General features: G+C 44.3%; 2 protein-coding genes and 1 long non-coding RNA gene across 20 annotated transcripts; 1 reads left to right on the top strand and 2 right to left on the bottom strand.

Annotated features, from left to right (window-relative positions):
• Positions 1-13,621: 13,621 nt before the first annotated feature.
• Positions 13,622-28,268, bottom strand: MRPS10 (mitochondrial ribosomal protein S10). Of its 2 annotated transcripts, none has more exons than XM_006202005.4 (7): positions 28,193-28,268; positions 19,089-19,153; positions 18,930-19,002; positions 16,759-16,895; positions 15,699-15,807; positions 14,638-14,727; positions 13,622-13,927 (listed from the first exon to the last, which is right to left on the bottom strand). In XM_006202005.4, exons 1-7 carry the CDS (start codon positions 28,238-28,240, stop codon positions 13,844-13,846), a joined length of 606 nt encoding a protein of 201 aa, XP_006202067.1. In that variant the 5' UTR covers positions 28,241-28,268; the 3' UTR covers positions 13,622-13,843. The 2 variants fall into 2 exon arrangements, with proteins under 2 accessions (XP_006202067.1, XP_015092929.1); XM_015237443.3 differs by having other exon boundaries at positions 18,930-18,999.
• Positions 28,269-35,848: 7,580 nt separating this feature from the next.
• On the bottom strand, positions 35,849-227,784 carry TRERF1 (transcriptional regulating factor 1). 17 transcript variants are annotated; one of them, XM_072944993.1, is made up of 19 exons: positions 227,468-227,605; positions 226,764-226,848; positions 175,967-176,077; positions 149,983-150,065; positions 94,259-94,373; positions 69,072-70,753; positions 67,568-67,614; positions 66,354-66,504; positions 65,002-65,304; positions 61,232-61,616; positions 60,553-60,619; positions 59,383-59,522; positions 59,151-59,254; positions 57,564-57,639; positions 49,891-49,979; positions 47,864-47,977; positions 41,219-41,422; positions 38,580-38,827; positions 35,849-36,390 (listed from the first exon to the last, which is right to left on the bottom strand). In XM_072944993.1, exons 6-19 carry the CDS (start codon positions 70,491-70,493, stop codon positions 36,066-36,068), a joined length of 3,675 nt encoding a protein of 1,224 aa, XP_072801094.1. In that variant the 5' UTR covers positions 70,494-70,753; positions 94,259-94,373; positions 149,983-150,065; positions 175,967-176,077; positions 226,764-226,848; positions 227,468-227,605; the 3' UTR covers positions 35,849-36,065. The 17 variants fall into 17 exon arrangements, with proteins under 17 accessions (XP_072801094.1, XP_072801093.1, XP_031544409.1 ...); XM_072944992.1 differs by lacking the exon at positions 227,468-227,605 and adding an exon at positions 227,260-227,455; XM_031688549.2 differs by lacking the exons at positions 175,967-176,077; positions 227,468-227,605 and adding an exon at positions 227,692-227,784.
• On the top strand, positions 68,543-72,725 carry LOC140687693 (uncharacterized). The gene is made up of 2 exons (XR_012062142.1): positions 68,543-68,827; positions 72,534-72,725. It is a non-coding gene; the product is annotated as an uncharacterized lncRNA (long non-coding RNA).
• Positions 227,785-258,828: the final 31,044 nt, after the last annotated feature.

Here is a 258,828-nt window from a genome sequence, read left to right as displayed (position 1 = left end):
ATATTGTCTGTTAAATATAGATCCACATCTTTTTTTTTTTAATTTATGTACAACATTTTTTGAAGTTTTAATGGAGGTCCTGGGATTGAACCCAGGACTTTATGCGTGCTAAGCAAACGCTTTACCACTGAGCTATAACCCACCCCCCCATATTTATTTTTAAAGAATAATTTCTTTCAAAGTGAAAATGAGTCACAGTTGCTCCTCTGCTAGGTATAGTTACCATCATATTGCTCGTTTTATTGCTGGCTCTTACTCCTGAGGCTTATACCTGGGATAAGCATGCTTTAGGCACTTGTGAATGACACAGTCAACAACTGAATTGCAAACAGAACGAGGTCACAGGGCAGAAGGCTGTAATTCTTTTCATATTAATGATGGTAATACAAGTCTGATACACAAGCGGTGTGCATTCACAGCACTGCTACCTGACAGCAGGTCGGGAAAAGAGAACAGGGACTCCACTTTAAGAGGGGGAAACTGTGAAGTCATAACTACCCCATAGATGTGTAGGAAACCACAAAAGACATGGACCCAATTCTGCTGTAGAAAGAAAAGGCATCACTCCCTTGGGGTTGATACACCAACAGTTTCAGCCCATTGTAATCTTGCCTCTTTCAGAGCTTTAACTGCTATTTAATTTTATGGAAAAGTAGACATCTCCAAACAAAAAGAGTGCTATTCACCAAAAGAAAGAGGATTTATCAATAGGGAACTTAATTAGGAGAAATATTTGTGCCTTGCACAATTTTCAAAAGCCATTATTCTGTTCAGTTTTGGGTATTTACTACAGTGCTGGGTGAAAAGTTAACAAAAGAAATGCTTGTTGAATAAGTGTATTACAGGATGAATGAAACGATACAGTAATTTCCTGAGTTCAAATTCCATTCTAGTGAGGCTTTGAGGCAGCACTGTAAGGGTTCGGGCTACAGACGTCACAGAGGTGTTGGATCTGCTGCAAAGTATATCCATTTTCAAGAATACAATGTTTATGTAAGGTGAAGTTGGGATGCGTATGCCAGCCAGCACAAAGGCAACAGTCAAAAACTAACTGCTCAGTGTTAAATTTACCAAATTAACCAAAGGTTCTTTCTAGGTACCTCAAAAGAAAAGAATGTGTGAGGAAAATTTCACTCACTTTCAGATGAATGAAATGATACAAAATACAATTGGTAAAAGCTAATAATTGAACAATAGCAGAATAACAAAATCGGAATTTGATTCTTCTGGTGCAGAGTGGTCAAAATAGTTGGCTCACATCTGCTTGAGTCACAACTGAAACAATGACATGTATAAAAGAACTGATAAAGTGGTTCCTGCATGATTGTTCAGTTGTATCGTAAAAGTTCCATTCCCTGCTTTCAACTGCTCAGGGCCTGATCTCAAGAGAGCAGTTAGGTGGACATGAGCGAAACCGTTGATAAAACTGGAGTTGGATTGGGTCTGTGGATTGCTTTGGGTAGTATGGCCACTTTGACACTATTGATTCTTTTGATCCAAGAGCACAAGGTATCTTTCTAATTCTTTGTGTCATATTCAATTTCCTTCATCAATGTTTTACAGTTTTCAGAGTATAGGTAACCTTCTTGGTTAGGTTTATTTCTAGGTATTTTGTTGTTTATGATGCAATGGAATTGTTTATGCCAGTTATAAAATTATAGTTTTTGAAGTGCAAAAATGAATGAAGGGCTGCAAATGGCAAAATATCCTTCTATTTTGTGGGTGAGTTGTATTCTGTTGCATATGTGCTACATCTTCTTTATCCATTCATCTATTGATGTGCATTTGGCATGCTTCCATGTCTTGGTGATTGTAAATAGTGCTGCTGTTAATAGCAGGGTGTATGTATCTTTTTGAATTAATGTTTTTGTTTTTCTCCGGTATATGCCCAGGAGTGGAGCTGCTGGGCCACGTGATGTTTCTGTTTTTGGATTTTTGAGAAACCTCCATATTGTTTTCCATGGTGGCTGCAGCAATTTATATTCCCACCAACAGGCTACAAGGGTTCCCTTTTCTCCACATCTTTGCCAACATTTGTTATTTGTGTTCTTTTTGATGATGGCCATTCTGACAGGTATGAGATGGTGTCTCATCGTGGTTTTGATTTGCATTTCCCTCATAAGGGGGATGCTGAGCAGCTTTTCGTGTTCCTGTGGGCCATCTGCATTTCCTCTTTGGGAAAAATGTGTTCTGTTCTTCTGTCCATACTTTAAATGGGTTATTGGTTTGCCTTTTAATTGAAGTACAGTTGACTTAAAATTGAGAAACCACCACACACCTGTTAGAATGGTGGCAACACTAAATGCTGATGAGGATGTGGAGCATCAGGAACTCTCATTCATTGATGGTGGGAATGCAAAGTGTAGCTACTTCAGAAAACAGTTCTTAGTTTCTTCTTGACTTAAACATATCCTTACCATATAATACAGTAATCCCATTCCTAGGTACTTAACCAATAGAAATAAAAATATATGTGCACACATATGTATGTGAATGTTCACAGCAGTTTTGTTCAAGACAGCCCCAAACTGGAAACAACCCACTCCATCAAAACGAGTGAATATATAAACAAATTGTGATATATGAATGCAAGGGAAAACTGCTTAGCAATTAAAAGGAATGAAGTACTCACAAATGTACCATTATGGATGAATCCGAGAGCACCAGACTAACTGAAAAGAAACTGACCCAAAAAGCTATAGGTGATTTCAAAATGCAAATTACAGGAACAGGAAACAGATTAGTGGTTACCAGTGGCTGAGGATGGGAAGGGTGAGAACTGACTGCAGAGTATGAATAAACTTTTTGGGGTGATATCAATGTTCTAGATCTTGATTATTGTGGTGAGTATGCAATGTATGCATTGCCAAAACTCATCAAACTATATGCTTAGAAGGAGTAGATTTTATTGCATAAAAATACCTCAATAAACTTGCCTTTTACAAAAGAAACTAGAGATACATGAACTAATCGTAATGTATTAAAAAAAACCTGGATAATCTGGATCCTGATTTACATAAACAAACTGAATCTTACCTGGATTGCAATTTTTTTAACATTTTTTTGAGTTATAGTCATTTTGCAATGTTGTGTCAAATTCCAGTGTAGAGCACAATTTTTCAATTATACATGAACATACATATATTCATTGTCACATTTTTTTCGCTGTGAGTTACCACAAGAGCTTGTATGTATTTCCCTGTGCTATACAGTACAATCTTGTTTATCTATTCTGCATATGCCTGTCAGCATCTACAAATTTTGAAATCCCAGTCTGTCCCTTGCCACTCCCCGCCCCCTTGGCAACCACAAGTTTGTATTCTGTGTCTGAGTCAGTTTCTGTTCTGCATTTATGTTCATTTAAAAATTTTTTTTAGATTCTACATATGGATTGCAATTTTTATAAACAAAAAATGACATTTGTAAGACAACTGGAGATTTGAACATTGACTAGTTATTTGATATTAAGAAAATGATTAATTTTTTGGTGTGCTAATTGTATTATGGTTATAGTTTGTTAAAATAACTTTACTGAGATATAATTCACATACCATACAATTCATTCACTTAAAGTGTAGAGTTCTGTGGTTTTTAGTATATTCACTGAGTTGTGCAACCACCACAATCAACTTCAGAACATTTTTAACATTTCACAAAAAAACGCCTGCATTCCTTAAGGGTAACTATCCAAAAACCCTTACCTCCCAGCCCCAGGTAACCACAAATTGACTTTCTGTCTGTATAGATTTGCCTATTCTGGACATTTCATCTGAACAGAATCACACATATGTGGTCCTTTGTGACTGGTTCCTCTCAGCATGTTTTCAAGTTTTACCCACGTTGTAGTATGTATTGGTTCTTAGTTCATCTTTATTGCAGATAATTATATAATTATCCATTATCTGGATATACTACATTTAAAGTATCCTTCAATTGGTGGAAATTCCAGTTTCCAGTTTTGGGCTATTATGAATAATACTTCTATGAAGGTTCATGTATGAGTTTTTCTGAGGACGTAATGTTTTCATTTTCCTTGGATATGCACCTAGAAGTGGAATTGGTAGATCACATGGTAACCATGTTTAATCATTTGAAGAGCTATCAGACTGTTTCCGAAGTGGTCGTACCATTTGACATCTGACAGCAATGTATGAGGGTTCCAATGTGTTTCTACATCCTTAATATTACTTATTATTATCTTTTTGATTATAATTGTCTAATTGTGTGTGGTATCTCATTTTCATTTTGAATTGCATTTTCTGATGGAGAATATGCTTATTGGCCTTGTGGATACCTTTGAAGGAATGTCTATTCACACCCTCTGCCCATTTTAAAAAATGGTTTGGCTTTTTATTATTGAATTATAATAGTTCTTCATATATTCTAAATACAACTCCCTTATCAGATACATAATCTGCAAAAATTTTCTCCCATTCTGTGAATTGTCTTATCATTTTCTTGTGTCCTTAGAAGCACCGAAGTTTTAAATTTTGATGTCAAATTTTTTTTCTTTTGTTCCTTGTGCTTTTGGTATCATATCTAAACTATTGCCCAATCCAGTGATTTTTCCATATCATTCTATAAATTTTATAGTTTTAGCTCTTGTATCCACTTTGAGCTAATTTTTGAATATGGTCTGAGGTAGGGGTCCACCTTCATTCTTTTTCATGTGGATACTTAATTGTCTAAGCATCATTTGTCGAAAAAAATTATTCTTTTCCCATAGAATTTCCTTGAAGTTATTGTCAGACATCATTGACCATAAATGTGCAGTTTCATTTTTGGACTCTTCTATTCCACTGATCTATTTTCCTGTCCTTATGCCTACCCCACATGGTCTCAATTATTGCAGCTTTGTAGTAATTTTTGAGGTCAGGAACTGTGAGTCTTCCAAGTCATCTTTTTCAAGGCTGTTTTGCCTATTCTGGTTCTCTTGAATTTCTTTTTTTTTATTATTATTTGGGGGGGTGGAGCCGGAGGTAATTAGGTTTATTTATTTATTTAATGGTGGTACCGGGGATTGAACCCAGGACCTCATGCATGCCAAGCATGCGCTCCACCACTTGAGCTATACCCTCCCCGCTCTTGAATTTCTATGTGAAATTCCGCATGAAATTACTGCACTTACGTAGATTTTTTTTTATGGATTCCTTAGAGCTTTCTATATAGAATGTCATCTACAAGTAGAGGTAGTTTGTTTCTCCCTTTCCAACATGTATGTCCTTTATTCCATTTTCTTGCCTAAATGCCTTAGATATGGACATGGTGTTTCTATTTTTAAAATTTGAGTCATCATTTTTTACATATACATTGAAATGTTTATAATGAAATGATATGTCTGGGATAGTTTCAGCATAATAAACAGAGAGAGGAGGTAGTAGAGTCAATGAAACAAGATTGGCCATGATTTGGTACTACTGAAGCTGGGTGATGGGTATATAGGGACTTAATAAGCATATAATAATCTCTATACTTTTATATATGTTTAAATTATACCAACCTCTATACCTTTATACTTCTATGTATGTTTAAATTTTTCCATAGTAAGTGTTTGAAATGTGAAAAAAGATTTTTTCACATAATTGAGATACAGGGAAGTCATTCTGGCTTATACTTGAGTTAACTTAGATTTTATGCTAAGATATACCTTTTTGTGGCCTCACAAATATGCATTGTACATCTGCTTTGATTATTAAAGGGCACAATGACCAGAAGTAAAGACCGTCCATATTAAAAATAAAGATTAAATGCCCCTCTTCCTGAGACACTAATACTGGTCCTCCTTTGATAAGACTCCCTTCCCAGTTGCCAAGACCATAGTGACTCACTGTGTACATGCCACTGTTTGTTTTTTTTTTTTTGAGATCTTGAAGAAATGTAACCCTGACTTATTTAATGTTTTTTTCCTGACAAGATACAAAACTGTGCTGAAAACCCTGCTTCTCCAGAGCAGCTTCTCAGAGAAACCTGGAAAGCAGGCTTCCAGGTTAGTCCTCAGTCTGGCTCAAATAAAACTCTTTTCTATTCTTATTATTGTTTATAGATTATTTTTGTCAACATTACTTGGCATAGTTGGCAGAATATTAGAAAAACCCATCTGAGGTCTCCTGGAGTCTACTTCAGACTGGTGCTCGGTACCAAGCACGGGCCCCTTGGGCCCCTCCGGCTTCATAGCACCTTTCAGGTGATTCGGTGAGTCTTCCCTAATATCCAGATCTCCTTGCATTAAGTGATAGTCCACAACTTTTATATGAAATGTTATCTTAAGACATATTATGGAGTCTTAGGAGGGTACTGGTATACTTCCTAGGCAGAGGACCTAGGGAGAACTTCTAGGCAAGGGACTTAAAGGGAATTAGCAGGCAGGACGGCCCGGAAGGAATTTTGGAGTGAACTGGGTTGACTTTTTTTTTTTTTTTTTAATGTGGCTTAAAATTGGAAATCCAAATACCTAAATTTAATTTTAGATTTGCATTTTATAATAACGTGAAACTAAAAGTGGGAGACTGTGTTTCTAAAGGCTCCCAGCCCCCAGACAGGCAGCCGCCCACTGGAACTCCGGCTTCAACTGGGATGGAGCCAATACCTGCAAGTACTTATCTAACCCTAAAATGGCCAGGATGAAGCTTTTTTTGACATTCCAAAACAGATTTTTGCATGCACAACCAAATACAGCTGACTTGATAAAACATCTTTTCAAAATTCTGATCCTGAGAGAGACAAGTATTCCTAGGAGACAAAGAAAAGCTGTAACTCTTATTGCGTCTTTGAAATGCAAACGCAGCCCATCCATATTGCCTGAGACTATATATAGCCTTGGCTCAATTAACAGAATCTAAAACCTAAAAAAAAAAAAATCCTTTTAATCTCAAGCAGGAAAACTAGATCTCTGTGCCTATCTGGATGTCTGTTACATGTTATAAATGTGGTATGTTTCTACCTCTGGATGACATTATCAGTATGAATTAGTTAAAAGAGCTCTATTCAACTGACTTTAAAGTAAGTACTTTTACAAATTCTAAATGTAACAAAAAATCCAAATTTTAACGGATCGCATGATCTAGGTTTAATCTTTAATAAATGAAAACAAACCTAAGTTGTTGGTTTGATTAATGCAGACATGTCTTTACGGTCATCAACATTAAGTATAATACTTTTATTTTTCCTAGGTTTACTAAAAGTCATTAAGTTCATGTTATCTCCGTTACAAAATCTGTCAGCAAGAAAATTAACTTGGTATGATATTTTCGTAAGTCATGAAATAGAGACCTAAAAGTTCTTAGGTAAACTCTTTAAAATTGATTGTTTTTTGATATATCTGCCTAAAAATGGTTTCTCCAGATGTTTCGTAATTTGAAACTTGAGTTTTGCTAAATTAAGTGATGGGAATTCACTGAATATCCAGATATTTCCAATTAAGATAAAAATACTGTAACATTCATTGCTAAGCAGTCTAAATTTATGTCTTTAGACAAAAACTAAAGATGTTTGGGTTTAAGGGGCACACATCTTGTACCACATTAAAAAAGAAATTATGCTATGAGAAAAATGTTTTTAGAGGTTATGGAAATATTTGTGAGTTTGCTAATGAGAAAATGCTGGTATAACAAACAACTCAAAATTGCTTGCTTCTTGATTTTTATTAGAGATTAAGGTTTTTTAAGGGTTAAAAATTGTTAATACATATTTAAAGCTACTAGAAATAATAAAGCATTTCAGTGTGTAAACCAAGAAGGATATATGTTGGCAAAAGGTATAAAGAATGGAGGTTTTTTTGTATATATAAACATTTTTATTGAAATATAGTCAGTTCATAATGTGTCAATTTCTGGTGTATAGCACAATATTTCTATCATACATGAACATACATATATTCATTTTAATATTCTTTTTCACTATAAGTTAATACAAGATATTGAATATAGTTCCATGAGTAATACAGTACAAACTTGTTGTTTATTATATACATATATTAGTATCTGCAAATCTCTAACTTCCAATTTATAAGAATGCAGATATTTTTATTGAGGGGGAAAAATAATTTTGTACTAGAGCTGGTTGTTTATGGATGGGAAAAAATTAGGGCTAAATTAATATGGATACAGAAAGTCACAGAAATTTTATGAAAATGGAACCTTAAAACAATTTTGTACATGGTCAGGGTTGATTAAGATTAGATTGAATTTAGTTAGATATTAGTAGTAAGCTAACACAAGGCTGGAATTTGGCTCTCTCTGCTGAGAACAAAGTTTTCTTAGAATGCTGCTTTTGATAACAGATTAAGTTTCTTTCTCTAGCTAACTTTAGGATGCTTCAGAGGGCCCCTGAGGCATCTAAAATTCTTCAGCTAGGACTGTTTGGTATATTATATTACATGGGAAGCACTGTCAAACAAAAGGTAACATTAAGTCTCCTTTACGTCTGTGTAAGTATATGTATTACAAATGTCCCAAAAATGATATGAAATTCCTAGAAATCTTGTATGTCCTGACATAAAATGTTATGTCATCGAAATTGAGGCTCAAACTAAAGGGACTGAACCCAACCAAGTATTAGGGAAATGCCCTGACTTTCATGCAAAGGCAACAACAACAGAATTTATAAGATTATGGCACATGTGGGTTAAGTCGATTCTGCTTCTATAAAATTAACCCCTCACTGTTAGACTTTTGCCATCTGATGTCCTAGGCAACAGTCTGGTCTTGAGACAGAAATTAAGATAGTAAACAACAGCTGTGAAGTAAACAGGGCTATGGGAAACCCACGCTGGCCACTTGGCTCTTCTCGACTCCCTGGCAAACCCCAATTTTTATTTGGTGAGTTAACGCCTTCCTGTGCTGCAAGGCTGATGTCCTCACAATGACAAACTGTTGAAAAATGTGTTTTCTGTTTGGAGTATACCTTCTACGATCTCCAGTGTTGAAGACACCCACTTCACTGGGCAAATTATACAAGCCTTAATAAAAAAAAAAACCTCACAAATTTCTTAACATTATCACTGTCATCCTCAATCATCAGGCAAGGTCAACAAAACTAATGGAAGAACTGGACTCAAACAGAACAAGAATCAATTACATGGGATTAAATGAACTGGTAAATATGATGGTTTTTCTGATTTTTTTTTGTCTAAAACATTATTGGTTTTTAATCTGTTTTCCAGATATAAGGAAACCTTTCCCCTTAAGCTAATTAGGACTTCCAGCACTTTGGTACATTATACCTTTGAAAGCAGAATTGAAGCATTTGTTTTTTTCTCTCAACCTGATCCCTCCAGAATTGGGAGACTCTCAGGTTCCTAGCAGCCTTTCCAAGTGAATAATGAAGGCCACTTCCTGGCAGATACATTCCTAGGAATCTCAAGATATTTTGGAGGAGAAGAGAGGAATTCACCTAAATCTGTAGGTACTGCAGGTAGAATCTAATGGCATGGCTTTCCTGGCCTTGAGAGGCCTTTAGGAAAAGGCATTTGAGATGCCTTACGAAAAGTTCCAGCAAAGTCAAATTTAAAAGAGCCCATATGACCAATTAGACTTATGTAAATAATCAGGCCGAATGTATTAAAACCAGGCTTATTTTGTAAACAAATCAGTCTTAATTTTTTTCTCTAAATTATTTTCATTTTTATCAAATAGTCAAATTATGTTTCAATGATACACCTTTATGGATATTGATGTTTGATATTTATCTACATCCAAGATGCCTCTTTGTTGTATGTCACATTATTGTAAAGTTTAACTTAATTATTAAAAGGATGTTCTAAGCTTGTTTCTGAAGCTGATCACAGTAATCTACCTTTAGATAAGGATCAGATGCCCCATGACCTGCACCCAGGAGATTATAAATACCAGAAAAGACACCATTTAAAGGACTCTCTCGAACTTAGATGGAAGGACCTCCATCAGGTACTCTTAACTTATGCACAGTAAAACTGAAGGGAACTGACTCTTGAATTTGTATTTTCCACTTAAAAAGGGCCTCTGTGCTAGACTGGTCTATAGAAAGGACTGTTGCCCTCAAATGACCATGACTGCATTTTATTAATGGCTTATCTTCTAGCTCCTGGAAATGACTTACAAGAAATTCCCACTGACCATACAGATATAACTTGGTTTATAGATGGGTCCTACTTAAAAGATGAGCAAGGACATTACCAAGCTGGATATGCAGTCATGTCCACAACGGACATAATTGAAAGCTCTTATTTACCGGAAATTAAGTCAACACAACAAGCAAAATTAATTGCTTTAACTTGAACTTGTCAATTAGCTAAACAGCAGATAGCAAATATTTATACTGACCGTCATCATGCCTTTGGAATGTTATGGCAATGAGGTGCCCCCCCCCCCCTTTTAACCTCTCAGGGACAGGCTAGGGGAAAAAATGGAAAACAGGCTGCAGTCATTAAACGCTGTACAACTGCCAAAACAGTTAGCAACTAAAACACCAGGGCATTCCAAATCTAAGACTATAGAAGCTAAAGGAAATTAGCTTGCTGATGCTGCCGCCAAGCAAGCTGCTTTAAATAATCATTCTGTCCAGCCTTGAGAATGTCCACTGCTCTCTGTTAACCCTGCTAACTCAAAAAGGGAGTTTATTCTACAGGCTCAAAAAATTGCCACCGAAGAAAAACACACAGCAATCAAAAGGGGGAGATTTTTAACCCTGTAACACAAATATGGTTTGGACCTGATGAGAAACCTGTAGTACCTGCTGGAGCCCAACTGCCGTTGCTCCAGCATTATATATACACAAATATTTCTTAAGTCACTAGACACCTGAAAAAAAATGATTCTATAGGAAAAACAGCGTATGTTTGGAAAGTTTCCCATGGTGGCTCATATAAGGTGTATGCTCACTGTAATGTATGTCCTGAATATAATTCTGGAAAGTCACTTCATGTGTCACAAGGCTAACTTTCCTCTTCCTAAGGGACCTTTTGATGTATGGCAACTGGACTCTGTCCAAATGCCACCATCTCAAGGAAACAAACATATCTTGGTAATGACCTGCACGTTTTCACACTGGATTGAAGCTTTTTCACGCAGAAGAGCAATGGCTTTAACAGTAGGTAAATTGTTATTAAAAAAGATAATTCCTATTTGGGGAATTCCTTCTGAATTACACAGTGACGGGGTAAGTCACTGACTGGACAAATCTATCCAGAACATCTGGCCAACAATGCAGCATTTTCACTGCATTTATCCTCCCCAATCTTCAGGTCTGGTAAAAAGGACATGACATTATCAAGCGCAATTGGCAAACTGTCACAAGCATTTAATCTCCCATGGCCAAAAGCTCTTCTGCTAGTGCTTCTGAACCTTAGATCTATGCCTTTTTGGTAAACATTGGTGTCTCCTTTTGAAATAACAGGATGGCCTATATGAGTAGACGAGGAAATATATGGACTAACTTTACTCCAAGGAGATCTACTACATTATTGTCAGGGTCTTATTAAAACAAGGAAAGTGAAAAATTAGTAGCTAACTCCCTTCACAGTGAGCTCCTGGGAGATGAAGACTTTAAGGACCATGGGAGATTTGTTTATTGGAAAAAACATGAAAGATTCTTTGCAGCCACCCTGTAAAGACCTTATCAGGTATGACTAAGTCATGTGCTGCCAAATTAGAAAGTATAGACTGATGGATTGACATCTTTTATCTTAGGCCCCTCCACCTGAATGGGCTTTGTTCCCTATTCCTGACAGCCAGCTTTGACTAAGATCAACACTACCAAGCCAGGACGAGAAGACGATTACGGCAGACGGCTAATCCAAGAGCCCAGACAAGGCCTGTAAGACTCAAGCTATTAGTGCAACTGAACTGTTCACCAAACGTTCATCTCGCTATCAATCAAAAGGTACTGTTTTACTTCTAGCTACACTTTTGCCTCAATATTCAAGATGAAAAAGTTCTTTAGTAAAGCTGTCACAAAGTATAGCCACTGGGATAGGACGGGCCCCTCATATTTATCACTGACTTTTCAGATGTCCCTAATGTTACCACTCACCCAGACCAACCTCCCTCTGATATAATATATTGAAGACGCTGAACCTGAAAGATTATGTCCATCCCTTGTCTGATATACATCCTCAGTCCTTAAAGACTGAAGACAATGTAACCTAGGACCCCCCTCGCTCTATCCCTTACTTAATTTGAAAATGTCTTTAAAAACACAAGTAAATTATCCTAGCAATTCCCTTATATCAAATACCATGTAGAAGGCTTCTAGAAAGCCTGCAAGAGAAATGACCCATAGTTTAGTACCAGGTTACCAAAGCTCCCCATGAATGAGGCTAGCAATGACGCACTGTAGGAAGGATCCCTTGTGCTCCCCCAGGTTTGGTCTTCATACGTGGTACTGGAATTGATCCACCTTCCCAGGGATGGGCATGTAAGTGCTAACAGCTGGCAAATAGAAGCTTTATGCTTACTGGGACACTATGTAACCGCGTTATCTATACACAGGGAAACGGATGAACCTCCTTTCTCTCCCCTTAAGACCTATGCTAGCAGGGGACCAAGGAACCTGGTGGCAGTCTTTTGGGAATCAAAATTCCCAGTGCAGGAGTATATCTAGCCAGGAATATGCTCAGAAATCTATCAGCCACCACTGGTCAAACAGCCAGAGACCACAAAAAGCACTGCAGCACCATAGACACCCCTAAATCCCTCCACCCAAACAGTATTAGACAACGGGGTTGCCTGAGATTTTCTGGCTCAACAAGGAAGCATTTGTGATAGTGCTCATACTACTTGTTGCACTTATATGTCTCGGTAGACACTGAGATGTGCCTAGAAAGAACTTCCCAGAAAGCAAAACGGTTATAAGATGAAAAAAAAAAAAAAAAAAACAACTGACCCTTTAAATGACCTGTTTAGTTGGCTCTCTTCAGGAACAGGCAATTTTTTTGCTCTGCTTTACAAGTAATTAGTTTCACAATATGCATAATTTTCCCAGCTATCAAGCCACTCCTGCCATGTTATCACTGTTTGCTTTAAGTCTACCGCTGCTAAAAGCAGTGTACAACGTTCACATGACAATATGGTTAATAAGTATAGCCTACAAAACGCTTCCCTGTCCACATATATCTTTTTATTCATTACATTTGATTAATTACTCCTCCCAAAAAGATAACTAGATAACTCTACTCCTTAAAAAAAACAAAAAACAAAAACAAACAAACAAAAAACCTAGCACCGAGGGACAGGATGGACCCAGGGCAGCCACAATGACCATCCCCATCTCGAGGGACATTTTGATCAATGTTTTTCTATCAAAAGATTTACGATCAGAAGGGAAGAAATGATAAAAGAAATTTTCACATATTGAGATACAGGTAAGTCATTCTGGTTTACACGTGTTAAGCTGAATTTCATGCTAACTAAAATATAAAATAGCCTGTTAGCAAACACATATTGTACATCTGCTTTAGTAAAGGGCGCACTGACCAGAAGAGAAGACTGTCCATGTTAAAAATAAAAGTTAAATGCCCCTCTTTTTGGGACTCTAATGCCAGTCCTCCTTCAATGGTAAAACGCCCTTCCCAGGTGCCAAGGCCACACTGACTTGCTGTGTACGTGCTGGTCTTTTTTTTTTTTTTGAAACCTTGAAGAAATGTAACTCTGACTTGTTTAATCTTTATTCTGACAAGATATAAAACTGTGCTGAAAACCCTGCTTCTCCAGAGCAGCTTCTCAAGAAATCTGGGAAGTGGGCTAGTCCTCAGTTTGCCTCAAAACTCTCTTCTAGTCTTACTGTTTGTTGATCATTTTTGTCAACACCACCTTCATGTGCCTGTCTGGTCCACCCTCATTTCACATCCCGGCACAAGTGGTCTGAGACTTTATGACTTGCTTTCTTCTTTTTCCTCTGGTACTGTTTCCCAGATTGGCTTCTTGATGTGTTCTGGTAACTGTTCTAATTTTGTCTAAAGAGATAAAAAACATAACATGACCAATCAGGAAAAAGTGCGCACACAGTAGAGGATAAAGATGACTCTGACCCCCTGCCCAAATGATTAACTGATTAACTTCCTAAATTTTTATGGTCAAGCAGAATCGTGGCGGTTTTTTGGACACAAGGCCAGGTTCCCAGCCTTCTGAATAAAGCAACCTTTCCTTTCCAACCAAAAAAAAAAGTTCCCAGCCTTCTGAATAAAGAAACCTTTCCTTTCCAACCAAAAAAAAAAAAAAAATATATATATAAAAATATAAATAAAATGTGGACTTAACTGCTCTTCAGCCACAAATTGGATTTATTAATTCTGTTCTCTCAAGTCCTTCTGATTTTTTTCTTTTACCCTCTCATCTTATTACAGGGCTTTGAAGCAGAGAAGGAAACTTGATGGTATATAAAACACTCTCACATGTATAATCTATTTGATCCTCTGATTTCCAGGGACCACCAATTTACGAGGAACCCGTGGCTAGACAACTGCTAAGAGGGAGGGAGACGTCAGAGGTGGCTCTGGGAGGATGCGGGCTGCAGTGGCAGCTTTCTGTTAAGCGGCCAGCACTGTGGCAACTCTGTCTCCAGGCCCATCACAGGTCCTCCCCTCCACCTGGTGGGCCAGGACTAGGTGGCATTTTATCAAAACAAGACAGCTCTCTCTCCAACAGGTAGAAATTCAAGTCATACCTTTGTAACCTCCATGGCAACTCCCTCAGGTAAGTTTCGCTGAATATATTCCAAGTAGACATCTGCCGTACTTCCAGTGAGATGTTCTAACTAAAATTTCAAACATGAAATTGGTGCATACTATGCTGTTAAAGCAGAAATTTTTTCTTGGTAAAATCAGCGGAGTCTTTTCTATGAAAACTTAACAGAATTCCAGTTTAAAAAAAAGTGTAGTTCCTCTGGTTGAATCAGATGAGGGGAGCATGCCCTGAAGCCTCCTTCCTTCCAAATCCCTGAAAGCCAGGGCTCTGTGGAACCCAGCTGGCAAGCAAGGTATCAAAACAGTACACTTATTCAACCACCCAAAGCAGAAGGTAACAAAAGACTAAATTATAAGATAGAATATAAGATTTTGTCTGTTCCATGGTGAGATAAATATTATTTTGGATTTTTCTTTTCATTTAAGAATAGGGCTGTATCTTAAATCATTTGTACCCTCAATGCCTAGTACATTGCTTCTTATATAAATCCTCACACTAACCTTATGAGACAGGTGCCATTATTTCCATTCTATGATGAAAGAACTGAGGCACAGAACCCAGAGATAGTAATGCCAGTGCTTGGACCTGGCTGGCTGACCCCAGAGCCCATGCCTTCCTTAACCATAAGACTGTGCTGACCTGAGTGGCTGCACAAATGAATCATAACTGAAGGAAAAAACCTTAATGCTGCTCATCATAGACATGGGGCTCCAGTTAGCATGTAAAAATTATTAGAGCTATGTGAAAACTTAGCTAGAATTTTTGAAATATAAGCAGAATTATTCCAATGCCAGCTTACGGTATAAAAATTAGCATAATCCGCATTACTGAGTTAAAGTATGAACTACTCTGAAGGATGGCTTTGTTTGAGTTTCATTTTCCTATCATGCCACTTCCACAAACAGAAAAAGACATTTACCTTCTCTATCAGGCATTGACTGAAAGGAAGGCCACTGAGTCAGTGTTAAAGGAAAGTTATGTGCTAGTGTGACATTTGGGGCATTTAAAAAAAAAAAGCCAGAATGTCTGAAATAAACTCACCTCTAAACATCTGTAAAGTGTTCTCATTTCATACTGAACTCTGTGCTTCTTGAAAATATGCACTGATTTGAGAAGAGTAAATCGCTCTATTTTCCTTGGAGGTTCATGTCTGGAAAATTAATGGGCAAAGCAACATACTTAAGCTAAGCGATGTTAAAACCTGAGTCACTGATATCAAAGCATGATTCCACAATTTTGTAGGTCAGGCTCACACTCAATTATAGGCATTAACTACTGTTTACAGACTTCTATTTGTCAAGGCTGTCATCTCTAACAACTGCTGTCATGAAGTTCAGGCCAAAATAAACCTGCAGACAGTAACAGGAGCAGACTCCAAAACGAACCTTGGCATGCAAGTGCGCAAACCACGCCTCCGCTTTCAGACCCATGAGGTTCCCGCACTGACCAAATACGTAAACTGTGAGGAGCTGCATCGAGTGTTGGACGGTTATAATGTCTGCTCTGTATTACAGGTACATTGATAATCACAACTGTGATCTCTTATGGGAAATGTGTGAGTCCCTTCAGTTTTTTTAGAAAGCAAGACTGGCAAAGCCCCAAATGGGCCTTGTTCAACATCAGAACAAGCAGTTGACAGGACGAAGGAGGTAGTTACAGTGACTTCAAGGTCACATGAAGCTCACCTTGCTCACGCATCAAAGTACTGGGTGAATGGTGTTTAAGGCAGTTTTGAAAAAACAGATACAACAGCAAAGATCAACTCCATACAGGCCTACACGGAAGGCTCGTTTACCTAACCCGCCTCCCCACCCCAGGGAGATCTGAGACACGAGGGCTTCTTGGGTCTCCTTGTGTCTATGCAATTTCTAGAGAGGATTCCTTCATTTTCCCTTATCCACCCATTCTAAGCTAGTATATTTAGAAATCCTGGTAGAAAGGAAGGGATGTCCTGCTTAGGAGAATAAAACAAATCTAAACTCTCCCCATCAGGAGTTTCTATCCCATTTTAAGAGCTCAGACCTAACTGGGACTGGCATCAGTTTCCCGACCGACTGTGTTATAGCAGCAAACAGGTCAGATTAAGAAAGATCATACTTACACTTTAATAGAGATACCAAGTTCTTTAGCAGCAAGCACGGCAAAATATTCATAACTGTCCAACACAGCCTTATCATGGCCTTTTACTAAAACTGACAGGCGCTTATATAATGTGTCTGGTTCATCAGAAATTGTTATCTGCAATTTTAAAATCAAGAAGTTTCAGTCATGATAATCTAATTTATAACTGGAAAACTGAACATATTACCCTCAATTGAACCACTTGAGTTTACTAGTAAGTGAGAAAAATGCTGAGTTAACACCTTAATTATATAATAACTTTATTATATTATATATCTAGATAGTACCACATTCAGACTCCACAATGACTTTTAAGAACTGGCTAAAATTTTCAAGCAATCTACAAAATCAATGGAACCCTCTAGCTTAAGTTACTGAACTCCAAATACACAATAGGAAAGGATTTTGGGGTCTGCTAATAAAGTAGCCTGGTCAGAAGACCTGGATTGAGAATTAAACTCTGCTACTTCAAGATGAATGACAATGGGCAGTCATACAGTCTCACTGCACTTTAGTTTTCTCATATATAAAACGACACCTACGGTACAGCTCACAGCATTTCCACAGGGAACAAATAAAGCACAGATTTAAGTACTTGTAAGTTATAAACTGTTAAAGGAGAGCTGTTGCTATTCATGTACTTTTATTAAGTTTTGTTCATGTTTATTTTGCTTGCCCTAATAGAAAAATTACTCATTTCTAATTAAAATGTTATGACACTGACTGTACATATAACTTCTACCTCGTCCACTCTAATACTTAAAGATCTTCCACTCTAATACTTAAAAATAAGGGGTTTGACACTTGACTTTCCTCCAAGAGGTGAATTACCTTCGCTTCATTCATCCATCAAACTAGTAATTTATATTACTAATTCAATGATTCAGGGTTAAATTACTTTGCCCCTGAAAGGAGATGTACTTACTAACCAGGAAGCTAGACAGTCACTCTCAATTATCCTAAATGGGGCTGTTGGAAGAACAGAATATACTGATGTCCTGTTTCTTAAGTTGGGAAACAAGGGAAGGGAATATGGCCCTAAGATGTGTTCTGACTGGTCCCTATAGGGTTTTATTTAATTTTTTAGTTTCCTTTTTTTTTGGGGGGGGTGTTAGGTTTATTTATTCTTAGAGGATGTACTGGACATTGAACCCAGAACCTTGTGCATGCTAAGCATGTGCTCTACCACTGATCTATATCCTCCCCCACTACAGGGTATTAAAGATACTCTGAATCTGTTACAAATATTAAAAATCAAGATTTTGCATAAAAAATTGAATTTCATTTAGTTTGGAAATTTAGGGTCTGACATCACTAGGTCTGATTTTCCACACAGCAACAGTAGCTACAGCTGTTTTCCTTACAAAGGACACAGCCTGCCCCTGTGCCCACCCTCTCTTTCCTTACACGCCTGGCCCATGCATGCATCTGAGCTGGAGAATGCAGTTTATATGTACCATCATGGGAATATGTCCAGTATCAAGTGAAAACACTGAACCAGTAGTCCATTAGGTATAACACAAATCTATTTTGGTGTGTGTGTGTGTATAGATGATTATATACAGACAAATGTCTTGAAGAATTTGTACCAAACTGTTACAGGAGATAACTTTTGAGGGTGGAACTGGAAACATTTGAACTTGCAGGGATTTTTAAAAACTACAAACAACACAAAAACTGGGTGGATGGAATCACAGCTTTCACTTAAAGGAAACTTCTCTACTTGCGGTAATGCTCTTTCTCACTGTGAACAATAAAGCACTGTCTAGGCCCAGACTCAGTATCTTCAAATAAAAATAAAGACTGGAAAACGACAAGAAAAATAAGTTTTTATAACATAACACCAAGTATTCGGCATCACTATGACAACTCTTCACACTGTACTGAGCCAGAAGCATAAAACTGCTCATTCCCAGTTACTTGGTGGTAAATAACTTATGTGATTAGCACTCACCCTGATAGCCTGAAAGAGACTGCGAGCTCTCAGGGACATTAGAGGATATTTTCATCAGGCACATTGTGCATTTGCCAGTATTCCAGGACAAATTTTTTAAATTCATAAAGTGTTTGGGAAATAGCCCCAAATGAAATAATAAGGAAAATATATTGCTACTGTAGCTTCGTATGCCAAGAAATAAAAAGAGTACATACCGTAGGTTTGGTCAAATCCTTGGGAACATCAACGTGTAAGTTTGAAAACTGTACCCACTTCATATTGGTGCTGCTATGTGTGGAAACAAAGAGAAACCTAAGTAAACAGCACAAGAGCCCATTTTCTTATTCAATGAGCATATCCAATTATATACTTACAGGAGAAAGCCACCATTTTGGGCTGTACTGTTCCTAGAACTGCTTACAGAAAAATTCCTCGAACCCTTAAAAAAGGGGGGGGATAGATATTAGAACTAATGTCAATACCAAAATCAGTCATAGTTTCCATTAAAAACCAAAAGATGCAGGAAACTTCAAATAACAGGCTATTTCACTATTTCAGATGAAGATATTGGGGTAACTAAAATGCCAAATTAGATTTCATTTAAAAAAAGAGGACAATGGTAGAGTTGATAAACAAAAAGGACTCTAAAATACTAGAAACTATATCTTTTAACGCTTAGGAGTAAGAACTTTTTTTTAAAAAAGCAATTCTCACATTAAAATAGCTATGAATTAATTATGTGGACATCAAGGGAAAAAATGTGATTTCATTTTCTGATTTTTTTATTGATAAATGTACTTCAATATAATACTTAGTTCACCTAAGTATTTTTGAGCATTAAAAAGGTATCTTTATAATTTATTGAATTGGAATAAGCACTCTAAAGTACTCGCCTTTTGACGTACATCTTTTCAAGCATGTATATTTCTTGGCTGGGATGACTAGCTTATAAAGAAACTGAAATACACATTGGAATTTACACCCATCTTACACTACTTCTGTGCCCCATACTGCAACAATCCAGTGTTTCCAAATACTTTATCGTCAGCTCCCCCTTGGTGGAACAAAACTTCAAGTTGCAGGAAACCTATGGTACTGTAACACGTAATTTATCACCTGTTTTTCTCTTAAGCTTTCCCAATATTTAAAAGTGTAACCTGAGAAAGTGGAAGCACAACAGGATCCTAAAAGATGCTATGAAGATAAGAGTAACAGTTTAGTACAAATGAAACTAAATCAAAACAACTGAGGGTCATCTAAGTATGTTAAAAGTTAAACAGCCTATTCTTAGCTTATTGTCTTCCCAGCTTTACCCAAGATGAAGGCAAATGAAAACTTTCATAGTCTCCTTTGGATCAAGGTGGAAAAACAAAAAAAGGAAATCAAGAATATAGGGTAGTAAAAGGTATGTGTCATTCTCCACACATAATCACAGAGAAAACTCCCTTTCCACATTTATACCAGTGACCCCTCAATCCAGTTGTGCAGAAGGACCACAGGTCTAAGGAATATGACACCTCCCACTCATCTTCTCCCAGTATAACCCCTGCTTTTAAAAGTTGGAGCCTGAAGTGCTGTTACATCCACAAATGAATCTTAATAAGTACTTAAGTTTTGTTCTATCCCTCTCTCTCTCAGAAGTAAAGCTGAGGTCTGGGTAAGTGCATCTTAAAATAGTTCAAAATTTCAACCTCCAACACCACTTGACTTTTCTTAAGAACAGTGGTTCTCAGTGGTGACCAAGACGGTGGAGTAGAAGGAGATGGAGCTCACCTCCTCTCGTGAATACACCAAAATCACAAACTGCAAAACCACCATTATTAAAAAAGACTGGAGCTTAGCAGAGAAGATCTTTCATAACTAAAGACAAAGAAGTCACAAGACAGGTAGGAGGGACAGACTCAATATAATCAAATTCCATGTTCCCCAGGGGGTGACCCAAAAACTGGAGAATGATTATATTGCAGAGGCCCTCCCACAGGAGTGAGAGTTCTGAGCCCCACATCAGGCTCCCCAGCCCAGGGGTCCGGCACTGGGAAAAGGAGCCCCCGGAGTATTTGGCTTTGAAGGCCAGTGGGGCTTAACTGAAGGAGCTCCATGGGACTGGGGGAAACAGAGACTTCACTCTAAAAGGGCACACACAAAAATCTCACGCTCACCAGGACCAAGGGCAAAAGCAGTACTTTCATAGACGCCTGGGCCAGAAAAGTTGGTGAAGTACTCATCTGCATAAACTCTCCTTCCAGGAGGCTGATATCTTGCTTGGGTCATTAGCACCAAGACCTGGCCTCACCCAAAAGCCTGTAGGATCTGGTGCTGGGATGCCTCAGGCCAAACAACCAAGTGGGTAGGGACACACCCTCACCCACCAGCAGACAGGCTTCCTAAAGACTTCCTGAGCCCACAGTGGCCTCTAGGCATGTGCCTAGACACAGGCCTGCCCACCAGAAGGCCAAGATCCAGCTCCACCCACCAGTGGGCAGACACAGGCTCCTCTCATCAGGAAACCTGCACAAGCGTCTAGGCCAGCCTTACCCACCAGGGGGCAGACACCAGAAGCAAGAAAATGGCAATCACGCAGCCTGTAGACAAGTCCGCAAACAGGCCAGATTCTATCCTGGGACCAGCTGGCCCCTGGCCCTTGTGTGAGAGAGGAGTGCACTGATGGGATACACAGGATGTCTCCTACAGAGGGCCACTTCTCCAAGGTCAAGAAATGTTAACTAGCCTATTATATACATAAAAATACAAATAGAAATTTAGACAAAATGAGGCAGCAGAGGAATATGTACTAGACAAAGGAACAAGATAAAATCCCAGGAAAGAACTAAGTAATGTGGAGATTGGCAATCTACCCAAGAAAGAGTTCAGAATAAAAATCATAAAGATGATCAAAGAACTTGAGAAGAGAATGGATGCACAGAGTGAGAAGCTACAATTTTTTAACAAAGAGTTAGGAAATACAAAGAACCAAACAGAGTTGAAGAATACAAACATTGAAATGAAAAATACACTAGAAGGAACCAACAGTAGACTAAGTGAGGCAGGAGAATGTATCACTGAACCGGAAGACAGAGTAGTGGAATCACTACCACAGAACAGGAAAAAGAAAAAAGAAAAAAAAAGAGAGAGCGAGAGAGAAGAAATGAGGACAGTGAGACCGCTGGGACAACATCAAACATACTAATATTTGCATTATAGGGGTCCCAGAAGAGGAGAAAGAGAAAGGGCCTGAGAAAACATTTAAAGAGACAGTCACCCAAGTCCAGGAAACAGATTAACCCTAAGACGAAAACACCTAGACATATTGTAATTAAAATGACAAAAGTTAAAGAGAGAATATTAAAAGCAACAAGGGAAAAGCGACTGGTAACATACAAGGGAACTTCCATAAGACTATTAGCTGATTTTTCAGCAGAAACTCTACAGGCCAGGAGTGGCACAATATATTTAAAGCAATGAAAGAGGAAAACCTACAACCAAGAATACTCTACCCAGCAAGGCTCTAGTTCAGATTTGATGGAGAAATTAAAAGCTTTACAGATAAGCAAAAGGTAAAAGAATTCAGCACCACCTAGCCAGCTTTACAACAAATGCTAAAGGAACTTCTCTAGGCAGAAAAGTAGAGACCACAACCAGAAACAATAAAGTTACAATATGGAAAAGCTCACCGGTAAAGGCAAACATACAGTAAAGGCAAGAAATCATCCACACCCAAACTAGGAGGAAGGTTAAAAGCCAAAAGTAGTAAAAACATCTGTATCCACAATAAGCAGTTGAACACAAAACAATTAAATGTAAAATATGCTATCAAAACAGTAATTGTGTGGAGAGGAGAGAACATATGCAGGGTATTTAAAATACATTTGAAGGTAAGAAATCAGCAACTCAAAGCAATCATATATATAAAGACTGCTATACCAAAACTGCATAGTAATCACAAGCCAAAAATCTAAAAGAGATACACGCACAAAAAAGAAAAAGGAATCCAAACATAACACTAAAGATAGTCACCAAATCCCAAGGAAACAAAAGAAAAGGAAAAATAAGACCTACAAAAATAAGTTCAAAACAATTAACAAAATGGCAATAAGAACATACGTATCAGTAATTACCTTAAATGTAAATGGACTAAATGCTCCAACCAACAGACAGACTGGCTGAAGAGACACAAAAACAAGATCCTTATATTTGCTACCTACAAGAGACTCACTTCAGATCTAGAGACACATACAAACTGAAAGTGAGCAGACGGAAAAAGATATTTTCATGCAAAGGAAATCAAAAGAAAGCCGGAGTAGCAAAACTTACATCAGACAAAACAGACTTTAAAATAAAGACTGTTACAGGAGACAAAGACAGACACTACATAATGATTAAGGGATCAATCCAAGAAGAACATGTAGCAATTGTAAATATACATGCACCCAACATAGGAACACCTCAGTATACAAGGCAACCGTTAACAGACATAGAGGGAGAATTGACAGTAATACAATCATAGTGGGAGGCTGTAACACCCCATTTACATCAATGGATAGATCATCAAGACAGAAAATCAATAAGGAAACACAGGCCTTAAATGACACATTAGACCAGGGGAACTTAATTGATACTTATAGAGCATTCCATCCCAAAGCAGTGAATATATTCTTTTCAAGTGCACATGGAACATTCTGCAGGACACATCACATGCTCAGCCACAAAGCAAGTCTTGGTAAATTTAAGAAAAGTGAAATCATATCAAGTTATCTTTTCCAACCACAACACTATAAATCAGAAATCAATTAAAAGAAAAAATAAACTGCAAAAGACACAAACACATGGAAGCTAAACAATGTGCTACTAAACAACCAATAGGTCACTGAAGAAATCAAACAATACCTAGAGACAAGTGGAAACAAAAACACGATGATCCAAAACCTCTGGGACGCAACAAAAGCAGTCCTAAGAGGGAAGTTTATAGTGATACAAGCCTATCTCAGGAAAGAATAAAAATCTCAAATAAACAACCTAACCTTACACCTAAAGCAACAGAGAAAGAAGAACAAACAAAACTCAGTCAGTAGAAGAAAAGAAATCAAAGATCAGAGCAGAAATAGAGATAAAAAGACAAGAGAAAAGATCAATGAAACTAAAAGCTAGTTCTTAGAAAAGATTAACAAAATTGATAAACCTTTAGCCAGACTCATCAAGAAAAAAGGGGACAGGGCCCAAGTCAATAAAATCAGAAATGAGAAACAGACTCATAGACATAGAACACGAACTTGTGGTTGCCAAGGAGGTGGCGGGTGGGAAGGGATAGACTGGGATTTCAAAATTTGTAGATACTGAAAGGCATATGTAGAAAAGATAAACAAGATTATACTGTATAGCACAGGGATATATATACAAGAACTTGTGGCAGCTCACAGAGAAAAAAATGTGACAATGAATATATGTATGTTCATGTATAACTGAAAAATTGTGCTCTACACTGGAATTTGACACAACATTGTAAAATGACTAGAACTCAATAAAAAAAAGTTAAAAAAAAACAAAATCAGAAATGAAAAAGGAGAAGTTACAACTAATACCACAGAAATACAAAGGATCATAAGAGGGTACTACGAGCAACTATAAAATGGACAACCCAGAAGAGATGGACAAATTCTTCGGAAGATACAATCTCAAGATACAAGACTGAACCAGGAAGAAATAGAACATATGGACAGACCAAATACTAGTACTGAAATTGAATCAGTAATATAAAAATTCCCCCAAACCAAAAGTCTAAGACCAGATGGCCTCAGCTGAATTCTACTAAATATTTAGAGAAGAGTTAATGCCTATCCTTCTGAAATTATTCCAAAAAACTGCACAGGAACGAACCTTTCCAAACTCATTCTATGAGACCACCATCGCCTTGATATCAAAATCAGACAAAGATACTACAAAATAAGGAAATTACAGGCCAATATCACTGATGAACACAGATGCAAAAATCCTCCACAAAATACTGGCAAACCAACTCCTATAATACATTAAAAGGATCAATCACACACCATGATCAAGTGAAATTTAGCCCAGGGATGCAAGGATTTTTCAATATCCACAAATCAATCAATGGGATACACCACATTAACAAACTGAAGAATAAAAACCATATCATCATCTGAATAGATGCAGAAAAAGCTTCTGATAAAATTCAAGATCCATTTATAATAAAAACTTCCAAAAGGAGGCACAGAGGGAATATACCTCAAAATAGTAAAGGCTATACATGACAAACCCACAGCTAACATCATAATGGTGAAAAGCTGAAAGCATTTCCTCTAAGATCAGAAACAAGCCAAAGATGCCCACTCTCGCCACTTTTAGAAGTCCTAGCCACAGCAATCAGAGAAGAAATAAAAGAAATCCAAATTGGAAAGGAAGAAGTAAAACTGTCACTGTGCAGATAACATGATCCTATACATAGAAAATCCTAAATATGCCACCAGAAAACTACTAGAGCTCATCAATGGATTTGGTAAAGTTGTAGGATACAAAAGTAATATACAGAAATCTGTTGCATTTCTATACACTAACAATGAAATATTAGGGAAAAAAATCAAGGAAACAATCCCACTTACCACCACATTAAAAAAGAATAAAATACCTAGGAATAAACCTACCTAAGGAGGCAAAAGGTCTGTACTCCAAAAACTATTAAGACACTGATGGAAAAAACAGAAGATGACACAAGCAGATGGATTGGAAGAACTAATATTGTTAAAATGGCCACAATAACCAAGGCAATCTACAGATTCAATGCAATCCCTATCAAGTTACCAATGGCATTTTTCACAGAACTGGAACAAAAAATTTCACAGTTTGTGTGGAAACACAGAAGATGCCTAATAACCAAAACAATCTCAAGAAAGAACAGAGCTGGTGGAACCAGGCTCCCTGATTTCAGACTCTGATTTCAAACTACAAATTTGATCAAAACAGTATGTTACGGGCACAAAAACAGACAAACAGATCAGTGGAACAGGATAGAAAGCCCAGAAATAAACCCACACACTTATGGTCAATTAATCTTCAACAAAGGAGGCCAGAATATACAATGGAGAAAAGATAGTCTCTTCAGTAAGTCATTCTGGGAAAACCGGACAGCTACACATAGAAGAATGAAATGATAACATTCTCTAACACCATATACAAAAGTAAACTCAGAATGGATGAAAGATCTAAATATAAGATCAGATACTTGAAAACTCCTAGAGGAAAACAGAGAAGACTCTGACATAAATTGCAGCAGTTTTTTTTTTTTGATCCATCTCCTAGAGTATTGGAAATAAAAGCAAAAATAAACAAACGGGATCTAACTAATCTTAACAGCTTTTGCACAGCATAGGAAACCATAAACAAAATGAAAAGACATCTTACAGAAAGTGGGAAAATATTTGCAAATTATGTGACCAACAAGGGATTAATTTCCAAAATACACAAACAGCTCATAGAGCTTAATACCACCACCACCACCACCACAACACAACCCAATAAAAACATGGGCAGAGGAGGTCATTTCGCCAAAGACATACAGATGACCAACAGGCACATGAAAAGATGTTCAACATTGCTAGTTATTAGAGATATGCAAATCAAAATTGCAATGAAGTTATCTGACACTAGTCAGAACAGCCATTGTTAAAAAGTCTACAAATAATAAATACTGAAGAGGGTGTGAGAAAAGGGAACCATCCCACACTGTTGGTGGGAATAGAAATTGGCACAGCCCCTTTGGAGAACAGTATGGAGGTTTCTTAAAAAACTAAAAACAGAACTACCATAAGATCCAGCAATCCCACTCCTAGGCCTATATCCAGAGGAAACTCTAATTCGAAAAGATACATGCATCCCAGTGTGCACAGCAGCACTATTTACAATAGGCAAGACATGGAAGCAACCTAAATGTCCACCAACAGATGAATGGACAAAGATATATACAATAAAATGTTACTCAGCCATGAAAAAGAATGAAATAATGCCATTTGCAGCAACATGGATAGACCTAGAGATTATCATACTAAATTAAGCAATTCAGACAAAGAAAAGACAAATATGATATCACTTACATGCTGAATTTAAAAATACGTATACAAATGAACTTATTTACAAACCAAAATAGACTCACAGACATATAAAACAAACTATGGTTACCAAAGGGGAAAAGAGGGGGGAGGGATAAATCGAGTTTCAGATTAACATATACACACTACTATACATAAAACAGATAAACAAAAACGACCTATTGTATAGCACAGGGAAGTACATTCAATATCTTGCAATAACCTATAGTGAAAAAGAATCTGAAAAAATATAGATATGTATATATATAACTGAATCACTTGCTGTACACCTGAAACTAGCACAACATTGTAAATCAACTGTACTTCAATAAAGTTTAACAATTAAAAAACCAATTATTATTTTCATAAATCAATTTAAAAAAAAAAAACACCAGTGGTTCTCAAAGTGTAGTCTAAAGACCTCTGAGGGGCTCCTGAGACTCTTTCTCAGAAGGGCCCCGGGGGAGAAACTTACTTTCATAGTAATAAGATGTTATTTGCAATTTTCCGACTCTATTCTCTCACCAATGTACAGTGAAGTCTTCCAGAGGCTGTGCTATAGCGACAGATTGTAGAAGCAGCTATAGGACCAAGCTGTCTTCTATTACGCCAAAGATCAAAGAAATATGCAAAAAAGCATAAAACATTCCACTCTTCTCACTAAATTGGTTTTGGATAATCTAGTTGTTTACCATGAAAATGTTAATTATGTTAACATGTAATTAATTGATTAGTGTTATTTTTAAACGAATAAACATTTTTAAGATTCTCAGTTGTATTTTCTAATAAAGTAATTACCGATAGATAAACCCCACAAAAACAAAGCTCTTTGGAGTCCTCAACCATTTTTAGAGCGTAAAAGGGTGCTGAGGCTAAATAACTTGAGAACCGTTGCTTAAGTTTTTGCTTTCCCTACCAAAGAACCCCGCAAAGGATATCTAACCCACTTCGACTTCAGAGACCCAAAATCTCAAAACACCTAGATATCAGGAAGGCATCTCAATCTGGTTCTGTGGGAAGTGTTTAAGATCCCGTGCTACCTAATTTTCGCCAGGTGAAGCTTCCTGACTTCTCTGCGCCTCAGTTTATTTCGCAAACGTGAAAGGCGGGGTTTGGAACATTTGTTGCTCAATATCCTTTCCACCTCTGACATTCTACGACTCTTGTTCCTGTCTTTGCCCTGACTCACTAACTTATGTTTTATCTCATGAGAGAATCCGAGGTTAAACCGGTCCTTTTCTCGCTACCTTCCTGCTAACAACGGGCCCAGGTGCGAAATAAATATCAGGAAAGGCTCCAGATACGCAGGACGACAGGTGGCTGCCAGACGTAGTGGCAACTGTCTCTGCCAGCCCGCCTGGTTCCCCCAGAGCGCACGATACCTTCCAGAGACGCCAGCCCAGGGCACCCATCGATGCTCGCGCCGCCATCTTGCCGGTCTGGCTTCCCAGGATCGCTTCCGGGGTCACGGAGGCGCCCTCTGACCATAGAGTTCCTCAGAGGGAGAGAGTGTATCCTTATGTTGGGCGGAGGAACAACCATAGAGACGTGATTCCACGCTTTCTGAGGGTGGGACTGTGAACACAGGCCGCTTCCTTCCTGTCGTAACCTCGCCCACACTAGGTGTCCTTATAGCTTCACCCTGCACCTAGATAGTTACCGAGTTCCATCAGCGTTTTCTTCTCTACATTATGTTTGTCTTACGCGGTTCCTGTTTTGTTGGAGGCATACATAACAAACACATGCTTGGAAAAAAATATATTGACAACGCTTATCTGAGTAGTGGATAAATAGTTAATTTTCCTATTTTAACGGTGCAAACGGCTTGTGTGCCCAAGGTTCGCAGAAAGACAGACAGCAGGAGTCTGCAACAAAGTGAGGGTTTATTGCAAAGCACCAAGCAACAGAGTGGGAGATATGCCTCAGATCCAGTCCAACTTGGTTTTTGAGTTAGGGTTTTTTGTTGTTTTGTTTTTAAGGGGTAGAATAAGAGGCTATTATTAATCATTGTCTCGTGACATTTCTTTCTCTCTCTTTTTTATGACGGGGAGGTAATTAGGTTTATTTATTTACATTTGGAGGAGGTACTGGGGATTGAACCCAGGACTTCATGCATGCTAAGCATGTACCCTACCACTTGAGCTATACCCTCCCCGCTATCCCGTGACATTTCTTACAGTTTCAGGAGTCAAGATTCCCTGGCCGGGTGGTCCATAGCTTGGGGGTCTGTTAGCTCGTGTTTTCCTAGAGGAAAAACCTGAGTTTGTACATGAATGATGGTATCAGTAATAGCAATAGCCTTGGCAGGCTGCCCAGTGTTGTTTTCAGAACCAAGCTCCAGCTTCCAACTGTACTTTCAAAGATGGCTTGTCTTTCTTAGTGGAGTTTTCCAATAGTCTTCCAACTCAGTTGCCGCTTCTGAAGCATCAGCTTCTCTTCCACAACGCTTTTGCCTCCTTAAGTAGCCTCAGCTGGATGAGGGTTCTGCAGCCACCAATGATGGTGACATTATAGTTTGCAAACAACTTTTACCTATATTACCTAATTTGATCCTCACAAGAAGACGTACATTTTATCCTAATTTAGTAAGTGAGGAAACTGAGGCTTAGAGATAAAATGACTTATTCAAAGTCAAAAGGTGAGTTAGATAGTGTTGCAGAAAAATGTGTTTCAGCACTGGGAGAGTCGGAGAACTCAAGTTTACTATGCCACCTGGCCCAGAGGAGACAACACTTCAAACTCTGGACCCCATCTGTAGGTTTACACAGGCCTTTTATAGGCTGCCAGTTTTACACTTTGCAACATCATATGCAAATAAAGTACAACATAAGTTGACCAACCAGGAACAAGCTTTGTAGAAACAGACAAATCTGGAGTGAGCTCCATGCAAATAAAGTACTACAAATGGACCAATCGGAAGTTAGGGAAGTGGACCAATCAGAAGTGAGAGTAATAACCAATCAGGAGTGAAGGAAAGTGAGCTCAGGGAACCAATAGAATTCTAGGTGTAAGTTAGCCGCTTTAGAGGCAAAAAGTGAGATAGAGCCTCTCGACCAGGGAACCGGAAGGTGCTGAGGAGAGCAGCGGACCTGCCTAGGGGTCCTGCCACTCTTTTTATGGGGCTTCCCGCCTCAATAGCTGAACCAATAACCATCTCCAATATCCTAGTTCAGTGCCTCTTCCACCCCTGCAGGGGGCTGTTGCGGACTCTGGAATATCTAGTTCTACTTAAGTCTTTTTGGATGCGAAGAATCGAGATTCCCCACCTCCGCACTCTCCTGCAAGAAAAGGAGTTTGTTTTTAAAGACACGTGTGGCCTGAACGGCTCTTGCAAATGGGAAAGTGGGCTCAAAGCAGTGTTAGGGACTGGATGCCCTTTCCATTCCTAAGGCCAAACGTGATCTCTTTATTGATGGGCTTTCTCTGCTTGCAGATATTTTCTGCTCCTTCAGAATTCTGCCTTGCACGTGGCCACTGCTCAGTCTTTGGCTCACCAGGTTTCTCCATTCATACTCTCAAATGTGGAAATTGGATTTGGTCCCCTTGTTTTTCAGGGCTAAATCATGTCACATGTCACCAAATGGACTATGGGCTCAATAGCTTGGGCTCAGGTGTCAGCCCTGGTCTAATTAGCTGGGGGCAAGGTGAGTGTCATTGTGGGGGGGAGCAAGCATGGGTTTTGCCAACATTGGGGCTATGGACAGGGCCCTTTGCTATGCTGTGTGGGCAAGGGCGGTTCTGAACCTTGGCCCGTCCATTAGGGGTCTCCTCCCAATGACCTTAACTTTCAAACCTCTGACCTAGTGTAAATGAGCAGGAGATCGACAGATTCTAGACAGCTGATGCAAGTCCACCTTGCTTTATACCCAGAAAAAAATGCAAGTGTGTGCATCAGATATTTCTAAGCTAAATCATATTTTGATTGCACCACTGTTCAGGGAAAAGGCCCTTATCTCTTGATTGTGATGTTTTCTTGGTTATACACTTATCTCCAAACTCATCAAGTTGTATACAATAAATATGTATAGCTTTTTATGTGTCAATTATATCTTAATCAAATGTTTGGAAAAAGGAAAGAAATGGGAAGGCTGCCAAAATAAAATTATATAAGCAGAGGAAGTAAAGACCTCAGATGGCCCCAAGCGAGATCTGTGTTATATACAAGGATACATGTGTTGGAAAGCAAAGCACGCATGTGTGGCTGCTTGGCTTTTAAGACTCATGCAGGAACATCTAACACTTCCCTTGGAGGGGCTGGCAGGGAGAGCCCTTTTCAAAAGATTATCCCTCATATAAAGAAATAATTATCCCTTTGGCTCTTTGATACAGGGTTATCTGAGATCCAAAGATCACTGTGGTTCACTTAGGAATGTATTATTCAATTTCTTGACATGCCTTCCTATGTTTTGCTTATGTCAACATTGAAAGTCAGCCTCATCCCACAGCTGAGAAAGGTAGACTTGGGAGTCCATGGAATTCATAATTGACTTTAGCTAAACTCAAAAGAGGTTTTATTTACACACACACAGAAAAGCATACCTGGAAGATTAGAGAGATAATTAATTTAACAAAAAGTTGCTGAGCACCTATTATAAATTGCTGTGAATATGTGGGTGATGGTGAGGTGGTTCAGAATATTAATAAAGCATGACTTCTGCTCCTCCCAGTGGTGGAACCAGATCAGTTCCCAGGGCCCTGTATGTTTTCTCTAAGTATTAATTCCTTGGCAGGAAGGAATGATGTCATAGCCATCTTTATACACGGAACTCCCCCATGTATAATACAGTGTGGAGAAGTGCCCGTGCTGGGCTGCACCCAAGAAAGAAAGAGCCCAGAGTCAGTGACAGAGACATCAATAGCTTAAAGGCTGGGGGAAGCTTACTGTCTGAAGCAAGGTCCTGGAGCGGCTCCTGATGGTGAGCAATGGGTATGACCTGGCGGCTGTCTTTGCTCCTGTGGGTGGGGGTTGGGGTGGAGACTGCTACTTATAGGGAGAATTGACGTCAGGTCGGCTCATTTGTTACCAAGGAAACCAGCAGAGGGGCACACCCCTCACCCCTTTGATAAAAATGATCACCAGCTGGGGCCTGGGGCAAGCAGGTAGGAAGGTCAGTCATGTGAATAGGTTTAGGTGAAGCAGGCACTGGTGGGAAAAGGATGTAGAGTACAAGAGAAGGGACATCTTGAGTGGCCTGACCATACAGCCTGTTACCTGAGTACTGACTGAAAGAATCTAACAGTTAAGAAAAAGTCTTCAGATTGGACACCTGAGTCCCAGAGGCAGAATTTACATTTACAGCATTGGCTAAATGCACACTGATTGTAGAAGGAATAGCTATTTTATTTGGTATAGGACTAACATTGACTGCAAAAATTAAGAGTAAAAAAAACCCCAAAGAAGTTAGATCAAGGTCCTGAATGGGTTTGCCCACTTGGCCAAATTCTATCTGAAATCCAGAATCTCAGATTTCTCCTAAAGTCTGTGGTTGACCATTTAAACAGTAAACACACTTTTTGGACTTCGGAAATCCAGATTAGCGATGTAAAGCCGGATGGACTGGATTTTGTTGGGGAGTTCACTGTCAAATGCCTGTGTGTAATACTGAGCTCCCCTAAATTGCAATGTGAGTCCCACAGTTTAGAAACCATCAACCCTTCAAGTGGCTCCGCTGCTTGAGAAGCAGGAATGTTCATCCAGGCCTCCGGGGTGGGGTTGGGTGGGGACCCTTTGATGAGCATTAAATCTGATCAGCACATGTCTAAACCCGGTTTACAGAAACCAACTAATGGCAAATGAGCAATGAGACATCATTTCAGTGGCTAGAAAGAAGGAATGTTTAAGTCAAATTAAACTCAGAAAGATAACATTTTATTTTCAGAGCAGCTGATGCAATACTGAGTCAGGTTTTCACAAATAAATATGACAGTGTCTATTTGGTTACATCTCTGATGAATATCTATAAGAAGTGTAATAACTTTCTGAGAAGGCTAATGGCTGACTGGAACCTTTTTAAGTAAAATTCTTTCTTTCTTGAAAAAAAAAGTACTGTCATTAAAAAAAAATGCTTATCACTCAGGGGGAAAACCAACCTAGAATGCCCCAGTTGTTTTTGTTTTTAAGGAATGCACCTTTTTAGGACAAGTCTATAAAACATCTTTATTTATTTGTTACATATGATGTTTAAATATAACTTTGCTTTCAAGCTTCAAACTTTTTTTAAACCCCTGGTAAAATAAGACTTTTGGTTTCCCTTAACAAAAACTGACCTAGGAAGAAACATTTTTAGCAAAATGTGTTATAAAATTCACTAGAAAATACTGTCCTCTTTTTGCCAAAATGTTACATAAAATCCTTATTAAAAATACACACGTTACAAAATAAAAAATTATGAATATGCTATACATAGTGCTTTTGATATGGACCAATGGACCTGCATTCCGGGGAAAACACAGTGAAACACAGTAGATATTATGACGTCAACTTAAAATAGTGCAAACTGGAATAAATTACATCCTAAAACGGGAAGGCATGCAAGTTATTTCCTGCGAATAGAACACAACGAAGCCAGGACAGGAAGCAATCACAACCACTATTTAAAAATGTTTTCGTTTTTATTACATTAATTTTTTTCAAAAATACTTTTCTTTACAATAGAACTCCTAGAAAATATTTACAACCTTCCTCTAATAAAATAGAACAGCAGTTAAATATATTTGAAAATAAGATGGGTTTTTCCATAAAATATATGTTAACTTTTTATATACAACTTTCTCAAAGAGGTCTAAACTCACTAACGAAAAACTATCTGATAGTAAACAATAACCGTGTTGAAGACATAAACCATTGGGCAGGAAAGTTCTTCGGGGTGGGAGGAACAGAGGGGGGTTACAACACAACACATACATGCAGGCAGACTCATTTCAGAAAAAAAATAAGTGCAATATTTTACTATGAAGTCAATTCTTTTAAGTTGAATATTGTGAAGAAATACTAATTCAGAAAAGTGAACTGTCTCGTCGAGGAGGAGTTCTTTGGTTATCTCAAGTCAAAAATGCTTACGTGATACTGCATGGAGAATCAAAATTAAATTGTGCATTTATATTTTTGCCTTGGCAACTCAGTTTATTTTTAATGTTTTAAACTGGAACAGCTGGACAAGTCTTCAGATGGAACGAATATGTTTGCTTTATAAACATTTTTCTGGGTGTTTGCTCCTTTGATGGATAAGCTTTCATAGACCCAATAGCAGAACCATTCCAGAATCACTCAGACACCCACCAGCGGAGGGAAATAGTCACTGGGACAGATGGGATCAGCCGATATTACAGTTGGAATGGTTCTGGAATAGTTCTGCCATAAAGCAGATGCCCTGCCAAGGCAGTTCAGAACTCAAAACACAGGCTAGAATAACTTGTCTGAAATGGCAGCAAATGAAACACTCTTTTTTTTTCCTTAAAAAAAAAAACCAAGATAAAGGAAATCTTCAAGACTTCTTTTCTGAAAACAGAATGATGGAAATGAAAACAACCTTTGTATTTATCTTCTTGTCCATGGCTTTCCTGAGATTCAGAGGACGCTGCCTGTGTAGGGCCACCGTGGGGCGTGAGTGTGCACTAAACGTTTTGCAGAGACACCTGAAAGGATGCTTGGGTCCTATCCTCCTGCTTCTGCTAACATCCTCTCTAACATCAAGCTATTCATGTGCCAGCGAAGTGCAGGCAGGATTGCCACGCCTACACGAGCTGGGGCATCAGCCTCCCGGGGGTGGGGGAAAGCCCGAAAGCCCCCAGCTCTGGAAGTCATCAGCCAGAAGCGGCAGCTCTGTGTTGGGGCTGCGTCCTGGCCTGCAGGTGCACACCCTTTGCCCTAACAGTGGCTATGGAGCAGTCTGATTCAGCTCAAAAGCCTGAGCTAAATGCCATTTTGGAAGGATTATAGATTTATTACCTTCAAGTACAAACAGCAACCCTGCTGGCAGGGACAGGAGGAGGCAGAGTTCTACAGCTTGGAGAATTCTAGAAGTGCTTTGGTAAATGACTGTAATGAATACATTCATTGTTGAATGCAAACATGGTAGCTACAGTGGTATCTGAAACCATTTCTGTTGGCCTTTAATGCTGATTTCCCTTGTACTTGCCATCAGATTTGTTAGAAAACTCTTTTCCTCAAGAGTTAGTATCAAGGTAAACTTCGGTCTGGCTTAAGTGAATGATGGCAAAATCCCAGTGAATGAGGTTTCACAGTACGTCCAAGTGGCACAAAGTAATTTCGGAACTCCACTGACTATTAACAGTGTGGTAAAAAAGAATCGGAACTTCTGATCTAGTTTTCGGGCTAAAGAGGACATCTTGGCATTCCAGGTACTTCCAATTGGTGCCCCTCGACCATCCTCCCTGAAAAGAGCCCTGGCAACTTAATAGTTGGGGTTATTTTCCTCCAGACGGATTTCCAGCTAGCTCAGGTCGAAACACGCCTCTGTCAACCCACGAATTAAGAGTCAACCAGTCCCCAGGGCAGGTGGAGGAGGACGAATCTGGTCTATGAACCAGGTTCTTAGTAAATCACTGCCAGGGAGTCAAAGCATGAAATGCTACAGTACTCAGTTTTTAGAAACAGGCCAAGTGACAGGCAATGCAGGAAGGAAAATTATTTTCACATTGGGTCAACTCTTCAAATGGCATGTGTGCTAGAAGAAAGCCATGGAATACGAGGGCTGGCTTTGCTCACTGGGAAGCTGCTTCCTAGTGTGGTCTCCTGGCAAAGACATCAAGTTCACTGCAAACTGCGGAATGAGGTCAGAACGAAAATGACTCTTGTCGGGGAAGGATGGCTCAAGACACCAGCAAGAAGAAGGTAGCCTGCTTTTTACACACACACGCGCACACACACACACACACTCTCTCTCTCACTGCAAGCTTTGGGATAAAAGGCAACCAGGATGGTTCACATGTGAAAGCAAAAAAACATGAATGTCAGGTTCCTTCCTGGACAGGAACGAGTTCATGGGAACGTAGCCTGGATGAAACACCTCTTAAAATAGAATTGTGTCAATTATTTATTCCCCCCAACCACCCACAAAAACAATTTTTTTTAAATAAAAGGAAAAGAAATGAATTTTTTTTCTAAACCTGAAAAAAACGACTGTTTAAAACAGGTAGTTTAAAATGGTTACAAAACGAGCAGGCAGTCCAGGTTTCCTGATGAATGAAGACGGAGGCGTGGGTTCTCACTGCTTCCCAGCGACACACAGGGCTTTAGAGTTCCGTGTCACCCTGAAGCAAAACTGAATCTTGATCATCCAAGAGGAGACCGGTGTCCACCACCTCGGCCTCTTCCATGACGCCTCCTAGCTGCTGCACGACCTCATCATCGAGGATGTCCACGTCCTTGATGGGTTTGATCAGACTCAGCTGGTCCAGGGGCAGCAGCCCCGGCGGCCCCACCGGCCCCGTAGTTCTCTCGATCGTGGCTGCCATTTCAGCCGCAAAAGCCGCCTTCTGAGCCTTCTGTCTCTGCTGTTCCTCCTGCTGCCTGTGCGTTTTCATGTGCGCATTTCGGCTTTTGATCTTGAAGAAGACTCTAAAAATAAAGAGAAAGAAGCATGTATACTTATAAGATGTGAGTTCTTGGATATGCGGGCGTCCTATCGGGAATAGTGGGTGTGTAGTCTGTTGTCCAGTTTTGGGTGGCTCTGCCCCCAGCTCCTTAGCCCCTAGGACCACCTCCCCACTGACCTGCGCCCCTCTTCTCTCCCTTCTCCAAGCATTACAAGGAAAGGAGGTGGCAACAGGGACACATTTATGATGTATCGGGCTTTTCTCAAAGCACTCCTGTCCATCTGTGGTCCGGGCACATGCCTTTTCTCCTCCGTATCTTCCCCCTTTCTCTCTCCATCACTAACCAAGCTCTGTCGACCAAACTGAGAATCCCTGAAATGTGCTACCAAGCTCTGTTGGTTCCCATCATAAAACAACCCATCATCTGCTTCTGGCCGCCTGTCCCTGTTCTTTCAGTCCAAATTCTAGATCTGCCTGCACACACTCGGTAAAGCTCCTCTTTCCTCCACCCTGTCCGATTGGACTGTCAATCCCTCCACTTCAGCACAAGTGCTCAAGATCACTAGTAATGAGGTGGCCAAATCCACCCTCCTGTTTTGTCTTTATGTACCTGACTTCTGAGCTGCACTCTTCACTCTTCACCCCAGATCCCTTCCTGTTGGCCATGATATATAATTTCCTGCTGTTTGCTTTTGAATGAAATAGTGGTTCTCAGCCAGGGTGATCCTGCCTCCCAGGGAATATCTGGCAACGACGGGAGACATTTTTGACAGCCACACCAGGGTGGTGGTGGTGGCACTTCTGGCATCAGGTGGGTAGATGCCAGGGACGTTGCTAAGCCTCCTGCAGTACAGAGGGCAGGCCCTCTTCCCCAGACAAGGAATCATCAGACCTAGAATGTAAGTGCTGAGGATGAGAAGCCCTGGGACAAGGGGTCTGCCAACTACAGTCAGTGGGCCAAATCCAGCCTGTTGTTGTAACTAAAGTGTTCCTGGAACACAGTCATGTCTGTGTGTTCCCGTATCGTCTATGGCTGCTACAGAGCTGAGTAGTTGTGACAGAGACAGAATGACCTGCAAAGCCTAAAATATTTCAATCTGGACCTTCTTCAGAGAAAGTCTGTCCAGATGTGAGGCTGCCTGATTTTGGAGAGGGAGGGTGGCATAAATATTCATTCTTGAGCTCATAAAGGGAAAAAAAACTGACTTCTAAGACCCACATCTTAGAACAGAGTTGATGAGTTGCCATTGGACATATTTAAAGCTGTTTATTGTAATGAATATAATTCCAGCAGCTAAAAGAAGCATTCTGTAAACACTTGCCTAATGTTATTCCTAATCTGGAAAACCATAGAAAATACTTCTATTTTCCATAAAATCTTAACTGGTGTTATGGTAGAAAAAGGTCCCAGACAACATAAAAATAAGACAAGAAAAACATTTAATGGATGTCACTGAAAGACAACCAGAGAGCTTGAAATACTTATTTTTGGTTGTTAAAATGTCCTTTGTCTCCACCTGGTGGAATAAGGAGTTGTAGCCTATGTGAGGGGACTGAGTAGAAGGTGCCATTTCCTCTCAGAAGGAGCTGGTAAGACCCTGTGCCCTCAATCGTCCCTCCTAGAGCAAGTCGGTGGGAGTCAGCCTGAGGAGGTTTCATTATTTCAAGTAAATAAGCCTGATGATCAGTCTGGGGACTCGCTTATTCCTTGGTGACATGAAGATGGTATCAAGTCCTGGCAATTGATTAGTGATGTCTGCCCTTGGTGTAGGAATGAGCAGTACTGGTACGAAAGCCATCTCTGCTTCAGAAGTTCCTGATTAAGTGTTTTAGAGTCATTCTCAAGTCACTCAGCAGGGATGCACAGAGAGCAACATGAATGCATATGGTCTGGGTGTGAAGGGAAGAAGTGGGAATCAGAGTCCCATCCACCATTTCTAGAAAAGAGTAAAGTTTTGTTACTAGAGATTTGCTCTCTGATGATGTTCATCCTTATTAAACTTTAAGACATCAGAATGACCACATTCTTAGTCAGAGACAAGGTCTACCCACCATGAGGCACCACGTAGACCCCAAGAATGGTATGAGGAAAAATCTGGAGAGTCTAGGTTCTTTTTCTATCTGGAGAACCTTAGACCTTCTTGGCTCAGCCCCTACAGAGCCATCATTCATCACACACTTCGATTCAGCCCCTGGTCCAGTTCTACCTACTTGCCGCACTCCTTGCAGGGGAAGATGGTGGTGGGGTCTGTCTCGCCGCTGGTGGTGCTGTGAGAGGGTGAGCTTTTCACCGAGCAGTACCCGCTCTGGGCACTGCCAGGCTTCTGCTTCCCAGAAGGGACAGCACCCCGAGCTTTGGTCACCTGGTTGGTGCCACCGTGGATGCGGGCATGGCCGTTCAGTGCCTGTCGGGAGCTGAACACCTGGGGAAGAAAGGGAGTGACATGACATCTACAGTCCTGAAAAGGAAATTAGGGTTATTAGTTACTCATTGGTAGAACACGTGATACTTCCAACATTGTCTAATGACAAGGTACAGTGGTTTCACATAAGCAAACTCTGGCAAATGGCACAGAAAGCAGACACCCGCTACCACAACCATAGATGCTGTGCCAATTAAAAAAAACCCTTTGTTTTTATAACCTGAGGCTGGGGGCTCCACCCAGCACCTCCATCTCACCATTGGGCCATTTCCCCTCTATACACCCCTTTTTTTTTTCATCTGTAAAATGAGGGGGTTTGGACTAGCTTTAAAACTCTTTTTCAGCCAGAAACTACCTCCCACCTCTTTTTTCTTTTCCTTTCCTTTCTTTCTTCACTTTAAAAAAAAAAAATCAAGTCTTACTCAAAAGCTCCAAGCTAAAAGCAGAGGAGCTCTGGCTGAAAGATCCAGCACCCAGAACTGAACTCAGCTCTTTCTCCCCCACAGGAAGCCCTAGACCCCAAGAGACACAGCTTGAAAGACACTCACTGGCTGCTCTGATACAGTCTATATCTTATGCCTAAGCCCCCGTCAGTACCACAGTGTTGAAGCAACATTCCTACCCCCATATTTTACTGCAGTTTGATAAAAAGGGGAATGACCCAGTCTTTTGAAGCTTGCCATCAAGCCCATTTTCCCAGCCTCAGGATTCTGACATTTTGGGATGGATGCCGCTTTGTTGTGGGGCTGTCCTGGGCATCACAGGATGCTTAGCGGCATCTCTGGCCTCTATGTACCGGATGCCAGCAGCACCTCCCAGATGTGACAAACACGTTTCTTGTCGTTGCCAACTGTTCGTGGGGAAAAAAATCATTCCCAGTTGAGACCCACTGTTGTAAAGGGATGTAATCCACACCCCTGAATTCCAAGAGCCCTGACTTCCAGATTGTTAAATGCATCAGCTCAGGGCAGTACCCACAGGGCTGTCCAGCCATAGATGGTTGCTCTGTGTTAAGTTCATGAGTTCTGTTTAGAGTTTTGCAGGACAAAAAAAATTTTTTTTTCTCTGATTTAGCAGGCAAAACCTCTATGGTTAGGCAAGGAATAAAATCAATATGCTTTTCCCCTTGTTTTTTAAAGTCATGAAAAAATACCCGTCTTGCTGAGTATTTCTGATTGGGTAAAGTAAAAGATGCTTTCCCACTCTGTAAAGAATTTACTAGAACACCCAAACTATGAAATGAAGAAGTATCCAATTTCTAAACAAATTTGCCAAGAATACTGTCATTTAAAGTCACATCTTAATCATCCCTGAACTTCTGTATGGCAATGAGGGAATGAAGCGTCCAGGTCATTAAACATCAAAGACAGAAACAAGCTAGCAATTTCTTATGTTCTCCTCAAAGCTAATGCAAAATGCATGTATCATTTACATTTTTTCCATTTTTTTCTTAAATGTAAATCAAGTGAATTTCTGCTTTAGGATCTAAATATTTTAAAGGCGGTTGCTTTCTTAATCTAAATAACAAGACACCACAAGCAGCATTCAACACACAGTACTATCCTATATGACATGACGTACAAGCAAAGATAAGCACTAACTCCCGGAATACAGGGCTTCTTGTGAAAGGAGTAACATTCTAATTTTTCGTGTAACACTTCTAGAACTTGCTTGCACAGGTGTGCCCAGCTTTAAGAAAACTGCTTTGGGAAAAGCCTCATAATTCAGATGAGTGGGGGACCAGTGGGGGACCAAAACTAACAATTAAAAAATGTATATCCTTTAAAATACACAAGGAGCCCTAGATTAGGCCAATATGTCCTTTGGTGCTAAGAACGATCAAATGGTGACTTGGTTTTATTTTAGCTAAATAATGCTTCTACCGTACTTGAAAATACTACGTTAAGTAATTACAGACACCCTTTTAGCCTGTTTACATGATTAATTTGCTTAGTAAATCTTTTTGTTTCCCCCAAAGAGCACAAAGATAAAACTTTAGCTAAATCTTTGTAATTATGCCATAAAACGAGATTGTTTCTCAGTGGGCTCTCTCACTGAATTTAATGCGTTTCCAGGGCAGGACTGGGATGACACACAGCCCAGAGGAGTGGGGGGCACCAAGAAACATAAAGTTAAGTTCTGGAGGCTGAGGCTCACTGCAGAGCCTCAATCACATGCTTCCTGAGGGCGGGATGGACTTGTGTCCTCCGAGCACATGACACAGATCACACACTCCAGAAATACCTACAGGCCAAATGAATAAGTGAATGGATGGAAGAAAGAAAACCATGGCAATGTGGACTTCCTCTGCCAAACCTTCATGGCCAGAAGTGCACCCTCTGTAAATGCATCATCTCTTAAAGCCAGGCACAGCTGGACCTGCGGTTCTCACTAGCCCCAGACCCCGGAGGATGCAGAGACACTTACAGCCCCGCAGTTAGGCATCTCACAGATGAAGGAGCCTGAGGGCTGGCCCAGGACCTGCAGGGGTGGCCCCTCTGCAGCAGCCAGGACCGGGCCTGGTGGAGGCTCCGGGGACTTCAGCAATTCAGTCTCCTCTTCTCTCGTGGACTTCCTGTCTTCTTCCGGGTCCTCCTCCTCCTCCTCTACCTCTTCTTCTTCTTCACTCGTCTGGGGTTAAGGCAATAAAAGCAAAAGAGGGAAAGTCCCCAAATGGCATTTGTAGTGATGAATAGAACCCACAAGCCAGGAGAGGAGAGAGGGGCTGGACTCTGGATCAACTTTTCTGCATCACTCGTGGCTGACTGAGGCCTCTGGGGAGGGATACAGACACTTGGAATTCTGAGGTCCAGGGAGTTCCCTTGGCCCACCCTGGGTCCTCTCATCACTTACATAAAAATATGCTAAGACAGGGAGGAGAGATTTCTGTCTGGAGAGTTTCTCCCTCTCGTTCGAGACCAGCAGACCTTGACACTGACTCAAACCCAGGCAGGCTGCCCCACCCTGTAGCGGCTCTGTCTGCCCAGAGCAGGGAGGAGGCTTCTCAAGCGGTCATGATACTGTGGAACCCCTTCTGGACAGAGAATGAAGATCTGTCGTGGTCTGTTTTCATAGGGCCTTATGACACTTCCATGCTAGATGGCCAAGCCATCGATTTGACCTGTGGAAGGCACGTGACACACAGCGTTCTGATGTGTCCCTGGTCTGTTATTGTCAGGAAACAGTGAACCACACTGACTCGGAAAGGGAGAGTAAAATCCTGTTTTATTTTCCACATGCCTTTTTTTTCCCTTTTGGTCTCTGACCATGGGTTGTTGTAGAAATGCCCTCCAGAGGCATTCTATGAAAAAGAACAAGAAAAATATTTTCTGTGAATAATTATCCTCTCTGCTACTGTGTCCCTTCCCTCTATTTCAGAATAACAACGAGGAAGGTGGAGAATTAAGCAGAAAGTCCTGACCTTCCTCAAGGTTAACAAGACAGTTAATGGAGAAGCCTGGAGGAGGTACCCCAGGAGGGTCCGGATGGAGGGCAGGGACCTAGGAGACTCTTTCATTTTATTTATTTACTCATCGATTTTTAGGGGGGAGGGAAATTGGTTTATTTATTTATTAATGGAGGCACTGGGGATTCAACCCAGGACCTCGTGCATGCTAAGCACACATTCTACCACTGAGTTATACCCTCCCCCTTTTTATTGAACTACCTTACTCTGTAATCTCTCCTCTCCACAGTGCAGTGAAGGATGCTTGCTCCTCTGGGCCTACAAAGGACTGAGGACCAGGGAAAGGGAATTCTATGTTACATCAATCTCATTTCAGCTTCTGTTTTACAGCCCTTTATGGTGTACAAAGTGCTTTCGCGTTTGCTGTGTCACTGAATAGGCTGTAAACAGCCGTCCTATTCTACAAACTAGGAAACAAAAGGGATTCCGGCTGTCTCCATGCCTGATGGGTCATTTGTCTCTGCCAGACTCTCCACATACCCACTGCTTAAAGCACGTGGGCTCCAGTTTGGTTTACTCCAGACAGTGATATAACTCTAAGTGAGCCTATGATTCTTAGAACCTAGAAGCGAGGATTTCCAAGAACAAAGATTTCAGAGAGCAGCACTATCCTGGGATCCAGAAAGCACAAGTTTCCCCTTTTCAGTTTGGATTGGGAGTGAAAGAGAAAGATAATTCCAGGACACATGGATACTTAGCGTTGCCCCCACTGTTTGAGTATTGTCCCTATCCAATGTGGTATAGATGCATATGTGGGATGATGTATTAATAGGGTCTACTTAAGAAGTAGTCCCAGTTTCTAGTGGGTCAATTAGGATTAACCAGTAATAATTACATTTGCTGAAAAGTGTCAATGACTACAGATCTAGGCTTAATACATTTTACAGAGTGATTTATGGTATAAGCTTATAGGTCTCTTACTAGTATAGAACATACAGGTTGATTTCACTTAACTGGCCTTTTCCCCATATGAATCCATCATCTTCCAGTCTCAAAGAACTTCAGGGGAAACCATGTTACGTCACACTCCAAGGGTTCACTCCATTCCTTTACAGAGCTGGAACTTCGTGGTCTCAAGTATCAGGTTATTAAGCAGACCATGGCCTACAGCTTGCCATTTAAAGTAAATTACATGGGAACTTTAAATGACCACCACACTTGTTTCACTGTGGTGGTTATCATTATAATTTTCTCACCATGCCATTATCTGGCTTAAAAGCTCTTAGAAGAAAAGTTCCATATAGCCATTAAATTGCACATTAAATTATACTGTTCTGTGCTTATATATGCCTCAGGAATTTAGACAGGTTTTACCGCAAACGGCAATCTCCACATGTTCACCAAATGATTTATCCTCAAGCCAACTGGCTCACCAGTGTGACTAAGAGAGGCAAAGGCAGGAGAACAAAAACCCTAGCGTGTAGGACTCTGTGTCAACAAGCTGGCCATTTTATGACGTCTTGGGAAATGAAACATTTGGTAATATTCCAAAATTGGTAGAAGGTGGGCAAATACAGGGCAGGAAGGTGGTTCTTTATCTCACAAGGCGCTCAAAACCTGGAGAGTCCATACAGGAGTTTCTTGAGGAGAAGATGATTTTTATTTCTCAGGCCTGCAAATGGCATTTGTATTATGAGAAGTTTACAAGTTAAAATACAAATGCTCAACACCTCAAATTTATTCAAGGACACAAACATGAGTGTTACAGTCATGAATGAACGACAATGCAATGATAACATACTGAGGGCCTGCTATGAATCAGTCCCCTTTTCCAATTCTCAAAAAGCCCTGCACAAATTCCTATTTTTTAAAACAAATGAGAAATTGGCCAGAGAACTAATTTTTCCCAAGATCACCGAGCTGGTAAAGAAGTTGAACTGAGATTTAAAACCTGTACTGTCTGATTCTAAAACCTCAGCCTTCACTCCCTGGCCACACATGCACAGCTGTCAATCTGGACATGGCTTAGGCTTTCCGCTCAAACACAGAGCTCTGAAACCTCTCAGAACCGAAGGAACCAGCTGCCGGTACAGGTCAAAGAGAAGGAGGATGTTTCCCACGCCTCTCGTCAATGGATCATGCTGTAGGTAACTTAGGTGCTGGGACCACAGGGCAGCTGGTGGTTTGGAGCCCTGACTGCTGTCTTCCAAAGTCAGTTAACTGCCTCAGTTGGTTTCTTGAATTGTGCTGAATTTTGGTCACAGCCAGACCCACAGATTGGCTCTGACTGGGAGCACGAGGCTGGGCAGGGGACAGGAAGGTGCGGTCGGTGCATTTTCCTCCTGCCTCCTTGGCCCCTTCTGCCTGCAGGGGCGGAAGGGCCTGTGATGGTCTCAGACCAGAAGTCAAATCACCTACTGGCTGAGCAACTGTGCTCTGCTGAGCTTCTAGCTCCTAAAGGGCCGTCATTCCTCACCGTCCTCCTTTTCCCCTCTTCCCCGAAAAGTCCCTGAGCTACTTAACCATGTTGGGGGAATACAATCACCTGTCCCTTTAATAAAATACTGAGAGAAGTAGAAAACAAGCTTATGGTTACCAAAGAGGGAAGGGGAGGGAGGGATAAATTAGGAGTTTGGGATTAACAGGTACACACTACTATATATGAAACAGATAAACAATAAGGACCTACTGTATAGCACAGGGAACTACATTTAATATCTTGTAGTAACCTATAATGAAAAAGAATATGAAAAAGAATCTATCTATCTATCTATCTATCTATCTATCTATCTATCTATCTATCTATCTATCTGAATCACTTTGCTCTACACCTGAAACTGATAGTGTAAATCAATTATGCTTTGATTAAAAAAAATTAAAATACTGAGCACACATGGTCAGGAGAGCTACCTAGGTGTCCAAAGCAGGCCCGGAGGACAAAGAGCGGGACTCCCTCCTAGGACTGTGCCTTCTGCACCCTCCCCAGTCCTTGCACCATCCCAATTTCTCATCTTCACTTGGCAAACTATCACCAGAAGGTTGATCATGCCTTCACAGTGTCCTAAAGGGAGCTGTGAGCTACCACGCTGGCCTTAGATCAAGATTTTCTTGTTTTCCAGGGGGCCTGAGTCATTTCTGTGCATAGCTTTTTGTTCTCCCTAAGTTCACAGGTCACAAGGTGTGGATGCACCTGACCCAGCCTAACACTGGCTCTTGGCAAATAAGCCCAAGAAGGTGTGGTGCCTGGGGCGCCGTCTTAACCTTTCCTCCTCAGTCTGAGGCTACACGCTGGCTTGGGCCTTTCCACCCACTTGCAGAGGACTGCCAGCCCAAGATGGCGCCTCTGCCTCCTAAAGTCCCACCTTCCTTAGCAGCCCTCCTCTGCTCAGAATGCCCTGCTTCACCCAGTCTCCTCCAGTGAGTTCACAGAGGGACTGATTGGTGCCACGACCCAGGGTGACTCCCACTTGGGAAAAATGTTCTCTCATTGATTCAACACACATTTACTGAGTGCTGATATTAGGCCAGGCACTGTCCTGGGCACTTGGTAACACGGAAACTGAAGAGCTGTCAATTTGCCTTAGGACACCATAGTCTCTGATTCTGCTCTCTTCCAAAATGTGCCTCTGACAGAACCCAGAATTGTCAAGAATTGAAAGGGACTTTTCAAATCATCTAAACTATTGGCCCCATTTTATAGGTCAGGAAGCTTAGAGGCCAGGTACTAGGTCTCCCAGGCCAAGATTCTTTCTTCTTTCTTTGGGGTGGGGGGGGGTGCGGCAGGTAACTAGGATTATCTATTTTTATTTATTTTTTAACACAGGTACTGGGGATTGAACCCAGGACCTCATGCATGCTAAGCATGCACTTGGCCACTGAGCTACACCACCCCCTTCCCAGGCCAGGATTCTTTGTGCTTCCTTGTTTACTGTCTGTGTCAACCCTACTCATTCAGAAAGCAATGCTCTGAGTGACCCTGGGCAAGCCCCTTCCCCTCTCTGCCTGTGGAATGGTGGAGCTGGTTGAGAGAGAGTCCCTAAGGCCATATCTAAGCCTTTCTGTTCCTCACCTTGTACTGCTTTTAAACACTCCTGTGGGTCGTGGTAAACTTTGTGTGTGTCGTATCTTCCCAAATATAATATATGCTCCTGGGGCAGGGGAAGGTTGGGCAGGGGCCAGTTAGTGTCCCTCATTACCCAGAGCGCTACAGACACAGGGGGAACTGAATTGCTTTCAGTTGATTGAACCAGAAGAGGCCACACTGCTTTTTTAAACATTAGACCACAGATGATAAAAAGGCTATTTAGATATGACATCACTAATTAAGCCAGTCAAATAAAAGTCCTGGTCACAGGAAATCCTGAATATAGGATACTGTCATCTCTGTTGAGAAAAATGACACCACCATTCTATTCCACAGATGTGTATTTTTTTGATATCTGGGTCCAAAAATAAATTTATATATGTGTGTATGGCTAGGATCAACTGAGTTAGGAACCTGAGCTTTGAAGCATTAACGCGTCCAAGTGTTCTGACACTTCTCTGAAAGAATTTGCATTTGATTGCTCTTAAGTATTACACAAAGGAATCAGGCTCAGACAACACACTCACCAGCCCTTTGACCATGGCTAAGTTACCTAGGCTCTGTGTTTCCATTTTCTAAAATGAGTCCATATGTGTAAAGTGCCTCTTATAATGCCTGGAACACATGATGTGCTATGTAGTGGCTGTGAAAGAAATTAACCCACTTACATGCTAAAAACACAGTTGAGGCAAAACTGGGAATGAAAGTATAATTATAAATATTCACGATATTCATGAATTCCAAACACTTTCCCTGATGGTTGCAGACTGGAGTTTAGTAACCTGTTGTAAGTCTTGCAATTTTTACACACACACACATGCACGTGTGCGCCCGCACACACACACACACAGGGTAGATGTTTTCTACAACATGTGAGAAGGCGATTTCCCTTGGCTTTGGCTGCAGAGAAGAGGGTTAACCACAAGGACAAAAGAGGTAGCAATTTCCAAAGCCACACATAAGGGGTTTAGAGAGGATTCGGCCTCCTGATGTCTTTAGTAGGCTCTTCACCTTAATATGCAGACAACTTTAGACTGTCTGCTAAGTAAGGAAATCAGCATCAGGGAGAAATGGTGATGTGAGGACCAGAATAATCTACACGCTGCGAGCCAGTTCCTCAGTTAATGGGGAGCTCCTGGCTCCCTCTAGAGGTCAAAGCTGCACCTTGCACATGCCTTGTGGAAGCTGTGCAAAACCCGAGGGCCCCATGGTCTCTCTACGGCATGTTACGTTCTCTGGTCAGAAGCATCTGTAATATGGAAGGATCAGGAAGGGATATCCCAGGGTGTCAGGGTGCCTGCATATAAACCAGCCGCGTCAAGGCTGGGACCGCCATGGTTTAACACCCCTGGCTCCTACCCTCCTTGGAATGCAAACCAGTCCTCACCTCCTTAACTGATCACTGGGCTATGGGTCAAACATGAAGCTGCCTCCCCTCTGCCTGGTTATCCCAGGAAGTCAAGGCCGGAATCCACTCACCGTGGCCGCCTGGTAGCAAAGCCCAGCCAAACATAAGCCACTTGTAACTGGGGCGTGGGGTGAGGGTGGGGCCCGCATGAGCAGCACCTGCGTTTTCACTCACCACGCAATCGTCGATGATTTCTGCCAGGCGTGTCCGGTGTTTCCGCCCCAACCGCATGATTTTTTTCCATGTGTAGTAGTATTCCACGCACTGAGCCACCGTCTTGGACTTCACCTGCCGGGAAAGTCATCTCAAGATCAGCTCTAGCACTGGGCAGCGTGCAGAGCAGCAAGCTTTCATGAAATGTTAATTTTGTAATAGGTAGTAGGTTTACACAGTTTAAGAAAAACATATACATCCTGAAAAAATCTCCTTCCCACACCTGTTCTCCATTCATTCATCCATCCATCCATCCATCCATGCATTCACTCTCCACCCTCGCAACAGAACTGGCCCCTTTTGTTCATTCACATCTTGGGTAGCATTCCAGAATTCCTTTACACATATACCAACAACCATGAAAATATATTCCTCGCCCCAGTCTGCCTCACAAAAGGTAGCACTCCATGTACTGTTTTGCACCTTGATTTTTTCGCAAGATAGCTTGGAGATTTTTTTCCACAGCCACCCACAGAGAGGTCATTCCCTTTTTCGACCCATAAAGCAGCTTGCTTTTTCAAGTGCTTGAATGCATTTGTCTCTCTGACCTGTTTACCTTCAAAATCTATTTATGAAAAATGTTCCTCAGTCATCAAACAGGAGTATAAGGCAAACATTATGAAGACAAGAGCTTGGTTTTTGCAGAAAATAAGCCTTGGCCTGTTCTCACCTCAAAGGGGCAAAGGTAAATGTGTTTTAAAGAGGAAAAAAATTCCCTTGTTTAGTTCATAGTTCTCTAAGCTCAGAGTGGGGATCAATAATGTGGGTTTTCTGGAAGCAGATAAAAAGGCTATCTGTCCTCATGGGAGTGGGAACACAGCCACCTGCATGGTGACCGGAGAAGATGGGCACCTCCAGAAGTCTGGTCTCCGCAAAGCTGCCCCTTCACAGCCACTTGAAAGTTTGAGTTTCTGCACCAGAATCACCTGGGGAGTGAGGATAGTGTCCCAGAGAACTTTTGTTTAAAATTCTGCGTCGCCTGGTGAGCGTAACACCTGAATCTATCATCAGTCAACAAGGTGCAGGGCCTTTAAGGAATGAGGCCTTGGACAGGCCAGTCCCGGGGGAGGTGACTCAAGACAGATGGGAACATGGGGAGCATGGGAGCGGCTGGGACACGGAGCAGCAAAGAGCACGGTGGCCTCCAAGGCCAGGAAGGGCAGGCAGATCTGGGGATGGAGGCAAGCTGGAGAAAAGTGAACCTATTCCGATTCTCCTCCTCCTGGATTAAGGACAGGAGACATGAACCTGGGACAATACTGACGACCGGCTCAGAGCCAGGGGCAGCTGTCCCCTGCGACCCTGTTCTCTGTGCACCTGAACATCTTAACGACCTTGATATCTCAGTGTGGCTCCCTCGCTCATGGGTTTGCTCAAACACTCTGACTCACTGTAACTTTTAGCCTAAACCACCTCTCAGGCAATTAAGGCCTATGAATTTTATCACGTGCTGGATAAAGTGCTGTTTCATCTTTGTAAAACAGTTCTATTCTGCTGTGAAATGCTGCACACAGAACATATTATTTTTACTATTACTGTCCTGAGCAGAGGCCAGCACCAGACATCCTGCCGCCAGCGTGGGGAGGGCACATACCCTCCCTTCTCCAATCTACCCCCGCGCGCCAAATTCTGTCAGAAACATGATAGATCTGTCAAATACACATGAAATAAAATACATTTTATAAATTGCAAACCAGAGGTCCCAGGTCTATTTATCCTGATAGAATGCATAAGTTACGCATTTTTATTAGGGTAAAAACACCACACCCTTGCCACTGCCACATCTAAATAACCTCTGTCCCTCTCCCCCGACACCCCGGACACTGGGGCTGTGCCACCCACAACAAATACCATCCTTTACCAGCAAGGGATGGAAGACATTCTTTTTGTGAGAGTGTTAAACCAGTAACCAAATATTTCCCTATATCTTTAAGTGTACAACTTCCCAAATTCAGTTTCAAGTAAGTAATGGGAAAGAGCATGCTTACCATCTTCTGTACAAAAATAAAGTCTTTGCTGTAAGTGGCTAGTGCTTTGTTAAACAGTTTTCTTTCTAGGGAGGTCCACTTGTCTGAACCTACAACAAAACACAAACTTCATCAAAAATAGCTCTGTTCTCCCCACTTCTAATTGTTGGTTCACTTAAGCTACAAAATACAACTGTTCAGCAGCAAGTGATATAATCCAGATCACACTCCTGTTTGAACAAAAAGTCAGTGTCATGTCATGGTTCGCAGCCCTGACACGTGGGTTCAAATCTCAGCTGCAGCCTTGACTTTGGCAAGTTGCTGAACCTAAGACTCAGTTTTGTTACTTCCATATGGGAATAATCCTAACTGTCTCCAACTCTTAGGAATTTTGTCAGGGTTAAAGAGGAGGACGCATAAAAAGTGTCTAGCTTAGTAACTGGCAAATCGTGAGTGCTCAACAGACTTAAGCTGCAGTTTTTATATAATTACAACAAGGGCAAGAACTCTCGTGGCAGGTGCTCCACACAATGTGGTGGATTCAACAGCCTCCACCTGCAAGATGCTCACAACCTGATGGGGAGGAAAACCACTCCATTCAAGGTAATGACTGCAGGGGTGAAGGGAGGGGTCGGGTGCCAGTGGGGCAGAAAGGAGGAAAATCACACTCAGGTTAAGGCTTACAGGTAGAGAAAACACCTGAGCATAGTTTAAAAAGACACCAAAGCAAATCAGGCAAGAAGGAGATGGAAGAGAATCCTGGGGCGAGAAAGCAGTGTGTGCAAAGTCGGAGGCAAGCAGTGAGAGGACACATTTCATTCATTGATTCATTCATTCATCTGTTCAGCAGATATTCAGTAGGTGTTTACGACATGCAAAACACTAGGAAAGGAAAAGCTAATACTTATAGGTGCTTACTGTGTGGTATGGCAAGTTCTAAGCACTTGAAAGCTATTAGTCATTTGGTTCTACCAACAACCCTGTAAGATGGGTATTACTGCTACCCATTTTACAGATGAGGGAATGAAGGTGCTCAAGGGAGAAGAAATAATCCAGCATGGCTCAGCTGTAGCGTTCCAGTGGAGGAAAAGCAAATGAGGCTGGGAGGTGAGTGGGACCAGTTCCTGACAGATCCGCAGACCAGTGAGGAAGAGGCTGGGGGGGTGCATTTGCCTCGCTGGCTAAACTCGATATTCATGTCAAAGCAGGATATGCAGACAACCATAGAGGATGGAGCTGGCCTGTCTCCAAGGGGAGTCCTATTTCTGGAGGCTGCAGGGAAGGCTCACTCACCCTGGCTGCTTTGGAGAAAACTCTGCCTCGTTCTGATTTTTTGAATTCTCCGTATCTCCGATTCTTTGGATGGTACATGGCTGGGGCTTTCACAAGCCTCCACCTTTCAGAGCTCTAATCCTCTGAACTATAGTATTTTTCCTCCCAACCAGAACAAGCCCAAGATTTCCATTTTGCTACGGTTGACTGACGGAGCTGAAGTACAGGAAATCTGAATTGCTTTTTCCCTCAGAAGTTCAGCCCCAATCAATCAGGTGGAAACCACCCCCGGCAGGGAGGCAGGAACCCCAGGATCCCTGAGAAAATACGTGACTCAGTAATGTCAACTCAGATTTCTGAAATAAACACCTTGTCAGTGTGACTCCCTGATGGGTCCTTAAGCCAAGAGCTCTGGCTCCAGATGCGGATATACTCTCCACAGCTGGGCTGGTTCAAGTCCCTAAAAAACCAGGGCCACCACCAGATTTCCTTGGTTTGCAAGTTTCTTGCGTTACTTCTAGAAGGAAGCAGCTTTCTGATTAATCTTTGGCACAAGGAAGCATCTTCCACAGGTTCTGGAGACCAGGATATCTCTGGCTGTGCGAACCGTTGCAATGGGGTGGGGGTGTCTGGAGCAGCTTTGCTAGAGTGGATGTGAGCAGAGGCGGTCGGTGGGATGTGGGGCTCTGGAGCTGTTCCATCACCATTCCTCAAATTCTGTCCAACATTCAAGGGCTTGGGGTCCCAGTTCCCATATGCTCCCCTTGCCCAGGGGCAGAGACAGAAAGAGAAAGACGTAAAGGATTAACCAACAATTTAACTGAAGGACCAAAGAGGAGCCATGGTTCCTTTTAGGTATCTATCAAAACAGCAAAGAGAGTTCAGGGAGGTAATGGTGTAAGAAGAGGACCGGGATGGGGACATGTCACACGAGCTGAGCTCCTGGACAGGCTTGTCAAGAGGCTGATGTGCTGCTCTGTTGTGGGTCCAGTCTGTGCATCTCAGACAGGCAATCAGGGGACACATGGCTGATGAATATCCCCAACTAGATTAATGAGAAGCCTTTCCGCCCTCAGCCAGACGGTATGTTTCCCGAGTTAGAGTGCAGCTCAAAGACCCTGTGAGACACTCACGGGGCCAGGCAGCCCTTGCACGCTAGCACCCAGCCCTACGCTGAGTAGTTTCTTCCACCCAACACCAGGCTCGTCACGTGCCTACTGCCCAAATGAAAGAGTTAGTTTCCAGGTCCGTCTACTTATGAGAAGTCTGTCCCTTCACGTCCTCAGATGGCTTGCCTGCTAGAATCTCACAGAAGGTGCAGCAACTTCCTGGACCACCTATTATGGGAACCCTCAAGCCTCATGGGGGAAGGAGGCCTTCTCCTTGCTGGTTTCTGGGGCTGCAGCTGTGTGACAGGGTCTTCAGTCTTCCCCATCCCAGAGTGCTCGTTCCACCCTGCCAGTCCTGGGTTGGAAGTGGGCGGCGCCCTCTGACCTTCCTGTCTGTGCTGCCCCCCCGGCGAGGGCTGGGGCAGGGAGTGTGAACTCAAGAGTCAGAGATGGCTCTTGGACATAGTCTTTGGTCGGCGCATTAGTGCGAAGGACCGTGCTGTGTGCGTGTGTCCATCAAACAAGGGTGTCCAAGATGTGAGAGGCAGAGGCAGGGCCAGACCGGCAAATCTGCTCTCATGCTTCTCTGGAGCGGGCTCTCTCTTCACTGCATCCTGATCATGGCATCGCCCACGGGGCTGAGAATCCACTCCTGGGCTCCTGCGTTGGATTCCTAGGCCCAAGCCTGGTACATAGAAATCACACCCGAATGTGCTCACCTCAAATAATAATGTTACTATGCTGTGATAAACAGGGGCAACTTTGATCAGAGGCCATAGGTTACAACCTGGTTCTGCCACATCCTCCTTCTGTGGCCCCTGCAAGTTTACTCCTCTGAGTCTCAGTCTCCTCTTTCATGACGTGGGGATTGTGAGAGTCACCCTGTGACAGACAGCGTCCGGTCCTAAGCAGGTGCATAGTGAACACTTTTGATATGGCCCCTTGGAGAGCAGATCCCAAATCAGCCTGTGGCCATGGGAGGCACGCTGTTAGATGATGTATGTGATGTGTGTGTCAGCCGCACTGGTGAAGACCACCGGTCCCTGCCAGTGTTCCCTGTTGCGTGTTGTACACACCCACAGCCTTACTCCGGGCCACTTGTAACTTACACGGTCTTCTACACCCTGACCCAAAATCCTTCTGCAGTCCGGTCAAGGGAAGACTCAGGTCTCTCCTCCTGGAGTCTGTCTGGCAGGAGCGCTTTCCTCATTCTTGAACGAGTTTTCTAAGCCAGCCCTTCTTGGATTCTACGGCTTGGACATAGCCCAGGATAAAATGCAAAACCGAGGCAGGGGGCTGCCTCTAATCCTCGCCTGGCCTCCCTCTCTGAGATCCCTGCTATCCACTCAGCACGTTCCCAGGGGCAGTGGCTGACGTCCCCAGGTGCTCATTCGTTCTCCCTGGGGATCCCTGGCTAGTAGGCTATTATCAGCAGGGGTCCCTAACAAGACGATTACGGCTAATTACAAAGAGCCTAATTAACTGGAGGAAACTGGTGCTGAACAGTATCCAGAGGAAAAATGTTCTGAGCTTTGGTTGCTGGGAAACAGGCTCTGGATGGTGGTGAAATCTGGGGCCATCTACAGTGAGTGCAGGCAATTAACAAGAGACATGGAGGGGTGAGAGAAAGTTTGGGCACTGTATCTTTTAGAGGTGGCCTTTCTATCTTCCTTTCAAGCTTTTAAAAACTGTTACTCATGCTGCTGTTACAGCAGTTTCAAAGAAAGACATGTTCATAGTAGAAAAGGGAGGACTTGTTTTTATACCAGATCTTCATTTCTGTGAAAGGTTTTCCGTGGTGGGTGAAGATTGAGCAAGTTTTTCAGGGGTGCAGGTGAACCAGGTGACACCAGAGTTCCTCCTGGAGGCAAAAGGAAGGGAGGTCTCGCTCGGAATCCAGAACCTGAGCTTGTCCACTAACCCTCTTCTCTACAAGTGCGGTGTCGGGCAAGCAGCAGAGTAAGGAGTAACTTACTTCCCGCCCTTCAGGGGATCACTATCCAGCTAGAGACAAAGGCTAAGAATGTCTGCAAGATGACATCACAGCTGTGTTTCTTGGAAAGTACTCTCTTGAGAGTGTCATTCTGTCTCCTCACCAAACCGGGGCAGATTCCAAGACAGAGTCCAGGCCTCTCCCAGCCGAATGGGTATTTCCTCCAGGTCTCACCCGTCTCCGGAGTCAGGTCAGGGTTCGGGACCCAGTGAGTGCTTGGCTGTGGTAGGGACCCAGAGTAACCCCTGCTGAACCCTTGCCAAGACTCCCCGGGCCAGTGCTGACACCCCTCCTCTCCTCCACACCCATCTGCAGGAATGACCAGTCCAACAGAAAAACCAAGGATGCTGGGAGCCCTCTAACCACACTGGCATCCTCCTCACCCTGACTCCCTAGCTCAAGCCTTCCCCACCCAGTACAAACAACAGCTGCCCTCACCCGAGTGGAGAGTGCAGAGAGAGGGCTGGGCAGGGCACCCTGTTGTGGATTAGAGAGCGCCAGCCACGGCAATGACACCTTCCTCGGGATCTTAACAGGGATCGGATCCTCTGGGCTTGCCAAGCAGCCCCCAGATCTGGGCAAGCTGCCCACCCACACTGGTGTCTCTCCTGGGCCCCAGTTCTGGGCACTTTCAACTCTTCTTACTGAGTTGCTTGGGATGGGGGGGGCAGGGCAGGTGGGGAGTAAAGTTAGGGAAGTGGTTTCACAGGCCTCCCACCTGAACCCATCTTTCTGCCTTCCCTCAGACAGGCCGGGGAGGGCTGTTCTCTCTCTCTCGACATCTGGGAGCCTGGAGTGCAGTTCCAGAGCCAGAGTCGGGCTGGAGTGACACTGGTCACAGCCACAGAGCTGGAAGCAAAGGAGATCCAGAAGATAGTATCCTGGTGAGGCTGGACTTGAGCTGACAGGCAGTCCTACTGGGGAGCACCCAACAGGGCCTGGCACAAAGGCCAAGGCAAGATGGGGCCGTGAGGATGGAATTCACTGACACCCGGAACCAAATCAGGGGGTGGGGTGGTGAGAAGGGCCGGTAGCTGGGGCATGTGATGGGAGTAGACTCTGGCCTCCCCTGCGGCCTGGAAGGGAACTTCCATGGGGATGGAGTCAGGTCAGACTTCAAAGACTTGTGACCTTTTTGCTCATACTTCTAGAAGATTCTCTGTGGCTCAGTCTATGATTGCTTTCTGGAGAAGACAAACCACTGGCAGATCTAGGTGAACACCTTTGCTTGGCCAGCAGGATGCCTTCACACCTCACAGCTCCACCTCCCCAGGGTCACAATGATTCAGGAAGCAACAAGAGTGCCTCCCATCCTGCCTGTGGGGGAAGGGGACAGGGATGGGCAAAGAATTCGCTAGGAACCCCCAACTCCAAAAGATGGATTAATTTTAGAAAAGTTTAGAGCCTTCTAGTTTCAAAGTTTTTCATAGGATTTTAGTGTTTCTGTTTTGTTTTGTTTTGTTTTGTTTGTTCGGGGCCGGGCTGGTTTCCAGTCCGTAGCTTTCTAACTCGTTTTGTCATGACACACACACAAAACAGCAGTACTTGCTTGGCACGCTGGGAAGAACTGTAGGGGATCTGGGTCCCGGACGAGGTAGCTCACAGCTGGCGCTGACCAGCCCAGAGGCGCCGGCCACCCCAGTTGCCCCGGGGGCCTAGGGCAGCCACGGCAGATGGTTGGGAAGTCTCACCCACTAAGCAAAGAAGCTTGACACAGGCTCCAGGAGGCTGGACAGCCTGTCAGGGTTTAATGGGCAGCAGATGACACTGGGAATTAAGAGAGGATTGAACTATTTCCATGGCAGATTAGAGAGGACTCCCACATCTTCCACCCACAGTCGGGGCAGACACCAACTAGGAAATGATGCAGACAATATTAAGAAACTGGCTCCTTGAGGCCACGGGTGAAGTGATGTATTTCCTATCCCGTGTGTCCATTTCATGCCTGCCTAGTTCCAGCAGCGGCCCGTTTCCTGAGAGCGATCCCCAGGCAGGCCTCCAGGCACGCTGTGCTCAGATGAGAGGTTTCTGAGGTCTATCCACCCTGGGACGACAGGCAGGAGGGCCGATTCACAAGGGCAGCACATTCCTTGAGGCAGACGGTGGTGGGGACAGGGAGCCCCCGGAGGACGCTGATATCTGCAGAACAGCCACATCTGGCTGCCTGGACCAAGGACTGGAAAAGGTCTAACTAGATCCCCAAGTCCACTAAAGTACTTAGCACCAACTTCTGCAAGGTCTGCCCCCAGCACCAGAGATACCTTCAAATGAAGAACAACCGAGGGGCATTGGAGGATCCAGCCCTCCCTGAAATAGAGAACACAGGCAGTCCATGGAGACCCTCAAAATGGACAGGTCTAACGGTTAATGGGAAAAAAGTGTTGACTTCCACTCCACTGGTGACCTCAGGCTCCCCAGCCTGTTTCCTTCTCTCTTCATGACTCTCCACACTCAGCTCTCCAAGGTGTTTCCTCCTTCCCTCTTACTGATGCCATCGTCAGCCTACCCACTCCTAAGACACACTCATACGTATGTGTACATGTGTACATATATCCATGTGTATGTGACACATATGTGCACGTGCATGTATATGTGCATGTACACATGTATTTGTACACGTACGTGCATGTACACATCTTTCTCCCACCATTAGTGTGATCTGTTGTTTAATAATTGCCTCCTCCTCCTCCTTAGATTCCAAACTGCATGAGGCAGGACTTGTCTGTATCTGCCACACTCACTGCCTCCTCGTAGTGCTTAGCACAGCTTCCTGTATGCAGTTAAGTGCTCACTAAGTAACTCTTCAATAAATGAACAATAAGAGCTACTAGAATGTACCCGGCATTGGGCTCCATATAGTCTCTCTAATCTTCACAAAATGCGGCAAAGGATGGAGAACGAGCACCATCTGACAGGTGAGGAAACCACGGCTGCAGAAGGCCAAGTTCAAATCAGGCAGGTAAGATCTGAACCCATGTCTCCTGATCCCCAAGCTGAGGGGCCACTCAGTGTGGCCACCCCCATGCTCCACCCTCTGGGGCTCACTCCCTCCACACACCAATCTTGCTGCTGTACATGCAGGCAGTGTCCACTGCCGCCCAGCTCTGGGCACACCCACGAGGGCGGGAGCCCACACAAACGCCCGACGGCGACCAGCCAGCAGACACAGCTGCCCCACCAGCTACGCCCCAGATGCCTTGAGAGCGCCAGGGGAGATGAGGTCAGAACTGGAGCTATCTATTATTACAAAGCGACACGGCCAAACACACAAAAAGCCCGCTCTCAGGAAGTGACGGTACGCAGGGCTCTGGGCAACCTACCGGCATAGTGGTAATTTGCTAAAGGATGACATTTTAACCTGACTGGCTTCCGCAGCAGCAGCATTTCCAGAGCAGCCTGTAGACCCATGGGAGAGAAAAAGTGAGAATCAGTAATGGCACTGGGTATCCTTGGAAGACTATCTATCTGATAGGGCCTGGGGTTGGGGGGCTGGAAGGAAAACCAGAGACTTTCCTAATTGGGATCTCCATTGTGGTTGGCACCCAAAAGGACCTATCATTCTAATACCTCCCCTGCCCATGTCTGCAGCCAGCTGGTCATGTCACAGAAACACAAGTGGCAGCCAAAACCCAACTCCTTCCTTGATGAGGGCCCCAGCTTCAGAGATATGGTGGGGCCTCCTCTGCATGGAGGCTGAGTCTCTGAGGAAGGGTTCCAAGGAAGTGAGTGGGTGATTTGGAACTGTTTTGCAGAAAAATTGCATGTTTCATCACAACTGAACATAAACAGCTGTGTGAGTAATAACTGTACTACACACTGTCCTTCCAGAGAGCCTTGCTAGACAACCCTTTCAAATCTGTCATCAGCCTCGCTGACCTTTTTTTTTTAAATGGTATGTGTGGAGTTGAGCAGTGGATGGTTGAGGGGCAGAACAAGGTCTAGAATCTTGCTACTCCAAGTGCAGTCCATGGACCGGCAGCACAGGCGTCCCCTGGGAGCAGGTTAGAAATGCAGCACGTTGGGCCCCACCTCCAGAATTGCTGAATAAGAACATGCACTTAAACAAGATTCCCCAGGTAATCTGCGTGCATGCTCAAAGTTTGAGGAGCACTGCTCTGTAGCACTGATCTTAAAGGGTCAAGGAGAGTTTTCCTACATTCTGTAGAATCCTTGAGGGTTATCAGTAATCTCATGAGAAAGGAGTACTGGTGCATTTGTTTACTTTCACATTTTCATAAAAAAATCAAAAAGTAGAAGCCAGCTCTGGTAGAAGAATCATGTGTTTACTAAAGGGGAAACTGAGGTTAGTGATGAAGCGCTCTGACCAGGAGTCCAGGCTGAGCAGGCAAAAGGTCAGCTCTGATTCTGAGGAAAGGGCACCAAAGTCCTGGTTTGGGGATGCCAAAGAACTGCGTCAGAAGCAGAAGAGTGATACCAGATGGTGCACAGCAAACATTTCACTTTGGTAAGGGGAGGAAACAGTTCTGTGAACATCAAACTCCAGCTGATTTCTGTAGTAGGGAAGACCGATCAGCAGAGCATGACGGGCTATTTTAGGCCCAGTCTTGCTTCAGGAAGGCCTTCTACCTCCATCACTGGAGACCCTTGTTCTGATGTGAACTACAAGACTGCTGAAAGGAAATTCTAGTTTCCTAAGATAGACGTTCCTATCATCATTTCTTAGGAACAGATGTTTAAGCAGAAGTCCAACTGGAGGTTCTACCCTGCAGCGTTTTCGATCTTGACCTACCCATTGAGATAATGAAGTCGGGAGGCATACTGACTGGTTATCATCTTATGACGTGGTTGTAGGGTACCTGAGACAACACAGAAACTTGGGAAAATACTTTTCAGAATTCCGACATGAGGAATAGGAACTGGGAAGCCTAGTTCTCATGGTTTCTTACCATCACATCACCTTTGGCCTCGAAGAGAGAGTGCAAAGCAAATTCAGAATTGGTCCCTCCACCTGGCAACGCACTTGAACAGCACAAATTCAGGAGATTCTCCACTGTTGGGAACAATGAGAAATGCATGAGAGAGAGCTCAGTATCATAGGAAAACACAGCAATCCTGGAGCCAGAGAGCTCATGAGAAAATCCGGCCGTTCCCACCCAGTTCTTCCCACATTGTCAGTACCTCTTTGCTGGAGGTCGTGGTTTTCCAGCTCTGGCCAGGGCTTCCACACCAGGGTGGCCTTGTGTGTGTCCTGGGCCAGGGCAGAGACATCCTGGAGTTCTGGGATCTCTGCTTGGAATCTCAAGCCAATATTGATGCGTCTTTAAAGACAAGAAGAAAAACTACAGTGTGGTCTTCAATTTGAGGCCTAGGGCAACTGTCAGGAACTTGAAAAAGAAGGAAACCAATTCCTTCTGCAAGAAGAATGCAGGGGCGTTTCCTCACAGTGTGATCCTAAGATTCCGAGCATAGCCTTTTCACTGGGATAAGAAACGGCCTGAAGACTGGGGAGAGATGTTGCAGAGAGTGGGGAGAAGCCTGCCTGGGGCTTCAGAGGTTCCTATAACTAGGAGAGGGAGGGTGCTAATTCCAAGGGAACAGCTGCCCAGAGTATGGCCGATGGTACCACTTAACCCAATGGGACAAATACAGAGTGCTTATTTCTCTTTTTATCCCTTTCAGATCACTTTCACTTAAATGATCCCATGTGAACCTCACAAAGACCTCTGATGTAAGCAAGGCAGTGATAATTATTCCTACTTAATAGATGAGTTAACTAAAGCCTAGAAAGGTTAACTTGATCAAGATCAAATGACAAAATGGTGCCAGAACCAGGTTTTCTGATTCCTGACTCAATCTACTCACCACTCTGCCATCTGGCTTCTTCTGTGCTTTTCCATGAAAATAACCACCTTTCTCTTCCATTACACCCTCCAACTCAAGTACCCAACAAGCCCACCTGGAGGACCGAGCAAGAGTCTTAAGGAGGGGGTGGGGGAGCTAGGGCGCTTGGACAGAGCCTCGTAGAGAACTGGGCACCCTGGGAAAGATGTCTTAGTGTCACTGGGGAAGTGAAGGCATGTGGCCCCCACCAAACTGGCCCATGGAGCCAAAAAGATGGGAATGTAGGCTCCGTGCTTTCAATGCATTGAGTCTTCAGAAAACGCCTTGAAATACCAGCAATTATAGGGAAATAACAGTACTTGAGAAATACCATGATCCTATAATTTCTACAGCTTCTCCCCAAAGTGGCCACTGTGACCCCAGAAGTACTAACTACACTTCTCAAAGCTCCTCATCCCTTTTCTAGGCTGAAGCTTCCATTCTAAAGAATAATTGGCTTTTCCTTACGGTTCAACGTCAATGGTCTGCTCTCCAGGCCCCGGGGTGACTGTCACGTTGCTGCCATCGATGCTGTCTGAAACACAAAAACCAGAGGTCACTGGTCAACAGGGAAGGGGTACTGAAGAAGCTAATGCAAATGAGCAGTTACCTGAACAGTCATGACAGGGCCCCTCTCCTACCCAGCCCAGCTGGAGTTACCTCAGCTGCCCCCAAGGGGCTGGATCGAGTGTGGTGCTATGGAGCTTAGGGTCCCTCACTTCTCACACAGGGTGAGACACAGCTGCCCACTCTAGTCTGCTAAGCTGTCTTGTTTCTATGAAACGGTTCTTGCTCGGGGAAGAGATCCTGGCTCCGCGCCTCTGCTGCCTGATCGTCACACAGCGCGCTAAAATGCCCAGCTGCCGTCTTGCCTATAATCCTCTTTGCACACCTCCTTAGTATATTTATTTTGGGTGCCGTACATGTTTCTCCAAGGCACACTTCAAGTGTTTTTCCTTCTCCCCAAGAAACTGTAACGATCGCTTCAGGCGTTTGTCCCCGCGGCTAGGCTGTGATCCCCCTGAGGAGAAGTATTCTGAGGATTTCTAGCACCTAGCACAGGGCCTGGCGCACACAGCCGATCCGCCACACAGGTCTGTGAGGGAAATGAGGCCGCTAAAGGCGGGACGCCTCCCGGGCGACTCACTGGAGCGGCAGAGCAGCACGCGCGGCGTGGGCGTCAGCGGCGTGAGGGGCAGCTGCGGGTGCGCGCCGGGGCCGTGGCCGGAGATGAGCACGGTGCTGAAGAGCCCCGAGCCCTGGCGCACCGGGCTCAGCATGGGCGGGGGCGTGTAGGGGGGCAGCTCGTGGGCGGCGTCCAGGAGCAGGTGGTCGCCCAGGACGCGCGGGGAGCGCAGCTGGCTCTGGTACAGGGTGGCGCCCGAGTACGAGGCGGCGGGGTTGGGGTGGTAGGAGGGCGGAGGCGGGATGAAGAGCGGCTCGGGCCGGTGCCGGAACTTTTTCTTGTCCGGCGCGGTCTTGAGGGGTTCCTCGGCTTTGGCCACGCCGGGCTGATGCTTCTTGGGAATTTCCTGCAACGGGAGGAATGATCCGGTTCAAATACTTGGACTCTTCCCACAGGCTGTTTCCACAGGTTGAGGGAAAGGAGACCGCGCGGGTCTAACGGGGACTGCCCTTTCCACTTGTCTGACCCCAGCATCCTCTGTCTACCTAAGAGACAGTCAGTCACTCCATTTCAGCCCAGGCCAGACCTGGTGGGTTGACTGGGGAGAAAACTTTGGTTTTGGAGGACATCCCTAATGTCTGGAGAGAGATGGGGGTGGGAGGAACAGTGAGTGGGCAAGAAAGAAGAAATACACATTCTTCACTGCTTATCACTGCATTCCCATCTGGTGAGAGGAGTCCAGCTGAGTAGGCCCTTTAATTCCCCTCTGCTCCCTGGGGACAGATAACACATGTTCTGAGAAGGGGACAAAATAATCTATTCAGGGAAGCTGGGCAGAGGCCATGGCGAGGCCCAGCCAAGGCTCCTAGGAATGGGGACCCACACTGGGCTCTCCTTCAAGGTGACATGAGGGCTGAAGAGAATCATGTGGGATCTTTAAGGCCCACCTGGTGTGCTCTTCTAGAAAGGGATCTGGTATACCTCCCCCCTCACCATCCCTCACTGCTGCTCCCAGCACTGGTGGCTCATCTGTGGTAAGCCCTTCTGCTAGACTGGCTTTCAGTCAGCAGGGGAACCAAGCATAGTCTGGAAGGAAGATGTGCCACATGGATACATAATACTAGTAAGTAAACATATGCATGTCAAGAGATAAGCAGTGCATGCCAAAGCCAGACAAACAGACTTGGCTGTGTGCCAGCATCAGCCCAGAAAACCCAGCACTGGGTGTGGCTGCAGAGGCAGCCGAGCGGTTGGGGGGAGGGGGGGTACCTGCAGAAAAGTTCTGGGCAGTCTGTGGTACCCTCCCAGGCCCTGCAGGCCAGTGCCCGTCACGGCTGTGGTTCCTCACAGCTCCTCGGCCCAGGGTGGACCCCGAGTAGGAGGCAGCAGGGGTTGATGGGGAGGGCTGGGTATGGTCAGGTGACCAGCCTCCTCCAGGCCATGCGACCTGCCCCAGTCACCCCTCAGCTCTGGGCTCCTCTCCCTCTGGGCCCCTTCTGCTGCCCTCTGCACTTAAAGCTGCCCCTCCTGTCTTTCCCTCAGCTTAACTGTCTTCTGGGATGCTGTCACAGCCCTTAGGAGGGGAGTCTAGGGTAGCAGAGGGGTGGGGAAAGGAGAAGGGGCAGAGGGCCCCTCAGGCTCCCAGCTCACCCCCAGGGGGCTCTCTTTGGGCCAGAGCACCCCAACCTGCTTCCTTTCCCCACCAGAGGGCTCCTCATCGCCTGAGGCTGAGGCGGAGAGGAGGCTGAGGAATGGGGAGAGGACGTCTGTGCCCTCCAACTTGGGGGGCCACCCTGAGACTTTACTCCCTAGTCCTGGGTAACTGATGAGGTCATCTGAGCACATGCAGACCCTGTGTGACTTCAACGCTGCACTGAAGTCCAGGCCTCTGACCACGGGGCCAAAGGTCCCTTTTGGGTTCTCTTTACTTGAGCCTCTGGTTCTGTTACTCCAGCTCTAAACTGGGACTTTCTGATCCTCCAGGCAAGGCTCTGAGACCTCGGACCCAGGGAAAGCACCCAGAATGGCAGACATCAGACCTGGGTGTCACTTGAGAGGAAATACTTACATATTTACAGAGGTCCACCAAGGTATTCAGACTCTGGAGGCAGGGCCAAGCGCTGAGACACATTTTAAAAGCTCCCCAGAGTGGGGACAGCCACTGATGAATCCATCCCCAGCGCTGGCCAAAGTCAGGGGAGAAACAGTGGTTCTGACAGGAGGAGAGACTCAGCTGTCTGCATCCCAGCTGTCTGGGAGCAGGGTGGGGATCATAACACAGGGCTCCTCCCTGGGTATTTTAATTTCTTTATATTAAGTGTCAGGACCTTGCTCACATTCACTGGGTCCTAACTCCGTGCTTCCACTTCGGCTTATCTTATCACAGTCTCTCTCACCTTTCACACAAAGCCAAGTTCACCTCTGACTTCAAAACCCTGCTCAAAATTCCCCTCATGATGACCTTCTAAGCAAACTCACCCCAAATTCCCTTGCCTCACCTCGGTCCCTAATTACCTCAGCTGCCCAGGTGTCTTCTTCTCCAGCCACATGCAGGGCATCACCATTTCTCATCTGCCTTGGCCTTTCCCTCACTGTCTTGAATTGGGGTGGGGGGTGCCTGGGGCTCTGACCCCTGTGTGACTAGAAACCTTACTGTCTCCAACATAAGGCTGACAGCTCCCCAAGGGTAGAAACAGCATCTCCCACCAAATCAAGAACTTCCCTGGGCAAAGAGGATGCTTGGCTGTGTCATTTCATCACTCTGCCTGTTGCTGGCCCCCAAGACCTGCCAGCTGTGAGAATCCTCACCTCCAGGGGTTCTCCATCCTCTCCTCTTCTGAGCCTTGCTATTAGATACAGAACCAAAAACACTCTGGACTTTTCTAGTTCTCTTTATTATCCTCTCTGTCCCTATTCTGGCCCAACCCCACCCTCAGGCCTCCTGGAATCCTGGCAGCCACCTATTCTCTAAGGACAAATATGACCCAACACACCACTGTGGGGGGAGGGGTTGAATCTGATGTAGCCAGTCACATGGGTTATAGACTCCCCAGGGGAGGGAAGTGGGGTAGGAGAGATGGGGTTGGAGGGTGGAGAGCGAGAGAGAGAATGAGAGAGACAGACAGATCTCTGTCCCAGGGCCAAGCTTAGCTGCTCGGGTGAAGCACTTGGAACTTGAGAAAAAGAAGAACCTAACAGTGAGAAACACGTATCTCTTTGCTTTCTTGAGACTGGGGCTGGTGTCTCAGTGGAATTACTTTGGGAACCTTAATGAATCAGGTCCTCTGAGGTTATTTATGCAGGGGTGATAATGAAAATATTAAGCATCTGGTAAGGCTGACCGACCATCAGAAAGGATGCCAGGGCTACTGCGTGGAGGACCTGCTGTGCTGGGGGTTTACATCTTTGGCTGCTGGATTTGGGGAGGTCTGGAGATCGTAGTGGGGAGGGCCAGGGTCCTGGGGGTAGCTATTTACTATCCAGGACAGTACTTCCATATTGTAATAACTGTGATTACCAGCTGAGTTATCATCTCTGTTTCAGCTGGGAACATCTTCGGGTCTCTCGGAATCTAACCCAGACCACCATTAGCCTGGTAGAGTATTAGGTGTCTACTGGGTAGCAGGCAGTGTGGGCAAGGAGGCGATTCCCAAGGTGGTCACGAGAGCTCAGCCCTGAGAGGCCAAACCACGTCGGAGATTAGGCCAGTGACCCGGGCAGAGTTGCCTCCATCTCTAAGAAAGCAAAGGGATGTCCCCACCCCAGACAGGCGGGACAAAGCAGCAACTCACAGCAGGCGGGTGGGGGGCAGCCCCTTGGGGTGAGTGTGGGGGAGAGAGGGTCATCCTCACGAGCACAGGCATCTCGTCGTCCGACATCAAGCTGGCGGGCTTGTCTCTGGCCGAGGGGGCTGCAGCGACGCTGTTGGCGAAGCCCTGAGAGCTGGGCTTGGGCGGGAGAAGCTTGACAGGGACAGACACGGGCATGACCATGGGCGTGAGGCTTTCTGCCTCGGGAGGGAGCTGCGGTGGCGGCGGAGGCGGAGGCGGCAGTGGTGGCTGGGGCTGAGGCGGCGGGGCCTTCTCTCCTTCCTCCTACACAGACAATAAAGGCTTTGATCCTGGGCTGAGAGCAGCTCTCACAAGGGGGGACGCGCTTTGCTCTTACTGAAAGGTTCCTGGACATCACGCGTGGGTGACAGAGAACCACTACAGAGTGGTTTCCTTCCTGCCCTGCCCAGAGTCCCTCAGCTTCGGGGATGCCCGCAGGCAATGGGCGAGGCACTCTGTTTTCTCCATCTAAAAAATCTTGACTATGTATCACTTGTATATTAAAATAAATAGTAAAGAAATATTTTTGTGTGATTGTCATTGCTTTTAAAGACAAGGATATGGACTTATAATCAGGCAAAAAATAGGACAACCCACATAAGCTCTTGTGTAGAACCTCTTGATTCTATGGGCCTCAGTTTCCTCATCTGTCAAATGGAAAACAAAGCTCTTTTAACTGGCATGGTCAGGAGATGGAGTGAGCTGGGTCACACCACAGTGTTTTGGTGAACAGAGTGAATCCTATAGATTTAAATTAAGATCAGCAATATTCAAATTGAGCAACTGATCTGAATTTTAATCTAACTCTAAAACTGCACGAAGAGTTCACTATATGGATATTCTGCCTGGATAATCCCGAGAGCATTTAAAGGTCTTTGGATGCTAGAGTCTAAAGCGAGTGCCCTGGGGAACAGAAAATGCCAGCTGGGGGCCTGATGGCCACATTAGCTTTCCTTGGCCACCTACCGCTGATCTGGAAAGTCCAAGGGACAATGGTCTTGAGTGCTTCAAGCAGCAGAAGTTAAAAATAATATGCACCTACATGTTTTCTTTGCTGTCTTCTCTAGGAGGTGGAGAGGCTGGGATAAAAGGATTTCTATCACCTCCGTCCTGGGTTCTTGTTCATGAAGCCAGTTGAAGTGGGGACTGTGTGACCTGGGGGGGATCCCAGCGTCAAAGCTTAAGCACTTCTGTTAGGGAAGGACTTGCGTCCAGGTTCCCCGAGTGGGGCTCACGTCACTCTGTCTGACGGCAGCGAAGCAAAGCAAGCAGCACATGGCCTGGGAGGGCCCGGGGGGCTGACTTCTGCTCACCTGTTTGAGGCTGGGGGAGGCCCTCATTCCCCCGTGGGACCGCATGTGGCCGTTCAGGGCAGGCAGGCTCTTGAACTCCTTCAGGCAGATGGAGCATGTCAGCTTGTTCTTGGCATCCAACTGCTCCCCAAACACTCCTTTTGGTTGGCCACTGCTCAAGGGTGGGGCCAAGTGGAGAGGACATGCATGTTGAGGACGCGGAGTGGTGACTTATCACACCCACAAGGAACCCCTTGCATTCATGAGGGGCTTCCATGTCCGTGGCCCCACTTGTATCACCCTAATCCCCTTGAGAGAACTAAACCCAATTTACACATGGAAAACCGAGCTTCAAGAGGAGAGGGAGGGGAGAGGGTATAGCTCAGTGGTGGAGTGCATGCTTAGCACACACAAGGTCCTGGGTTCAATTCCCAGTACCTCTGTTTAAAAAAATAAACAAATAAATAAACCCAAAATTACCTCTCCCTGTTCAGAAAAAAAAGAAAAAAAGAAAAAAAAAAGAAAAAAGAAAGAATAAAAAGAGAGGGCATGCTCAGGATCATTTAAGAGTTGAATACAATGTCCTTCTTCATTCTGGGCCTTCGGGTGCTGGGTTTTCCCCCTGCCTCTGGCTTATTACCCTTCTACCGTCAGCAAGGGCCTGCCTCTTCCAGAAGCCTTCCTTCAGAGACATATGTCTAAGTCCTCTGGTGCAGCCTCCAGACCACACATCTTAGCAGTTTATCAGGTTCTGGCTGAGTCTTTAATTTCTTACCACGCCCATAAGGGGAGGAAACAAGACTGTACCATTGACGGCGGCAGTCTCTAAGCTTAGCTCTATGCCTGGCACACAGTAGGTACTCAAGAAATACTCAGTGAAAGGACAGGGCACAGAACATGGGCTTTGGAGTCTATCCCAGCGTCCCTACTTACTTGATGTGCAATCTTAAGCTCTCTGAGCCTCAGTTTTCTCATTTGTAAAATAATAATAGTAATAGCTAACAACGGTTGAGTGCTAACTGTGTGCTAGGCGTGTGCCACCCACCCTCACTGGGCTACTTTATTACACATCAACTAGAGAAAGAGTAAGCGCTCAAACATAATAGCTGCCATTACTGTTCTTATAAACGTCTTTGAAGAATTGATTTTGAATTTGGAAATGAATCATGAGCGGTAACTCAGGAAAATCTCCCAGTCACCCAAAATGCCAACAAGCCTCCATGCATCCATCTTACCTTGACTCCGGGGACCCTGGCTGTGCTCTGCCATCAGGTAGATGCATCTAATTTTGAGCCATGCAGGACACCAGAAGAAGGAAAGAGAACAAACGTGTTTCTGATGGGAGGAGTCCTTGAGTGGTGGGAACCCCAGGGCTTACACTTCTAGGATCCTTCCCACTCTCCATCTCAGGCTGACCGGGCTCATGGCCACTCACACCCTTGCTCTTCCACATGAGGCTTCCAGAATTTTTTCTTGATGCTTTCCAACTTGGCACCCCACCCACCTTAGGGAGCCCCACCAGCCAAAAGCCCCACTAACACTCGATCCCCCACCTCCCTCCTTCCTGTTTTCCCCGTCCACCCACTCTGTGCCCAGACAGGCTCCATTTCCGCGAGAGACACAGAATGGAGATCTGGACAACAGAGCATCACGCTGGAGACCTCCTGCTGGAATTCCTTTTCAGCCTTGGCCATGACTTCTTACTCTTATATTCACAAAGGCTCTCAGTGACTACTGGCCTGAGTCCTAAGCAAAATAGGGTCAAGGGGAGTTCATCTCTGGCCTTCAGTCTTCATCAGAGCCCTCTCTCCATCCATCCTGATCCTTCAAGATACTCTCCTCCCCAACCCTGCTGCTACATGACTGTCCCCTTGGAACATGCTAGCACACAGTAGGTGGTTTGGTGGTCAAATACATTTGGGAAGCAATCAAGAGTTAATAACCATTGCCCACAGGCTGAATTTGGCCTGTGGACATGGTGTGCTTGGCTAGACTATAAAAATCCTTAAGAAGAATATCATTAGATGGGGCATCTGCTCTCTGTCCACCACGGTCCTTTTTATCTCACTCTAGGCCATTTTGCTTATTGACTTTACCTGCCCAGATCATGTGGGCAGCTAAGGTTTTCACCTCTGCAACTCCACGAGGCATCCCCTTTGGGAGATCCATAGTGTACATTAGCATATTAAAGGCTCGGAGAAGCCTAGCAGAACTGCAACCTGTTTCACTTTAAGAAACCCCAAATTTCTTCATCCAGAAAGCCCATTCCCCTCCCCCCAGCACTATCCATTAAACATTCTATGGAACTCCTGTTCTGAGCAATATTCTCTGTGACATACTATCATAATGTGGTCTCCCTCCCAAAATGGGAACAGTTTCACAGGAAACTCTCTGAGGATACAGATCTAAGGGGGACCAGACACCCCCACTGTGTAATCCCTGGGCACCTGAGCAGGCATTGACCACTACGTACATCATTTCAAGACCTGATAAAGGTATTCTAGCTGCCTCCTTAGGGAGATTATAAGCTCTATGGGCAAAGGACTGAGTCAAAACCGATTTTGTATTCTGATGGCCTAGAATAGACAGTGTCTGGTTAATGTCTGCGGAATAAAGAAAGAAAATAAGGAAATAAAGAGTTTGAGGGGTCAGAGAGAGGACTGGGCCCAGCAGAGACGCTGCGCCGGCTGGTTCATTAGCACACTGAGATACCAAGAGCAACTTCCACTGTGAGAATACCTGGGGCCACATGGCACTGGGAGACAGCTGCTGGTGCTGAGGTCCCATGTTGTTGAGGTGGATGCCACTTGGGGACAGAAGAGGCCGGTGGGGGAGAGCACTGCCGACCCGGTTCAGGTCCGAGCTTGCAGGGTCTCCCATTCCTGTGTCTGGAGGCCCCAGGTCCCCGTGGGAGCTCAGCATGGCCTGGGCCTGCCTGTCGCTTGGATATGTCTTGGGCTGACTGTCCTCATGCTGCTGGTGCTGGGGCAGGTGGCTCTGCTGGTACAGGGGGTGGCCGTAGGGCTGCTGGGGCTCCTGGTAGTAGTACTGGGGCATGGATCCCAGCTGGATCAGCTGGACAGCGTGTGCCTGCTCCGGGGTGTACTGGTGGGGGTCCCTGTGATACGAAGGGGGCTGCAGGTGCATCTGTGGCTGCTGTGGCTCTTGCAAATGCTGCATTATGGGTTGGGACTGGTAATACTGAGGTATCTGCATTGAACCCTGCCGCTGCTGCAGCTGCTGTTGCGGTTGCTGCTGGGGCTGTGGAGGGCGGATCTGCTGCTGCGGCTGCGGCTGCATTTCTTGCATCGACAGACGCTGCTGCCCCACCGGCTGCTGTTGCTGCTGCGGGTAATACTGGTGCTGCTGTATCTGCTGCATGTGCTGGGACAGCATCTGGGGTGCCTGCAGTGACTGTCCTCCCTGCACAGGCATCTGAGTCAGTGGCTGCTGGTAGTCATAATACAGGTGCCCCTGGCTTGGGTGCTGCCCCACCTGAAGAGCTGGTTTGGACAGCCCGCCAGTGAAACCAGGGTGGGGCTGCTGGGGGACCTGTTGGTAGCGGGAAGGGAGAGCCGGTGCTGCGGGCTCCACGGGCTTCTGGGACAGCAGCTGGCGGAGGGCACTGTCTGGGGCTCCGTCCATCACTGCTGACTGGGTATGCAGCACCTGGGCCATATTGTTGACCTGGATTCGCAGGTTTTGGTTGGCAAACACCTGGGTAAAAGAGTCTAGCTTGTGCAGGACACCACTGGTGAGCTTCTGGGTCCGGATCTCACTGGCCTGGGAGTAGGTGTACTGGTAGCCATCGGTGGGCTCCGCCTGGGCTGGTGCCCCCCACATCATGTTCGAATTGGTCAGGTTGCCACGTAGCTGGACATGGTTTCCAGGCCCTGCATGGCCTCCCCACCCTCCCTGCCTCGAGGTGTCCACTTGGCCCAGGTTTTTGGAGCCAACAGGCAAGCCCAGACCATCCCGAGTGTCTTGAGGGAAGTGAGGGGAAATGGGTGATGCCTGAGGGGCATCCATTCCAGCCCCGGGGACTGTATTCCCATAGTTGTGGTTCAGCCCGCTGTGGACGCCAAGTGGTGGCTGCTGGTAGAAAAGGTTCTCACCACTGTGGGCCACGTGGTTGGTCTTGTACAGTTGCTGATCCCCCATGGTGCCCGCCTTGTTCGTGAACGTGCAGCCACAAAACCATAAAAAAAAATGTCAATGACACAAACCCGAAAGGACTGAAACCCTGAGAAGCTGAGAGAAGATGTCCACACTACTCCACGGCTGACATGTCCATGACTGTGGCTGGAGCCAGGTGTTCCTGTCGGTCTGTACCACTCATGTGCAGAGCTGGGAGTTTTACATCCTCACCCGGCCTGAGGTACGGACCAAACACCACCGTGGTGAAGAGATGCTGCTCACACCTGCAAGACAGGATGTAAAGGGCAGGAAAGGATTTACCTCATGTTTTGCAGTGAGCAATCATATCCACCACGACCCATTACAGCGATAAATACAAAACTGGAGCCTGGATTAGAAATTGGCAGTTTCCAGACCTGCCCCACCTTCACACTGAGTTTACAGATCTTGACCCCCATGTGAGATGTGAACGTTCTAACTTTCAAGCCATTGCTCAATGGCTCATTAGTTTATTGAGTTGCATTGTTTTGCTCACTGATTAATTCATCCATTCTTCTGTCACCCTGCTATTGAAAGCCTAGCCTATTTGAGGACCTGTAGGGAATATGAAGAAGTTTAAGACATTCATTCATCAATTCATCTGGTCAACACATACTTATAGACACAGACATCTACTAAGTGTAAGACACGATACTAGGGAATGATTATGACACGGGCCAGGTCTCAAGGAGCTTACAGTTAGAAGAAGCGATTGGTCACGTCAATAACTACAATACAAGGAGGAAAGAGATGCATGTACTAAAAAGGGAAAAATAACAGGCAAGAAACTCACAGACTGGAGAGCGTATTTCCAGAAGAGCAGAATTGGAGAAAGTTTCAAGGAAGAGTACTGCGCACGTCAGTCAGTACATAGCTACCGGCTTCCTTGTGGTCCCTGCTTGGGGAAACATCTGTACATGGTGCTGACCACCTGGCCGGAAGCCTGCGATGTGGCCTGACAAAAAAATAGGCTGGGCCTGTCAGATTCCTTCCCTTAGAAACATGAACCAGGAAAATTTGAGAGACTGCTCTAGTCTGATTTGAATCCATACAGGTTCTTTCGTGAACTTCAAAGTGGGATGTGTAAACCCCCAGGGAGTACATGAAGATTTTCCAAGCACTCCAACTCACCCAAAGTTTTAATTTCCAGATCCAGATTTTTTTTTAGGCTCATACTTTTTTATTATATATCATTTGACTACTAAAAAAACCCAAACAAAACTGGATTATAACAACTCATCTCAGAATGTTTTCCAACAAAAATTAGGATTTTAATATCCAAGTCTTTTTTTTTCAGAAAGCAAAATTAACATAATGCAAATAAGAACATCTAATTAATAGAACATTTAGTCCTAGCCAAAATGTCCATCAGACATTGGGTCCACAAGACATTTGGTTCATGCCAAAACATCCCTGAAATTTGGTCTTATCCAAAACATCCAAAAGACATTTGGTGCATGTCAAAAGATTCTTGACATCTGGTCTTACCCCAAACGTCCATAAAGCATATTTGGTCCATGCCAAGTGGTTATGGACAGGACCTGCGTCTGCTAACCAGTGGTAGAGGTGCAAGTTGTCCTTTTATACCTGCTCGTTCACAACAGCCCTGCTTCTTTATAAAAGAAGGACAAACCTCTTACTCATTTCCTCCCAAATCTTAACTGGGCTTATGCCCCAGGGATAACTCCCCTGGTTGCCACACAAGAGGATGCAGAACACTGAGAAAGTGAGCAACTCTAATAAATAAGCAATAAATCTTCTTTGCAGGTTGGGTGGTTTCCAAAAAAATTTTTTTAATTAGGAAGGCCTAGTAGAGGTAATTAAAATGTAATTGTTAGTGATAGATCACTATGTGACTTGGCATTTGACTCAGAAGTAGATCAAGAACTGAGTTGAGCCTGTTTTAACAAAACTTGTATTTTTATCTATTAGTTAATGCAAATGAAGGTTTTCAGCATTTATATCTATATAAATGAAAAAATGGAAATACAATCGATGCTGATCCTTGTCTCATATCTCATGCAGCAAACAGTATTCTTTCGTGGATAAACGAAGAAACAGAAGAGATAACCCAGCACCAGCAGTATTCTATCTCTGGACCTGGGTGATAACTGCGTGGCTGTGCTCACGCTGGGATAACCTGAGCTGTACACTCTGACCTCATCACATATATGTGAGCATGTTATACATCAATAAAAAAATTATTTTAAAAAGTCATCCAGCGTCATCAATTCACTGGGATACATTTTAATGTAAGTTTAGTTTTTATGTTTATTATTTATCCAAATTAGTAATACATTTTATGTTGTTTTGATCAGTTGCATACTATTACTTAATATGTCTTGAGTTATCATTACAGTCATAATCATAACGATAACTCAAACAGGAAGAAAATTTTAATACTTAGAGCTTTATGATTTCAGGAAATTGAAAAAGTTTTAACTTCACATAAAATTGTTACAGGGAAATATAAGGAAACAAACCAAGGAGTTTTAAGCATAAAAACATATCACATTAGGATAAAGTTCCACAGGGGAAGTGAAACAGAAATAAAATTTCAAGGAGAAAAAGGAACACTGACTATTAGCAAAGAGCATGTTCATGCATTTTTTAAATGGATGATGGCGGGTATCAAATTCCTATAGTGTTTAGATTCCACCAGATAAATTTAAAAGTGATGTAATAGTTTTACTTAAAAATATCAACGTTTACAATGTACTGGGAATTGCATCTTCTGCAGACGTATGATAAAAAATGGCAATGTAAACTTAAAAATGTGCGAGGGGGTAAATGGTTTTACAGAATCCTTTTGTGGGGGATTTTAAGCAGGAGGTGTGAAGACGACTGCAGTAGGTCCCCTCCAACTGGGAACTAGCCTGAGTTGGTCTTTGACCCTTTCTGAATGAAGGAGATGGACAAGTTCAGGGAGAGGGGTTCGGTATGGTGGAATGAACAGTGGAACAAGGGAAGCAGTGGGGGAAACACAGGCTGGCCAAAGACGGCCGGAGCAGATGCTGGAGGTGCAGTTATGCAGTGAGTCATGCATGGCCACTGGAGGCTCCAGGGCAGGGGCGTAAGGATGCTGTGTGTTGAGGCGCTGAGCTTCAGAAGCAGGGAGACCAGTTCCCTTTACTGCTCACCATGTAGTCTCTATCACCTGAGAGCTCCTGAGAAATTCGGACCTGAGGTCTGTTAATCAGAATCAGCATTCTACCAAGATCTCCAAGTGATTCTTGTGCACATTAAAATTTGAGAAGCAATGTACTAGGAGGCTCCTGCCACATCCAGGTGAGATGTAATTAAGACCTGAACTTGGACAATGGTGAGCAGGCAGCAAGAGAGAAATGAGAGAAATGTCCACTCTGCTGCCGGGGAAAGTGACTCTGCTTTCTCCAAGTGTCCTTCGGGGGCTTATGACCCCGAGTCTAAGGAGACACCCTTCCTTTTCTCACATGTTCACCCTCCCAACATTCCCGCTCACCAGACACACCCAACTGACCCCCAGTGACCACTCTCCACATGGATGATCTGAGCTCTTAATCAGCTGCCTCCTGCAAATCCCCACTTCCATGTTCACAGGCAAACTCTACATCCTCTCCCCTCAAATGGAAGCTCCTCCGAAGACTCCCCCTTGACTTAGGGCTCCACACAGTCTGTCCCTCACAATGTAACCCTCTTCTCTTTGTTCTCCACTCCCTCCCCGTCCCCACTCCCAGCCACTCTGGTCTCCACTCAGTTCCTTGAACTTGCCAAGTTGCCTCCCACAACAGGACCTTTGCACATGCTGGTCCCCCCGATTTGGAGTTTTTCCCTTCCCCACTCCACCTCTTCATCCAGCCAAGTTCTGGGCATCCTTCAGCTCTCAGTCCAAACTATACTTTCTCAGAAAGTCTACCCTGACCCCAACCCCCAAGGCCACATCAGGGTTATTTCTTTTATGTTCTCATAAAGCCATATTACTTTTCTTCAGACCATTCTTTTCAGCCTGTAATTGTATTTCCATCAGGACAATTATTTGATTAATGGATCTTTCTCTAATAGAGCAGGGACCATGTCTTTTTTTGCCTATGGTTCTATTCCTCAAACCTACCACAATTCCCAATATAGTGTAGGCCCTCTGATAAGAATTTCTTGAAGGATGGGTAATATTGTTGAATGAATCAATAATAAATGAAAAAAAGGACAATAATGATCAAATGTCCTAATGAACTGATACAGAGAAAAAGATACCCAGTGTAGGCTGAACAGATGAGAAATTCTCATGAAGAATAGTTATTAGGCTTTTTACCTAGGTCCTGATGGACAAATAGGGTTTACAGAGATGAGAGGGAGGACTAAGAAGGGTATCCAGCTGGGGGAACAGCATGCATACAGGCATGAAGTCAGGTGCAGGGGTCTATGCTGGGGCACCATGTCCTTGTCAGGCATTCACCAATGATCAGGCTGAATATGCATGGTCAGTGATAAATTGTGGGGGCCCTAAAATAATGTTCAGCAGCATTATCCTGTGGGCATTAGGCTTAGAGATATCAGAAGGCTCTACCTGGCTTAAATTTCACCACTTAACCTTCCTCGAAAGCCTGGTGCCAAGTCACCTCCCCCAGGAAGAGCTACCTGTTGAAACTCACCAGACTCTGACCACGATCTGATCTTGTGTCCCTCCACCAAGCCCCCATGGGTGGAATGGAAGCTATGTAACTTTACTTCTGTTGACCTGTCTGCTTTATTGTGTTCCCAAACTGCTGGGCAAGTACTACTTCGTGTTCTGAGCTACAGGAATCTACTCTCTATTTGTTGCCATTTTCAGACCTGGGAACGTAGCTTATTTACAAGCACAGAACCCTAGAAAGTCAGAGGGGAGGCTCTCAAAATGTGGTTCCCGGGCCAGCAGCATCCACGTGACCTGGGAACTTGTTGGAAATGCTGACTCTTGAGCTCCACCCAGACGCCCTGAATCTTGGGGAGTCTGTGCTTCAATGAGCCCTCCTGCTGAGTCTGACATCCTCTCAAGTTGAAGACCGCCTTAGAGGTCAACGAGTCTCCCCACATTCAGATGGAGTAGAGTTATAACTGCTGGGCCTAGACCAGACTCACAGCAGTCAGCCATCAAGAATCATATAATGAAAGAGGGAAAATGACTTCCCTAGGAAGACGGAAGGAGGTAACAGCAAAATCACACACTACTTATTTTACATTAAATTTATATACTTCTTGAATAGGTACTATATTCACTTGGCTCAAAATTCGAAAGGTACAAAACAGTATACAGAAGAGTGAAACTTACCCCAAATAAATGCTTGAAAATAAAGTGAAAAGTTAGAGCACAATTTTTTAAAAGAGTATACGCCAAAACTCTTCCTCCCACCCCTGTCCCCAGACACCCAGCACCCCTCCTGGGACAACCTGTCAGATTCCTGTATATTCTAGAGATATTTTATGCTCACACAAGAATGCCTGTACACACCCACACTCCTACCCCCACCACACAGGCGGCAGCATGCCAGGCCCACAGTTCAGCATCTCATCCAGAGGCTATTTTAAACCTACCATTTAAAATCTGGAAACTGTTCTTGGTGGATTAGTCAATCCCATAGAACTGTCATAATACCAACTCAAGGTTCAAGTCTTTATTATGTTTCTAATAAGGTAACTTGCTCTGCTCATTATGGACAACACTTCCTATTGGGTAACTGGTGCCAAGAGCTTTTTCATTCATGAATGAATTCCCAGAACTACTGCTTTCACATTTCTTTGGTCAATTCCTTCCTTAGAGCAAGACTCCAGGATTCCAGATTCGGCCCCACAAAAAAAAATGTCTGCTCGGAACCCGAGATGCTCTCCCTTTCCCCTGAAGCATTATAGTCAAGTGACCTGCTTCCGAACCCAAGTCCCCACTGGCTGTCCAGTCAATCAGAGGAGGGACAGCATCCTACCCTGTCTTGTGACCCCAGTGACTGGGACACAGCACTTGCTCCAGAAACACTCATTGAGCTGAAATGCTGCGCCAGGCAAATGAGACCCAGAGCACTTCACCCTGGGTCTCCATGCTTCTGACATGGACCAAGGGCCAGATTTCACTATTTTCCATTGATGGTCCAGCCCCCTAAAGTGCCAGATTTATGGAATGCTGTACATAATAATAAGGCTCTACAGAGATGTTTTAGCACACAGTTTTTCTTTCTGTACAGGGCTGGCTAGTCAATATTTTCAGTTTTACGGGCCATATGATGTCTGTCATAACTCTGCAGTTGGAAGCAACTATAAACGATATATAAGTGAGTGAGTGTGGTTGTGTTCTAATACAACTTAATTTATGAACACTGAAACTGAATTTTATATAGTTTTCACATGTCAAGAAATTATGTTCTTTGATTTTTCTTCAACTATTTAAAATTAAAAAAACAAAACAAAACAGAAAAAACCCTTCTTGGCTCACAAGCCGTGTAAGACCAGGCAGACGCTGGCTTTGGCCTGAGCCACAGACCCCTGTTCTAATGCATCAAAGTCCGTCTTCTCTCCCTCCATACCCCCGGGGGCACCAGGAGATGGAGCACACTCTGCAAGGAAGCTATCTGTCCAAAAGGACCATCCTTTGAACCAGAGAAAGAGAGAGGGAGAAGAGGAAGTTGACTTTGGCCAAGGGCTCAGCAAGACTTGTTTGTTTACAATTCGGAAGGGGTAACACCCTGCTCCTGCCAGACCACCATCGCTTGTTTGAGGAAGAAAAACCATAAAGATTTTCCTTTCTCCAACACTGGGCCATCATTCAGAGACTGTATACACAATTCCCCAAGCGACTTGGCTTAACTTTTAGGCAAGACTTCCTCTCAGGTCTGTCAAAGGAGCTTAACTTGGATTCTCCTGGGATTCTGCTCCCAAAAGCCAAGGGCAGTTCTCCAAGACATGGGCTCATGGTTCATGGTGTCCTTTATAGCAATGTTGCTGTTCTAAATGCTTTCTGATTAGTCTTCTAAATAAAGCCAGCAGAAGTTTTATAATCCAGTAACCCAATTACACTGGATAAGTTCTGCCAATGCAGGCGATGAGCACCGAAATCTTCCTCCGCACGGAGTGACTGGTCCACTCCTGTTCCTTCACGGCCCCACTGCTCCCTGCTCCAGGTCTCAGGCTAACTCTCAGCTCTGGGAGGCTTCCCAAGGCTTCCTTTGGGCACCAACAGACATTATTTCTCTATTTTTCAGTCTGCAGCATCAACTGCTTCCTCCAAACCCCAGGAATGGAGAAGCCTGACTCACAGCCCAGGAACCTGCAAATGGAGAGTTTGGACTTTGCTTCCAGGAAGTGGGGGTTGGAGCTACTTCCCCTTCTGGTGTGCAGGTCCTGACTGTCCTCTCTCTCTGGGACAGCAGTAGCTCTCCGCCAGGGGGTGGTCACTCCAGCCAGGGCCTAGGAGGAGCTGTGGGTGGACCCTCGCTGTTGGGGACTCAGGGAGGGTCTCTGCAGGATGCCCAGCTGGAGAGGTCTGGGCCTGGGCTGCAGGAAGGATCCTCCAGTCCTGCTCCCTGAGGACCTGGGGCTCAGGCCTTGTGAATCAGCCCTTGGGACTGCAGCCAAGAAAAGGATCCCCATCCCCTGAGCTGTCCTGGGCAGGGTAGGGCTGGGCTCGGCTGGGCTGGGCTGGGAGATCACAGGAGACTTCTTTCTGATGCAGCCCCAGGGAGCATGGTGGGGAAGATGGAGGGGAAGGGAGGTGGCTGGCGGGTATATCTGGTCCCCTTAACCACCCCCTCGACCCCCACCCTCAACATCAGAGCAAAATATAAACCTAAGAAAACACAGTTCAAGTGCCCGAGGGCTTCATTCCCATCACTCAAGTGTCACACCCAGCACCCTAGGCCAAGCTGCCAAGAGGGCCTCCAGCAGGTCAGCAGTACAGACGCACTTCCTCTGCAGGGGACGGGAGGGGAGTGGCCAGCTCCCCTGGACCTGGGCCACACCAGCCCTGCAGACAGTCGCACACCATGACTCCAGGCAGACTGCATGGTTAGGGGTTCAGTTCCCAAACTGAGCAGCTGGCTTGGCTTTGGTCTGTGGCCTTGAAGACACTGGATTGTGTGAAAAACAAATGCCCCTAGACACCCATGGCCCAGAGAGGAGTAGGTGCCTCGGGGGTGGGGGAGGATCCACCCCTCTTCTTTCTGAAAAACAGCTCACAGTTCACTGGGTAGCAAAGTCTGCAATGCTCCTTTGTGTGTAAAATAACTGCATGGGGTTCTCGAGCTCGGGAGTCTGGGGTCTCCCTTGACCCTCTTGCCTGTGTTTTATATGGGGGGTTGGGGGGTGACCGCATGTTACGATGTCAGAGCCATGCTTGGGCCTCCTGTCCACACAGGCCCCACCATATGGCAATGCCACGGCCCCCAGGCTCTTCACTTGTAAGATAAGGGGACATGGACAAGCAATCCCCATGGCCCTTCTGGCTCAGACTTCTAAGACTATACGGGGAATTCTGGGAGGACAGAAACAAGCCAGAGGGTCCTCAGGTGTCCAGGGCTGGAGGCCTTCCCAGCAGCACTTCCTGAGTCGCTCCCTTCTCCAGGCTCCTGTGGAAGGGGTTCTGGCTGATCGTCTTCACTCCGCCCAACCTTCCCAGCTGGTGTGGACTCACCGAGGGCAGCTGGGGCCCCTCTTGCTCATCCCTGGGACCCAGACTGTGCCTCACACCTGGCACAGGTGCTTGCTCAGTGAAGCCAGACAGAGGGACCCACAGCCCCCCTCACATTTCCTGTCGCCTTGTAGCCCACAGACCGAGGTTTGATTCAGTGGCATGGCTGCCCCACGGCGTTGTCTCCTTTGTCCTTCACTGTGCCAAGGGAGGCCAGCGTTCTCAGTCAGATGAGAGGGGCTTCTCGGAGCACCCCAAGTGGCCTCCCAGGGCCCGTGGGAAGCTGCTCAGGGAGGGGAAGCAAAGGATGAACAGACAGAGGGATGGAATCGGGAAGACATCCTGCAGGAGGCAAGCCAACGGAGCTGCCGGGACCAGTTTTATCAGGAGGGTCTTGCTCCAAATCACAGCACGCCAAGATGGAGAAAAACTGGGTGCTTTACTTTCAGATGCTTCTAAGAATTCAGGTATTACAGAATGAAGTTGGAAGTGAACGTTCACCTGAGATTCCCGCTGTTCAAGTTCCGTGTGTGGGGCTGAGAGGACCACAGAGGTTAGCTTCCATCTACCAGACAGCTACTGAGGGGCCTTAGGTAATCAGTAGGGTATCCTGCCCTTTCCTGGATTTGCTCCCATCTTCCCCATACCGGTAATCCCTTACATCCCTCCTGGGAAGCCCCCAAACCTGTCTGGATTTGCTCAAGACAGATATCCTGTTGCTCATTGGCCCCCATTAACTCACTGTCTCGACTTTTTTCCAAAAACTTCCCTTGGCTGCTATAACACCAGAGGGCCGAAGTGATGCATCCCCTGCAGCTGAAACAAGAGGGCAGAAATGGAGCCCCTGGAGCCTGGGGACCTCGGGGAAGAGTGCGGACCAAACCTCGGACAAAGCATCTATAGACACAGACGTGCGTCCTTCTGTTTGTGAGAAACGTCACTTCTCCAGGCCAGTCCTCAGACCACAACCAGACCAGAAATCTACTTTTCAACCAACACGAGACTTTAGGTTTTATAGGAGCAGAACTGTGTCTCAATATTTCTCTTTTTACATCTCTCCCTGCCTTCTCCTCTGTGCCACGAGCAGTGTTTGGCCCAAAGCAGATCCACTCGAGGTTTCCAGATTGCAACAAACACATCTGTCAAACATCAACCCTGTGTGGTCAGCTAAAGATCAGGGCGTGAAGGAGACAATCCCTTTCTCGGGAAGCCAATGTGGTCCAGTATCAGGCCTAGGACGCTAGCCTTAGAATGTCCCCAACACTGCCCAGGCATCCTCAGGCCCCACGTGGAGACTGACTGCAGCCAGTGGCTGCAGTCGGGAGAACAGCAGGAAAGACACCCAGTGCTGTGCTGATGAGCTGGACTAAGAGGGAGCCAAGCAAACAGAGAGGGAAAACGAAACTGATGGGAAGTACTGGGTGCTAACCCCCAGCCAAGTCCTTCACATGCCCCTCATGGCAACCACTCCGGATGGGAACCTGCATCCAACACACTTTACTACCTTGCCAACCTCCCATGACACTCTGTGATGAGACCTTCCCAGATGTACCCCCCCCATGAACCTCTGAGAATTTCTTTCGGCTATCCACCCAGGGGTTCTGAATTCCCTTCCTAGTAAGCTGGTGACAGCAGAGCCTCATAAAAAAAAATGACACATACAAATGACATACAGACACTGCAGTATTGCTGGAATAGCCAGAGCAACAATATCCCAAATGTCTATCAATAAGGGATTGCTTAAAAAGAATTCTGGAATAACTATACAGTGGAGTATTACGCAGATGTTAAAAAGAAAGAGAAAACTCTCTGTGACCCCAGGTAATGACATCAGGGCCATACTCAGGCTCCTGAATTCTGGGAGGCAAGAAACAAGCCAAAGGGACTTCTGGTGTCCAGAGCTTGGTTCACACATCTGCTGAATAGGGCTGTGCATTGGTCTTTATGCACAAACCACCTCATGATGCATAATCTCTCATTTTTCAGCTCCCTTTCTGCAAAAAGGAGCCAGAAGTTAAGGACACTAGTAGAGGAATTATGGTGCAGAATCCTCTGACACCCTCATAATCTCACCACCTCTAGTGTCAGTCTACAACAATTGTCTTGCTCACACCTAACTTGGCAGCAAATTTGCTTTTAAATTTTCTCCAAAGCATTCAGCTTACTTTTCATAGATACTTCCCTTCTCTTTCTTTTTTGCATTCATAGGTCATCAGCTTACATCACACCTAATTAAATTATGCACCTACAGTAACAAGTTTCCCTCCGCATAAGTGGCCCCGCCTTCATTTGTGGGAGTGGGTGTGATGTGTGTGGGTGTCTGGGGAGCTGTGGGAGAAGGTCGTTAGGCAGGAGCTGGTTGAAGACCCCTGCACCTGTGTGTGAATGTACCTTGTGAGCTTTAATACACTACAAAAACGCATCCTGTCATGGAATCACACCTTCCTGCACTATTCTTCATACATTTTACGTGTTATTTATATGCTCTGGGTCAGACCCTCTGGGGGCCGAGAGCTGGGTTCCCTGCGGTGCTCACAGCAGAGCTGGGTTGGGTAGGTCCTTGGTGAACAATTTTGGAAGTGAGCAGAGCTTTTTTCCCCAAAGGCTTTCAGGGTAGGATTTCCAACAAAGCTGATATCTAGACATCACGTTTCAGAAAAAGGATGAAGAAATACATGTCTCTAAGATCTCCTCAAGTGCCCATTTAACGCCCAGAGGAGCCGTTTGGCATATAAATCCCCAGCCTGAGCCCCCAGCTGCTCCTGACTGAGCTGAGCCCTCCCAACAGTTTAGGGGGGACGTGGCACCCTCTGCTTGCAAAAGGGGGAAGAGGCCAAAGCCTAAGACCTGAACCCCCAAAACCTTGGTCTCAGCAGATGGCCTTCACCTGCCACACGGAGAACAGAGAGGGCGCTGTAGGTGTTTACCACCTCCACTTCCTGACCATTGAACAAATGCTCACCCCCTCCACCTCTGCCTTAATGACTCTTTTCTCTTCACTCAGATGCTGAAGGAGCCTGGACCCCAGGAGCTCACCTCCCCCTTTTCTTATAGGCTATCAAATAGGTTTCAGTTGACCGCTCCTCTGTAGCATCCCCTGACCACCCCTCTCCTCTCACCCCAGTGCCCAGTCCACGGAACAGCCTCTGAACAGCTGGGCCTGCCTCTTACAGCCCCGTGCCTTCCAGCCTACTTTCCACCCAGCAGCTGGGTCCACATCACCCCTCTGCTTCAAACTGCCAATGCTCCCTCTGCCCAGAGGAGAAGCATCCAGAGAGTTCAGCCTGGCACAGGGGACACTGAATGATTTGGCCTCACTTCTCTTTCCAGTGATTTACCCATCCATTTACCCATACTTGCCCTGAGCCCCCCACTCATGGAGCTACACCTCCAGAATACTGGTCCCTCTGCCTGAAGTCCTTCTCTCCCCATTCTCCATCTTCCCAACCTCTAAGTTCCTATCCAGACATATCTTTTATGACACCTTCCCTGATTCTCAGCCATTCATTGTAACAAAATACTTACTCAGTGTTAACTATGTGCCAGGCACAGTGGGAACATGACATGGTGTCAGCTCTCGTGGAGTCAGGGGCTTGCAGTCTAGGGAGAGGGGAGTGTCAGACAATGACAAATCTAAGTCTATGACTGATGAGTGGTTATAAAAGAGGGCTGAGACCTCAGCAGAAAGATCAGGGAAGGATCCTCTGTGGAAATCACGATCCTGAAACCTGTAGGATGAGAAGGACTTAAAGAGGGAAAATAGAGTATGGAAATCTGCCTATCAGACAAAGTTAAAGACAGCACGGGCAAAGGCCCTGGGGCAGGTGGGAACATGGTGGACAGAGGAACTAAAACAGAGGATCAAGGAGTTTGGTGATGAAACTGGAGAAGGTGCAGGGGCCAGACCATGTCAGGTTCTTGAAAGGAAGGAGTTTTATCTTTATATTAAGAACACTGAGGAACAATTAAAGTGTTTTGAGCAGTGTGTGTGTGTGTATGTGTGTGTGTGTGTACATAAGCATGTGTGACTGATCAGATTTCCATTTTGAAAAGGCTGCAGGATAAACCAGGAGTCAGCAAACTTTCTCTGTAAAGGGCCAGATAGTATACATTTTAGGTGTCACAGTCGGGAGGCAAAATTGAAGCTATGATGTAGACACTTACATAATAAGAGAAAAAACACATTTATATAAATTTTTTGAGGAAACAAAACATAATAGTATTTGAGTACAGTTTTCTGCAATAGAGATCTAGGGATAAGAATGGAATTATTTTTTTGGAGGGATAACGTTTTGCCTAATTGGGTTCAAAGTCAGTGTTCCATATCATCCAATGTCCATAAGCAGAAACCATTTTTAGCTCACAGGCTGTACAAAATCAGGCAGCGGCTGGATTTGGCCCACGGATTGCAGTTTGTGGACCTCTGTCGAACAACGGGCTAGAGGAGGGGGTGCTAGGATACGGGGGGCACTCAGCTTTGCGACAGTCCAGGCAAGGCAGTTTGGGTGTGGGTAGTGATGGAGGGGCATTTGGGGGTGACCCTAACAGGACTTAGTGCTGAGATGGGCATGGGGGTGTGAGGGGTGAAGAGTCAAGGTGACGCCTAGATTTGCATCTGTGGAGACATGGACCTCCGCGAAAGCTCAGTTTCACTCTGAGAGCTACAACAGGAGCTGTCATAGAGGCAGCTGGGCCGAGTGCTCCAAGGACCACAGGCGGTAAGTGACGGCAGGGGCAAGAGGAAGAATGCTTGGAGGGCAGGCGGGAACAGCCCTGGGCTCAGGCTGCTTGTCTTTGTTACACCACTTCGCACACCAGTCCCAGCACTTTAACTGCCTCCACCATCAGACTGGGACCTCTTCTAAGGGGTGCCTCCCCTACTGTGTCTACGGGGGTCAGCAGAGTACCGGGCATCCACTGGGTGCAAAGGACACAGACAGGGAGGGAAAGAGAAAGGGGAGGCCTTTGCTTCCTCCGGCTCACATGCAAAAGACCTCTCAATTCACAATAGAAGCCAACCTCCCACTCTCAGAGGGCTGACCATCTTCCGTGGCTGACCTTCCACGGGACCTGCTTTCCATAAGGGTCATGGGACCCTCCCCAGTCACTTAAAATAATTCCCATGTGCTTGTGCACATACACAGACACACAAACCTCCTCCCCACCAACCCCTGCCACATGATTTGTGGTGATGATGTATTGACAACACACCCATCAGTTGTCATTTCAGTATGTCTAAATATTATGTTCCATCACCTAGAATGTCCTTTTTTTTTTAATTAAAAGAAAAAGTTAAGTGGCAATCCCACTCACAGTAAGGAGGACAGAAAGGAAAAAAAGCCACAGGTTAAAGAAAATCAAGTTTTCTTTTTTTCTCCTTTCTTGTCTTTTGTTGAACAGAAGAGTGGGAAGCTCATGGCTCCATATCTCCAACAGCCCGGGGACTAGGAGATCAGGGCTGACATGGGGAGTCACCGGCCCTGGTGGCCATGGGGTATGTCTGCCTGAGTCAGTGGAGCCCAGGAGCAGACCTGGCCCCGGGGGCTACAGCCACAAATCCTCTGGCCCAGTGTGGAGTCTCTGGTGGGGACACTGAGGAGTTCGTGGGAGGGTGTGCTTGTCCTCAAGGCCAACAATAACATTCTGGAAAGCACTGGACAAAAGCAGTGACATCCACTATTTTATTTTGTCCCCACAACAAGCCAGTGAGGTCAGAATTGTTTTCTCTGTTTCAAAGATGAAGAACTTCCCATGCAGGGGATGATGTGTCCAAGGCCACACAACTGTGACAAAGGGTTAGGCCTCCAGCCTTTGGATGCCTCAGATCCTCTGTTATGGCGCCGCGTCCCTGGTTCACTCGTCTCAGACCTGAGTAGCACGAAGCTACTTCCCCTCGTCAGATGCCCGCAGCTCTCCCCAGGTTCTGAAGGGTCCGGGAGAGCTGGCTGACAGCCTGGCACAGAACCTGGCCATCACCTCCTAGCAGTCTTCAACCCTCTAGCCTGTAACCCTGAACTTGGAAGTATGACAAAGAAGCTGACGCACTTTACATCGAAAAACTTCCCCTTTCTTGGTTTAAAGAGCTAAGCTCCAGCTATGTGGGAACCTTTTTTTTTTTTTTTAACTCCTCAGGAACTTCTCACTGGAGAGAAACAAATGGATTCTGTGGCCGGTGTTCTCCTGACGGGAAATACCCAAAGCACTGGGTTCTGGAGACTGAAGACCAGGGTTCAAGTCGCAATGTTCCACCAGCAAAGTGAGAACCAGGCAGGCCGATCTCATCTTTTCTGGGTTTGGGGGAGCCTCAGTTTTGACATCTGTCAACAAGGAAGAATGACACCTAATTGCTCTAGGTTTCTGGTGAAGATCGAACAGGACAATGTTCAGGACATGCGTGGGGCCCAGGGAGGACTCACAAAGTCTCACCGCCTGGGGGGGGTTTCTGTTGTTTTGTTTTGACTTGGGTACAGTTTAGATCAGGCTCAATGACTCAGGCATGATTGAATAGGTTTGGTTATTTGTTTCCTGGGCAACTCCAGCTCTCCCTTTGTTTCAGTGCACAGCACGGTGCTCAGGGGCAGGACCGGCTAGCAGTGGACGTGGTAAGGAAGAGAGAAAAACCACAGCCGCGTGGGCCATCGGGTGTAGGAATGGTCAACCTCACTCTGATACCCGCTCCGAAAACACCGCTGCATCAGAGCACATTCACCCTTCTCCGTAACGAAGACCCAGGGTCACCGTGGAAAGGCTAACATACACCTAGTACACTGTTCACCAGGCAGAGAAAGAAGCCGGAGAATGCAGATGCTTACGTGATCTGCTCATTGCTGAAGGATGCTTTCTGGGGCAGCTCAGCTGCTGTGAGGGAGGCCGATGGTTCTCTACGGGTCAGTGCAACTCAGAGGTGCCTTAGAGGGACTCGGTGTCCGCAGGTCAGGCCGAGTTCTCCAGTGTGGTTATTGGTAATGAAGGGGGCGTTCTGCTCTCTGGGGTCTGACTCTCAAGCTGTTCAAGACCCCAGGAGAGGGAAAGAGAAGTCATCATTTAGTGGCCACCTAAAGCTTAGGAATACTTGTGGTTACTGTTAAAGCAAAGAGTTGAAAGGGGTGCGCCCCAGTTACCCAGAAAGAGACATTTCATTCCCTCCACGAACTCAGATAAGGAGATAGTCTACTTCCTTTCCTGTTTCAAGGCGGCCCCCAGCTCTCAGATTCCAGGAAATTGGCAGTAACTCTGTCCAGAGCTGCCGTTTCCTTACTTTCAGTTCGTCTGCTTATACCACGGCCCCCTGGAAGGGACTTCAGACACACTGTCTGGCAGGGCTGGCCCAGGGAAGCAGGCCTGGGGTGACCTTGGTGGCTAACATCTGCCGCTCGATGATGGGCAAACGAGACTCTTACTGGCCCCCCAGCAGTTGGGGGGAATGTGAGGCCAACCCTTCACACTTTGGGGGATCCATCACTACCGATGCTCTTCTGTGAGGCGGATCCAGCCAGAAGTGATATTCCCATTTTGAGCTAATAAGTTCTGGAAGCTCTAAGGGAGGTAGAGATTTCCAAAGGCTCACACGTGCTGGGAGGAAGCCAACCAGAGGGAGGTAAGACCTGAGGTCACCGATCCTGGACCAAAGAGGTCCCCCCGCCCCCCACAACCACAAACGATCACCATGAAAACAAGATGAGAACCACCACGTGACTCGAGTGTTCTCCAAAAACACAAACAAGAAGGCATCACGGAAACACAAAGAAACAAACTCCTGTTTATTTCTCTTCCACTGAAAAAAAAGTCACAGCCTCCTTAATAGTTCCCCTTTGTTCTCCTTTCCCCTTCCTCCTCAGTCCTCTGGACCGAAACCAAGGCTCCCCCTCTCCTCTCCATCACGTGCACACAGATTATCTCCCTCTTCACGGGACACTCAGGAAATTTAAACATTCTCAGACCGGGTTCTTCTGAGCCCACTTCCCCTGCCCTCCACCCCCACCCCCTACCCAGTTGCTGCGTATTCAGGAAATGCAAACCCAATAGAAAGATAACCTGGGCCCAGCAGAAAAAGGAGACTGGCCCTGTAACCTTGTTGGGTAAATGACTTCCCCTTCTCACACCTCAGACTCAGCTTCTGCAGAAGGAGGAGGAGGCTGGGCCTGAGGGGGCTACAAGGAGGTCCCGCTGGCTCTGACCTGCCAAGGCTCAGCTAGATGAACCTCCCAGGCCCTGCCCATCTCAGGGACACAAACCAATTCTGAGGCAGGATATTGGGGCAGTAAGGTTTTCCACCACTGACACCCACTCCCTAAAGATCCTAGCCCCTTGGTGGAGAAAGAACACTGGGAGTCAGGGCACCTGGATGCCACTGTTAATTCTGCCGTATTTTGGAAAAGGAAAGTGAGTGAGTGGGAGGTTATCAGAGCAGACTTCAGCTCCAGCTATGGTGTTTTAATTTTTTAAAAATAGAATAATCTATATGACTAGTAATAATAAAGATTATTAAAATTTTTTTGGGGGGGGTAGGTATAGCTCAGTGGCAGAGTGCATGCTTAGAATGTAAGAGGTCCTAGGTTCAATCCCCAATACTGCTACTAAACAAACAAACAAATAAATAAAATCAAGGACCCCCAAAATAAATTAATGAAAAAAATTTTTAGAACCAAGATCGCTCAAAAGCAAGAAGGAGCTGATGGTCAGGCTACAAAGAAGCACTTAAAGATTCAGTTAAGAATCCATTTCCATTGCCTTTTATGTGGTCGTGGAAACATGAGTCCTTTACCTGGAGCACCTCCTTGTCTCTACAATTACAGTAACTTAGGCTCCCTGAACACCTCACATAGTCTGGACATGATGTGTCCTGACTTCCCAGTTCTAGAAATGGTTTCCACATCTGCCTCTGGGACAACCCCTTGTTTCACTGTGTAGGACTTGGCCGACAATGAGAACTCAATGTGGGGTGTTGCCCAATAAAGAATATTTAATCTACCAGTGGAGTGCCCCATGGGCAAGGCCAGTTGGATGGTGTAAGTAATCAATCTTGGCTCACAGCTCTGAGTAACTAGAATGGAGGAGGGACAGGAAGCATGAATCATTATCTGGAGCGAGGCTGTTAATAGACTTTGAGGTTTGCAGGCAGGGGTGGGACGGGGTGGGGTTGGGCCTGGCCCCTCAGCTAGGTGGAGAAGTCGACATTCTCTGGGGGGTCAGCCCCACCCTGGTGCAACAACATCAATGCTCAGGGTCCTAGAAATCCCCACCTTTCTAGATATTTGAGCCACACTTGGAAAAAGACACATGATTGACTCCAAATAATTTTTTGATCCTCACAGACTGAATTTTTAGAGAAAGTTGCCAATCCCTGTTTTGCACAAGTGAGTTGGTAGCATTTGTTAGAGAGACAAAAAGGCAAATGCAAATCCATTCAAGACCAACACGTTCAATGGCCATGAGTGATCAAACACAGTTGGGAAACCTGGTGAAACACAGTCAAATTTTAACTGCAGGACTTCTCAGGGCATTTGATATGCTAATGAAGGTGGCTGTCCAAGAGGGGCCACAGAGGCCATCTGTGGGGCTAGAAGTACTGCACTGGGTCTCACTGGCTCTAGAGAATGCCCATCTCTAAACCTCAGTTCAGATCACTTCTACACTCACAATGTTCAAATTTCCTTTTCCAGCCCCTCACCCTACCTGCACCATGGGGTCAGCTCCAATCTCCTTCTTCCAGCCTCCTCCAGTCTCCCCCAGGAAGCCTTCCCTGACCACTCAAGGGCACAAGGCTGTTGCCCTTGGAAACCTACTCTGAATACCTGGCACTTAATCTTATGAAGGTGTTTGATTCTTTATGCATTTTTTTGGTTATCAAATCTTTTTTAAATGAATAGACTATTTTTCTGAATAGTTTTAGGATCACGGCAACTCTACCCATTTTTTAATAACACTTGCCCAATGTACAAAGCCTAGTCACTACAAATAGCAGGTGTTGAAAAAGTTGTTGCCTGATAGATATCAAATCAGGAAGTGACACCAATTTGAGTGTAATATTAAGCCACTTACGAGAAGGGAGTGTGTGAAATAAAAAGGAGTCATGTCAGCTATAAAAATGGAAGTAAAATGGACAGTGAAGACCACCATCCTGCCCCTCCTAGCCACGTGTCCAGCAGAACGGATGCACCATCCATCGACCTGGGGACTCCACCAGGGAAAACTCCCCAGCAAGTGGTGTCTTGAGGCTCCAGCCCCCTCATGGCTCCATGATAAGGGAACATCTTGGAGGGAGGGAGGGCAGAGATGCTGAGGCGCCCCATTTCTAGAACCCATGGTTTGTAGTCTGTGCAAACAGGCCAGACCAGTATGTTCTGTCTCCCCTCAGATTATTTAAAAAAAAAACAAGCAAAAATAAAACACCTCAGTGAGGCTGGGAATCCCACACTGACCCTAGATTTCTGCCTTCATTTCCATCACATTTCATAAACCAGCTCTGTCAACATGAGCGCATCACTGAACAAGGGCATGAGCCTTGAAGGGGTCTGTTCTCAGTCATAATAGTACTGACTACCCTGAACCAAGTGCTGTGACACTCCAAGCTCCTGTTACAAGCTCTGCATACACACATCATGTCTCATTTAGTCCTTGGAACAGCTCTGTCTATGGTCCCCATGTTGCAGATGAAGAAACTGAAGCTCAGAGATGAAGCTACTGAGCAGCAGAGCTAGGTTCAAACTCAGCTCTTTCTCCTGCCCTCAAAGCCCGAAAACTCTATGTGCTCTGTGGCCTCCCCTCTGATGAAAGGCACACCAGCTGGAGACAGGAAAACCATCAGCAGGAAGGACGGGGTTGGGGGTGCAGAAAGGAGGCACAGGGAAGGGAAGACAGTGAGGAGAGAACACGAGGACAAGAGGAAGCTGGGGTCTGGAGGAGGTGCACTTGAGATCTGGCTGAGGGTCCGGGAGGTCTTTGCCAAGTGGGAATGAAGCAGGAAAGTTGCTGGTGACCACAGGAGAAATAAGCCACAAAATATGCAGAAGCCATTTCCTCTCTCGAGGAAGATAAACAATAGATTTGTAAACAAATTTTGTAAAGCTGTCCAGCTATTTAAAGCATTCTGGAGGAACTTATATCCTTTTTGAGCTAAAGTGAATCCCCCAAAAATGGTCAACAGTTATTTTTGGGAGAGCAACAGTGGTAAAGGGGGATAGGATAGGGGCATACTCCCTTCCCGGTCTGTCACCTGCTAGCCCTGTGACTACAGCCAGTTACATGTCCTTTCTGAGTCTTGGTTCACTCTTCCGTCAACAAGGAATAGTAATTCCTACCCACAGGGCTACTGTGGCGGAGAAGAAAGGAGACAGACTTTCTGGCAACACGGCAGACCAGATACCCCTACCTGACCTTCCCAACTGAAACAACTAACATGCTAGATAAAATTTAAAATATAAAAACTGTATGCACACTGGTGGACTGGTATAAATGGAAGGATTCTTCGAAGACCAAAAATAAAACCAAAAGCAGGAACCTTGGATGTAAGCTAGCAGCAAAGCTGTCTTTAGCCTTGAGGGCTCTTCCTGAACTCTACAGGTTCTAAGTTTCCCACAAGAGCCACAGAGCATTCAGGAAACACAAGAAAAAGCTGAGGTCCTTTATAAAACTGGGCCTCCAAAAGGCTCCACCCTCAGTGCATGAGAAAAAGACCCTTAACACAGAAGGGTCTACAAGGAAACCTGACTTTGGGCTGGGTAGAAATCTGAACCCGTAAGTTGGACCTCACACAGGTTTGCAGTTTGATTTCATGCTATTTATGTCACCAGAAAAGCTTTAGGTAGGAAATTCATTCAAAGTGGTTTTTGGTTAGGAATGCCTCCAGGCAACTAGCAGAAGTTAATGCAAAACCTCTCTAGAAAAATCAACTTCAATCCATACCTCAAAAAATTACCAACGGTAAAGTTCCAAAGAAAATAAGCAGCTCACAGAAAGTAACACCAACAAGGAAACAAGGCACTGTGAGTACTAGCCAGCAGAAACAACAGAGAGCAGAATCAGATTTCAGATTCTGCCATTACCAGACATGAAATTCTGCAATTTCTAAATAGCTACTTCAATATATTAAATAAATGCAGAAAGGAAGAAAGGAAGGAAGGAAGGAAGGAAGGAAGGAAGGAAGGAAGGAAGGAAGGAAGGAAGGAAGAAAAAGAAAGAAAGAAAGAAAGAAAGAGAAAGAAAGAGAAAGAAAGAAAGAAAGAAAGAAAGAAAGAAAGAAAGAAAGAAAGAAAGAAAGAAAGAAAGAAAGAAAGAAAGAAAGAAAGGAAGATTCCAAATATGAACAAGAAATAAGACAAAAAAATCAAGCAGATTTTTAAAATAATGGACCATAACTTCTAGAAATGATAAATAAAGAAACTGAAAGGGGAAAAAAAGTCAATGGATGGATTAAATAGCATTTGAGATACAGAATAAATTAAATGGAAGGCAGATTGGAAGAAATTATTCACAGTTCAGCACAGAGGTTCAAAGAGGTGAAAAATATGGAACAGAGGTTAAAAGATACAGAGAACAGAATAAGAAGGTCCATCCTAAGTCTAACTGGAGTACCAAAAGGAGATATAAGAGAGAATGGGAAAGAGACAACACTCAAAGAATGAAGGGTGAGAATTTTCCAGAACTGTTGAAACACATCCTTCTTTATCTCTAGGAATCCCAACAAAACCCAAGCTGAATAAAGACAGCGAAATTTACACCTACTTACATGACAATGAAGCAGCAGAACACCAAAGAAAACAACAATATCTTTAACATACCCAGAGAGAAATGCCAGGTCACTAACAAAGGAACAGCAATTAGACCGACAGCCAACTTCTCAACAGCAACATTCAGAGCCAGAGGCAGTGGAACAAAGACTTCAATGCTCGAAGAGAATACACCCAGGAAAGATAGCTCTCAAAACTGAGAGCAAAATAAAGACAGTTTCAAACCAAACCAAAACAAAAACAACTTGAAAGCTTTCCACCAACAGGTTCTCACTAAAGGATAATGCTAAGAGTTTATTTCATGCAGAAGGAAAATGATCTCAGATCCATGAAATAATGGTGAGAAAAGATACTGATAAGAATGTGGATAAAATATCATATGATATCACTGATATGTGGAATCTAAAACAACAAAAAAAGACAAACGAACTTCTTTACAAAACAGAAACAGACTCATAGACATAGAAAACTAATTTATGGTTACCAGGGGGGAAAGAGGTGGGAAGGGATAAAATTGGGAGTTCGAGATTTGCAGATACTAACTAATATATATAAAATAGATAAACAACAAGTTCATACTGTATAGCACAGGGAACTATATTCAATATCTTGTAGTAGCTTATGGTGAAAAAGAATATGAAAACGAATATATGCATGTTCATATATGACTGAAGTATTGTGCTATACACCAGAAATTGACACAACACTATAAATTGACTATACTTCAATTATATATATATTTAAATGTGTATATATATATATATATATATATATATATATACATTTAAAAAAAGATTATGGATAAACCTATACAAACACATACTGTATAAAACAATGATGTCTAACTTGTAGGGAAAAATACAGGATAGAATGAAAACACAGGATAACAGTTGTATATAAATCGGGAGAGGCAGTGGTTAGAATTAAGCCAGTTTATGATTCTTGTATTGTCTGGGAGGAAGGTAAAGACACTGATTAATTTCAGACTTTGTTAAGTATGCCTGTTAAAAGAGATGGGATAAACACTGAAAGAACAGATACAGGGCACAAAACTTCCAGATAGGAAGATGGAAGATGGAATGAGTGGGGAAAAACATCTCAACTGAAAAGAAGGAGCAAAACATCTCAAGTATATAAAGATGGTAGAAATGAATCCCAATTGATTAGCAGGCTATAGTTCAAAATACCTATGTACCAAATAGTATTGCCTTAAAATATATAAAGTAAAATTTTGGGCACTACAAGGAAAAATGGACAAATCCAGTGGGAGATTTTTAACACATTTCTCTCGATAATTGAAAGATTAATCAGACAAAAACAGAAAAGGACACATTAGAGATGATTTGAACAGCACAATGAATTAACATATTTTGATGATCATATATAGGAAACTACCATATATCTAATAATTAGAGATATACATTTTTTCAAGTACTCACAAAACAACAGAAAAAAGTTGAAGAGAGAAAATATTTAAAAGGAGCCCACAGAAATGGTTCCATGGTTCTTTCAAACTCTAAGAATCCCAGCCTATTTTGTCTTAAAAAAGATAAAGACCCTGTCTTTCTTGTTCACTGATGTATCTTCAGAGTACAGTGACTGTCACAGAGGAGGCTCTTAATATGTCCTGAAGGAAGAATGGTGAATGAAGGATTCTCTGTTGAGAATAGCACAGGTCGAGTGAGCACCTGGCGGACCATCACTGGAGGTGATGAAGCCCTTCCCAAAACAGAGGGGAACAAGAGGACAAAGGGAGTGGTGCCAGTCTCCAGGGAGAATTTACACAAATAAGAAAAGCAGAGTCATGACAGCCATCTTCAAATCAAGAGAGAGTCACATGGAAGAGTCTTTGAAAGCCCAGTCTTTGTGGCTCCATGTGGCAGAGCAGAGGACAATAGATAGAAACTGCAGAGAGGAAGAATTTGTTCCAATAGCAGGAAGAATTTTCTGACAATTCACTGTACAACATTGGCTGGGAATTGGCCTGGCTGATCCTCTAAGGTCCCTTATGACCCTGCGTGGGACAGGAGTCCTGGGAGTTCCAGACCACGAACGGGCCATCCTTCCAACTCTATCTTATTCCAGAGGTTCCTTCAACCCCAATTCCCTGGATACCCAATCTGTCCCAGGTCACAGATTAAGGAGGAAGTAGAGGAATAATGAGAGCTTCAAGCCCCAGAAACTCAATTCAGGGTCTTTTCTGCTCCACCACTGGCCTCTCCATTAATGGAAATGAACACATTTTGCCCCAGCCTCAAGGCTGATATGCACTTTTCAAGTCTACCCATGTCCTAGTAAAGTCCATTTTTCCAGCACATGATGAAGGATTACAAAAGCACAGAGAATTAGTTAAAATGAAAATGCCTGAACTTGCAGGAGAAGGACAGCAAGCTCACCGTGACCTCCGCAGCAGATGGCTGAGTTGGGGGCCTGGCTCTGGGGGCTTCTCCTGTGGCCGGCCAGTCATGCTGCTCTCATGCTGCTGGGCAGGTGGGAAGAGGAGGCCTGTTTCTGTGGGGAAAAGGGAAGGAAGAGTCACTTCTTCATTGTCTGCTCCTAGCCGTCCATCACCAGCCTGCCAAGGACACTGTCCAGAACGTGCAGGAGCTTGAGAGGCTGGCCTCACCCACTCCATGTCATTGGGGAGCAGACATGCACTGGACGATGTTCCCCATGTCCTTCCCATGTGCCAGGAAGGGCTCTAAGGAACGAGCCTACCAAGATGAATTAGACGCAGTCCCTGCTCTCCAGCAACAGCCTAGCAAGAGAAAGAGACACGTACACGTGTTTCATTACAAGATAATTTGGTAAGTGCTGTGATTTCCCCAAATTCATTCAGCAGCCTACCTGTCCCACTGGGAGCAGAGGCAGCTTACAAGCGCCACAGCACAGGGCTTCTCAAGCTATTTGTGCGGAAGGACTAGTTCTTGGTTTTTGTTTTAATTTCCGACCCAACACAGATGAGTATTTTTTATAAAATATCAGAAAAAGAAAAAAATGAAATGAAAAGAAATATTCATACAAAGTACAAGCCTACTTTTTAATGATGCAACAGATCACTGTCAAATGTGCATAAGAGCTTCTAAGCAATTACTCTCAATTTCTGTACTCATTTCTGGACCGGTCAACAGTCTGCAGACCTGCACCATTCCACGAAACAGTGCTACAGTAAATGTTTATATAGAGGGCAACCTTCCTGAGATGTCTGGCTGGGTTCTTGGTTCAGAGAGGGCGGCTAGAAATAAAAACGATGTCAAATTCACCCTCTGGACTGCAGTTCAGATCGTTCAGTTTCTCTCCAGGAAGGAGAGTCATGGCAGGGCCCTTGGGAAAGAAGTGTGGCTTTGGGGTGCCTGGACAGCGGTGGTGACACCAACTCACTGGCCTCACGGGAACCTGGACGAAGTTATGCCTGGAGTCCTGTCCTTCTCCACCCTGAAAGTCCGACCCTAACCACGGCCATCTCGGCCGAAGCTACCACCCTGACTGGGAAGAACACAGTGTTTCAGAAAGTAAATTGTCTCCAAAATGTCAAGAGGGCTGCTGGTGTTCATTCCTCCTATTTAATGCTATAAAAATGATTTTTTTTTAAATTGAGAAATCTTTTGTCTGTGACAGCCAGCTCCCCCCAAAAAAAGCCTTTAAATGCCTATTGCCTTAATACTTAAGGGAGAGATTACAAGTCATTTTCCCCCATTTGAATGTTTAAGAGAAAGTGCTCATGCCTCTAGACTCTCAGCTTTTAAGCAGTTCTTATTTTAAACTTTAGAAGATATCTCTGCAGAAGAAAAACTTCCCTTTTCAAAGTCCCTTTTTAAAAAAAAAATGCATCCACAAATACAGTCTCACTCCCTGCTTCAAATGCTAAATCATCTGCAATTTGGGAGTTTGTTGCTCATGAAATTCTAGCGATAAGCACATCATAAACATTCCTACTGCAAAAGAATGCTTTTGAAGCGATGTCTGTGATGTTATAAAGATTGTATATCGTTATCTCTGAATGTTGGCGAAGAGAAGGTTATGGGAATAACTATTTATGTATAAATAAGTCAACAGAGTAACTGGCAACTGCAACAGCAGACCTTACTAAGAAGCTGAACCATGGCATGAGGTGGGAAGCGAGAAACTACTCTCCTCAGCCTGCACGAGTAAGTGTGCCATCCTTACTCTCCACACGGGCAAAGAACGCTCCCAGCTCCCCAACAGGAGCACGAGTCCTTGGAACTAGTCTCGTGGGCAAGATAAAAGCTTAGACAATGACACAGTCAACTTTTATTGGTCATCTGCTCTATGCCAGGTGCTGGCTAGATTCTAGGGTTCTTAAGAGGCCTTCTTCTTCAAAGAGACCCAAGGGAGACGTATAAACAGGTAATTACAATTCCCCTTCCCTGCAAGAAGACTATACTGGCTGGAGTTAAGGGAAAGGGAATGCACTTAACTGGCTCAAGCCATCTATCCAACCATCCATTGGTTAATTAATGTTGACTGAGTGCCTATGAGGTACCAGGCAAGTGCAAAGCACTAGGCAAACAACAGTCAGGACCCATATGGTCCCTGCCTTCAAGGAGCTTACTGTCTCGTGGGGGAAACCAGCATTAACAAATCAGAAATAATTATAACAGCAAAGTGCTCTGAAGAAGTGTGGCTGCTGCTGTAACAGTGTACGACGGGGTAGATTTAGCACAGAAAAGGGTCAGTGGTGTTTCCCAAAGAGTCAGTCTTTCATCTGAGCCCTAAGAATAAATTAGTGAAGCAAAACAGGGAGGACAGGAGGGAAAAAATAGAAAGAAAAGGTGTTGCCAGCACAATGAATAGACTGTGCAAAGGTCCTGTGACAGAAGGAACATGGCACGTTCTAGCTATGAAAGGAGGCTCGTAATAAGGATCAAATCAGTTCTCGGCCTCACATCACGCTTCAATCACTGTGGTTTTCAGGGTGTGCATTACAGATGTGCAGATTTTTCCAAAAGTGACCAAGTAGTTACTGAGGGCAAGCCAGGAAAATAAGGTACAGGTCTGCTAAATTCTCCCTGTTCCTAAGCTGGTACAAGGCATCTAACAGGGGCCACCTTGCCTTCTCTCCCTTTTTGTAGTACGTTTTAGGACTCTTATCTATTTTTCTCTTCAACAGTGGTAACTTGACCAAATCCAGTTTGGCCAGTGGTTAAGAATTAGCTGGTTAGTGTTGACATAGACTGACAGTGGGTGTGGGTTTTGGGAGGCAAACGTGTGTTCTAGTATTAAAATGATTGCTGGAGAAGCCTCGTAGTGGATGTTACTCTACGGAAGGTCACACAATTTCATGCACAGAACATGAGCTTTGGGGCCAAGCAGACCTGGGTTCAAATCTGGCCCTGCCTCTCACTGGCCATTTGGCCTGGTTTTTCCGTAGAACGGGGTTAGCAGTGCCTCCCTTGCTGGGAGATCAGCAAGAGCACAGGTCCCACATTGAGCACATTTCCTGGTTCCCAGCAGGCCCTGGATAAGTGACAGCACTACTCTCATGCACCAGGGATGGGGGACAGCTATGCCCTGCCCTCAAGGTGTAAATCAACGGGAATCCATGAAACAATTTCCCAGCTGGTACTGGGGCTGCAGGGCAGCTTTGCAAGGGCACAGGTGTTCCGATGACTCAGTTTCTTGGTATGTACCCTCCAGGTCTCTGCCACTGTGTTGAGAGTTCCCAGCTTGGAAGTCCCACTCTGCACCAGGGCTAACAGTCCCTCAGTCTCACCTCATCGGCCCCAGGCTCACCCTCTCCGGATTCCATCCAGAGACTTATGGAGAGCTCTACCCAGGAGCTCTGGGCTGGCAGCCAGTGGACCTGGGTTCCAGTTTCAGCTCCACCCCCAATGACCTGGGTGCTCTTGGACAATTAGCTGAGTTTCAGACAGTAGAGGAGATGGAACAGCAACCACATCCTGAAGGCCTAAACACTGGCCAGGCCTGCTGCTGCGACTCTCCAGACGGTGCCCCTAATGTTGACAACACTCCCACAGAGTCACTGCTGGAATCCCCATGTCACAAGCGAGGCAATAGAGGCCTGCTGACTGTCCAGGACCACAAAACAGAGTGGTGGAGCCAGAATAGAAAGCCGGAAGCCTTTCCTATTTCTCACCACAGTGCCTTCCAGGACGGGTGACCAATGAGGACACAGCCCCAGGGACCCCCAGGCAGCAAGCCACTAGGCGAGGCCAGGATCTTCCCCGCCGTACACTGCTAGCTGGGCCTCAGTGTCCCTTCTGCCCCTGGAAGTGACTAACGCCGCCTTTCATCCCACGCTGTTGTTAGAGATTAAGAGGGGAATGAAGATTTGAGCCATGGGAGGGAAGACATTAACATGGACATGAACATTTTAAATGGGTACTGAGAGACTCAAACCAAAGAGGAAGGGTTCTCGTCAGCCACAAAGCAGTTAACATGAAAAGAACAGCTCACGTCCCACCAGGCCAGGAGCAGGGTGCAGCCCGGGAGGGGAGGTGGGACAGGCGATAAACTACAGGCTTCTGAAACAGTAAGCCAGGCTGAAAGAAGCAGGAAGAACTCCCTCCATGCCACCCACGATCAATTGGAAATCGGCACAGATTTTAAAAAGAAGTAAAAGCAGGAGAGGGAGGAAAGAGAAATTGAGGAGGAGGAGGAGAAATTAAATTTGGAGATTTAATCTAAGCACATCTAAGAAACAGGGCAGAGTAATCAATGCAATGAGAAATCTTAGACTCCAGTCACTTGGGGGCCACCCATTCTGTCAAACGAATTCTCCTACGTAGAGCTGACAGTGACACGGAAGAAGATCTAATTTTCAAGTGACACACATTCCATCAACAGCCAGAAGAGGCCTGGAAGCTTTTTCGATGCGGTGAAAACTCCCATTCTCTCTCCAAACATCTCTCCTCTTCTGGTGATGCCCTACTCTTCCCTCCATGGGGGTTGAGAAAAAAGAATAATTTACAAGCACTGGGGGGGGGTCCTGCTCAGACTATTATGAGATACAGGTGGGCCACTTGATCAGGCCTTCATGCACCTGTTATCCCAGAACACAGAAGCTGGACCATTCGCATCAATATCACGGCAGCTCTAACATTGAGAGCACATCAGATGGACTCATCATAGGCTGACAACGGATGGTGGGCCACCAACCACTCTCCAACCTCCTTAGGCCTTCCAACTTCTTGCTCACAGCTCCAGCCAGCTTGTCTTTCAGGTCTTCACACACTCCAAGGTCTTTCCTATCCAAGGGCCTTTGCACATGCTGGTCCTGAGAAGGATGCTCTTCTCCTGGCTCCCGCTCATTCATATCTAGTTTGCTTTCAGATTATAGCTGCAGTGAGACTTGGTCGACCCTCTGGAAAAGCAAGTGTGCAATAGCACTTACCACAGTTGCAATTAATTAATTATGTGATTCAAAAGTGGGTCTCCCCGGTCAGATGGTAAGCTCCCCTAGGGCATGGACAAGTGTCTGCTTTTTGCACCAGTGTGTCCCTTGGGCTAACACAGCAGTTCTCAGTCCTGTTTGCACATCAAAATCACCTGGGGAGCTTTTAAAAAAACGGATGCCTGGGTTTTACCAAAACCCATTAAATCAAAATGCTTCAAGCTTGTCAGGTAGTTGTAATTCGTGACCAAGGCTGAGAACTGCTGACTTAAGGGGGCTGTGGGTGCTGGGCTTATGTCCTCAAGCAATCTTGAAGTGGCCCAGGGAGTTACCGTAGGACCTTGCTCCCTTTGCTTGTGGATATAATGTATCGTTGAAATGTTGTTTTCCATCCCAGAGATTAAATTTGAGGAAATTCCGGAAGAGGGAACAAAATCCTCATTGTCAGAGAGGAATACTGTTTCCTTCATTAAAGCACTCCCACTACAGCACCCCCTGCCACTCCTCTGTCCACCAGCCCTGGTTTATCACCTTTATCTTCAGAGCCACAGGATTAGCCTGATACAGCCCTGAAATACACTTAAATATTTGAGGTGAAGTCTTCTAATTTTAAAAATTAAATCAGGCTCAGCTCTCCTACACAGTAGAATGCAAAAGTTCACATTAAATTTCATTAAAACAGGAGAATTCAAAGCCAGTTCATGCTGGGACAGGCCCTCCAGAGCCCCAAGCCACAGGCAGAGGTGCCTTGCAGAAACACCCACGGGGCACTGGGGTGGGGGACCTCACTCACGGGGGCAGTCATCTCTGCTGATCGGGCCTCCCTACCTGGTGAGTTCCCTTTACTAAAGAAGAGGAAGTAAGTGCTATTTGCTAAATGTCATGTCCCCACCCCGACTCATTCATATGTTAAAATCCAACCCCCAAAGGTGATGCTATTAGTAGGTGGGGGCTCTGGGAGGGGCTTAGGTCATGAGGGTGAAGGTCTCATCAGAGGGATTAGTGCCCTTATCAAAGAGATCCCATTAGGCTCCTCACCCCTTCTGCCATGTAAGGACACAGCAAGAAGTCACACGCAATGCAGCAGGGAGAAGGCCACCCTCCCGGAATACCATCACACTGACACCTTGGTCTTGGACCTCCAGCCTCCAGAACTATGTGAAATAAATTTCTGTTGTTTGTAAACCACCTTCCTCTGTAGTGTTTCGTGACAGCAGCTGGAGTGGAACAAGGCAGTAAGACGTGTGAAAAAAATATCCCACCTCTTAAACACACACAAAGTAACAACTTCAATTCTCTGACAGGTTTTACCAGCCCAACAAAAGCAGGGTTCAGCGGAGTCCCACAAGTCCCTCAGCTCCATAAGAAGTGGATGGCCACTTAACCCACTGCAGGGAGAGCTCTCCTGAATACAGCTCTAGGGCCACAGGGACTGCCTGGGGAAGGTAAGAATGAAGCTTCACTTTGCACCCATTACGTTGGCAGTAACAACAACAACAACAAGAACAAGATCAAGTGTTGCTGGGGATGTGGAGAAACTGGAACCCTGATGCACTGATGGCAGGAATGGAAAATGGTGCGGCTGCTTGAGAAAATAGCGTGACAGCTCCTCAAAACCTTCAACACAGAGTTACCAATGACCCAGTAATTCTACCCATGGGTATATAGCGAAAAGAACTGAAAACAGGTACTCAAACAAAAACTTGCTCACGAATGTTCAAAGCAGCTCTATTCACAACAGAGTGGAAATGGCCAAAAGGTCCATCAACTGACTAAGAGATAAACAAATCTTACATACAACAGAATACTATTTAGCCACAAAAAAGAGTGAAGTTCTGATACATGCTACAACATGGAAGACCTTCGAAAACATTAAGTGAAAAGAGTCAGACACAAAAGGTCACATACTGAATGACTGATTCCTTTTATCTGAAAAAGCCAGAACAGGTTAAGTCCATGGAGACAGAAAGCAGACCGGTAGTTGCCAGGGTCTGGGGTCGGGGTGAGGGGGAGGATGGGCAGTGGCTGCTTAATGGGTGTGGGGTTTCTTTTTGGGGTGATGAGAATGCCTTGGAACTAGACAGAAGTGATGGCTGCATAACACTGAGAGCGCACTAAGTGCCACTGACTGCTATACTTTCAAATGGCCAATGGTTCATTTTATGCTATGTGAATTTTACCTCAATTAAAAATAGATAAACAACAAGGTCCTATTGTATAGCACAGGGAACTATATTCAGTACTTTGTAATAGCCTATAAAGAAAAAGGATATGGGAAGGAATACACATATATGTTATGTATGACTGAATCACCATGCTGTACACCAGAAATTAACACAAAAGATACTGGCAAGGGCACACAATAATCAAGGGCTAAACATCCAATCTCCCATCCTCAAAACAAAACCAAAAATAACAACAACAACAAAAAAAACAAAGCGTCCAGGGCCCCACCGTGAGAGGCTTGGACTCAGTAGGTCTGGACTGAGCCCTGGGACCTGCTTTTCCAAAGAACATCCGGGTGACTCTGACATGGGGTGGGGGGTGGGGGGGTCTCAGGCTTGGCCTAAACGCCAGGGCTCATTTGTGTCAATGATGCCTTTGCTTCAGAAGAATCAGTTAACACCTGCTGTTATTTCCTGAGTGCCAAGTATGGGCCAGGCAAGCACTGGTGCTTTCAAATGTAGGATCTCAGAATCACACTGCAAGGTGAGAATGATTGTTGTTTTGTTTCACAGATGAGACGACAGAGGCTCAGAGAGATTAAGTGAGCTGCCCAGGCACACAGCTGAGTAACAGTGGATTTAGACCAGTATCTGTCTGACTTCACAGACCGTACTTTCCCCATCATCCTACCCTACACCACTGTGTCCTTGAACAAGCTCTCCCAGGCAGCAGAAATGTCATTTTTGTTTTTATATTAGAGACTTAGATCATCTTACTAAAACTGTGGTCCTAGGTATTCCCTGGCAATTTACTAGAATTGCAGGCTCTCAGTCCTCATCCCAGGTTTGCTGAATCAGGCTCACCTCTCCCCAGATGATTCATGCGACGCTGAAGTGTGAGCAGCACTGCCAATATGGCGGCCACCAGCCTATTTAAGTGGCTATTTAAATTAAAATTAATTAAAATGAAATAAATGGAAAAGCTCAGTTCTTCAGTTGTACAAGCCACATTTTAAGTGCTCCATGGCCACATGTGGCAAGTGGCCACCCCTGGGCAGCATAAAATAGAACATTTCCACTGGTGCTATGCTAGAGCAGGGTACCTTGAACTTGGCACTACTGACATTTGGGGCAAGATAGATTTTTTTATTGTGGATGGGCTTCCAGCACATGGTAGAGCACTAGTTTGCAACATAGGGTGATTTGGGCTCAAGGGAAACTTGGCAACATTTTTTTGGTTGTCACAGCTTGAGGTGGGGGTTCTACTGGCATCAAATGGGTAGAGGCCAGGGAAGCTGCTGAACATCCTACAGTGTCCAGGACAGTACAGCCAAGAATTATCCAGTCCAAAATGTCAGTAGTGCCGAGGTGAGACACCCGGCTCTAGAGTGATCAAAAATACATGGCCGTTCTCAGTAAAACTGGAGGCAGGAGACTTACGACACCAAAATGCTCGCCCTCCTCCTTTACCAAATTCAGAACCCGAGAAGAGTTATCTATTTTCACCAAGAATGCAGAGTAAGAAGTCCTGGTTTCCACAATAATCGATGGACTGATGACTAAAATGAAGTCCCTACACTTCAAATCCCAAGGGCTGGGAAAGGAAGAAGTTCATTTTTGATGTTTGGAATGTGTGATAAATTCCACAAGAAGCCACAACCTGCCTGTGGGTCAGGTGTAGACATATCATCCGTTCATTTGTTCATGCATCTATTTACTTAGAGGTATTGACTGAGCGCCTACTGTGTGTTAGGTACTCTTCCTACTGTCGGACACAGAGCAGTAAGGAAATGAGCCAGGTCTGTGCCCTTTTGGAGCTGGAGTTCTAGGGGAGGAGACCAAGAGGACCCAAGCAAGCAAACACACCAGCAATGAAATGATGGGTAGGATCAGTGCAACGAGGGGGAGAAGGGAAGAAGAGCCACTGGAGGATGGGCATCTGAGGTCACCTGTCTGAAGTGTCCTGGGACACCTGAAAAGGTGACATCTGGCAGAGGTCTGGATGACTGAGATTGTACCAGGTGATCTGAGGAGGGATGAGAGTTCCAGGCAGAGGGAATAGTGGCTGCGTCCTCTGGCGGGTGAGGTCAGTGGGGCAAGCAGGCGCCAGGTCCTGGGAAGAGGAACCCACTGGAGGGCTCTGAGCAGAGAAGAGATGCAGCTTGATCAACCTTCCAAACAGAGAACAAACTATAAGAAGGTAAGAGTGGAAAAGGCCAGACCCATTACAAGGCTGCTATAGTTGTCCAGGCAAGAGATGGTGACGGCTTATTATTTATTAATTAATTAACGAAACCATTAATATTAATATTGGCTCTCTACTTGGCTAATGCTATTAATAATCTGTCTCAGATAGATCATGGGTAGACCCAGCATCATGTTCAAGCTATTTCCATGCAGAAATGTATCCTGAGTTTCAAATGATCAACTTGAAACTTTTCCCTCCACCTGGGTGTTAAGGTGGGGACTGTGTGTCCTAGCAGAGGACAGCAAGAAAGGCGGATGGGGGCTAAGGCACATAAGCAGGAGGAAAAAGGGTATATTCCCCAAGCATCTCCCTTTCTCCAAAGCCATCAGAGAAGAGGCATTTGAGAGGGGCCTTCCCATCATAATTCTTCCAAGGGTTGTTGGGCAGTGGATGGGTGAGAACCAGCTACTCCGCTACAGGCAGAGCAGAAGGGAAAGGAACTGGTTCTCCCGGAAGGCTAGAACCGCAGCTATGAACGAAGGAGGGTGGGGAGTCTTCCAAAAGCAGGGAAGCCTCTCCTTCTGGGTTCCTGAGGTTCTAGGGCACCAAAGAGTTGGCAGATGTAGGGCAGAATAACTCAGCTATGCCTCTTACTAACTGCACAACGCTGTGCCACCAATCTCCCTAGTCCTCTGTGAAAGGACACAACACTCCTGCCTCTCAGCTTGGTTATGAGGGTCCAAGCCAGCTGATGTCTGTGTTGAAAGTGATGACAACTTCCAGTCCATGTGCCAGGTCTGGGCACAAGCATCTTCTAAAGCAGGTGCAGAATCCACCATCCTCCCCAGGGACATGGGTCCGCGCCACATGCATGCCCATACGGAGTTCAGCTTTACACATGAAAAGGTGCTTCCCTTTCATTAATTCCTTTATTCAACACACATTCCCTGTGTCTTATAGCTGGGTGTGGCATTTGGAAGTAACAGAGAGTAAGATGCAGCCTCTCCTCCCCAAGAACAGGGGCCGTGGGGGCAGCTGGAGAGATGGAAACAGGTTTCTCTAATCCTCCTTTTCCCTTAGGGGCCTGGTGACCACTGTCCAGATAGTTTTCATGCCTTTCGACTAGAGCCACCAGCCTTCTGGGGCCTGCAAATCCCCCTTGTCTACCAGCAGCCTGAACTTTCAATCTTGGGGGCAGTGCCCTCTGCTCCTCACCAGACTGGCAGGCAGCAATGGTTGATTCTGCTGGAGCAGAAAAGGATGGTGAGAAAAAGGCAGGGCTGGTGGGGCTGAGGGAACCTGGGAGCAGCGTCTGCCTTCAGCCAGGCCTTCCTTCCAGGCCCCACTCCCTCCCTTCAGGGGACATGGCTCCCGATGGTCAGGGGCCAGGACACCCACTTGGACCCCCAGTTCACCTCGGCCGCGGCCTCTCTCTGGCGTTTCCCGAGGAACGTCTTCAAGAGAAGGCCCCAGCTCTGAGTCATCTGAAGCAGAGAGGAGAGCTTGTAAAAATAACTCCCAAGTATGAGGCTCCTCCTGTATTCACATTATTCACGATACAAAGAACAAAAAAGCAGGGCAGGAAGCAGAGGAGGAAAGTGTCGTTCACATCAGTTTTCTTCACATGACAAGCAGCCAGGAACTCACTTGCTGAGCCCCATCGCACTCTCTCTCCTCGGAGCGGTTACATAAGCTGGAGAGAGGGGCCTCTGTGCAATCTGCTGTCACCCTCCCTTCTCCATCCCTCACCTCCAAATCGAAGCCCTCCTGGTCCCCTGCTAGCATTCAAAGAGGGGCTCAGTGCCCTCTCCTGGATGTCTGCCCTGAAATAGGGAATTCCCTTGAAGCCCCAAAAACCTCTGTGGAGGCCCAGGGACACCGTGACCACAGGAGGGAGAATCTAGGGGAAGGACCAGCAGGGTCGACCAGATCCCTGATGATGCATGTGGCGGGGCTTCCTTGGAAGACCTCGAACTTCCAAATGTTAGGCTCTCCAAGCTGTGTGGAGAGAACACGCCTGGTCATGTCCAGAGCTTCCTGGACTCTAAGAGGGAAGGTGTTGCTGCCTCATTTCCACCCAGCTTCCTGGAAGACTAGTCTTTAGAGGCTACTGAGGTAAGGATGGATATTTGGAAACAAAGAAGAGAGCCCAGTAAAAGGAAAAGCAAAGGAACAAGACAGGAATAGGGAGATACAAGAAATTAAAAGTTCCTGGGTGGTAGGGGATAGGCAGAGGTGTGGCCACAGGGCTTGCTTCTATTTAGCACTTTTTAAACACGGCCCCTTAACAGGGCGCCATCGTGGTGGACGTCCAGTCTCTCGTGGCTTATCATTAAGAACAAACTAATAACTGCTTTTAGACAAGCACATGTACATATAAGGAAATAAAACCTCACCAGGGCGTGGTAAATCAAATTCACAGCTAAAGGCAGTACTCTGCCCAATACCAGTAAAAGAAGAACTGTAAGCAAATTCACCACTTTGTGCTTTGTAAATACCCTTAGTCACAAGAAAATATGCTTTAGTGTATGGTTCTACGCTGTCTGTGGACTCTTCGTCAACCCACGCCTCTGGTTTCGCAAGAATCTAAGCTCACCCGATGCTTCACATGTCCACAGTGATGTCAGGGCAGAGACCCTAACAAGCCTTGAGAAATAAAGCTCACGCACCCAAAAACTCTGTGGGGTGCCTGTTCGTGCTAGGCATTGTTCTAGGTGATTGGCAAACAGCCGTGAACAAGGAAGACAAAACCCCCTGCCCTTGTGGTGCTTTCATTTTAAGAGGGGGAAATAGAAAATGCGATAAATAATTAAAATACATAGTCTGTTAGGTAGTTAATAGATGCTACAGGGGAAAATAAAGCATGAAATGGGAAGGAGTCAAAGAAGGCCTCACTGAGAAGGTGACAGCTGAAAAAAGCCCTGAAGGAGGTGAGCAAACTGGGTCCATCTGGGGAAAGAGTGTGCCAGGTGGAGAGGTCAGTGAGGGAAAAGGCCCCGAGGAGGGCACAAGGCTGGTGTGACTGAGGGAGAACCAGGAGGAGGCCAGCATGGCTGGAACAGGGAGGAGGGGGAGGAAAGCAGTAGGGAACGAGGTCAGATAGAGTCTAAAGAGGACTTAACCAGAAATAAAACAGAAATATAAATACAGTGGAGCAATTGGGTTGCTCACATAGGGCCTCAGCAAAGGCCTTGGGGAGGTGTCAGTTGAGCTGAGGCCCCGGGGACCAACAAATGAAGACTGGAGAAGAGGATGTTCAAAGCAACAGGGACAGCAGTGGAAGCAATGGCCCCGAGGCAGGGATGGGTGTGCACACAGCAGGCGCAGGGGGTGGACAGAGGTAGAAGGAGTGATGGCAGGGAAGTTCCCACCATGTGGTGTAGTGGTACTCAACCTGCCGTGATTTCTGCCCTCCAGAGGATATCTGACAATGTCCAGAGACATACTTGGTTGTCACAACTGGGGAGGTGCTATCAGCATCTGGTGGGTAAAGGCCAGGGATGCTGCTAAACATTTAAAAAAAATTTTTAATTGAAGTATAGTTGCTGTACAGCATTATATGTTACAAGTATACAATATAGTGATTGATAATTTTTAAAGATTATACTCCATTTATAGTTATTGGATAAAGAAGATGTGATATATATATATACATATATATACAATGGAATATTACTCAGCCATAAAAAGGAACGAAATTTTGCCACGTGCAAGCAGCACGGATGGGCTTGTAGGGCACTATGCTAAGTAAAGTAAGACAGGGAAAGAAATACTGTATGATGTCACCTGTATGTGGAATCTAAAAAGTACAACAAACTAGTGAAGTTTACAAAAAAGAAGCAGACTCACAGATATAGAGAACAAACTACTGGTTACGAGTTGGGAAAGGGAAAGGGGGGAGGGAAAAGATAGTGGTAAAGGAGTAAGAGGTAGTAAGTATCAGACATAAAATAAGCTACGAGGATATATTATACAACATGGGGAAAACGGCTGCTAAACATTTTTGAATGCACAGGACGGCCTCTCTCAACACAGAATCATCAGGCTCAAATGTGGGTAGTGCTGAGGTCGAGATGCCCTGGTACAGGGACTCGCAAGTCACAGTACGAAGTCCGCGTGCATACAGACACACACACAGAGGATGAACAGGGGCCTGGGCCTGCCAGAGTGCAGTCCTTCTACATGGGCACACCCGTCACATCCGCGTCCAGGGTATGTGTGTTGAGATGAAAGAGAGGGTGCTCAGATCACCAATCAGAATACAGGAGCCATGGTGGAGGCAAGAGCTGTGATAGGGTCACCCCAACCTAATCTGGAGCTAAGACAGAGGTCCTGGAACAAAGACAGGCAGGCCACGAAGGCAGATGCCAAGGAGAGCAGTTTTCAAGCAGCTGATGTCCCTGAAGAGTCAAGACAGGGCCCTGGGTGAGGGGAGACAGGCCACGCTGTCCTAGGGAAGGGGCTCAGGGCTGGGAACACTACAGATCTGATGAGTGTGGAGGGCTCAGGCTGAGGCCAGAAGAAACAGCCACGGGCTGGAGAGAAGAGACTCAGGTGGGTGTGACATGGAGGGAGGGCCCCCAGACCCAACCACCCCATACCTAGAAGAGGCAAACAAAGAACCAAAATGGGCCTGAACAATTAGGAGCGTTCCAGTATGATCTTGAGCTTGGTTACTGCTACAGAACTGGGTGTCAAGGCAGGGGCAGGGGGTACCTGGAAGTCAGGCCACCAGGTGGGTGATCGACACTGCACTTTAGGGCACAAGCAATTTCATTTCTCCCCAAAGTCAAGTAAACTCACAGACCCAGGGGAGTGGCCGAGATGACCAATGACTATGAAATGCAGTTCACCCTAGGCACGCCCCTGTTCCTCACCCTATTGATAATCTCACTGACTCATCCGGAGAGGCTGGTCCCGCCTCAGTGGAAAGAGAATCTGGATGAGGTTCTCATCACTCAGCAATGAGAAGAATCTCAGTGGAAAAACAGGCTGGAACTCTTCCGTGGTCGCTGTGTGAAGAAGCCTTTCTAATTTGAGGGAGGGCGAGCAGGACAGACTGCCTCACAGTGACTTGTTCCAACAGAATTTCTGGTGGCTTATCAGGTCCACATCTGTGTGTGCACAAGCAGGTAGACACTCTTACTAACACTCATGCTTAGCCCTAATTCCCTTCCCCTATAGCTTTAAAATAACATTTACTCTTCTCCACCTGTAAGGAAGCATGCTCACTATAAAAGTTTAAACCTATACAAAAGAGAAACCACTCATAGTCTATCACTGTGAGACTATTCTCCCCCTGCTTTTTTTGCTAAACGTTTAAGATACTGTGGTTTGAGATCATATTGTATATATAATTTTGTATTGTTTCTAACATAAGCATACGGCCATGTTATTAAAATATTAGCCTTACTCATTGAAATAATCCACTGAAAATATGGTATATTTTCTATTATGAGAAGCAGAGGCCCATATTCTCTGACGACTTATTTCACCTAAGGAAAGTACTTTTAATTAAGTGACCCCTGAGCACTGAATACAGGAATTGTCACCATTGTCCGAGCACTTATTCCGTGTGTCAGATACTCTGTCATGTCAGGTGGCAGCGGACATGAGATGTGGGGATGGCTTAGTTTCACACTGTCACATGCAAGGTGCATTCCCCTTCTCCAGACTTGAGACCTCTACACTTCACTTGGTTGAGGGTCAGACCCCATCCCACTCTTCACCCAGAAAAACCAGGGACTCACCCCCCTCGTTTAGTCAAGGGGAAGCTGCAGGTCCCATGTAGGCACAGGGAATGGAGAGAATGCGGGAAAAGCTCTGAAAGGTCAGCAGGTGGAGAGACAGGCAGGGATGGTAAATCACAGCCTTCAGGCCAGTCAAACACCTGCTCATGTAAATAAAACTTTATTGAAACACAGCCACACCCATTCACTTAAATAGTGTCTATGGCTGCTTTCGGCCACAATAAGCAGAGTGAGTAGCTGTGACAGAGACCACATGGCCTGCAATCCTAAAATATCTACTCCTCGGCTCTTTAAGAAAAAGTTTGCTGACCCATGTGTCTGGTGGGCAGTCATGCTGCAAAATCTCCCCTCCCCCTTATTTGGCCCAGAGTTGCCACTGAGGGGCAGCTGCCCAGCCAGGAACCACACCTTCCAGCTCCTCCTGCAGCAAGTGAGACCTCGAGACTAGTTCCCATCAGTGCAATGTGGGCTAAGAGGTCTCTGTCATTTTGGAGCCAAGATGGCTAAGAAGTGGGTGAGCCTTCATCACCTTCTTTTTAACCTTCTACCCGAATACAGGTTACTCCTATGCCCTGGAGCAATGTTTCTCAACCTTTTTTCATCATTGTTGTCCCTATAAGGAGCCTTTTCAGATAGTTTTTTTTTTTCTGGTTGCCTTCCTCCATGAAATTTTAATACCACAGATACACTGTGTATCTGTTCTTGTACCATAGGTACATCTGTGATTTATGCACAAAAATGTAAGATTTTTTTGGCCCCAAGAACTAATTCTGTCCCCTGGGGTGCTGTTGCCCCCACTGATACTGTATCCTCTAAGGTATAACAGAGTCACAAGATGGAAGATGTCTGGGTCCCTGGGATTACCTTTGTGGACAGAATGCCAATCATGCCAGAAAACCTGCATTTGGCTGTTTTAAGGGCGAGAAATAACTTCTATCGTGTTAAACCCCTGAAAATCAGGAGATGATTATGGCAGCTAACATCACCATAACAATGTTAATACAAGATCTAAATTTGATAGTTAAAAAAAAAAAAGGATGAAATGGATAAACATGTAGCATTAGAAACAAGAAACTTCTCCTAAATCCTAAAAGAGGTAAATACAGGATTAGAAACACCGACTTTAAATGGTGGAGAGTTTAGCCTGTTATTTCCCGAACTGATATAGGCTAAAATTTTAAAGAGATTCAAAGAAGGGTTGAGATCAATTCACAAGCGCCACCTACTAAAGATGGACAAAAATTAACTGCATTCACTTACATTCTCTCCATCTGGACATAACATCACCAAGATGAGAGTGTAATAATATTTTTTAAAGATACAATTTTCAAACAACAAAGGGAAAAGGTAATGGATACTAGAAAAGAGCCTGGGACAACTTTGTGGAGAAGAGACAGAGTAAGAAAGATTAGAAACTAATAGTGCAGCCACAGGGAGCCTGAGCCTGGAGTGGGCTTGGGTATTATAAGAGTCCATCAGCCTCGCAAAATGGCCAAGTGGCTCGTGACTCAGCGATGCCAATGCAGTGGAGGGCAGGGATCAGATGGGAGGCTGAAAAGGCGGGGGCATGGGGTGGAATTATATAAAATCTGAGGTCAGAAGAGTTGAGCCTTCCACAGGTATTCATGGGGCAGCCAGGTATCTACTCTCCCAAGCGAAAAAAAAAAAAAAAAAGGAATTTCCTCCTCTGAAGAAACTAAATGGACCACCCTACCCCTCAAAAAAAAAAAAAGATGAGATCCAGGAAGCAGGAAAACGAACCTAGTACACCAAGGCAGGAAAATCCCAAATGACAGTTGTGTAGCAAGCTGTCAATGGATCAGATATGAGAACAGAGAACTCTGGGAGGAAGGGAGAATATATAAAATACCCAACTGGATAGAGAGTTTGGGAGGATCTAATAATAGCAAATGGTAGGGGAAAAGAAAGGCGATGATGTACTCTTGGAATAATATAAAGCCATATATATAAAGGAAATTCATAATGTGGGCTGCAAAGAAGATAATAAATCAGGCATCAGGTTCACACACTTAAATGCCTTCAGGGTCAGGCAAATAAGTAAATGAACACAGTCGGCTGGCTGTCCAAGCACATGCAAACCCTGGATGAGCAGTAGGGACTGTGGCAAACTGGAGTAGGCAAGCCCGTTCTAAAGCAGACAACCTCCAGCAGAGCGTTACCATATGGGAAGTCAGACCAGATCTTCCAACCTTTAAAACAATATCCCAAACTCCAAATCTTTTATGAAAACACTTCCTATTTTAAAATGCTGGCTGAAAAAAAATTTTTTAATCACTAGGCAAACCAAACAAGGATGTCCAAGAGTGGACTGTCAGTGCACAACTTGTTTCTACATTCACAATAACATAAACTCTACCTGCTGATTTTTCAGTCTTCAGAATCAATCTACAGATAGAGCACAGTTTTTACTGTCAGTTGCAAAATAAAAACGTAAATGTTATCACCCTTAACAATGTAAAAGTAAAAACAGAGATGGCAGAAATTAGAAAGGAAGGCATTTGGGGTAAGGACACTATTATTTTCCTCTTACTGATCAAGGAAATCAAGAGATACTGTTGTTAATGAGCAAGAAATGGGATAGTAAAATTCTTACTCATAAAGCTAACCAAATAGAGGAACTATAAATAACGATACAACTATGTTGTGAGGATGTGGGGAGGGGAGGTAGAAGGGGTAGTATGAGTGAGCTGAATCGTCATCTATCACAACAGGAAGTAAGCAGATAATTTCTAAAATAGGAATAAAATAGAAGCACATTATCTTAAAATATGGAGGTAAATGCTAGAAAAAAAAATCGAGAGTTAAATGAGGTTGCCCCAAGGAAGAGGGACGAGTTAGGGAAGGAAGGGTCCAGAAGACTATTATTTTTATTATATCTTCTTCTGAATGTGTACCTGGCCCCTGTCAAAAAAAAAAAAAAAAAAACCCAAACCAACAAACTCAAAAACCCTTTTGTAAGAAAATGAAACAAGGTGGGAAGGGATAAATTAGGAGTTCAAGATTTGCAGATACTGACTACTATATACAAAATAGATAAACACCAAGTTTCTTCTGTCTAGCACAGGGAACTATATTCAATAGCTTGTAGTAATCTATAATGAAAAGGAATATATGTATGGACATGTATGATTGAAACATTATGCTGTACACCAGGAACTGACACAACATTGTAAACTGACTACACTTCAATTAAAAAAAAAAATGAAACAGATTGATTCATGGGTTGATAACTGGGCCAGATAACTAAGCCTGCAAGGTTGACTCTCGGTAATACTATAGATGGCATTCAAAAAGGTTTAAATAAAAATAATTTAATGAATGAAACTTACAGAGGTGTGGGGGGAGCTAAACGGAATGACAATATATGGTGCAGAACCAATACATAAGCTGACACCAGCAAGAAGCCTTGACCACCCCTAAGTTTGAAGGGCAAGAGGAGGGAACAGTGTTCTTGGAGCCCAGGGATCCCAGAACACCGGGAAAGGAGCTGTAGATGTAAAGGAAGCCACTGCCAGAAATCAGATAGAGCAGCTAGGGAGCAGGGGGATTAATACTTCAACCTCTCTCTCCTCTGGTTCTCCATCTCCTGCTGGTGTCTCTATTGGCCAAACCCAATGAAACCCAGAAGGTAAAATAAAGGATCCCAGTTGATGGACACAGCAGGGCAGAAATGGATCTGGGAGGAGAGGGACAAATGGAGAAGAAGCAGCAATATTCTCACAGTCTCCATTACCTATCTGAGGGCAAAAAAATGGATTTGATAAACCACACATTCGTCCCGGAGCGACAATTTTGATCTTGTCTAGTTCAGCAGCAGAACTAAGGGACTGCCAGGAAGAGGTGATAAAAGATGTGTGATTTCCCCCATTTTTCATTAGCAAATAGAAATGGATGGCTTCCATAGGTAGGCCTGCCTCTAGTCACAGAGGAGAACGAAGATATATGAAGCAAGAATCCCATCCACGTGACAAAAGGAGAGTGAGACAGACCCACGCGGAAAGGTAATGACACAGTGTGATGTGATGGGCACCCGATCAAAACGGCAGCCACACTTGCCTCCAAGGCCCCAGATCAGGAGGCAACACACCTTCCAAGGCTTTCCTCTGTCAGCCTCTGAAGGGTGGGTGGAATTAGATGGGAGAAGGCAGCGTGCATAGCATGTTTGGGGACAGTGAGTAGGTCTGCCTGGTCACAGGAGGAATGAGACACAAGCTGGTCCTCAGGCAGAGGCAGTATAGTGGGAGGATAAAAATGCCAAGCTCAGGAGCTGGAAATTTGCTTTTCGAACAGGATGTGGCCAAAAACTTTAGATCAGGTGATATGCCTCAAAGCAGTAAGGAAATTACACGAGTGGGAAATGAACCAATGTCTGAGAGAGAGAGAGCAGGCAGGGACACAGGGACTTCCTTCTGTTAGATGTTAATATCTGTGGAAGGGTGAGAGGCTGGGACGCTCGGGAGGAGGGAGGATGTATATAGGTAAGCTCCTACCTTGTCTTTTAAGACTCAACTACATAGTCACCTTCTCTGTTAAATTTTTCTTGATCAAGCCTTGCCTTTCCTTGGTAGTGTAAATATTAAGCCCCAACTATCTGAGCTTGGAACACTTCACTCAATTCATGTGTCTTGCTACTACTGTACGAATCTCTTGAATGCAAGGATGGTGACTTAGTCCTCTTTATATCCCCAGGTCAAAGCTAAGGGCCTGACCCATAACAAGTGCTCAAAAATAAGTGCTCCACTGGATGGATGGGTGGGTGGGTGGGTGGGTGGATGGATGGTTGAGTGGATGGATGGATGGGTGGATGAGTGGGTGGGTGGATGGATGGACGGATGGTGAATGGATGGGGAGACAAAAGCCTGCAGTAGGATGGCAACAGTACAAATGAACGAAACAGTAGAATCAATAGGATCTGGCACTTGGCTTTTTCCCAGAGTGTGCAGGCCTAATGTCTGTCTCTTTTGGAAAGTGGAAGGTTATAACATAATTGCTTTATCACTCTGCAAATATTCCCCAGCTTGTGAGGGCATGTTTGGTTATTAACAGATCATGCAACAAATTAGACACAGGAAACAAACCATGAATGATAGAAAGGCAAGTAGGGCCCAGGGCAAGAGCCAACGACCGAAGTGCCCTCTCACACACTATTTAGAAGGATGGAGTCAGACATGTTGGCCTGCTTTACTTTAAAGGTTTGGTTGTTCCAGTCTTGAAAGTCCATCTCAAGAGGATGGCAAGGAGCAGGAATCCCTTTCCACAGGGCTGCTTCCCCACCACACACCAACATCCCGTCTATTACCATGGGCTTGTTTTTAACTAATGGTCTTGGCAAAAACCATTGAAAGCAAAACAGTGGTCTTGTGTTAGGTTCCAGAACAACACCATCTGTTGGAATTAAACAGCCAGGCTGGTTGCCTGTGGATGAATAAGAACAACTTCCTTCAAAACATACCATCAGGAGGCAAGAGTTTGGGGTCCCTGGACAGTAAAACGCACCACTCCCAATCAGATGGGGCTGCTGTCCTAAATACCATAATCCTATTGACCAGCTATAGAAGTACAGCATCGCTTACATCAGTGGTCCAAAATTTTTGAGAGTCCAGCTAGACCCTTTGAGACACTTAAGAATTGCTTGATACCATAAAATGCCTATAAGTAAGGAAAGAGGGTGGAATCTGATAAGAACTTAGTATCACCAGGACAGACATGAGTGGTGGGTAAATCTCTACCTTTCCTTCATCCAGGGAGGAAGGGAGAATATGTTTGCTATCTCCTGGTCTCAGAGTGAGGATGCCCAATGACTCTGCAACTGTACTGCCCAGTGTACATCCCAAAGGGATTTCACCAACAAATCTTCCAAGAACCCAGAGGGATAGCTGAGGCAGGTTCTTTTAGTCCTTTTTGACAGATGGGAAAATTCAAGTTTACATCTGTGTAAGCAACGTGCCGCAGGGTTTCAGAGAGGATTCACTGGCCCACCCTCGCCTGGAACACTGATCTGATGACTTAAATGCAAGGATAGTGACTTACTTATTTTTGGAGCCCTTGATCCTAGCACAGAGCCTGGTCTTGGTCCATTACCATAAGCGCTCAATAAATGCTTTCTGAACAGAAGATTCCTAATGCCAAGCTACATTAACCTCTCTGTGGGCTCAATCTCTTTATCTGTAAAATGGGAATAATAATGTTCTTCCCATAGGGTTCATGAGAGGATCATGTGTATTCATATGTACATAAAGCTTTTTTAATCTTTTTTTTTTGGTGGAGGGAGGGTAATTCAGTTTACTTGTTTCTTTGTTTATTTTAATGGAGGTACAGGGGATTGAACCCAGGACCTTGTGCATGCTAAGTATATCCTCTATCATTAAGCTACAGCCTCCGCCCCCATACGTTTAAAACTTTTTTCATACTGTCTGGCACATGGTTGGTACTCTTTAATATTAGCTGTTACTGTTATTGTTGACGCTGTAATTGCTATGAAGAAAAGAGAGTAAGACAATATGAGAGAGAATGGCATGATGGGAGATGCTCTACCTTAACTAGGGTTGTGGGGAAGGGCTTTCCGAGGAGGCAACACTGGAGCAAGACCCAAGTGAAGACAAGGAGTCAGCCCTCCAGGATCTGGGGAAGAGCAGGGCGGGGCAAAGGCCTGGAGATGGCAGTGAACTTGGTGTGTCTAAGGAGCAGAAGGAAGTGGCAGTTTTGTAATTCTCACAATCCAGCTTGTTATGGTCTTTACATCCCAATTTCCATCCCTGAATTTTAGGAAGAAATGTGGAATTATCCATTTGAATAGCCACCCCAATAGTAGGCAGTCTTAAAGGCCACTCTGAAGGTTTGGTCAAAGTATCTCGACTAGGTCTGAAGAACTCACTTTGCTGAAATTTTAAGAAAACCCCTTCAGCCCTGATCGCATATTTCTGAAACAGATCTAGCCCCTGGGCCAATGGCTAGGGGAAATGAGGCTCCAAATCCCCTCCATCCTGGAAGTCCCCAGCTTACCCTCTGAATGTAATTTACCAGCATCCACCCCCGCTGGCCTCCTCCCCAAGTGGGTCTCACTAGGAGTAAATCTGGTAAAGGCGGAGGAAGGAGGCAAGTCAATACAGTAAGTGCAGGGGAGAAACACAAATTGGAAGTAAAGCCACGGAACCGAAGCAACATCGTCCTGTGTCCTTTGAGGCTGTTCTATGCTGTTATCACAGGAAGCCTGAGTGGAACAAAGTCATGTTGGCCCTTTAAAGCCCTGGTCCCAACTGTCTCGTCCTGACTTTCTCTTAGGCTCAATCAGTCAGAAAGGATTTGGACAGAAGCATCGGCCTTCACGTGCAACACTGCTGCCCCAAGGCCAGATGCTGGTGGCCCGAGGGGCTTAGTGAGATCAGTAGCTCTGCTCGTCCACGACATGTCCATACCCCTCTGCATCCGGACCACCACAACGTGAGGCGGCTCCTGGAACACTCCAGCCAGCAGCATCCCAGGTCAATAACGCTGGGTCCCAGGCAGGCTGCCTCCTCCCCAGGACCAACTTCTCATCCCCATCATGGCTAAGCAGTCCCAGAAGAACTGTCCACGGTGACCCTGCCCTCCTTCTGAAGGACCTGAGGACCACACCTGGCTCATTCACATTAGCCAGCCATTGCTCAGGCCCCAGCAAATGAAGAAGTAAAGGACACCCCAGAAGCGCAACCACAAAGGCAAAAGACTGATCAATGTTACTGTTTAAAACTTACCAGCTGGATGTGCAGACACAAAAGAACAAACAAAACGAAATGTCAACAAAATTTTTAAAAACAATTTGCTATATGCATATTTATATCCTCAATATATAAAGAGTTTAAAAATCAATAAGAAAATGATAAACACACAAAGAAAAAAACCAGATTACAGACAATCCATGAAAGAAGAAATACAAATGGCACAAATACATAAAAACTATCAACCTCAGAAGGTATCAATAAAATGCAGATTAAAATGACCTACCAAATTGGAAAAGATTTCTCTGTCATACTGTAGTGTTGGCAAGAATGTGGAGGAAAGAAGCATCCTCATACACTGATGGTGAGTTGACCAACATCTATCAAACTTTGACGGGCAGGCATTTTGAGCCAGCAATCTATCCCACCGATTGTTCTCATTATATATCCTAACACACATGTTCAAAGATACCTAGCATTGACAAGAGTGTGGAGAAGCAGGCGTATTCATATACTACTAATGGGAATGCAGATTAGTGCCAAATTTATGAAGAGAAATTTAGCACTACGTACCAGACACATCTTAAAGTTTTGCATTATCCTTTGACTGAGAAATTCTACTTACAGAAATTCACCCTTAGGAGATCAGCATAAATATGCCTAAAGATTTAGCTACAAAGATGTTCATACGTTGTTTTTAATGGACAGATGGAGGGGAGCAAAACATTAATGCGTAAAATGCTAAGGCCGGGTAATAGAAGGTACAGATGTGGAGTGGAATACTAGAAAGCGATTCCAAAGTATGCCGCAGGTTTTCTGGTTAAAAAATGGTAGATTGAAAACATGTGTTGATCTCCTTTTCCTTCGAAGATTCCACTAAAATGACGGTAAAGGAACTTTTTAAATTGTATAAACTTGTAACATTGAAAAGAACAGGAAAGAAGCAATTAGCAACAAAGTACAGGACGACAGCCCAGGGACAAGAGGCGTAACTGAGACAGCAGAGCAATGCTCACTGAGAAGGATGTGGACAAGAAGGGTGTGATCTGCCCCATAAACTCCAGGGGGTGGAAGAAGCAAGGACACCACCGGGAGTGGGGAGGCAAGGGGAGGGGGATGAGGCTGAAAACGGGAACTAACCAGGAGTCAGAAAACAGAAGTCTGACACATACACACAGGCTCTCATTCCCTCCCTCCCTCCCACATGCACCTTGTAGGTAGGAGACTGGAAGGTCCTCCTCCGGATTAACTGAATGACAAACGGGTCACCCCAACTATCGACCAGTTCCCCATGGTCACTTGAAAAAGCTCCCCACAGATAAACAGCAAGGGACCTACTGTATAGAGCAGGAAACTATATTCAATATCTTGTAACAGCCTGCAATGAAAAAGAATAGGAAAAGGAATACATATGTATAACTGAATCACTATGCTGTACACCAGAAACTAACACAACATTGTAAACCAACTATACTGCAATAAAATAAAATAAAATAAAATAAAATAAAATAAAATAAAATAAAATAAAATTATAAAGCTCCCTAGCTGCTGACCACTAAAGTTGGGGTTGGGGGTCAAAGGCAGAATGAAGGGTCACTGGGTGTTGCAGACCCCTGAACATGAGTGAGGAAGGGATTCAGGGCCCAGGGAGGGTCTGAGCTCCCTTCTAGGCCACTCTGAGTCCCAGGTGAAGCCAGGCTGGCAATGTCCCCAGAGGCACATGCGCCCCTAGCCCACACAAGCCATGTGGACAGTCCCTTCTGCCCTCAGTCTTCCACATCCCGTGAGCTCTGCCAAAGACTTGGGAATGGAGAAATTGTTGCCAAAGAAGTAAAATCTAGTGTCACTAGCTATTATTTTCCTGAAAAGTCAAGAGATGGTCTAAACCAGGCGTGACAACCTTGCAGAGAAGAGGCCTGGTGAGGTACGGGGTGCAGTGCAGAGTGTGGGCTGAGCCTGAGGGGGCTTTGCCTGCTCCAAATTCTCCTCAGATCTCTACAGAGAAAGACCAACGGCTCAGAGAACAGACTACCCATGACTGGATCCCCTTGGACAGTCAAGGTGACGCTCACAGCAGAGCCACTTTCCCTCCTTGGGCTGCAGGCGATACTGATGGGGAGAGGAGTTGGGGGGGAGCATCTCTCCCCAGCCTTGTAAGCAGGTGACAGTCTCAACTCGCCAGTGGGTGGGACAGTCCTGTCTAAAGGCAAGGAGACAACTCTTGCTCCTTCTCTAGGCTTCCCTCCCCATCGCCGTGAACCTGACCTCTGCAAATGTGCTCCAAGGGCTCTCACAATGACTGGGGTCTCTCTGAGGAAGACTTCTTCCACTGGCTTCTTATAGACAGTAAGTATTTATTTTCCTGTCATAGTGTCTACTATTCCTAAGAATCCCAGAAGGCTGTGTTCTGGTCTTTAAAGATACAGGCCATGAAAGGGAAATGTTTCCAGCTGGGTAAGAGGAGAGTCTTCCAGGGAGCACCCGGCTCAGTAATGCCACATCCCTGTGCCAGGCTGAGAGCAAGGACAGGAGACTGGTCTGCTTTTATGGACCTCTGTCATGTTTCCAACAAAAATATGTAGAGAGAGGGAGCGAGAGAGAGCACTCAGGATGCTCCAGGGGCTAATGGAAGGTGAACCAACCAATCTTTGCCCCCAAGGAGATCCTAGTAAGAGATGGGGTTGGAGGTCAGTACACAAGTCCGGTGTGCAGAAGAATGACCTGACCTCCCGCAGCCCAGCACAGAAGCACGTACTCATCCGCTAAGGGCTTTCCCTTAATAGTGACTGATTCTATGTTGCTGGTGTTAACTCAGATGGGTCCTGATTTAAATCATTGGTAAAGGAAAATGTGTCTTAATTTTCACAAGCTTATTTCACCTCTTTCTTTTATCTTTCCTTGGTTTCACATCAATTGGGGAGCTAGGTTCAGGAGATGTTTTGGGGTACTCTTGACTGCAGTCAACAGTAAAGGACTGACAGGAGTTACCACCCTCCTCTTGGGAAGTGAATGGGGTGCCTGAGGGGATGTTTTGCGGAGGTAATGTGGTTCTACCAGGCCCCTGACTCCTTCCCTGCTGCTGCTCACCTGGCCTGACACAAACCTGCGGCATCCACACTCGTCAAAGTCAGCAGTCTCCCTCTACCCTGTGGAGCTGGGAGAGGTTCTTCTGGCCTGAGGACGGACCTGGGTCCCCGGGCAACGATGCAGTTCCTACCCCTGTTAAATAAAAGGACACTCGCATTCCAACTGGCACAAGGGGCAGAAAAAAACCACAAGATCCAAAGGGGGCCCTGCTATTGACTTCCGCCTCCGTGGAAGGAAAACATAGGAGCCTCCAAGGGCCACAAGGGCCCCTCCGGTGCTTGCTTAACGTGAAAAGGAAATTGCCCCACCGACACCCAGCAACAGACGCAGAGATGCCGAGGCCCAGGGCAGTGACAAATCCCAACGGCCACATCCGACACCTCCCGGCCAGAAAGAAATGGAAAAAGTCAAGGATACAGCAAAGATATTTTTTCCTTTTAGGTAGGCAGTCCGAGATAGGCTTTCAACTGGGGCCACCAAACTAACTAACTAACTAACTAACTAACTAACTAACTGTGTAGGTACCCATAGCTCAAAGGGATGTGTGTGTGAGAGATACACAGGCCAAGAAGCCCTGAAGACGTACATGTAAAAATCTAAAACTAAAACAAAGCAAACTACAGGAAGGCAAGTGGGACCCAGCGATCTGAAGGCAGTTGAGTTGAGACGGATTAGCAAGCCTGAGGCTGAGCCCAGGAGGTCTGCCTGCAGCTACCGCTGACACACTCACTCCTTCCAGGACAATGATCTCAGGCTCCTCAGAAACTTCCACCACGACTTCCTCTGTCAAATTTTAAAGCAACTCAAGTGCCAACTTTAATATTCTCAACGATTAACTGTTTGACCTAATGATATTATACAGGCCAGTCTCATGCATCAAATCTAATTACAAGAACTGCAAGTCACAGTGATGTCTTGATTTGGTGAGAAGAAAAGATCTCTCTGGGGACAAATCCTCTCTCAAGGCCTGACCGTTCAGAGGTGTTGGTATCTGTGCAGAAAATCGCTGGTTCTGTGCTAGCGGCGGCATAGTTCTTAGGGAAAGGCCAGCGGAGAAGTCAAGCCTCTGCTTATGACTCCCTAATGGGAAAAGGGATTAAACGCCAAGACCCCACCCAGGCAAGGGCGGTCACACACCCCGGGCCCAACGGCACTGGAACCAAAAACATGAAATGGAGGGGAGGGGGTGCGCACATTTCAAATGTGCATATTTCAAATCTGTGAGGGAATGGACCTGGCCCTGGTAGCAGCAGAGCATCAGGATGCCCCACGTGTACCTACCCAAGTGATGCATTGTTTGGGACAGGAATGGGCACTGGGTTTCCAGTCTGATGGAAGATCTTGGTGCGCTCAGCTTTGTTACTGGCAAGATGCTTCCACCTCTGAAGTCCTAACATTTGAAACAATGTGACTCTGACATGTTTGTGTCAGGGCTAACCTTGCTGAAGTGTCATTAGGCTACAGGGCACACGGGCCACAGAGATGACTATGACTGCTATGACTTCCACACAGCCAAACCAAGCATTTCTGGGGTCTGCTGGGAGGATTAAAAGCAGAGAGAACAGGATTGGGTGGAGGTGGGGGGTGCACCAGGATCCAGAATTCTGCTCACCTGGCAGTGAGAGCCCAGAACCCAGAAGCCCTGCTCCTGAGGGCTGGGGGCTGGCACCAGGTATGGACTCCTTGATTCTATAAGGAGCTCGAGGTAGGGCAGCCCCCTGCTGACAAGTCAGGGGCTCTGGGAACAACAATAATAACAGCCAACACTTAACAGTTATTACAGTGTGCCAGGTATTCTTTTTTTATGTTTTTTGAAAATGTATTGTTGTATTATTTAATTATTTTATTTTGGTGGGGGGAGGTAACTAGGTTCACCTATTTTTAGAGGAGGTACTGGGGATTGAACCTAGGACCTCCTGCATGCTAAGCAAGCACTCTACCACTGAAGCTATATCCTGCCCCCAACCAGGCACTTTTAAAGCACTGAATTCTCACCACAACTCTACTGGGTACATATTATTCTGCCCATTTTACAGATGAGGAGACCACGACACTAAGAGTTTAAGCAAGCAGACTTGAAGCCAGGGAATGGGTATCCAGAGTCTGTGCCCACCAGGGATAGCCAGGGCCTGTGCCTTCACACAGGTCTGGATGAAACAGTCAATGTGAGGAACCAGAGGGGATGCTATTTATCAGATGCCAGTGAGCGTGATCTCGAGGCACTTTCATGTGCTGAAAACTCTGGGATTCTCTCTCCTGCACTCTCCTCCCCAAAGTCCCTGCCAGCCTGGTTACCACCTGGTCCAACTCCAACTCAGCCATCACATCTTCAGAAACTCTGGCTCCCTCTCCACTAGTTTGTTCGCTGACAAGTCTCCCGCTACTTGGCCTTCTATTACTTTCCATGGCTCCACATTATTTAAGGTTGTCTGTCTACTCAACAAAGGCTTCTCTCCCTGGCTAGACTCTAAGCCAGTGCCGTCCATTAGAACTTTCTGCTGTAGTGGAAATATTTCAGAGTTCTGCTGTCCAGTATGGTAGCCATAGCCACACATGACTGTTGAGCACTTGAAATCTGACTAGTGTGCCTAGGGGACTAAATTCTAGATTTTCATTTAATTAATTTAAACTTAAAATAGCCACTATATATATAGAATCACTTTGCTGTACACCTGAAAGTAACAGAATATTATAAATTATAAATACTTCAATGAAAACAATAATAATTAAAAATTTAAACAGCCACATTACTAATTGCTACTATATTGGAAGGTACAGGTCTAAATCCCCACGAGGGCCTGTTCTGCGCTGCAATATCCCCAGAGACGAAGAGTCAGGATGCAACCAACATCTAAGTAACTGAATGAGAGATGAACACAGGAATGAATGCAAAAACACAGGAGAGGGAAGCTGATAAGAAAGGAAGGAGCAGGACCAAGGAGGCCCCACATCCTTCTTTCCCATTCTCTCTGTGATGTCCTGCTAACCTGCCACCATCCCCGACCATCCTGTCCCATCCCGGGTCTTGACAGGCTCCTCAGAGCAGCTCCTGCTCCTCCTTCCACAGCCTCTGAGTCCAGTTGAGTCCAACAGAGTCCAGAGCCGTAAGTGCCACCCCTCCCCACCTTTGCCAGGAACTATGTCTCCTGCAGGCTGCCTTATTCCACCCACCAGAGATGCACTGGGTCAACAAAGCATCATCTGCAAGAAAGACTGTCCCGAAGGAGGGATCATCACCCCTCCCTCCCCACTCTAAGCTTCGCACCTCCTGTGCCTCTTTGGGGTCCCCACTGCACCTGCACAGAACAAAGTGGGGCAAATGAAGATCACTCTGTCAGACTCGCCCCCAACACCTGGCTGAGAAGTGTGACCTGAGGAAACAGAGGCTCACGGAGGCCAGGCCAAATTCACAGCATCCCAAGACTGGCTGGTCCACAGCCTGAGGTCAAACTCCAGTCCCGCCACTCGCACATCACACAGCGTGGTGAAGCCCCACAGGCCTGTCTCAGAGCTGGTGCTTGATGCTGATTCAGCTCATATTTATTAAGCTCCTATTTCCGCCAGGCTGTGTGGAGGCACTTGGGGGCAGGGGGTGATGGAAGATTAGAGGGTTGTGGTTCCCACTCAGTGGAGCACAGGCCTTAGCAAGTGCCAAAAGAAGAAAAATATATGACAGTTTTCTTTCTTTAAGGAGGGCAGCTGGGGGCAGCAGGGTGCTGGGGGGCGGGGAAGTGGGCACCTGGAAAGAGGAGAGAAGCAGTGGAAGCAGGAGGATGACAGAGAAACCCCAGCCACTGCTGTACGGCTGGGCATCTTGAACAGGTCAGGGAGTGTGAGCACTGGGGACCTGGGACGAGCGCTGCCCTCTCTGCTCTCCAGAGGTGCTGCCCGAGCCCCAGTGGGGAGGCAGCTGATCAGAGAAGGGCAATGGGCAGATGGCCAAGAGTCAAGGGCAGTAGAACAAGAAATATAATGTCTTTGACGTTCTCCAATACAACATTCAAAGCACCTCTTTCCACGTGGCCTTTTCCTCGTGGAGAAGCTGGGTTCAAGTTCTATTTCTACTCCTGCTTCTCCAAGAGACTCAGGATCAATTAGCCCAGGTCTGAGGCCCCTGTGCATTGTCTCTGGGCCCAGGAACAAACTGGTTTATTCACTGAGTCCCCACATGTAGATGAATAGGTGTGGTTCCCATCCTCAAGGCCAGCCTAGTCTACTGGGAGAGGCAGCCGAACGTGTAAAGACAGGCACACAGGGAGTGAGAGTGCAGGGGAAAGAGAGAGGGGCGTCAGGGTGGGGACTGAGGATGGCCTCAAGGAGGCGTGGTCTCTGAGCTGAACCTTGAGGGAATTACAGAACTCTCCCAGGTAGAAACAGGAAAGGTGTACGCAGGAGGGACCACATGAGCAAAGCCAGGAAGGTGGGAAAGTCCCAGATGGGTGGTTCTCAACCCAGCTGCATATTCAAATCACACCAGGAACTGTTAGAACAGACTGATGCCCAGACCCCGCCAACTGGAGATTCTGACGTAACTGATCTGGGGTGGGGGTCCCAACATCGGTATTTATTAAAAGTTCCCCACGGTTGAGGGTTGAGATACCTGCTACCTGTACCAGCAGCAAAAGTGTTATCTGGGAGTTTAAAAAAAAAGTACAGAGTCTCAGGCCCCACCCCAGACCTCCGGAATAAGAGCCTGCATTTTAACAAGTTCCCCAGCTGATTCGTGTGCACATGAAAGTTTGAGAGGCCCTGCTCTCAGCATTAGAGGGAGAGCAAGGAGTTGCATTTAAACCAGCCAGCTTCCATTTTTTTGATCAAAGGCATCTGGCTCACTGCCATGCATGAGTGGCTGGATCCAAAATGATAACCAAAAGACCAAAGCAGCAAGAGCCATGTATCAGGGAGCTGGCCTCTACTGAGCACTGTGGGGAAAGGAGGGTCAGCATACTATACAGATACAAGAAAGAGGGAAGAAATTGGCGGGCAGGAGAACCAGTGTTCTGACAAGACTGGGATTCTGTGAGGCAATGAGAGAAAAAACTGATCTGAGCCACAGGGATGTGAACAGAGGGTGCATGCATGCACACACGTGTGCACACACACACACACACACACACACAGAGGAGTGAAATTCAAAGTGGCGCTAAAGGCATATCAGACTTCCAGCTACTACCAGAAGCCCAGGGTCCTAAATTAAATGCATCTGCTCATTAAAATGGAATTTACAAAGAAATTAACAAGCACTCTAGCATTAACTTCTGAAAAGTCGCTGTCTTACTTCTGAGAATCATGGGCTGGGAACTGGAGCAAAGGTGCTAGCTACTTTGCCTCCTCCCTTTCTACACACCATTCCCACCAAGCAGGATTTAAAGCGGCTTTCCCTGAATCCAGTCTTCGATGTCACACGCAGACTTTGGTAGTGATCAGCCCCGTTGCTGGAATGGTACCTAAAAAATGCCCTTCCACACCGTATCACGCTTGCATGCAAAACTCTATTCACAGCACACACACAGGAAACTCTCAGGACCGTCTGGTTTTTTTTGTGGTGATGATTCAACATATATTTGTTTTTATTTTTTTTCCACAACTAGTCTATGCCCAAGAGTTGGCTGGATAACCCACCAGCCATTCCTAACTCCTCTGGCCCACTTCCACTACCAAGGCTGGAAAAGCTAACTAACACCCTCACCAGCCTCCCTTGCAGCTAGGGGCAACCACATTGTACTCCCGGAACTGATGAGACAAGAAGCCAAAACACTAAGAAGGGCAAAGTAAAGAGACTGAAAAAACTCCAGTCCTTGACTTTATCATTGAACTGCCAGGTCAACACCAGACAACCACTATGTCCACCCCGACTTCTTGTTTTATGAGAGGATATATTACTCAGGCTACTCTTTGTTTTTCTGTTACTTACAACCAAAAGCATGCCTGGGGTCTTTCTCTATCCTCAACTCCTCTCCCTCTATTCACTTTATCTCTTTGCCCACCTATTTCCATCTAGCTTCTGCACCAGCCTCCAGGCTGCCCCATTCCCCCTTATTCTTTTCCTATTCACATCCTCCACTTCCAGCCTATAATACAGCATTTTTTGCAAGGTAAGTCTGAATATCCAATCGTTGGTCCTCATGCAGCAACTTCTTTCAGTCTCTGGAAACTTGAGCCTAGCTACAAATTTTACCCAAAGCTGTAAGAACAATGAGCAAATTCCATGACTGTTTTCTTACTTCTTGCATTATGGTTATGAGCTAAATAAAGCACATACAGTTATTTCTCAAGTGCATTTATATTGAACCAATCTTGAACTTCATAGCAGGTATCCAGACTCAGCCAGCTCAGCCACGCTGACATACCAATCAAGACAGAAGGCCTTGAGTAAGGAACTGCTCCTTGAAAACAGATGTGTAAACAGAAGCACAGTTTATGAATTAGCCCAGAACTCTTTCTAAACTAGATTGATGTAATCTGGACGCTACCTGGCTGGGCCCTGGAGACTCCCTCCAGCACTTAATTGGATATGTGATTAGGAAAAATATATTTTAATCTTGATTAAGCTTAAGATTTCCATCTTTTGGTTTACCACTAAACATATGTTCAAACTGACATGTTTTCTGCAACCAGGGACATGTCTCAGCCTCCTTCAGGTTGCAAAGTGCTGAAAGGCAGGAACTGGGACCAAATGGCACTGTGTCCTTCCACATTGCACCCACCCTGGGGCCAGGTCTGATCCCATCCCCAAAAACAACAGCAATCAAGTCAAAATTAGAAACTACATGGCAGTTGCCAGTCACAACCAAACAGCCATTTCTTACCTGTACGTGCTACAGAAATTAGTCACATTTTCAGGGCTCCCTCATTTCAAGAATGACTCACAGTTTTTTGTGACTCAGACACACCACCCCATTCCTGCTCTAGCTCATAAGGAGTGTGGAGTGAAAGCTTTAAGGGATGGACAAGGACCCCAAGAGTACCCTGGGGGGGGGCAGGCAGGCAGACCAGAGAGGGATGGGGGTTCACCAGGACCATCACAGAAAGTCGAACAGGTTTTCCAATTGCAACGTTCAATTTGCCCAAACAGGAATCTTGCTGCCATGCAACATCTCTTCATCAGCACCTGGACTGATCTATTTATTCTTTTACAAGTGGTATTTCCCCTCCATTTCTTAGCTTTATTTCTTCTTCACACATCACAACGAAGCTTCAGAAGGGTCACCTTCCCCCAGCCAGGAATATGAGCAAAAAAGAAAACTCTCTTATCAGATCACATTAAATTAACATTCTCAAGAATCTCCTTAAATGACCGATTTCTCTCTGGAACTTTCTCTGACCGGTATCTCACTCCTCCATAACACAGCCAGCTGACTGGCTTTTAAAGGGTAATCTTTACACACCGAGCACTTGGCTATGCTGCTGGAAACTGTTTAGAACTGGTTACTCCAAGGCCCCTGCTGGTTCTAAGGTGCCGAGGCCCATCAGTGGTGACTGGCTCCCAAGCGGTCCCCCCAACCCCATGTGCAGTGACGAGCCCAGTCTGGTGGCTTCCCCTCACATCCTTCCAGATTTGGGTATGGGACTTTCATGACCCCAAATCATTTACCAGCAGAGCACGGGGTGGAAAGAACAACAGGTTTTATAGACAGAAAGCTCTGGGTATGAATCCAGCTTTGTATGAAACCAGGCATCTTCTCTAACTTCTCCAAGCCTCATTTTCTCATCTGTCAGTTAACACCTGCCCTGCAGGGTTGTTTCAAGGATTACAAACAATGTGGGAAGTTTTTGGCCAGAGGGGATACTCAATACTCGTCAATCACCAATAATCGTCATCCTTATCACCACAGTAAGAACACTTACTCACTTCTGTGATGCAGAATCACTGGAGTATAGTACTGCTACGTCTGTTTGCCTAGCCAGGGTTTTCATTCTGTGGCCCGGGGATGGGAAGGGGCACGGGTAGGTCAAAGTTTGGACAACGCAGCGGAAGAAGGCACGTTCCCTTTGGAGATGAGGTGCCTGCAATCCTTCTGGGAGATCCAGCTTGCTATCACAAGTCACTGGGGTCAGTTAGCTGTCTGAACGATGCAGAGGCCCCGGGTCTGACCCTGATGGGGCTCCCTCTTCCAAAGTCACAGAGCCCACACTCCTTCCACCACCAGTTGTTCCATAAAGAAAATGATCACCAGTCACAGAGAGCAAGTTACCACAACCAGTGGCCCTACCAGAAGAAAACTAAAAACCTGTTCCTCAATCCATCTTGGACGTAACGGGGATAGGAGCTGCAACTTTACTTGTAGGAAGAACAGCATTTAAATGCTCAATATCAATTCATATGCCAACACCCCCCGCCCCTGCCTTCCTACAACCTCAGGCTTTGGTAATTATTAGTGGAGCCATCTGCTCAGCCTAATGAAATGTGCAATTTCCTGTATATATAATTAGTGAAGTCATTTTAATTAATTAAACAAATTAATTAATTGCAAGGATATTACAACCATTTCCCAGGAACTGCATCCAACTTATTTATTCTGCATGTGTTTACTGGACTCCTACTGAGGGCAGAGCACCACACTCATGCTCTGAGTAGATGAAGTTGTTCCTGGCACATCAAGAGAAGAAATGGAACCCAGGACGCATGGTCACTGAAGATCATCCCTTCTGCTTAGGGTGGCCCATTCATCCTGGGTTTCCTGGGATTGTCTTGGTGTAAAGTCCAGGTCTGGAGAATCCCCCTGATCCTGAGCAAACCAGGATGGTTGGTAATCCTGCTTCTGCTTGACCTGAGTCCAAGCTCACCACTAAACACTCACCACTGGAAAGGAGATGGCTAATGCTGGGCACCCTGCAACATGGGCCCCTGCCACGGCAGACACTGCTAATCGATCAAGGAGCTCCTACTTGCTTAGCCCAGACTGAGCTGGCTCCAAATCCTTCTCAGCTTTGCTCCAGGCAGCCACTACTAATCACTCTAAATAGGAAGCTCAGAAAGTTAATTTTCCATCTATGTCCTAGCATCACAGAAGCTCTAGGCTAGCAAAGGCCTTCAGAGCCTAGTCTAATCACTCATCCAGAGCTTACATCTCCTCCATAGTATCCTCCACAAGTGACCAGTCAGCCTCTCCTGACATATCTCTAATGATGGGGAACTCATTATCTCTTAAAGCAACTCTTCCTGTCTTCAATAGTTTTGGCTGTTAAACTCCTTCCTTAAATTTCTAAAATGTCTCTCTTATCAGTCTCCTTTTGGGGACCACATGATGGTGCTTCAAATAATGAAACACAGTTATTCATTTCCTCCCAAGTCTTCTCTTTTCCAGGCCTGATTTCTTCATATGTAGAAGAAGAAGAATTTTTACTCATATGACTTGGTTTAAAGTTGGAGTGTTGTCCCAGTCTTATACCATCCAGTTAAGCCCCTCTTGGGGTGTGGTACTCAGGTATGCCCCCAAAGTCAGTTACCTTGTTCCCAGTGGAGTCCTTACTCTGCCATAGCATCTGGCAGCTCCGCCAAGCACTGACTCATACCAACACCCTGACACCGTTTCTGAACGTGCTACTGTTGAGCCACAGCTCCATCCATCTGCCACAGGACTTCCCAGGAGCTTACACTCCATCTGGAGTCCTGGGATATAAGAAACCCCAAGAGATGGTAAGAAAATATAATATAAATTACCGACTGTCAATTTCCCTGTTACACACAACTTGCTCTAAAGTTTGCTTAAAAGTAATGTCTTTAGAATCCTGACAGCATGTAGCCACAGAAACCATATTTAAAATGATGGTTAGACTCCCAGGCCAGCCCACAAAAGCCTTCTGAACTCGTAATGCACCTACAGCATAAAACTAACAGTGCTATTTTAACTACACATAGCCACCATTTATATTACGGTTTCCATGGTAACACATGCTCCGCGTTCCATTTCAGAGAACTAGACACGAGGTAAACCCGATGCTGCATGCTCGGAGGTTGTCCCTGTGCACAGCGGGGTGGGCGGGGGTGGGGGTTTGACCTCAGGGGAAAAAATGACTCTAGACACTAGTCCCCCAAGTTCATTCAGACTCAAGGATCCTTTAAATGTGTTGTCCAAAGGGTATGGCCTACATACGTGAGGGCCTGTTAGGACCAGGTGAGCTGTGAGGCTGCTGCCAGGAAACCTTCTGGAAGGAGGCGAGTGATAACGGTTATGGGGTTTGGTTATAGGTGTGGTGGTGCTGCTTTTCAACAATCTTCTGCAGACAATAGAAGAGCAATACTTCTGAAAGTCAGAAATGTGAAACTAGAAAAGTCACTAAGTATCATGTTCCTCTCCAAGTTCTTAAGAGGAATCATTACAAGCTGGTGTCTGCAGCAACTGGAGGGGAAGGAGATGATGCCCTGACGCCAAATGGACAGCAGTGAGGATGCCGAGCAGAGCTGCAGAGTCTCAGTCCTTCCCTGTGGAAGCTCCAAATCCTTCCTTCTTCCTGCTCAGACCAGCCATGCTCCCCCTATCAACCCCCCGAGAGCTGCTTCTCTTCGGAGGAGTCTATAGAGCCATCAGGAAGGTAGTGGGCATGTCTCCTGGGCCACCTGAAGCAGGAGCAGCTGCACCCACCTGGAGGAAGGCAGGTGCTTGCACAGACCTAGCTGGGAGTGGAGCCTGAGACCCTGCTCCACCTGAACTTGTGAAGGGCTGCAAATCTCCTCTAGCCTTAGCTTCTGCATCCCTAACCTGAGCACAACGTCCTCCTCACACAACTGTCTCAAGTAATAAATGAAAGCAATAACGATAATAATAAGAATAACAACTTTTTGGTAATAGCTCCACCAGCACTGTTCTAGGCACTTGGATGAACTCATGTACACTGTACAAGAACCCTATTATTTCACATAGGAGAAAACCGAGGCCCAGAGAGGGTGGGTTATTTGCCCAAAATTGTACAGCAAATAAGCAGCAGGGCCAGGGTAACTGATAAAAAGCTGCTTTGGAAACTGTAACATGTTACCTAAACAATGGTCATTATTATTGGTAATGACCGAGATAGGACCATGCTTGAAGGCTCAAGTCTGGATTTTCTACCACAAGGGACCTGAGTGGGTCCTGCTTCGAGCTCCCAAGGCTCAGCTGGTGTATGTCCTCCAGCCCCAACTACAGAAATCCCCCTGGCAGCCTCCCAGCGATGCACGCCCTTCGCTAAACATCACAGGCCCTGGGCTTGCTCAAAGGCCTCCCTCTCACTGACCACCCTGTTTAAAACTGTGAAATACACTTTACCCCATCACTCACTCACCTTCCTCATCTCATTTTCCCCCCATAGGACTTATCACCTTCTAGCCCACTACACAGCATATTTTATTGCCAGTTGCTCCAACTAGACCCAAGGTTCCACGAGGGCAAGGAATTTTCTCTCTTTTGTTCAATGCTATACCTCCAGCACCCAGAGCAATGCTAGATACGTGGCAGGCATTTGGTGAGTATTCGCTGAACGAATGACAAATTCATCTTTATTGACACAATGAAAACGTCCGTAATATATTGTTAAGCAAAAAAGAGCAGGCCCTTGTGTTTTATATAAAATGATCCCATCTGTATAAATATATTCTGCCAGTGTCTGAGCACATGTGTGAGGGTACAGGAAAAAAATCTAGAAAGATACACATGAAACTGTTCACTGTGGTTGTTTCTAAGCAGTAGAAATAAAACCAGTTTTAACTTCCTTCCAAAGGCTTTATAAAGACCATGTATTATTCCCATACATTTCTAAAGCTATTTACAGTTGAAAACAAACACCTATGAGCACTGGTGGCCAACACACAAGGCAGAAGCAAGCAGCTGGTTGTTGGGGACCGAAGCAGGAGGTCAGGACCAGTGACAGCACAGAGGACTCCCTCCCCGATGGTGGGTCCTGGGGCACCTCCACTCATCACTCAGCAACGCCGAGAGAAATCACAGAATTAGGTCTACAGGGCCTGGGACTCAGCAGCTCCTCCTTCAGAACTCTTCTCCAAAGGAATGGAATCAAAAAAGGAAAATTCTATAAAAATCAAAATCCACTTTCTGCCTCTCTAGAGCAGTCTCAGAATTGTTTAAGCCTGTGATTATTTTTAAATTACTTTTGAAGGTTCTAGAAAATGTAAAGTGAATCTAAGTCATCACGTGAGGTACTTTGCAACTAAAACCTCACTTCACGTTAAAAAAGAAAAAGAAAAAGAAAAAGCCTCATTTTCTCATGCCAGGGTTAAAGAGGAAGCTCGGAGAACTGAATTCCACCCAAGACCCCAGGCCCAGCTAGGGCGCAGTCTCCACCCTGCCCGCCTCCTCCACGTGTTCTGCACGCAGGTGCCCCCGGGGAGCCCACCCATGACTCACTCGTCCTCCATCACCCACAAATCACCGAGGCGCTGTCAACAACAACCTGTGTCAAGTCATGCCCAGCTGGGGGCCCAGTGCGAGGCCAGGTGCCGAGAGGGGGAAGGAAAGGAAACCGAAGATAAGGAGTCTGCATTCAAGGAAGGGCTACACCCGAGAGAGATGGAAGAGAACAATCACATTCACTTAGCGCAGCAGCACTTACTCTGCGTGTAGTAAGAGTTCTGAGAACAGAGGTAAGTGAGGGCAAGGAGGCTTCATCGGGGAAGAGGACCGGCTGCCCCTGGGCCTTGCTGAGAGCCGGGCCTATGTGTGCTCAGAAGGCAGGGCCTGAGGGCCACAGCCCCACGGGGTGGCAGACAGAGCCCCACCAGCACGGACCCTTCCCCTGCCCGGCCTCCCAGGCAGAGCCACACACATGTGTACGACAGAGTCTCCCCCAGAGGGGACACACTCCCCCGGAGCCAGATGAGTTTTAACTCTAAGACAGAAGCTTTCACAGCTCCATTGATTTCAGAAGCCAAGTGGAGCCTGAGAGGAAGAGGAGGCAGCACCTGTTCACCCAGATCCAGGAACTCTGGTCCCCTTGCAGCGCTTCAGAACACTGATCTGAGAGACCTCTAAGAGTAGAGATGCAGGCAAGGCTCGTGGCTTAGCCTGAAAGAGCTGGGGTTAGAAGCAGTGGAGATGGCAAAAGAAGAGGATGACAAAGGCCAAATCGAGGACTTCACAAAGGGAAAAGAAATCAAGACAGCTGGCCAGGGCAGGGAAGGGAGCAAGTGGCATCTAAAGTGACCATCTGTCCTGGTCTGGCAAGGACTGAGGGGTGGCTCAGGACTCAGGACATCCAGGACTAACACCAGGACAGTCTCAGGCAAACTGTGACAGGTTGGTCAGCCCAGTGGTACCACGCCACTCGGAAGCTAAGGGATTGCTCACTCACCCCTTGGTGCTCTGCCTCCCTCCTTCGAGGACCTGTCACTGCTCACTGACACCCCCCAGGGCAATGGGAAGGATGAGAGGTCAACATAGAGAGGCAACCATGTGCCCCTCCTTCTGGCTTGAGTCCTCTCGTCTCGACCACGCAGATGTCTGAAGGGGATCAGGCAGAAGAGACAATTCTTTACTGTTATTACAATAGACCCTAGAACTGCAGCCACTGTCCTTCACTCAGCTGTTTCTCAGGCATCAGGCTCCCCAGCTGCCCAGCCAGGAGAGGACACAGCACTCTGCTTTTAGGGAAGTGCCCTATCTGTACTTGGAAATCAGGGAGGGAGGGGTCCAAGCACCTAGTCCTTGAACCTATCCCTGTCCAGTCTCCATCCCCCTCTACCCTTAGAGCTTCATTTTCCATCTGCCTCTCCCCAAGGCAGGTCCCGAGAGGGTAAAATCCATTCACTCAACAAGGACTTAAAGAGCATTTACGGTGTGGCAGACACTGTTAGGGACCATGGAGAACACAAAGAAGTTATGGTTCAGTGATGGGGGCAGGAGGCAGGGTGGGGCTGATGTAGAAAAGGTGAGAATCATTCAATTCGTCAACACTTAATCACACTGCTTTTAACATACGCCAAGAACTATATTGGAGGAATAGAGGCCAGTAACCAGACAATTGTAAAACCACTGTGAATACAATGATGCTGATGTGGGGCACCTACCCCAGTGACTGAACCATATATCACTGATCATCCACCTCACTTTAGCATGGAGGAGGGAGGGAGGGAGGGAGGAAGGGAGAAAAAAATGGAAAGAACAGACACTGACCTCCAAGAGTTAATCAAATGATCCAGGAGACAAAACGCATACATATGAAACAGTGCAACACAGGAGACAGGGCGAAGTGCTAACTGTGGAATGCAGACCTTCAGCACAAAGAGAAACAGAGCTGGAGAAAGTCTACAGCTTCCTAGAGGAAGTGGAAGTAAAACCTGAGATAAACTACTGCTGTGGGAGGCCTTCCCAGGCAAGGGGAAGACAATGGGCACTTGCAATTTTTCCCCAAGATGAAAAACCAATATATAGTCATTACTCAAAATGTTTCAAAATGGCACACCTATTCACAGGTCTTTGGTTTGAGTAAGTGGGGGACCTTGCCAACAGTGACTTTCACAAATGTAAGTTACATTGAAGTGGAAAGACAGGCATCAAATCTAATTTCAGTGGTCCATGCTAAGGAGGCAGGGAATTGAAACACTTAATTTTGTAACACAGATACGTGTGCATGTTCACACACACATACACACACACACGCACACACATACACCTTAGCCCCTTTCAGTATGTCTATCCTCAAGTGATCCAAACTCCATCCTTCTGTTAGAAGAACTCCATAATTCAAAGAAAGAAACTGAATTACTAGGGACAATCTACAAATTAAAAACTGGGAATCGACCGCATTGGTTTTTGCTATAATGATATTCACAAAGTATGAGCAGAAAGGCCACGTGTAGTCTGATGGCACACTGGTCGGTCAATAAGAAGTTAACAACTATTGACTGACTGTCTATTTAATGAAGAACCCTGCACTGGTCGGGGGAGAGTGGGAAGGAGGAGCCCATGGGAGGGGTTGGTAGAAAGAAGTCAGGATGCAGCGAAAACAGATGGAAGACTCGCAAGACACTGAATTTGGTCCTAACTCTACCACTGACAATGCATTGGGTGAGTTGATCGCATGGTGAACCTTACTTCCTCATCCGTGAACATGTCCTATCTACTTCTCAGGCTCATTTACTCAAGCGAGAAAAATGTTAAGCCTGAGTGCCGGGAAAAGCAGAAGGCTCTGTATAGTGGGCCATGGAGGTTTGCAGGTGCTCCCCCTACCCAGCTTCACTACCCAGTCTACTTTCCCAACAGTCCTCTGAATCCCCCAGTCAATTCATCCCATCCCCTCCACGTGGTACTGGTTCAGGAAAGCACAGGATGCAAGTCGAGCCAACTAGGGGCAACTAGACTCAATTACAAGCCTTTGGCTGACCCATCAAGGGAGCCATCTTCTTTTTCCCACTATATGAGAACAAAGAAACAAGAGCCTGGGCTGCCATCTTGGGGCCAGAAGGGGAGATCATGCCTGAGAAAGGAACCAACAATGAAGGAGAAAAACTCATCCTTAGGTACTTCCCTGGAGCCCTCGATAAAGCCTCTCCCGCTGCCGGGATCTGCTCATGGACTGCTCTATTACATAAGCCAATACATTTTCTATTCTTGCTTAAACCAATCTGGGTTGGTTTTCAGTTAATCTGTCACCTGATTGACATAAAATGAGCGAAAATATGGCTCATCAATGTTATAAACCTCTCCAGTCCCTCAACAAATCCTTCTGGCTCCATCAACAACTCAGGAAGCCACTTTCTATCTGGTGTACATCCGAGGGAGTGAATACATTAAGAGAGTCACTCGAGGAACAAAAAGAAGAAAGGCAGTGATAAGCAATAAGTCTTCAGTGATGACTGGGCCTGCCTTTATTTCCTTCCTGTCTACCAAGACCCGTGAGGGTCCTAGTGATGGAAGGGGGTAAAAAAACCCTCTATAATAAGATGAAGAATTAGAGTTTCTGTCTCAGCTCCACTTCCGCAGGTTTCCTCCAGATGTTTACTTATTCTTTTTTCTGGTAACCACTGAAGTGCCCAGAGGAACAGTCCAGGTATCCCATTGATTTCTTTTATATCTTAAAAAATTACTCTGGGCCTGCAGTTCTGAGCTCATGTTCAAATTAAGTTAGCTGGAAATCGAATTTGGGATGAGTAATTTAATTTGGCTACTACAATTAAAAGTGGCGCAGTATTTGTGTTTTAGAGGAACACCATATTAGATTCCTCTAATCTTATTAGGTGAGTATCACATTTAGATCACATTATATCTGAAGCAGATAGACACTGGATTGATTTCTTTCATAAATCACGCAGGAGACCAAAGAGGCTAACCTCCCTGCTCCCGGAGCTCACCCACCATCTGATACAGGTCAGAGGATGGTGGTGAATGTAAAAGAGGCCTCATGGAGAACTCGGCTGCACAGCCCTGGAATTCAGGCACCCAAAACATCACCTACAACAACCCCTTGCATTTTGCAGAACAGTAAAACTGAGGCATTGATTGGACAACAGACTTGCTCAGGGTCGCAGTCAGTGGTGGCAGAGCTAGGGCTACAACTCAGCTCCCTGATCCCTAATTTGGTTCCCTGCCACTCTACTACACGTGTTTTTAATAAGATCTAACATGAAAAACAGCCAGAGGGCCTCTGAGACTCCACTTAGCTAAAACCACGGAGTCCTCAGATACCATCTATCAGCCTGTCTCCCCATCTCTCCTAGGTATCCTGGGAAGATAAAGCAGATCTCAACACCCCATGGCTGACTTAGACCAGTGCCCCAAATCCTTCTTGTCGAGTCCATATCCTTTTTTTTTTAATTGAAGTACAGTCAATTACAACGTGTCAATTTTCTTGATGATTACTTTAAATCCCATTACTCGCAGATAACTAAAATTCACATTAAGAATCTTCAAACCTAAGATGGGTCAGAAAAAAAGAATCTGCATGGCTTCTTTAAATGGTATTAATCTCAGGAGTACTGCTAGCCAGACAGAATCAGTGGGTGTGATATCACACACCAGGGTTCCAACTGTAGAGTTTAATCTAAAAAAATTAGATTAGGAAGCAAAATCAAGGTGAGGAGAAGCTAGATTAAAATATTTATAACATATGACAAGTTAATACACATACTGCCTAAAAATCTCTTACGAATGACTGAAGAAAGAGGGAACACTGCAAAATAAAAATGAGAAAAGATGCAAAGAGGCAATTCACACACAGCCCAAAAAAGATTACTGATGGCTTCATGAAAAAATGTTCAAACCCATTATTAAACAAAACTTTCAAATTAAAACAATGCAATACCATCTTCAACAAATTGGCAAAAACCAAAACAACTATAATGGCGAGGACAGTCATGGGTGCTTTGAAATAAGAACCCTCAGGCGCCACTGATGAGTGTAAATTAGTCCACATTTCTGAAGGGCCATCTGGTAATACGTATCACCAGCCTTAACACTGAGCAAAAATTCTCCCTGAGGAAGTAATCAGAGGAATACTCGAAGATTTATGCACAAGGACAGTTACAACGGCACTGTTCATAACAACAAAAACATAGAAAAACCTAACTATACTGTAATAGAAAAATGGTTAAATGAATTTTGATATATCAATACAAGGAATGATATGTAGACATTAAAACTCATGTTTCTGAAAAAGACTTAAAGATGCAGGGAAATGCTCACAAAATGATGCTAAAATTCAAAACTCTCAATAGGATAATTCAATTTTGCAAAGAAAATATATATCATATATTTTATATGCCTTATAAATACAATACATATTTATATGTATATGTATAATCTCTATGCTTATATGCATTATAAATGCAGTATTTATTGCACTATAAATGCAAAATGGCAGCAGATTCAGCTAAATATCCAACAAATATCCATATTCCTCTTTCCAGAGAGTAGGGTTTTACTGGAAAGTGGCTGCCAAGCCAGGGACTTCATTTCCCAGCATCCCCTGTGTCTAGGTGGCACCATGTGACTATTCCCACCAATGGAATATAGGCAGGGGTGATAGCAGACACTTTCAGGCTGAGGTAGTTAGAAAGTGGTGCACCTTCTCCAAGCTCTCTTCCTCCATCTGCCAACTAGATGCAGAGGACCCCAAAGTCCTAGGGAATGAAAGAGCCGTAAGATGGAAGGAGCCTAGGCTCCTGAATCACTCACTGGAGGGCTGACCACCAATCAGCAGCAGCTACGTTGGACTGAGTAAGAAATAAACCTCTACTGTGTGAAGCTGTAATTTGGGATTTTAACTGTTTCTTTGGCAAGTGTTACTCTAACTAATATACACATACAGAAAAATTACTGAAAGGTAAAATACCAAATTTTATCTAATGAACTGTATGACAAAGTATAAGGTAAATTTTTTAAAATGTATTCTTTCCACAATAAACATCTTATTTGATAACCAATAAATTTATTAAAATAAAAAGGCATATTTTAGAGGGGAACACTATATAATAAAATCTCTTGGTAAAATATTGAATAAGGTTACAAATATCAAAATGTAGATAATTACAAAGACTCAAAGGGAAAAAAAATCTAGATTTATAACCTTTAAAAATCTACTAAAACAATTCCAGAAAAATGATTGTTCCAAAATGACCCAAAGTTAAATGACAACAAACTAGGAAAAATAGCAATTTATACAATATATGAAATATTACTATCATTTAATATGTAAAGAGCACTTATGAATCAATAAATGAGGGAGAAATACAATACCTAGGGGAAAAGATATAAACACCTAGTCACAAAAATAAGAAATACTGACATACACTTATGAAAAGATTTTCAAAACTCACTAACAATCAAATAAATGCAAATTAAAATAAGATGATCTTTATCCTTCTATCAGATTGGCAAATGTTTAGAATATTGTGAATGTAGCACCCAGTATGGCTGAGATAATGGTGAAACGGGAGTTCAAAATGGTATCACATTTTCAACAAATAGTTCAGCATGATGGGGGGAAAAAGCCTTAAAAACCCTTTGTCCTTCTAGATATTTGTCAAAAGAAACAAGTGTGTAGAATTGTTTGAACAGGGATAAAAGGAAACAACTTAGAAATTCATCTGCAAGGTACTTGTTAGACAGATAAATCATGGCATGTATGTGTATTCACATATTAGAATAATACAGAGCCACAATTTTGAAGTATGATGAAGATCTAAATGCGTTAAAGCAAAATTATGCCATAAATGTATGTATAAAAAAGCAGGGTATAAAACAATACAGCTAGTATAATTTCTTGATTGTTTAAAAGTGTATATGTGTAAGAATTTATGTTGTAAGTGCATAAGGCAAAAGTATAGAAGGATTTTTATCAAAATGTTGTTCTCTTCAGGGGGTAGGATTATGGATGACTTTCATTTCCTTCTTTTCTATATTTTATATATTTATACTTTTCTATATATTATACATTTTCATAGTTGAAAATGTATAAATTTTATTTCATTATGAAAAATAATAAACATATACAAAAGTAGCAAGATTATATTTACCCTTTGCCCAGCTTCAATTATCATATACAGTTGACTTTTATTTCATCCATACCCCTCCTTGCCCCCTACCCCTGAATTATTTTAATATAAGTTCTGGATATATCATATATGTATGAGACATAAGGACTTTTTATAATGAACATATTCAAACTAGCCATTGTCTTAAAGGAAACATCAGATATGTCATTTGTCCATAAATACTTCAGTGTGTATCTTTAAAATATAACCATTATGACAATATCACACCTAAAATTAATAATTTAACATCAAATATCCAATCATTGTTTCAATTTCTCCAATTTTCTCACAAGTGCCTGTTCATAGTTAGGTCGTTTAAATCAGGATCCAAATAAGATTTACATTTGCAGCTAGTTATGTCTTTTGAGTCTTTTAAAATTTATCACATAGCTACCCCCCCATCCTTTCCCATGCCATTTTATTTATTGAGCAACATATTCATCATAGGTCCCAAGAACTTCGAGTGCATCCCTGTGGTGTCTTTTAACAGGCTTCTCTATCCCTTGTATTTCATTTCAACTGAGATCTAGTTTTAATGTCTAATGAACTTCAGGTTCTATTATTGTTTTTTTAAGAGTATTTCAAATCAACTGTATTATTTTTGTAATCAGACAAAACAATAAAGCTAAAAAAAATTTTTAAACGAACCCAAAGAAACACCAGCCCTTCTAATTCATCCATTTCAGCAATTCATTAAAACTCAGTGTCCAAAAGTCTTTTTTCGGAAGACAGGCTAAGCCAACACTTTCCCACACAAGGGTGCTCAGTGACTATTGACGGACTAATTTAGCCTCCAGACACATTGCTTTTATGGTTTAAATCCAGCTCCCCTTCTGCTGCAGTGCTGTACTCCACCATGCTCTGAGCAACAGCACATCCTCTGCTGGAAGCTTATGTCATCCTGTAACTGCAGTTGTCTTCAATTTTCCTTCCTTTTTTTTTTTTAAACAATGTAATGTAAACACATAATTTAAAATTTGGAAATGAGAGAAAATGAAAGTATGAACTACTCATAATTTCACCCCTCTAACACTGTTACCTATACATTCCCCACCATCTTTATTAGGGATACACATTTTGTACCTATTGAAATTAGTGAAAACTGGTTTTAATATTTCTTTATTTAACATTAAATGCATTTAAAATATCTGTAGCTTATGTTATGGGTATAAAAAAGTAGCAATGATATATGCAGGTGTCCATAGTCCAGCTTGAGGAAGAGAACTTTACCAATCCCTTAGGTAGTCCCCATGGGCTGCTCCCTCATCCTACCCTCTCCTCCCATCACTGTCCTGAATCTCTGTCTCTGCTAACTTGGTCCTAGAGGCCTTGCCACATGCATGTGGATGTCTAAATACTGTATCATTGGTTTTGCATGCATCTGAACCTTACGCAATTGCAATCACATCGCAGCAATTCTGCCACTTGCTTTTTTACTTAACGTACTATTCCTAAGATCTTTCTCTCTTGTCACAGCAGCCGTGATTCATTCTTTTTAACCGCACAGCTAATACAGCTGTAGTCCACAGTAAGACGATGCCACAGTTTATACTGCAATTTCTGCACAGAAAATTATATTGTAAATATCTCATCACAAGGCTACGTATCTTCAAAATAATTATTCATTATAGTAGAATATTATGCTGAGAGAAGAACTATTTTATTTTATAGTTACCCAACTGTTGGACATTAATTGTGTGTGTGTGTATGTGTCTGTGTGAGTGTGCGTGCCTGCTTTATAAATAATGCATCAGGGAGCATCTTTGTCTAAATAACATATTAAGTATTTTTATTATTTCCTTCATGGTGGGGTGTGGGAAGATGGGTCTACAGAACTGGTATTACTGGATCAAATGTATGGCTCTTTAATATACTGTAAAATTGCTTCATAATATTGGAATAACACCAGAATCAGAGATTATCATTAAAATTGGGGTGTTTGTGCTAACACATTAAAATAGTACTTTACTGCTGTTTTAATCTACATATCTCTTATTATAAAACTGAACATTCTCCATATATTTGTTTAGTGTTGTATTTAGTTATTCAAGTATTCTACCAAGGTTTTTGTACCTCTTTTTAATTTTTTGAGCATTTCATGTAACAAAGATATTAATTCTGTCATGTTACTGTAAATCTTTTCCCAGGCTGTTGTTTCCCCACTAGTTTTTAATATGTAGAAATCTTTGATTATCCTGTAATTTGAGGGACTCTGCTTTTCCTTTTTGAATGTTTTCCTTTTGTTTCTAAGCAGTATTCAATTCTGTTGATTTCCAATGCATCTACATTTTGCACTTAATTGTTTAATCCACCTGCAATTCATTTTGATAAAGTCAAAATGATTTTTTCCCAACTGCTAACTAGGCATCAAGATTATTTATTGAATAAGCTTCCCTTCCCCATTGATTTGCGATGACTTCTTTATGATTTATTAAATAATTTATGTGAGACCCTATTTCTGAACTATCCTCATTCACTTACCTACTTCCTCCTCTAATGCCAGGACCAGAGTGTTTTCATTACAAAGGTTTCATAATGCATTTTAATATCTGGTAGTGTTCTATATTTTAATATCCAACAGCTCTAACTTCCTTCCCCAGAAACCATTTTCATAATTCCCCTTGAGATTCTCATCTACTTATTTTTCTAAATAGACTTAGAGAACCATCTGGTGAAATTTTTAAAAATCCTGATGGGACTTTGAGAGGAATGGCATTAAACTCATGAACTAATTCCAGAAGTATCCACATCCTTAATTTTAATCTCACCATTTAGAAATAAGGTTTTTAGTTAATCTCTTTTAGCTCTCCTTGGTTTATAGCTAAGTAATCTGTAGTTAATGGTAATTTAAAAATTTTTCTTTACAGTATTTATTCTCTAAAGTTACAATTTTTATAACTTTCTGCATTGGCTTTTTCATCTCAGTCATATCCATTGATGCCTTTACAGGCCCCCAATAAAGTATAACACCAAAGGACTGTATGAACTCAATCTCCTTTATTAGATTAAGAAATGGTCATTTTATATATTCCTTTTTAAGTGGTTTGTAAAAATTGGAAGTTGAACTGACTGAATGCATTTTTGAAATTAATGAGATTATTACATATTTTTAGTTCAACAATGTATGTGAATCAAATGAAAATATATGTATATGAAGCCATTCCTTTCATTCCAGGAATATAACCTTCTGCGGTATGGTGGAACATTCACATGCTCCACTGTTGAAATCTACTCACTAGACTTTTATCTAACATTTCCATATTCCCAAGCGAGACTGGTACACAGCCTCCCTTTGGGGACTTGCCAGATTTGTTATCAGGGTGATGCTTGCTTGAAAGTAGGATCTGGAAGTTTTCCATCTTTTTTCTAAATCCTGGAACACTTTACATAACACAGGAATTATCTGTTCTTTGAAAGTTTAAAAGGATTTTCAAAGGCCTTATTTTATTTTAAGGTATTCCACCTGGCACAGATGTGTGTGTGTGTGTGTGTGTGTGTGTGTATGTGTGTGTGTACGACCTGCATCCATGTGGACGTTACCATGTTTGTATGCATTTGAAGTGACACTATAAGATACTGATCTCTAATGGAACAGGGAATAGTTTTATTGTAGTTTACTCTCTTTTTCTCCCCCCAACAAAACGGAGTAAACACCCAAGATGATACAGTGCTAAGAGATAACCCATTTTTCCCAGGCTTTGGTTCTAAGAGTCTCCTTTTTTAGAAGCCCATCAAGGAGGCTATAGAAGGTGGTCAGGAAATACTGAATGAGGAACCATCCAAATTTCATTGAGGCTGACCAAGTTTGGCAACCACAACTTCACCACTGACATACGGAACTATGAAACCTAAGACCTGAAAAAACAAGGAGATCACCAGTCTATCCCAGGTCACCTCTGCTCTGCAGTAAATGTCCTCCAACTTTCTAGTCCATAGAACCATCTGCTCCAGCTATGGAATACTGCATCTCTTTCCCAGCAATAAAAGCTTGTAACTCTAAGGCTTTCTCTTCTTACTACAGAGCTCCTGCCCTAACAACCCTGCATGCCAAGGGGGCCACAAATAAAGATACAGCATTGTTTGGGGCTGAATGTATGTTGAAGCCCTAGCCCCCAATCTGGTGGTATTACAAGGTGGGGCCTTTGGGAGTCAATTAGGTTAAAATGAGTCCCAAGGGTGGAGCCCTCATGATGGGATTAGTGTCCTTGTAAGAAGAAGAGACACCAGGGTGTCCTCTCCCCACAAAGGCACAAAGACGAGGTCATGTGAGCACACAAGATGATGGCTGTCTACAAGCCAAGAGGAGAGGTCTCAGAATGAAACCTACATCACCAGCACCTTGATCTTGGACTTCCCAGCCTCCAGAACTGTGAGAAATACATTTCTATTGTTTAAGCCACCCAGTTTATGGTATTCTGTCATGGCAGCCCAAGCTGACCAAGAGGACTGTGGTGACGTCTGCCCCAAAGAACACTGAGTTGAATCTGCTCAGACGGCACAGCCTGCTGGACCATGAGATGGACCATGAGATACACCTTAGGAGAAACAAGCGGTATGGAGTCTGAACAAATTAAGACTGAGTGTCTACGAGAACATGCAAGGACGGTGCCGTATGAGCATATGTGAGCCTATAAACAGGACTCAAACTCATACAACTCAGTAAGAAAAAAAAAAAAACAACCCGATACAAAAATGGGCAGAAGACCTAAACAAGCAATTCTCCAAGGAAGACATACAAATGATCAAAAAGCACATGAAAAAAATGCTCAATATCACTAATTATCAGAGAAATGCAAATCAAAACTACAATGAGGTATCACCTCACACCAGTCAGAATGGCCGTCATTCAAAAATCCACAAATGACAAATGCTGGAGAGGCTGTGGAGAAAGGGGAACACTCCTACACTGCTGGTGGGAATGCAGTTTGGTGCAGCCACTATGGAAAACAGTGTGGAGATTCCTCAAAAGACTAGGAATAGACTTACCATATGACCCAGGAATCCCACTCCTGGGCTTGTATCCAGAAGGAAATCTACTTCAGGATGACACCTGCACCCAATGTTCATAGCAGCACTATTTACAATAGCCAAAACATGGAAACAGCCTAAATGTCCATCAACAGGTGACTGGATAAAGAAGATGTGGTATATTTATACAATGGAATTCTATTCAGCCATAAAAACTGACAACATAATGCCATTTGCAGCAACATGGATGCTTCTGGAGAATGTCATTCTAAATGAAGTAAGCCAGAAAGAGAAAGAAAAATACCATATGAGATCACTCATATGTGGAATCTAAAAAACAAACAAAAACAAACAAACAAAAACAAAGCATAAATACAGGACAGAAATAGACTCACAGACAGAGAATACAGACTTGTGGTTACCAGGCGGGTGGAGGGTGGGAAGGGATAGACTGGGATTTTAAAATTGTAGAATAGATAAGCAAGATTACACTGTATAGCACAGGGAAATATACACAAAATGTTATGATAACTCAGAGAAAAAAATGTGACAATGAGTGTGTATATGTCCATGAATGACTGAAAAATTGTGCTGAACACTGGAATTTGACACAACATTGTAAAATGATTATAAATCAATAAAAAATGTTAAAAAAAAAAAAAAAACAGGACTCAAACACTGACGGTCTGCCCCAGAATGAGGTAGTGAACAGGGCAATACCTGTAGATGTAGGTGTGCAGAGAATGGTCTGCTTTTTCTTGAGAAAAACACATCTCAGTTCATGTTAGTGTTCACAGAGGATCCACGAAACATTAGAGATGAAATGAAATGTTAGGATTAGGTTACCTTCTGTCAGTCAAGGTGATGACTGTTAGGATGAGGCAGGCAGAGACCTCAAAACTCTCTCTGGTGCTAAGATTCCTTGACTGCATTCAGACATCACACAGACACAGCAAGCAGTCTTTTTCTCCCCTCAACAAGGGCAGAAACAAGGGCTTTCACACCAGTCCTGGCCTCAAACAGAAGCTTAATCCCTGGCTGGAAGGCAAAACATGTTTGTGGCAAAGCCAAGCAGGCATGTGAAGCGAAGCAGAATGAGAAACATTTTATTGCTGTTCTGGATGCCAGGGGTGGTTGGGTGGATGTCTGGGTTTGTTTTTTTTTTAATGACTTCAAAAGGCATCTTAAAAAGTCATACTCTTTTGGCAGCTCCAAGATGCAACTGCTGCTACAAGTACTAACACTTACCAGCAGCTGACTGATGTACATACTGCTTTTCCCAAAAGTACCCTTTCCTTTCCGGGGCTTTGCAGACCAAACTAAGTTTCCTCTGTGTGTGCATTGACATACACACACAGAGACATCCCATACAACCGAAAGCCAAATTAAATTGAACAAGTTTACCATGTTTAGGCTTAAACTGTGGAAAAGGAAAAACTGTTGACATGCCTTTTCACTGGAACCATTCAGTTACTGCAAGATTTTCTTCCTGCCAGTGGAAAATTAAAGTAACAATTCTAAGTGAATGACTTGAGAGTCAACAGTTCCTTCTTTTATAAAATGAACTGGGTTTATCAATACTTGCGATTAAGCGAATTTCTTCTGTCCCTTTTACTCAAATAAAGACTTGACTTTAGAGAATTCCTAGGTTCTATGAGAAGCTTCAAAAAAAAAAAAAAGGTAGCCCCAAGCCAATCCCCCAGTTTTTTTTGTTTTTATTTTGTTTTTTTGTAGTTTCTTGGTCCAGGTGAGCTACATTTGAGAACCATTTGTCTACAGCAGCCTTTGAACCAAGGAATTTAGGGTCAGTCGTCCAGTTAATACTAGTTCTCATCTACGTAACACAATGGTGACCAGATAGTCTTGGGGGCAACAAACAACCTAGAGAAATCTTAAGTCTAATTTTAGTCAATATTCAGGGACAAGGGGATAAAAATTCATGGTTTATTCAATTTGTGGTCCATAAGTGCCTGGTGACTCTGGAACTTATTCCTCCATCTACAGGCCACTCACTGCACCCTGTCCACCCCTCATTCTGAAAGTTATCACCTCTGAGTTTTGAAATTAGGCGGTAGAGCTTCAGGGTGCTGTGGCAACCTGTGCTCTTCCCATGACAAAGCTGGGAACCTCAAATCAAGACACTTCACCCTCCTGGGATTCCAAGAGGTCAGCCTTATGGCACTCAAGGCTTTAGAGAATGATTCACCTCATTTTGTCAGCAAAAATTCCACTGAAATAAATGCCCAAGACCAGTTTCTACATACTATAGCATCTCACTCAATTCAGATGATGCTAAAATCCATATACCCAGAAAAGCCCTACTGTGTGGCTGGTTTGGAAATCCGAAGCTGAGGAGGGTCATTTGTTCCTTCAGAGTCTCCAGAGAGAACAATGGCAAGAAAATCACCTGGGACAGGTCATAAAAGGCCTTCAACTATTTGCAAGACTTTTTCCAACTAAGAACATATTAATACGTTACCATAAAGTTAAAATTCCTTATTATCCAGGGATTATACCTATCTTTAACTTAATTGTGTGCTATTTAAATTTTTCTTTATTTAGGTTTTCCCCAAAATGAATTAAAAAAAAATTCCACTCCAGTTTAAAGAAAAATCCATAAACATTTTAATACTTTTTTTTACCTTGTCTCTGAGCTCATCAGTGACTTATATCTGTTGTGAAGTTAATTTGCTAGACTAAACATGCACATAAACATAGATGTGACAATATTTTGAGTTATATGAAGCTAATAAAGGTAACATTTATTGGGCCAGCCACTGGGTCACTGGGCACCTTACTTGGATTACCTCAGTTAAACCTTACAACAAACCTATAAAGTAGGTGCTACTCTTATTCCCATTTTAATAGATGAGGTTATAAATGAGGAACTTCATTACTGTAATTTAATCTCCACTAACCCAGAATTTGAGTTCAGTGTTTACTCTGGCTATAAAAAGCCTGAATGAGCATATGAGAAATAAAACAGCATTGTAGAAGTTAACCTATGAGAAGGTCTTATGTTTTAAGACATACTGAAAAGCAGACACTAATTGCAAGCCTTCCAACAGGAGCTGTTTGGGAAGGTTCTGTCTAAAACTATGCTGTGTTAAAACATTTTAAAATTCCAACTTTTACTAGCGAAGAGTGGGCTTCTTCTCACTGTTACTCCCAACAATTAGTCCAAATTAGTAAGGTTTCTATAGACGATACAGTATGGTGGATGTCAGCTGTCACTCTCCCCATGACCATTTCCTCCTCCCTCACTAGGACTCACAGCTCCTTTTCCCTCCTTTCCTGGACCCTGATATTTTCGGGAAAGAGGACCCACTCCCTAGGACAGGGACAGGCCAATCAGGAAATTCTCCCATCCCTGCCAATCAACGAAGGGAGTTCATCTGGCTGTTATGATTGGTTAAGGAATGAGCACATGATTCAGTTCAGGCCAATGAAATGCCAGGGTCGGTTTGCTGAGGCGGGACTTCTGGGAAAATTACTTTCTCAGTTTTTTAAAGAGTTACTGAAAGGGATGCTTCCTTCCTTCTGGCCAGAAGGATGTGGCACAATAAGCCCGGGAGCTTCTGTGGCCATTCTGCCTTCAGGAGACAAGCCAGCCTAAGGATGAACTGATGCGATAGAAGAGCAATGGACAGATGGAAGAAACTGGACTGCTGAAGACAAGCTGAGCTGCTGTTTCACAAGCACCCTGTGGTCCACCTCATCCCTGCCCTTTGCAAGCAAAAGGCAATTAATTAATTCTCTGTGCTGTGGGAGTCCCTTTGAGTTCAGTTTTATGGTATTCACGACTCCAAGGAATCCAAACTGACAAATGGGAAATAAGCACTCACCCACAGCTTTTTCCTAGCAATTGCTCAGGTTTTGCTTTGCCCTGTTTCAAGTGATTTTGTGTTGTTTTCCTTGAGAAAAAGTAATGGGCTTTCAAGAAACACTTTCACGAATTAATGAGTGGTCTTGGGCAAGTTGCTTGACTTACTTGGATCTTTTGACTAGAGGGTTTCTGTTACTCCTCCAACCCTCAGTCAATGGTTCTATGTAGCTGACCCAATAATGCAAAGTTTCACTCACTCAAACAAACAGAAAACCCTCTTTTGGTTCAAAAGCAGAAACAGCCTTGGTAATACATTCCAAGTGATCTGCATCTCTTGCTGGGTCAGATATTTTCCATTTGTGCCTCTACATCACCCCTGACCCGTCTCCACTCAGTTCTGCGTCCTAGAGGTTCTGATTTCTATGGACAGCATCAATATGCTCCCTGTCCTCTGGCTTCTGCCTGAGGCACCATCAGGACATGGGAAAACTGACATAGAGTTCAATGACGATATCTATTCCCTCAGCTCTTTTCTGACCATATAGCTATAGGTTGACTGCCCGCTTCTACCAGAGATAGCCTTTCCACACAGCTTCTCTTTCCAGTTCCGATAACCAATCCCTCCCTCTTCCTTTCAGGCCTCAGCATGGGAACAGCTCCCTGACATTGCTGGCCCTTTGATGCTTCAACATCTTAACCCTGCCAGTGCCACTAGAAACAGTTCCCTTAGTAGAGACTCTTGGGCTACTTCATTTGAGCCATCTGTTTCCTACTGGAACCCCAAGACACAATGGCTTAAAATTAAATCAAAATCAGGCATAATAAAAAAGAAACAGAAACAATCAACTGTCTCACATAAGAGAGATGAAAAGTGTGGAACTTTCCAAGAAAAAAAAAAACCTGTGCAGACGAAAAGAACCAAATTAGACACTACCACCCTCCTTCGTCAAGTGTCATCAGAGAATTTGTGGAAAACAGCCATCTCTTGCTAGATCAGGGTTTAAAATTAAAAAAAAAAATCTATTTACATACAAACCTACTAACCCTCCAGACAGATTCTGTGTCAGACCTGGCAGAGGAATCAGAGCTATGTGCCCATTTTCTAGAGGGATAAACTGAGCCTGGAAAGAGCACATAGGGCCAGAGCTGACAAAAACACTAGAAATGCCCCAGGGCCAGCTCAAAGGCCCTTAGATCCAGGAATCAGCCTCTGACAGGCTCTGTGGAGTTTTTCAGAGTGGCCTTCTATACTATAATTCTCCAGAGATGTCTAATTCCCATGCCCAGAAGGTACCACCCATGGGTGTCTTTTGGATCATTCACTACTTGCAGCAACTCTGCAACGTCAAGAGAGATGAGACAGGATGCTCTCTGTCCCAAATGATGCTGAATTCCACAATGTGAATCCACCAGCACTGACCACTTCCCAAGGAAAGTTTCCCAGACACCTATGGGTGTCCAGTCTCAGAACAGCCGTCCTCCCCTTCTCAGGGCATTTTCCACACCACAAAGGTCAAAGAAACAATTTTATGACAGCTTCATCATAAAGCATTCGAACACACAGGATTTCGAAGAAGCTACCTATTTCAGGGTTAAGAGGTTTAATCGTTCAGGGTTGTCCGGCTTCCGTGTCTTCCTCCTTCAGCGTCTTCCAGAGCCAGGGCCTGTAGGGATGACCCAGAAAGCACATTCAGAATATCTGGCTTCAACATGGGAACAGATCACATCCATCAGGGAGACACTAGAGAAGCAGCCAATGAGGGGGAGCCCTGAAGAACCCAGCAGTGGATGGACCTGCCCAAGAGGAGGGCCCACCAAGGCCCCTGAGGGTGGAGAGGATTTAGGAGAGAAAAACATTCAATTCCATTCTTCTAGTTACTCAGGCCCCAAACTGAGTGATCACTGGGACTCCTCTCTTTTCCCTCACACCCCACATCCAATCCATCAGCAAATGATGTCAGCTTTATCTTCAAAACGTACCTAAACTCTCACCACTTCTCACCACCTCCACTGCTACCACTTTGGTCCAAGAAGCTTCTCTCATTAGAATATTGCAATAACCTCTTAACTAGTCCCCCTACCTCCATCCTTGCCTTTCTACAATCCATGTATTATGTGGGTTGAATTGTGTCATGGGTGGAATTGTGTCTCCCCACAATACCTATGTCAAAGTCCTAACCTCCAGGACCTCAGAATATGACCTTATTTGGAAACAGGGTCCTTGTTGATGTACTTAGCTGTTAAGATGAAGTCACACTGGAGTAGGATGGGTCTCTAACCCAGTACGACTGATGTCAGTATAAAAAGGGGGGATTTGGACACAGACTCCACACAGGGAGAGCATCACATGAAGACTGGAGTTATGCTACTACAAGCAAAGGCACTACCAGAAGTGACAAGACAGGCCTAGAATAGATCCTTCCCTAGTGCCTTTAGAGGGAGCATTGCCGTGCTGACCTCTTGGTCTCAGATTTCTGGCCTCCAGAACTGTGAGACAATGAATTTCTATTGTTTAAGCCACCTAGTTTCTGGTACTTTGTTATGGCAGCCCTAGCAGACCATGCTCCCCACAGCAGCCTAAAAAAAGTCACTCTTCTGCTCAAAACACTCCTATAGTATCTGATCTCTCTCAAAGTAAAAGGCAAAGTCCTTGACATGTCTCACAAGGCTCCTATGACCTAGCCCACCTCTTCTCAACCTCTTCTCCTCCTACTCTGCCCTTCTTCAGTTTCTTCCAGCCACAATGGCTTCCTCAAACATCCCAAGCATCCTGCCTCAGGGCCTTTGCACTTGCTCTTCCTTTTGCCTGGAACACTCTTCCCCCAGGCATCCTTTACTTCCTTCCAGTTTCTGAGATTGTCACCATCTCAATGAGACCCTCCTGACAACCCGAGCACCCTTTCCATCCCTCTTCCCTGTTGTATTTTTCTTTGACATGCTTATCTTCACCTGACATTTTAAAATATTTTTATCCCTCTACCCTCACACTAGACTAGAAACTCCCTGAAAGCAGAGACATGGTATTATGGTATGCTCCAGGGCCCAGCACATAATAGGTGCTCAAGAGATAGTGGCTGAGAGATTCATCTGTTGAGTGAAATAAGCCAACAAAAGAGAGAGGTGCAGGAAAGAGGAAGCTGTCCACAGCATCAAAAGTAGCAAAGGGTCCAAAAAGATAAGGACTGAAGTGTCCGTTGGGTGTGGTAATAGGGTGGTCACAGGTGACCTGAGGGAGGGCAGTTCCTTGGGGAAGCAGGAGCCCTGGGGGTGCAACAAACTCACCAGGTCCCTCCCCTGGGACAGGCATCCTTCCCGTGGGCAGTGGCCAGCCTAAATAGACTGCTTCCCCCAAGGAGCAAAACCCAAGGGCAGATTCTTTCCAGACGTCTTGTGAGGGGAGGAGAAAACGGAACGCAAAAGAGTGGTGAAGGTTTCAGGAAAGACTACAGCAAAATGACTGCAGGAAGGGAGGTCCCAGGAGCTGCAGGGGACAGGGGCACCTGGGTACAGGAAGAAGTTTCTCTCTGGCCAGGGAGAGGAGAAGGGTGTGTCCTTCTCTGAGTGGAAAGAAACCAAGTGGGGATGAGCCCAGATGGGAATAACTGTGCAAGGGGGAGGATGGAACCTGAGTGGGCTCTCAGCTGAGCGCCAGGACCCTGTCAGTGAATCAGGGAAGATGGGTCGTCTGTTGAGTGACCAAGGACAGACAGGGAGGGGGGCTTGATGGAGTGGGGACACCCTGCAGCATTGCCTTAAATTCTGCACCGAGTGCCTCCCTCACTTGCCCAGTGCCGACCCTGATGAGAGAGCTAGCCTCGCTGAACCCAGAGGCCGTGATCCCAGACAGGCATGATCTGCATGGCTGCATCACTCTCCCAAGTTCCCAGAGTCAACCTTTGAGCCCCTTTGAATCATCCCTCTCCACCCTCCCAGCCAATCACAAGCTCTGCCTCTTCCACGACCAGAGCACTCACGCTTTGTTGAGCACCTACGACAATTTGTGTGCTGGGTGCAACCCAAGTTAAAACCCTCACACACCAGTCCCATGAAGGGCTTTGGGCTTGTAGTGACAGATGATGAAACTGAGGTTCAAGAGATGAAGTAACCTGCTCTAGGTCCCACAGGTAGCAAGGGGCAGAGCTGGGGTCTGAAACCTTCCAGCTCTCTATCTTCTTGTCTATATTCATGTCTCCACCCTAGTCCAAGGCCTCAACATTTCATTCCTAAAACTCAACACAATAAACATCTTCCCTCTTTTTATTAAGTTCATTTTTATTCATTCATTTTTTATGTATGTATGTATTTATTTTTATTTTACTGGAGGTACTGGGGATTGAACCCAAGACCTTGTGCATGCTAAGCATGCACTCTACCACTGAGGTACACCCTCCCCCCACAACATGATAAACGTCTTCTAACAAACACCCCTCCCAGCATTCCCCAGTTACAGTGCACGTGTCCAGATGAACCTTCCTATAGCACTATTTTTACCTATCTCCATCCTCTGCAACTGACTTTGGTAGTTTCCCCATGCAGGTAAACGCCATACTCTGTAGCCATCCCTTGGGATGCTTCATAAACGATGCACATCTCCTTCAATCTTGTTTCCCACCTGCACCCTTGGCTCCACCCCATCCAGGATGCTCCTCCCCTTTCCATGCCCCTCAAGTCACAAATGCTGGGACATTCCTTCTGCAGCAGCTCCACCCACCCATCTGAACACCTGCCCTCACCCCAGCTTCCCAAGCTAGCCTCGCTCTACTGAGCTCCCTGCATGTAGCTTCTCTTGGCATGTGTTCCACTTGCCAAGTTTCCATGGAGACTGCATACCCCTTGAGGGTAACTGATGAATGTGCTGAATGCTTGGAATTGCCTGCTGCTGAAGAGTCTACAATGGTCAACGTTACTTGAGCTACAGAACAATTTGGATGAAGCGCAGATGATATACTTCTAGAAGTTTTTCAGAAAATATGAGAGAACTGGGATGGGTCAGGGAAGAGGCACAGGGCATCCTCGTAATTTTGGAAGCATATGTCTTCTTCCTTTGCAGGAGCACTCAGAATCTGACACCCTATGACAGCCCCTCTAATGAGAAGGAGGAGGGCTAGATGTAGCTTCCTGCTCCTACGTACTCAAGGGCTTGGAACCCCTCCTTAGCTACCCTTCACTTGCTTTTATACACACAGATATCCTGTCTTTCTCCCTCTTCAAAGGAAGAGCTTGAAATGTGAGAAATCCAAATCTCACTGAGTAGAGTTCATGGTGACTAGCAGAATGGTCAGTGCTGGATGCCCAGAGGCAGGAAAAAGGCTACTCCATTTCTGGGACATTGAGAGTTGGCCCTAGCCCACTTTTAACTGGTCAGCCAAGGACCACTCAACAATTCCGGGATTCCCGGGGCCACAGAGGGAGGATAGTGGAGAAAGGTGACAGTGACAGTCACACCCCACACAGGTAGAATGAGCAGCACCTGAGTAACAAGGGTCTGGGAGGAATCTGTAGAGGTGACAGGGATGCTATCTGCCAAGATGCCCTTAAGAAATCAAGATCTCCCCAAACCAGGGGAACCAAAGGCACAGTGTGGTCTTCGTGACATGGTGGAGTCAGGGCTGGGATCAAATCCTGACCTGGTCACCCAGTGGCTGTCCAAACTTAGGCTGGTCACTTCACCTCTCTGAGCCTGGTCTGCATGAGCAAACACAAGGCCTACATAAAACAGGAAATGTCAGAAAGCATCTAGCCCAGTGCCTGGCATTACATAAGGGGCCCAATAAGTGTGGCTCCCCTGCCTCATTCCAGCCTTCAGATCTCACAGTTCTCAACCCTCTCAAAGAGAGGTGCAGGAGCTACAGAGCATTTCCCAGGGGGAAGGTCTGCCAAGAAGGATGGCCAACGTCAGCAAAAGGAAGGAGGATAAAAAAAAAGCCCCCCCACAGCCCCGAAGACAGACGCACGGGACCTCTGTGATTGCCAGGGTTTCAAAACACACACAAACCTCCGAGCTTCAGACTATACTCAAACAGGAAGTTTGTGACAAACTTAGAAAACACGCAGGCACAACTGCAGGAGGCTGCACACCACTCAGAGAAGATGAAAATGAACACTTTGGGGGAGTGGGGGGAGGCGGTCAGTGCGGAATAAGAGCGGGCCTGGCCCACGCTCCAAACACACAAGACTCCTCCCAGTGTCAGGGAGCACCTGCCCTGTGCTCCTCTCCCCAGGCACGTGGCCCAGTCCCGTGGAGCTGCTCTGGTTTTCTGGTTTCCACGTGGAGCCTGTCAACACCTCCCCACTCCCTGTCCCCCACCCCCAACCTCCCCAGGAAGCCAGGGCAGCAGACACTCTAACAGCTATCAGGTGCCAGGGTGACTTAGGTGTGTGGGATCATTTTTCAGCTGGGAAAACTTAGCACAGAAAGAGGAAGTGGGGGGGGGGGTCCCACAGGGCTCCCAACCTCCATCTGTTGACCCCAGGAAATGTTTCATCAGGCCCCCTGGTGTTCCACAATGGGTCCCCAGGCTGCCATGTTGTCCCCTCTGAAATCCCACCTGGTACTAACAATTTCATTTGTACTGTTCACACTGGTAGGCGATTATGTAACTCCAGTGCACTTATTTGTAAGGGCAGAGAAATACAGACACGCCTAACCTCCATGACTTGTGTCCCATTTCCTCAACTGGAGTGATAACTAGGAAGTTCCTTTCCCTTTGTTCTCAATCTCCCAGCACGTGTGGATTGAGCCTTTATACTAGGCCGTTTGTTTGGTGGGTGTGCACCAGAAAATACTTAGTAAATTAATAAACAACATCAATATCATTTCTACTTCCCTACCCCTCATGAGACTGTGTCCCACTGGTCCTTGTCAACCCTCCACAGATGGGTCCCTGGTTCCACGCCTCCCAGTGAACCGCCCAATTGGAAACTCAGTGCCCTGACTGTCAGCCTCAGTACACAGCACCTCCTGCAGTGGTTTCCCCACCTCCCCAAATTAGGTTCCTTTTAAAAAAAATGACTCATTTATGAAGAGACAAAACCAAAAACTTCAATGGTGAAGATAAAACATCACCGAATCTCTTTAAACACCTCCTACTCCATGTAGAATTTAGATCTGATAAAGACTCCCCAAACTGGACCTTCTGATTTGGAACTTATAGTATACACAATTCTTCTAGAAAAAAAAAAATTTCCAGTAATGCCTTTTCTCTGAACTTTTCAGGGTCTTCTTTACGAATGGAGGTGGCCTCAGGCCTCCAGTCAGTACCTTTTCTCAAAGGAGGGAATGAGAAATGAAACCCCATGCTTTCAACTCCTGGGTCAAAAGTTAATTATTTGATGCTTTACTATGTTTATGATTCTGAGCAACTGGACAAAGGACGTTGGCATTGTATCATTGGCCTTATCAGAATTACATGGAATTTTTCATAAAAGGAAAGACTTTTTGAAATTTAAGAAGTTTACAACATTTTGTGCACTGTATCTGAAAGAGACAAAATTGTATGATAACAGAGTCATAACATTTTAGGGCTAAAATGTGCAGTTAAGATGGTCCTAATCCAGGGATTCTCAATGCTGACTGTATTAAAAAAATTCCCAGGTCCCACCCCGAGAGGTCTGGATACATCTGGACTGTAGTGGGGCTCTGGCATTGGCTTTTGATTCTTTTTTTTTTTTTAACTTTTCTGGTGATTTTAATGTGCATCCAGGGCTGAGAACCACTGATGTACTGCAGGTAAGAAAACAGAGATCTAAAGAAATTAAGTGCAAGACACACAGCCAGACACAAAACTAGAACCAAATTCACAATGCCCTGTCCAGAACCAGTTCTGCAGTGTTGTTCAGATTTTTAGTAGTCACAGAATTGTTAAAACCTTTTTCTTTTAAATTTGGGGGACTAACACAAAATTGCCAACTTTTTGTTTTGTTAAGCAAGGGCATTTTTATAAATATCTACCAATTACTGTCACCACTTCCTGTTAAGTCTCAAGCTCATCTGCATACCTGCCACCCTCTGGACCCCAATCCCTGCCCAGAAAGTTAAGACTGGATCATATCTGGCCCCTGCCCACCATCTCACTCACCTCTTCTCACCCCGCCCCTCACCAACATCTACGTGATAAATGCAAACAAAACCCAGGCCTCAAAAATTTTCTGTCCCTTCGCCCCTCCGTCTCCTGAACTCCACCATACCTCTTTCTGAAAGTCCCTTTTCTGATCACAAACTACCTCCCAGTCCCTTCAAACCCACCCTTGGCCTTCCTCCTGACCCATGTGTGACAGCTAATATTTCTACAAGTCACAGCATCCAATTTTTTCAATTTGTTCTTCCACATACATCATCTCTTCCAAATTTCTCCCTAATCAAGGATGTACTGGAAACTTTTTTTTAATTGAAGTATAGTTGTTGTACAATATTATGTAAGTTACAGCTGTTTGATACAGTGATTCATAATTTTTCAAGGTTATACTCCATTTATAATTACTATAAAATATTGGGTATATTCCCCGTGTTATACAATTTATCCTTGTAGCTTATTTTGTACCTAAGTTTGTATCTCTCATTCTCCTCCCCTTATATTGCCCCTCCTCCCTGCCCTGTCCCCAGTGTTAAACACTAGTTTGTTCTCTATATCTGTGAGTCTCTTTATTTTTTGTTATAGTCACTAGTTTGTTTTATTTTTTATTTTGTATTTTTATTTTTATTATTTTTTTATTTTTTAGATTCCATATATAAGTGATATCATAGTGTCTGTCTTTCTCTGCCTGACTTATTTCACTTAGCAGAATAGATACGTAAAACTTTTAAAGAGGGCTACCTCTGAGGAGTAGAATTAGGGGGTAGGGATGGGGACGCAGGAAGGGGGTTCTCTTTATACCCTTCAGTTTGAGTTCTAGGCAAGCATATTTTTTTATTTTAATTTTTTATACAATTTTATAGTTTACTTTTCACTTACAGTTTTTACAAAACACTGGCTCTATTCCTCGTGTTGCATAGTCCATCCTGGAGCCTGTCTTACACCCAACAGTTTGTACCTCCCACTCCCCACCCCTATATTGCCCTTCCTTCCCTCCCCACTGGGAACCACTAGTTTGTTCTCTGAACCTGTCAGTCTGCTTCATTTATGTTCTATTCACTAGTTTGCTGTTTAAGATTCCACATATAAGCGGTATCACATAGCATTTGTCTTTCTCTGTCTGACTTTTTACTTAGCATAATGCCCTCCAAGTCCATCCACATTGCTGTAAACGGTTACATTTTGTTCTTTTTTAAAGCACATTTTTCTTAAATGGGACAAAAATCACACATACGCACACACACATATAAAACGAAGCAGGTTACAAAATACACCTACAGTTTGCTTCCACTTTGTAAATACATAAAATGGTTGGGGAAGTCTCCAGACCCAAGCTTTCAATGTAAATGATATCAAGGCGGCAGGATTATGGGTGACGTTAATTTCACTTCCCTTTCCTCTTCGCTTATCTTTATTATGTTTTATTTATGTAAAAGGAATAATGAAAGTTTAAAACCTGAATCAAAGCATTATCTGATCTCTGAAACCTACACAGTATCAAGAAGCCAAGGCGCCGGAGCAGGACCCAGTCTGGTGTGTAGAAACACCTCCTTTTTTGTAAAATGAAAGATTTCTCCCCAGTCAGGCCCTGGCTTCTGCACCCTGCTTAGGCCAAGTCTACCATTATGACTGACCCAGAGCCACACCCAGGCCCTGGACATTCCCAAGAACAGATGTAGAAAAGATCTTGATCTAACACGGCAGTCAAGTCCTTTCTGGGACCTCTCTGGCCTCCTCACCTCCACCTGCCCCTGCTCCCTGAGTTTCAATCACATGGATCAGTTGTCCTCTCCTGGGTGTCTCCCCCGTCCCTGACTCCAAGCTTCTACCCAGGCTGTGCCACCCACCCCTACTTGTTTCCTTCCTGCGTCTCCGCCAAGGCAAGCGGCCACACCTACTCCAAGTAACCTTCAAACCCAACACTGGGAAGATCAGGAGACCAGAAACTCTCTGAGGCAGAGCATAAACTCTGGAATTCTCCACAGTCCCCACTGCTCCCTAACAAGGCAATGCAGAGGGGTGGGTGAGAGCATTTTCCAGGCAGCAAGAACCACAAGCTCAAAGGCCTGGAGTTCAGAGGGTGTGTGATGTGTTCAGGGGAGGAAAAGGCATGTGGGTTGTTCAGAGTATCTCCTAGCACATCCAAGGCTCAATGGAAAGAAAATTCCAGAGACGCTTAGCAAAATTTACAAGGGCCAGCAATGAGAGGCCCAGGCGAAGGGTTAGTTCTCAACCTTCCAGCTGCTTCCCCACAATTCACTCTGCCCTTACAGTGTCTAGCTGGGTCTAGGCCAACAGGAGTGGGTGGAAAAATAGGAATAGAGAAAAAAGAAACGAGATTAAGCAACACGACCACACTGAGGCAGGCCGGGGCCCTCCCGGCGCAACACTACGTTTTCCTGGCCCGGGCGGAGACGGAGCTCTGCGTCTTTCCAGACAGGGCCGTTGTCCCCTCTGCAGACGCTCCGCGAGACTAGAGGCTCCTGTGACCCCCCTGTCGGCTCTCAGCCGGCATTCACTAACCAAGCAGGAAACCAGTCCTCAAATCCCTCAGCTCCTGTCACGCGGCGCCTCGCCTCGCCTCTCCCGGGGCTGCAGCACCCCCCACCCCCACGCTCCACGGCTCCTCCCCGCCAAGAAGCTCGCTCGGACTTCGGAGCGGCAACCGCGTCTGCCGCGTATCGTGGGCCTGCGGACGCCAGACGTCCGCTGCTGTTCCCTCAACCCTAGGGCTCCATCCATAATTACTTCAGTCTCTTCAGTGAAACCTTCTGAAGAGGGGAGGGTATAGCGCATGCGCGAGGTCTGGGTTCAATCCCCAGACCCTCCATTAAAAAGAAAGAAACTTAATTACCTCTACCCCCAAATTTAAATAGATAAATTAATTTAAAAAAAAAACCCACCTTCTGAGCAAGTGAAGAGTTCCAAGAAAACTCAGGACCTCAGTTCTGCACCGAAAGGTTGGAGTCTTGGAGACTGAGGAGATACGTACGCCCTCAAAATGGCCCATCACACACCCTGAGGGGACGGTGGACAGTTCCCTGCCACTGACCTCGAGGGAGAGGTGAGGGGGCTGGAATGGCGGGAGAAGGGCTCACGGAGGAAGTGAGATCTGAGCTGGGTCTCAAAAATGGGTTCAATTGGGTCAAGTGGAGAGGAAGTGGGAAGACCATCCCAAGCTGTGGGACCAGCACATGCGGCACTGACCACAGGGTGGGCCGGGCCCCACCGCGGAGGAACAAGACTGCAAGGCGGCAGGAGGTACGCATGTGCGGTCAGGAGTCAGGACTCTGCTCTGAGCCCAACTCTGCTTGTTAGCTGTGCGAGGGGGCAACTTACTGAATTAAGATGAGGATAAAAACCATACCTACCTGCTGGGGTTATTGTAAAGATTTAAAGAGGATGCACGGAAAATGCTTAGGATGCTCAGTGCCTGCCGTTAATGAATGTTATCTGTTCTTGATACAGTCAAAACTGCTCAGCGCCCATCCTGCTGATTCAGACAGGGTACTTTCTTCTTTATAAGTCGTGATGCTGGGAGGAAGGAAACACTAGCTGACTGGTCACATCCTGAATAACCTAAGCTATGTAAGAGCCAGGTGAGCATTGGAATGGCCAGGCAGCCAGCAGGTGGTGGGTACTCTCAACCCCACCCCACCCGCCCCCGACACACACACACACACACACTCACACACAGTTCTCCGTCCTTACTGGACCACCTACTGCATCAACTGGACTCCCTCCACTTCCAGTTGGATCGGGCCACAGGTAAAGCATTTCTTTCCCTCCTCCTCCTGCTGCATTGCAGTTTGGCAGCGGTCATGTCCCTTATAGCCTCACAGCTATTGTTGGGGGCTCCATCTCCCCAACTCTGGAGCTCCGACCTCCTGGCCTAGAGGAGGTAACAGCTCCCCACTGTTGCCAGGCCTGGGAGTGCCTCATATCCTTTGGTTTCCCTAACCCTGACCACGCACCTCTAAATACTCCCCTTCACTAAAGTCTCTCCTCTAAACCCTTTGCACAGCCAGCCATCTCATGCCGGGATCCTGATAAACAAAGCCACGGTCCACATCCATCCACCAGATGCCTGGGGTGGAAAGGGCAGCCCTGTCGTACTGTCACTCCCTTACCCCCCTCAGAGGCAGGATGTGAATGGCAGTGTTTAACACATAAGCACCAATATGTCTGACCCATGAGCAGTCATTTGGGAATTTAACACTCCTAGGAATCTGGAGAAAACCCAAGGGGCTCAGAGAAAAACAACGCTTCCAGCCCAGGCAGGGCATATTCAAAAGCTTTGTGCTCCTCCAAACCCACCACACAACGGGGCTCCAACCAAGTGACAATGCCTAGATCAGCGCACAGCACACAGTAGACACAATAAATATTTGTTCATGCAGGTCCTCTGGCAAAGGATGCAAGTCTGAAATCCAAGAGATCTTTCAGGAAAGGATACTCCATGGAAGCAAAGACTCATGGGGTGGCTCCTGAGATGCCCTGCTCATCCTCCCACGTGACGTGCAGCTGTAAGGTGCCCTCACCTACAGCCAGAAGGCTTTTGGACTTCAGCCCCTCTATAACAAATGCTCTTTTCTTGTCTCTTATCAAGTCATTCCTGAGGCTGATCACTTCCTCAGCACCTCCCTTGCTGATTTTGTTCCCCATGTCCTCATAGGGCCAAGCACAGCCTAGGTTCAGTATAATCCAAAAGCATTTATCAAGTGCTTACTGTGTACAAGTACCAGGTCAGGCATTGAAGAACCAAAGATGATTGAGATAAAGGTCTTGGAATCCAAGAGACACAGAAAATGGAAGGAAGAGGGCTTAGTACTGACTAAAAGGGATTCTCAAAGCCTGCACGACATTGGTTGAGTCTTGAAGGATGGGGCTGTGTCAGTGGGGAAGGAGGGGTAAGCAGCAGGAGATGTGAAGAGGGAAGTAGGATGGGGGAGCACCATACAAGGACAAGTAGTGCTGAACTGATACAGACAATAGCAGAAAGGAGCCAGGCAAGGGGTTTGTCTTGTTTGGGCCCACCTGATTCAAGAACCAAGCATATCCACTGAGCAGAAATGAAACCTGACCAGAAGGCAGCCCTCCAAAGTCAAAATGCCCCCCAACTTTTGGAAAATGTTAAATGAAGCCTGGGTGGGTTTGGGGCAAAGATGCTTGTCCTGAAGGGACGCTTTTCAGCCTGCCACTCACCACCAACCTGGACCTGCCTTGAGGTCAGGCAGAATCAGTGGGTGGAAGGGAGACTTAGCCACCCCCAAGCTTCAGAGCCACCGAGAGCACTCCACCCCATGAAAAATAAGAACCTTCCACACATGCCTGCTCTTACTTGGAATTCTAAAATTAAACATTCGTTCCTTTCACCTAAAAGCTTTCTCCCTTTATAAGCTAATATGCAAATGCCTCGGGAGAGGCTGAGTTTTAGCAATCACATATCTGCTTAGTGTGAATACTTCCAAAAGATCTTTCCTGGAAAACAGGCTTTGAGGGAGGGATGCTCAAGAGATGATCTGTGCCCGAGGGGGTAGCAAGAAGAAGAGGGATGGTGTTTGTGGAAGGGGAAAACACAGCTCCTGCCCTGAACCAGCTACATCCACCAAGGGCAGAGGGGTAGAGGGTTAAATGCTGAGCCCTCAAAAGACCTTTTCTCCCCCACTAGTTTTTTTTGAACTGACATTGAGATATAGTTCACAAACCATAAATTTTACCCTGTAAACTGTCCAATTCAGTGGTTTTTAGCATATTCACAAGGTTGTATAAACATTACAACCACCTCATTGCAGGAAATTTTCATCAACTCCTCCCTCCAAAAAACACGCCCATCAGCGGTCACTCGGCCTCTCCCCCTCCCCCTGGTAACCACTTTCTGTCTTATGGACTTGCCCCTTCTGGACATTTCACATAAATGGAACCATACAGCCTGTTGTGCTGGCTTCTTTAACTTAACATAACGTTTTCAAAGTTTTCCACGTTGTAGTATGTCAGCACTTCATTCCTTATTATGGCTGAATAATACTCCATTGTATAGATAAACCACATTTTGTTTATCTGTCAAAAGACTTCTTAAAAAGCAAAATAAATGATGTTCCTGCAGAAAGGAGTCCTCAGTGTCCTCAGGGCTGCTTGGGCATTGATAAACCATCCTTCTCTGTGCCTCCCATCAGCACCCATGGACACCATCCAAGTCCACTGGGCTGGCATGATTTTTCCAAACACACCATGACTCAAGACAGCAGCCCTGAATCACACAGGCCATGAGAGAAACAACTCAAATTCCTTCTGAGGGAATTTATAATGACTGTTAAGCTATGCTGGAGAAATCTCCTGGTCCTGGTAATGGAAGGTGGAAGAGCGGAGCCAGCTTCACAGGCTCCCAGGGCCCCGCACGTCGGTTAATGCTCTGTTGTCCCTGTCTTGAAATTCTTAAGGATTTTTAAACAAGGGCCTCCCCTTCCATCTTCATTTTGCACTAGGCCCAGCAAGTTATGTAGCTAGTCCTGAGAGGCAAGAGTTTGGGAAGGGGCTGGAACTTAGACAATCTTGCCGAGCAGACTGCTGCCCAGCAAACAGCCCACTGAGCCAGTTTGCGGGGCTGGGCGTGGAGTCTGCAGAGAAGTCGGAGTGAGGTGCCAGGTCTACAGTGATGTTGAAAACCTAGCTTCCAAACTGCCCTAAACCACGTCTTCCTACCCCGAGGCCTGAACAGTTGGCTGATAAGGCCTCCCCGGAACAGCCCGACTAGTTGAAAGTAAACGTGATAAAGTCACCGTGATACAGGCTCAGACTGTAAAGCTGGGGGATTCAAACTGAAACTTGTTTGATCTTGTCATCGCTTACAGGTTAAAACCAAGAAGAAGAAAGAAGAAGGAAAAAAAAAACCCCACACTTAGTAAAGTAACTGGCACCGAGAAAACTTTATAAACATTTACTTTTTTTTTTTAACTGTCATCTTTACTTCCAGTATATCAAGGATCATGGTTTCACCAAAAATCTGGTATTCGGTCCAAAAAGAGCCATGAATGTGAATGCAGCCGTCTATACTGATGTGAGGACTGGAAGGAACCTCAGGGACTACATCCACATAGATCCCCGGGAGCCTGAACCCCAGCCCCCTGCCCAGGGTTAGTTCAATTCTCACTTTATAGATGAGGAAGCCGGGCTGGGAGAGGGGAAGTAACCCGCCAAGGCCACCCACAAAAAGGGGCCAGACCAGAACCCAGGAGCTTGCAGCTTCCCCTTCCAACCTCCCAATTTCATGAGTCCAACCCAAATTCATATGTTGGGTTATGCACCCCCTCGACACACACACACACACAAACACACACACACACACACACACACACACACACACACACACACACACACAGAAGCGCAATTTTCTCCTGGATCCTCAACTCAGATCTTTTAGTACTTGTCTTTGTCCCTCGGAAGAGGGAGTCTGGTCATGCAGATAAACTTAAGATTTATACACCTTAAGGAAGACGAGGGAGCTTCCTTCCACCAGTGCAATCTCTAGTCCATCAACTGGCAAAGGGCCAGAGAGCTCCAATGCAGGACTCAGAGCCTTTCCACAGCCAGGGCATTTATAAAACACTGGGAAGAGTGAAATTTAACCTAGTTTTTTCCAGCTACAGGTACAAGGATCAGACGGTGTGGATGGAACTTGAGGGGCAGACGGGGAATGCGGCCAGCCCACCACACCAAAGAGAAAGGTCCAGACAGCCACTGGAAAGTGATGGATCTCTGCCACCCCATCACGTTTTCTTTTTTGGTCCTTCTTCTAAATGGCAGATTAACCCAATCTAACCATCCTTAACACCAAGTGCCTAGATTCCTTTGACTTCAATTTGTGTTTTATCCTCCCTCCCTTGCTCCTTTATTCTTCTTTTCTCTCCTTGAACAGATAGATACTGAGCACTTACTACGTGCCAGGCACACGCTGGTTGCTGAGGATACAGCAGCAAACAGAACAGACCGTGTTTTGGCGTTTACGGGCTAAAGGGAGGAAACAAGGAAGCATTTATAAATATATGAATATATACCATGTAAGATGGTAACAAAAGCTCTGGAGAAAAAAATAAAGCAGGCAGAGAAGGAGAGCATTTTATCTAAGAGGGCCACGTAAGGACTCTCTGAAAGAGGTGAAGGAGTGAGCCACACAGATATTTAGGGTAAGATGTTCCAAGCAATAGGAGGATCAGCAAGTGCAAAGGCCCTGAGGTGGGACTGTTCCAGGGCATTTAAGGAACAACCAGAAGTCTAGCGTAGCAGGTTAGAGAGGGAGGGGGTGGGAGCCAGATCAGGCCAGCTCTGAAGCCACCTAAGGCCTCTGGTTTTCCTCCAAGTGGAATGGGAGCACACAGGCCTCTGAGCAGGGGAATCACTAACCCTGATGCAGGATTTACCAGGACCTCCCTGACCACTGTTTGTTACCAGGCCTGTGCTGGGGATCAGATTCAGGAGCTAGGCCATGTGCCCAGCATAGCTACTAAGTAGCACTGAGAAAAACACTTCCCTTCTCTGGGCACCCCCATTCTCCTCTGTGAAATGGGAAGAAAAGACTAGATGATGTCTAATGATATTTCTTTCTATGATGGTCTTATTTTCTGACCCTAAGATAGACTGGCCAAAGGGTCTAAAAATCTCACCCTCTGTCTCGGGAGAAGGCAAACAGCAGCCAAGATGTAGGAATCCCCAGCTCTTCCCCACTGCCTCCCCTGCCCCAAGCCATCTTCTCACCCTGCAAAAGGCACAGCTCTCTAGGGAGAAAGGTCCAGCCCAGGAAGCAGCCACGTCAGCAACGTCCTCTAAAGATTACAAAGGGTGACCACTAAAGATAGCACAGCCCCTACACAACATTTCAGGGTGGGGCTCGGCCAGCAGAGGCCAGTGACAGTGGCTGCTGCAACCCAATTCAAAGAGCAATGCTGAATCTGCTTCTTCCCTGGGCTGCCATGGACCCTCCATCTCCCTCACTTCTTTCATGGGGGGAGAAAGAAAATTATAGGGCTAAGAGCTGCTCCATCCTGACCATTTCCTTCAGGGTTTTGTCTGTGTTTCACATCATCAAACTGGGTCAGAAAGCAAGACTCAGATCTCCTCCATCAGGCCGGATAAGCAGGGTCTGCCTCTCCCCATTAGACTGGAAGTTCCCCGAGAATATGAACAATCTCACTCATGAGACTGTGAACTCACCCGATGCCTCCTCTGTCAGACTGGGGGTTCCATGAGGGCTGGGGCTCCATCTCCCCCGACAGACTGGGAGCACCTGATGTCAGGGGCTATGCCACCCCCACTGGACGGAAGCTCCCTGGGGACAAGGTTTATCTGCTCCTTTCCCTCACCGCACCCTGCAAAGCTTCTGTATATTTAGTGACGTCTTCACAAAAGGTGCTGATTGAAGCATTCAGGTTAAACCACCCACACAGGCATGAGACCCTTGTGACCCCCAGCCATTAAATGGATCCATGGAAACTATCAAAATACAAACCTCCAAGCTGAGTGAAAGGAAACAAAATTAAAGGTAGACTTCACCAACAGCTTTTGGGCAGGCTGTTTGTAGGTTCTGGCCAAAGGCTGTCCCCATTTTATAAATAACTCTGGTGACAGTGGTGGAGGCCAAGCGGAAATGCACCTTGAGGACGGAGGGCAGGGACCCCGCCAGCCCGGGCCCGACCAAAGCTGAATCCCCCATGAGAAGGTGGCCCACGGCCCAGGTAGGACCGTCCTCTCAGTCTCCAACTTGGGCTCTTCAAAAGCAGTCTCATCGAATTGAAATCAGGAGAGTGAGGCGAGCTTAGAGGCACTGTGCTAAGTACTTTCTATACACTAACTCAGTGAATCTTTATAACAATGCTAATACCACTCCCCTTTTACTGTGGCCCCAAATTTAGGCACAGGTGCAGAATAAAGATTTCAACTGGGCAGTCCGGGTCCTCACCCTGCACTCTCAGCCACCTCCCTCTCTGGGGAAAAAAAGGGGGAGGGGGTGGAAATCCAAGGGTATTTCTGCCCGTTCTTCTGAACCTTTGGGCCAGCTTGGGAAATGAGGGTGCTGGAGACTCAGGCAGAGGGTCCCAGTGTCGTCTTCCCACTGTGCTGAGAGCCTGGATGCCCAGAGAAGGCAATCCTGCTGGGGCACTGATGCCCTCTCCTTTCAGGAGTCTCAGGTTAAAAAAATCGTACCCTCTCTGGACCTAGCATGTCACAAGAGCAGTAAGAAGGAGCAAAGGCAGTGACAGGTCCCAGCTCCCGCTGGAAGCCCACAGGGTGCCCAGAAACTCAGCAAACACAGGATAGACTTCTTTTCAAACCGTGTGCTAGTTACATTTTCAAAGAAAATGCTCAGTATGTTTTTCTTCAACCTCCATACCTTTTCAGGTGAAGTTCATCTAAATGTAATAAATCAGTGAGTCCAATTGTGACACTACTGAGTGTCTAAAAAGTCTGAAAATTGAAGGAAATAGTAGATCTATTACACTTTTTTTTTCAGATTAACAATTGGACCCCATGGCTTTATATGAGATCTTTGCATGTATTAACACTATTGGAATTGGGGGCTGAAAATTCTTTGTCGTTGGGCTGTCCTGATTGTTGTGGGATGTTTAGCAGCATCCCTGGCCTCCACTCACAAGATGCTGGTGGCATTCTCCTTCCCCTCCCACTAAATGTGACAATCAAAACTGTCTCCAGTCACTGCCAAATGCTCTGGGGCCGGAGATGGTGGGGGGCAGTGGGGCGGGGAATGGACAGGGCTCACTTTCAGTTAAGAATCAATACTTTAATGTTTAGATAAACTGCAACTGAAAATGTGTCAAGGTTAAAAATAAACATATTGAGCATAGTACTGAAAACGAAACTGACATACTACTTATAAATAAGTGTATCCTATTTTTCCTGACTTCCCAGACACCACGCATTTGACAACTTTTAGTGTGGCTGCCATTTTCCTTTCCTGTGAATCTGCGACATGCAAGTGCTTGGTACCCTGGATCCCGCTCCCAACACCGGCTTCCCCAGTCTCACTCATGGCCATCCCCTAAACAAACCCATCCTCACAAGTTCAACACACCAATAGGCACTCACTGTCTGCCTGAGTCAGACCGCGGCCAGCTCTGGAGGAGAGCAGGGCTGAGACCAGAAACCACGAGGCGCAGGGACTCCAGCTGCCTCAGAGGCAGGAATGGCTACACCCAAGAAGATGGACCCATTTCATCATCCATCTCACTCTCCAAAGCCTCATTTGAATGCCTGGTCTACCTCAACCCCAGGAGTGAGCTATGCCAAATACAGAAATCAGTCAAAGAGATGCCAAAGCTAAAAGATGTGTGAAAGACCAACAACCTGATAGAAAAATGGGCAAAGAATACGAATTGCAAGGAAACAAAATACAAATGGATCTTAACCTTGCGGGAGGGAAAAAAAAATGCTCAACCGCACTCATAAAAGAAATGCAAATTGAAACTAACTGAGATACCAATTTTCATCTATCAGACTGGCAAAGATCAAAAAGTCTGATAACTCACTGTGTTGGTGAGGATGTCTCATTCATTGAGGGTGTAAATCGCTACAACCTCCTTGAAAGGATACCTGCAATGTCTACCAATATCACAGATGTATAGATGCTTTTACCAGCCATTCCACTTTTAAGAATTTATTCTGCAGACATACTCCTACACGTGCAAAATGGTGTGTATACAAAGATACTCACTGCAGTAGAATTTGTCATGACAACAGACTGGAAACTGTCCCAATAACCACAGTCAGGGGATTGCTGTAATAAATGGTGGTTCATCCACAAAATGGAATGCTATGCAGCTATAAAGACACAATGTGGACATTCTGTATGTCATGATATGGAATAATTTTCCATGTACACTCTTAGATAAAGATAAGTGAGACACAGAATGACATGAGCAGTATGTCAGTTGTTGTTCAAAAGTACTGTGTTCATATACACATTTATATGCATTGATTACCTTTGAAAAAGATAACCCAAAAGCTGGTAACAGTAGTTACCTCTAGAGAAGGGAATTGGGAGACTGGGGAAGGAAAGAAAGGAAGAATTACTATACACCAGTTTAGACTCTTTGTAACTTCCAACTTTTATACCCTGTGCACACACTAACTAGGCAATAAACAAATAAAGAAACAGGAGAAGACTGTGAGTAACACATGGAGCACTACCATCATGATGCATATATACAGGCAACACATATTACAGGTCAGTTTCAACGATAAATTCTCTATTCCTCTAAGCATCTGTATTTGTCAGTTCAAATGTCCCAGGTTTTTCTGAATCAAAAGTAGGATGATCGCCACATCCAGAACACGAAACCAGCTTCCCTTCTCAGTGAGGTTCTGAAAACATTTATCCTCAAAGCTACCTTCCTTATCTGAAAAACGTACAGTCGTTGACCACAGCTACCCCGAAGTTCCATAACCAGGCAAGTGGAATCCTCAGAAGGTGCACTGCAGTACCAACTACTAGGGACCTGGGGCCACCCACACTTTTAATAGTGCTTCAAAGCACCATCAGCTGAGATGGAGCATCACAAAGTGACTTGGACACGATACCTACCAGGAGTGGCAGGAACCCCCAGAAACCACCAAGAATCCTCCCAGCAGCTCTGCCTGCGGCAACGTTTTAATGACAAGTTACTAAAGGTACTGCTGCCAACACTTTAACCCTACCCCGCCACAACTGCCACTTCATCATAAAATAACCCGTACGTATATTTTAAGCTGCAAATCAGCATTTGTCAAGTTCTAAATTGGGCTCCAGCAATATTTATTCATCGAAGGATAAATCTTCCCTGCACCGTCATAAAACTGCTTAATAATTTAATATGCTATCATTCTTACCTGAAACTTGTCAAAAAGTGGTCTGAAAGAGGCATGTGTTTTACAGTTGACTGGCAGTAAGTCTATAGTTTATTACATGGTTCATAGTTTTAATTCTCCATATAGCGGGATGGCACACAGGGGCACATCTTATGCAGAATAGTAGTTTGGAGATTCATTAACCTGTTTTTAGCGTAGAGAAAAGCAGATTCTCCAAAGAGGACCACAGGCTCATCCAATACAGCCTTAAGATGGGTGGTATACAGAGAAAAGCAAGAAAAAGTCAAATTATAGCATTTCGTAGGGGGCAGAGGCAAAACGCACTGAGAGAATTAATGTTGGGGGACAGGTTCATGGAGCAGCAGGATAAGATGGAGAATTGTTAGAAGAAAAGTGTAGAGAAAAAATGACTGTAAGCTGCAAAATTGGGCAGTTGGGCCAAAATGCTAATTCCTGGGACACTTCCAGATCTCTGGAGCAGTAAGCTTTCGGGACCTGGCTGTTCCACTTCCCACAGCCCAGTGCCAAGACACTGCTCTGTTTAAGATGGACGGACAGCAACCAGGCCCTTAGATCAAGGTTTCTCAGCCTCAGCACCACTGACATCTTGAGCTGATCATTCTTTGTCGTAAGAGGCTGTTCTGTGCACTGTAGGATGTTTAGCAGCTTCCTAGGCCTCTACTCATTAGCTGTCAGTAACATCCCCCCAAATAGTTGTGACAACTAAAAACGTCTCCAGACATTGTCAAATGTCCCCTGGGGGCAAGGTCACCCCCAGCTGAGAACCACCGTCCTAGATGAATGAAGTCTAACTTGACAGAGGTGCGTGGGTGGAGATAAACCCATTCCACTCCCACAAACGTCATTGGTGTCCTTTGTGCTGCTGCTTCTGCAAATTTTAAAATACAAATCTAAAAAAATGCAGAAAGCAGAGCATCAATAGTTCATATACTTTTAATGTTCTCTCACTAGTTAAGTCCAAGCCTGTCTAGGGCCAAGTGCCCCGCCAGACTGGGTTCCTTTCTCCCCCCACCTCCTGCCACCCCCTCCCACACATCCCCCACCCACCAGCCTTCACCTTTTACTACTAATTTACCCTCCATTTCCTTTACGTTTTTCCACAACCGTGCGGTTTATTCTGGCACAAGAACACATTTCAGGCTGGCATTCATTGGTGGTTAATGATACAAAAGGTGGGTTTCTAAACCACAAACCATATTAATTCTCAACTGTTCATGGGCGAGCGGGGGAGGCAATCCCTCCCCAGGGCTGAACACTTAACTCCTTACAGAACTTAAACAAATAATCAAAGATAGAGAACCACTTTTTAATTAAAAAAAAAAAAGCCAAGTTCCAATGTTCACATTCTGGGCCACATTTTCCCGCAAGAATTTTACAATCAACAGACCAAGATGCTACATTCAATTTGCAAGATTCCACCAGGGAGCTGCCAGGCTCTTAGGGCATGAAAATCAACTGAGAGATAATAGAACATTGGCTGAACTCAAATACATGTTGTTGAAAGATTCAGCTTTGATTTCATCATGGAATTAAAAAAAAGTTACCTTTATTAAGGTAATATTGGAATGGGATGGGAAACACTGAAATGAAGCTGGACCAGAAGTTGAGAATGATTTTCTATCTGTTCATACTCTTGTATCAAACTGTTAGATGGTGCCAAACCCCCAGGGGCAGAAGACAGGGAGAGACGTGAGCAGGGCCCACCTGCCCGGCTGCTGCCTCGGCCACTACACAGTGGCCACTGACCACAGCCAAGTGGTACAGCTCCCAATCATGCAAACCAATCTCTCTGTCTGTTTGATTCATAGAAAACTGAAAAGCAGACTGTCATGAGAGCTCCGCCTTCCCTCCCCAAGTTGCATCCACTTAAAAAAATACCAGCCAGCACCACCCCGCCTAACACGCCCCTGCACAGCTTGGTGGCATCATCCCCAGAGTAAGACACCGTAGGCTTGGGCTCTTCAGGAGGTGGGGAATCCGCTAGCAAGTTGTTTAGGACTCCCCAGACTAGCCCACGAATGCCAAATTTCCACTGGAGGCGACCCTGCTCGGGGTTTTAAAAAAACCCTGTTTCCTATTCAGGCCCTATTCGTCCCCCTCATCGTGCACAAGTTCTCTGAATTAGCTGATAGTCCAGCTCGCTATGCTATGCCCTCCACAGCTCTACTCTCAACAAGACTGAAAAACAAAGAAATAAAACAGAAATGAAGCCACAAGGAAGTCGGAAGGTGACCAAATCATGTGGAAAGAGTCTGTGCCACACAGCCCGTCCACCAAGACTTGAACGCTCAGAGCAGGCCTTTCTACAAGCCAATCGTGGCAAAGCCAAAACACCACAGGCATTAAAGAGAGCTGGGGAGAAAGGGAGCATTAAAAAGAGAAAAAAAAAAAACCCTTCAAATTTTCTTTGGAATAGCCTTGGCCCTGGTACATTTCAAATGGAATACAGTTGACACATACTCTGCTCGGCTGCAGAGGGTAGCGAGGTGTGCCTACAGGTCAGGGGCAGGGCTGCCTATCCCGCAAAGCTAATGGAGTCAGGGTCGGGACATCTCCTGGACCAGCAAGCATCCTCCAAAGGGACACTCTATGGCCAGGCCCAGATCACACCCTAAACCCAGCCATCTCAGAAACCAGTGCTAGTGAACACAGAGGGCAACAGGAGACACAAGCCATGACAGAGGTGAACTTAGGGACAGGACACCTGCTCCATCACTTCAGGTCACTGAGCTTACTGTTCCAGGCCTCCACTGCCCATCTGTACGATGGAGTTCCCTCATCATGAAATAAGATCATACCTATGACCTGGTACCCAAAAATGTGCCCAGTAAGTGCTGGCTTACCATTCCTGTTTCATTATTTCATTATTAAATATTATCCAGCCATTACTGAATGCCTATCATATCTTCCCGCCTAACTTCCTCAGCTTGGCAGGAAAGGCAGGTGAAACTTAGCAACAGCTTTTAGCACCAGTACTGTTTCTGATGGCTGCACCCCACTCAAAGCCCCAATGTAACTAATTCAACCTGAGCTAACAGGAAAGCGGGAGCGCCTATGGGGTAGTGTCAATCCTCAGGACTGTATCTGCTCTTCCAAAGAAATGCAATTTGTCTAAACTAACAATCCTCCACTCCATCTGGCCAAGATTTGTCCCCTACGTGTGAAGTGTGCCCTCCCGGTGGGAGGCATCTCAGGGAGCGACAGCTCTCACAGGCTTGACAGGGTCTTGTTAAAGTCAACACACAGAAGCAGGGTGGAGGGGCTGGGGAAAGGGGGCCCTCCCAATCCCGGAAACAAATGATTGAATTTGCTTTCTCTCCTTTTTCAGTCACTGGCAGAAAATAAGAAAAAGAGAGGGGCAGAAAAAAAGAAAATGTGTGGGGGCAGAATCCCACTTTCCCCACCGACGTCCACCAGGTACAGGAAGAGTTCTACAAAGAAAGGTCTAAGAGAGGAAAGAGAGGAGCAATTAAATAACTTTCCCCAGCCCTGAGTAAAGGAGAGTGGAGTGAAAGGATCAAAGGGTCTCGAGAACACCACCCTGCCATGGATTTGCATACCTCTGGCCAAGCCCGGGGGTGGGGGGGGCTGCATCTTCCCTAAACTTGTTTTACTCCCCCACGTGCTCTCTCCTTAGGCCTCTCAAGAGGCTGAAACTTTTCAAACAAACAAGAACTTCTACCTCAACCATTGAAGAGAACTACATGATTTTAAAGAGAAGGAAAAAAAAAAAAAGGTCACCAGCCTTCTGAGCACACGTCGCCAGCTTTGTTCTGCTCACTTCCCCACTTCCTGTTGCTGTCTCACCTCGTCACATTTGAGTTTTGAAGCGTATGTGTTTGCCCGGGTATCACTGTAAAGTTTCGGTGGGAGGCCACTGGCGGGACCAGGATGAGGACTGTACGGCTGCGAGACATGAAATCCCAACCGCCCGACCTGAGGAAAGTACACCCAGCACCTCAGCCCCGCCCGGCGCACCCACTGCTAGGAAAGCGCTTGTGGGCGAGCTTTACTTTGTGGGGAACGTTCTGTGTGGGCCACGGCCACCTAACCACGAGTGAATACCAGGTGGCTTAGAACTGGGAACCATGGGGGGGAAATACTGGGCACCCACAGACCAAGAAATGCCCTGGAGGGGGACAAACCAGCCCTGAGATCCTGCCCCACACCCCACAGTCCAGGGAGTGCCCTCTACCTGGGAAAGGAACCGAGAGAAATGCTTTGTAAGTGGGACCTTGTGTCATCTCTGGCTGAGAACAAAGGTCAGGGCAAAAAGAGACATCAAACCAATTGGCCAGGTCCCTTCCTTGATGGAGGAAGAAACCAGGCCAAGACCCATACCACACAGCTAACATTAACGGCACAGCAGGTCCTGGGTCCCAATTCTCCATCTCCTGGGGCCCAGGGCAGGGAGTTTCAGTATCTTATCAAATGAACACAGAGTAGATTGTGAATCAGTGTTGGCTCCACCACACTGGTCGCTGGCTGGACCAGAACGCATGGGGTTGGGGGTGGGCAGCGGGGGAAGGCAGCCTAAAATCCTTTCTGTCTCTTACACACCAGAAGGGCCCATCTTCTAGAAGCACGTTTCGGAGGGGAACTCATCCTCATAACCCACTCTGGCTCCTGAATGCCTGGGGTTAGGGGGGTTGCCCTTCAACAGGTCCCTAAACTAGCTTCCAGCACCCATCTGCCATCATTCCCCAGCCAGGAATGAAAAAATCAAATCAAATCTGGGAGACAGTGGTGTTGCACAGGGCACAGGACTGGGAATGGGACACTGGGCTTCACCCCTTGGTGGGTATAAGGGTAGCCTTGGGGAGTCATCCTGCCCTCTGCACCTTCCTGTGTCCACAAGTACCAGAAGAACAGTGACCTAGAGGAAGCTGCTGGCCCTGCGGGTATCTGACTCTAAATCTGTGTATCCTCTCCCACCCCTAGAGCGCCACGGGGCTTGCTCATTCTCCTCCTCCTGCATTCACAGCTCAGCCTCCTGCTCACTCACTCCACCCGTCCAGCACATCCTGGGAGCCCTCAGAACTGAGATGAGTACACTGGAGGGGCCAGGGTGCTCGCGACCCCGACGAGCTTCCCGCAAGCTCTTGGCACACCTTCTCGTATCATCCCCCTGCAGTAAGGCTTTGCTCCCAGTTACCCAACCAGTAGCAATGTCATGAGGGGCTACAGTGTACAGGGTGCTCAGTCGGTTACAGGGTGGGCTGGGTTTCAAAGGCAGTGAGACAGACTTCCCCCAGCCCAGCCCCATCGGCCTCCATCCTCTCCCCTTGATTGATTTTCTTCACAGCCCTCAGGGACCACTGACACTGTAGGGTATGTCTGCCTGTTTGTTTATTATGTGTCTTGCTCAGGAGGACTGCTCCGTGAGGGCAGGGCTGGCACGTGGCCCGCATCAGATGCCGAATGAATGAAGGAAGGATCTTCCTCAATTATGGCCGGGTTACTTAACGTCTCTGAGTGACACGTGTTCCCCGTTTATAAAACAGGGATAATACTGATGTATTCTTCATATGACTGGAGTGAGGATTAAACAAGAAAATGTCTGTAAAAGCATTTAGGATGTACCTGGCACACAGCAAACAATCAATAAATGTTAGCTATTACTTGCGAGCCATTATTAGTACAGTCACTGATGGAAACACAGGGAGATAAAGCTTCTTTATTATACCCTGGGCAGTTTTTAGGCTAAATAACTAAAATTCTGTGTATGTAAGACCCATCCATAAAGGGCCATTAAGAGAGGACTGGGCCATGGGCCCACGTAGCTACTGTGAATCCCAGAGTGAAAGTCTGAGCGTGAAATGTTTTCATGTAGCTTAAAGTCATGAGGTCATTTGTACAAATGCTGCTCTATAGGTCCCTATCATTAAAGACTTAAAATATCTAATTCCTGCCCTCAAGAGTTTATAGTCCAGCTGGGGAAAATGAGACAGTAGTATATGAAAAAAACTACAAACTCAAAACAATGTATGTCAAATAAACACAGTGGACCTGGGGCTGTGTGAAGTGCTGGCAAATGTTTAACAATTAGCTCTCAAAAAAAAAAAAAGCCTCAATCGTAGCATTTGTCATTTTCCGTGGTGTAAATACTCTCAGTGTGGCTGATTGCAAGCTACCAACAAGAGGCCCGGCGGAGATGGACTCAGGAAGAGATGGGCGCCATCAAATTCAGATCTCAAGAGCAGGTGCAGGCCAGCTGTGCACCCCTGGACCAGGCCCTAGGATTGTTCCTCAAGGTCATGGGCCGTGGGCCAAGTGATCACCGCTAACAACCAACATTGTCATGGTACATCAGGTTACAAAGCACATCTGAGGCCACAACTGTATTTCACCCTCATCATCTGCCCTCATTTTGCAAATAAAGAAACAGTATCAAAGAGTGACACTGTCCGGGCTTGAACTAGGATCTCCTGGGGCAGCTGTGATCTCCCGTGGCTCCCGCTGCCCTCGATGACCAGAGACGTGGCTGAAGAGTGAGGGGTATGTGGAGGACGGGGTGGAAGTGCAGAAGAGGCACGGTGCTTCCCTAGATGGGGAGTTCACCGACAAAGCCCAATGATAAAGGGAGCAGGTAAGGCATGGGGGAAAAAAAAACAAACCTTGAAACAAATGCAACCGTTTCATTCAGCACTCTCCGCCCAAGAATTGCTCTCCTAAAACAGGGATCCAGTTATTAAAATCTGCATTCCCCAATTCACTGCAGCACGAGCCTAAGGAGCAAAAGGAACGGAAAGCAATTTAAGTGACGCACAATAGGGGGCCGGTTGAACAAGTTATGGAATATCTGCATAACGGGATGCTGGGCCACCACCCAAAGCCCTGTTTTAAAAGAACAGTTTACAACTGGGAAACGCTCAAAGAATATTGTTTTCAGAGCACGTTACATAACAATATGGGCAATATGATTCCAGTTTTGTAAAAATGAACTAGCAGGAAACATACCCAATGTATACAGGCACAGATAAAACAAAAACAAACAAAAAAAAACCTCGAGGCACAGACTTTCAAATCCCCACACTGGTTTCTTCCAGAAGAGTGGGATAATGATTTTTATTTCTTTCTATGATTTTCTGTCGGCTCCCACTTTTCTATAACATTGCTTTTGTAACCAGAGAAACAATAAAGGGACCCTATTTTTAAACCTGAATGTTCAAAGGCTGAGAAGTTTAAATGCAAAGAATCAATGAGGTGAACCCCAGGAAGACATGCCTCGGGGGCAGAGGTCCAGATGCTCAGGTCTCTATGCTACCTCACCCCCTGCTCCCGAGGAGACAAGCCAGGTTCCCCCCAAACTCCACCTCCCCCCGCTCCCCCTCCACTCCAGCACACACCTGCATACCATCCCCCATCACCTCGCCTCTCCTTCCAGAAGCCATCTTCTCAACCTCATCCTCTGATCCACTCCCCACTTGCTGGAGGGCAGAGCACAGTGGAGGATGGACAACCAGTAATAATTCATGAGTGCCCTCCAGATGCTATGCAGCATGCCAGGGGCTCCCAACATGTGGTTCAGAGGGATGACGATTCTAAAACGTAGGTATTGATACCAAGAGCATTCTACAAAGAGAAGAGTCAAGTTCAGAAACGATATTCAAATCACTATGCAGTATACCAGAAAGTAACACAGCACTGTAAATCAACTATACTTCCATTTAAGAAAGACAGGAAGAAAGGAAAGGAAGAAAGAGAGAGAGAAGTGAAGAGAAGAGGAGAGGAGAGGAGAGGAGAGGAGAGGAGAGGAGAGGAGAGAAGAGAAGAGAAGAGAAGAGAAGAGAAGAGAAGAGAAGAGAAGAGAAGAGAAGGGAAGAGGAGAGAAGAGGAGAGAAGAGAAGAGAAAAAAGAAAAGAAAAAAGAGAAGAAAATGAAATGAAACAAAACGGTATTCAGGGTCATGCAGCCAGCGAGTGCCCAGAAATGGGAATGAAACCCAAGTCTAAAGAGAGTTTGTCTCTAGAGGTTTAAGAGGCTTGCCCAACTACTCTACCTGATCATCACAAAATGCAAAATAAGAATATTCCAGTTCAAACTACTTTAATGTATATTCAGGCTGAAAGGGAAATGCACCACCAGTCCCGATTTGACAATACAGAGATTCAATAATTTTAAAAAGAAAGAAAGGAAAGGAAAAGGGGGGAGAAAAATCCTCAGCTCTGTGCTCATCCCTCATTCAGTGAAGTAAAAATAAAAACCGAACCTTCCCCCAACACATTGTGCTTTAGTGAAAGCACCAAGCCAATCTTCTTCACTAACCACCCACCCCAGCCCACTTCGTTTAAATTTAGGCAACCACCAGGCAAACTGTACCCAAGCGCATTATCTGAAATGAAGTCAGAGTCCTCATCTGCAACACCAGCCCTGGTTCCAAGAAAAATGAAGCAGGGCATACAGGGCTGGCATCGCAGGGGAGGCCAGGGTTGTGCCTTGGAAGACCCCTCTGCAGAGAGGTTTTGTGGTCCAGGCTCTCTGCGTGGCAGCCAGCTCCCCCTCTCTGGGTCTTAGTTCCCCCTTTACAAAGTCACAGGTGGAATGACAAAAGGGATCTCCTTTTTCTTTAATTTTATCCGCCCTTAACGGAGGCACCGAGGGTTGAACCCAGGGCCTTGTATGCACCAAGCACGCATTCTGCCACTGAGCTATCCTCTCCACCCCTAAAAGGGATCTCAAAGGCCCATCTCAACATACAGCTCCATCGTTCCTGGGACCCTGATGTACAGAGGGCAAGGCCCAGATACCCCCACCCCTAACACCCAGAGAATGAATGAATGGCAACCCAAGAGGTGAAATGAGTTGGCCCCTCCCGGAGCTGCTGTTGTTCTTAAGTTCCAGCTTTGGAGTATTTGGGTCTTAGTAAATGTTTGGTAACTGGAGGGAGAGGGGGTTGAGCCTTTTGGATGGCTTTGCAGCTGGTCACCCTCTGGTCCTGTCCAGGCAACACCTGGAAGGATTCTGCCCACCGGGACTCAGTGAACTTGGAGTCCCTGATCCCTACTCCCCGCACTTTTAAATGGGATGGGGCTGGAGAAAGCGGGGGTTACTAGCTAATGAAAACTCTCTCTGGTTTTCTGGATGAATCTGAGCCTTTGGAGACCTACGAGCTAGCTAAATTTTTCTTCCAGCAACCTAGTCCTTGGATTTCTTTTCAAGGTTTCCTTCCAGTGTCTCATCAGTAGGTCTGGACCCACTCCCTCAGGCAGAGGTAAAGGGCACCTGGGAAAAGGGGGGTAAAATCACTATTCACGCCTTGAGGAGAAGCATGGCCTTAACAAAAGCACAACTCACAGCTCCATAGTGGAGATATCACGAAATGACTGTGCTGGCTGGGTCCCCTGAATTGGCTGCACGGTTTCACCAACCCTGGACTCCAAGAGAGGAAGACAGCCAACAGCCTCTGTGCTCCGAAGCTCTCAGATGTCAGCTTTTCTACCCAGCTTTAGGACCTGGCAGGTAAGCCTCCAGACCTCTCCCCCAGTCCTGACTTTGACAGAACCGAGGACCCCAAGCCTGAGCCCCATAACTCCCCCAACCTCAGCCAGAATGCCTGATCATCCAAAAGCAGCACTTTCAAGGTGAATAAAATTGAAATACACATATTATACTACTTTACAGAGTGTGACATTTACTCAGCCCACCTCCCCAGGAGGGGAAATGATAGAGAGTAATAAATATAGTTTGTGTTGTAGGTAAAAGCATGGCTGAAGCATACAGTAGTCAAAACTAGGAACTCCACAATCAGGTCTGGATTAAAATCTAGGCCATTTCACTTGTAAACTGTGTGACCTCAAGCAAGTTACTCAACCCCTCTGAGCTTCCTAGTCTGTGAGACGAGTATTACAGGAGATAGCACTATAACTTTGGACTTACTCATTCACCCACAAGTTGTCTTTCTTAGTTGGCTGGGATGAAAGGAGGAGACTCACGAATCCTCAAAGAACTATAAGAATCCAGACTCCAGAAGCAGGGTAAGAGCAAGACAGGCACATCAGTCCGCCATCCCCCTCAATACACACGCCCTGCAGCAGGCGGTGTGGTCCTCGCTCACAAACCTCTTTGGGCCACCCTGGCAGACAATGAACATGGCAGAAATGCTCTAGACATCTGGTTTTCAAACTTCTTGTAAATTTTAGCAGCAGAATCCTAGACCTCAATATAGAGAACAGAGATCAAAGGCAAGATGTTCTTGAAAAAGCAGATTCTAAGATGAACTGATCCACAGCCTTGGAAGAATCTTACAAAACTAAAATTGCACTGGATCAGAGGCAAGGGGGAAAGGAAGGACAGGAAGGAGGGCAAAAGGAGTCATCAGAAGAGAGTGGCAACAAGAAATAAGCTGCCTTACAGGACTGGGACTTCATGGGGATGGCACCTCTCACCTGTGGCAAAACTGACAGCATCAGGCAGCTTCCTCAGACTGTATTCACTGCACAAACTCCTTGGGAGAGGAGTTAAGACAGAGGCACCACTGAGATGTACTCTAGAATTAGAGTGTTTTTTCATAACTGCCAAATATTTACTAAGATTCAAATACCCACCCTGCCCTCTGATGATGGTCACCTACCTTACACATCCCTCATGTCTCAAGACATCCCTTGGGAAAATGGGTCCAATGGGTCCAAAGCCTGGTCTACTGCCTCTGCTCTGGAAAGTCTACCTCCTACTTGGTTACTGCTCCTCACCCACTCACTCTCCTTGTTTCACTCTTAGATTTCATGGGACAGCACTGTTTGTCCAATAAGAACTTCACCCCACTCAAACAGAAAGATATGCGGGCAATTCTGCCAGCTCAAAAGCTTGTCTCCATCAGGAAGGCCTTAACAACGCATTCAGAATATAGTGTGGTGCAGCCACTATGGAAACAGTATGGAGATTCCTTAAAGAACTAAAAACAGACTTACCATATGATCCAGCAATCCCACTCCTGGGCATGTATCGGGAGAAAATGCCAATTTGAAAAGATACACACACCCCAATTTTCATAGCAGCACTATTTATAGTAGCCAAGACAGGTAAGCAACCTAATATATATATATTTTCAATGAAATACTACTCAGCCATAAAAGAATGAAATAATGCCATTTGCAGCAACACGGTTGGGCCTAAAGATTATCACTAAGTGAAGTAAGTCAGAAAGAGAAAGACAAATATCACATGATATCACTTACATGTGAAATCTAAAAAAATGACACAAATGAAGTTATTTACAAAACAGAAATAGACTCACAGACATAGAAAGTAAATTTATGGTTCCCAAAAGGGAAGGGTCGGGGGGGGGATAAATTAGGAGTTTGAGATTAGCAGATACAAACTACTATATATAACACAGATAAACAACAAGACCCTACTGTATAGCACGGGGAACTATATTCAATACCTTGTAATAAACTATAATAAAAAAGAGTATATATATATATATACACACACACATACATATATACACACACACACACACACATATAACTGAATCACTATGCTGTACACCAGAAACTAACACAACATTGAATATCACCTGTACTTCAATAATAAATAAGTAAGTCTGATGAAGATTTCTTGAGATTTAAAAAAACCATTCAAGCACGGAATGTGACTTGCCAATTTAGGCAGGTTATAGCTCATCAGAAAGCAATATAAATGGCAATCATTTGAAAAACCAGCCCCAAATAGCAGCATTACAAAAGAGTGGCAGCACAGAGAGTCCTCCAGAAAGCATGGCCAACATGGCGCTGTTCCTTCCACTAACTACTGGAAGCTTAAATGACGTGAGTTAAAACAACACAATGTTTCTGCAAGCATTCCCACCAGTCCACTCTACTTTGCAACCCAAATCGTGCTGTTTGGGAATGACTGCTCAGCATCAGCCACTTCCCAGAAGGGAAAAGCAGGGACCCTGAAGTCAGAGTTCTGAGTTCAAATCCCAGCTCCAGCACTTGCTAGCTGTGTGACCCTGATTAGATGATGTATGTGATGGATGCCAATTGGATAAATGTCAGTAAGACACTCAATAAATACTAGCCCTCTCCTAATGCCAACCTTCCACCTCCAATCCTAACCCTGGTCCTAACCCCAAAGTGAAGGAGGTCCAAGCAACTGTGCAAAATCACTATAGGGCCAGTACCACTTAAACCCAGGACGGAAGGCATCACCTCTGGGTTTGTTCAGTGCAGTATGAAGGAAGCAAGAGTGTGGTCATAGCACCTTGCTCTTGGTCCTTATTTCCCCAAATGCCTTTTCATACTCTGCCCAGCATCAAAGTTCTATTCATCCTTCAAAACTCAGCTCCAATGCCATCTCTGCATCTCTCAGCAAAAATGAACCCCTCTTCCACTACTCTATTTGGCTGAGTGCTTAGCTATGTATGGTCCTGGGCCCCAACTCTTCACAAGTGGGGTTTTGACTCTCTCATTCCACCAACCTTCCAGGCCTTCCGCAGAGCAGGTCAGGAAATATTCTGGATGGATGGATGGATGGATAGGAGGAGGAATCTATTCAAGGTTGTCCTGATACCACATAAATGTGTGATCCTAAACAATTCTTCAGTGAGAGCTCATGCTAAGCAAGCCGGTGAAACCACAAGGAGGAAGGACTGATGATACACACCAAGGAGAGCACCCCACACCTAACAGCAGTGCTCTGCAGGGAAGCAGAAGCACTCCTGGAACCTCAGCCGGGCAGACCCGCTTCTAGCCCTACTCCAGTGCGGACTTCGGTCCACTCCCACCCCCTCCGTGGGCCTTACTTTCCCCACGTCCTCCACTACCTGCTCTCCCATCAGACACATGGAGAGACCCAACCAAATGGTGGGAAGGAAGACGCCACGGAGGGAAAGTGTGGTGTTTATTCCCCGGGGTCCGGTTTTATTTTTCTAAATGGTTTTGGTTTTTATAGTATGTTGTTTGTGACTTTTCTAAAAGAAAAGTCCAGAGGAAGAGAAATGAAACAGCAAGTTCAGAATTCTTTAAAAATAAAACAAAAATCAAGAGGAAGTGGGTCCCTCTCGCAGGTTTCTCATTAAACCAATAGTCAAATTTTAGTAATCAGCCTGTGTTACGGTTTCTATTACAGACGAGAGCTTATTAAACCTAAAACGATCAAAGAGAAAGTATAGGCCCTAAGGCAACTAGTTTCCACCCCAGAGCTCCCCTGACTGTGAGGTCCTAACTTTCCCGATTACCCACTGGGGGCCTTAGGGACCCACATGCAGAAAAAGAAGGGAAGAGTCACTGCTAAATGAGAGCCAATCCCCAAATGTCAACACTCAACCAGAAAAGGACCCATGCCCTCTTAGTGGCTGCAGTGCTGGGTGCCTGACAAATGCAATCCTGATGTCGTTCTACTAAAAACACTCGGACGAGAGAGTTCTTCCAGACTGCAGGCTTTAGAAAAGTCGCGTGTACTGCTGTAGGCAGCGCCAGGCCTCATGCGGACTGGAGGTACCCAGGAATCAACCATGGCACTGGACGGGGAGACGGGACGAGAGGAGAGCTTCAGGGGTCACTGAGACCAGAACGACGGAATTTCAAGCACGTTCAGTAGGTCTGAGGGCAATGGGAATGGCGGCCAGCATCTCTGTCCTAATTTCTGAGTCCCATCCCTCCTGGTCAGATCCTCTGCGGTGGCACAGAGTGGAGAAATCCCCTTTTGGTGACCACCATTCATCACGCTCTTTCAGGTCTTCAAGCAGGTCCCACAGGACTCAGGGAGGATTGTAATTCCGGTATGAGAGCATCTAGGGTGAGGCTGCAGGAGATGCACCATCTTTGCACTCAGAACGACACTGGAATCCTGATTATCACATACAAGAGGTCAATCAACCTCTCTAGCCCACTCAACATTAGGTTCCCCTCCTCATCCCCCCATTGGATCCAGCTAGGACAAAACAGAGGTCATAGCAGAAGCATCTTTTGTGCAGAGAAAAATACACCTGGTCCCAATTACAGACTGGCCCTCTCGTCCCAGCCAGCCACCCCAGAGATGCCACATCACTACTACACTAGGGAGAATCAAGCAAAGGGATCTGTGGATCAACATGGTACAGCTCACATGAGCCAGCACACAAACACACACAGAGAACAGAGAATAACAAATGATATCCACGCTCTTCCTGTAAGGATGGGGGGGCGGCGATTTCCTCCATCAGAATTTGTCCTCACTGTAAGGGGCTTTCATCTGGCCCTTCATTCCTTCACTCCTGCTCTCAACACTGCCTTACTGAGGGGACGTCTGAGGGACGCCATCACAAACAAGACACAAATCCCCTCCTTCCAAGGACCCTGCTCTCTCAGAGGGCAGTAGACACCCGTATCACCGTGAGACTGGCAAATCCAAGATGCAAGGGTACTCTGCTCTGGATAAACAGCCTTCAAATCCAGAAGCTGGGGTGGGAGACGGAGGGACTCGTAAGACACTGACAATGAGGAAGGAGGCACAAGACAAGGACTGCCCCTTTAACCCACGGTCGGTCGTTTGCCACAGACAACGTACAGCCACAGCTACCGTTATCCAGAATGTCCCAAAGTTCCGATTTCAAATAGTCTGTCACCTCTGTCCCCATAAACCATGGTTATTCCCAGAAAGCCCTAAATTTCCGAATCCCAAACAGATGTCCTTGACAGCCTCTTGCTCCCAAGGGAGGCACAAAAGTCTCTGGGAGACCCAGGGTCTGACTGGGGCCTTGGGACCACTTCCTCTGCCTGACTGGTCAGAGCAAGGCGGGAGGGTGTGAACTCTCATGGCCACCCTCTAAATACACCAGGAAAGCACTGTCTGACCCATCATGGGAGAAGCCCAAGAGGAGGAAATGGTCCCTGGAGGATGGGAAAGGGCGTGTTCCACGTGGTCTAACGGCAAATCTGAGATCGAGAGGCAGAAACTAGCCAAATGAACAGAGGCCAACTTAAGATACTGAATTAATGATCGCCAAAAACCCGGAGAGCTAACCACTAATTACCTACAAGGAACACCTTAACTCCTCTCTTCTCATTGAAGGGCTCCCTCCACCATCCACACTCTCAAAATAAAAGATTCACAGCACTTCTCATAACGACAACTATCACTTGTTGAGCCCTACTAGGTAGAAGGCCTGTACTCGGTGCCTTAAACATCTCATCAAATCCTTAAATTAGCCACCCAATGGAGAAAAGGGCCAGTGTGCCCATTTTATAGAGGAGGAAACTGAGGCCATGAGGTTACATAACTGACCCAAGGCCCCATGGCACAGATCGGCACACAGACATGCACAAAAAGGTTGGGGGTTTTCTTGGGGTTTTTTTTTCTGCTTTTTTGAGCGCCCCAGGCCCTGCCACACAGCCTGCTGGCGGGCAAGCTGGTTCCTAATGTGGAGCCAGGCAGGTACAGGCCATTCTGGGGGTGACTCTCCAGCCACTCACGGCTCCCCACACCCTGCCCCACCCAGCCCCACCTGCAGGAGGGAACACGTTGATCCTGTGAGCCTTTCTGGCTCTTCACAACCAAGTTCATCCCCAAAGACTGAAATGCCCTAAGTCCTGTCTACCCTCTGAGACCAAATGGAATTTCACAGGTTCATCTCTTGAAAGGAAAAGAAAACCATCACCTGCAGGCAGAGAGGAGCCAAAGCCATTTCAACTTAAAAGGAAAAAAAAAAAAGGTCTCAGGCTTTGAAGCACAGTTCTCAGTGGCCGATAATCAAGAAACAGTAGGTCCCTTTAAAAGAAAATTAATATTCCACGTAAAACCAAAACCAGACAGAAGCATAAACCCCTAGCTTAGAGGCAAGCAGACGCAAATTTGCAGACTTATTTAATTGACTTCAAAATATGCCTGCCACTGTCTTACAGATCAAAATAAAACTCCAGCAGAAAATGTGGGAAGGAAGAAGCTAAGAGGGCCGTGGACCCCCATCCAAGTCCTTCTCACGACTTGGGGCCACAGGACTTATCTTCTCTCTCATTTGAGATGATCACGGCTGGGGTGTCTGACTGCAGAAGGCCCTGTCACTCCCGATTGGCATATGTCTGCCGGGCATCTGAAAGCTTTACAGTAAATGGTGACTCATCTATTGCAGCCACCATAAGTACCGCTAATGTAAAAAGCCAAAGTTTGTTCCATCCACATGAAAGAGAAACGCCGGGTATGGGGCTGTGAGCCTGACTCAAACTGCGACCCCTGCTCACCGCCACCCGTCAGCACTTAGCTGAGACTCAAACTGCAATTACCCAGCTCCTGGGGACCGAGGGCAGGAGGGAGTGGGGTGTCTAAGGAAGGGTCACATCCACAAGCACAGCAGCATCCTTTCTCATCAAGCTAGGTCTCCTCATTCAACAGTCACAGAGCCCCTACCCAGTCAGACGCTGGGCCAAGTGCCAGATACACAAAGGTGAATAAAAACACAAGGCAACCACCCTCAAGGAGACCCTAAGTCCCCCAGTAGCAGCTTTGCAGACTTTTCTAACTTAATTTATTATTAAATTCTCACTTAATAGCTCCATCTTACAGATGGGGAAACTGAGGCTGGCGGGTTAGTGAAGAATCACACGGTTTATTAAGTGAAAAGCCAGGACTCAAACCTACCCCTCCGGCACCCACTGGTCCAGCACTCTGGAGCTGGGCTCTCAAATGCCAACTCACCTTGCAGTGAGGAGGGACAAGTAAGGTCTGGTCCCCGTTTCAAGGAGCCCAAGCCTGGCGGAGGACATGCGCCATCAAGGGAGTGTTGGGGTGCTCACGGTGGGGAGCTCACTAAAGGAGACAACAGATCTCAGCTGGAGTCAGCTCTGGACATCCTCCCAAAAGGAAGCTGTGGTGGTGGGAGGTGGGAATCAAGCCAAAAAAGCAGGTAGAGATGAGGCGTATACTGTGTTGAATAGCATCCCCCCACCCAAATTCATGACCACCAGGAACCTCAGAATATGATCTGATTGGGAATCAGGGTCTTTGCAAATGTCATTAGTGAAGATGAGGCCACAGTTATCCTAAACCCACCCTCGTCCAATGATGGGTGCCATTATAAGGAGAGAAAACAGACAGACAGACAGACAGACAGACACACACACACACACACACACACACGAGAAAACAGACAGACAGACAGACAGACAGACACACACACACACACACACACACACACACACACACAGGGCCACGTGATGACGGAAGCAGAGATTGGAGCGAGTGTGTTCACATGTCCAGGAACGCCAAGCAACCACCAGAAGCTGGGAGAGAGGTCTGGGGCAGATTCTCCTTTAGAGCCTTGGGAAGGACCAACCCTGCTGACACCTTGATTTTGAACTTCTAGCCTCCAGAACTCCAGAGAATACATTTCTGTTGTTTTACATCCCCCAGCTTGTGGTGTGTTGGTAAGGCCGCCCTAGGAGGCTAATACATGGCCTGCTCTGGCCACGCCTCACCCAGTGGGCTAAGGAGTCTGGACTCCCCGCTGCAGTCCAAGGGGCAGATTTTAAGCAGCAGAGTGGTAAGGGGTGGGTACGTGTGTGCAGGTGTTTTATAAAAACCAGTCTGGAGCTTATGCCCTTCCCAGTCTGCTGCCTCCAGTCCTAGACCTGTCAGTGTCCTCCAGGACTCCACTGTCCCTCTGCCCACATTCTGCTTGCTGGTCTCGTCCACACCCATGGCTTCAAGAGCCAGAATCTGTTTGCAAATGCTGCCCGCCTTCAGCCAGAATGTGGCTGACCAGACACCCTCACCTGCCCTTCTCACAAGTTCTGAAACTCAACACGTCTGACATCAGCTCCGCATCTCTCTCCTCCACTTATTTCTGTTGGGTTCCTCTTGGTCATTGCTCTTAAAGCTGGGGCTCCCCCTAGACTCTCTTGCTCACCTCCACATTCAAGGAGTCACCAACTGTCTGTCCATCCTACACGCAGTTTTCCCCTCCATGACTGGAGCGCAAGCCCACCTCCTCTCCCTCCTGGATTTCTCTGTGGCCACATCCTGGGTTTCCATCCCTTGAGGGGAACCCCTCTTCCTTTTCCATCCTCCACCCCAATGCAGCTATCCTGAACACCACAGTCAAGGCTAACTCTGAGAAGCCCAGCTCTCAGGACACCCGACCTCTGGTCTCCTTCACCCAGCCTGCAGGCCTCTGGCTGATCCATAGGCCTCCACGCGGTCAGAGGCCCCACCCAGCCTCATTTCCCGGTCCTCCCAGCCCAGCAAAATACTTTCCTCCCTCCTCTGGATCCTGCCCTCCAACTGCTCTCCCTGCGAATTCCTCCTTCCTGTCCTAGCTAAGCAACCACAGAATCAAAGGCCTCAAGAAGTCAAGACCTTAGGACTGCCCACTCTGTCTTCCTAGGAAACGCTCACACTGAGTTTGCTGTGTATTCCTCCAAAATGGAGATAAGTTCTTCCCTGTAATGGTCAGAGAACTCCTCTTGCCTAAAAGCACAAACACAGAGGTGTGGAGGGTCCCTAAATGGTCTATATAGTCAAGGCTAATATACCCATTCCCCAGGCTAACATCAGCAAATAGGTCCCTCTCCGGGGGCTGTGTGATGCCTGAGGCTGCAGGCAGGGGTGTCGGCAGCCTCCGCTTGCAGCTGTGCTCCAGAGCGTCCATATTATCTTGTTTAATCTTTACAGCAGCCCTCCAAACTCAAGAGGCCTACGATTAGGTGGGTAAAAGGCAATGATAACAAACCACTCCCTTGACTTCCGTGTCCCTGTTCAGTGACTAGGAAGGGGCAGGGCATCTGGCTCACTGGGGTCCTAAGATAATCACGGCCCGCACTTAGCACCCATGGTCTGTTTGCTCAGAGACTGACACAGAGTTTGAATTCCCGCCAGTGGACTCTCAAAGCCTCGATTTCCTTATCTGAAAAGTAAAAATAATTAACCAACTCCCAAAGAGTTATTGGGAGGATTTAAATGAGATAATGTATGTAAAACTACAGAACAAAATGCCTGACACACAGAAGGTACTTAATAAAGGTTAGTCGCTTTAAACTGGAAATAGCTAGGGGCAGGGAGGGAGAGAGAGAGGCAGGCAGGGGGCAGGGGGTGGGAGGCAGGCAGAGAGAGAAGCATCTACCTGCCCGTGTGAAGTAAAAAGTGTTACTGACCCACTAGGTAGAAACAAAGCCAGTCGTTTCCAAGAGGCACCAATCCTTTGTGATCACAATGATAATAATTAATAATAATAGCAACTATCATGTATGGAAGACATCAAGTACTAAACACTCCCTGCACATAACTCTCCCTCATCCCCAGGAGGTCAGCTGAATGGCCCCATTTTACAGAGAGAGGAACTGAGGCTCAAAAGAGCTGATCTACTGCCACAGTCATGGCGGCTGTAAAGCTGGGACTGACCCACAGTGACTGACTCCGAGTCCCACCACCTTATCCCTGACTCCCAAAAGTCTGTCAGACCCCCTTTGTGACCTTCACCTTCTTCTCCACCTCAAAAACCTCCCCTGCTTCATCCTCCCCTCCTCAGGCCCTCTCCTCACTCAGAGGAAGATGTGCCCAGGACTGCTCTCCTCAGAGGGTGTGTGGTTCAGTCACAGGAGCAGCTGAGCAACGAGAGGCCTCTGTCTTGCACCCAGTCATCCCAGGAAGGCGCTCAGATCCCTCAGGAACCTGCAAACCTCAGCGCCCTCACCTCACAGGTTGCTAGAAGGCCCACATGAGCTAACAGTCAGGGATGTGTTCAGTACACCCTATAAGGCTGTTAAGTCCATCTCAGGCCTTCTGGAGCCTTCCCTCACTGACCACCTCTCTCGCGGGCATCCCCACACTCTGCCTCTCCCCTCTCTCTGAATGACCCAATTTCCGTCATTTTGAAAACACCATCCCCGACCTTGCCACCGTCTCGTGATCTACCTTCATAGGTGTAATTGCCCCCCTCTGTGCTGTACAAGCTCACCAAAGGCAGGGATGATCATTCAGATGGCTGTGTGTCCCCCACGGGATTTGGGGCCTGCATCCAGGGAAAACCTTGACAAAGAGTCTCTGAAAGCTCAGACAACATTTAAGCTCAACATCCTAAGTCACCCTCACAACAAACTCCGGAGAGGTTATCATTTTTCACAAAGAGGAAACTGGGGCTCGGGTTACCAAGTTCAAGGTCACCCAGCTCCCAAGGAGAGGAGCTGGATACTCGGATTTATTAGTCAGGCCCCAAAGTGTCCCGAACACACTAGAAAAGTGGCTGGCTTCCTTCCCTTCCCTGCCCTGTCCACAAGCGGGTCTTCAAAAAAAGATCAACAATATAGCAAATCTGAGTCGACTCCCCAGAATGTTCTCTTTTAAGGCTCTGTCTTTTCCTCTTGGGCCACATCTCTGGTTCTGAAACAGAAGGGGCCCCTAGTTCCTTGCTGAATGTTTCCTGGGGGCTGCAGCACCTTCTCAGGGCTATTTGCAAGGGCTCTGCTGCCTGCCTAGTTCTGGGGTGTTTGTCTGCCTCCCCCCTTCTGCTGCCTGCCACTTTAGAAGTGGATCTGCCCAGCACTACAGACATTCTGCAGAGAGGGGGACAAAACAAGGGACATTAGCCAGGGCCCCCAGCACTCTACAAAGCTGTTATGAAAGATTATTAGTTCGGAAGGCAAGAACTCCTGGGATCTCATTTGTGGGTGTCACCATGACCTCTTTCTGGGGTGGAGACAAGGGAAGCTGAAGAAGATGTGTGACTTGCCCCAAACCACATGGCAACGTAGTGACTCAAATCCAGCCCACGTGACGCCCTGCCCAGGGCTGTCTCCCCACCATACGCTGCCCACATTTCCCCTTTTTATTACCAAAATTCCCCCCTTTCTTCTTTCAATAACCCGCATTACTTATTAACAATTTTGCAGGGGGAAAAAAAACCTGACTGAAAACACATCAAATAAACTCTGCTCCTTTCCAGATTCTTTTCAATGTGTGTGCATAGATTTTTCACTTGCTTGCCGTGAGCACAGGTGAGCTATCCCACGCTTCTCTGGATGCGCTGAACTGTAGCCCTGTCTCTACGTGGGCAAGCAGTCCACTGCACTGTTGTCACAGAATTTACTGAACCATTCCCAGATTACCAATATTTGGATGATTTCCAATTTCTTCCCATTTTTGGACAAGTTGATTTTCTGCCCCTTTGGGATGACTTCTGTGGGATTTATTCCCAGAAGTAAAAATACTGGTCCAAAATACTGGTGTCACTGTTATTGTAGTCCAAAGTCGCCAGGTCCTCCAGAAAAACAGCTCTCCCCTCAGCAACGCCAGCGGTACCCTGTTTTCTCTCCCACGGGCTTCAACAGTGGGTTTTATAAATTTGATCGATTTGTCACTAATACTATAGGTCAACTGGAGTACCATCTCAGAGCTGTTTTCACTTACGTATCTTTTGTGCTCAGGAAGATGAACAATTTTCCACACCTCAGTTTATTATCTGGGCCTCATATGAAATGATCTGTTCCTAGGCCTTGTTCATTTTACCAATACGGTCTGAATATTTGCCTTAAAGAGCTTGACTGGCTCTGTGCATACTTCTGACAACATGTTCTTAACCATCAGTTCATCACAACTGTTTCCTGCTTCTATACCTTCCCCTTTAGCACAATTTTTTTTTTTCTGGGAAAAAAAAATCCACTTTACTGAGTCACGCCAGCTGTAAACATGCCTCACCCCAGCCTCAGGCCACACAGTCCACAATGAAATGACTGCGTATAGGGCTGTTAGTTTGACTTTATGGATTTTATTCCTTTATAGTTGAACACATCCATTTCATCAATAATCATTTTTATGGAATTTTCATCAACACATTTGCTCTCCACGGCGAAGATAAATATTCCATCTGCTCTCCCTGAGTCTTAAAGAGTTTTTAAAACCAAGTTTTTAATACATCTAGAATTTATAACTATGATATGAGACACAAATCTGAGTGCATTTTCCTCACAGTTATTGAGATTTTCTCAAGAGCCATTTACTTGAAAATAATTTCTTTCCCCATTGTCTGCTTTTCCAAATTTGCCATATAGAAATGCTTTCTGTTTATTTAGATCCATTTTATTGTACCCATCTCTCATTTTTCTGTTTCATCTTAATACTGTACAGTTTTAATAACTACTGCTTAGCTGCCTAGTTTGCTCAGAGGAGCCCAATGCTAAAATATTTTCGAAACATCCTTCAGTATGTTTGCCCACCAATTTTTCCTGATTATTATTATTATTTTTCATGCTTTATGAAGTACTTCATTGGAATTTTAACTGCTAGAGCATGAAACCTAGTCAAAAACCCAGGGATATTGGCCCCTCTATACTGTAGCTTCTGATCAGAAGCAGCCATGTAGGATTTTGTAACTTTCTTTGAATAGAAATTGTGTCATTTGCAAACAGCGATATTTTTATCTCTTCCTTCCCTATACCAATCCCTCTAGTTTCTTTTTGTTCCTATATTGTTATGACAAGCATCTGTTAAACTATGTTAAATAAGAGTTGCGATACGGGACATTTTGGTTTAGTTCCTGTTTTTCAGAGCACGCTTCTAGAATTTCTCCACTTGGTACCTGCAGCCCCCAAGGAAGGCTTGGTACACAAGTAGGCTTTTTATCATATTTAGGAGTTAATCCCCTAACACACTATTTTTAGTCTTATGATGCTTTATGATGCACATATAATTATTTCCAGTATGTATCTGCATGTACTGAGATGAAAGTCATGCATTCATCAAATATTTGTTGAGCATCGATTATATTCTAGGCACAAGGCTAAATACTGGGTGTTCTGATTTTTATGATTCATTTCTATTAATATTGGTCTCTTGGTATTGAACCAGACATATATTCCTGGGATGAGCCCTGCTTGGTAGTTTTTCAAGATTCACTTTTCAAGAGCCTGTTAAGTGACTAAAATTCATCTGGAAAAAATAAGAGACAAAGACATTGAGATATTAACCTTCAAGAACCAATTCAATTGTCACCTATGCAGTGAAGCCTTCCCAACCCTCATTTTTAAAAAATACAGTTCTTGGCTCCTTCCTCTGGGCCCATGCCCCAACCCCAACTACCACATTTATCACAGGGACTGTAATGCATTCAAATGTCCACATGTCTGCCCCACCCCGCCCCACCCCCATGGGCCTCGGGACTCCATCACAGCCCAGGGGACAGAAGCGTGAGCGTATCACCAGTGCTAAGCACCGTGACTAGTGGATGGGAGCTGCACAATAAATATTTCCCAAAGTAGTAAGGCCATTCATCTATTAATTTATTCCACTGATGATTCTTGCAGCTGTATTTTTAAGTGAAATTGATCTGTAATTTCCTTCTTGGGATCAGCTGGGCATGGACAAGCTAGCACATTCCATGCACACACAGAGCTGTGGTCCATTGGACAGGTCTCTTGCCCAGGGAGATGCTGGAGAACTCCGGCTAGAGTTTGGGCTCACAGTGACTTTGGGGAAGGGGACAGCATAAGATGAAGTTTCCAACCATCCCAACAAGTGGGCAATGCCCTGTGATGAGAGGAGGAGTGGCCGGGACAGGTGAGCCTCAGCAACACAGGCATTGAGACATCCGTGAAGGTTATCAAGGCCCCAGCTGGCTGGATCCAGCAAGATCCAACCTCTGGGAGTAGGACTGGTCATGCCAGTTACTGGTTACTAACACACACTACGCACTAGACACCGCACAAATTATCTTTCCAAGTCCTCTGTGAAGGTACAGTCAAGGGTTCCCATCACACAAACAAGGAAACTGAGGCCAGCAGATTATGTAATACTCCCAGAGCCACACGGCCAGTAAGTGGATGAGCTGGGATTCAGCCTTCTCACCACACCTTGCTATCTCCAGCAAAGGCCCAGGACAGGATCTTGGTCCCAGGGTATCAGGCATGTTAGCAGAACAGGAACCAACACAGCAGCCTCTTAGGAGAACTGAGACTTAGAGAAGGAAATGGGACACAGGAACCAGGCAGGAGGCCCTGCCATGTCAAAGCCAGAACAGTGTCTGAACCCAGAATCCCAGTCGGAAGGGATCTGAGTCTCTGCTTCCTCAGGCCAGACTCTCAGAGCTGAGGGCAAGGCGGAGCTGCAGGAGTAACACAAGGGGCTGCCCTCACTGGACACAATGCAGGCTGAGTCTGGGGGGGTCTGCCCCGCTCAGCTCAACAGGGGGAACCAGCATCCAGCCAACCCCACTGCCGCTGAGAGCACGGGGAGTTGTGGACTGCATTCCTCATCTTGGGATTCTTCCCCTTACCAGCACTATTTAAATAAGGGGTGCTATGGTCCATAGATGGCTTCGGGATGCTTGAAGCCCATACGAGTCCAAGAAAAGTTGGGGTTTCAGTGTGCACAAATGGGAGCGGCATATCTCTGAAGAGGAAGTCCATAGCTTCCACCATATTCCCACAGAGGTCCATGGACCACAGAAAAGGTTCAGAACAACTAATCCAAACGTACCTAAAAGGTCAGCTAGATCAGCAGAGTCTAGACAGCTGTGCCGAGCCAAGGCTGTCAGCTCAACCAAGCAAATATGCCCAAAGAAATTCTGTAGCCACAAACTCTCTTCTGCCCTTTCAGATCCCAGATCCCCTGGAAAGTGTGTGGTCCATCACTCATGAGGCAGACAAAGTGACTGGGTGAGTCAGGGCATTCCACCTTCATTACTTTAAAGGAGAACAGTATGCATTTTTTTTGGCAGACTTAGAAGCATCATCTTTATACAGTTACTGGGTTTGCTGGATCCCAGACACTTGGATATTTGGTGCCCTAAGGTCAGAGGAGAAGCAGGTACCACTGCGTCCAGTTTCTCGCTCCTCAGAGGTCAACCCCACCTGAAGCTGGTTAGAAATGAGGAACCTGGGGCCTCACTCCCAGCCTGCTGGATTAGGATCCGCATTTCACAGCGGATCCAAGTTTTTGAGAAGCACTGCTGTACTTGTGTTGATGGAAAAAAGGGAGGAGGAAAATGAAAAGTGAAAACAGAATTAAGAAATAAGAAAATGAGCAAATGTCAGAGAAAAGAACAAAAGCTAAAGTTGGCGCTTAAAAAAAAATCTGCAATTACTAAACCATGGGCCCAATGAATTTCCAAAAAATATTCCAAAGAATAAACTGGAAAAGTTGGAAAAGACGTACAAAGATCCAATAAATGAGCCAGTGATACACTGTTTAAGGAATTTTATGTGCAATCTTAAACTACTAGCTGAAAAACAAAGTGAAAAAGCTGATATAAATTTTTAGAACAAATTTTTAAGATACTCAAACTAAAGCTAAAAGAAGAACACTTAAACTGATCAGTAACAGAAGATGAGTTAGAAAAATGCACAACAACAATGGGAAAACAGCCTGGGTTCAATGGATTCCATGGAAAGTCCTTCTACAATATATAAATATTTTTTGATCATTTAAATATACAGGTAAAACATTCATACTTCCCTTTCTACAAATTAAAGCATGTAATTTAAATCTGGGACCTCTCTCAGTACCACTCCTGTCCCCAGAAGGCCTGTCTGATACAAGCCTGGTGCACATCTTTCAGGCCTGTTTTGTATGAATACATGATTCCACCAAAAAAAAACTTTTTCAAAAATGGCATCACACTGCACAAATCATTCTTCAGCTTGCTTTTCCTCACTCAACATTACATTTCTGAGATCTCTTCTTATATCATAAGGTATCAACCTAATATATTTCTTGTAACTACTCTGGCAGTGTTTTTCCGACTTTTCTGAGTTCCATAGGAAGAAAGATATTTTATATTGTGACCCAGTTCACACTTGTGAATATGCAAAACTGAAACAAAAGTCTCACCAGACAGTTACGCAGTCTGTGCGGTGCACTCTGCTATTGTCTATTTTTTGTTTCACACTGTGTCACAACCCACTAAATTGATTTATTGGCCCACGAATGGTCTGAACAGTCTGTTTTATTTTGTCCTTAGTAAATAAATAAATATTTACTTATCTATCCTACTAATGGGCATTTACGTCATTGTCTCCAATTTCCCACTATTTCAACAATGTTCAATGAACACCGTGCACGTGCGTGAATGTTTCTCTAGAGCAGATACCGGGGAGGCGAACCACCGAGTCCTAAGATACAAGCATTAATAATTTAGATTAAAAACCACAAACTGCCTTCCAAAATGGTTATATGCAGCAGTGTATAAAAATACCTTTTCTTTACACCCTCACCAACAGTATATTATCAAAAGTTTTGATCTTTTCTAATCTGATAGGTTACAAATGCCATCTTACCTTAGTTCTAATTTGCATGTTTTATTTTAAGAGACTCTGTGCATCTTTTCTTTTTAAGATTACTTCTTTTCCTAAGAATTTCTGAATTCATTAGAGAATTATTAAGAATAATTTTCTTAATATTCAAAGAGTTGTTAGAAACAAAGGATCATTAACTTAACTGAAAAATGGGCAAAGAATCATTCTTCAATTAAGAATGAAGAATTTCTTCGTTCTTCATTAGCTACTTTTATCATATATGTTGCAAATATTTTTGCCTCAGAGAATCACATATCTTTTGACTTTGTTTATGCTGTTTTTCTCAGACAGAATTTCTCCTTTCTATGCCATCAAATTTACCAATCTTTTATTTTATATCTTCCAGGACTTGCATCAAACTTAAGAAATGTCTCTCTACTCCAAGATTGTAGAAAAATTCTAGTACTTTTACACTTTCATTCTTCATTAAATCTTTGATCTATCTTTGATGGACTTACTTTGATCTAAGGTACAAATTAGGAATTCTCCCTGCAAGGTGGTAATCTGATACAAAGATGTATCTTTCCCCATAAATTTGAAATACTGCCTTTATCACAAATTACGCACACACACAACACCCCTGTTTATTTCAGGGCTCCCTATTCTGTTCCATCACTTGTTTAGTCTATTCAGTACCAAATTATCCTCACCACTGTAGCTTTCTTAAATATTTAATATCTGTTAGAGCTGGACTCTCCTCCGTTTTTCTTTTTTATATTTTCACATATGCTAATTTCCCAATATGAACTTAGAATCAGTTTTCTACTACCAAAATAATCCTATCAGTAGTTTTATTATGATCACATCTTAAATGTATAGGATTTTTATAACACTGGGTCTTTCTAGCCAGGGTTATACTATCTTCCTGTTTAATTCTTTCATGTCTCTTCATAGCGCTGAAGTTACATATAAATATAATTCATATAAATATAATTTTTATGAAGCTTATAACAAGATACCTTATCTCTTCTGTTGCTTACAAAAGCGGTATTTTTTTCTTTCATCATGTTTTCTAGGTGAATAATGTTTATGTGGGACAGTTAGTGATTTCTGTGCATTAATTACGCACTCAACTACCTCACTGAATTCTTTTATTGTTTTTGAGTTTTGCCTCCTCCCTTCTAGTTTTATACCTCTTACTTCTTTCTCTTATCTAATTATACCAGCGTATCTCTCCAAAACAATGTTATATAATTATGGTACTTAAAAAATGATTTTAATTGAAATGTATCTAGTATTCACCATTTCAGTATTAAGCAAACTTTGCCTACCAGCTTGACAAGGATGTATTTTCTCATGATGAGGCAGTATCTAGTTATTCCTACATTATGAGTTTTTATTAGAAACAGAGCTTTCTTTTTCATAAACCTTTTTCAGCATTTTATTTTCTCCTTGGATCCTTTATTATGGTGAATTTATTCACAGAAATCCTAAAATTAACCTATCCTTGCATTCCTGTTCTGAAACCCACGTGCCCATGAGTTCTTTCAGTGGGCTGATGCATTCTGTTTGTTAATTATGTTATTAAGGATTTTGTATCAATATTCAAAACTAAGATCACTTTATAGTTTTACGTGTGGCCATACTGTGCTCTTGTCACATATTGTTACGCTAGCTTTGTAACAAGAATTTAAGTATCCCTTATTTCTTTGCTCCAGAACAATTTAAACAGCATTAGAATCATCTGTACCTTCAATACTGGAAAAAATTTACCTGTGAAACCGTCTGGTCCTATGACTATTTTAAGGAACAGCTCTTGGATAAGTTTCTCAGTTTCTTCTATGGTAATTCGTCTGTTTAAATTTTATTCTATTCTAGTTTCAGGGTTTTTTTTAAAGAATACATACTCTTACATTATATAAACTATTTCTAAACATAGAAAAAGATCCTACCAGCATCACTGTAAGAAGTAAATATAGCTTCTGCCTCAAACTTTACTAGGACAATGCCCAAACAGCCTGATTTCCAGTTTCTGCACCTCTCCTCCCCACTGAGCCTCCCCTCTCTTTCCTCAGCACCAGATTCACATAAAAACAGAATGGACAGGTTTGCAATCAACCAGAAACAAGCTGGTGCTCTTCCCCCACCTCCAGTACCATCAGGGCAAGACTGGAGGTCAATGGCCCAGTTCCCTCCACTTCCCCTCAGTGGAGTCCCTTCTAATCTCTCCTGGGCTTCTTTTCAGAGCCCTCACCAGCCCCTACCCTACGTTGAAGCCAGCAGCCCACCTCACCCAACTCATACCAAATCCTCAGCCTCCTGATGGTTGGCACCAAGGAATCCACAGGTGTCTGTTCACGAGGCACCTGCCTGATTCTCGGGGTCTCAGGCAAACAACAGTCTTCTTTCCTTCTAAAAGCATGGATCCTAAGGGTTCTCAATGAGGGGAGGGTACAGCTCAGTGATAGAGTGCATGTCTTGCGTGCAAGAGGTCCTGGGTTCAATCCCCAGTACTTCCATTTAAATAAACAAACAAACAAACAAACAAACCTAATTACTGCCCCTTCTTCCCCAAAAAACTATGAGTTCTCATCACAAGGAAAAAAAATTTTTTTTCTTTTTCTTTTCTTTTGTTATCTATATGAGATGATGGAGGCTCACTCCAACTTACTACAGTAATCGTTTCATGATGTATGTAAGTCAAGTTGTGACGCTGTACACCTTGAACTTGTACCGTGCTGTAAGTTCATTATATCTCAATAAGGCTGGCAGGAAAAGAAGTAAAATAAAAGTGTGTTATCTGAGTGAGGGGCTAAGACTGGCCCACAAGGAACAACAAGACCTTAATAAGCAGGCCAGAACAACCAGGGACTCCATGGTACAGCAGAGCAAGTCAGGAGTGCAGAGAAGGGAGAAATTACTGACCACCAGGAGGGCGGTGGGGAAGAGGTGCGGGAGGATCAGCCCAGTGTGCTAATGGTGTAGAAGAGGGGGCAGGTGAGCCTGGGGCCCCCCGAGGTTTGGATATGACACAGCAGACAGTGGGAGCCGCTGTGGGCTCCTGTGCAGGGGTGTAACAGGAAGAAAGTGGTGTTTTGGTCACACCCCCCACATTCTAGGATGCCAGACTTGCATTCAAAGAAATGACTAGCTGTGCCAAGAATTCGGTGAGCTGCGGAGGGTACTGTAAACCACAACCCTATGCTGATGCCACAAGTGACAATGGACAGACACACACACACACAAGTCCAGGCTCTAATTAAAGACACAGCCTGGGAATCATACTGCTGCACTAGGGTTTAAATAGTTTATTGCACTACACAATAAAAACCACATTGCCACAAATCTCTAACCTTGGGGGGCATCTGTGCTAGCCCAGCACCTCTTAAACTTTAAGCACACCCAGATCACCTGGGGATCTTAATGCAGATCCTGATTCTGCAATGGTGGGCTCTGTGTTTATTTCTAAGAAGCTCCCGGGTGATGCCGGATGCCACTGGTCTGGGGGCTATGCTTTTCGAGCAAAGGACTAGATGACACTGAGGGCTCCCAGGCAGCAGATTACAGGTGTTAACCACAGGCACAGAGAGAACTGAGGGCTGCCTGGGGTCCAGAGTCAACAGCAAAGTGCCCAAACTAACCAATTTGTTTTCTATTGGAAAAATTCACCATGGGGGTTCAGTAAGTGGCAGGGCTCCCGCAAAGCCATTGGTAAATAGAAACCACCCCTGCGTTTCACAACTACCATTTAATTACTCTCCCCTAACCTTTAACAGCAGCCCCAAGCCAGCTCTTTCAAGTGCTGATGCCACTAATCAAGTCATAAAGCCTTAAAGTGTCATATTATTCGTTTTGATAACAGGGCGCAAAACAAACCCCAACAACAATAGCAACTGCCTTCGCTCCCAGCTGAGGCCACCAGGCAGGGTAACAGTTGCTTTATAGTTATATCCTGGGCCAAGGGAACAATGCTTTGACCAGTGAGGATCTCAGATCCAGGATGGTCCACCTAAGAGAAATTTATCAGCTCTTTTATGATCCATCTGAGACAATTCTGGAAACTGATCACCATCTGCCACAATCCTAGTGACTTCTTAACTGTGCCCATCTCCTTGGGTAACTTGGAAGCCCAGAAAAAGCTTCTGCCTCTCCCCACCCCTTCTGCTGAGTCCCCTCCCTCAGGTTGCCTACTTAGGCACAGAGTGACCCAGTTCAAATCAACCCCATCACAAACCACAGAGCTCCTTGATACGGCTTGATTCTGAAATCAGACAGTCTGTGTTGAAGAGCAACAATCACACAGGTTGTCTGAATGTAGACCTGGACCCCACTTCCATGTGACACAGGCACCACACACACAATACACCCATACACACCATCAATTCAATGAACCACATGTCTAAAGCATGCAGAATCTCAGCACCCTGCTACATACTGGGGTTTCAGAAAACACAATCCCCAAATTTGAGGAGCTGGTCAAAGAGCTGAGATGGTACCCCATGCTCATGCAGCAACTAAGTTCCCCAATGGCTGGCACCCACCAATCTGGAGAATTTCCTATAGGCGTGGCCTAAGTTCTACAGAAGATGGCTAATGGCAACCTCCTCTGTGAAGATTAGGCCATTGACTTTGGAAGGAAATAAGCCTGAGGACAAGCTCTGCTGGGGATGAGTACTCCTGCCATGGGCTGACTAAGCAATATGTGAGGGACAATAATTAATCTGTCACAAAAGACCCAGAATTGCCAAAGCAATACTGCAAAAAAGAACAAAGCTGGGGGAATAACCCTCCCAGACTTCAGACAACACTACAGAGCTACAGTAATCCAAACAGCATGATATTGGCACAAGAACAGACACATAGATCAATGGAACAAAACTGAGAGTCCAGAAATAGACCCATATACTTTTGGTCAATTGATCTTCGACAGAGGAGGCAAGAACATACAATGGAGTAAAGACGGTCTCTTTGATGAATGGTGTTGGGAAAGCTGGACAGCCACATGTAAATCAATGAAGTTAGAACACTCCCTCACACCATACACACAAAAAAACTCAAAATGGCTTAAATACTTAAACATAAGACAAGACACCATAACCCTCCTAGAAAGGAACATAGGCAAAACTTCCTCTGATGTAAATTGTAGCAATGTTCTCCTAGGTCAGTCTACCAAGGCAATAGAAATAAAAGCAAAAATAAACAAATGGGACCTAATTAAACTTACAAGCTTTTGCACAGCAAAGGAAACTATAAACAAAACAAAAAGACAACCTATAGAATGGGAGACAGTATTTGCAAATGATGAGACTGACAAGGGATTAATTTCCAGAATATACAAACAGCTTATACAACTCAGTAACAAAAACACAAACAACCCAATCAAAAACTGGGCAGAAGACCTACACAGACATTTCTCCAATGAAGACATATAGATGGCCAATAAGCACATGAAAAAAATGCTCAGTATCACTAATTATCAGAGAAATGCAAATCAAAACAATGAGGAATCACCTCACACTGGTCAGAATGGTTATCATTAAAAAGTCCACAAATGATAAACACAGGAGAGGATGTGGAAAAAAGGGAACCCTCTTACACTGTTGGTGGGAATGTAGTTTGGTACAACCACTATGGAAACAGTATAGAGATGCCTTAAAAAACTAAAAACAGACTTAACATATGATCCAGCAATCACACTCTTGGTCATATACCTGGACAAAACTCTAATTTGAAAAGATACACCCACCCCAATGTTCATATCAGCCCTGTTTACAATAGCCAAGAAATGTAAGCAACCTAAATGTCCATTCACAGATGACTGGATAAAGAAGATGTGGTATATATAATAATGGAATACTACTTAACCATAAAAAAGAATAAAATAATGCCATCTGCAGCAACATGAATAGACCTAGAGATTATCATACTAAAAGTAAGTCAGAGAAAGACAAATACCATATGGTATCACTTATATGTGGAATCTAAAAAAATGACATAAAAGAACTTACTTACAAAATACAAACAGATTCAAAGACACAGAAAACAAACTTACGGTTACCAGGGGGGAAAGGAGGAGGGGAGGGATAAATAGGAAGTTTGAAATTTGCAGATACTAACTACTATATATAAAATAGATAAACAGGGTCCTACTGTATAGCATAGAGAACTATATTCAATATCTTGTAATAGCCCATAATGAAAAAGAACACGAAAAGGAATATGAATCACTATGCCGTACACCAGGAATTAACACAACATTTTAAATCAACTATATTTCAATTAAAATTCTTTTTTAAATTGAAGATTAAGAATTAACGTGTCCTCCAACAGTGAGTGAGTGATTCACCCAAGATCGCACAGTGAGTTTTAAAGTTGGGAGCAGAACCTGGGTCCCTTAACTCCAAGGCTGAGGTTCTTCCAACTAAATCCCACTCCCCTCACTTCCATTTTGGAATTCCCCTGTGAAATTAGAAGGCTTGCCGTTTTTTTCCTCTTTATTCCCCCCACAAGCTCAACCAACTTTCAGGACCCCCTTTCTCTTGGGGAAGCAACATAATCCAACCCACCTGAGAGCTGGTCTGGTTCTGTTCCCTGTGAGATGGGTCAAGGGCAAAGCAAAATCACATCCCCTCTTTAGGGCTTAGTTTTGTCTTCTCTACACCAAAGAGGTTAGTGGAAATGACTTCTAAGATCATTTCCAGCTTTCAATAGAATCAATGGAAGCTTCAGTTTGCAGTTGGGAGGGAAAGGGAGCTCTCCCAAGCATGACCCCTGCCTCATCCTGCTCTGTGCAAGGAGGATGGGCTGGTCCAGGCAACTGATGAGATGCTGCAGTCCACGGAGAACCTGTCAACTGGGGGCCTCCTGTGGTCCACACCCCGCTCCCCCAGCCCACACAAGAGGAGGAGCCGCCAGCTGCCAGCTGTCCTCACAAACATGCCAGGGAGAATTCTTAAAGTTTTTGTTGCACTGCGGTATTCTTTTCTTTGCAATGTCTTTTTTAAATTACAAAATTGATTTTGTTCACTCCAGAAAACAGTTCATTTTCAAAAACTTTTTACAATTGTAAAATAAACATGCATTACAGAAAAAATGAGGAAACTTGTTCAAAGAAAATCCCACCTAAAGAAATCTGAATCTATTAATTCAATCACATTGCAACCGATAATCCAAGAGACCCAAGAGTCGGAACTGACCTGAGAGGTACAGGTGGCAGTGGAGGGTGGTCATAACCATATATACAGGCTTTTAAGCGACCTGGACTTGGGTTCAATCCCAAGTTCAGCCTCTTATATACTCCCTGACACTGGGAAAGTCACTCAGCCCCTGAGAACCCTAACTTCCTCATCTCTAAGATTGGAACAATAATATCTGCCTAGCAGGGTTGTTGTGAAATTTAAATGAGAAAATGTATATAAAGCACTTAGCAAAGGGCCTAGCACAGTGTAAGTGCTAATAAATAGTAAGTATTTATTAAATGGTAGCTTGTAACAACAGCTTTTAAACATTTTCCACCTCACCCCTAGTAAGATACTATACCATGACTCAGTACATAAAATACCTACACATACATATAAATACATATAAATACATAAAACTGAACAAATATTTTCAAGAAACAGTGCTGACCCATACACATCTGATCCACTCAAGATTTTTTTCCTATTCTGCTCTTTCTTTTCTATTCTACTTCATTTTTTGAAATTGTTGGTTTATCACTAAATTGATTGCACAACCTACTAATGGACTGCAAACTGCAGTTTGAAAAACATTGACGTATGCGAAGACCAAATGCCTCCTCCTATAGCTTCTACCTTTCCGTTCTAGCTTTACCTTCTGGAACCACACAGAACACCTCCGCTCCATCTTCCACATGTTAAACTTTCAAGCATGTGAGACAGCCCCTCTTCTCTCAAGCAGTCACCGTGAGAGACCTGGCTTTCCAATTCCGCTTCATCCGCATCCCCGCCTCTTTCCTTCCTCTGCAAGTTCTCCTCCTTCAACTACAGCTGCCCGGGATGCTGAGCTCATTTAGCAGCCGTGACGCTCCTCTCATGGCTTCTACATCACCTCAGGTCAAGCAGCCTGCTAGAAGCATCTTTTTGAACCTTACCGACTGATGCACTATTCATCCCGAGAGGAACTCAGCTTGGTTCCCTCCAGCCCATCCCCAACTCCTCTCTGAAAACTGCTTCTCTCATACAAAGGTGTTCCCTCCACCTCCTACTCTGTCCGTCCACAAATGAGATGAAGATGTTTCAAGGCCAATCGACAGGAAGAGGGAAAGTGAGGAAGAGTTTCAGTATGCATATTTGAGCCTCAAATCAACAAGCAAGAAAGGGCCCCCTTCTTACTCATCTCTGAACTAGCTCTGCCTGCAAACCCTGGAACCAAACCAAGAAGGCCTCATCACCCAGCGCCATCTGTCCCTTCACGGTGAAAAGCGGCCCTGCGACAAGGAATCGCACACCTGGCTGCAAACACAGCCCTTCAGAGCTGAGATCTCCCAGCACCATCTTGCATATGCAGGAAACCGACAGCTATCAGATACAGCCACAGTTTCCCATATCCTATCTGCGTTTGTGGTCATCAAAAAAAAAAAAATGCGTTCGTGGTAATAAAAAAATAAATTAAATGCACACACAGGCACCGAGTGTCACTACTTTGATGGGCAACATTTTGTAATTGGTTTTTTTTTAAAGTTTCCAAAACAAACCCCCCCCAAAAAAAGTCTACCTTGCCTTCAAAATGAGAACTGGCTCCTCCTGGCTCCCACCTCCATCACTGCACTAGGGGACCTCGTCACAAACACAGTCAAGACGGTCTCTCCCATAGAAGGAATCTTCTTGAACCCACCACCCAATACTCATAGCTTTATTATATATATTTGCATTCCTAAATACTGTATTTTAAAATTTTTGTTGACTTTGAAATTTATTCCAAAGGTCTCAGGCTCTCTGGAATATTCAAGATGTTGCTTTTTAAAGTTCAACCTTAGACGAACTAGATTCACTCATGTCATTGAGTGGAGATGTTGTACATTCACGTTGCTGCCAGGTAACAGCCCAATCACATGGCCACAAGGTTCTGACCCGTTCTCCAGCTCACGAGCATTTGGGTTTTCAGATTTTTGTTATTACCAGCAATGCCACGAGGAACATTCTTAGTACATCTCTCCTGGTGCCCACGTGAATGAGCTTTTCACAGTATTTTACACCCAGAAGTAGAAATGCCAGGTCACATAGTAGGCGCACATAACAACTTTGCAAGATAACGCCAAATTGTTTTCCAAAGGGGCTGCATCCATTTACGCTCTTACCAGCAGCACAGAAGAGGCCACAGTGATCTATATTCTCCCCAACACTTGCTACCACACAGCTTCTTAATGTTTGACAATCAAATGGGGATAAAATGGAATCTCACTGTGATTTGTATTCCCTGATTACTAATGAAATTAAGTGTCTCATAAAGAGAGATCCTCTCCCAACCTAAACGCCTTGTACTTTTCTTTCACAGCTCTTATCACCGTCTGTAATTAAACATTTGTGGCGTTATTTGATTAAAGCCCATCACCATGCCTGTTTTCCTCCCCACTGCACACTGTACCATGGGCATAAAGTAGAGCCTCTATGTGTGTTGAGTGAATGAATGAATGTATGAATAGCTGAGTAAATGAGACTGTCCAGTTTGTCTTTGGGCTCGGATCTGATTTTGTTAAAAGCCTGGGCTCAACAGTCGGGGTCTGACCTCCCCAGCTGAGTTGCCCAGTGGGGTAGATGAGATGAGGTGGTACTTCTCAATCTGGACTGAAGGGACGGAAAGGTCCACAGAGGACAGAGCCAAGTCCGGTCTGCACCCAGGGCAGTTAGTGCCTCCTCCAGAGCAGTAATAGTAAAACAACATCTACTGTTGTGAACTGCGGGCCTAACATGGGCCACACACTTCACATCAAATAATAATCATATATACAGCGTGCTTACTATACTCCAGGCACGGTAGGGAGTGCTTCCGGGATTATTCCTCTGATCCTCCCAACACCTCTATGGAATGGATACAACAGCCCCATCTCACGACAAAGCCAACTGAGGCTCAGAGAGGAAGTGCCCAGTCACAGTACATAAGGGACAAACCTAAGAGAGTCAAATCAAGGCAGTCTGGCCCTAGTCCCCATGCCCTTTCCACACACCTGCTGCCAGTCCCTCCCCTTGTGCTTTCTACCCTCTCTGCATGGGCTGCTTTTCCATCCCATCTGCTCCCACAAAGCTCCTCAGACTCCAAGTTTTGCTCCACAGCCCACGAATGCTTTCCTTGCACCTGGGGAGCAGCGCCCGAGGAAAAGGTCACTTCGCTTTCTGTCACTTAAATGTCTGTACTGACAACACACTTACCTTCCAGGTGCCTGGCTGCAAAGGCCGGGTGTCACCCAGGAGGCTGGCCCGAGCACTGTCCCCTACACCTGGCTCTCCCAGAGTCTCCCAAGTCAACCGTCCCACCAGCGGAGTATCTGCAGAAACCAGCTCCTTTTCAACTCTGAAAGGGCTTTTACTGAAACTGGAAACAAACATCTAACAAATGCCCACTATACCCACCCCCACCACCGCACATGACAGGCCTTAACTCAAAAAGAAATACTATGTACCCACTATAGTTATACAATCCAGGCCAATGCATGGAAGTATGCATGCAGAATTACATTAAGTGGGAAAAAGAGAAACTCAAAAATAGTATCCACACCCCCAATTAAGTACACACAGTACCCCCAGACTCCAGTGAGTAACAGAAATAGAACTGAATGTTCGCTAGACCCTTTCTTCAGGAAAGTTACTTAGGTTTCCAATGCGCTCTGCCAAAAGCTAATTGTCAACTATTTATAACAGGTGTGGTTCCAAAGCAATGCTACGGAACAGTAGCAAAGAATTACTCTCAGCAGGAATTAAAGCTCCACGAAGGTCATGATCATGTCTAGTTGGTTCATAGCCATGTCTCTAATCAAGGGGTCGAAAGGGTCAGGCCATGGGTCTGCAACGGTGGCTAGCTGCTAAATCCCACCATTGGTTTTGTGAAAACAGTTTGAAGGGAACACAGCCACTCACCCATTTACGTGTTGCCTGTGGTTGCCTTTATTCTACAGGGACAGAGTACTTAGGACAGAGAAATGGAACACAAAGCTGAAGTATTAACTCTCCTGCCTTTGAAAGTTAGCCAATCCTTGACCTAATGCTTAGCCTTGCATTCTGCATAGAGTGACGATTTAATCATTTTCATGAAATTCATTATTCCAAATAAGCCCAAATCAAGCTAATAGATAAGAACAAAGATCTTATTTACCTAACAGGGCATGTAATAACAAATGCCTAGCAAATGGAAAATTGTTTATATTTTTAAAAAGGGGGGTGGGAGACACCTGACATCCTCAGTAGGAGGTGTGCCTTGAGCAGTTTCTTTCATCGTGAAGACAGATCACATCAAGTCATGTACACTGGAGAGCTACAGTGAGAGACAGCTGGTAAGGGCTTGGCAGGCCATCTGAGGCCAGAAGTAGGAGGCAAGTCTGGGTAACCAGTCAAGATGCTGTAATAATCCCCAGGCTGGGCTCAAAGCAGGATTTTGACCTCCCAAGCCTTATATTTGACCTCCCAAGCTTACTAGCAAGCTACAGGCCCAGAACCAACTAGGGTGAAGTCATTTATTTCCTGTGTAACTTCTGGTTGGGACAACACATGAATAAACAACTGTACACTCAATTATTTCCCCTTTAATTTATCAGCACATTATAATGCAACTGCATATTTTTAGTTCTGTAGACTTGATTATTCAGAGGCTGATCATTTGGCTGGTGGCTTTTTTGAAGCTCATTATGGCCCCAGAACCAGAAGACAGGAGACAGGAAATGAAAGGAGGTGAAACTCAAATCAGTTGGTGTTTCTACTTTATTAGCAGATGAGGCAGAGTGGGTAGCAGAGGGTGAAACCCCAGGTCTGGAGAGCAGAGGCTCACCACAGGCACCCTGCATCAGGTCTCCACACCTTACATCACTGCATGTTGAGAGCCTATCAAGAATTTCAGGGTGAAGGTATAGTTCAGTGGCAGAGCTTATGCTTAGCATGCGCAAGGCCCTGGGTTCAACCCCCAGTACCTCCACTGAAAAAAAAGTTTTCATTATACTGGCCCATCCCTACCAGGATCCAAGTGTATGGCTCCCTAAGATCCTTTCTCTTGTTCATATGGAAAAACCAAGTCAACTCTTGGCCTACTAAAGTCAGAGGACAGGCCTGCCCTGACTCTGAAAAGCCTGAGGATGGATTCATCTAGGGAAATGTTTAGAAAAGAGCGCTGGGAGGAGTCGAAGCCACTTCCTCATCCACTGCTGCATCCTCTTCCCTCCCTTCCACACACATTAATTATTGCCAGCAGGCCTTCCCACTTCCCAGGGACCCACGGACCCAGGAGGAGTTGAACACGCTGGCTCCGAGCCACTGGGTTCACCCAAGGTCCCCTCATGGTGCCTCTCCTGAGCAGTGATGGGAGATGGGGCTCCAGCCCGGCCCCCAGAGCCTTCAAGCCGGCCTGCACCACAGCAGCCCTCCATGACCACTGCTGAACAAAGGAGTGGAAGCCACTCATTGTAAGTGAAAATGAGCAGGCATGTTCAAGGAGGACCACACTTCTCATTTCTCTTGGTGACATCATTCCCGCAGCTGACCCACACAGAACACACCTCACGTCGCCCCCCCCCCTTCTCCGGCCTGCCTCCTTCCTCCTTCCGCCCTGGGTCCTGGTGACTGGAGAAACCCTTCACTGCAGGAAGGCAGGGTTCTCCTCTCTGGCTGACCACAGACTCTCCCTCGGATGCACCCTGGGAGGTCTAGGACCCCTGCTCACCTCGACCCTGTGGGCTTCAGGTGGTCCTGAGTGAAACAACCACACGAAAAAACCAAGGAGACAGGGGAATGAGGGAAGCAGCTGCCGCCTCCTCTCACTTTCCCCGGGGCCTGAGCTCTGTCAGATTTTGAAGCATAATGAGTTTTGTTTCATAACAGTCTTAAATGAACTGGAAGGGGGAAGGGGATGACAATGATAAAAATCTTAATTAAAAAAAATTCCTACAGGCAGAGATTTTCCAGATCCTAAGATGTGATGAAAGTCTCTTGAGCTGAGGGCCCTTCAGAGCACCCACCTCCCCCACTAAGGACCCAGCGTTCAACGTATACCTTCTGAGGGCCTGCTATGGGCCTGGCACAATTCTGGGTGTCCAGGCTACTGCAGGGAACACACACAAAGACTTCTGGCTTCCTGGGACTCATATTCTCGGAGAGAGGAGACAGGCAATAAAGATAATGAGCAAGTAAACTGTACGGAATGTAGAAGGTTAAAGGGTTTGGGGAAAAAAGAAAAAAGTCAAACAGATTAAGGCAATGAGGAATTCAGGCAGAAGGGGTTAAGGGAATGGGGAATTCACGATGGGGAGTTAAACACAGCCTCAATGAGAAAGAGACATTTGAGTAAGGACTTGAAGGAAGAGACAGTGAGCAATGCCGATGGGTATCTAGTTTATGGAAGAGCAATCCAAGCAGAGAGGACATCCTGTGCAAAGGCCCTGAGGTGAGAACATGGCAGATATTGCCAAGGAATAGCCAGGAGGCTGGAGTGGCTGGAGCGAGTGAGATAGAGAACAGTAGAAGACAATGTTACAAAAGCAAGATGGAAGAGTGGGCAGGGTGTCACCAGACAATTGTAAGGACTTTGGCTCTCACCAACTGAGGTGGGGGCCACTGAAGGATTGTGAGCAGTAGAGGGACAGATCCCCCTTCAATTCTCTGCCACCCTGTCATTCTTCCTGGCGACCTCCTGTGATACATTTAACAAATATGGCTCAAAACCATCTCTCCTGCAAAGTCCTCTCCAGTTAATCACTTTAAGTTACAAATTCAAACAACTCTCGGAAAACCAGTAGCCCACAGCTACCTCTCCCTCAAATCAATATTAGGCCCAAAGGGAAGGAGGGTAGGAAGATGAGGGGAGAATGGGTACCAGGAAAAGACGACGACAGAGACAAGAAGATAAACATGGGAATGTACAGAAAGCTCCAAAGAGAGGCAGAAAAGCAAAGGAATAAGACTTCCACTGCTCCTGAGGCTCCTTGTCCTCATCCACCTCACAGTTTATTGGGTACAAAGCATCAACACTTAAACTCTTCAATCCCTGCTGCGCTGTGGCTGCCCTGATACTCCAATCCTCATGTTAAGCGGACTCGGAGGAAGGGAGGGGAGAGAAAGATTCCTTTACTCTCTACTGCACAGGCCCAGCTCACACTAGCCAGTCAGGTTGAAGCAGAAATTTCCTTGTCATTAAATCCACACCAGATCCCTAAGAGATTCACTACAAGTCAGCAGGCAACCTCACCTGGCCCTTCTATAAAGTGAGCTGCCACTACACAGCAATTTACATCCATCCATGGCACCTGTCCCCACGTTCATACTCATCCCCCAGCAACCACAATGCTGAGGGAAAAAATAATGCCCAATTAAGAAAAGGCTGGGGAAGCCCTGGAATAAGCTAAAATTGGTAGAAGGGAAGCAATAAATTACAACAATTAGCTCAAGGTGGTATAGTGTGATAGCTAAAAGCACAGGCTCGAGAGGCAGAATGCAGGGCTCACCTCTGCCACTGAAGAGTGCATGACCTTGGACAAGTTCCCTGTGTGACCCTGGGCAAGTTACCTACCCTCTCTTGCCCCACATTCCTCATCATTATTAGTACCTGTGTCATAGGGCTATTAGGAAAATTAAAGTTCTTATTATAAACCATGTAAAAGAATGACTGGTCCATGGTAAGCATTATATTAATTTTTTCTTTTTTTTTTTCAAATGGAGATACTAGGGATTGAACCCAGGACCTCGTGCATGCTAAGCATGTGCTCTACCACTGAGCTCTACCCTCTTCCCCTGAATATCTTACAAGAAGGGAAAACACTTTCTGAACCATCTGAGAGACAAAAAGTCTACAGTTTTATTGTTGTATATGACATGCATGAAAACAATCACTACTGAAAAATATTTTCAGCCCTGACCATTCCCATTCCATACTTTTAAAGTATTAATAAAGTACTTTGGCACAAAGATACTTATTGCAGTATTATTTATATAAGAATATTATGGGAAATGACCTAAATATCAGACAACAGAATGGGTGAGCAGATCATAAAAGCCATAAGAAGGGGTTTTGTGAAATCATCTAATTTTTTTAAAAAGACAAGGAAAATACTTATAATGTCAAATAATAAAGGATACAAAAATTAGGCTTCACTTTCAGCTATTATAACTAATTGCTATTAAACTAACCCTCCTGTATAGAACAACCATAAAAGGTAAATAAAACACAAAATAATAACAATAAAATTAAGTGTTTGTGGGTAGGGAAGTACAACAAGGCAGCTAGGACCTGAGAGACCAAGCCCTTAGAGGAGAGGGAAGCTCAGGAGGTGTATTTAGTAGCTAATGCTTACACTCAGGGCACTGGCTGATTTGGCAGAAGGAATATTAAGATGAAAAGGAAGGCAGCAAATTAAGGCTTGCAGCAGCTTTCTCCCTAGATTGGGAAGACAAAAACTGCAGTTCAAGACTATAAAGATATCCAGGATTTGAGAGACCAAGATCCCAGAGAAAATGACCCATACACAAGTAAACTCAGGATTCTGCAGCAACTTCCCCTCGAAATTTGCTGACACCTAACCCAGTGTGTATAGGGCTAGACTCAGGGAATCCAGCCGAGAGAAGCTATGAAAAGACCTAAAAGGTAAGCCAAGATTTTAGTAGCTTTACTGTGGCAGGGAGACAAAATTTGGAGATCAGGCCCTATCAAGGAGGAAGTACCCTAATAAATACCCACCCTACAAGTAAGAGCAAATCAGAAATACCAAGTAAGGTGATATAACATTCTGAGCCTCTACATTTTCCATGTAAAATGCCCAGCATTCAAACAGAAATGACCAAGCATGTCAGGAAAAAGACCAAATCAAGGGAAAAATGCAATCATTAAAAAAATCAAAAATATATTTTATTATAAATAAAATATTTTACAAACAATTAAAAAAAAAAACAAATCAAGCATTGAATAAATGAACCTGACAGCAAATAAGAAATAGTAGAAGAGCTAATGGGTGAATTGGAAGCTAGGTCAGTGGAAAAAAATACTCATATTGAAACACAGAAAAAACAAAAATGAGCTTCAGGGACATGTAGGATACCATAAAAGGGTCTAACACATGTGCAGGAGTCTAAGGACATGAAATAGTGGGGCAAAGCTCTCCAAACTCCACAGGGGATACATACAAAGAGAACCATAATTATGGCATCATAGTAAAACTGCTAAAAACACAAAGCCAAAGAAATCACAAAAGTGACAGATGACTTTTTAACAGAAATGAAGGAAGCCAGACAATGGAATGATATCTTTAAAGGATTATTAAAAAAAAAAAAGATAGAATTCTATACCCAGTGAAAATATCCTCCAAACAGACATTTTCAAACACAAATTGAGAGAACTGTGACACCAGCAGACACCCTCCACCACACATACACACACACACAAACACACACACACAAAACAAGGAGAGTTCTTCAGGAAAAAGACAATTAACCTGAGAGAGAAGCATGCACACAGTTATACAGGGGAAATGAAGAGCACCAAAAATAGTAAATATGTGGACTAATTATTGTTGACTTTTTAAAACAATGTCTTATGGGATTAAGTTCTTATGAAAATTTTATCATTTTATACTATTTTGTGTTTTAATTGTATTATATTTTATATTATCATTTTTGGGGATAAAATTCTCAGGAGAATCAAAATCACAAGGCCTCAAAAGGCAGTATAAAGGAGGCAGAGGCGTCTAAGTGTTTTAAGGAGCTTGCATTGTCTAGGAAATGGTTAAAGTATTAATTTAGGGTAGGCTCTTAAAAAAAAAGAACCCAACAAAATCAGACACATAGCATCCAACTATGCAAAAGTATATGTACTGGAAAACTACTAGGAAGAAATCCCATTTTTAAAAACAGAGGTCCTGTCTAGGTGGTGGAATGATGACTGGTTTTCGTTTTCTTATACTTTTTGACATTTTCAGTAAAACAACTTTTTTCTCAATATTTGGCTTTATACTTTCTCATACTTGCAGGAGGTGAAAGTCGCCTTCATCTTCTTCTCAAGGTTTAAAAAGAACAAATTCTTAGAAAATTGGACTGAGACCCTATATTTCTGCAGACAATTATTGCTAACATTTATTCTAAGAATGCTGTTCGTCTGCCGATTACAGACTAGCTATCTAATACTTCCTGTGCCCTGGGCACCGAATGACTGCTCACTCACACTGGGTCTGGTGAGAGACAGCAATCCTAGTCTTCTTTCTTGATAAACATGAGGAAATTCTAACTCGGCAGAGAGAATTGCTCCTGAAAGTAATTCAGGTCATTTGCACGGTCTTTCCACAAAAGAAATCCAAAGAACTTGCTAAATTAACAAATAAAAGTCATCATGCAAGAGACGTTTGTATTCCACCTTACAGCATGAAAAAACCCTGGGCCCCAGGAAAGTAACGTATATTGTTTAGAAAGTAATCCATGCTACACAAGAACAACCATTTTTTTTAAAAACAGTAATATTAGGGCAGATCGAGTGAGGTGGATCTTCTCATATGCTGGTAGTGTGAATGAAAATCAATTTTTAAATTGTTTGAAAAATAATTAGGAAATGCTACCCAGAATCTTAAAAACACCCACTCTCTTTAACAAAGTAATTCTCCTTTCCAGGAATTTACCCTAAGAAAATAATCTGAGATGTGATCAAAGATCTATGTACAAGGATGTCCATCAAAGCATTATTTATAATAATCAAAAATGATAAAAAGCTAAATTTCTAATAATAAGGATTAGTTAAATAAATTAGGGGACTCAGTGCCTGGTATATTTATTGAACACAGAATCCAAATAACAGGATACTTAAAAACAACTACTTCAGAAAAAATGTTTCCCAAGAATATTAAATGAGCAAGATATTAAAGCATATGCAAACTAACCCCAATTCTATTTTTAAAGCACAATATCATAGCTAATGTTCATTCAGAATTTACTATCTGCCAGGCACAGCCTCAAATGTTTTACATATATCATCTCATCTCACCTCACCCAGTCCTACAAGTCATTGTTATTACTTCCAGTGAATGAGGGATCCTGGATTAAAATCCAGGCAGTCTGACTCTGGAACCTACACTCTTAATCACCAGACTGCACTACCTAGAAAAAATACTGGATGAAAATTATTACAATGCTAACAGGAAGGAATTAAAGAATTTTTATTTTCTTCCTTCTATCTGTCAATATTTTCTGAATTCCCTATGATCACCACCTACTATTTGTAGTCTCTCTGTCCAAAAGAAATGGGTTTTGTTTGGTTTGTTTGATTGAAGTAAGGTTGATTTCAAATGCTGTGTTGGTTTCAGGTGTACAGCAAAGTGATTCAGTTATACATATGTAGACGTATTCTTTTTCATGTTTTTTTCTATTATGGTTTATTGCAGGATATTGAATATAGTTTCCAGTGCTATACAGTAGGACCTTGTTGTTTATCTATTTTATACATAGTAGTTTGTATGTGCTAATCCCAAACTCCTCATTTATCCCTCTTTCACCCACTTTCTCCTTTGGTAGCCATAAGTTTGTTTTCTGTATCTGTGAGTCTGTGTCTATTTCATTAACAAGTTCATTTGTATCATATTTTAGATTCCACATATAAGTGATATCATATGGTATTCCAAAAGAAAGTTTTATGAACTACTTTTACTTAACACTTACACAATTTCAGAGAAAAAGTCTCAGCTCTAAAATGAAGCTCTGAATTACATCTCCAGTACTTAAAAGCATGAGAACTTTTGTAAATCTGAGCCATGACATTCTGACCAGGGAAGGGCATGGGCCGACAGCCTGCTCCACAAGACTGTGGACTTCCATCCCACAAATACGTGTCCCCCTCTGGCTTATGAGGTGCTGATTTTTATGTCTGTTCTGCCATTAATCTTCCCAATGACTCATCCAAGTAGATGTGACTATCTCAGGAAATGGAGGTTTAGGAAGGTGAAATGACTTTCCCAAGGTCATGAACACCACACCAGCTCTGGTCAAACATACACCCAACAAACCTTCCCCCTGTGCAGAACAATCGGGGCAGAGCTGAGAGTATGTTCAGGCCCAAGCACTTTATCCCTCGGGGCCTCCATTTCCTCACCTGTATAATGGTAATAATAATGTCTTCCTCGTGGAGTTGCTTTGAGGATTAAATGAAGTCATGTATATAAAATGATGGCACACGTCTGTATTTAGTAGGTAAGTGTTACGCTTTGAAATGCATCCTATCCCCCAAGCACACAACGTGAGGTCACTATGGCCAGAGCACACTGCCTCATCTTCTTTTGCGTCTCTAAATCCTACCATCCTGGTTCCTTCTTAACTATCTCAAAAAGGCTGACCTAATCTCGGCGACTCCTCAGACTCCTTTCCAAAACTCTCTACAAGCTTCTTAAATTTAAGTCCCCAAAATTGTCTTCGGAGGAGGAGGGAAATAGCTCAGTGGCAGAGCACATGCTTAGCATGCACAAGGTCCTTGGTTCAATCCCCAGTACCTCCATTTAAAAAAAAAGTGTCCTTGGAGAAGAACCTGGCATGGGTTGGCAAAGACAGAACACTAAAACCCCAGCCTCTGTGATCTGTGCTTCTGCACAGATTCAATCATAGGGTTGAGACGTGGGACAACATGGAGTAAGATGTTCTTCCTAGCCCGCTGGAGGGGAGTGGGGAAGAGGGCAGCCACAGTCACGGCAGAGAGTGGACCATGAGGGTTACAGACTAGACGGCCAGGGGCCTCAATAGGGAAAGGCGCTGAAGAACCCAGAGGTAGAAAGGAATTCTTTTTGCTGTTTCCCTTATAAATGGAAAAGAGCATCCAAAATGGAGAGAGAAATGGCAGGAGGCCCTGACTGGGTCAGATGGTGATGCTACCCTTCCAACATCACTGCCACAGCCTACGAAGCGCAGACCCTTAGCCCCCTCACCCTTGTGTTGCCAACTTTCCTAACTGATCTCTTGGGCTGCAGGCTCAGCCTCTCCAGCCTGTCTTCCACACCTCTGAGTAATCTTTCTAACATAGAAATCTGACTTGACCCCACTCCCCGATATATCCCACCTCATCCCAAACCTACCTGCCTACAGGGTCAAGACCAAGCTCCATAACATGGCACGTGGCCCAATGCCTCGCTCTCCAGCGTCATCACCTGCCATTGTTATTGAGAACCTCCTCGGTGCTGGGGACACAATGATAAGCAAGACAAGACACAGGATGAACAAGACCCAGCTCATGCCTTTAAGAAGTTGAATGTCCTGTCGAGGAGACAAACACAGAAAGGGAGTATTGCAATCCAGGTGGACAGTGGACGGAAGCCAAGCCTGCATGTTGAGGGAAGGCCTCTGGAGGAAGTGGGAGTTGAGCCAGGGAGGGGCAATGGAGGGAACATTCCATGCAGAAGAAACCTCAGAGCAAGGTTCATGAGCAGTACTATCTGGTAGAAGTTTCTGCACCAATGGAAATGTTCTACATCTACGCTCTCCAATATGGCAGCCACAAGCTACCCGTGCCAGTGCAACTGGGGAACTGAATTTTTAATTTGACTTAATTTTAAATTCATTTAAATTTAAATAGCCATGCATGGCTCAGAAAAGCCTGCCAAACTGGACAGCACAGTTCTAGAGCATTCTAGAGCTCCAGAGCATGAGGGCAATGGAAAATGAAGTCAGACTGGTAAGCCTTGAAAGGTGAAGTGGTATCGCAGTAAGGCCAGACTGTATGCGGCTTCCTATGCTCACCAGGTTATCAGCTGTCCCCTCCCCCTTGTCCACCTATAAGCCCCTGCTGAACCCCACAACCTACCCACATCCCACCTCTCTCTGAAGACTCCCTTCCTACTTACTATTTCTGAAGTTTTGTATTTTTCTAGGAAGGCATTGTTGTGTGTCATATTTACATGTTCTCAGAACAATCCTCCACCAGACTCTGAGCACCTTCTCTTACTTGTCCTAGTATTTCCAGCCACAGGTACAATCCCAGCACATGGGAGGCACTCAATAAATGCTTGGTGAGCACGTGAGTTGTCGGTAAAGGGACTATAGCCTGGCAGGGATGGGGGGTGGGGCACTCATTGCTTTTGACAAAGATGGGAGTCCCTAACCTTGACCTCCCTTAGAATCAAAGCTCTGTCCAGGGACTCAGTAAAGGTTTTCATGAATGCCCTGAGCACTCTACCCGTAACTGTCACCGGCAGGCCCTGTGGTGGCTCCATTTTTCCCAGGTTCCTAGAATCTAGAGGCCTGTCCAGGGAAGGTGACTAGCCAATTATTGAAGGCAGCGTAGCCTAATGATCAGAAGCCAGTCTATGGAGTTAGTCCTGGGTCTGGAGACCAGCTGGGCAACACAGGACCTGAACGTCCTTTAAACAAGTTGCTGAAAGGCCCCGAGCCACAGTTTCCTCAAGTGGAAAGTGGGCATCACGTCTGCCTCTCACACTTGTGAGGATAAAATGGCAGACACACCTGCACGAGGCCAGGCCCACGGCAAGCTCTCTGTCACGACTGAAGTGACGTGGAACCGTCCTTGGGATACCTCACAGCACATGCAAATTCCTGAGCCTCGAAATCAGGTCTTTCTTGGTGCTCCCTGCCAGGCAAGGGGTCTAATCCCATCTCTGACTCACCGGGCGTTGCCAAAAATCTCGAGTTCCCAAGAGAAAATTTATTTTAATTCCCTCCAACTTTAAAAAATTAAACAGTCCTCACAGCAACTGGAGGGGGGGCGGGGGGGGGAAGGGACCATGAAATCCAACAAGCAGCTTTAAGAAGGTTACAAACTGAGTGGAGAAAGAAAGGAGAAGGCAGCTGGAGGGGGCGAGCAGGGGGGAGGGGGACAATCCCCTGAGTTTTTGCTATTATTGAATCCCCCAACTCTCAAAGCAGCCCAGCAGCCCCCTCCTCCACGTGGGTTAAGCTCTGTTAATGAGAAAGCAGAGCTCTGCCTACATTACCACAATAATGATTTCCCCGTTGCATTTGTACATGCCTGCTGCTTTATCATGGCAGAAGTAGACATATATTTTCAATAAATCCCTTCTCTCCTTCCTCCTCCCCAACTCGAGCTCTCCCAGTAAATGCTGCTCCCTCCGCACCCTCCCCCAACGCAATCCCAACCCTGGAGCACAATGAGTTCCACTAATCAAAACAGAAAGAAAAAGAAAAATGGAAAAATCACAGCTGCTGAAAAACAGCATTCGCTACAAGTCAAAGCCCTCCACATCTTTTTCTGCAGGCAGCATTTACTTCTTCAAGGACACATCACCCCTCCCCTATCAGAAATCTTACGTAGAGTTGCTCAAAGGAGAGGGAAGGGGGGGTAGACGGGTGAAGAAATCTAATATTCACCCTTTCCTATTTTGACTAAGCCAGCACAGACAGAAATATAGATAAGGCCTTGAATAACTGATTTAACAAAATATCACTTATTAAAAGAGATGGGGGATGGGGCCACATTTGCATTTGAGAGCTCAGTTAAACCACCCCAGCTAAAGCCTGCCAGGCCAGAAAGGCAAGGGGGAAGGAAACATTTCTCTGGTCTCCTTCAGTCTGCAAGGGATGACCCTGGTGGCAGAGAGGCCTGGATTACTCCTTCCAACAAGAACCAATGAGGAGAGAACCAGAGGCAAAACCGAAACAACAAAGCCGCTGATTCTTTCATCAGTAAGCATTTACACTGTGCTAACTAGCGCCAGCCCTGTGCGAGGTGCTGCGGGTGCAAAACTGAGTGATGACCCAGTTCGGCCCTCCCCAGGGCAGTGGAGAAAGAGTGAGAGGCACGCCCCGAGGTAAGGATGACAACAGCCCCATGAGCCAGAGCTGCAGGAGCCCAAGTGCATCTCCCTCCCACCCACCCCACAGCCTGGCCCGCGACCAGGCGCACAGAGCCCTCAAGAAAGACTTAAGGAACGAGTGTCCACACCATGAAATGGTCTGAATTCCATGCCTGTCTCTAAAGAAGCTCAGACTCTTCAAAAGGAAAGAGGCCCCTGAATGTCCTTACCTTCTTCCACGGCCCCCTATGAAAACCCCTCAGTTTACATGTGTTCAGCCAATTAAAACAGAGAAGTGATCAAGTCCCTTCACTTGAGAGCCAGCTCATTCATTACGGTAGCCTTCAGCTGAATTTTAAGGGAGTTTGGTATCTCCCATTGTGACAATAACTGAGGGAACTCCAACCACACTCCTATTAAAACTCCTTGGGCATTGACTCCATTTTTTTTCTTTTCCTTTTTAAAAAATCTTTCAAAGAAGTCGGCCTGGATTGGAAGCAGTTTCCCAAAGATGAGGAGAGGCCCTCAGAGCAGCCTCTGTTACAGCCTCAGTGATGACAAAGACCCCGAGGGGCCCTCAGGAAGCTTCCGGAGGCAGTGACCTGCTCGGGGGCCCAGTGTGTTCAACACCGGAGCCTGGAGACTAAAAGCCACACACTCTAGAAATGATCATGCAGGAGCCCCAGAGAAGGGACAGGGCTGAGAGTAGGAGGCTGATGGAGAATAGCCACTGGATCACTTGAAGTCAAGTTTTGGCTTTAACTGTAAGGTGGCCTTAAAGCTATGTGCTCCAGAATGAGCCAGACGATTCAAGTGTTTTGAAAACTGTAATGCACCAAACACGCTTAAATCATCTGAGTATTTCCAACTAAGGTCATTGGAGTTCTAAGCCCAAAATTCCCAAATGATCCTCCTGGTTGCCCTGATCCTCTGCATACATTCTGTACCACAATTCTTATTTAATTCTAGACAGCATTATGTCTCCGAAAGTGCACAAAATTTGGAGACCATTCAAATTCTGGCATTAAACGAGGGCTTTGGATGCTGGCTGGACATGTGACTCTGGGTTAATCACTTTTTTAGCTTTTTTCAATTCTACTTCTTGAGCCTCACTTTCCTGAGCTATAAAATGAGAATAATATCTACCTCCTATGGTTGCTGCAAGATAGTTAAAATAAGACATGCCAAAGAGGCTTTGGACCTATAAAATGCGAGGTAAACATGAGTTATTACAATGACGTCATCCATTTCCTCTCTCTGATTTTTCGTTGATATTTTCTTCCCTCTATGAAACCAAATTGATATCAGTTCCACTGATCTCTCAAAAACCTGACAACTGATATTTATTATACAAATACAGGAAAACGTCCTCTTCTCCACAGGTGTACAAAATCTCACTAACCGCTGAATCGAGGTGATGGGTACCGTGGAGTTTATTATACTAGCTCGTCTGCTTTACTGGGTTTCAAGTTTTCTCATAACAAAAATTAATTTAAAAAAATAAAGCCTCACCCTCAGGCAGAGGCCAGGGGTCCGATTAGTAAAAAGCACTGGATGGTTTTTAAAACTAGAAATGATTTTCCAGCATAGACAGTAAGACTAAGGGCTAAGAACAGTTTTTAGGTAGATTCAGCTTTATAGAACAGTCTTCATTTGCAAAACAAATTCAGAAGGCAAGTGAAGACTGCTAAGACCCCTGGACCACAGTAAGGGTTAATGGGTGGGTTCAAAGTTCCCGTGCACTCAGTTCACAAGCCAAGTCCATTTGGCCCCTGGCATGGGCAGGTTTCAAATGCTATATATGGAATCAGAGTGTGAACCTATACAGACTGGCATTTCACAGCCAGCCTTTCTGATGCCAGCTTTCCAGCAGTAAGAGCAATTTCACTAAAAGAAATCACAGAGGACCCGAAATCCCAAATAGACGGTGGTTACCATGAGGGAACAAGACTGCAAGAGGTCATGGTGAACAGGGTTCTTGGAAGAAGCTTTGGGGAATGGAGGGAAGTTCTTCTCTGGTTGTCAGGTTTCATATCGGAAAAGGAGATCGGCTGAAGATCAGGGCACCTCGCCGCCGCCTGTACCCGACACCTCTTACAGTTTACATCGCGCTTTGTGTACATTATCTGATGCCGTCCTCACAACTCTCAGAGAAGAGGCGGCAGATGGCATCACCCTCTTTTTATAGATGTGAAGACAGACTCTGGGGATGATTTTGTCCAGAGTCATCCGACGAAGCTGGACCCCAACCCATGCCTCCCGACTCTCTCCTCATGCGCTCACCTGCCCTACAGACCCCACGGTCGGGCCACCAGGGTTGGCTGGACAGTCTATGGCATATTTTTGTGAAAGGTAGCCTGGAGGAGAAGCAGCAATTTAGCCGGTTTTTTTGTTGTTGTTGTCACTGTTTATTTTTTCTTGCTCAAAATGTAAGCCATAGTGCCCACCAACTTTTGAACAGGGCTGAAAATCAGAGATGTCTTTTTCCAATCATAGTTTTCAATTACATCTAATATGAGGCCCAGATTACTTTAACTGAAGATTCTTCTCCCCAAGCAAAAGAATCCGGTCTTGCCTCTGTACTGTTCAGTAATGCAGTCAAATGTTCAGAAAAATGCAGTACAATTTAGTGATGCAATCTTAACCCTTGCAGTCTCTGGCTGGTGGCAAGTCCTGAGCCCAAACCCCTGCTCAAGGACAGTGTGACCCCAGCCTGGAGAGACAGAGCCCATTGCCACCCCAGCACCGCCGCTCCTGCACCTTTCCCTCACCTGCACCTTCACTCTTCTTCAATCTTCCCTCCTGTCATCATGAAGGAAGTGTCCCTCCCCTGGCCAAGGCCAGATCTTCCCCACAGACCTTCTCAAGGGCTTTGCTCAGCTGACCCAACCCACTGCTCTTTTCTTTGCTTTTTTTTGGGGGGGGGGGGGTTAGGTTTATTTGTTTGTTTATCTATCTATTTATTTATTTTTAACGGCAGTACAGGGGATTGAACCCAGGACCTCATGAATGCTAAGCACGCGCTCTATGGCTGAGCTGTACTCTCCTTCAACCCACTGCTCTTGATCAATCACTTTCTCCACTGATCTTTCCATCATCACACAAATACACCGGCAGCACCCCTCCAGAATCCCTTCCCTTCACACAAATGTCCTTCCAGTCCCCTCCATTTCTCAGTCCCCTTCCACAAACAAACTTTGTCAAAAAGTTGTCTACACATGCTATTCCCAGGTCTTCACCTCCTATTCCCTTCCCAGGCCCCTCCAATCTTGCTCTGACCCATCCATCACTCCACTCAAACTTCCTTGCGAGTCACCAATGGCTTCCATATTGGCAAATACAGTGGTGACTTTTCTGGCCCTAACCTCATGCAACATTTACAATCCCCTATTCCACACACACACACACACTCATTTCTTCTCTCTCTACATGCTCCTTAGAGCACCACACCTAGTCTCCTGGATTTAAATACCAACCCCTGGCTGATGGTTTGCACATTTTTATCTCTTGCCGGGCCATTCCTCTAGCTCTGGATGCTCTTATCAGATTGCAAGCTTAACACCTCCACCTTGAGTCTAATAGGCATGTCAAACTTAGTGGTGTGCCCTTCACTCTCCCTCTTCCCCATCCAGCAAAGAGCACCACCCATATCTACCCAACTGCTCCAGCCAGAAACCTCAGTTATTAGATTCCTCCCCCCAACTCTCCACCAAATCCCTCAGCAAGCCCTGCCCATTCAACTGCTAATAGGCCTCTCACATGCACCTGCCCCGCTCCATTCACCTCCTGTCACCTCCTTACCTGGCCTGCTCCAAACACCTTTTTACTGCTCCCCAATTCCACACCTGCCCCTCTCCCTCCAGGCCATCCCCTTAAATATGAGTTAGGGGGTGTCACTTAACACTGCAAACTTTCAGTCGCTTCCTACTCCACTTCAAATGAAACCCAAACCTTTCCAAGGCTCCAGAGTCCTGCACTGTCGTCTCATGCTGCCCTCTCCCCCTCTACCTTGTCCACCTGTGCTTCTTTTTAGTCCCCTCAAGGGGACCAAAGTCCTTCCACCCAGGCTCTCCTCTCTCTGCCTGATGCTCTGTCTTCCCCCATCCCCAGTCCTCAGAGAGCCCTTTACTAGGCTACTTTAACTAAGAAAGTCCAGGTCACTGCTCCCTGTGGTTTCATCAGACCATTTATTGCACTTTACAGTATTATACTTCTTTACTTTCTGCCTCCCTTCTGGACTGTAGGCTAGGTGGCAGGGTGGGGAATGGTAGAGGAAGATGATTACATCTGTTTGAATTATTAACGTATACCCAGGGCGTTAACACAGTGCTGAGCAAACAGTAGGTGCTCAATAAGTCACTGCCAAATGGACGCATGAATAAACCAGATCTGGTTACAGCGTGAAAATAACTGTTAACCTCCTGGGAGCCCTGAGGGGTTATCACTCCCATTTAGGCATACAGGTTCTTTTTCCCCTTCCTCTCTAACAAAAAAAATTTTTTAACGTTGCTGAATCAACAGCCCAATAGCTCAGCATATCCCGCCCATCTCGAGCTTGTCTTTCATGAGGAAAAAGCAAAAATCATGTTTCTTCAGTAAACTCAAATTAACCAGAAGACCCTACAAGCAGCTGCCCTGGGAAGTTAAAAAGCTTTAGAAAATATCACAGACACTTTTTATTGCTTATTTTCTTTAACCCAGAAGAAAAGGTTTATTAAGAGAGTCATGGAAGCAAACCATGTTACCCAGGACTATATTATTTCTTAAGATGCCACAGCAAACTTGGTGAAAAAACATCCCAATATCTGGAATCCAGCTGCTCTTGTCCCCTCCCCACAAAAGAAATCAGCTATGTTTTAGTTTCTCCTTGACTTCATTGGTTCCCCTCCTACATGCCAATTAAGAAATATTAATCCACAAGATTCCAGCTGATTTTCCTCCCTAAATCACACAGTTTTATGAGGTCAGAAATAAAACGGGTTGAATTCAACTGCTTTTAGAGCAAAACAATCAGCATCCATCTGTACTGCTCAGGGTTTGAGCCACTTGTCTGGATTGACTACTTTTCGTGTCAAAGTTCAAAGTCAATAAACACATCAAGAACTTTCCCCCCAAAATGCCCATGGTGAAATATATGATATCACAGAAGTATCAGTAATACAGTATCACTAATATGAAACTTACCACAAACATATGACCAAATCCCAATTATCCACGTGTGAATTCTCCACTGAAAGTGGGTAAGGCCACACTAGGCTTTCTGGTCTCCCACCGCTCCCAGGACTATGTACTCCTGCTGCCTGGGAATAACAGCTCAATTAACCTTAGACTTGACCAGGCATAATTAGGCAGGTGAACCAGCTGGCTGGAGGGGAAACGTCCAAGATGAACTGAAATTATTTTTGGTGCCTGGGATTATGTGCCCCGCTCTCTATTAGCACAACTAATTGGGACTCAACCATGCACTTTTTTTTCCCCAGGACAGTGGCAGAGTTTCAAAAGTATTTCCTCGTTCAACGGTCAAGATTACCGGGCCACTCAAGAGTCCTTTTTGGAATACCAAGGTACAAATCCACTCTTTCCATGAGAAGACAAAAAGAGAAGTTAATCAACTCGCCCAAGTCCATGAGGCAATCTGGCCGTTGGCCCAGGAAGAGACAGACTGTGAAGATCTCTTGGGACCTCCCTCCAGAATTTCAGAGACGGACGGAAGTCACCGATTAAACTATGTATTTTTAAAATAAAAAATCTGAAGCCCAGAAATGGTTAGACACTGGTATCCTCCCCACTTTTCTTTCCAGTGATGCTGTCCCCCTGCCTTGAGAATCAAACCACCTTAAAAGTTCTTTGTCACTTTACAAATACTGTAAACTGAGCCAACTGCTGAACACAAGACAATTTTAACACTTTATGATTAGTCAACTTTATGGAGAATCCTCATACTTTCCCCCCCCCAAAATGATGCTTTTGATTGCTATGACCAAACCACCTATCAGAGCAGAAGAAAAATATATTTTAAATAAGCTTTGTTTTTTTGACCACATATTTGATTATATAACACTACAGTCTGAGCCCTCTTTTATAAGTAAAGCTCCCCCCTCAACAAAAGGAGACAAAACTGAGTACTTTCCACACAGTTCATAGAACAACTGTTTTCACAGCAAGCTTACATAAATGCTATGTGATATTAACACATGCCTGCTATGTGGAAGCCTGCTTACCAAGCTGTGAAAAGACCCATGCTTACCATGGAACCTACAAAATTAATGTTCTCATTGCCCATAAAGCAGAAGAAAAACGCTCTCTATTGAGTTGTCAGACTGGCTTCTTAAACAATTCTTTGGCGAAAATGGACATGCTTAAAAGGGCGGGGCCCAAAGAGGTGTGTCACTCCTGGTATCAATTCCTATAAATCAAATCCTAACAATATTTTTAAAAGAATGAATTATGAATCATGGGCCTTCCAACCTTTATTACCACAAGAACATTCTTAGCAGAAGAGGAAAAAAAGCTACTGTGACTTGATTAATGGTCAGAGCAAGACAATAAAATAAATTTCATAAATAGAAAAAAACAAAACAAAACTGAATGACTGCTCTTGTCTTCAAAGGTAGATGTGTAAATAATTCCACTACCCTGGGATAAATACACGTAAAGATTGTGTTTACCTTCCCAGCATATACATCAACCAGACTCAGATTTTCAGCAGGGGAAAAATAATAGCTAAATTGTTGAACTAATGCCTAGTTAGGAACATTTGATAAGTGGCAGTAATATTTAATTCCCAACTAACTCAACTCTCAAGCTGCCAAATATCAAATCCTTAATCTGGAAATCTGATGAGAGGAAAGAAAGGAAAAAAAAAATACTGTCCATCAGTAACATGTAAAGAGATCATTTTTTAAACCATTTTTTCCTCTGCTAGTACTGAGTCTGTCTACAGAACTGCGGAAAGCTTAACCAACTTTAGTTAACAACACTGCCTAGTGTTTACTCCCTGACCCTACTAAATATGTCTGGGTTTGAATCCCTGGTGCTAAAATTATCCTGGCCAAGTTAAAACTCCTAGCATACTTATGGTGGTGATCATTTAGTAATGTATAAAAATATCGAATCACTATGTTGTACACCTGAAACTAATACAATGCTGTATGACAATCATACTTCGATTTAAGGAAAATAAATAAATAAAACTCCGAGCATAACAAAGGTACCCGACAGCCAAGACATACAACTCATCTGCAGAAACCAGGAGGCTGAGAACTAGGAAGAGGTACAGAGAAGCGAAGAGGGCTGGTTAACTAGTTAAGCACTGAATATTCCTGCTTCCAGCGAGCATCAAAACCACATTTTCCATCACCAGACTGTTTCCTTGAGACAGTAAATGATACAGAAGGTTGGTACCAACTGGGACAACTTAAAACTGTTTTTTTAATGCTCCACTCCATGGCCTGCTAAAAAGCACGAACAGCTGGCATTTGTTTAAAGAACTCTTCAGCCATTCCTGGATCCGTCATTCTTAAGCATCACTTCCATGTACTTCAGTAGACAGCCCGGGCCATGCTGTTAGCAAACCGCTTCAACACGTTCACTTGCCAAAGCCGCGTCTACTGTGGGGAAGAGTTTCCACAAAGCTGGCTCTAACAGGCCGGTTGAAGGCACATGGAGGAACCAGAAGTCATTTTCTTTTAACCTAAGGATGGCAGGCGCACATGCTCTAGCCCAGTGCTGGCCAGAGGCTGCCCGCCAGGTGCTCTCGGCCTCTGCCAGTGAATGGGTGGTTTTGTGCTGTTTTTTTAATATCTATTTCTTCGGCCCAACAGCAGTAACTTCCCAGGCTCCCAAACAGAAGTTGGGGAGTGAAGGGGCAGGTTTATCCCCTTATACATTTCTCCTATCTGGGTGGCCACTTCAACTTCTGGGGAGTACCCAGCCCCCAAAGAGCCCACAGGAGCGTATACATACACATATGTATAATGTCAAAAACCCCAAAAGGCATATCCCTAGGGTCCTGCGGTTTCTTGGCTGGAAGAATGAAGGCTTTATAACATCATAACCTTCAATCGCAAGCCCCGCCACCACCATCCTTTAAGCCGGGGCTGCCAATTATAGCTCCCACCTCACCCCTCCCCCTTTGCTGGGATGCTGTGCAGCGTAGAAAGGGAAGAGGGTCAGGAGAAGCAGAGAGAAGGCTCTGCTAACATACAGAAAGTGAAGAAGTAGGGGGAGACTTTTCCTTCTCCGTCCCCCCACTTTTCCTTTCCCCTCCCCCGTCTTCTCACGGAGCATCCCCCAACTAATTTTTTAAAAATGAAACTTAACAAGCTTCTGGCCTACCTTGGCTGTTTCTGCAACAAGTGCATGGGCAATCCAACAAGAAGACCAGTCTCCGCTTGTGGGGGTGGGATGGGGGCGAGCAGAGCTGATAGAGTAATTTCAATATTAATTTATGTCAGAGCCGCCTTCTCGAAGCGATACTCACTTACAGTACTGCCCTCAGCCTGTAAACAAATATCGCTCCGCCAGGAAACATACTCCCCAGATGCAAACCCCTCTCCCCAGTAGGGAACCTGGCCCTTCGCCCCTCCACCCGACAGCGTGCTCCCCCACCCCGGGAAGCTCCGGGTTTCCAAAGCACCAACCCACCACCTCCGCCACCACCCCAGCAAGAAACTTACTCGGTCCGTCTACGCCTCCACCCTCCCTTCAGGAAATCTACTCTCCATATGCATTCAGCCTCCCCGCAGGAAATCTGCTCCCCCCTCCCCCCTTATATATACATGCACCCCTCCCTCTCCTCCTCCCCACGCGCCCTCCCCGGCCAGAAACTTACTAGCAAGCAAGTGTGCAGGCTCTCCCGATCCTGGAAACTTACTCCTAGATATAGTGCCCGCCAGCCCCCTTTCCCATCCCTGTTCCCCTTCCTGTCCTCCGCAGCAAGCAACTCCAAACTCTCCGCATCCAGCCACTCTCCCTCCCCGGTGGAAATTTGCAGCGCGGGGCCGCGCGCGTGCATCCACCCTCCCCTTCAGGAAACTTACTCCCCATCTGCATGCACCGCCTCTCAGCCATCGCTTAGAGGGAAGGGGGTGTGCTAGGGAGACAGAAATACATATGTATCTCTCGCCCCTCCCCCGGCCGCAGCCCACTCGGGGCCGAGCCGCGGTAACCTGGCCTTACCTTTTGCATTGCTCCCCACCCTCGCCCCCTCCCTTAACTCTCCTTATCCGCTCCCGGTGCCCCCCTTTTTTCACCCATTACCCACCCCTAGCAACCGTTCCCAAGCTCCTCTCGGCCTTTTTTTTAATCCAGGATGCAAATTCCTCCCCTGTCAGCAAATCGACTGTCAAATTATTTTCTTGCAAAAGGAGAAAGGCGGAGGGGGGGGGAGGCAGAAGCAAAAAAGGGGGGTGCGGGGGAAGGGAAAGAGAGGGACAGAGAAGGGGAGAGATATCCCTCCGCAGAGCTGGGTCTGGCCGCGGGCGGGGAAGCAGGAAGTAAGGTGTCCAGCGCCGCGGCCGGCGGGTCCTGTGCCGCGGCCCCCGCCTGCGCCCCCTGTCCCCCGGGGCGCCGCGCTCCGGCGGGCTCCGGCCGCCCGGCGCATTGTTCGTAGCCTCCCCGGCGATGCGCTGCCGACCTTAATTGTGTGCTCTGCAAGTGCGTGAGGTTGCACCTTTTGTAGGCTGGCGAGACTCTGGATAAGGATGGGCCGGGGGCGCGGACCGAGTTGCGGCCCCGCACGGGACCTGTCAGCCCCGGGGCGTGGCCGACTCTCTGGCAAGGCCGGAAAATCGAGGCCCAGGAGAAGGCGGCGTGGCCGGGAAGCTGCCGCCTGAGACCCGGGCCAGTGCAGGATTGTTTCCTGCGTAGCCGTCCCGGTTACTGTAACGCGCTTTGCAATCTAAAGACTGGGTTTTGGGGTTTCTGTTTATTATTTTAGGGGTTGCAAAGATGCCAAGGTCTAGGTGGGCTACGGGGAGACGGTCTGCGCCTACCCCCCACTGCACCCTGGCCTCGGTGGGGCTGAGGCTCCCGGGAAGGGGCTGGAGGTTCGCGAAGCGCGCGGCTCCATTCCTCCGCCCCGATGGGGGCGGGGAGGGGGTGCTGCAGACAGCGTTGGAACTGCAGCCCTCTGGGGAGGGGTCTCCATCTCCGCGGCGCAGCAGGCCAGGGAGGGAGGTTGCCTAGGAGAGGGGCAGGGGCTGGGCGGCGGAGGAGAGGGGAGGGGGCGCGGGTGCCGCCGCGGCGCGCGCTCGCCCCTCCTCGTGCGCCATGACTGTGGAACGTGGTGCCGGGGAGGAGGGCTGGCCGCCGGGGGCCGCCCGGGGCTGCACGGCATTGGTGCGGAAACCTGAGCCGGGAGTCGCTCCTCGCGCTGTCTCCTCCTCCTCTTCTGCGGGGGAAACCGCTGCACCCAAACCGAGAGCAGCTGCGAACAGGGGGCAGGGCGCGGGCTGAAAGGCGAGCCAAGGGTTCAAACCTCGGCGGCGCCAGGGGGACAAGAGCCGGACAGCCCCCAGGTCCCTCGAAGGCGCGGCCGCCCTTCGGTCTAGCCTGGGACGCCAGCATTAACAGGCAGCTTTTCTGGTCGAAGGAAATGTGAACCAAACATGGTTAGCCTGAACAGACCACCTCGGGCCGGGTTCGGGGCATCTATCTGGTGGAGGGCCCACAAGGCAGCGAGTGCTTTTTGCTCAAGGGAAAGTTAAACCATGCCTTTTTCACTGTGGGGAAGTCGTTGCGTCCCTTCCCCCAGATCTTCGCGCAGGATAAAGAAGGTGCTTCGGCTACCCAGACCTTCGCCACTATCCCCCCACCCCACCCCCACCCGGGCGCCGGGTGTGGACAGGGCGGGGGAAGGCTATATGGGAGCTTAAAGCATGAGGTCATGGGCGGAGGAGGCTGCTGCCAAAAGCGGCCAAGGTTTTTGTGTATTTTGAGGGGTAACGGTTCTCCATCTTCAGCAGTGGTAAGTTCTCCCGCAAAACCCCACCAATTCTGGGGCATCTGGACCAGAGAGCCCCCGAAAGAGGAGGGGGCTCTGTGCTATTCCGCTCTATGAGCCTTTGGCCGGTGCCCTGCCCTTTAGGGGGCCCTTCCACATAAGCAAAGAAAGGAACAGCGCAGTGTCGTGGGGTTAGAGAAAGCTCAGCTGTTCAGTCCCAACCTCCACCCCTACTTTCCTCAGTCCTCGGTCATCTTCCAACCCGATTGCGTTCTATGAGATCCTCTTGCCCTTCTCCGACCCATTCTTTCCAAGCGACTTGAAGAATCTTTCTAAAACTACGGACTCCACTCCTTCAAACCCCTCCCAGTTGCTCTTAGAATAAAGCTCTGAAGCCCCCGCGCGATTTCGCCCCTACAGACCTCTCCACTCTCACAGCTCCTCCTCCTATACTGTAAGCCGGGTAGTGCTTCTTTGTTCTGTGGCTGGGGGCGGGGTGGGGGGGTAACCCTTCCCCCTCCACCTCTTCTTACTAACTCCTGCTAGACCTTCAGGAGTCGACTCTACTGTCATTACCTCCAGGAAGCTTTCCGAAGGATACAATCTCATCTCTAACTCCCTCAGGGAAAAAAAAGACCCACCCTCGACCTCTGGACAGCCGGGCTGTGGCCTGAGCTGGCCGCGGTGGCGGCACTTTTCCAAGCCGAGGAGGAATAGCCAAGCGCTGTCACTGACTGGGGAGCCTGACCTCCTGGGAGGGAGGTGACTAGGACAAAACCTCAAAACACCCTGTTTCCTCAAGAGACCTAGGAAAAGCAGCTCAGTCCCGCCCAGAAATCTCAGCCCCTCCGCCTCTCACCCCCAGCACACACCCACACTTGTAATGCAAGGAGAGGTCTTTTAATCTAAAACTCCTCCCTGGGGCAGATAAGGAATCTGAGGCTTGAAGGGATTAAGTAAATTGCCCAGGGTCAATGAGGAAATTGACACATGGTCTTTCTTGCTCCTAAAGGAGAAGGCAGGATTTGGGACCTAAAGTATTGCTGCTGTGTCACCTTCAAAGGACCCCTATATGCTTTCCAACAGAGAGGTAGTAAGCCTAATGGTCAGTCGTGCAGGCTCTGACCTGAGGCAAGTTACTTAACCTCACTTTCTTTACCTGTAAAATCAGAATAAAGGTACCTTCAATGTAGTGTTATTATGAGATTTAAATAAGTTCATCTATGTAAAGCCCTTGGAACAGAAACTGGGCAAGTTCTTATTTGTAAGTGGGGTCAGGTGCCCCATCCCTTAAGGACTCTAGAAAATCAGAGCCACAGAGTATTAACTGACTTAAGTATTAAAAACGATCTATGACCAAAAAAACTGGGAAATCACCCCAAAAAAGGCACAGACAATACATACAAAGTCTTTAGTTAGCCAATAGATTCAACCCTTAACAATGCATGTGCTTGAAGACAACCCTAAATCTGGGAGCAGTGGTCTGGACTCTTAGAATGAGTGTCAGAGGATAGCTAAAGTTAAAATACTACTTTGGTTCTATGAAATCAGAGTCAGGCTGAAATAGCCCCATCCTGGTGCAAAACCTGCCTTATGTGACCGAAGCCCTCCTAGGGCTGCAAAAAATGTATGGGGGTTACTGTTATTATTGTTGTTGTTCTTGTTGTCATTAGATCCTAGTTTTCCCATTCTCAGCACTTACCTAAGGTAAGAGGGTTAGGGAGGGCTGTTTGTTTTTGTTTTTGTTTTAATGCAATTCATTTGTTTGGAAGGGGTTTAATGCATTTATGTGGATGTGGTTCCAAATTAGAATAAACATTGAGAACTCAGAAGACATGTTCAACTGTTTTTCAGCTGAGGTCTCAGGAGCACTCCTTGGATGCCTATTTAAATCATTATGTGCAGGGCTTCCTTCTCCAATCCAGGCAGAATCACCACCCTACTCCCACCACTAGTACACACGCCTTCAGCCTCAAACCTAAACAGGTTGAGTTTGTAGTAACAATGATGAACCACCGTTCCTGAGCTGCTGACAAAAGCAAACGCTTTGTGATTCTTTCTCCTCCTCTATGCTAGTAATAATAGCTAAGGTTTACTGAGTGCATTTTATGTGCCAAGCACTGTGCTAAGTACTAGACATACATTCTTCTATTTAATAAGCACCAAACCATCATCTGTAACCTTACTTTACAGATGCAGACAGAAGTGGAGGATCAGAGAGATTATGTAACTTGCTCCAATTTGCATCCAGGCCAACCTGAGCCTAAGCCCTCTCTCTCAACCACTAGGCCTCTTGCCTCTCTGCAACACAGGAAAACGTCTGGTAGCCTGAAGGAAGAGTAGAATGGAGTCTGAATTTAGGCACTTTCAAGTTCTGGGTCTGGCCCCTACCAGGAATGAGACCCTGGGGAGGTTTCTTAACCTCTCTGAGCCCCAGTTCACCCACTTGTGAACTGGGACCCTGCCATTCTTCGTTGGTCAAATGAAGTGAAACTCGTGTGTAAATAATGGCTTTTAAAATGCATGGTAAATCAGATGCAGTGTTTAGATCTTGCGTGGCTGATCTGAAAAAATTAAAAGGACATTGTTGACCCGTCATGGAAGTAAAATATAGACTTGATACAGCTGTTAAGAAATTATTAAATTTTTTAGATGTAATAGTGCTATGGTGGTTATGTTTTTTCTTAAGTTATCTATTAGAGATGCATTATGAGGAATTTGGGTGAAACTATGTTTAAGATTTATTTTCAAATATTCTAGCCCCTCCCCCCAATAAAAAATCAGGAGATAAAACAAGATAGCAAAGTATGGGTAATTGTTGAAACTATTATACTTTTCTCCCTACTTCTACTAAATGTTTGAAATGTTTCAAATAAGTCTAAAGTAAATTTCAAAATGAAATAATTATATTTTAAAGCACTGAAATTTAAAATGAATATGCTTATTCAATCACTATGAAATGTTATTAATAATTATGAGATTTTAAAAATTGAAGTATAGTCAGTTTACAATGTGAGAATTATATATATATATATACACACACACACAAGTTTTTAAGTGTTGAAATACAGTACTGGCTTATAGTAGATATGCAAAAAGGGCAATTTTGTTACTGAGAGATATTCAGAGCACCTATGTCTGACAGGTAAGCCAGGGAGGTGACAGAGATGAACACTGCAGAGAGCAAGGTGGACAAGTAGTTGTTAAGGACCCACTCAACCACAAAGAAGACAGTGTACAGGAAGGAGGTGGCAGGAGGACTAGGCTGATTTTCCTGGAAAATATCTGTCTCTGCTGAGCCACTTTAGAATTGCCTGGATTAGGAATCTGATGCACTGGGCAAAAGTCTCAACTCTGTGCTTACCAGCTATGTCACCCTGTCCAGAACTGCTGCTCCAAGTTTCCCCCTTTGTAGTTTGAGTGTAAGACCTCTTGGGGTCCCTTCCAGCCATCCAGACTAGAAGTCTAAGCGATGCAGTTGGCTTTCAGAAGAGAAGGATCATGTCTGAGGCCACACTGCTTATTGGCCTATCTCAAGAGCAGATCAGAACTGAATGGAAATGGACATGCAGCCAATTCATAACCAAAAGAAATGTTTCAGGCCCAGGGAGCATTCATATATTGTTCTAGGAGTTATTTTTCTGTGCTCTGGATTTAAACAGCTGGAATTATTTTTTTGTATGATCATCTTTTGAAATGAAAGTTTGTCCTTTCTGAGAGAAAATTTGCATTTCAGGAAAAAAAGGAGAATATATTTGGTAACTCATCAAAGAAGTAAACCCTTCTGTATAATACTTTATTTTTTTTTGTATAATACTTTATATTAAAGGTGGCTGTTCAGAAATAGAAAAATAACCACATGATATCACTCATATGTGGAATCTAAAAAAGAAAAAAAAAGGACACTATGAACTCATCTACAAAACAGAAACAGACTCACAGACATAGTAAACAATCTTATGGTTACCAGGGAAAGGGGATGGGAAGGGATAACTTCAGGAGTTTGAGATTTGCAAATTGTAGCCACTATATATAAAAATAGATTTTTTAAGAAAGTTTCTTCTGTATAGCACAGAGAACTATATTCAACATCTTATAATAACCTTTAGTGAAAAAGAATATGAAAATGAATATATGTATGTATATGCATGACTGGGACATTGTGCTGTACACCAGAAATTAACACATTGTAATTGACTGTACTTTAATTTTTAAAAATTAAAAAAAAAAAAAGGTGGCTGTCAGAGCTTAAAAGCTGGGGAAACTGGAGGCATAGAGAAATGAGGGGAGAAAAGCATAGAAAGAAAATTCCACCTCTGCTTCCTGCTCTGAGAGGCTCTGAGAGGCAACATGACCAAATCAAGGGACCGCGAGGATAGAACAAGCAAGTCAGCGTGTGCCACAGAAATGAGTGATGGATGTAACTAATGAAGTTGTTGAAGAAGGCTCCGTGGTCAAGGACAAATAATTCTGTGGCAAGTTCAAGAAGTGAAACACAATGGTTGTAGAGTATTTCTCAAACTCTCATTTTTTTGCCATCCCTGTCTCTGTAACAACCAAAGCAATGAAAGCAAAAAGTCACAGCACAGAAGGGTTTATGGGACTCCCATTTTGAAACCAATGCAACAAGATAGCATACTTTGTTGATTGTCACCTCAACCCCCAAGTCTGTTAAGGACAGTGTTGAGAGATCAGGCCTTACTCAAGACATGGGGCCTAGCTGGTGTGTGTTTAGTAATACTAAGAGATCGCTATCGCAGGCAAGTTTCTAACCAGAGAGAGAAAATAGCTTCCAGGCTATGAGAAAAGTCTCAGTTTAAGTCTTACTTCCAAGAGGGAAAAAACAAAACAAACAAACAAAAAACTAGGCTATTTAGTAGATTCTATATCCAGCACACACACAAAAAAGGAACTCATTGGTTGAAATTGCTGCTAAAATTTCCTCCGCCTGCTCTGAAGTTATGCCTGGGAGTCACACACTTCAGCTGGGTAACAGCACAGGGTGGGTAGTGCTCAAGGGCTGTGGTGGCCCTCTCTGGTTCCCAAATGAGTGGCTTTGTTTGGCATAGGGGCAGGGAAGAGAGAGAGTAAATTTCCTACTGCAGATGCAAATCTGTTAAAAAGTTTTAAATTGTACTGTGTTTTTTCCCCTATTTATTTATTTTTGGGGGGGAAATTCAAGGGGATTTTTATTGATCAGTATTCAATCTGTCCCTTCCTACATCCGTTTTTTTTTTTATTATTATTATTTCATTTTTCATTGCAGTGTAGTTGATTTATAATGTTAGTCTCAGGTGTATAGCAAAGCAACTGACATACATATATATTTTTTTCAGATTCTTTTCCATTATATGTTATTATAAGAAACTGAATAAAGTTCCCTGTGCTATACAGTAAGTCCTTGTTGTTTATCTATTTTATATATAGTAATGTGTATCTGTTAATCCCAAACTACTAATTTATCCCTCCCTCTCATTTATTTATTTGTAAATTGAAGTATACTGATTTGCAATGTTGTGTTAGTTTCTAGTGTACAGCATAGTGATTCAGTTTATATATATATATCTTTTCCAACTCTTTTTCATTATAGGTTATTACAAGATATTGAATATAGTTCCCTGTGCTATGCAGTAGGACCTTGTTGTTTATCTATTTTACATATAGTTGTTTGTATCTGCAAATCCTGAACTCCCATTTTATCCCTCCCCACCCTCTTTCCCCCCAGTAACCATAGGTTTGTTTTCTATGTCTGTGAGTCTGTTTCTGTTTTGTAATATGTTAATTTGTGTCTGGTTTTTTTTTTAGATTCCATATATAAATGGTATCATATGGTATTTTTCTTTCTCTTTCTGGCTTACTACACTTAGTATGATGATCTCTAGGTCCAGCCATGTTGCTGCAAATGGCACTATTTCACTCTTTTTCATGGCTGAGAAATTGTACTGTGTTTAAATCTAAGTATAGATAACAGCTACTTTTCTAGAAGCCCTAATGGAGTCACAATTTTTTAAATGAGAAAGAGAGCCCATAGGACCTTGTATTAGAAAGGATCCTGGCAGGAAACGGTGGCACGATCAACAGGTAATGGAGGACCATTGAAAGTAAACACTATTTACAATAGTGTGCAGACAGGGTGGGTTTTGTGGGTGTGCAACTTGTGTGGTTACACAGGACCCCGCACTTAGAAGGGTCTTGCACTGTTTAATGCCTTGTGGTTGTCATCTTGAAATCCCTAGTGACTTTTGAACAAAAAATTCTGCATTTTCGTTTTGCACTGGACCCTGCAAATTATGTAGTCAGTCCTTTGTGCGGGTCTCAGGAAAACCAGCAAGGGATGGTATAGCACCAAAGGACTAAAGCCCGTGTGGAGCCTTTACCACTCATAAGTCAGAAATGGCAAAAAAGAGAAATGTCTGGAATGGAGAGAGAGCTGTAGCTGAGGTTGTGGCTGTGGCTGTAGGAGAGGGTCACGGGCCACATAAGTGGTGGCCTTCTGTGAGAACACAAAACAGAAGAACACAGCCTTAGTCAACCCATAGCCTGTAGAGAGGGCGGCAGGTGAACACACACCCCAGCTTCTCTCTGCCCTGTCCTCTGATCTCCTGCGTGTGCTTCCCATTGACTGAACCCTATAGGGCTAGACCCTATACAGCCAAACCATATAGGAAGCTAGAAGGTATGGGAGCCCATTGATGAAATCAATGGAGATCATTCTGTCAGGGCATAGGCTGCTGTGGAAAAAGGTAAGAGTGAATCTGGAAAGGGCAGAGAATATCCAGTTTAGGACTTTTACCTGAAATTTTCAGGAGTAAAAATTTTTCAGACAGCACACGACTCCCCTTCACCCTTATTTCTCTGACCCTTAGGCCAACATCACAACAAAAAGTACCTTTCACAGGCACAATGTCCCAAGAATTGCAAGGAAATAGAATGTATTCCAACAGAGGATTTTGGTCTAATTAAATATCTGTAGATAGTTTTACACATGAGGAGCATTGAAAAGCTTGTACAAAGGGAGTTCATTATTCTGATTTGTAACCATTCCGACTACTCAATTCCTCTGAACATTTTTAGACTATTCAGATCACTTTCCAAAAAAGTACATATCACTGATTAATTCGCATGCCACTCTGAGTTCTTAACTATTCAGACATGGGCATAACTAAATTTATCCTTTATAATTTCCTTGAAAAACAAAGATTTTGCAGCACATATGAATAAAATTGCAGGGACACACTTCATCTTTTTTGAAAAATTGAGGTAAAAGTCACAGAACACAATGTTAATCATTTTAAAGTGAATCATTTTAAAGTGCCTAATTCAGTGGCACTTTGTGTATTCACAATGTTGTATAATCATCACATCTGTCTAGTTCCAAAACATTTTTATCACCCCAAAGGGAAACACCATACCCATTAAGCAGTCACTCCCTGTTCTTCCTTCCCCCTAGCCCGTCACAACCACTTATCTGCCTTCTGTCTGTAGGTTTATATATTCTGGATATTTCATATAAATGGAATCACACAACATGTGACCTTTTCTGTCTGGCTGCTTTCACTTACCATATTGTGTTTGCAGTTCATCCGTGCTGTAGCATGTTTCAGTACTTCATTCCTTTTTGTGGCTGGATAATATTCCCTTGTGTGGACATACGACATTTTCTTTATCCTTTCATCAGCTGATGGACATTTGGGTTGTTTCTAGCTTTTGGCAATTGTAAATTTTGCTGCAATGAACATGAATGAACATGTACAAATTTGAATACCTGTTTTCAGTTCTTTTGGCTATACACATTGGAGTGGAATTGCTGGGTCATATGGTAATTCTATGTTTAACTTTTTTGAGGAACTGCCAAATTGTTTATACACTCTTTTTAAGGGAACTCAGTTTGAAATCCTTTTAGAAGCACATTTACAATCACTAGATAGCATACCTAGAGTAACTAAGCCTATTCTTGCCTACAAAATAAAAGTCAGAAATCTTCATATATGGAAGACACTCTAGTTAGCATCTGACTCAAGTTCTTTAATTTATTTAGGCTATATGTAAAGTAATACATGCTCATTAGAGAAATTTTTAAAAACATTAAGATTCAAAAAGAAAACACAGATCACTTGTAACCAACTATGAATGCTTACACACACATACTTTTTTTTCTTTTCTTTTCTTTTTCACAAAAATAGCCCCAGAGTGCTTATCAATAGATCCAGCCTGAAATAGAAAATGAAATTAAGTCAAAGAAGAAAAACAACCCAGTAAACCTCTGAATGGTAACAATTTCACATCAGAAAGCACCTCTACCTAGTTTTCTCAGTTCAAGCTGTTACTTTAATAATCTAAAGCATAATGTGTGGTTGTGTAGGATCATTACCTAGTAACTCAGCTCTGACACTGAGGTTCTGAGCCTGTACATGGAGGGTCTGGTTTCGGTTTGTTTTTCCTTGCTTTTTTTTTTTTTTAAATAATCTGTTTATTTGAATTAATAATATTTGTTTCTTACTTTGGAATTGAGTTGTTGGACACAGAATTTTGGCAAACATATCTTTCAGACGGATTCAGAGCCCCTACCTAGGTATAGGCTTTCTTTTCTTTCTTTTTTTAAGTCAACATGTAGTAAAATTGATGTGTGTATGTGCATGTGTGTGTACAGTCCTATGTGTAAACATCATCACCATCAGGATACAGAGTTCTATCAGCCACACCCTAAAAAAATCCCTCATGCTATCCCTTTAGAGTCACACTCTCCCCCCATCCCTAACCCCTGGCAACCACTGGTCTGTTTTCCAATACTCCTTCACTTGGCCTTTTTCTTGAATGTCATAGAAATGGAATCATAAAATAGACAATCTTTCGAGACTGGTTTCTTTGATTCCACAATGTCTTTCAGACTCCTTCATGTCGCTGCATGTGATAATAATAGTTCATTCCTTTTTATTGCTCAATAGTATTCATACTGTGCTAGCAATAATATTTATTGCTAAATAGTATTTTAATGCTAAAGAGTATGAGTGTACCCAGTTTATCTATGCAGCCATTGAAGGATTTGGGGGTTGTCTCCAGTGTAAGGTGATAATTATGAATAAAGCAGATACAAACATCCATGGGCAGGTTTTGGGGTGAACATAAAATTCATTTTTCTAAGGTAAATCCTTAGGAGGGGGATCATACCATATCATATGGTAAGTATGTGTTTAACTTTATAAGAGACAGGCAAATTGTTTTCCTAAATACCATTTTATATTCCCATCAGCAATGAATGAGAGTTCCACTTGCTCCACAACCTTTCCATCAGTAGATGCTGTTAGGCTTTTGTTGTTATTGATTTTTTTTTTTTCATCCTAATGGGGTATAGTAGTAGCTCATCATAGTTTTAATTTGCATTTTCCAAATGGTTGATTATATTGACCATCTTTTCATGTGCTTATTTCCTCCTTGGCAAAGTATATAAATGGTTAAGTCTTTGCTTCTTGCCTTTTTTTTTTTCTTTTTCGCCATCTAACAAGCTACGGATTTCACCTATTTATTTTACTTATTGTCTGTCTTCCCTATTAAAATGTAAGTTCCATGAGGTCAGGGATTTTGGTCTGTGCTGTTTATTGCTCTAACAGTTATAACATAAAATGCTTGTAATTTACAGTACCCTGTCTACTTTATAGTGCTTCATACATTGTAGTTATGAATATTTGTTGATTAAAAAAACACTTACTGAGTATTTATTTACTATGTGTCAGGGGCCATTGTAAAAGCACCATAATATTATCAGATTTATTTTTTGTTGTTGTTGTTGCCATTTAATTATTTCATCAGTAATTTTTATTTATCCTTTACAAGTCTTTAATTGTTCAACAAACAGAATGAGTGGTTGCTACCTGCCAGTTACTATGCTAGGGCATAAAGTGAAAGCTACTCTTAGGAGACGTTACTATTGTAAGATAAGGAAGGTGCTGTGATAAAGATATGCACAGGAACCTGGCAAAAAAGTAGGATTGTATCCAGGTTTCATGGACCCCAAATCTTATACAACTTGGAGCCTCTTTTTAAAAAAGAAAACACAGTTACAAATAGAAAATAAGCTACAGAACTTTGGAAAGAACTCTGTAAGTGAGGCTCCAGAAGTTTTAACTTCATTAGCATCCCAGTGCTTAACAGAAATAACAAATCTGATTTTAAAAGAGGGGAAATTGCTCAATTAAATAGCATAAGAGTATTTTTCACTGAATATTCACCTCTGCTTCACAGTATTAAAGTCTGCTAAAAGAAAGGGAAATGATCCAACTAATAGTATGGGAGGTTTTTTGGGTTTTTTTAATGGTACCTGTACTTCCAGGCTTTTTTTCCTCTCTCTCCAATACTTTTAAAACAGTTTTTTGTTTTGAGATATAATTGACATAAAATAAACTACTCATATTTGAAGTATACCATCTAAGTTTTGAAATATGTATACACCTGTGAAAGCATCACCACAATCAAGATAATAAATATATTCAGCACCCTCATACATTTCCTCATGCCCATACCACTTTGTAATTCCTCCACCCAGCCCCTCCTTGTGCCCCTGCCCTCATTTTTTTTCCATATATTTAATTTAATTTATTTATTTGGAGGGGGAGGTAATTAGGCTTATTTATTTATTTTTTTAATGGAGGTCCTGGGGACTGAACCCTGGACCTTGTGCATGCTAAGCACACATTCTACCACTGAGCTATACCCTCTCCTCCTTTCATGTATTTTAATCTGTTTTTCTAGTTGTTTAAGGCAGAAGGATAAATTTGATCCCTGTTGTTTTATCTTCTCCAGCAGTAGATGTCTCCAGGCTTTCTTAATAGAGAAAAATATTAACATCCCAAACATAAGGAAGTGAAGAGATGCTCCTTTAGAATAAGTATGGTTTTAAGAGGGGAAGGTATAGCTCAGTGGTGGAATGCCTGCTTAGCCTGTACAGGGTCCTGGGTTCAATCCCCAGTACCTCCATAAACAAACAAACAAAACTAATTACCTCCCCCCTCAAAAAAAAAAAAAGATTTAAAATAAAAGAATAAGTATGGTTTTGAACAGAGAAAGTAGAAGACCAAAAATCCACAAAGAACTCCCCAATCTTAATTTTGGGCAAAAGTGGAGAACACACCTAAAAGATGTATCCAGTCCAGATGGGTCTTTACAAACTCACAGATGCACTTTGGGGATGTAGTTATCAATGCAGAAATCATGTAAAACGGGGAAAATGACATTTTTCTCCCATACTTGACATCATAAACCCATGATGAAATTAATTTTGGTTGCAATTTATATGTCTTGGGTATGAGCCACTGTTACGCTGAATGTGTACTTGTGCCCAAGTGAAGTTTGGTTTTGAAAGCAATCATTGTTCAGTTTTTCAGAGTGTTCACTGAGCACCTGTACTGAGGCACCCTGGGGATTTGCAGAGACCATTGCATCCCCCCCTTGCCCTCTTCTTAGGCTCTGGCAGCTTTATCATCCAAGGCTGGGCTCAAATGCCCCTTCGAGGGCTACTCAGCCCAGTCATTTTTTCCTTCCAGAGTACTTGCCAACTGTACATTTACTTCTCAGCAAACACTGTTTCCTGAATACCTTGTCTTATTTCTAAATATTTTTCCAATGTATGTATGAATGAGATCATAAACGTTTTAAAAGCAAGTACACATTCATATTCTTAGCACCTCTGCCCTCATCACAGAGCCTAACACAACTTAGTATATATTTATTTTACTTTAATATCCTCATTATGTAATTAACACTTGCTCATAATGGAAATGATAAATGATGCAGACAAGCAAAAAGGTTTTTAAATTACCAATAATCCCAACATCCAAGAATAACTACTGTTGACATTTTGTATCAGGCATACACCAAATAAGATAAATAGAGGAATAAAGTTTTCATGGAATAAACTGAAATATACACAACCACAGGTAAGAAGGGGTGGGAGGATAGAGTGACATTTTTTGAGAAGCCAGGAAGATGATGTGTTTCTTGTGGCCTAGCATGGGAAGCAAAAGTTTGCCTTTATAGACTTGGCCGAGCATACCATCCAGAAACTACTTCTCCCATCAGTTCTTGGAATCCTTACAGCAAGAATAAAGTCCTTCCACAGAGTATTCAACAACTTCAGGAGAAGTGTGGTCCCCAAACCAGCGACATCAGCATCACCTGGGAACTTGTCAGAAATGCAAATTCTCAAGCCCCATCCTGGACCTACGGAATCAGAAACTATGGAGGTGGGCCCAGCAGTCTGTTTTAACAAGACTTCCAGGTGATTCTGATGCCCAATGAAGTTTGAAAACTATCATCTAACGGCTGGAATTGTATCTTGTTCATTGTTGAGTTCTCGGTCTCAGCACCTCCTAGAAGATCAGAAAGAATTTGCTAAATCAAGAATACAAATACCCCTTAGAGATGTGTCACTTTTAAAAATTATTTTTATTATGGTATATTTCTCATAGAAATACATAAAAGATAATGAATACGTAGTCTATCCAGAACCAAGAAAATTAAATCTTAACAGTTTGCTGCATTTCCTTCAGATATTTTTTTAGAGAACAAAAAATTGCAGGTACAACTGAGAGCTTTCTGTGTGTCCTCTTCCCCCATCTCATTCTTCTTTCTCCTTCTTCAGAAATAACCAAGATCATGAAGCATTAATCATTCTTGTAGGTGTTTTATGCTTTTACTACATATTCATGTATCTATAAACAATATATGGTGCTGCTTTGCAGGTTTTTAAACTATTTAAATGGTGCCACACTCTACATACCCTGCAATTACCTTTTCCGCATTGTTTTTAAGATTTATCATTGTGCAGACACGGAGCTGTGATTCATCATTGTAATTGCTGTATAATATTCCCTTGTATGAATATACGATGATACATGAATCTGATCTTCTATTAATGACATTTCAATGTTTCCAGTTGATTTAGTTTTTCACCATTAGACATAATGCTGCTACAAACATATATATATTCTGGTACAACCAAATAGTGTTTCTCTAAGGTGTAGACCTAAAAGTCCATTTCCTGGGATGTAGGAATATAAGCATTGTCAATCTTAATAGATAAAATCAAATTGCTCCCCAAAGTGGCTGTACGAATTTCTCCACTTTTTTTTCCAGTATCTGGTATTGTTGGAGTTTTAGATTTTTGCCAATCTGATGAGTGAAATTTTTCACTACCCTGATTTCTAGGGAGGCTGAGCACATTTTTATAAGCTCATAGGCCATTTGGATTAGAGAGATGTAAAATAAACACATATTCACATGAAGGTATAAATCCTTAACATCATCTTTATTTCTGAAAGAGGTTTTTGTTAGCGAGAAAGCTTGAGAAGGAGAGAAAAAGGAAAAATCCCTGCAGAGATGGGAGGAGACGGAGTGAGGAGAAGGCAGAAGTAACATGTACCTTCTTCAAGGTCCTTTCCAGGGCTGGCCCTGGCCAGTTGTCCCATCAGCTGTGTTCCCTTGGTTCCCAGAACTGGAGTCCCAGGGAGAGGCTGAGGGAATGTAGGGGTTGTTGGAAAACCTTCACCAAGGAAGGCCTTTCCTGGTCCAGAGTTTTTCAGGCTTTTTGGATTCAAGACTTAGTTAATCCAGTGGTGGTCAAATGAGAGAAATACATCCCTTCTGGGGTGTGTTATGGAAATCTGGGGGGATTTTTGATTATCACAATGGTTACGGGATTGGCATTACTGGCATTATAGGTTGGAACCAGGGGTGTTCTTCTTCCTTCCAGATAGGAGACAGTCCTGCCCAACAGAGAATTTCCATGACCCCTCCACACAACTTTCAAAAGTCTACTTAGGTGGGTGGAAAGCCTGTTCTAAAGATCAAGCAACACCACCTACCTAACTCTGTTTTCCACATCATCACAGAGTGTCTTCTTGTGGGTTTACACTGATTTTTCCAGGAATGTCAACTACACATTAAACAGAGAGAAGATTCTAACTTTGTTTTGTTCAGACTTTTACCAAGATGTTAGAAAAGAAAAAACTCTGTCACTTAACAATGCTGATCATGGTATTTGAGCCATTGACACCAGCCACACACTGGTCTTGGTCTGCAGTTAAGGTACTACCTTCACGGTGATTCTACACTTCAGTGCAAGCATCTGACCACTTCATTAATTTTTCTTTTACAGTTAGGCCTACACATTTTATATTATTTTATGATAAACAGCTCTTCTCTGGTTTCTCCTTTATATGTGGGCATTATAATCATTTAAAACTATGTGTACAGAATGATCATATTGCCTATGAATTTCATTTTGGTGTAGAAAGGGGGCATTATGAAATGTTATTAAGAACCAGTGACCTAACAGTTCCTTGATGAGGAAATCTAGGCTAAGAGAGTGAAAAAAATCCCTTACTGACCCCATGATAACATAGTCAGTAATTGTGAGAGGGAAGATTTACACTCACTGCTGACTGACATCAAATCTAGACTTCCCATGAAGTCACTCTGCCTTCCAAAGCAATGGCTTTCATCCAAATACCAGCCAACAATAACCTAGCTTACACTTACAGGGCACTGGTTATGTGCCAAACACAGCTCTAAGTGGTTTACCTTTATTAACTCTCTGAACCGCACGACACCCCTCTAACGTAGGTACTGATATGATCCTCATTGTACAGATGACGAAACTGATGCACAGCGTGGTTAAAAGATTTGCCCAACCACACACAGCTAACGTCTAGCACAGCTAAGATGAACCCTGGGTATCTGGCTGTTCATCACTTCACTGGATCATGTCAAAGACAGGGTCAGGAAGCTGGGGAATCTCAACCAAGGCATTTAGGCTACAGAAATGGAAGAAAATGGACATACCCAAGCAATTCCATTGCTCAAGTATAGACTGTCCCCACATGAGCTTCAGGAGTTATGTGGATCCCCTGATATTGTATGCAAATTACATATCTATGTGTGTGTATTTGCACATTATTCTAAGGAGCAAGTCCATGGTTCTCATTTGATTCTCAAAGGGGCCCCTGACCACAGAAAACCTGAACCACTGGTAGAAAGGAATAATTAGCAGGACTTGGTGAACAGGAGGATGTAGTCATGGAACTTCCCTACTGTCACTGTTGTACAGGGACAGTCTGGGTGCTGGGATCGAAACTCCTGTGGCCCTCAGGGTTGCCAGAATCTCTTTACTCTCACTGGCATCTCCATGTAGGAACAGCCTCGTCATTTCTGTTTCCCGCAAAAGCATAGGAGAAGATCAATATGCTAACAAATAGGATCCTTCCTATGTGTTCAATTACATGCAGAAGATCAGAAGGCATTGACTTAGAAAGTAAAGGGAGAGAAAGAATCATCTTTTAGGAACAGGAGTGAGGTCTAAAGGGTCGTTCAGGACACACATGGTTCACAAGCCTTTTCTGCCCCAGCACATCTAAGGAGGCAGAGAGGGCATGAACTACCAAGACCAGATCAGGACCTGATGTGGAGAAACAGCTTCAGAGGGAAAAGCTGTCCATATCCCATCCATAACCCCTCAGTCCGCTGGGCAGGCCACCTCCAGTTTGGTCGCATTTCCTGTGCACACCAACGTCTTTGTATCCCAAGCACCTGCTTCTTCTGCCTCTGAGCCTTCTCTGGCCCCAGTACCATGTCAGTCCCCACTCCTAGAAAAAATCCTCAGTTAACGAGGACCAGAGTTAATGAATAAACACTTCAGCTTCCTTCCCCTCGGTGGGACGATTCTGAGGAGTTTTTTACACGTCTCTCAGAGGCTCCACAGGGGGATGGGGCCCCAGCTGCCCACAACAGTAACTCACTGATGCATCCTTTACCAACATCTGTCCTTTCCTTGTATCATTTCTTCAACACGCTGTGCCTCCTGGGACCACCTCCGAAGTCAACTATACATATCCAAATCCTGGACTTAGGGTCTGCTTTTAGGGGAACCCAAGCTAAGACAGGTCCTTGGAAGATCATGGGTCAATTGAGAATTCTGGCTATAAAGTCAAGAGCTCTGGTCAACCTTGGCCCATATCTTGCCAGATGCACCATAGTCATGGCATCGTTGAGGGTGCAGAGGGGCTCACAAGGCCCTCATAAGATGAAGCTAGGGGTAAAACAAGGGGTAAAAAACATTGGTCCAAATCTCTAAATGAGAAATTCTATCCTAGAGGAACTTTTAACCAAAAAGGAGGCACATAGTGAGGTCTGTCCTGGGATAGTCTCAAGGTAAAGAATTTCAGAGAATCAACTTATAAATAGGTCTTAAAAGTACAATCTTGTGCAACCAAGACCTCTGCAGAAGGTGGTACAGCTGTGCCCTGGCTGAGGGGGCAAATGGAATTGAAGTCCAGCCTGAATTCTGCGCACCAAGCTGTGTGCTCATGTGAAGGGTCCACCTTTTAAAAATGTGCCCAAAGTAGGTTATTTACACATGGCCCCATGTGCAACCACTTCCATCTCTGCTTGTTGTCTCGAAAAAATCAGCTAGATTTCATCTTCAGATCCAAACTATCATTGCCAGCAATATATTCTTTATAACAATATTCCACTGATCTAGAACAAAAGCAATTTGAAACCCTCGGGCTGTTTGTTATAATGGAATTTTCCTTGTGTGAAAAAGTAAGCATTGCTGTTGTATTATTAATGGAGTTTTCTTCTTTTTTCCACCAAGTTGACAGTTTTAGGATCATGTTGGAACGATTTATTCTACTAAATGATTCAAATACTTCTGTGTCACATTTCTATCTTCCTTTTCAAAATTGGAAATATTTGTATTCTTGCTACAAAGTCCGACGTTTAATGAGATTTGAACTTGTTTGCTTTGTGTTGAATGGGATTAACTCCCCACCAGTGCCTACTCTCAGGTCTTTGTGTTGGGGAGGCCCTGGTTATGCGGGCAAATGGATGGTTATTCTCAGCAATAAAAATGAGCAAATAACGTGAAAGCACCCATACCTCAAAAAGCAGAAGAATGACCTCTGTTTGACCTTGAGGTCTGTGCACTGAAGAGAAAAGTTCCTTAATAGACAAAACAAGCTTCGAGCCAGAGAGAAAGAGAAGATTGCTTACTTTCTGATTACTTTGTTTAAACTAACCTCGTTTCTAGTTTATAATCCTTTATGGGAGCATATTAAGAAGGGGCAGTTTAAGGTCTGTTTAGAGTGGAGGAGAATCGTGAAATAAACAATTAATATTTAGGAAAGGGGCCCGGAACCATTTATTTGTAGGCTTTTTCTCCCTCGTTTACTGAATAATAGCCTTGGGCTGTAGTCTCAGACATCCCATGTACTTATTTTGATTACTGTTGTCATATATTCACTCATTACACTCTTTGTGCAGTTTTGGACAATCCAAAAATCAGGGGAACTCACTGGAGTAAATAACGCGATCATTTCTGCTGGCATGAGTCGTGTGTAGAATATAGGAGTGTCACTTCCAGTAACAGGGAAGCAAATTCAGTATTCATATTTTATCCTGGCCAAGGGGTCTTGGAACTTTTACCTTGGGTAATATTCAAAAATCAGTATTCCTTCCCTTCCAGCCAAAGACTCCATTACATCGCGGCTTAACATTTGGTTGCTGTGGCTTCTGCCCCCGAGGCTGATCTGCATTGTCCTGCTTCTAGGCTTCTGCTCAGATCAGTGCCTCCTGCTGGGATGCCCTTCCCCAGTCTTTTGTGCCTGTTGAATCCTTCTCATCCTCAAAGGGGAGTTCAAATCCTAGTTCTTCCAAGAAACCTTCCCAGACTGCCTTGACACCTACTCTTCCTCCTTCAAATTTTGGCAACCATTGCTTGGCCCTTCCCAATATACTACTGATTGTCTTTTCAAGCCTACAGGTTTTCATTTCCCCAGGTAGAATTTAACTTCCTACAGCAGAAATTGTAAGTTGCCCCCCAATATCCATTCTGCCTCGCTTTTTAGTAATAGAGGGTGGCAATAAACCCCATAGAAATTACTCTCTCTAGCCTCCCTTGCCAAGTATGGCCATGTAACTAAATTCTGATCAGTGAGCTATAAGGAGCACTTACAGGAAGATTGCTAAAGGAGAACAGAGTCAGGTGGAAGGCTGGACCTTTTGTTCTTTCTCCTTCCACCTTCCCACTGCCCGAGATGAAGAGGAGGTGACTAGCACCAAGAAGGCCATCTTGGGTCATAAGGTGACCTTGATTGAGGTTGATGAAATAGAAAGACAGAAGGAAACCAGGGTCCAATGACTTCGTGAAGCCACTGTTCCATCCCTGAATTATCTCCTCTAGACTTCTTTTCTGGAAAAGAATAAATCTTTCTATGTTTAAACCATTGTTGTTCTCTACAGTCAAATTTACTTCTTCTCTCTCTAGTCCAGCTTCTTAAGGGCAGATCAACTTTTTAATCACGGCATTGCCAGCAGTGCCTGACACAGTATAGGGTAAATTCTAAACAGGTATTTGTTAAAACTTGAAAATATTTGCCTTCTGACTCATTACAGTTCTCATTCTCATTAATATTACAGTTGCTCTCTTTAAAATCATGCCCATTGATGTTATGCTCCAGTTTCAAAAGTTGGTATTGCTTCCACTGGGTAAAGTTTTTACCCTTACAAATGAAGTCATTATTTAGGAAATAGAAGAGATCACAGGAAAAAAGGGGAGAAGGCCATTATTAGATAACAGATCGAAGGAGGAAAGTTAACTCTATGACCCAGAGGAGGCCATATAAAAGGTGTCTTCAGTGCATTTAATTTCATCCAGTTAATTTTGCTCCATTTCAGGCAAAGGAGGAACAAGGTATTTACATACCCGTACAATTCTCTGTAGCCCCATCTTCTTTCATTTACTTGACCTAATACTGACCTCTCCCAATCAGCATCTGTGACCTAAGATATGGATCCTCGTTACTTAGCAGGTGACATGCTGGAGTAGTTTTGAACCATGTGATCTAATGTATTAGTCAGAACTTGGTCAAGAAATCAAAGCCATTCCAGGTATTACAAGAAAGAAAAGATACTGTTTCTGAGAGTGTGGAGTGATGATGACTTTTTTCCATCTTCTTTTCCATCTCATGTCTTCCAAATTTTCCACAATGATCATGTAGTACATTCATAATCCAACAAAGTAAAACAAATTTTATTTTAAAGACGATGCTTATTCCAAAGACTTAAGACGTTGTTCCCATACTCTTGGAAGAGAAACATATTAAGCTACAGTCAGTGCTTAAAATGATTGCCAAACTGTTCTTGGGGATCTGTAAGTTTACCTTTGACAAATCATGTAACTTTCTTTGCAGCCCTTTGGCTGTCTATAACATTGTCACACATGTGCCTGTTCTCCCGCATAAATGTGGCTGGGATTAATGAGGTCATCATTTCTAAATGGAAAGATCCTTCCATGGAAAAAACTGGACAATAGTATGTAAATCAATTAGAACACTCCCTCATGCCATACACAAAAAATAAACTCAAAATGACTTAAAGATTTAAATATAAAACAAGACAAGATAAACTTCCTAGAAGAAAACATAGGCAAAACATTCTCTGACATAAATCTTATTAGCAAGGTTCTCCTAGGGCAGTCTACCCAGGCAATAGAAATAAAAGCAAAAACAAACAAATGGGACCTAATTAAACTTATAAGCTTTTCACAGCAAAGGAAACTGTAAGTAAAACAAAACGACAATCTACGGGATGGGAAAAAATATTTGCAAATGATGCGACTGACAAAGGTTTAATTTCCAGAATATATAAACAGCTCGTACAACTTAATAACAACAACAACAAAAAACCCAATCCAAAAAAGGGCAGAAGACCTAATGAAGGAATTCTCCAATGAAGACTTACAAATGGCCAATAGGCACATGAAAAAATGTTCACTATCGCTAATTATCAGAGAAATACAAATCAAAACTAGAATGAGGTATCACCTCATACTAGTCAGAATGGCCATCATTCAAAATTCCATGAACGTTAAATGCTGGAGACGGTGTGGAGAAAAGGGAATACTCCTACACTGCTCGTGGGAATGCAGTTTGGTGCAGCCACTATGGAAAACAGTATGGAGATTCCTCAAAAAACTAAAAATAGACTATGATCCAGCAATCCCACTCCTGGGCATGTATCTGGAGGGAACTCTAATTCAAAAAGATACATGCACCCCAATGTTCATAGCAGCACTATTTACAATAGCCAAGACATGGAAGCAACCTAAATGTCCATCAATGGATGACTGGATAAAGAAGCTGTGGTATATTTCTACAATGGAATACTACTGAGCCATAAAAAAGAATAAAATAATTCCATTTGCAGCAACATAGATGACCCTGGAGATTGTCATTCTAAGTGAAGTAAGCCAGAAAGAGAAAGAAAAATACCATATTATATTACTCATATGTGGAATCTTAAAAAAAAAGAAAAAGAAAAAAGAGGACACTAATAAACTTATTTACAAAACAGAAACAGACTCACAGACATAGTAAACAATTTTACGGTTACTGGGGGAAAGAAGGTGGGAAGGAATAAATTTGGGAGTTTGAGATTTTCAAGTGTTATCCACTATATATAAAAATACATAAAAACAAATTTCTTCTGTATAGCACAGGGGACTCTATTCAATATCTTGTAATAACCTTTATTGAAAAAGAATGTGAAGATGAATATATGTATATATATGCATGTCTGGGACATTATGCTGTACACCAGAAATTGACACATTGTAAACTGACTATACTTCAATTAAAAAAAGAAAAAATCCTTCTATGGAAAAGCATTTTGCAAGAACAAATGATGATTGCCCTATTATTTCCTAGCACATCAATAGCTGCCAAACTTGAATGAAATTTTATTTAGAAAGAAACACTCCTCCCTATGCCTTTCTTCTGAATATAATAATTATTAGGGATAAATGGAGGAAGAATTCTCTTCCAAAGCTGTATAGAATATGTGGCAAACCATAGTTTTGTCATTTTAAGGAAAAACACCTAAATCCAGGTTTATATATTTTTCTTTCCATTTACCATTCCCATGCTCTATGTCAAATTTATGTACCTTGGGGGCAAAATGAAATGGGAAGCTTAAATTTTATTTGTGCTCTGAATTTTAAATATATAAAAATAGAATTAAAAAAGGACTCTGAAAGAGTATCAGATTTTACACTTTGCTTCATAGATGAACAGCTAAATCATTAAAAACAAGTTTCAATCCATTCCATTCATAAAGGCCTCTAGGAATCAGGAAATACAGTGCTTTCCCAGATAGTCTTGTCCAGAATTTTAAAGTACTCTTTCTTATTTGACCAGAATATCTACATCTCCAGCCCCACAACTGCCCCAGAAGGATAGCTCCCCTAGAAGAACATCACCAATACATGGAATCTTCTATTAGAAGCCCAGTTACATGCAGTGAAAGGGCAGGCATTTTGGAAGGAGGATTCCACAGGTCCAGCCTCTGACTTCCTATAATTTTTGATTGAACATAAACAGGCACACCTGTGCACAAATAGTAGCATTTTTTAAAAATCAAATCAATAGCTAAGTGGACAAGGAGGTCCACTCTCATGTCTTACCTAAGGAGCCTTCCTTCCATTGACCAGTAATGGATTCTGCCCTGGAAACTCAATTATAGAGAATAGTGATTTTTCTGTAGAATAAGGGAATATTTTCCTAGGAAATTCCTAGGAATATTTTCCAGAAAGGGAAAAGAATTGATGAAAAATTGGGTTGAGACACAATCTATTGGAAACCCATATATAAAATTTGGTCATTCACCTTCTTTATACCCAAATAATTATAACCATAATTATGATTCAAGCCCCTAGCAGACTACTTGCTATAAATAACCACACACATCCATCCCCAACGTGTTTGAGAAGCTCCTCCTCAGCCCACACCTTGTGGCTTACTTTTTTCTGGGACATAACTCTCTTCTCCTGACTGATATTGCTAATCATCTCTGCCTAGGGTTTAGGGATTCCACTTTTCCTTCTAAGTCTTCGCCCCAAGCCTGGGCACCAGCTCTTTCCTAACTTCTCCCAGCAGCATTGAGACTGAGATGTAACATTAATAACACCTGCTGGAGGTTGAGACTAATAGGCAGGTTACACCACTTAAGAACAACGTATCATTACTCCTAAGCCCAGGCAATTCCCTGACCATTCTCCTGACTTGCCTCCACATAGCTCACCCTCTACCATGGAAGTGGCCCAAGTTTTTCCTTTCTATGAAGAATAGACGTTCTCACCATCAATCATCCTGTAAATAGGTTCATTTTGAGGCAGAATATAAAAATGTAAGAAGACTCTTAAATGAGAGAGGGAAGGGGGAAATTTTATTTTCCTTCTGGGGACTAGAGATCAGTTTTTCCAGGACTTGGAAATGTGGAAAGACCCAGAATACCAACCTGAGGATGAAGTCAACCCATAAAATCTCTTGGCCTTGGCTCAGGGCCAAGAGAAATGCAGGGAAACATAGCTAAATATACTGGATTGGATCGATCTTAAACTTGCCCTACCTAGTGATGAGAGCCAATACATTTTCTCACAATCCCAGTCAAATTGAATTAGGGTTATTTTTGTTATCGGGAAAAAGGCACTCTAACTGATACGCTTCCATATTCCTAAATATGCTTCTACTGCCATTTCCTGGTTTATCAATATTACACATTATCTATTTAATCTGTCATATGATAGATGTAAAAAAATCAGCTCATTTTCCAACACCTCCTCTACCTCCTTTCAGTTCCTCTATGCCTTTGTAACTATAAATAATATTTTGCAAATGGTATATAGCAAAGATACATACTAAGCTCTCATATAGAGACAGATCTATTTCTCAAGTGTCTGTTCTGCCCCATTAATCTGTTTATCTATTTTTATGCCAAAACCACACAATTTAAAGAAATTTTAATTGGTTTAGCATTATAAAATATTTTGCTACTTGGTATGGGAAGTCCTAATATCTGCTTCTAGCAGCATAGTAGATCAGAGAGCCTTAACAGCTTCTTTCTGCAAGACAAATAAAAATTCTGGACAAAATAGATTTGTTTTCAATTTTCAAAATAAGTTAGCAAGGAAGCTACAAAGAGGTACATAAGCCAAATGAGTGAAAGGAGAAATACAAGTGAAATGCCAGTTTCCTTAAAGTCATCTTTTACGACCTCAGGTTTCCATTTTGATCCCCTTCACAAGGTCTAGAGGATGGAAGTCCTTCCAAAGTGAGGGAGATGGATAGGAGACCCATGCACAAAGCAAAGATACCAAAAGATGAGCTAGAAAAATCCAGCCCACAGAAAAGTACAGTAAAAAAAAAAAAAACTTACCTGCTTCAATCTTGGTGGTGGGTGGGAGGGAAAATTAAAGTATCCTCTGAAAATATAGAACCACAGCTTGGCTTCATGTGCTGCGTGGCCTAAATTCACATGGCTCATGTCTTCTGAGAAACCTCAATCTGATCATTTATTTGTAAATGGCTCCAGAGCAAATATAACATTGATACCAAAACCTGACAAAGATTACACAAAGAAAGAAAATTACAGACCAGTCTCACTTACAAATATCACTATAAAAATATTAAATAAAATATTAACAAGCAGAATCAAGGGGTAGATTTAAAATAATAATAAAGTGATGTTTATTCCATGAATGAAAAGACAGTTGAATACCAGGGATCATTCTACATTAATGTATCTGAGGAGAAAAACTATTTCAACTGGTGCTAATAAGGATTTGGAAAAAAGTAAAAGCCCATTCTTGACTTTAAAAAACACTCCACAAAATATAAATAAAGATTTATTTAACATGATTAACATGATTTATTAATCCAAAAAATCCAGAAACAATCTTAATGGAGAACAATGGAAGAACGCATGCTAAGACTAAGATGCTCACTATCACCTCTGCTATTTAATATTGTCCTGAAGATACTAAGAAACACAATTAAACAAGAGAAAGTATAAGAACTGCAAGAGGTGGTAAAATCATCGCTATTTTCAAATGATATGATTTTACATTTAAGAGAATCTCCTGAAAAACTACTACAAGTAATAAGAGAATGCAGTGAGTTGCAGGGTGTAAAATTAATACACAGCAATGAATAATTTTCTCATATAAAACAATACCCTTTAAAAAATACAATGGAACAGAAAACCATCTCTGCAATAGCAAAAGCAACAACAAATAGATAAAACACTTTAGAATACACTTAACAAGAAATATATGTATTTATGAGGAAAATTTCAAAACACTACTGTGGGACGCAAAATTAGAACTGAACAACGGAAGTATGTACCATGTTCTGTGGCAGAAAAATTCAACATGACAAAAAGTCTATTCTCTCTGAGTCAATTTATAAATTTAACCTGATTTTTTATTACATTTTTTTCATTATTTTTGGAGGGGTGATAATTAGGTTTACTTATTAATTTTTAGAGGGGGTACTGGGGATTGAACCCAGGACCTCTGCATGCTAAGCATGTGCTCCACCACTTGAGCTATACCCTCACTTAACCTGATCTTAATAAAATTACCAATAGGTTTTTTCCCAGAGAATAGATAAGTTGTTTCTAAATTCATTAAAAAAAAAAAAAAAGCAAGAGTAACCAGAAAAACTCAAAAAATGAACTACGTGGTCGAGTTATCCCAAATGGATGTTCAAACATGCTAATAGGTCCCAATAATTAAAATAGTATAATTGTGAATGGCTAGACAGGGTAAAGAAGGAGAATTTAAGTGCAGAAGTAGAGCCAAATACATACAAAAAATTAGTACTGAAAAAATGGCAAGTCAAATCAGAGTGGAAAGAAAAAATTTTAAATAAATGTTGTTGAGACAACTGAGTAGCCACCTGGAAAAAATAAAGTTGAATCTATACCTCTCATCACTCATCCAGAAAAAGGCAGATATCTTTAAAAGCTGGTATTAAAAAATGAAGCTATAAAACTATCAGAAGAAAATATGAGTTACTTCTTTATGAGCTATAACTCAAAATGCAGAAGGCACACAGAAAAAGTAATTTTTACTACATAAAAAATGTTAAGTACATGGAAAAATATGCCATAAGCAATGCTAAAAGACAAATGACAAACTGGGAAAATACATTTGCAACCTGCATCTTAGACAAAATGCCAATTATCCAAATATATGAAGAATTACAATAAATCAATACAAAAAAAACCAATAACAATCAGTCTTTTTAAAGAAAAATGAGCAAAGTACAAGAATTGAAAGTTCATAGAAAAAGAGATACAAATGGCCCTTACATATAAAAAGTAAACTTTCTTCAACTCATAATTTTAAAAAAGCAAATTACAACTAAACTGAGATAACTCTTAAATTAGGAAAAACCCGAAAGTTGAACAGCAGTTTCTGTAAGCAAGGCTACGGGGAATCAGTTAATCTCAGTCGTTGCCAGCGGGAGTGGAGAATGATACAACCAAAATAGAAGGTAACCGGCAATATTTCTCAAATTTACAATGCATTTACCCTTTGGCCTGACATTTCCACTTACGGAGATTTTATATGTTTCCCTCCACACTGACAAAATGATATATGTACAGGGTAATTCATCATCCCATCACTGTCTACAATAGAAAAAGGCTGGAAACAACCAAATGCTCATCAATAAGGAACTGGTTAATAAACTATGCTATGTTCACATATGGAAACACAATATGGCTGTAAAAAAATTAGGAAGCTTATTATATACTGATATGAAAAGAGCTTCAGGATCTATTTTAAGTAACAAGAAGAAGGTGCAGAATAGTAATATATAATCTTCTGTCTTCTATGCAAGAAGGTATATCAGCATAGAGAAATATTGGAAGTATTTAAAAGAAATTAATAAAAGTGCTTAACTACAGAGAAAAGGGGGGTAGTATATCAAGAAAGGGATAAACTGGATTTATTGTTCAAAGAGGAGAATAAAGATGTTGATTAACGTTAGTTTTTGTTAATCGAGTCAGGATAGGCTTGGTTATGTTGTAGTTACAAACACACCAAAATCTCAGTGGTCTTCAATACCAAGATTTTCTTTTCTTTCTCCCACTAAATGTCCATCAAGGGCAGACTGGGAGCTTATTCCATGGTTCTGGGATGGGCATATGACATTGTTCTGGCCAATGAGATGTGACAAAATATCCTGGGGTGATTCTGGGAAACATTTCCCCACTCTTGTAAAGAGACAAACAGGAGTAGATACCCCTCCTGCATCCCGGGTTTACGCAGCATGCTTGGTAATATGGGAGCCATCTTGTTGCCTTGGGAGAGGCAAGCTTGGGAGAGTTGCATATCTGACTTCCAGAGGATGATAGAGTTAAAAATAGAAAGAATCTGGGTCCTTAATGAGGTCAGCAAACCACTGAATTAACCAACTCTGCAGACTTCCTACCTCAGGATTTCTTATTATGTCAGATAATAAAATTTATTTATTGTATAAACTATTTCAAATTAGATTTTCTGTTATTTGTAGATGAAAACATCCTCATTTATAGGTTTCTTACTCATTTTTCTTGTTTTATTGCACTGACTGGTTTAATGTTGTACAGTAGCATGAAAGCAGGCATCCTTGTCTTATTCCTGATTTAATAGGATTACCTCTAAAATTACCCCGAAGTATTAAAATAACTGTAGGTTTTCAGTAAGTCCTTTTATTAAGATAAAAATTTCCCTTCTACAACTAGCTGCTTAGAGGTTTGTTGTTTCTTTTCTTAATTAATACTAGATGTTAAATTTTACCAACTATTTTTCAGCATTTATTGATATAATCAGATGCCTTAATCTGTAAATGTAGTGAATTATATAAACTTTCTAAGTTAAAATTAGATTCTTAGACTTCTGTAATTAACCTCCCTTTGTCATAATATATTATCTTGATATACTATTGTATTTGCTTTGCTGAAATTTAAATGGAATTTTTGCATCTATGTTCCAAATGAGGTTAATCTTGCTGAGTTTTGGCATTAGTGCTTTGCTGGACACACAAAATGAGTTGGATACATCTCCAACCTTAGAATAATGTATATAACATAGAAATCATCCCTTTTGGGGAAGTTTAGTAGTACTCATCTATAAAACTTCTTAGGCTTAGTGTCTTTTTTTAACCTTTAAAAAATTTATGAAAATGCAGAAAATAATAATGATTAAACCCCCTTTTTATTAACCCATAGCCAAAGATAATCAATTCACAGCAATTATCATTTTGAAACAAATCCCTGACATTACACTTCATCTACAAATATTTCAGCATGTATCTCTAAAGTTTAAGAACTCCTTTTTAAACACTACCACAATGTATCAATAAATATCCAGTCAGTGCTCATATCTCCCTGAATGTTTCATCAATATTCTAAAAGTATATTTGTTTGTATCAAGATTCAGTTAAGGTACATACATACAACTGAGTGATATGTCTTCTAGGTCTTTTTTAATCTATAGATCTCCACTCCCCACTTCTTCTTCTTGGAATATAATTGTTGAAGGAACTGGATAATTTGTTCTGTAGAATTTCCTACAGTCTAGACTTTGCTGATTATATTCCTATAGCGTTGTTTAACACGTTCTTTATAGAAAGCAGACAATAACGATTTTTTTAAATTATTCCATATTATAAATTTGAAGTGTTTTAATCCAGTATAGTTGTTGTTTTTATTAATGCAAAATTGTCGTATGTTTAGCCAGTAGGTGCCTCTTCAAGTCAATGCCTAAGTGGTTTTGACACTCTGTGGCCTTTAGTTTTCTTGTCTCTGACGTGACAACTTGTTCCAGGCTCATCTTGTACCTTTCCTGCCCCACACCTGGAATCAGCCTTTTCTCAAGTGAACCCTAATTCCCTTCAGTGGGAAATTATGTTCGCAGATCACTGCTTAGGTACTGGGGCTGCTCACTACCACTGGGTGGACCCATCTTCCAGGCCTTCCTTGAATTTTATTTTAATGTAAATATAATCGCAGAAAAAAGTTTCTTTTTCTTCATTTTCTAATTTGAATATCTTTTTCCATCACTTTATTTTCAACCTTAGATGATTTTTAGATGTGGCTCTTATAATAGCTAGATTTTTAAAAATCTAATATAAGATTCTCTTTTCATCCATGAACTGAGCTCAATCATATTCAAAATGATACTGATCTATCTGAACTCCCACCTCATTTTGCCTTTTCTACTTATCCCGGATTTTTGTTATTTCCCAATTTTGTCTTTTGTAAGATTGATTGAATTTTCTTTGTCCTATTTTATCCTTCTTAAAATCTGGAACTTGTATCTGCTATTTCTTCCAGTGGTTACCCTAACTTATATGAATTTTACAATGAGTTTCACTGATTTCTAAAATAAGATACTGCTTCATGTATCTCTCTAGAGTTACTTTTTTTCTTTTTTCTAGGTAAGTACATTCTCCATTAATTCTTTGTGGATGGTAAATGTTCTGCATCCTTGAATATCTATAAATGTGCCTATTTTACATTCACACTTGAGTAATAGCTGAATATAAAATTTTAGATTTGTGACCATTTTTCTCAGATTTTTGAAGATAAATTTCTACTATCTTCTTGTATCCAACATGTTTCCATTGAGAATTCTGATATCAGTCTTTGTAGAAATGTTTTTAAAACATTTTAAAAATCATCCTTGCATGATTTTAGAAATTCTCCTTATTGCCTATTGGTCTAAAATTTCACTCTGTGTATCTAGATGTAGCCCTACTTTTCTTCTTTAAAATTTTATTTATACATCTATCTATTTATTTCTATGTAGTCATCTCTTATTCATCTTATTCAGTTCCCAATCTGAAGATTTGTGTCTTTATTCAACTCTGGAAATTTTTCTTTTATCATATTTTGAATTTTTCCTCCCTTTTATCATTTCTGTCTTTTGTTTTCTTCTGAAACGTGTATAAGTAGGTTGGGAGCCTCTGATTCCATTCTCCATGTTTCTAAGCACTCCTTCATGCCTTCTGTCTCCTTGTATCACATCCTGGGAGACTCCCTCAGCTATTGTTTCTAGCTCATTCTGCTATTTTCCCTTCTTCTGAATAGTTTTCATTTCTAAGACTTCTACTTGGTTCTTTGTCATAAATTCCTTTTTGTCTCCCGGATTCAATTATCTCTCTTATTTCTGTTAAGAGTTTAATTATGTTTCCCTTAAAATCACCTTCTGTGAGTTCTGTTAACCGTTTCTTAGAGATCAGTCCTGTGTTGCATTTTGTGCTTCTATGATGTATTAGTAAATCTTGGCTCTGTGCACATCTTTTCCTTTGAGATTCTCTATCATCTTGACTATGGGAACTGTTTATTGAAAGCTGCTTCCAGCAACTGTTGTGGAGGAAGTTGGGGATGGGTCTATATCTGGCCTTCTGACTGTAGGGAGGCTGTTTCTGGGTATCAGCAGCTTCCGGAGACGTTGCCTTGCGTCTTGTGCCCAAGGATCTCCCTTCACTGTTTGGCGGCACATACCTCCCCTAACCACGGCACAGCACCAAGTGAGAAGTGGTGAGGGCCAACACTATCAGCATCCTCCTACCCAGG

Source organism: Vicugna pacos, chromosome 20 (assembly GCF_048564905.1).
Source record: "Vicugna pacos chromosome 20, VicPac4, whole genome shotgun sequence".
Classification (NCBI taxonomy): Eukaryota; Metazoa; Chordata; class Mammalia; order Artiodactyla; family Camelidae; genus Vicugna; species Vicugna pacos.
The sequence above is the reverse complement of the archived record's forward strand: the minus strand, read 5'-3'. Positions and strand labels throughout refer to the sequence as shown.

What these genes read in the sequence shown, in the direction of transcription:
- MRPS10 (XM_006202005.4), bottom strand. Translation starts at nt 28,240, where the DNA reads ATGGCGGCGCGAGCATCGATGGGTGCCCTGGGCTGGCGTCTCTGGAAG. An exon ending in AGGATTTGACCAAACCTACG is followed by an intron (nt 16,896 to 18,929) that starts GTATGTACTCTT and finishes TTAAAATTGCAG; the next exon opens with ATAACAATTTCTGATGAACC. An exon ending in CTTGGTATCTCTATTAAAGT is followed by an intron (nt 15,808 to 16,758) that starts GTAAGTATGATC and finishes TTAATTTTCCAG; the next exon opens with ACATGAACCTCCAAGGAAAA.
- TRERF1 (XM_031688549.2), bottom strand. Translation starts at nt 70,493, where the DNA reads ATGGGGGATCAGCAACTGTACAAGACCAACCACGTGGCCCACAGTGGT. An exon ending in CCAGTGCCATGTGGCCCCAG is followed by an intron (nt 67,615 to 69,071) that starts GTATTCTCACAG and finishes GCTCAAAATTAG; the next exon opens with ATGCATCTACCTGATGGCAG. An exon ending in CCAGGGTCCCCGGAGTCAAG is followed by an intron (nt 66,505 to 67,567) that starts GTAAGATGGATG and finishes ACCCTTGAGCAG; the next exon opens with TGGCCAACCAAAAGGAGTGT.